A 288358-nucleotide genomic window follows, 5' to 3' on the forward strand; every position below is an offset into this window, starting at 1 on the left:
ATGCAAAACCTTGGAGACTTTTTGCCTTTGCAGTGCCTGGGTGAGTATGCCTGTATCTTACAGCCCTCATGCTCCACACAGCGACTAACAACTGGGCTCTTGCCTGTTTTGGCACAACGATGACTCAGGGCTCTGAGGGAGAGAGGGAAGAGGGTACGGGGTGAGTGAGCACATGGATGGCACATCTCAGTCTCCAGTGATGGGTAAACGATTCCTTTTCTGTGAATACTTAAAGGCACTGGGAATACACTAAGCAGTGCTTCTTTTGTAGATCGCCTGGAGGTGATTCTCAGGGTCTACAGGAGGAAAATGCTGTTGGAAAGCTCTGCTGAATTTGACACAGCACTTGGTGCCCTCATGGTGATTGACAGAAAGGGCTTGAGGAGTCTGCGTAATAGATGTCCAGAGAAAGCATTCAGGCTTTAAAGTATCCCCAAACCAAGCTCTAACCCAAAGCCAGTCCTTGGCTCAGAGGCAGTCAGCAGGGAGGCGCTCGGTGCCAAATCAAATGTTGGTCATAAAAGCAATGTTCACTTCAAGCCACAACAACATGGTAAATAGTCATCTAGGCTGCTGGTATATAGCTCTGAACATCTCTTTCCCATGTTGTTGGACTTTAATATTTGCCTTTGTCCTTTAATATAAGCAGAGATTGGACTTTGTGGTTGTCATTGCTACAAAGAAGGAAAGTATACATCCTCAGTGCTCTACTACGTGTGCCCCAGTGTCCAGGGGTTTTAAGGAAGCTGGAAAGTGCCGCAGGTGGTGAGTGGTCTGTTTTGATCTCAGTAATGGGGACAGTGATTTTCCTTTCTAACATGGATCGAGAATATTCCTTGTTGCTCCGCTCTTTTCACATCTGAAGGTCTTGACCAGGACTCCTCATCAGATCTTCACTGTCCCTCCAGCCTTCTGACTGGGGGACCTGGTGACATTGCCTCAACTCCAGATGAGATGAAGTGTCATCCAGCTCTGGCTGTTTGGATCAGCCAAGGATGAGACCCAACTTGCAGCTTACCCTGCTTAATAGCTTTTTCCTAAGAGGTAGCTCTAAAACTCAGGAGAGAGTAAGTGACATTTGCATATTGGTCTGCATGCCTCTGGTCTTTAGTAAGGATTTGACTGCTGCCTATGGAGTTTTTGGATTCTTTTTCCTTTCTCTCACATCCCAGGAGGTGACAAGTCCTTGCAGTGATGCTAGAGAAGCACTTTCTTTCTGCTGAGCTCTCTGCTCCTTGTTTAATTTGGGTGTTTATCCCATATGACAGTGGCTTCTCTTACTTAATGCTGTCTAGCAGAAACTGGGGGAAGGGTTCATAAGGCCATGTCTCTGAGACACACTCTTCGTGTGACATCTCACAAAGCCGTCAGAGTCCCTGGCTGCAGCCTGCATTTACCTGCATTCAGAGGGGATGCTGGCAGGCAGTGCAGTCTCACCAAGCTGTTGCATCCCTCTAGGTACAGCAGAGCCTGGCTTTCTGTATCACTGCTGGTTTGCTGCTGCTCCTGAAGCATCACTGACAGTGTTGAAGTCAAGGACACAGCTTCCAGGGCCAATGGAAGTAGGACACTTGCCATGTTTCTGTATGAAATATACTCTACAATTAAATTACATCATTGTATTACTGTTCTTTATTCATCTCATGAAGTTTAGTCCTTCAAAGGACAATTATAATACAGACTGCATGTTATAAATACCCATGCAAAAAGAAGTCAAGCTCTCCTTGGGAAGAGCATGAGTAAGCAGGGAGGTTAAACTGTAATTGTCGGTTCACTCCTGTTTTGCTTGCAGGAGGATTCAGCTTTTATGGCACAATTTCTTCCACTAATTTGCTGGATATCATCAAACAAATACCTCACTTCATCCCAGCTCCTGTCCATGTTTTTCCCACATATACACTAGGCTACTTGAGATCAGGATGGTTTCTCACAGTGGCAACATGTATAATGGTGCCTTTGAGATACCTACAGCTCATGGAGATGTAGCCAGGAGTGCTGGTTTTGGCTGGGATAGAGTTAATGTTCTTCACAGTAGCTGTTATGGAACTATGTTTTGGATTTGTGCTGAAAACTGTTGATAACAGAGGGATGTTTTCATTATTGCTGAGCAGTGCTTACACAGAGCCAAGGCCTTTTCTGCTCCTCACACCACCCCACCAGCGAGTAGGCTGGGGGTGCACAAGAAGCTAGGAGGGGATACAGACAGGACAGCTGACCCCAACTGACCAAAGGGATATTCCATACCATATGACATCATGCTCAGCATATAAAGCTGGGGGAAGAAGAAGGAAAAGGGGAGGATGTTCAGAATGATGGCATTTGTCTTCCCAAGTAACCATTATGTGTGATGGAGCCCTGCTTTCCTGGGGATGGCTGAACACCTGCCTGCTGATGGGAAGTGGTGAATGAATTCCTTGTTTTGCTTTGCTTCCATGCGCAGCTTTTGCTTTACCTATTAAACTGTCTTTATCTCAACCCATGAGTTTTCTCACTTTTACACTTTCAATTCTCTCCCCCATCCTGCCTGGGGAGAGTGAGTGAGTGGCTGCGTGGCACTGAGCTGCCAGCTGGGGTTAAACCACAACACCAGGTTAGCTTCAAATAAGTAAGTCCAGTGCTACCAGGAGCAGAGTTACAGGAGAAAGCTCATCAGAAGTGACAAACCACTTCAGAAGCCCATGCCACCTCAGATGTGCTTCCCCTCAGCCTAACTCCAAAGCTGGGCAAACACTTGGCTCTCCAGCCCATGCCAAGCTGCTGCAGCAGGAATATTGACTGCTGGAATATTTTAACATGTCACCAGCTAGTTTGTCAATCTCAGCTAGAGAGCTGCAGGATTTATTTCACCTAACCATAGCCACATACAAGTTAGGAGCCCAGTCAAAGCCAGGTATCTAGGTTTCTCCTTCATGCCTACATGCTCCACTACTTTAGACATTATCTCCTGTGTTTACAGATGGAGCTCAGACTAGTTACCTGACTTTGAAGTGTATAGATAGCTGATAAAAATGAAATTCTATGTGGATATTTGTCCCATAGTGTTGTTCTGGCTTCCTTGGAGCTTCCAAATGCTGCTTCAATTCTAGCAGAAAGCAGTAGCTTTGGTATATGTATGCCAGCTCAGCGTCTGTGCTAAAATACTGCTTTCTCTGGGTGAGATATTTGTCAAATTCTGATCTAATGTCAGGATTTCTAATTGTCAATGACATTTTCAATAATCACATAAATTAACTTCTCTGAATATGATCTCAATAGGTGTGAAGCTGCCATTGTGCAGTAGAGGTTGACTCATCACATACATTATAGGACAATGTTTTTCTATGAGTATTTCACCCTTGTGCACTTACTTGTCCTGTCAGTGAGACTGAGGCAATTTTAATGACTATTTTGCAATGACATTTTATTTTGATGCAAAGAGAATTTTATATTGCAGGCCAGATACTTGAAGGTGTCTTTTGTAGTTTGGAGTTTGCCTGTTTTCCTTCCATGGTTATTCCTTCAAGGACAACAGAGGCAGGTAATATATTAATACTTATTATGTGAAGAATGAGAGAGATTGCAGTGTTGACAGCTCACCTAGAGCTGTATTAGATATGGCAAACACTTCTTCTTTCTTCCTGCTACGGAGATTTCTGTGGCTGTATTTTCTCCAGCGAGAATCACAGAATCACAGAACAGTAAGGGTTGGAAGGTACCACTGGAAATCATCTAGTTCAACCCCCTAGGGTCACCTAGAGCAGGTTGCACAGGATGGCATCCAGGTGGGTTTTTAATATCTCCAGAGAAGGAGACTCCACAACCTCTCTGGGCAGCCTGTCCCAGTGCTTGGTCACGCTCAAAGTGAAGAAGTTTTTCCTCATATTGAGATGGAACTTCCTGTGTTCCAGTTTGTGCCCATTGCCCCTTGTCCTGTGACTGGGCACCATTAAGAAGAGTCTGGCCCCACCTTCTTCACATCTACCCTTTAGATGTTTATAAGCGTTGGTCAGATCCCCTCTCACTCTTCTCTTCTCCAGGCTAAACAGACCCAGCTCTCTCAGCTTTTCCTCATATGAGAGATGCTCCAGTCCCCTCATCATCCTGTAGCCCTCCGCTGGACTCCCTCCAGTAGTTCCTTGTATTTCTTGAACTGGGGAGCCCAGAACTGGACACAGAACTCCAGATGTGGCCTCACCAGGGCAGGGTAGAGGGGGAGGATAACCTCCCTCGACCTGCTGGCCACACTCTTGTTAATGCACCCCAGATACCATTGGCCTTCTTGGCCACAAGGGCACACTGCTGGCTCATGGAGAGCTTGTTGTCCACCAGGACTCCCAGGTCCTTCTCCACAGCGCTGCTTCCCAGGAGGTCAACCCCTAACCTGTACTGGTGCTTGGGGTTGTTCTTCCCTAGGTGCAGGACCCTACACTTGCCCTTACTGAATTTTATTTGGTTCGTCTTCGCCCAGTCCTCAAGTTTGTCAAGTTTTTCGCTTTTGCTAGAGCAGACCAGTTGCAGTGAAATCCAAATATTTTTTCCTTTGACCTTACAAGTAATCCAGAAGCTTTTAGTTATTAACTATTGGTTATTCCTCATTCAGAATAAGAATTGGAATATTATGTTCCTAATAACTGCATTATATTCCCCTTTGCTTGTAGACTCTCAGCAGTGGTTTGATGACTAAGTTAATCTCTGTAGATTCTGCTCCAGAAGGATCTCAACTAAATTCAAGATTAGTTGCCTGGGAGACCAAGTAATGCAATACAAAATGCAATGTGGCGCAGACCAGTTGCATGCTGCCTAGTATATGCCCAACTTTTTTCTACAGAAGACCTGGTTTCAGAAGTTTCTGGATACTTCTTGCTCTTACACTTGCTTTTTCCAATGGGAATGGGAAGCTTTAATCGTATCTGAAGTCTCATATTTGTTTGTTTACTGTCTGGTTTCTAAGAAAAATAATGAGGTTTTTCTCCTAGTACTGTATTTTTGTGTCTTTATGATTTTTATAGACACCTTCAGCAGTATCATTATATTATTTTTTAAATGCACACATGAAGATTTTCAGTGTTGGGTACCACTGGAGCCAATGAGAGTGATAGCTCTGAAAAAAATAACTCTTTAGCACATTAACTGGACTAACTTGGTAAATAGTATTACTTCCTACACGAAACACAACTAAGATCCATGTCACGTTGCCTGGAAAAGGCACAGGTAGTTCCTGTCTTGCAGAACTTATTGTCAGTAGATAAAACAAAAAAATGTATCACAGTGACATGGCTAAAGTGAATTACAGATCAGTGGGACAGCTGGGATAAAGATAAAAATCATTTGATCTCCATGGTCCTCTCCTTCCACTCTGCCTATCCGCCTTTTCTGCCTGTAAATGTAGAATTACCCAGTTTGGGGTATTTCCTCCTTTTCTCTTATTCTCTGTAAACCCTTCTAGGTCATTCAAATGTGTTGCTGGGAAGGAGAGGAAACCTCCTGAAAATCAGCCTAACCTGCAGGAACATCTCTGTGATGTGTTGACTCTGCCAGGCTGTTGCCTCCACCCCCACACACTGGCATTTTGAGGAGAGGAGCGTTGGATCCTGGGTGCCAACAGCTATCTCACTGCGCACTGATTCATTTGTCAGCAATGACTCTGACTACTGGAGCACATTTGTGACCTATGAGCTGCCTTGTCAATGCATAAACACTGGCTGTTTAAATTGATGGGAGATAAGCAGCAAGTATTTAACTTTCCAGCCCAGAGCAAGTTTCCTCGCTATTGTGCCTCCAGTTGGGGCTGGAGGATCCTGAAAGAGGGTGTACAAACACAGTGTGCAAACAGAACATGCTTCGAAAGCCCAAACCTATTTTGAAATGGTTTGCTTTGTTTTATCTGATAGCACAAAGCACGTGATAGACATTGACAATTTACGTGGCACATAACCCCTGCAAGCAGTGATCCTGCCAGGTTCACCAGTTAAACAATACCTAGGGAAGTATTGCAACGATTTCTCCTGAATATTGACCACAAACAAGCTTTATATTGCTGGTAGCTGCAGGGTCATTTCACAGGTCTATATTTAGAGGATTGGGAAATTCTGTCCCTACTGAAAGCCAGACTTAGTATGATCTAATAACTCTTCTCTGAAAATATGCTCCATAACATCCTATTTCTTTTTGGATTTTGCTTGAGTTTCTTTTATTAGGTGAAAACAAACAACAGGTTTTTATTTCTATTCGTGTATCTGCATCCCCTTTACATGGTATTTGAGTGATGGAGGAGTCTGGGCTGTATTGTTCCCACCCTGCCAAGAAGCTCCAGTGCTACCAAGGTACAGTCACAAGAAGACAATAAAGAGGAACATATACAGGATGGAGCTGTGTGCCTAGGGTGAAACATGAAACCAAACAGGGCATCAACTGATGAAACCATCAATCCAATTCAGCAGCTGCTTCTGATGGGTGGTGACATGCTGCAGATCACTATCACTGTCTGGCTACCAATACAGAGCTCCTTTGCAGAAGGAGGCTGATGTGAAATAACCCTGTAAGGAAAAAGGAATGCAAATTGTGTGGAAATGCCTGATTTGGAGCTGATGGGGCCTGATAAGCACTGAGCAAGAATTTTATAGACTATGCTTTATGCTCAACTCTGCCAAATGCACTGTCGCTCACCTCTCATTTGTACGCAGTGTTCTGCTCTGTGCTGCACTCCTTGGCCCTTTCTCCCTCAAATGAAGATCCAGCTTCCCTTCTGCTCATTCCAGGTGAATACACTAGCAAGGGAGATCTGCATTAACACTTGGTATCTGCTGTCAGTCTCCACTGAGCGTACAGCCATGCTTGCGCCCCTCTCCTGCTCCTCCAGCAACCTCTGGCAGCAGCACACAGGCACTCCTGTGCTGAGAGCCACCCACTGCAGTGTCACCCACCTGCAGGGCTGCCGCTCTTCGCCTTTGCTCTTCACCTTTTGTGCGACTTGCTCTACTCAGACCTCCCTGTACATTGAGGTCAACAGGAAAATCCCTGCCATCAATCAGATGTCAAGGCATAGTCCCCATATCAGACATGAAGATGTGGAACAACCAAAATATTCTGTGACACCCTGCCTGTGTTTCACAGCTCTGCTCTTTGGTTGCAGATGTTTTACCAATCGTTACCCTCTCCACAGATTGTAATAGTATGTACCTACATGTGTACTTTAACAGATCAGTGTTTAATTTGTCATAGTAAGCAAACGTGCTCATCTTGTTTTAAATTAAAAGTTTGGCTCAAAAAAAGTGAACTGCATGAATACAGCAAAATCTTTCAGAGTATTTCAGGGCTCTGTGGTATTCTATCTGCAGCACAAAGGTTAAACAGTGTTTGTGAAGAGCGTATGCATTAAATGGTTGAAATGCCGGCTCACTGGCGGGCTGCGAGGGGCAGCAGGGAATGGGGACCAGTCACGGCGTGGGCTGCACCTGGTGGGATGCTCCGTGGATCAGCACTGCACCCAACGTGCCGCAATGTTTTTGCCAGTGTTCTCAAAGCAATTCTAAAGCGATGGATAATAGAAAAGTCGCAGAGGATTCTGGTGCAACACCAAGCAGTGGTAATGGGCAGCCGTTCAGAGCAATCTGGAATATTTGGACCTGCCCAGGAAAAAAATGCTTTCCTTGTCCTGTGCAGGATTGTCCTTTGTGGCTGGCCACATGGCCAAAACCATGGTCAGCCCAGCTGGCTGAGGTAGCTGCGGGTGTTGGAGCAGGCTTGGGAAGACCTGGTGGGTATTTGTCATGCAGGGGGTCCTGTCTACCTCCTGGATGCTGGAGTGTGCAGAAAGGCAATGTCATGTAGATGCTGTCAAGCAGGTGGGATGGCCTGAGGTCCTTCTCACGTGGTCCCACCAAGAAGAAATCTTTGCTGAGATGCTGCAGGAGAGGAGATGATTTGCAGGCAACCAGCATTTAATCACCATTTGGGTTGTCCATGAGGGAAACACGGAAGGGAGATGGTGTTGCTTTGGAGTAGTTCTCAGCTGAGCAGGGCCAAGGTTTTCACACAGGATGGGGGACTGCAGCCCAGACAGCAGGCACTCGAGAAAGGATTATGGTGACACAGGGGTTCAGTGTCAGTCCCCCGAGATGCTTAGAGGAAAAATGTGTTTTCTGCATGCCACAAGAGAGGGGTAACAAGTATGACTGAGCTGATGATTTTATCTCTGTATGCACAGCATTGGGAGACCACACTGAGGACCTGTGAATGCTTCAGGGGAGCGATTCAGGTGACTAGAAGCATCTGAGCCAGGATCTCCTGCTTTCCTTTTAGTCACTGGAGGTGCTTTTTATGGGAGTGACACATTGCATCCTAACGTGGGTTTTATAAAGGATATAGAAAGGCTGCTGAAAACACAGAAAAGACCCCCAAAAAAGGATGCAATATTTAGAGGAAATGCTGAAATGTGTGAGCTTCAAAGGGTTCAGTTTGTTCAGACTGCTGGAAATAAAGCTGAAACTCATTTGATTGTGACCTGGAAAACCTTGACAGGAAGAAAATATCAGTTAGCAAATGGCTCGTTAAGCTCAGGGCAGAGGAAGGTATAATGAGATCCAGTGGCTGGAAGCTGAAGACAGAAAACACGAAGTGAGGAAAAATAATGCACTAATATTAACTATTAGAGCAGGCAGTTGGGGAAGGAGCCGGCTCTCTGCCTCCTGAGGATGCCCAGCAACAGACGGGCACCCCACTGGAAGACAGCCTTTGACTCTGGTCAAACACAGATTGTCAGGCTTGAGGATGAACACAGGAATATTGTGTAGTAGCTGTGACACTGGTGGTGAGGTGAGGGAACCTGCTCTTCCCTGAGGGGCTTAAACTCTCTGGGTCAATGAGCAAAAGGATTAGGAACTCATTTCGTCTTGCAGCAGTCATTGATTGTCTTTTGAAACTCTCCAATTTAGACATGAGCATCAAGCAGAGGGACGTGCAAAAAGGCTGGTTAGGTACACTGCCTGTCGCTGCACTGAGCTGGACTCCTACGGGAGTTACAAAAATGCAAAATCTAGTTATTAAATTAAATCAGTCTCACTGAGGTGTCAATAGACAGATTGGTCCAGTGTTTCAAAAGGAAGACTTGCTGCAAATCTGCCATTTTCCAGTAAAAATAGCCATCACATGCCAAATATGCCTTTTACAGACACTCATCCAACAAATACATGCTCATATCAAGAAATTATTTGAGTGGGAGGTGCAGAAAATAGGGCAGCCTAATCAAGGGTAGGCTGAAATCAAGGTCACCATACCATATTCCAGGTTAAGATATAAACCAGCTATTATTTGCTGGGCCATGAACGTTTTTAGCATGCAGCTGACGCAGATGATGCTAGCATACCACAAACATTCGTACCCCGTCTGCAGTGCCTCCCCTACCCTGCTGTCCCCGTCCCTGCGACTCTGTGCTGAGCTCTGTGCCGGGCAAAGGCAGGGTGCTGCCTTGCCCATGCCTTGCGAGGGAGGTCGGCAGGGATTTACCGGAAGGACACGGAGCACTCTCGGCATTTGAGACCTTACATTTACGTTCTCAGCTTCACCCCAGCGTTAACCTGTATCCTGGTTGAATAAACTAGTTTCAGCTTTATGCCAGTGGTTCCTCTGCAGTACCAAATCCAGGTAAGGACTTAAAATAACTGAGCAGAGACAAATCTGTGCATTTAGACATTAATTTGATGCCTGCCTTAGTTTTTCCCCTGACAAGATGTATACAATAATTTAAGTATAACAAATAAATACCAAAATTTGTAGGGCCATAAGGAACAAACCCTTTTGAAATGGTCTGACATTCTGTGGAGAAAAGCTAAGTTTTCTGTTTATTTTTTAAAGAAAATTAGACAAGGATATTGGGTGACCCAAGCTTCCGTTTCAGAAAATAAACCGCCAGTGTTATGCTGAACTGGTCTATTAGTACGGATGCCAAGAGGCACTCTGCTCATCAGTTACACAGAGAATAAATGATTTCACATGTTAATGCCCTCTCTCCATCAGTGTCCTACAAATGGAGTCATGACAGCATCTTGCAGTCTTGCTTGGATGCTTGCAATTCTGTAAGAATCACAGCAGAAATCCACACTAAATCTTCACCATTGCCACCTGAGAAGAGACTGGGCTTTAAAAAAAGACCCCAAACCACCTCTGAGCACAGCAACCTCTGGAAGATGCAGCGTCTTGGTGCTGAATCGTATTATTTCCAAATGGGTTCATGTGAATTTGAAAGAACATTTTAAGAAGACAGAAGAGTTCCTCAGTAATTCCAGCTACGTCAGCTTAATTTACAAACTCCTGTAAATCTGTTGACACGTGGTAATAGTGGTATTTAATCATGGTTCCGGTATCAGATTTCTACTGCTTTGGTACACTCGGTGCCTTTCATTCCTAATTCCATCCTAAGCACCCTTCCTTTTTAAAAGATGTACAACAGAAAAATTTCTCTGAGACTTGGCTGCCTGGAAATGCACCATGATGCAGGTTTCATTCTCCTGGGAGAGTGAAATGGTTGTGCCAAAAGCTTTGCATTTTCCAACAGCTTTGCGTTTTAGGAAATGCTGAAGAAATGTACACACAGGAGCCCCAGGACCAGGAGGGAGGCAGGAGCAGGGGTGGGTGGCTGGACATGCAGCACAGCCCTGGGGTGCCTGCTGCTCCCCCCGGATCCGCTCCAGGCAAACCTGGCTCTGGTGTGGTGTTGGGGGAGCCTCGGTGCAGCTCTGTGTCCGCACGGCTCCTGCACCCATTGCCAGCTGCAGGAGTCAGAGGCCTCTGCACTCTTGGGCTGGAGCAGGGGCAGTGAAACCTTGCTGAGAGTAATAGGAACAATACAGAAAAAAAATCATGTACATAAGAAATAAACTACATGGTCTGAAATATTTTGAATACAATTAAATTCCACTTGGAGCTTTCCCTCACATCAACCAAGCCAGCTATTAAATAATTTTTATGTGAATCTTCCTAAGATTTGATGCTATAAACCATTAAATCCAAGTATTATGATGTATTTCCCCCCATGCCCAGTACGAACACCTTATTAATGCTGCACCCACTGCACGCTATTTCTACCTTAGTGTTTTTGTCCAGTCCCCTGAACTATTGCAATCCATCTACTACTTAAATTTCCTGTAATGGATTGTAAGAAGTCCTCTTCACAGCATGCTGAGTGAGTGATCAGAAGAATTGGATTTTTTCCTGCCTTTTCAACATTTTCATGCATTATCTTTAGTGACTCATGTGCTTCGTTTTTTCCAGGTGTGCTTCAGTGGAAAATGAAAATAACCCACCTCCAGCATACATTCAGCCTCTCAGGAGAAACTGCAAGTTTTTATTATTATTCTGAACCAGATTTTCTGCTGTGGAAGATCCACTCAGAGCCGTTCCTGTTCCCTGTATCCTCTGGGCAGGAAGTCTCTTCTCAGACTATTAATGGCTTGCTATTTTTTTTCCTATGGAAAAACAATAAACAGACAAACAAACAAAGGGCCATGATCGGCAATGCTGTTCATATTGCAAGTTCAGTCACCAGAGGAAATATATAGATTTTCATATGAAAATTACTGTATAAATCTATATACAAATATATATTTTTTCATTCCTTTCAGCATAGCCATTTGCAGAGCTGCACTAAACAATGAATTTCAATGCCGGTGCTGTAAAAGTGTCAGTCAGCATCTCTGTTGCTTCTGGGTCTGATGGTAATAGATTGGCTAAGAAATCTGGACACGTTCATTTTGCCAAGGGATCGTGTGCTGCTGGAGGTAATGCACATCAGATGAGATGTCACACTCTCAGAAGTGCAGAGGCGTTAAGACAAGCCAAATTCTGGGCTGTTTATATTCTCCTTTACCAATCAGGATGTCAGGATGGGGACTGAATTTATAAATACTGGAACGGGGTTTGTTGCATGACAGAAGCTCTTGGAAAAAAGAAATAGGTTAGACTTTTTGCCTTATTATATCCCAAAGAAAACAGATTATCTGTGTTCACAGTTTAAATTAAATGAATATGTTTGGATGTGGAACTATAGAGAGATTGCAGGAAAAAAAATTTCAAACATCACATGCTGAGGGATGTTCTGTATGAGAGAGGGTTGTAAGGAGGGAAGCAGAAAACAGCAGCCGGCTGTGCTTTGTGCTGCACAGATTTCTGAATGGTTCGGAACAGCCCTGCGAAACTTTGCAAGTGTTTATAGAAACAACTGTCTCCAGTTAGCACTAGTTCTTGGCTCATATTTGAAAGCTGGTTTTGGGTCAGTGGTAACTTCCCCGAAGAAGGAGGGAGGGGGAAAAATAAGTCTCTGCTGGGGAATCAGTGAGAGCCAGAGCCGTTGCTGTGATTTCATTGCAGCTGTGGAGGCACTAGTGGAACAGGGAGGGAGGACTGTGATGGGATGTTGTTTTGGGTTTAGCTGGGGAGAGTATGTGTAACAGTGAGAAGATAAAGTCTAATGTGCACCTCCTTAGCTTTTTGCCTTTCAATCCTTTTGCCTATCATGATTTGACTAATCCTTTAAATATATTTTGCGTTCATTTCTCAAATAACCAGCAGACATATGGTGCTAATGAGAACTAGAGAGGGTTTGTTTTTTTAATGAACAAGAGCAGCTGGTAAGCAGAACGTAAAATTAAAAATGGAGGGAAAAAAATAAGCCCAGGGGGATAGATATGGTTATTAATCACAGCAGAATTCCTCAGCTCTCTGCTCTGATGAAAAGAATCAGGTGGAGTGGCACACTGGTGACCTTGAGACACGTATGTGACAGCCTATTGCACTAGGTGAAAAATAAATGACTGCCTGATACATTCGACTGTGCCAAGGCTCTCCATGGCAGTAGAGATGCTCTGCCCTGTCCCATGCAGGCAGCCTCGCTGGCAGCAGCCTGTCCAGCTGTCCAAGCCTCTGTCACCACATGGTCCTTCAGTCGGGGGGGGAAGCCTGAGACACCCGTGTGGGTGCAACCCATAGCGGGGCAGGGGAGCCCAGACCAGAGGCAACACATCTGAAAGGAAAATATTTGGAAAGGGGAGAAAATTGCTCCAGTACATCCAGGGGTAAATTTGCCATTTCTGAGTGGTGCTGCTTTGCTGGGAGGGTTTGTGGCAGATGCTCACAGCTTTCTTTAAATGGAACCCACTTCATTTTCTGCTATTTAAACATGTCGTCCTAACCAACACAGAAAGTAAGGGAGCGTTCCTGGGATGCACTGACTGAGAGGCTGGGAAGGCAGTCACTTTCCTGACACAAACTGCCATTCTGCCCAGCAGCCCAGAGCTTCGGCTGCACTACAACACTATTTTTTTTTAAATCAAGCCTATTTCATTTAATAACTTGAGGCAGACAGAACCCAGATAACGGCTTTAGTGCTATCTTACCTTCACCATAAAATACATACTTTTCAAGACTGCTGTGAATCAGTCTGCACCTTCCACTCAACAGATCCTGCCTGCAATGCATTAAAACCCGTTCCTGCTAGAAACCTCCTGCTCACATCGTTACCTTCAGCCTGCAGTCAGGGTACCTCATATCTCATAGACAACACCTCAGTCAGGACTGAGGTTACTACAGGCATTACCCATCCTGCGGTGCAGGGAGCCCCAGGTTTCCAGGGACCCTGAGCACCTTCGGATGCATTGCCTCCATGGCTGTGATTGTCCCCATCTGTCAGACCCTGCATTCTTTGCCAGAGAAAAACATTTCTTTCATAGGTGCAGCTAACTATTAAGGCAAGTCAGGTTGTCCTCTGGTCTTTGCACATGTCTGCCATAAAAGACAGAAATTATCTGGTCTAGTTTTAGAAGTCCGTATGTGAGCCAGTCTGTAGGTTTCTCCTATAGTCCAAGGACAGAGGAAGAAGCTGTGACTTGTCTCCTGCTGATACAGACATGATACACTGGACAGGTTAGTAGCTTTAGAAACCTTTCCCTACTGTGGCCACGTCAAGGACAAAGGACAGTCCCAACCCTCTGTGTGCTTACTGGAGTACCCTTCGATCCCAGTAACTGTGGTGCAGAAATATGATTGCGGTCCCACTTCCCTGCTCCCCTTGGAGCTAAGGACATTTAGCAACACCAGTGGCACTTTCAGAAGACAGCGTTGGTCCTTTCGGTGCTTGGAATGGTGGGGAAGGACAGGCATGATCCAGTGAATCCTTTAGCTAACCTTTGTTTGAAAGGATCCAGTTCGCATCCACTGAGACCCACTTGATGGTGTAAATCAAAGTGCAGGACAAGGGGAGGCTGCAATGTGCATTCTTGATCTGAACTGAAGCATGGGTGTAGACACACCTTAAGAGCATTTAATGGGCCGCAGCATGAACACTACCCATTGCTCGTTTCTATGGCACTATTGATCTCACAATTATCATGCTGAGAGATAATGATGATTTACACAACACAAAAGGAGCCTCTTTTCCAAAAACCAGCTTCTTTGGCAAATTCCTAATCCCTCTAACTTTGTCCCATTCATGCCCTAATTTCCAGAGTCAAATGGATGCTGCAGGAAAGTGACTGCTCTGAGCAGGAGTCTGGGCCATGTCTTTTCCTCCTTGAACAATGTAGGCACCTTTTACTCCTCTGAGGTTTACTGAAGGTTGCTTTTTCTTATTATTGAGTAAAACGTACATTGTTATAGCTACCAGGGCAGCAGACCAGTCATTGTAACAAAGGATTATGATTTCTTTACAAGGTGACACCACATGAATCTGGCTATATGGGAGAAAGCCCTTGTTTGAACATGTTAGTTGCACCAGTAGCGGAGAGAATCCTCACAGCTGAATGACAGTAAGTGGCTTTTTCTGTTTAGTGAAATATAAAAAAACCTGTCTAGATGAGCTGGATGAGTAATGGAAGTGCTCAAGCCCTCTAGGGACACTCTTGCTGTCTTGCAGGTTTGGGCTCCTTTGGCATCTGGGAAAGGAAGAATTGAAAAGATAACAGTGGGAGATGATTGCTGCTGCTAACAGCAGTGAAGAATGAGTGCAGCTGTGTTGGGTTTTGCCCCCTGCATGGTAACAACCTTTCTAGGAACAAAGAGATGCTGTGTGCTGTGGGTTTTAATGGAAAAGGGACTGTGTGAAACTTCAGGGGCATAGCTGAAGATACTGGGTTCAGAGACAGAAGGGAACTATTCCAAATCCATTTGATTCTTATGTCAACCTGGAAAGCCTTTGGTGGACATAAGCATCGGGCATGCTGCGGCAGCCCAGCTTTGTGCCTAGAAAATGCTCTCCTGCTGTACGCTCAGCACCAGCAGTCTCTTCAGGAAAAGGCTCCGCATAGCACACTCACACTGGGGCTGAAAAGCGCTATTTGAGCTGTTTGTGCTCTGAGATTCCCACTAGCCCGTTGTGGGGGATGCAGATTTTCAAGATCTGGCTAAGGCAGCTCTATCTTATTCACTGCCCTGTGAAGATTATAGTGACGTTTTTTGCTACATACTGTGCTGGGAGACAAAGGTCCCTTGGTGTGCCTGGATGTCGCACAGTGTAACGCAACACGGTGCTCCCTCCTGCCTCTCCCAGGCCCCCATCAATCTCTCAGCAGGGAGAAAAAAGCTCACGTAAAAGGGATGTTTACACTGATGTTATTCAGATGAGCAACGTACAAATAAAATGTTATTTAGGCATTGCCTTTGCTTCTCAATAAATTTCTCCAGGCAAAATTACCCACAATGGTACTTAAGCCTCATTGGGGGGTCCATAGCTGTAGGCAGTATTTTCTTTCCTGCCTGCTACAGTTTGAGGAGAAAAAAATATTCCTTACTGTACTGGCATAGCCCACAAACTTGCTGAGGCCCAGATGTGAAACACTTGTCTTAAGAAAAGCCAGGAGGAGGAAGAGACCTGAAAAACAACAAAAACACTCAAAGGGAGACATTTGCAATTATACAAAGTTCATCCCTCTGTCTTTAATTTTTCTGTAACTTGTTAAAAAAATTCAGTATTTGTAAGTAAGAATAAAAGCTCACTGAACAGCTGCTGGATAACATGCTTGTGCAGAACAGAAATATTCTAGGGCCAAAAATCAATGCTCAGAGGGGACTGAATGACTCAAGCTATGGGTGAGCATATGGAGGCTACTATGAAGAGCTTAGCACTTTGAAATTCACCCAGGTCAGTAGAAATGGAAACTAATTTCCAACTAACACCTTTTCTGATGCCATTAGTTAGAACCTGTCAAGTTAATATGACTTCTCTTTCCAATTTCAAGAGGGCAAATGCTTCCATTTCCTATTTACAGGGTACTTGTCACTGGGGCAAAAAGCAGTCTTAGCTATTAGACTGGAAAAAAAACCTAGCCCCAGAAATAGAAATAGTTCCTCCAAGAAATAGAAATAGTTTCTCCAAGGCAGGACATTTGCATAATGATAGCAGAAATGGGAAGGAAATGGGAAGGAAATTTGCACAGCCATGGATTACAGTGTTAAGTGACATGGAGAACAGCGTCAGGTGTAATCAAACTTACATGAGCTTGTGTGAGTACAGGGTTTGCTTTGTATGAGGGTCAAAGAAGTAAATGAGAGGTGTCACAAAGCACAACCAGGAGAGACGTCTGTTTTGCTTTTGTATCCACTTTGGTGTGGGAGACCCAGGAAAGATCTTCAGCCTCACCACTTGAGTAAAGGACAACATAGGCATTGAGTGCAGGTGACTGATTTGATTGATTACAGGACAGAAAAGCAGGAGAACAATATTGGTAAAAGTGGTTTTAAGGAAATTAGATGATTCCAGAAGAGCTTTGCTTTTCCTGATTAAAACCCCAAGTGCTGCTGAGTTACTTCAAGTTACACCCATTGCTCCAGCATAGTCAGTGGTTGACCTCTAAAAAAAAAACAACCCACCACTAAACTCAGACCGTAGATTTGATGACAACTGCAATCTATCAGCCACTGATAGTTTCAGCATATGCTGGAGCTAGGGGATTTTACCTGACTCTAACTGGGAGGTGACAGGTGGTGAGCAGGTTGGTCTTTGCCTGCTGGGGAAAAGCTCCTTTCTGTCCTGCTGCAGCATGATTAATTCACCCCCCAAAACCAATACCTTCTGCTCAGAAGATCAAATGGAAAGTCTGGTTGGAAGGAAGTCCTTAGATTTCCACAGGTCAGCTGGGCTATTGCCTGGGCAAGTCAGAAATGCCAGAAAGAGCAGAATTACAGAAGTGACTCAGCTGGCGACGTTTTGGGAAGAAGTCTGTTGCAGAAGGGCTGACCGGCTGTCAGCCCCCATGGCCTGCAGTACCACTGGGACCGTGAAGGGTGAAAGATCCCTCTCCGAATTGCCCACCTCCAGTGGGAAGATGTCCATGCCAGGTACGGCTAAGCTCACAGGCAGTGTGTAAGGTCACTGACATGTGCTGGTCTGACCTGAGTGACCATGTCATTAGGTGTTGTGAGGCACACGTACTGCAGAGCACAGAAACCTGTGAGACTGTACAAGACCTCACTAGAGTGTTTTCCTTCTCCTGTGCAGACTCAAGCTGGTACTTTCAGATCTAATGAGACATTTTTACACATTGGGTCACTTGGTTTCTCTATAAATAGATGAGTATAAACATATTAAACTCTCTTTGCATGCCCCACTCAGGAGAATACCATAACCAGACACTTCTAGGATCTATAAAGATTTAGAAATAGCAGTTGCTATTTCTCTTTGCCTGCTGAGAAGCTGCTTACTTTTCCACAGGGCTCTCATTGCTTCAGGCCTGACCTAACCAAGACAGCGGGCAGCCTATCCTCTAGCTGTTAGTTGAGCCTTTTTGTGAGTCTTTCTCCTTCACTTTTGCACAGAGGAACTTCAAATCTTAGTGACCTACTTTCAGCTCTGTTTATCTGCAACAGATGAGAAGTGGCCCATACCGCTTGTGCTTCTGCGCTTCACTGGCTGAGATGAAGTCCCACACACGTGCTGAAGTGCAACGGGCCGTGCGCCCCAAGAGACCCCCCAGCTGGCTGACAGCTCCCCGTCCTCCCTGTGTGCTCCCGGCAGATGACGACACTGCAGCCACCACAGTCCCCTGGCAAAGCACAGCCTGCACAGGATGAGGCTAATATCAGCTGGCTGTATTAGTTTCTTTCCTGAGGACTGAGAAAAAAATATCTTCCTTTTTTTGCTAGCTGACTGTATGTGCTGTAGATTGTATCCATCATACTCTTGTCTGTGTTACCTGCATTAATCTAGTACAGCGTGGGATGAAAATGTGCCCCTGAGACTAAGCATGTACGTAACTTTAACTACCAGCTGCCAATGTGGATGCAAAGTTATCTCTTCAAACTACACATAAAACCCTGTGGATAGTGACTTTAAGTAGCTATCTTGTATGCAATGCAGGCATTACATTTGTGTTAGTGTGTTAACACATCATTATATTTCTCAACAAGGCAAATTAGAGCAATGATATGAAATTTTGTCTTGAGAGCCTGAGGATTTTTTATGGTTCTGGGAACCGGCATTAAGACAGACTGTAAAATGGGGTGTAAATATTATAATGATGAGTTATTCCTTCCTGCTTACTAAGAAACAGCAGACATCACTGGTAGAAACCAGCATATCCCATATGGATTACTTGCATTATATTTTAACAGCTGCTGCATGTACGGATTGCTTTTAGTTCATAGGCACCAAAGATAACGTTATGAATACTCAAAGGGAAACTTACATTTCGTACACGGCAGCCATGGCTAATCATCTCCTCAGCTGGCTCCTTTGTCCTGCTCTTGCTGTGAAGATAGCCATGTGGGATCTTCCTTTTCTATCTTTTTTTTTTCTTTTTTCTGCCACCAGTTTTGATGTCACTGTGAACATCTGCAATAAGTCTTGAAACACTTGTGTTATAGGTACCTATAAGGATGGATTCCCTGTGTCCTTCAAATTGCTGGGCAGATGGCGTGTGTTGCCAGAGTCATTGTAGTATAACTTTGGGCCTGCACAACCCTTCCTTCTCCTCAACCCCAAGAGCCGGGGGCATCATTTTGTCTGTGGCACCACAGCCTTTATCAAGAAAGAGGGCTGAGATGGGGGTGGACTGCAGCCACCACGCCATGCCACCTTTTTTGGGCACCACCTCGCCCTGCTAGTGCTGTGGTCAGGCCATCTACTCTGATTAGCCAACAGGTATCCTGACTGACCTGATATAACGCACCCCACAGAAAGGATATTTCCACATGAAAGCTGAACAAGCAAATGTAGAGGTTAATATTCCACAGGAGCCCTTGTTCCCTGTGTAGAAACCTGCTTGGTTTCCCCTCTAGTGTTCAAGGGGATGTATTTAAACAGGTCTAGGCCTCCTAAGATCTCCTCCTGCAAATTCACTGTGTCATGGACATTCATAGTTTTAGTGGCTGCGTTTAAGCTTCCAGGATGCTGGACGTTGGCATCTGCTCAGACTGGATCCCACCTCCCAGTCAGGGGAAGGGATGGGTGAGCAGCGCTATGTCCTGGTTTTTGTATGGAGAAAGCCTGGCTACAACAGCAGGGCACAATGCTGCATGCTCTTTGCTCACACATGATTATCTCCTTACATACATTTAATAACATATACATTTAGCAGTAGTTGCTGTTCATTAAGTATTACTGATACCTAGTCTGACCTTCTGTGTATCGCAGGACCCATCACCCTGCTTTGCACCCAGCAGTTTGTGTTTGATCACAGTAGAACTTGTATTTTTCCACAAATAATGTTAGAAAAAGTCATGCAGTCTTCATGTGAAACCACAAAGGGGGAGAGAACATTCCTGGGTCCTTTGTTCTGTTGGTTAACCATCTCTGTTTTTATAATTGTATGCTTTATTTCTAATTTAAATGCATCTGACTTCAGTTTCTAGCTGCTGCAACTCATTTTATTCCCTGCAAGATGAAGGCGGCATGTAGTACTGAACGTTTTCTCTGCAGTCAGGTCACCCTCCAGCCTCGTCTTTGATACAGGAACCACAGTTTAAGCCTTGTGAGGTATTTTCCCTAGCCCTCAAATAATTTTAATTAATCTTTTTTAAAAAATCTCTGATTTTTTTTTTGTCAGATCCTTGAGCTGAGAAAATTATTCCAGTAGCGATTTCCGTAAACAGGAATGAGCTGAGCTGCCACTGCTGCCTGCTTCCCTGCGCTGCTGCTGCCATCCCTGGTGAGACCTCACTGCTCTCCAGCTTGTCCACTTTGACCCCCTGTCCTTTGTGTTTCAGAAAGCATGAAGACTGCATCTCTTGCTCCTAGACATAGATCTTTTATGCTTGATTGTTCCCAACATTAAATTTTGTATTTCACTTGCTGACAGTTTAAGGCAAAACCAGATAATATCTCAAGAATAAGGTCTCAAAATCCAGGTTTCTCTCTGTGTCCTCTACCCTCATTCTGGGCTACAAAGGCTCCTCTTTGTTCATTTGCTTTCTAATTCTCCAAATCTGCTCTTGCAGTTGGGAGGACAGAGTCACCAAGAGGCGTGAGAAGTGATTGTTTGGCAGTTCCGATACCATCCCAGGGGTTTGGGTACTCCCTTGGGCAAGAGGGGGTTCAGTCCAAACTCATCCAGCCCAAGAAGGGCTCAAATTTGTGTCTTCCACTCCCTGGGTGATTGCTCTGATCACCAGCCTTTTTCTATCGCCTTCAGCTTAAAAATGAGGAGTGAGGCAGTGTCACATACCCAGCAGAAAGGTGACAACCTGGGAGCAGAATTCTGTGTCAGAAGATACGTCTCAAGCATCCCAGCAGAGAGGCAACAGACTTAAATCTGGTTCGGACCAGACCTTAGCATTTGCAAAGAAAACACGGACTATCTAAACCCCTATTCTAGGTGCTTTCCTCCCCTCATTCCCTGCAGAGGAATCTCAGGAGGCTAGTCCAGGTTAGTAACCCTGAGTCAGGCACCCAGAGGTGCTATTTAAGCCCTTTCATGCAGCTGGAATCGAGATTCCCAGTTTAACACTCGGTTCCTTCTGTAAAACAGATCTGGTTCCCCAAAGGAATGTTGTATTAAAGGATGTGAGATGTGCAGGTACGATGGGGTGAGCACCAGTTGTTTCTTAAACAGCATTTACTTCATATATAGAGAGCTTTCCAGCAACAATATTAAATTATACTTAAATCCCCACAAAATAGTAAGTATCTTCTCACTTAATACAATTATTAGTGATAATAAATCCTTAACTAATGGTAAATGTAATTGCAAACCCAAGACTCTATTCTCCTCTTGTGTGTATCTGTGTAGCTCTGGGGAATAACATGCTGGTTTAATGCTGTGAAGGAACAAAATTTGGCCCATAGTTATTTTAGCTCGGGTTTGAAATGTCTTCTTTGATCTTTCCTTAGTTATTTCTTTGAGAGACAGGCAACTCCTCCAGAGGTGAAAATGGAAGGACACATGAGTGAACAAATAGTGGCCAATGGCACACAAAATTCAAGTTTTTCAAATTCGTGCTTTAATGTATAATAACCATTGTGCACACTGGCATGTCTCTCAAACACCTTTGGATAGAACTGCTAAGGCAAGTCACAGCAAACTCTGACAGCTGATCCATTTGTGTTGTGTGCTTTTTGCTTAAAAAAGCTAGAATTGTATAATTTGATTGTGTAATGCAACAGAGCTCTGAAGTTTAGGATGTTGGACTGTGTTTTAGGAAAAATGAAACAAAGAGAATGCAGACCAGATTTATAGATCATAGGACATAAATGCAACAGATTTCAGCTGTGGATGCAAATTTTTTCTCCTAATGACCAGCTATTAAGAGAGCTTCAAGAGGAATATCTTTCCTCTGAGTGCCAGCCAACATTTGATTTCCTTGCCCTTATTGTTCTATGGAAAATAATTTTTAATCTAGACATTAATATCAATGTATGAAACACTAGTTCCCTGTCTTTCTGTTAAAAGCGTTTTTTAGTGTTCACATTTCTGATTCAGTCAAGGTCTTCTCAATGAAAAGCTAAAAGGAATCTGTATGGAATTAATTAGTTAGAAGCAGCCTGTAATGTGTACCCTGGAACTGTGATGTACACCGGGGCTGGTTATCAAAACCAGATGAATGCGTTAGGTGAATGTCTGTCTGTTGTAAATGGGATTGCTTACAAGGATTTGACAGGCCTGATTCAAGAAGTTATTTTATTTCAGGCACTGTAAGTTTTGTATGAGAAAAATTTCAAATTCTTTCCATCATAGTTAAATGAAGTGTGTTGCTTGTATAGCTGTATTATTTTCCCCTCTGGGAGCAAAAAAAAAAACCAAAACCCCAAAACCCATATTCTTGAGCATTTCCTTTACCTTCCAAACAGTACAACTAAACGTTTAATGACCTGTAGAATATGGCCCATGACAAGAAAACAGTCATTGACAGCTAAAATTTATAAGAATGCTTCTAACAGAAAAGCAGAACAGAAAGTTCCAGGTTTTATTTTGCATGTCTTGTAACTCTAGAATATCGATCTCACCATTTATGGGCTGTCTGGCTCTTCACTTCTGATAATTTCCTAAGCGCGCACAGGGGTAGAGCTAAATAAAAGTCAAAGTAGTGCCAAACAGAGAGAGATTTGCCTTCAGCATTGCTTTTCTTTCTCCAGAATGAAAGCATTTAATGAAAAATTCTCATTAACACCAAAGACAATACTTCCGTTTATCCCTTGTCATATAGAAGACAAATTCTTCAGCCTGTTCCTACTGAAAGCCAGAAGGGTATATAAGGGTCACTGGATGCATATTGCTATTTCTGCCGTGTTAGTAGGACCAAATGTACCTTTAAACTGACCTAGTGTGGAAGTTCTTGTATTTTTATGCAATCTAAAGACGCATTGAACAGAACAAGAATTGTGGGGGATTTTATTGTAGTTCCGCAGACTAAGATATGTACGTCCCAGCTGTTATGTCTTTATACCCTTCCATGAAATATGAATAAGAAATAGCATACTTTAAAAGAACATATCTGCCTATGTCCTTTGTACATTATAGGAAAATAAGAAAATCCATACTGGAGAAAGAATATTTGCTTTTTGTATCCATTAGCCACTATTCATCATTCTTGTCCCGTTGTGCCATGCAGACAGCACGGCTGGCATCACCTGACCTAAATGGTCAATCACACAGTCCAAAAATCCATGGGCACACATCACAGATGATCAGCCGGCTAAAAACAACTCAGAAGTAATGGATTATATGGATTGCTTTACAAAACTGCTAACTGAGATAAGGGTCAGATTCATTAGGAACATTTACTTATTGGTGTTGAAAAATCAGCTGGGGATTCTTGTGTTTTAAAATCATTGTGCCTGGGGAAAACTTCCTCAGCTGCTGCATTTGGGTCACAGCAGACTAGATCCATATTCTTTTTAGTTTTTCCTCATTTGATTAGACTGTGCCTCATTTGCATCTTTTGGCTTCTTTTCCCAGAATAGGCTCTTTGCCTCTCCCCTTCTCATGAGATGAGGGTTTGCAGCCCCGCAGCCCCAGACCACCTGTACTGAAGCTGTCTCTTCAGATTGCCAGCAGTTTAGATACATTTTTTTTTTTCCAAGAGATTCCACCACGAGCAGTCTGAATTTACAATTTTCTCTCCAGGGACAGCCATGTAAGAGCAAACTATGCCCAGGCTTTGTAAGATCTTTCAAAAAACCAGCCCCGCTTTCAACTCAGAGTTGTACAGACAGAGACTCAGCTATAAAACACCTGTAGACAATTCAATGCCTCATTTCCCTCCTCGTTTGTGAGTCGTCCAGGGAATATGGTACGCTTCTGCACATGGCTTCTCCTTTAAGTCACACACGTGTCTCCTGCAGCCCATCTCCTCACTCCTTAGCTGTTTCCACTGTGAAAATGACCTCATTTCTGCAGATCCCTCAGCTCTTCTCTCCTGCTCAAGCTTCCTCAATGACTTGAAGCCCCTACAAGTTACCATTTGTTGAGGACTCCTTTAATTTGCCTCATCAAGTGACCAGCTGCCTATCAGAATGGTCAGTTAGTTAGTGAATAGCTAGTGACAAGCCCACCCATGGAATTATACCCTGAACCATGGCCTTTTTTGACTAAGGAAATGAATCTTAAATGGGCAATCTCCAAAGTTCATTGGCCCTTCTCTGCTGGTCCTAGCCAGATGCAATCACTTCTCCTGCCATCTTCTGGGGATTTGCCTCTGTGTGAAGCACCCCATGGAGAGCACACTGCATCCCCTGAAAATGCTACAGCTGTAAAATGCCAAGAATTAAGAAAATTCTTCAGTTTTGATAACTTTAGTGTACTGTGTGTAGAGCCACAGTGTGTTTTAAGCAGCTGATTAAGACCCAGTACTTTGAGAGTGGTTGAAGTATGCATTTGTTTAAAGCTTTGTCTTTCTGAGGAGGAACAGCAGCAGTTTTCAGTTCTCAATCTCCGTCACAGTTTTCAGTGAAATCAGCGTGAATATTCATGTATATGACTTTGACTTTTCCTAAATCTGCACTCACTCCTTTAGCAAACACATGCTAAGAGCAACTCAAGCTGTATTTGATATAACATTTGTTCTTCTTCATTTACCTGTAACAAGACCAACCACTCTAACATGCTTGATTTGCATGTGACTGCCAACATTCGCTCTGCAAAAGGAAAGATTGGGCCAAATGACACTCCTGCACCTTCCCAGTGGCAAGCTTGGTCACCAAATACCTGCTTGTTTGGTATATATGCCAGGTTAATTTGCTGTAGAGGTATCACTTTGCTTCAAAATCCTGAGCGAATACCAGTTTCTTTTACTAAACAGGCATACTTCTCCCATGCTTCAGCCTCAACCTTGGGCAAGCTGCTAAATAAATAAGTAAATAAATAATTTAAAAAACCCACGTGGAAAAGTAAGCAGCATAGGAATGGCTGACTTTCCCCAGCGATCTTAGCTTTTTTAAACCACACAGACTTTCTTGTCTTTTTTTCCCAAGTCAACTGCCAGAACTATTTCAGACAGATGCCCCAGTAACCTTTGATATTCCCTACAGATCTTTCCTTGTCATAGAGAATCCAAAAGCAGTACTCTCAAAGAAATCAGAAACCTTGTTTTCTGCAAAGCTCACTTCTTGATCTTCTCCAAGGGAATAGAGTATAACTGCTATTCCAGATATAGCAAAGAGCAGCCACTGTGACTAGAAGGTATCTGTTAAAAGAAACTTATTTTCTGTACCAACTAATTTTATTTCTATATCAGTATATTTATAAATCCTCCTTTGTTAGTATCTGCACAATGTAAAAAGTGAATAAAAGGGATCTAAGCTGTATCTTGTTTTTGTCAGATTCAACTCTGGGAAAAATGTGTGAGAGATCATGGCTCACCCAATCAATGATGAACAAGAGGCTTGGATTCCCTTGGATGTCTGCCAGTGGATATTGGCTGATTCACTTTGGACAACTCACTCGTATAGACAACTTCCTTCTTGCAGCAAGTGCTCTGAGACTGTTGATAACCACAAAGTGGTCAGGACCTCAGCTATGCACCTCTTCTCAAGGACGGTCTCTGGTGCGGCACTGTAACTTCAAATGCTGTGTGGAAGCGTTGGTTCATAGTGCCACCTACAGAATCAACGCTTCCACTTGATGGTCAATTAAGGGAACAACATATGGATTGCCACTCTTTCCTTTCTCTTTTAGGACCTGTAACTTCATTGAACGTTATCAAGAAATCGTGAAACAAAAGCCTCAAACTTGAAGTGTTAAATTTACAAAGATTTTCCAGAGAGCAATGATACAATGCACCTGGGTATTTTTAAGCATCTTTCTTTAATCTCAACTGTGATGAGAACATTCCTACCCTGGAAAGCAGAATAAAATTGAACATAAATTGAAAGTGGAAGGAGGAAAGATCTGGGACATTAATAAAAGGACGGCCCTTAAGAGTGACATGTGGACATTGAATGACATAGGAAAACATATGTAAGTTATTAGGCCTAAAAATATGGAATTTACTTTCCATATTTAAAGGCATATTTTATTTCAAAAATATACATTTGGTTAATATCCTACATTGTTTTCAAAAATGAAAGCGCAGCTTCTATGAATGGAATCCTATCTGTATCAGTTGCTGTACAAGTATGTGTAAAGAGATGATATGTACACTTGGAGATCTGCAGTCTAAAGTTGCAGTCTAAAGGATACCCATGACAAAACTTTAGGAACCAGATAGTCCTTGAAGGAGCATGAACTGGTGTTGGCACATATAACAGGGAAAGCTGTAACGGAGAAAGCTATCCAAGCAACATATTGGTATGAAGATATCCTTTTGCAGGGCTTACTTTCTTTAAGGTTTATGTGTGTGTGTGTGTGTATAAAATTAAGAGAAGTAGACTGGACACTAAGGGGAAGTTTGGACTTCAGACATGTTTCTGGATTCCTCTTGTTAATTTATGCTTGCAAAATTGAAGACTCTGTGGGCCACTGCTAGAAATATCAAGACCCATCAGCTGAGTTTGAGAGGCTCGCTGGCATCACCAACAAGACGGTCACATTTATTCCCTTACATGACCAGTTATTATTGTGTCAGGTGGGAAAGAGATGTGGCTTTTTCCAAAGACAGGTTGATGCACATTAGAGAATTATTTCAGTTTCAGGCATGTTCTCACAATGATTGAGTTTTCAGTGAAAACTTACATGCAGATAATTGCACAGCACCAAGCACATAGAAATTATATCCATGGAAATGATCACGTAGAAGTGATTGACCGCTGTATTAGGTGCTGGTGAGGCTGCACCTCAAGTACTGTGTTAAGTTTTGGGCCCCTCAGTGCAAGAAGGACATTGAGCTTCTGGAGTGTGTCCAGAGAAGGGCAATGAAGTCGGTGAAGGCTCTGGAGAGAAAGTCTTATGAGGAGCGGCTGAGGGAATGGAGGTTGTTTGGTCTGGAGAAAAGGAGGCTGAGGGGAGACCTTATCGCTATCTACAACTATGTGAAAAGGAGGTTGCAGTGAGGTGGGCGTCGGTCTCTTCTCTGAAGTAAGAAGCGACAGGACAAGAGGAAATGGCCTCAAGTTGTGGCAGGGGATGTTTAGATGGGATGTTAGGAAAGACTTCTCTGCAGTCACTCTCTACAGCTACCTGAAAGGAGGTTGTGGTGAGGTGGGTGTTGGTTTCTTCTCCCAAGCAACAAGTGATAGGACGAGAGGAAATGGCCTCAAATTGCTCCAAGGGAGGTTTAGGTTGGATATTAGGAAAAATTTCTTGACTGAAAGGGTGGTCAGACATTAGAACAGGCTCCCCAGAGAGGTGGTGGAGTCACCATCCCTGGAGGTGTTCAAAAAGTGTGTAGACATGGCATTTTGGGACATGTTCTAATAGACATGGTGCTATTGGGTTCACAGTTGGACTTGATGATCTTAAGGGTCTTTTCCAATGAAAATGATTCTATGATTCTATGTACACTGAGGCAACACAAATTGCTTCCTGTTCCAGGCCAGACCAGGTGCTGGAAAGGGAGTAAGCTCTTTACTTCTACGCTGCACACCACATCCTGGAGTTAGTCCTCATAATGTGTATGAGAAATCCCATCCATCTGTCCCAAGGATACTTACCAACTTCTAGTGCTTATGAATCTACAGAGCCCTGGGAAAACTAACTGACTACCTCTAAAGAGAATTAGTTGAAAACAATTACATGTGAAGTCATAGCATACAAGAGTTTGAGAGTCCCTGTTCCACCAAATGTTAGAGGTGGAGAACATTTTAAAGTGGTTGTGGAAGCTCTAGTGGTGAATTAATGAGTGTATGACTCTTTCTCCCATAGAGAGTAGTACATGAGTGGGAAATTATTTAAAACAAGCAGAATAGAGTAGATGTTATCAGTCTGACTGTCATTCTGTTCAATTTGGGGAAACTTACTGGTCCCTAAGGAAAGACAAATCACATTCCTTGACTCACAGTGTACTGGTAAGGGATGGTATGTTCAAATTATTTGGAACACGTGTTGTATTGGGTAGATAGCAGGGAGATGGAAGAGCTCCCTTAATTAGCATCCCACTTTCTGAAGTAGGTATTGGTACAAGCTAGGCTGTAAATTTCTAAAATAGGAAACAAAGAGCAAATAACTGGGAGAGATATCTTTCTCACCCCCTCTTTGAATAGCTACAAGCTACCCTTCTACCGGGTTATCAATTCTTGCTCCTTTTATGTGTGACCTTTGTAATAATAAAGGTCAAGATCAGTTCGTTTGGGTTGAACTACTTGGCTTAATATATGACAAAGTGTAAAATCAAAACACAGAAGGAAAGGCTGAATTAAAAATCCCCTTTTATTGCTATAAACCAGAGTGAAGTTGTATATCGCTTCTAATATTTGCCCTTTAGTTTTTGATCCTCTTTAGATTTATGGTGGAGTGCTGAGTGAAAATGATAAATGGCATATAGATACTGGAAAATGGAAATGTTGCTTGTCAGCCTGCATAGTATAAGCAGCCACTCAGTCAGTGGAAGCAATTCCAGGTTTAAATGTACTTTCTGACACTTCTTCTACCCCTACACCTTTTATTTCATGACTCTTTGTGAGATACTATCTTACCATGAGATACTTGCTGTGTATTTATCTCTGTTGTAGGAAAAAAAATCTGACTGCCTGGTAGTAAGGTCTGTTGAGTTTGCTTTTGACTCAACTTGGAAACATGCTGTTTAACCTTTCACCAAGGAGAGTAGCACTTTTCTTTTATTCCAGCTTTCTGAACAGAACTGCAAAAAGTGTTTAAAAGAGCCTTTTCATATTAAAAGGGTGTTCTAAAGTACATAAAAGGTCTCAGTTTTGTTCTGGCTAAAAATGTGGCATTATACTGTGGGAAATGTCACCTAAATAATTAATATGTTTGAAACCTGTCAGTCATCTTATTCTCATTATTAAAGGCAAATAAACACAAACACACTTAAGCAGTGTATCTTCTTCCTGATAATATATGGGACAGATCAGAGAGAAGTTGCAAAACTATTCTGTTTTAATTTTGGATTGTAACTTTTCCACTGCTTCTTTAGTATGTAATCTAACAATTGTAGACAGAGAGACATCTAACTATTTTTCTTGGACAGCCAAGAACTGGGTGGAATCCTTCTGATCAGAGCTTCACTTCTACAGGACAGGAATCTACATTTAAGTCTGAGTTATAGATTGCCTTTGCCATCAAGAGAGAAGAATGGACATTGATTTTGTATGCTTTGAGTGTAACTGAGCACAATAGATGTCTAGCACCATTGGAGATACCCTAAGCAAATCTTCCTGGCCACCAGGTGCCATTTCAGCAGGACATGTGTCCTACCAGTCCTCCAACACGTGCCAACCTCATGTAGGTGTCTTGGCTATCGTGGGGCATCTAAAATGGTACTTGGCATCTATGTTTAGGCCTTTATCTCATTTGATTATAGGGAGAGAGTGCAGTGAATAAGTAGAAACAGACATCTTTAGCGAGGACAGCCTCCAGTGTGATCATCCTTGACTTCCATAAGAAGACCAAACACATGAAGTTTCTTTCTTGTGATTTCAGTGACTGTTTAAAACACTGACTCTTTCTCCTGGTTATCTCTATTTGCTAGACCTGGTAACATCGGCTGGTCTTGATACTGAAATGAAAATCTGGTTGCTCTTGTTGGGATGGAGTCTGTTATATAAACTGTGCTGAGGGAGAGATATGAGCTGTATTGGGTTGTGGACAGCCAGTAAAGTGGAACAGCTTGTTAAAGTGATGTCAAAAGGTACCTGGGAGAGCTGGAGAAGCCAACTTTATTCCTGACAAAATGTGGTAGGGAACTGCCATGGGCCAGAGGAGAGTGACTCAAGCCAAGTGTCTAAACACGGGTACAGCAATGGTACAGGCATAGAAGTGATACAGGAGATCCTTAGTTTGATTTCCCTAAGGGGCTCAGTTTACCAAGATATTTCAGACCATGTCATGATAGATCATGACTATCAACATCACCAAAATTGCATCCTATATAAAATTCAGCAGCAGACTGATCAAGGATCAAGGACCAAGGATCAAGGAACGGCTTTCACTTATGCAATTGCTTTCTGCATAGATCTTTCGCTGATGATGGGGGAGGCAGAAGGGATGTCCCTGAGAAGGATCAAATCTGCCTTTTCCCCTTTGCAGGAGACTGCTCTATCTATCAGACTATAAGCTCAGTTGTAAAAATTACTTTCCATCGCTCCCTGCAGATGTGTGCCTCTCTATAGGAAAGCACTGCAACTTAATTGGATCAAAACCTTGGAGTATGAAAGTAGGGATAGATTTGTTGTTAAATAATCAGATCATTAACATAAAGAGAAATCTTGAGTTATGTTTTTTTACACTAAGTAGTGTTTGTGCAATTTACCCAGTAACTGGGTAAATGCATAATAACGTAATATAAACTAAAAACTCCCTGGTGCAAAGATCAGCAATGAAATGAAATATAAACATACATCATGTAAGAACAGAGTGCCCTGATATGACAAGGATGGCCATGGCTTTGAGTGAGGAAGCCCGGGCTCAAGTCTCCTTTCTGTTTGAGCCAGAACACAGTTGCAGTGAAGGTCAACCACATCCTTAGGACATGTTTTAAGTGTCAGAACTGGGAGTGGATTTTTCTCATCTGTCCTGGTGAAGTTGTTCCAATTTATGTCAGTACTTAAATGCTTCTGGGGCCAGAGAACAAACAAGAATATCCAAATCTCTAAGCTTCATAGATAGGGCACTCAGACTGGGGCAAAGGGAATAATAACTTGTATTCACCCTGCATTCCAAGGGATATGTCTATATACAAGACAGAACATCCCATAACATCTGTGGTTATGGGTTCACATCCCATAATGTCTGTCTTCGGAAAGCTGATTCTCAGTGCAGCTGTTTCTCACAATTCATGAAGGAAGAAGTCTGGTGCTAATCTCAGCCAACAAAAAAAAGTTGGATCAGTTATGTGGAATTCAGATAATTATACCCCAAACTTCCTGTGTATTCTAGATTCCAACGGTCCTGAAATGTGAAGGTGTTTGTGGAAGTAAAGGGATAATAAAGTTTTTTTTTCTTTTTTGAAAAAAAAAAAAAATTAAATCTCAACTAGTGCTCAGTTACTAACACACTCCTGAAAACCTGAAATGTTTCATTTCAAAATGCCATTTCCGAAATACTGACATTTCCAAAACATTTCACTTCTTTTTTTGGGAAAAGAGGGCATGCAGAGGGGAGAGAAATGTGAAGAAAATTCCACCCCACCCCCATTTTGCATATAATTCCACAAAACTGCAATTTTGGTAAGTAACCTACTTATAGCCCTCCTCTTCCCCCCCCCCCCCCCCAAGTTAAAGAATTGCACAAACTTATAGATAATGTTAGAAGTTTAAAATCAGGAATGCCAAACTAGACCTAAAAATAATGACATGACTTGGAAATTGTGCTTAACGGGTTCCTCTGATTTGCCTTCAGGTTATCTTTTGTGAGTTTCTTTGCAGAGAACTTGTCTTTGCTGGGACCAAGTTGACCAATGGCTCTCCAGATCCCATAAGAGCAGCCCCAGCACTTAAGCTAATGGAGAATTTTCATTATCTCTCTCTCAAAATACCATGGTGATGAGCACTGGGGAAATGACTATTAATCATTTGTCAGCAGCAGCAGCAATAGAATTTAATTATTTTTTTTCAGGCATTTAACCATATGAGGACAAGAACACCAAAGTACAAACTTCACCTGGGCAGACTGCTCGATCTTTTATATTGTTTCTCCCACAAATGTCTTGAGTGGTCACTGCTCTGACAGAGGGGAATTTGCTTTGGGGGCTCACTGGTGGTGGTTGTGCTGGTGTGCAAGGTGGGTTAGGAGTGAGCAGTGTTGATGCTGGTGTGAGGATGGTGCTGGGGAACGACGGTGGCAATGACCTCCTCTGCTTTCCAGGGGAAAAGGAGGAGGACAATAGGGATGACTTGTTTGGGAGACCATTAGCAATGCAAATCCTAAGCAGAGGACTAAACTCCCTCCAAAAAAGAGAGGGGCGAAAAAAGACAATTTGGAAACTAGTGTAAAGGGTGATGTTCATGTGGTAATTCTTAGCAAATGTGAAAGAAGAAGGGGGGGTAGGAGGGTGAGGAGAAAAGCAAAGATATGAGAAAAAATGACCAGTTATATCCTACAACAGTTATCTCCATGGCTTACAGTTTGGAGGGATGGCACCTCTACAGCCTCACCCAAATCCTTGGCTGGACTCAGTCTCCTATGCACCAACACAGTCTCCCCCCTCACTCATGAGAATAGCTGAGTTCCTTGTGATTTGTGACCTCCCTGGTCTACCTATATTTACTGTACCTGCAAATATCCCTGAGCTGGTGATATTTTTCAGGATATTTTCCACCATGCAGCCATCAGAAACATTCATAAATGACATATTTCTTGTATGACTTGTTCTTCATCAGACCTCGATCAAACCTTTATAGAGAAGATTGAGGTAGAGCTGCACTGAGTAAGTTCACATTATCTATCTAGACCACGTAATTGGTAGGAACAGGGCTTTCTACAGTAGTAGTTCACTGAGTTCATGAGGAGAAGGAAATATGCCCAAACCATTATCCTAAAGTACTTTTGTCCACTTGGAGCATCAAGCCAAGACACTTCTTGAAAATGACCTTTTTGTGCAGAAGTCATCATTTCCTACAGGCAGAGTAAAAATTCTTTTTAGTAGCAGCCCTTATTGTAATTTCACAGTGACGCTCTTCTGCTCACATTTCCTGTAAGCATCTGAGTGGGATATTTCTGAGTGGGATGCAACACCTCTCATGTTTCCTGAGCAGCAGCACTGTGACACAGTCAGAAAAAATACTGCTCTGAGGAAAGAGGTCATGTGCTCCAGCCTCCTGCCCCAATGCATGTATATCTGTGCCTAAACCCTGCCTGGCTGCTGGACTTCCAACCTACCTTTAAAAATCTTCCCTGATGGAGACCCTGGAGTCTCCCTAGACAGCCTGTTCCAGTGCTTAACTAGAGTTAGACATTTCTTACCTTGCTTCAGCAATGATTCTATCCACTCTTCCATCTGCCTCAGGTATGGTGGAGCAACCCTCGGTGCTGGCACCCAGCGCCAGGTCTCCAGCCATAGCTCCCTGACCAGTTGTGGCTTTGTGATATGGGAGTGTAAGGCTTTTTAAATGACAGTTACAAGAGTCCTAATCTTCCTCTTAAACAAATGAGTTGTCCAAGTGAGTTGCTTAGCTGCCGTGAGCTGTGTCACCTCATTCCAGCATGGATGACTAAGGAAGGAGTAAGGCAAAAATTCATACATATGAGAACATATTTGTACCCTAATGTAGGCATGAGCTCACTGTGATTTCCAGCCCGTGAGGAGCCACTCACATTGGGTCAAGGTGCAATAACACTATTATTAATCGTGGTGTTTGGTCTTTTCTGCATTTGCATGGCAATGATCTGCAGGTTTAATGACAGACCTCTCTCTCCCATGGGCTGAGGTCACCTTGTCACAGACCTGACTAATGCAAGGCTTGTTGGTGACTGCAAGGTGTTACCTTTTTCCTTTTCTCAGCTGCTTGTTGTCTTTAAACTTGATCCTTACAGCAAACCATTCACTTATCCTAAATTACCAGTAAATTCATTTATATGCAGACATCATAAATCACCTTTTACTGTATTTTATTAGTCAAAATATGATTAATTAGGTTTGAGTTCCTTTATTTCCGAGTCATTTAAATACTTATGAACTAAAATTTAAATAATTATAGCCTTCTCAGAATATTTTTTAAAAAGATCTATCAAGTATAAAGTTGAATTTTCAATGCCTCATTTAGCATGCTGCAAAGAAAGAAAAAGAAAGATATTAAAATATTTTGTACTGGAGGTTTAGAATTGAAAAGAGAGACCTAGAATTCTGATTACTAATTAAGTTCAGATTCAACACAAACAAAACACATAGGGCTGTAAGAAAGTTTGACAAAAAAAAGCCTACAGAGATCCATACTTTTTGTGCTATAATTATATTGGTATTTTTATATTATTATAGTTATTATCTTGCCAATACCCATGACAGAAAACCACGATTAAATCCACTGAAGTTGATAGTGGTTGCATAAGTATGTCTATGTGTGTGTAAAAATCTGAAGACTTGTAAAAATATTGAACTGGGTTCTGATTTCACATAGTCCCAAATCCTTCAACCACTTAACTGTAGCTACCGCAGCACAAATTTCACCTTGTGGCTGTGAGCATTTCAACAGAGGTCAACTTCAGAAGAACCTCACTCGAGTCACGCGTGGCTACATACCCTTCAGCTCACAGGACTTCCACTAAAGTCATCTGCCAAGAGCAGTCAGGTGAATGATTGGTTGCAAACCCAAACCCTGACACAGATATTGAATACTGTAGTACTGTAAGGACGTTGGCTTGGCTTACAGCCCTCCACCCACTGACTGTGAACAATGTGTCTCCTGAGACATTCTTCAGCATTGCTCTTGGATGCAGGAGATGAACAAGAGAGAATGAAGCTGGAAGAGCAAAGTACGATATTGTTCACCATTCCTTGCTTGCAAAATGTGTGCAGTCATGGGCAGGTGAAGCGCAGGGACTGCAGAAACAACCTAGTCATAACCTAGCTGGTGTCAACAGGGGTGTTCCAAGGTTGCTTTGATTAAGCTGAGGTGAACGCTGAGCCCAGGGTGTCTTATGTGTTGCTATTCAACAGTCTCCATCATCCTTGTTTTTGTTTTTGTTAGTGCAGCAATGTTTAATTTACTGAAGAGGATAAAATTGATTCTGAGGCAAGGCATGTCACCATTTTTCAGAATGGACTAACAGTAATTCTTAACAAACACACTTGGATTTCCCTAGAAAGGTCATTTTTCTATTCACATTTAGACAGCAGTATTAAAGTTCCTATTGAGAACATCATCATGCATTTACGAAGATGCAATGACATGAATTAGGGATGAGGAATACTTTAACTGCATTAGTGGGATAGTGTTGATCAATTATTTGAACTGAAGTTAAAGGCTAACTGGAGTCTGGAGATTAATTTGAAAATGGTCTATGTATTCTATTTTCAGGTACCTTTATGCATTCAAAGTGTGAATAAACATAGGCCAATCAAGAGGGAAAACAGCGGCTTGGGGAAGACAACTCTTTATGATATTATAATATTAGCATTATGCTTTCAGAATGAGGTATGCCAACCTGGTGGGATTTAATTGAAGAATTTGTGCATTCAGGTCAGGCCGGGTTTCATTTAAAGATCTTCCACAGTAGTAGGCTTCATTTACTAAAATTGCAGAGGTGACTCCCCCTTTGCAAACCCGCTCTATCAATCTCTGATGAAGAAGCCAGCCAAGCTCTGCTGGCCTTTCTGCACATCAGGAGAGCAGGGAAGGCCTGTAGTGAGGAGCCGATCAGAGCTAAAGGAACACAACAGCTGTTCAAGAGCTGCTGTGCCTTTAAAAATATAACTTCTTGGCAGCTGAGTCCCTATAAGTAATGTGAAAAATAAGTGATACTATGCTAATGAACATTAATATTTCAGTTCTTTCAGTAATAAGGCTGTCCGTTACAGCCTGCACCTACTTTTATGCCTGTTTTGCAAACAAAAGGGAGAAAGTTTGGAAAGATCTGAGTAAGCAATGGGAGAAGCGGTGCCTACAGCAGAGAATTTGCCTTGTCTGCTTTTCACTAACGGCCCAGAAACAGCAGTCCAGACTATGTCTTGGAAAGAGTCCTTTTATGGGATATGGGAAAAGACAAATTTTAAAGTATCTCAGCTCCTGCTTACCTACAGCTTTCAGCAAATCTTCTACCCTCTGTGCTGATGTCCTTTTCTGCCTGACGTTGGGGCTTACAGCTGGGAAGAGGAAATGCCTGGAAAATACTGAGCCAGCTGGTTGGGTAGGTTGGAGATCCAGTGATGTGGTATGTGTTTGCCTGGGCTGTTTTTGCCAGCTCAGGGAATTGGGATTGCCTTTAGGAAGGCTTTGTGGCCATGCACTTGTCCTGGTGAGCATGGAGAGAGCAGTCTAGACCACAGCTGTAAGGTTACAGACACTCAAAATTGGATTAATTTCCAGATAAAAGCTTCTAAATGCATCTCAGCTGGTACTAGGTGCCTATGTTTGAATGAATTAATTGACTTAGAGTGATTTAGAGTGTGATTCAGTTCCATAAAAATAGACAATACAGAAAACTTCAGGTATCAAAGACATCCACATGAGGTTGACAGGTTCATCACATCCTTGTAGCAATGGGTAGCGAAGGGGTGACTTTCACTCTAAGTGAGCAGGTCTTGTCTGGCTGTTGGGGAAGGCTTTACACCAGCTCTGTCCCTGCTGCTGCTATAATTGTAGGCATAGGACATGCCAGCCTGCCTAAGAATGAGAGTATTCCCTGTCACAGAACCACACAAACTAGGCCAGTCCAGTTGACAAACAATAAAACAAAAATATTTATTTTACAAGATGGAAGGGGAAAAAACTAAGTTTTGTTCTAACTGAAACCACTCTGGCTCAAACAGACATTAACAATTCACAGGTTCAGGATGTCGGCTGGGAAATTAGTACTACACCGCTGACTTAAGAGCTCCTAAGGTTTACGGTTGATGGCCCAAAATGCACAAAATCACTCACCCCTGTAAGATGAGGTCTCTCAATCTGTACAGAAGATGAACCGCAGGTGGCGTCCCAACCCACGGGGAGACCCCCCCCGACCGCAGACCGGCTGCCCTGAGGGAGACCGACTCAAGATGGCCCCCTCGCAGGACTCCATTTATACCCAATTCGAATCTGACCTGGCGTCATATATGGTCACGTAGGTCCCCATTGGCCAAAGACGTCAGCTTTTTCTCCTGTCAGCTGAAACTGCCAATGCCCTGGGGACATAATTCAAACTGTGGCGGGAAGGTTTTCCTGCGGGCTTTGTCGGAGCGGGTGCACCTGCCACAATCCCTTACGCCACAGAGTATTTAGCTGTCCCATCACAGGGCAGGAGCTCCAGGGGCTTGATGGAGCCCCCATGAGCACAAAAGCCATATTTCAGCACATTGCTCATTTCTTTATGGACTATGAGCATAATGTGCAGAGTTTGCTCTACCCTGCTGCCTTCATCCATACCCCTGATAAGTCTCCATGTATTCCTAGCTTGTGGTCACTCCTGGACCCTACACCAGCACCACAAGTGCTTATGCCTATAAGGCACATTATGTAAACCTACTGATCTAGTATAATATATTAAAAATATCAGTACAACTTGAGAGAGTGTAGGCTAAAGCCTTGTGGGGTGATCAGACCAGACAGCATTTTGGCATAGACTATGTATTGCAGTTACCACAGATTCAAAACAAGTAATAGTGTGAGCAGAAGAACAGAGGAAGGCTGACTTCTCACAAGTCTCTGTTCTCTAGTAATGAACGAGCCCCAGTGCTCCCATTGCTTTGGTCAGGGCACCAGCAAAGTCTCCCTACTCTACCAAACTGCCTTTTTTATGAAATTTTGTGCCCATTCCATTTCCTATTTATCTAAAATTGGCCAATGGGTTCAGAGGTCATTGGGGAGAGCTAGTGAGGTTCATACCCTCGTACAGACAGTGCAATAGCATATAGAATCATAGTATCCTAGAATGGTTTGGGTTGGAAGGGACCTTAAAGACCATCTAGTTCCAACCCCCCTGCCATGGGCAGAGACACCTTCCACTAGACCAGGTTGCCCAAAGCCCCATCCAACCTGGTCTTAAACACTTCCAGGGAGGGGGTATCCACAACTTCTCTGGGCAACCTGTTCCAGTGCCTCACCACCCTCACAGTAAAGAATGTCTTCCTAATATGTAATCTAAATCTACCCTCCTTCAGCTTGAGGTCATTACCCCTTGTGCTATTGCTACATGCCCTTGTAAAAAGTCCCTCTCCATCTTTCATATGCTACACCTTCCTTGAAAATCAGGGTAATAAAAATGCTACGGCTGTGACAAGCAAAGCTCTCATACAGGTTTCCAGAGGGAGGATTCTAGTTTAAGACTTTTTCTTCCTTAGTGCTCAAATGAACGCTTTCAGCAGCATGGACTAGTTACCAAGGTGTGAGAAGTCTGGGCAACTTCTTGTTCTATATGTGTTTGCTATGGACTGCTACCCATCTGCTATTAAGATTTACTCGTAAGGAGAGGCCAGCCCTCATATCATCTCTGCTTACTCATCCATCTATTCCAAACTCTGCTCAGGGCATCAATACTAGAGGTGTTGGGGCTTTTTGTCTTGAGAAACCCAGAACAAATTCTCTTTGGCCAAGTAATGTGCTTAGAAACAGCATTCCTGTTTTTGCAGAAATAGTAAACAGCAAATCAGGGTGTAAGACATTTTGCACTCATATGTGGTTAGCAGTTGGCAGATATCTCCACTTTGAAATCCACAGGATCTGCCTTCTAGTCCAATTTCATTGATCTTCTCAAACAGCCAGTGCCTGCCTGCCCATGCAGGCAGGTAACCTTCTGTTGCACCACCACTATGGTCTGTGCTGTCTTTGCTCCTCTCTCCAAGCACCTCCTGCCCCACGACTTGCTTTATAAAATGTTATTGCAAGGTGAATTAGCTGCAGAGCAGTTCCCCCACTGGTACCAGAGCTCATGCCAGCCACAATCTTGTGGCACCATTAGAGGCTTCCTCTCCAGCAGAGGAAGCATGTCCTCCTTGTTGTCATCCATGTTTTGGTGATGTGTCAGCACAAAAGTCAGATAAACAGCAGATGTTTGGGCACTTAAAACACTCAGAGACCAGAGAAAGGTGGTGTTGTGGTTTAATCCCAGCCGACAGCTCAGTACCACGCAGCTGTTCATTCACTCCCCTCAGTGGGATGGGAGCGAGAATCAGAAGAGTGAAAGAGAAAACTCGTGGATTGAGATAAAGACAGTTTCACAGGTAAAGCAAAAGCTGCGCATGGAAGCAAAGCAAAACAAGGAATTCATTCACCACTTCCCATGGGCAGGCAGGTGTTCAGCCATCCCCAGGAAAGCAGGGCTCCATCACACATAATGGTTACTTGGGAAGACAAATGCCATCATTCTGAACATCCTCCCCTTTTCCTTCTTCTTCCCCCAGTTTTATATGCTGAGCATGACATGATATGGTATGGAATATCCCTTTGGTCAGTTGGGGTCAGCTGTCCTGTCTGTATCCCCTCCCAACTCCTTGTGCACCCCCAGCCTACTCGCTGGTGGGGTGGTGTGAGGAGCAGAAAAGGCCTTGGCTCTGTGTAAGCACTGCTCAGCAATAATGAAAACATCCCTCTGTTATCAACAGTTTTCAGCACAAATCCAAAACATAGCTCCATAATAGCTACTGTGAAGAACATTAACTTTATCCCAGCCAAAACCAGCCCAGGTGCTGTTCTGGAGTCTAGTCCATGGCTGTGGGCTCCATAAAAGAAAAATTAGACAGAGAGATGAACGCCTGGGCTCAGATGCCTGGTGCCGCACTGACACTCACAAAACACATTTTCCCATCTCAAGGCCTCCTGGAGGGTTATTTGCCAAAGTCGTTAGCAGCACAAGGGCACTGGCGTTGCTTTGTTTCACCAAGATTATCAGTACTTTTGCAGCAGGGGGGCTTTCCTCCCTCCCTGCAGCCCTTGGCAGACAAAGGTCTCTTTCCTCTGCCTTGCAAACCTCTCCGCCCTGGCAGGCAGTGGGGAAGAGCCTAGGGTGACGGCAGGGAGTAGGGGAGCAATTGCAGGATTTTGGGCAGGCAGCAGACAGTCTGAGGTGGGAAGAGAGGGCAGGCATGATGGGGAGAGAAAATGAGCACAGAGGAGCCTGGGGGGATCTGTCTGTGAAGAGGAACTGCACAAGAGGAGGGGGAAGTGAACGGCTGGAAGGGAAAACCGTGCTGGAGAGAACATTTCATCGATTTTTGCCCAGGGAAGAAGAATTCCCCCAGCACAGAACAAAACTGGAACAAGTGCAATGAGCAGCTCATTTGCAGTGGTCAGCGGGGCTGACACAGCCTGCGGCAGGACGGTGACCACCCGCCAGCCGACCCCCGGGTTGGTCTCGTACTCTGTCAAATGGAATTTTAAATGTTTAGAGCAAGCCAGTGAATCGTTAGAGGTTACCTGGGGGCTTTTCACACTTGACTGTATGTACTGCAGAGGGAAGAGCTCTGCTTTCACCTGGCATACCCTTTCTCAAAAGCATGGCATTAGCCTAATGTGTGGTTTTGAGCTGCAGGATGTCTCCCTCAATATTAATGTCTCCCTCAATATTAATACATTTGCCCTTCTTAGCTCTTTGCCAGTATAGTTTGCTGATTGCTGGTGGTGGCTGGTTGGCTTTTTTTGTAATAATTCTGTGACAAAAAAACAGATACAGGTGAAAGCTACTGTGCAGAAAGCGGCCAAGCACAAAGGGGGAAAAAATGGCATCTCTTCCTGGTGGCAGGGAGTTTCACTGTGATTCATTGTGCCGCTGCTGGGCTCACAGTGCTCTGCTGGCTTTTTAACTGCTGCAGGCAAAAGCCAGATCAATCTGTTTTAGGTGTTTGTTTCGTTGTCGGTATTCTGTGCTCTGTCAGTCGCAAAGGCAGGGGACGCTCACCCGGAGACAAACAGATGATGGCAATTTATGGTGTGCCAGATGGGGGTGTGTGATTCAATACTCAGTGAAACTGCTAACTAGAAAGGCCATCAAACAACACAGTATCTACATTTTCCATATGATTATGGTCTGTGACATCTCTGCCAGCCACAAAGATCCACAAGTATGACATCGCTTGCATTTCGGAGCACTTCTTTGCCCAAGGAGGTACCATTTTACACCTGAGCATTTCTTGGAGACCAGCTAATGTGTTGTCTGCCTGACTGAGGCATGGGGGAAAACCCAGCAGGATTTTGGCACATGTGAACAATACCTCCTGTTTTCTGCAGGAAATCTCAGCTGACTAGGAAAAAATAAATTTCTGTGTTTGATGCAGAATTACTGAAGTTAAAAGTAATACCCTTCATCTTTAAAACATGGACAAACTTCAGCAAAATAAATTATTTTTTACACTGTAAACCTAGAGTGTAAAAGTCAATCTGCCTTCCTTCTAACATAGGTATAATGGGCTTGATTTGCTCTTCACACTGTTGTCGTACAAGCCCTCTGTTACAGAGAGATTGCCCCCAGCTGACACGTGTGGAAAGATGAGACATCTATGCCCAAGGGGTTGGAGTCAATGGGCTGCCATCATCCAACTCATGCAAAAGACAGATCCCTTTGATATGCCCCAACACTAAAGACATGATTTCCCCAGCAGGGACCAGTTCTCAAGTTCTTAACCATTACGGCTGCATGACCTTCTGTGCCCTCACTGGGTCTTACTCCAGCAGCTCTCCAGCCCAGGAAGATGACAGGAATATGTGGTGGCTCTAACACGACTATGGAAGCAGGTCTGTCCCTGTTGGAGCTGCAGCTGTGGTTTCCATAAAGTAGGAAATACTTTCAGATGTGTTAATATGGATATTATGACACTTGCCGTGGTTGTCCACGAAGGTACTTGCACTGTGTCCTATGATGCTGGAATGACAGTCTGTCTAAACCCTGACTACCTTTCTAGCTTTCTCATGTCAGTAGTCCCTTTGGACAATGGTCATTATAATTTATTAGTTACATTAATAAGGTTTGAAGCTTAGGCTTGTTGGTTTGCTTTTAATTAGCCTATAATACTCACAGGTCTATCTGAAGCTTTGAGATTGATCTTGGAACCTTAAATGGAAAGACATGATACACAGGTGCAAAATATTTATTTATTCTAATTCCTTTTTCACACACACAGTGCAAAATCTCAGATTTTAAACCTATTACGGGATTTTGGGAAGAGAAAAGAAAACCCATTGGTCCTCTCTGTCCCCCCACCTCTTGCTTCTTTTTGGCTCTTCAATTATATCACAGAATCACCCCATTGCTCAGCATTGATGTTCACAACACTCCTGTGATGAAATTCCTTTTGCAAATGTGCTTATCTCTGGCTTATATCTGGCTTGTCTTTGTCTTCCCCAGTTTATATACATGGAGTTTGATCCAGAAGACCATTAAAATCCATGGGAATCTTTGCTTTGGATAAATTTCTGATCAAGCTTATATCTGAGGTGGCCCAAAATGTAATGACTTTAGAGCAGAAAAGCTTTGTGTCATGTACTTATGTCATTCTAAGTGTGACGATACAATAAAGTACCAAGGCACTAAAGCCTTGGTTGGGAACCTTACCTGGCACAAGGACAGGAATAGCAATAGATACCCTAAAAGAAACCAATAGGAAAAAAAACCAGGAAAATATATTTCCCCCTTCCAGTTCCCTTGAAGCTCTGTGGAAATAAAAGCATTACCATCAATCAATGGCTGTGTTTTTATTTCTGATTCTCCCCTGCCACTGGTTTGGAAACTAAGACTCTTCTTTCCTCCTGAGGAGTAGCACTTCTATTTCCTAGAGGTTCTTATTCTCTTTTTCTCCTTCTCCTGCCACCCATCTCCATTGATTTAATGTTATACAATTTGTCATGCAGCCAAATAGTCTCATAGTCAGATTTTGTCCTTTTGCTTACAAACCCTGCCTTCCCTTGTCTGTAAGTATTCCCTTGTTCTCACTGGCTGTTGCAGAAGCAAGACTTGATTCTTCAGCTGTTTCTCTTTTTCTGCAGCTCCACGAGGGCTCCTTTGTCTGAGGGGAAATACCTGGCAGGAAGGTTAACGTGAGCCAAGGATGAGTGCTGTTGCCTGATGCGGCACCTCAGCTCAGCTGCTGGCATCTACCTGTGCTGAAGAAAGGGAAAGGAGAACCTTTTCTTCCCTTTCTTTGTCTGCTGGTCCTTTGCTTGTATGCTTACCTGGTATTATCTGATACACCCTGTGTCACCAGGATAAAAGAGTAAATGACTCTTTCTCAGCTTAGGGGAAAATCTAGCAAAGAGCATCTCCACTCCAGAGAGCTCTGTGGGGCCACCTGGGAGAAGAGGAAGAGGAGAGGACACTGAGGAACGACCTGTTTTGCCAGGTTGTGGTGGAGGTGACAGGGCTGGTGGCTATCCCAGCCTCAGCTGGCTGTCCCCAGTGCTCCCCGTGTGTGCACCGCGGTGGGAGTCTGGCCGAGCTCAGCTCCTGGTGACTATCCATCCTCCTGCCCACCTGCCCTGCGTAGCTGTGAGGGGCAGCAGCAGCAGTGCAATGCGGAGGTCTCAGACTCCTCGAGAGCTCCTTTTCACCACAGGAAGGAACTTGTGCTGTGTCCTTTCAAAGCACATGAAATCAGCAGAAGGGAGTAAAAAATCTTCCCCCGGTAGCTGGCTGTGGCACCCTGATCTTTCCAAAACAAGCTGTGCGGACCTTGGGCTGGCGAGACTGAATGGTGATGGTGATATTTTGCTCCAGAGATTCTGCCTCCAACCATTTATTATCTAGTGACAAAGCAGCCTCAGATCAGTTACAGATCTGCTTTAAACAATGGGCAGTATTGTCATTACCAAGTGGTAATATTTGGACAAAACTTTTATCTCCCCAGTAGTTGTTAGAACTAGAAAAGAGTGGGGCCGCTGCTGTTTGGGTACCTGACAGTTCAGTAAGGACAAACTGTGGCTGAGCGTGGGAGCACCCCGGCAGCCTTCCCTTTTGTATTGTTCATCAGTCTCTACGTTCGCTTGTCGCTGTTAAAATGCAACATCCAGCAATGGTTGAAATATTTTTTAATATTTGATATTCTTAAAAAATGTCATTGTTTTCACTTATATAGAGATTTTAAATAGGATTGTGCCCCAAATCTTATCCTCTCTCAATATCTCACAATAATTCTATGCATTTGTAGTGCTTACATTAAACTCATTACAGTTGAATTATGGAGGCTTGGGTAGTTACATTTGCATTGATCTATAACATCTTCTCAGGCATTATATGAATTTTTCAGATTCTACTTTACTATCTGACTGCAGTAAATATAACTTTGTATTACCTAATAAACATGGTTAATACAATCTATTTGGTAGAGGGGACCAAAATCCAGTCTGTGATCTGCAATGAGAATCCACAGAGGAGCTCTCACTGTCTTCATGAGGGATGTATATAAAGATGAAGAGAAGGATCTTGTCTTTGCATAGTGGTTGGGGGTAGGATCATCTCATCTAATTATGGCTATCTATGATATAAGCATTTACAATGAAACAAGTGACCCTAGAGTCCTTTCAGAGTCGATTGAGAGAAGTAGGTATTTTCAAGAAGTGATTCACTTGACCTATTTGTAGCCATCTATTTTAGGATTAAATGATTCCCTTCTGCCCCCAAGAAGTGCCTATTTCTGTGCATTGACTGTAAAGAGCAGAGAAGGTACTAGCTGAAAGGTAACTGCCTACATTGCAGGTTTTTGCTTTTGGCCAAATGAATCAGTGGATGTTTAGATTTTATCTTTACTTATTATTGGCTCAGACCCTCACATTTTAGTAATGAGCGGGTTTGGGGCAATATGCTCACACCAAGGACTGCTCTGTTTCTACCCATTTAATCTCTGCCTTCTGTATCTTCATTTTCTGTTTCGCTTTTCTCTTCCCTGTCTTTCTATGTCTCTTCCTTTTCTCTGCAGCAGTTTCCAGTCCTTTCTTGTTTTATTTCCTGAAATTGTTTTCAATAAAATAACTAATACAAGTCCTTAAAAAATTATTAAGACTTTGAAGGTAGTATGGCCGTAGGAGTAATGGGAAGCAGGAGAGTTCATACTCTTGAAACTCCTGTGTTGGTCAGGTTTCAAGGTTATCTTCACAGCCAGGAGGGATGGAAATATGCATTGTAAAATAAAAGATTAAACCGTTCAGAACCTCAGTGAGTCCTTTGCATTAAACTGAATGTGCTGCATTCAGACGAATGTATTCCAGGGAAGAGCTGCTTGGTATGTTCAGTTGATAATGTCAATATTCTCATATGTGATGCAGAACAACACATTTTACTGTTGCATTTTTACAGTGGCTATAGTTTAGGTATGTTTCTTCATTTCCCCTTTGTTGATCTGACTGATGAAGTTACCTCCTGGCCTTGCTGAAACCCCTGGAAGTTGTCTCTGGGCCTAGATTTTAGCTGCTTTTCTGCATAGAGGGGCCATATGCTTTTAAACTTTATGGGTATGGGCGACATTGCACCTTGTGCTGTCCTTTTCCTCTCTGCCGAGGACTCTTGTCTGTGTGCTAAATAAGGGAGGGCAGGGGACACAGGAGAGGGAAGGGGATTTAGTGGGAATGGATTTCATAGCTGTGTTGGGTTTGCGTGGCAAGGTTTTGGTAGCGGGGGGGCTACAGGGGTGGCTTCTGTGAGAAGCTGCTAGAAGCTCCCCCTGTGTCTGACAGAGCCAATGCCAGCCGGCTCTAAGACGGGCCCGCCGCTGGCCAAGGCTGAGCCCATCAGCGCCTCTGTGATAACATATTTAAGAAGAAGAAAAACACTTAGAGGGAGAGAGCTTTTGCAGCCAGAGAGAGGAGTGAGAAGATGTAAGAAACTCTGCAGACACCAAGGTCAGTGCAGATGGAGGGGGAGGAGGTGCTCCAGGCGCCGGAGCAGAGATCCCCCTGCAGCCCGTGGTGAAGGCCATGGTGAAGCAGGCTGTCCCCCTGCAGCCCATGGAGGAACAATGAGGGGGTGTAGAGATTCCACCTGTAGCCCGTGGAGGACCCCACGCCGGAGCAGGTGGAGGCACCTGAAGGAGGCTGCGGCCCCATGGGAAGCCCATGCTGGAGCAAGTTCCTGGCCGGACCGGTGGACCCGTGCAGAGGGGAGCCCACGCCAGGGCAGGTTTGCTGGCAGGACTTGTGACCCCGTGGGGGACCCCACGCTGGAGCAGTTTGCTCCTGAAGGTCTGCACCCCGTGAGAGGGACTCCATGCTGGAGCAGGGGAACGATGAGAGGAGTCCTCCCCCTGAGGACGAAGAAGCGGCAGAAACACTGTGAGATGAACTGACCGTAACCCCCATTCCCCGTCCCCCTGTGCCGCTGAGGGGGGAGGAGGTTGAAGCCAGGAGTGAAGTTGAGCCCGGGAAGATGGGAGGGGTGGGGGGAAGTGTTTTAAGAGTTGATTTTATTTCTCATTCTTCTACTCTGTTTTGCCTAGTAATAAATTAGATGAATTCCCTCTCTAAGTTTGGTCTGTTTTGCTCGTGACAACAATTAGTGAGTGATCTCTCCCTGTCCTTATCTCGACCTACAAGCATTTCGTTATGCCTTTTCTCCCCTGTTTCGTGAATGAGGGGAGTGAGAGAGCGGCTCTGGTGGGCACCTGGCCTCCAGCCAGGGTCAACCCACCACAACAGGATAACCAGGGTGTGCCACAGCTGTGGCTCCCCCAGCCAGCACAGGGACATTTTACTAACGTAACTTTCAATCTCTTTCTCTTCTTGGAAGGATAGGTGTGGTCTGAAAAGGACATCTCCTTTTCTGCTGAAATTCGTAATGCTCTTGCTACGGGATCCTCCTATACAGACATGAAGGCCATGGGTCTCACATTGGTGGGCAGCCCTCCTAGGAGAGGTGTGCAAAGTACAGGGTGTGAAATCACTTGATAGCCACAAAGATGCAGAAAAGCTGCTGAGTGGGGATGGGCAGAGATCCTGATGTTTTTTGCTACCTCCCCCAGCGTGGCAGTGATATCCCTCCTTTCTCTCTGCTGCACCGAGCCCGGCTGTGTGAACCATCCAGCAGGACATCTGGGGGCTGCAGCAGCTGTAAGGGTGCTGGGTGGGTGGTTGGAAGGTGCTGGGTGCTGGGGCAGGCATGGGTGGGCTTGCATCCCAGGAGCCCCATGAAGGCAGGAAAGCTCTACCTCTCCTGCTGAGAGCTGGCTCCAAACTGTATCCCCAGCCCTGGGCTGTGATGCTGAGGTGAGCAGTGGTGCTCCCTGACATTTTGGGAGTGGGATCTCCTCTCTCCACCACTCTACTCACTTCTCCAGGACTGAAGATGAATATTGCTGCCTCTGACCTTTTTCTTGTAAGCATAGTTGGCTTGTTGCTCTTCTCATTTCCACCAAGATTATACAAAACCTCCATAGCATTAAGATGTTTATCACCTCACCTTTTAAAATCCTGTTTTTTTCATGTTTATGGTTCAGCTGTTCCCAGTAGAGCCTGATTTTCCTTCTGTTAGTCATCTTCATTTTCTTACTCAGAAAAAAGCACTCAAACCTCATAAATTCCAGTCCTCTAAAATAATAAAACTCTACTATTAGTGTTGTCTACAATGCAGAGTCTTATGCATGCATTATGCACATTGCCCTCTCATTAACAGTAAAAGAACCCAAAATATTTCAGAAGAAGAAATGAAGAACACAGATCTTGTGGCCCTTTCTAAGTCAAGTTCTCTTTTTAAGTCTAAGAAAATTAAGGAAGAGTGTAAGAGTTGTAATGTTGATCGAAGTTTACTCTGACCCTCTTCTTTCCTAGAATTTGCTACCAAAGTTAAGTTTTATACTGCTAAATTCCTTAATGTGGAATTATAAACAGCTACTCAGCTTCTGGTCAGGCCATAAAACATGATGGATTGCTTACAGGAAGCAGACATTTCTTCGGAATAACTTCTTGTTTCATGAAAGTCAGAATCTGGCATCTTTCAATAAAATCCAAAGAAGACATGAGAAGTTAACTTGAGATTGGCAAGTTTTAATTGGCAGAACTTTCTCCTTTGATAAGTCATATATCTATATTTGAAACCTTTACCTATTCATTTCTAATTTGCCCCTTGAAACATCAAACCTGTCTCTCTGCCTGTCTCTAACACCCATATTTCTGTTCTAACAAAGCTGAAACTTCGCTCAGTACAGAGACCCCTCACAAGACCTTTTAAACTATTTAAAACCTAATTACCCTGAAAATTCTTCTCTTCCCAGATATCTCTCAGGTGTTCAGATTATGATGAAATTGCTTTGCTTGATAATAACAGGTATGCTTGCCTTCCCAATAGGAGAATAAGAGCTTTTGTTTCTGTTTTATATATCTGTACACTTATACAAGTCTGCTTGAATCAGAATGTTACTGTTTTCAATATTTAATGAGCTGTATGTTGACTTTTTTTTTATAAATAAGAGGGAGCTGAACAGAACAGGAGAGGATGGGAAGGAAGAAGAGAACAAAGAATTTTGAAACTTGAAATGTTTCAGAATTATTGGCAGCAGTGGACAGGGAGGAAGCTATCACTGAGAGTGGCACAGTGCTTCCGTTACTTACTCCTGGATTTATTTTAAGAAGTTACTTATTTAGGAACTTGTTGGTTATACTAGTTTTGGAACAACTCAGGTTCTTGATTTTCATACCAATGGCAATAAAATCAGTGTTGCTTTTTCATGTGTCTATAATTTGTCTTAATGTGGTTTCACATTTTTCTCTTTCATTTTCAAATCTCGTCCGCATTAAGCCATTTTAACGCTTTTGTGCTAAGCACAAATTAATTTCTGCTAGATGATGAACTGCATAGGTTAACGCTGCAATACTGTGAACTTTTCCCCACTTTTCACCTGCAATGAGTTCAAGGTGCGTCTCAAAATCTGGGGCAGCGTTCAACATTTGAGGCAGTACGGATGTTTTCAGTGTTAACCTGCTCCTTTCCGCTGCAATGCATTTGCATTGCATTGCATTTGTATCCAACCAACAAAGAAACTGCTTTTTAACATTTTTGACACCTTGTTCGTGTTGAGTCATGTAAAGCATTAAACTATGGTCAGTGGATGGCAAATATGACACTATTTGAAGACAAAGCACGTGCATGAATTAAAAACAGTGCGGTCAGTTTGAGATGATACAGCAGGCATACATTTCACTTCAGGGTAAAAACGGGGCACAAAATTTTACAGGAGCTTTGTATTGTGCACAGATTAGCACTAAAAATAGTTCAAACAAACTATAGTAGCTTTTCACCTTTTCGGAATCAAATTCTCATTGCTTTACAGAAGGTATTTTTCACTTCTGTGGAAGCTGAATCAGCTTTAGCTGAATCTTATTACTGAAGAATGAAGTGAAAAACTGGTTTTATGGAAAACTTTACTAGTGGCCTGAACTGCAGTGTTCATTCTCTTTGCAAACCAGGCACTTGGCTGCACCACTGCAGTGAGAGCTTAGATCTACCTTGTCTTTTTAAGAGAAATATTCAAAAAGCTGGTTTACCTATTGGCTTTAATTGCAAAATGTTAAATACCATTCTCTTAAGACTCGGTTCCATTGTCTGAGGCTCTTAATGGTACTTTTCTGTAAAAATACTTTGCACGTCTGTTTTATTTATCTAAAGAGACCAGTTTTTAAAAACATTATTCCTTTAGCAGCAAATGTTGTTAGTAGCTAGAATTTATTTTTGCATTGCTACAAGCAGTTAAAATCCTATTATAGCAGTACGTACCTTGCCTGTGGATTTTTTTTTTCTTGTAAAAGATTTTGAGACCTATTCACACAGGCCCTGATTCAGAGAAGTCCTGAGGACTTCCTGCAAGGTGCTGAGCACCCCAGCCAGTATCAATAGGGATAAAAACTACTAGATTTGACCCACAGTACTTTTAAATCCAGCGTGAAACCCTGGTTGTTTGTTCAAGCTTATTCACATTACAGACATTTGCTCTGTAATTGCTTGCAAATTGCCTTGAGAATTTTGGAGTGAAACATGCTACAAAAGTGAAATATTGATGCTATAGCCAATACATTGCAACCCCTCCCAGATGTGTGATTCCCTCACAGTAACCTACCTTCGTCAGACCTTTTTGCATAAAATATGTTGACATGAAAGAGAACTTGAGAATCAATTGGGAGTTTTTCATAGAGAAAAGAATTGGGCTTTTCCCCCTATATTTTCCTTTTTTTTTGTCTCCTTCCCCCCAACAGAACATTTTAGACAGGGTCCAACTCAAATTCTGAACCCAAAATTACTTTTATATATACATACATACATATATATATGTTTCCAGTTGTGTTACCATTATAAAATATATTTATTTAAACACTCTCAGTGCACAGCTTTCCCATTAGCATTCACACTAGTCTCTGCATAGAAATATTACTCTGGGAACTGATGATCTGTCAAAGAACACAAGAGACCTTGTAATATGAAACTGTGGTATCCTGATGCTCTCAGCAAGAGTGACAGTGCTCTGAGTAGCACAAGTGCTCATATTTGAAAGTTGTATTCCTTCACCAAAACAAAGTGACAGGAACTAAATGACAAGAAAAAAATTTACCTTGGTATTTACCTGTAGCCTTGTTCTAAGGAGCCAAGAGAAAGTGAAAAATGAGGTAAAAAGAGCAATTATATTTTCAAGGATAAAAGGTGCAAGAAAAGAATGGAAGGAACAGAAAAGTGGATTCTGAACTGATGCTAAAACTTAAGTTGTAAAACTCTCGTAAAAATTTCTCTAGAGTATTAGGATTCTTTTTATGTAAGTAGCCACAACATCAGCAAGTTAGACAGCTGAACATCTGGAAAGGTTCCTGACCACTACAAAGTACCCAAAACTGCTATGCAGTACTAAGTGGAGACAGGCTGAAGTTCACTTTGGAGATACATCTAGTGTAAGAGGCCCGGACAGTCCTACCAGCATTACAAGCAGCTATGTACATTACATTTTCCTGCTTGCAGAAATTGCTTTCACAACAGGATCATTTGCCATCTCTGGGTGAAATAGAGTAGATTTTATTATAACAGATTTTATCTAGAAGCTCAATAGGATCTTTCATTTGGACAACATTTTGGCTGACTCTGTGTTCAGTGAATAATATCCTGTAGGTAGATATTGTAGATATTTTTTATTTTCTCAGGTACTATCTTAATGGTTTCTTATTATCTACATCCATAGGTATGAGCACATTTTTGCTCTTTCTCTCTTGGTCCTGAAACTATATGTAAGTAAAACCTCTTTATTCTTTTTTGTGCTTCACGGGAACAAACGGTTGCAGACAATTTGTTAATCAGTTCATCCATTATAGGATGCGAAGAAGCTTCCAAGACAAAGTGTTCCCACTCATTATGTGATATGAGTTCTCACTTTTAAACAAGTCAGGGTAAAATATTGTGGGATTTCCTGTCATTAAGATAAAAAAGAAAAAGGTAATCTAATCGGACAAGATGCCAGTGTGAGTTAATCTTAGGCCAGTTGTTAAGAGTACGTTAATGACAATGATTTACATTTTGGAATTTTTAAATTGGAAAACATCTTGTGGAAGGTGTCAATTTGTGAAGAGATGAACTGTAATAAAAGTGTAACATTTGCGGAAAGGACCAGCTTGCTGAGATGACACTGAAGAAGATGCAGTACAACACTACGTACTACGTACACTTGCTTGGCCTCCTTTGGTAGAACTTGCTGTCACGCTCCCAGCCAGGTCCTGGATGAGCTAGTCAAGAAAAACCTCCTCGTACAAGCTCTGCTGCAGGCTGGGCGTCTCCCAGATGCTGTGCAGCACTGCTTGCCTTGGCAAACTACTCCTCCATCAGGTCAAGTTCAACCCTGGTAAAACCTGGTCAGTTCTTCGTGACTTCCCTAATTTTCCCAGGACTTACCTGCTAACTCCTCGCCTTTGCTTCCAGAGCTGCTCTGTGCTTCCCTGGCCCATCCCCAGCCCAGTGAACACCACAGGGCTGCCTGGAAACTTCTATGTGCCATGAGAGAGACCACCAAGGGGAATTTCTACAAGCAAGCCAGAGCACTGGGACATGAGGGGCACCCTGCCTCATGGGCATCAGCTCTGCCTTCCCTCAGGGGATGAGGCAGTCCTAGCAGCCATTTCAGAAAGTGTGAAGGTCCTGGTTTAATTCAGCCTCTGTCCAGGACACAAGAAGCTCTGAAAGTCCTTGCCACCTTGGATTCTCGTGATGTATGAGGAGTGCAGGGAATTCAGCTGGGGTGTATAGGTGTGCGGGTGTATAGGTAACTCTGAGGCAGAACTCATGGGGCCTCTGTTACCTGCTGTCCTCAGCGTGAAATGCTCAGGACACAGAAGCTGTGCTGATCAAGAAAATGTTCAGTTTACCTCATCCGGTGTTGAATTCAGTAAATCTGTCTCTCTGTTCAAGGCAAATGGACATAAGAAGTTTTGAATGCTGTGCTATATTTTTTCTTTTACAATTTATAAATTTGTAAGTCTTAATGTTTAGCCAGCTGTATGTTCCTTCTAGACAATTAATTGAAGCTGTATGCCATCAGAGTTCTCCCTGACATTTGCAATCTCAGTTTGACCTAATCATCTGAGTGAAATCACTGTTATTTGGGCATTCTTATTTTTTTTCACTCCTGCAGCAGCTTCCTACATTTTTGTGTGTGTGTGTGTGTGTGTGTGTGTGTGTGTGTGAAATAGTGATGATGTCAATATAACATCTCCTTACACAGCCTTGACATCTTGTTTTGATCTTTCTTTGGCAAGCTGGTATAGTGAAATTCCTGAAATTATGAATGGATCTGGTGCTGGCCATTCATGTTTCAAGTCAATTGATTCTGAATAAAGTTGTCTTGAAGTTAGATTAGGCAACAAGGAATTCCTGATTCTGCTATTGATCTGCTATGTAGTGCGAGACTCATGATATCAGTCACCAGTGTTTTCCTTTTCTCATTCACGAGAACAAGACTCTTAAAAGTGTGCTGAGGCTCTCAGATTAAAGACATTTTATGAGCATTAAGACTCAGATTCTGCTGCCTTCGTTATGTAATATCTCATCTCACAGTGCAAAATAGATTCATTACTCCTTTAGTAATACACCGTGCAGCATGATGGACTCAAACATAACCTGATTACTAGAACATCAGCTTTGGCCAATGTGAATCTGCTGTATCTTGTACATAAACTTTATTTCTGAGTAGCTGAAACATAAAATTGATCTGTTCTTTAAGCCAATCGTAATTCAACAGATCATTAATGACAAATGGCAGAATGCCCCAGCCATCCTTTCAGGCAATACTCCAGATGGAAGTCATTGGATAAAGAACAGGAAGGTTTGGCAGAATGTGAAAAAAGAATAAATTTGCTACACATCACTCATTTTGCCTGACTGCAATAAAGTAATTGTAATAGTATGTTGTCACAGGATAATGGTCTCCTGCTGCTTTAGAAATGCTTTGCAAAACAGATGTTTACTTTCTCTGTGGGAAACATTGATCCCGGGACAACTATCTTTTCTATTAAAGAAAAATTAAGTACTTACAGGTTCAGCAGTATTATAAACAGATCATTACAAAAAACCCATATAATGTAATAGGTGAAATGATATGAAATATATATGTGATATATGTGACTAATCCCTAAGTGGGATTAATTCAAACAGTTTCTTCCGGCAGCTCTGCGACTAACGTTTTCGCAACAAATGCAGATAGGATAATGCAATGAACTATGATGAAGTTGTTTTTGTTATTTGAGTCTTCCAAGGCTCTGTGAGCTGCAGAAAAACAGCATTTGTAAATAAAAATAATAACATCAAAACTCCAGCATATAATGTCTGATCAGTGCTTAGTTAATAACAAATAGATAAAAATAATGAATAAATAACAATAAAGTAACATGTTGTAATTAGTGGAAGTTAAAGACCATGCATTTTCTGTCAGGGCCGAACTCGGTATTGTGGGTTTTGCTTACTAGAACTGAGACAAAAACTTGGAAAATGATAAAAATATATAAAACATTTGTGCATTTCAGTATAATTTTGTTAGCAGAGCAATTATACATTAGAGATTGTGAAAGAATTAAAAAGATTCATATTTTTCTCTGAACTGTCTGCAATACGTGTGGGACACATATACTGCACCCTGTTGTAGTATGATAGAAAAGTTACACAGGCACTATTTTGGTGAACCTTATACATTTTACAGACACTTCTGCTATTCATCCAATAATGTGCCAACTGCAAATTTGGGCTGATGAGACATGTATAAAAGAAGAACATTTGTTGTTCTCTTATGTGCTGTAACTGTCTATGTCTATGTGCTGTCAAAGGCATTTGACTGTCAGATGAAGCAACCCTCTGTGGTATTTAGCTTTTGCCAAGGTTGTATCTGGATCAGGAGGAATAAAATGAGAATAATTAACCAGGGACTGAATGGCTTGTTGGCCTCACCAGACTCACCTCCAGGACCTGCATCATCTTGGATCTTTTGCTGTCCATTTCTATTTAGCTCAAGGCATCTTGTGATGGTGTTTGGTACTTTTCCAGCTGGTGCCTCCATCCAATTCCACGTATTTTATATCATAAATCCCAAACAGAGTTGCAGTATGCAAACTACTGACATGTTTGTAACTGGACCAGGCAGGTATCAGGCTTGCATCCACAAGATTTAAAGGTTGTAGCTGAGCAGAATAGCCAGTGAGTAGTGACACTGACTATGGGTTTACTCAAAGCACTGCTTCAGCTGCAGCAATAGAAGACTTGAAGCCCTAATTGCATTTTTTACTCTGAGTGGTGAACTTCACTGTCTAGATGCTGAAGGAAAATGTCTTTTACATTCTCAAGACGAGTTGGTTTGGTATACGAGTGCATTCAGTTATAATAATCCCGACCTCAGGAATAGTCACTGAAGCAAAGAATTTCCCTTCCCATTTCGGGGTCACCACACTAAAGACATAAAAGGAATACGGCCATGAGAGGCATGAAGAAAGTATTTTTTAATGCTGCAAGGGTAACTCAAGAGCGCTATCAAATGCTAACGATAAGTTGCATTGGGAAGTGCTGCTTTAAACTTTAAGAAAAAGAGGAAACTTAAGACTTAAAAAGTGTCAGTTTTGTCATCTTGAAACCATTTTTCCCTAGTGCTGAATAAAATGCAAATATGCCCACAAGCAAGTTGCTTACCCTACAGCTGAAGTACTACACATGGAAGCAGCTGACACTTCGGTATTTTAACAGTTTAGACTTATAAATATGTATTTGCATTTTCAACGCTAAACTATGTGGCTCTTACCCAGTTGTCACTGTCACTGCATCAGCCAGGAAACCAGTGGAAGTTTGCTTCACTGAGGACTGTGTGATATGGTCTATGAGAAGGAATAAGTTTAATGGAAACTGAAGCATGTGAAGAAAGTTAACATCTTAACACAGACTACCCTGTGGTAGGGATAGTGTTTAGCACCGAAGGACGCCTTCTAGACCCCTTAATTCCTGAATCACCTCAACGGCAGGAGCTTGGCCTGAGGGCAGGCAGGGGCTTGTGCAGCAGCTCTCAGAGAATCTGTTAAAATGAGGATTTCTTTAGAGGGAAGAAGGGAAAGGCAGAGTAACTGTCTTGTCTCTCTGCACTCAGGTACTGATGAATATTGTTATTCCCTAGAGGAGGAAAGACAGGAGGACGAGAGATCTGGAGGTTCATGCGTGAATTAACTTTCAGGTGAAGTCATGTCTGATTCCTGTCCTAGGGCTGCTGAGGGCATCACCAGGACTGCAGAAAGAGAGTCTCTGCATCCCAAGTGTAATATTTAATAAGGCAACAGAAGGCAGTACAGACCACTCCAGCTTTATTACACATCCTTTCAAGCCACAGGCTTCAAGCCCCAGAAATTTAAAAAGTATGGCTGACAAAGGGAGCTTCATTGCTTCTCTTACTCCATATGTATTTCTATAGGAAGAAAAAAAAAATAGAAGCTGAGTGAGCCAAGAGAAACAGGGATGATGACATTGAAAGCAATGTCCTGGCAAGGGCTGTCATGCCCTAGTTAAGAGCAGCGTGCTCAGCCACGGACCTGTGCCCCTTCTGAAAGCAGAGACATGGTTCATGCTGCCCAGGGTCATGCTCAAAAGCTCCTTCATACCTGTGGAAATCTTTCCAGTCTCTCCAGTGAGTTCTTGTTTAGGCTGCACTCAGACATTTAACAGGATAAGGTTGTAAAATGTATGTCATAATACAGAGGAAAGGTAGAGTAAAAACTATCTTAAAATCGTTGTCTTTTAAAATAAGTTTTGCTTGAACGAAGATAAAGTGATGACAAGCTGTCTTCCTTGATGGTAGGAAGAACCACTACGGCTGACATCACATTTCCTTGTAGCCTTTATGCTGAGAAGGACTACGTGGGGTTATCACTATTGCCATGAAACTCTCAAGGTGTCTTTAAACTGACTGCACGGGTAGGGACAGTTGGGAAGGAGACACCTTGCATTGTCTTCAAGGGTGTCATCCTGTATCGAAGCTCCTCTGCTTTGTGTCCTCCACTCCCCTCCTTTCTCCTTCTGCAAGGCTGTAGCACAGGGCTGCTACAGGGGAATGAATTTACTTTCCTCTTTCCTTTTTTGGACGTGACCCGCAGTGTTGGTGGGAGCAGAGCTTGCACAAAGACAAGAAGAACTTTTGCGTCTGCAAACTGATGGCAGCATCTACCCTTCCCAGCTTTTAAAAATGATTTCTTCCCTAAGCCTCAGCTTCCCGATTGCCATTCAAAAAAGTTCGTTGCCGGTGAGGGACTGGCAGGGGGACGAGGACCGACTTCCCCTGCCGCTCTCCCCGGCCACGGCGGCCGCAGCCTGCCCCGGCGCAGGGAGCTGTCCAGCACGGCCGCGGCGCGGGCGGCGGCGCGGAGCCGGGGTCGGGGCCGGGGCGGCAGCACCGGGAGGGCCCCGGGGCGCCCCCAGCCCCTGCGCGGACACCGCCTCTCCCCGCGGAGCCGTGCGCGGATATCGGCCCGTTTGCCCGCTCCCCGTTCGCCCTGCTCCAAAGCAGGGGGAGGAGAGCGGAGCGCCCTGCCCGCCCTTCCCAGCGGCTCCGGCCGTGGGCCCGCCCCGCCGGTGCTGCCGGCCGCCGGGGGCCGCGCGGGGCGGTGGCAGCATCCTCCCGGCGCGGGGGAGCGGGGCCAGGCGGCGGCTGCGGGCCGCGGCGAGCGGGGCTGAGCGCGACAGGCGGCGAGCGGGGCGGGGGGAGGCGGGAGGAGGAGGGGGAAAGGGCTCCAAAGAACACGTGATTCCCGCGGAGCAGCGAGGGAGCCGGGGGAGGGGAGAGCGAGGGCGGGCGGCCGAGGCAGAGGAGGGCAGCCGCCGCCGCCGCCGCTTTAAAGCCTCCCGGCGCGGCGCCGCTCGGCACCCGCGCTCCCCCGGCCGGGCGCGGCGAAGCGCGGAGCCGGGCAGCGGCGCCGAGAGACGCGGGCTGCGCCGGCCCCGGCGCGGCGCCTCCTCCGCCTCCCGCCCAGGGGCACCCGCGGCCATGCGAGGCGACCGCCCCCGCGGCCGTGCGGCTCGGCGCTGCCCGCCGCGGCTGCCCGCCGCCCCGCGCTGAGCCGAGCCGCCGCCGCCGCCCCGCGGCACCATGTCCCGGCGCAAGATCTCCTCGGAGTCCTTCAGCTCCCTGGGCTCGGACTGCCCGGAGACCAGCCCCGAGGAGGAGGGCGAGTGTCCCCTGTCCCGCCTCTGCTGGAACGGCAGCCGCAGCCCCCCCGGCCCCGCCGACACCCCCTTCGCCGCCGCCGCCGCCGCCGCTGCCGCCGCGGCCAGCGCCGGGGCGCGCCGCGCTCCCCGCCGCCGGCGGGTCAACCTGGACTCGCTGGGCGAGAGCATCCGCCGCCTGACGGCCCCCGCGGTGAGTGCCCCGCGCCCGCGGAGCGCCGCGCCCGGCCCCGGCCCTCCCGCGCCGCCCAGACCCCGCGCGGCTCCCGGCGGCTGCTCCGCGGGGTCGGGTCTGTGTGGGGAAGGAGGCGGCGGTGCCCGCTCCCTCCTCCCGGGCGTCCCCGTGGGATCGCCGGAGCCCCCTGCCCCGCCGTGCCCGCCCCGGCTGCGGGTTGCCAGCCCCGCAAACCTGCGGGAGTGAGGATCTCGGCAGCCCGGTGCTGGAAATGGGTCGGGAGGCACAAATGCGCGCAGCTGCCGGTTTAGGTGGGTTTATAATTTCCGCCGACTCCCCGGCTGAATTAAAAGAAAATCGTAAAATCATAAAGTGCTTATCACTATGTGGTACTAGCAACGTTTTTTATAAAAAGTTACATCTATATGATGCATGGCATGCACATTCTTCCTTCACCACAGAGAAGGTGTGAACTTCTTACATTTATAGGGCTTTTCCATACTGAACAAGATTAAAAAAAAAAAAGTTTCATCTTTGTGTTCAGAAATATTTCAGCAACAGATTTCCCTGTACCTCCCAGAAGCGCTGACATTCCTGGGAGATCAGTTTCTTTAAAGTGTACTTCGAAATCCATGACTTAAGATTATCTGGATAGCTACACCTGCAGTTGAGAATCAATGAAGCGTTGCGTATGCTAAAATAAGGAGTGAATTTGGGTAGAACCCGTAACACACGCTGGTATCGCTTTGTAAGACTGAAATCAGTGGCTCAGGAGTTCTGGTAGATTCGTGTAAAATACAGCGTTCTTCTACAGCCTTTCTGTTAATGATTGTGCTTTGCTCCTATGAATAATACCTCAGTGACCATCACTAAATTTTCCTCATCAAGTTTCAGCTGCAACTGAATGCTTGTTTGGTCTCTGAGATATTTCAACATGTTGAGGTATAAAACATTAATTGCAACAAGTAGTCTTAATCTGTAACACAACTATATCTGCTGTTGTGGCATTGGATCATCTTTTTGCATATTGTTATCCAGCTTTGGAAATTACTTATGAGTCTCATCACCATCAGCTATCACTTTGCTTTGGTTTTAATATACTTTTTTCTGTTTGGTGTTTCTTGAACTGACTGGATAGGAGCAGAGGAGCTGTTTAATGGGAGAAGTTAGCAGTGCATTACACAGCTAATAGTCATCCAGTTTCAGTTCAGACTTTTCTTTCCCATTGATTTTTTCCCTTTCCACTGGGAATCTGGTCTTGTAATGCTGATATTAATAGATGATATCTCAGGTGACCTGTCTTGTTTTAGTACAAAAAAGAAAAAAAAAAAAGAAGCTATTTAATTGGATAATAATATGACGGTATAATTAGAGCATGTGTTACCCAAAATATTTGAAGTATTCTGAAGTAGCTCAGTGCAGTATTTTTAGATAACCTTAGTATTTGTATTTTCTCAGGTTTGACTGTTACCTCCTGTACTGAGTTGCTGTAAAAGACAATTACAGTTTTACAGCTTTGATGAATTGTGAAATTTGTTTTCAAAATTAGCATGTTCTTTGAATTAAGAGATGAGGAAAACTTTGATAGATCTTATAGTCCTCTTTCCTTCCTGCTCTCAGAAAAATTTTGTCTAAGAATGCAAAAATTTCATCCAACCTGGTTTTGATGTCCTAAACAACAGCTTCTATGGTTTCCTTGGGAGCTAATTATAGCAACCCTTATTGCTGAAAAAGTGTGTTCTTTTTAAATTTTAATATGTGATACATATTGCTTAAAATTTGCCTTTTTTTCTTGGATTCATAACTAGTGTTTCATTCCCATCTTACACATTTTGGCATAAATTAATGTGATTAAGTTTAAAAAGTCATGTTGTCACAGTCATGGTATAAGAAAATAATCAGGTCACCTGTCTTTTCAGTTTTCCCTCTGAGAAATCACTGTTCAGGTGCATTGTTATTTTGGTGCATTCTTGTCTTATTGAGAATCTGTTCTGTGGTACTGAATATGTGCCTTCTTGCAACAAGTCAAGTTACCATATGTCTAACACTTTGAATCTGATTATTTTTGCACATCTGCTAATATAAATCAGGAATAACTTTAATTAGAAGTAAAAAAAATACTTTGCCTATAAAATTAGTGTCAAATGGGACTTATTCCCATTCTTCGTAAAATTAAAAGGCAGGTCTGAAGGGTGCATTGACATATGTTCTTTCTGAACCAAACGCTTTAATACTTTTACTATAGATGTAGATATATCTTCATTCCATAATACTATAGATACAGGTCTGTTAAGTATATAAACATGTATTTATGTACATAGAGTGTATGTGAATGTACGTGCTATATATATTGCCTGCAATAGCTTGATGTTTTCCTTTCCAACATGAACGCAGCAGCAATTTATCCCCGTCCTGGTGCTGAACACTTTCAAAGTTAAGGATGCTCCAGGTTCCTGATGTTTATGCTTAGCCTTAATTTTGGGCTTTCCTTCGGCAATGGCTAGGATTGAGATAGCGAGTAAAATTTGTTTGTGTGTTTTCACTGAGAAAAAATTCTGTCTGTGTGTTTAATACTGCTATGGCATGCCGAGAGATCTCTGGGGTGATGATATTTCAATGTGGCAGAAGCAGAGGCTACCCGAGAGCTGCTCTGGGGATGTGGAGAGCCTCAAACCGAGCTGGAAAGAGCAACCAAGGGGTGAAGGAGCTGAGCAAGAGCTCCGTCCATGGGGCACAGCGGCAAGAAGGCTGTGCAAGCAGGCTAGGGCTTATGAGTGGTAGCGCAAAAATGTGCACGTCTCCTGTGCAATGTATTCATGAGTTAGTACAATTGTACTGTCAGTGGAAAGAGATTCTGTAGAATAAAATGCAGTAATGAAGTATTTGAGATATCTTATACTAGAATATAGTAAGAAGTTACTGCGTTTTGTATCACTCGTAATCTTGGTCTCAAGTTTAGCTGCTTTTGACTTTGCACAGATAGTACTTTTTGTGGAATTGTGGAAAAAAATTAAAAAGTGAACCTTCCTGTGTTGCAGCGTTTAATCCAACCCTTCTGCTTGCTCCTGGAGAACAGCTTCTAGCACTTTCCAGCACCCATGATTTTCCAACTTTTCTCTTAAATACATTGTTAGAGATTTTTCCTGAAGTTGTTGTACTAGAGGATGTAGGGGTCTGATCCTCAGTCAGCACAGGGTCATTTTATGTTCCTGTGGGTTCCTAAAGGTTTCCTGACATGCCTGAATGGCTGAAGGATGGGCACTGTTCATCTGGAACTTGCTTACCCCAAACCCTCTATTTTTTAGCAGCCAGAAATAGGAAGATGATAGGGCTCACCTCCACCAAAACAGCTGTGTATTTTGGAGAAAGGTATGTGGTGATAAGGAAGATGAGCAGACCTCCATATGTACCCTACCGTTGGCATTTGTGAGTAGAGTGTGCTGGGGAAGGTCAGGGGAGCAGGGTGAACCGTGCAGGGAGGCAGAGCAGCAGTGATGCAAGAAGAGAGGTGGCTTTTTATCACAGCTGCACTCAACAAACTAACTAGGCATATACTGAACATCACTTTGAGCTGCTGTCCTGTTGCCCCCCGAAGTACCATTTTGCTGAGAAAGCAGGAGCACAGACAGCAGAAGGATTGAGGCTCTCCCAGCAGCTGGGCACAGTCAGGCACCGCAGCCCAAGGGGCTGGGGGAACTGTGCGCAGCCGGAGTGGTGCTCAGCACCTGAGTGTGAAGATGATGTTTTGTGGGACCAAACTTAGCTGCTCAGTGCTATAAACTCTGGGAATTCTGACTCCTTTAGCTCATGAGATCATGGCCAACAGTGCTCCGTGCTTATTGCCCCGTATCTGGCTCTGCCCTCTCGCAGCCTTTTATCCCTGTGATGTGCCCACAAAGCTGAGCCTGTAATTGTGTAGGCAGCTCCTATCTACTCTAACGCATTCCTAAATCATGTTCCTGGCTGGGTGCAAATGTCCCTTCTGTCCTCCTTCATCTGAACCACCATCAAAGGGTCTTTGGTTACGTACTCTATCAGAGAAATTTGGAGCTGGATCCAGCTGCTGTCAAAACAAATAGGTGCCCTTCTCACTGGGCTGGGTTCAGTTTTTTGGAGATAAATAAGAAAATGCTAGGACCCTAGTAGGGGTGTTGATTTATGACCTTGTTTTTAAGAAATCAACCGCAATAATTATATGTACATCACAAGCAAATTTAATGACATATTTTTCTTTTTTTCATCTTTGTTGTTGTGTTTTAAAGGATGAATTTTACACCCACAATGACATAAATTTAGATTAGTTATAACTAGAGATGATGATACTATATGCTATTCATTATCAACGTAAATTTTTCTGTCTTTAAGAGCTCTGCTATGTGGGAATGATATCCTGGCACCAGGGGACACAGTTTTATTCTTTAGAAATGCCATTTAGTATCTTACTGAATTTCAGTTCCTTGCAGCAATTTTCACATTTGCTCCAGTTCTATCTTGACTTGTATCCAATACCAGGCTGAAAATAGAATCAAAATCAGAAAAAAAAAAAAATTTGTGACTGATTTGAAAAGTCAAATACTCTGCTCCCATCTAAGGGGCATGGAGTACCCTAAAGGAGCTGGCAGTGACTGGGCATGCATTCAGAGGAGACTGTGTACCCCCAAGTGCTGTACTGATCTTTCTCCGGAAGGAGAATTACAGCATGACACAGCATTAAACTGACTTACATTTGCGTTTGATTTTATTTTCTGAATGGCCTATGTAATGCATCTCTTGAACTATAAGCATTATTAAGTGAAAATAGCTTCTGATATACTTTTCTGTTCATTCAGAATTATTCCTGCTATTCTTTAAAGGCCCATTTGAAGACATGTTAAAGTAAGAACATTTTTTTCCTATTTAAGTTAGGAAGCTACTACTGGCTGCTGCCAAATAGTTTGAATTTAAGAATTGTCTTTTTGAATACAATCTTTTTGAATACTCCCTGACAGTGAGAGAAAAGTGAACCAAAGACAGTCATTTAGGTTAGTGTGTAGGCTATTACTTATGTGACAGAACTGCTGTTAACTTCAAATTGCTTAATTGCAAGTGAATCCTCCAGTGAGCGGAGCTGGGGTTTTGGTGGAGAAGTTGCAATATAGCAGCTCAAATCAAACCTGACTCCATCATAAACCTCTACCACTTACTCTCAAGGAATAACTACTCTTTTTAGTAGAAATAACAAGTTGTTGCCACTAGCAGGATGAGGCTTTGGGCAACGTGGTCTAGTGGAGGGTGTCCCTGCCTGCAGCAGGGGGGTTGGAACTAGATGATCTTTAAGGTCCCTTCCAACCCAAACCATTCTATGATTCTATGATTCTATGATTTTTACATGATATTTTGAAAAAAAATTTGCACAAATATTCTGAGCTCCTTATTACTCACGTTAACCCATCGGTATGTCTAAGTTCTATGGTTGTAGGAATAACTTTTGCCTATATTTCTGAATAAAGTAATTTAATGTCAAATGATATCCGTATCAGCAGCGTGATGAGCTTATTCATTTAACAGCCCAGGCTGGATGAGCTTTATGTGAGTAACATCCTTCTCAGGAATGAGAGTGTGAAGGAAAAAAAGCATGCAAATGGTGAAGAAAAGCAAATCCCATGAGAAACTCCTAATTTCTAATTCCAACAGGCAAACAGGATTATTTTTTTAAAGTATAATAAAATCAGACTCTTGCCCAGTATCTTTCAACTTAACAGAGAGAAAAGCCATTTATACAGAAGGTCACGTGAGCAGTCTGTAGCCAGTCAATCTGCTATTTCATAGCGTGGAATGGAGCTGTGGTGTCTTAAACAAGAACATTCTGGAAAAAAGGTTATCAATGTGAGCATCGCAGAGGGTTTTGTTTGTTTGTCTTGTTCGGTAGTTTAACATCTCATGGAAGGGAACTTTAGCCTCAGCAAATAAAATATTAAAAAAAATCAGTTTAGCTGCACCCGAGGGCCTGCAGCATTGTATTGACCTTGATGAAATTTTATTTAGGGTGAGTTTGAATATTTGACATCTAGTCCTTAGACTGATCATAGTAATAGTTGCCTTTTTAATGTTTGTGTAGTTCCAGGCTGAAATCTTGACTTCCCTATGGTGCTTGGAAAAAAATGTGTCTCGAAAACATTCATACGTTACAGGCATCTTTGCTGCCTGAAGCAGAGCGCATACCCCCGCTGGGGAACAGACCTGCCCACAGGCAGATCTGAACCGCTGGCCCACAAACCAGACCATGGTGGCCCCAGTGTTGATCCCACAACACTGATCTCAATTGTTTTACACTTCTCTGCCTCTGCCCTGGCCAAAGTCTCCAAATGTAAATAATACAGAAAGACATTGTAAAGTAGAAGGGAATGTTATGATCATCAATATATGTCTCTAACTAACAGTGTGCAGTCATGGGTACATCAAAATGAGGGTGAATGTCCTTCATTTGCAACCACTTGAGCAGAGACAGTTACCACTTCACAGCAGTCCAGTATACTCCTGGTGAAACTTAGAATGTTAACACAGAGAAAAGCCCTCTCTTTCCTTCTATCTCTTGTGCTAATGTTAAAGGCTGTTATAAAATGCTTTGACTAAAAGAAACCATTCCATCTCATATCCAAATTCTTTATAGATGTGTCTGCTTGCTAACTCTCAAACTAAGTTTCAAAATGAAGACAAAAAATCTGTGGTTTGTCTATAGGTCAGTGGTGGGTTGACCCTGGCTGGGGGCCAGGTGCCCACCAGAGCCGCTCTCTCACTCCTCTCCTTCACTAGACAGGGGAGAAAAGGTATAACGAAATGCTTGTGGGTTGAGATAAGGACAGGGAGAGATCACTCACTAATTATCGTCACGAGCAAAACAGACCAAACTTAGAGAGGGAATTCATCTAATTTATTACCAAGCAAAACAGAGTAGAGGAATGAGAAATAAAATCAAATCTTAAACCACCTCCCCCCACCCCTCCCATCTTCCCGGGCTCAACTTCACTCCTGGCTTCAACCTCCTCCCCCCTCAGCGGCACAGGGGGACGGGGAATGGGGGTTATGGTCAGTTCATCTCATGTTGTCTCTGCTGCTCCTTCATCCTCAGGGGGAGGACTCCTCTCATCGTTCCCCTGCTCCAGCATGGAGTCCCTCTCACGGGAGACAGTCCTTCACGAACTTCTCCAACGTGAGTCTCTCCCACGGGCTACAGTCCTTCACAAATTGCTCCAGCATGGGCCTCTCCCACGGGGTGCAGACCTTCAGGAGCAGACTGCTCCAGAGTGGGGTCCCCCATGGGGTCACAAGTCCTGCCAGCAAACCTGCCCTGGCGTGGGCTCCTCTCTCCATAGGTCCACAGGTCCTGCCAGGAGCTTGCTCCAGCGTGGGCTTCCCATGGGCCACAGCCTCCTTCGAGTGCCTCTACCTGCTCTGGCGTGGGGTCCTCCACGGGCTGCAGGTGGAATCTCTACACCCCCTCATTGTTCCTCCATGGGCTGCAGGGGGACAGCCTGCCTCACCATGGCCTTCACCACGGGCTGCAGGGGGATCTCTGCTCCGGCGCCTGGAGCTCCTCCTCCCCCTCCTTCTGCACTGACCTTGGTGTCTGCAGAGTTTCTTACATCTTCTCACTCCTCTCTCTGGCTGCAAAAGCTCTCTCTAACTTATTTTTTCCCTTCTTAAATATGTTATCACAGAGGTGCTGATTGGCTTGGCCTTGGCCAGCGGTGGGTCCGTCTTGGAGCCGGCTGGCATTGGCTCTGTCAGACACAGGGGAAGCTTCTAGCAGCTTCTCACAGAAGCCACCCCTGTAGCCCCCCCCCCCCCCCCCCCCCCCCGCTACCAAAACCTTGCCACGCAAACCCAACACAAGGTCTCAAAGGGGTAAGCAACTTTGCAGCTCTGCATATGAAATCAGGTCCAGTTATACTGAGGAAATTGGGTTTTTTCTATCCCAGCAGAAGAAATTCCTTGAGGAGGACTGACATGTAAAGCCTTTCATTTCCTATCTGTCTGCTAGAGTAGCACCAATGATTTTATGTAGTAGATGTGAGTTGGATTAAAAGATGAACAGGTAGCATTAGCAGTGGATCATCTATTATATTCTCACCTGCTGAATACATTCTTTCGGCAGCACAGAACAGATCTTCTATCCATTCCAGACATGGCTGAAATTTGAAGATGAACAAAGTGATCCCAGACGGTATTATAATGGATAGCACCCTGAGATATTTATCCTTCACTGTCAAGGAGTTAGACTAGATGTTCTAATAGGCAATTTCCATCCGTAATGCCTGTGATTCTTCTAGTTGAAAGGCAGCTGGGGACGCAGGAGTTATAATTTCTAATTATTATTTAGCTCTGTTTTATTTCTTCAGAATGTTTGCGTTGTTATTGCCATGAAATAGTATGGGGTAAAATTCTTAGTCTCAATGTTATTTATTAAATTAAGGCATTTTCTCTGATGTGCACAAGTATTTCTCTGTGAAGAGTACCCCAGTTTGCATGAACTGAGGAGCAGAATGGTCTCAGGTTTAGGTGCCAGGTGGTACTGAGCTTTGGTCCCGTCTGGATCATCATGGGCTGTTGTATGGCAGCTTGGTTTGCCTCCAGCTGTCAGTCATTCTACTCTGGATCCCCAAACAGTCTCCTCCTGGGGATTCTGCATCTTCCTCTCTTGATACCAAATGTGGTGCTAGTCACAGAGGTCTGCAAGCAAGTGGTGCATTTATCTAAAGCACAAACCTCTGGAATCAGGAAGCTGTTTTTCATGAAGAAAAAATACATTTTTAGCTTGTACAATTACAGAAAAAAAAATTAGTGCACCCTGAAGGTTCATAAGCTAGAGGATAAAAATATTTTTTTTTCCTGATTACATTATCAAAAGCACTATTAAACCCCCAAAGATGATTTTTTTTTTAAATTTTTTCAAATGATTGCTTATGTTGGGGCTCTGCTTCTCCATTTCTGATTTTTGTCTGTGCTCTTTCATTCCATTCTTCAGCTATCGGGAAAGGGACAGGGAGGGATCTTGGCTGTGCAGGACCCGCAAGGACCTGCTAGGGAGCCTTCCTCCTTTCTGCATCATCAGAAAATTGTAGAATGCCAAAGGAGCCTTCCTTTTCTTTTTCAGTTCTGTTTTTTCCTAGTTGCAGCAATTTCAATGCTTATCTCCCCACTCCTGGCATTTGGGAATGTTGATAAATGTTTGTCTTCAGCTGGAGCCTTGATTCTTTGTTTATGGCCTCTTTAACATCAATGTTTTGGTAACCAGAAGGACAGGGAAAGAACAGTTTTCTGCTGCTTTCATTATAGCAGGGTAAATATTAAAAAACCCCAAACTAGACGTAAAAATGACTATTTTGCCATTTATTTCCTTCCAGGTGGGCCAGGTGCACATCTACTCGTGTGCTTAGAGATCTGTAATCACCTATGCATAAAGACTTGACTAAAATTGTTTCTGAAAAAGGAAAAAAGAAATGTTTTTTGTTAATGAACCATCACCAGCAGTGAAGCCGGCAATTAAAGTCTGCTGAGTTAGTGATTGAACACTACAAATTTGAAGTGTGTAAAACTTTCAACATCGAAGTGCTGATTTGCTGAGGTCTATGGTAGCTTGCCTCTTCCAAATGCAGAAGTGCAGATTCCTTTAGGAAGGACTTTGCAGCTCCTCAGGGCGCAAGAGTCTGGAGGAGCCCCCTGACCCAAAGGACTTCCTTGAAGAAATTCTGATAGAAGCAAAGTGGTTTCTAGCTGAGCCTATTATGCTCTTCAGTGCTTCAACTTTCATGTTTAAAATTTTAAGCACTCAAGTTTTTAAGAGCATGACTGCTGAAGCACTTGTGAAGCTCAGCTAGGAGCCACTTAGCTTTTACCAGGTAAAATCTTTGAAGCCTTGTTAGGGTTGTGGGGAAACTGTCTGTGTACCTGGCTGCTCTCTTGGCTTGGACCTCCCTGTTCCTTACAGTCCCTTTCTTCTCTAATTCTATCTCGTTATCTTAGGATGCAAAAGGAATGGGATGGAGAATTTGAAAATGCATTTATGTGAATTCAGACTGAGTCATCTGGGATACTGTGTGCAGTTCCATCACCTCAGGGTGGGGTTTGTCTGTCCTTACTTAAACGTTTAAAAGATGTCTAAGTCTGAAGCAATCACTCAGCATCTTTTCTAGACAAAAGAAAGAAATGGTTATTTCTAAAGACTGAGTCCTCAGGCATGTATTAGATGCCAAGCGTAGGATGAATCACTTTGGGTGCCTACAGTTGGGCAGATGAGACCTACCATTTATTTCCAAAGGTGTTGCAATCAAATGAAAGATATTTCAGAGGCAACAGAAAATGGCTAGGGAATAGGCTAAAGTCTCTGTCCTCTGAGAGGAGATTGGAAAGCTTATATTTGATTGCCTTAGGAAAGACATTTATAACAAGGGATGCAATTAAAGTGGAAGTCCTTTCCCTTTGTCTCCAAAACTGGAGGCAATGAAGTTAAAAGAAGGGAAAATTAAACTCAAATAAAGAAAAAAAAATTGTACACAGTGTTTAAACTGGAATTCTTTTTCAAAGGAAGTTGTCTGAGTTAAAAAACATGGAATACTTCAAGATCATTTAGACAAATACCATCATAAAGATTTTCTCCATTTAGTCATAAAAGTGCTTTTGAAGCTCTATTATTCCTCTAGTTTTAGGTCTTGAACCAGTTTTGCACTACTGGAGAGCTGGGTGAGAACTAGCAAGAAGGGCAGATTTCTCTACGAGTGCATCCTGCAAACAGTGGCAGCTGGCAGAGTCACAGCAGCTGTCATGGCAGGGCTGCCATGGTCAGGATCGCTGCCAGCCACCGTGCAACGGCGGTGGGCTTTGGTTGCAGCGCTGAGTTGCCAGGTGGAATAGCTGTAGGAGACACCGAGCAGGCTGTACGCATCAGGGAGGATGGACAGGTCTTCCCAGAGGCCCTGCAGAGCCACGAACCTGAGCCCCCTGTTGCAAGGAAGGAGGGAAAAATAGATAACCCTAGAGGGTCAATGGTGGAAACTCCTGACACGGAGGAGGCTGGAGGTGTGTTACTTCTGACAGCACAACTAAGGCCTTTTTTCCATCTGTGCTTCAGCAGTTATGGAGCTCATACAGTGCCCTGGGAAGAGGTGAAAGAGATGACCTCCCTTGGGATGAGGCATCAGAGCCAGATGAGGCTTCAAGAAAAGGAGGGTGGTAGGTATCAGAAACTGTCTCCTGAGGAGACAGGCGCTCATCTGCCAGCCTGCCTTGCTGCCTCAGGAGGTTTGCTGCTTGCCAAGAGCTCGGACAGAGTGTTGCAAAGAGGCTGCCAAAGCTTGTTTGTCTCTTGGACTATGACCCCTGCTGCTCATCCATGTGGGCACCACTGATACAGCCAGGGGAGACCTTGAGTATATCAGGAGTGACTACATGGCTTTCAGTGCAAGGGCAAAGGGTCTGGGTGCCCAGCTGGTATCTCCTCAATCCTTCTGGTGAGGGGGAAAGGTTCTGGCTGGAGCAGACACATCTAGTAGGGCAGTCCCTGGCTGTGTGGCTGGTGTAGCTGGCAGGGCTTTGGTCTCCATGGGCATGGGGCACTCTCTGAGGAGCAAGAATTGCTGAGAAAGCTTGGCATTCATCTGACAAAGTGAGGTGAGCGTGTCTTTGCTAAAAGGCTTCACAACCTTATGAGAAGGGCTTTTAACTATGCTTGTAGGGAAAGGGATTTAATTCTCAGAAGAAAAGGGGGAGCAGTGAAGAAGTATCAGAGGAACAACAAGATGGAAGAGGCTCTTATGCTCACTTCATGAAAGCAGCATGACTGGGAGCCCATCTCAAGTGCCTGTGCCCAAATGCAGACAGCATGGGGAGCAATCAGGTGGCATTAGACATCCCCATGCTGCCGCTGAGCTTGGACCTCCTGCGGGATTGTACACATCCTTGTGTGTAATGGCTCTCAGGATGGAATGCTGCAGGAGATGGATACAGGCTCTTCAGGAAGGACAGGCTGGGAAGATGAGGAGCAGGAGCTGTGCTCTACGCAAAGAGGTGGCAGCAGTGCCTGGAAAGTTGCCTTTGGACAGAGCAAGCTAGCCCAGAGTGTGAAGGTCAGGAGCAGAGGACAGATGAGTGGGACTGCTGTGCCGGTACCGCTGCTACGCACTTGCTGTTCAAGAAGTGAAAGCAGCTGGATGAAGCCTCAAAATGTCAGGCCTTGATACTCATGGGGGACTTCAGCCAAAACAAAATCCACTACAAGGGCAATGGTCTGAGCACAAGCAATGCAGGAGATTTTTTTGAGTGTGCTGAAGGCAATTTCTTAATGCAGGTGATCAATGAGATGACAAAGCAGGGATAGTCTGCTGGAGCTATTGCTCACAAACAGAAAGAACTGGTTGAAGGTATAAAGGTTGAGAGCAGCCCTGGCTACAGTGATTATGAGATGCTGGAGACTTCAAAACACTAAGAGAAGTGGGAAAGACAAATAAGTGGAATCACAACCTCAGACTTCAGCAGAGCAGATTTTGGCTTCTTCATAGTTCTTCTTTGCAGGATCCAGTGGGCAACTAGCCTGTAGAGTAAACAGGCACAAGATGTTGATCTATCTTCATGGACCTTTGACACCCTCCTCAAAGCACAAGAACAGTTCATTATGATGTGCAGAAAGTCAAGAAAGCATGGAAGAAGGATATTATGGATGAATATGGACCTCCGCACAGAGCTCAAATACAAAACTAGATGTTTACAGAAGTTGGAAGCAGGGATAGGATGCCCTGGAGGGATATTGAGGCATTACCTGAGCATGGAAGGATGGAGATAGGAAAGCCTCCCAGTCATGGCAATCAGGGGAGGTACCTGATGACTAGAAAAATGCAAATGTCACACCTAGCATCAAGAAGGAAAAGGAGGATCCAGGGAACCATAGACCAATCAGCCTTACCTCAGTAATTGGGAAGGTTATGGAGCAAATCCTTTTGGAAGCCTTGCCTTAGCACAAACAAAGACAAGATGGTGATTGGGAACAGCCAGGCCAAATTTTACCCCTTTATTCCCTTTAACACCCTTTACAAACTTTTATGCCCTTTACTAAGGATGAATTGTGCCTGACCAACATAATTGACTTCTGTAATGAGATGACTGGCTCAATGGATGAAGGGATGTTGTCTACCTTGACTTTAGGAAAGTCTTTGGCATGATCTCCTGTAGTGTCATTAGAGCCAAACTGGTGAGATATGGACTGCTTAAGTCGATGATAAGGTGGGTGGGAATGTTGACTGGACCTTAGGGCTGAAAAGGTGGCAATCAGAGTCACAAAGTCAAATTAGCAATGTTACCTTTGCATATCCCTCAGGGACTGATACTGGAGCCCGCAGAGGACTACCGGGATGGTCAAGGAATGGAGCATGTGACGGCCGAGGAGGGGCTGGGGAAGCTCGGTCTGTTCAGCTTTTAAGAAGAGGAGTATCTTGTTGCTACCTGATCAGGGTGTGTGGAGAAGATGGAGCCAGGCTCTTCACAGGGGTGCACAGCAGAAGCGTGAGAGGCAAGAAATCTAGAAGACGGGAAGTTTCAAATCACTATTAAAAAAAGAAAAAAATTGTCATGAGGGTGTTCAAACACTGGAACAGGTTGGCCAGAGAGGCTATGGGATCGCCATCCTTGGGTACACTCAAAAATCATCTGGAGAAAGATCTGAGTAACCAGTTGCTACTCAAATTACAACATGATTCTATGATTCAGATTATTTACAATTTATTCTGACACATTAGGTTTAGCCATGGCATGATATCTGGATTCAGAATTACTTCAGGGAAGTCCTGTGGCCTCTGCCATACAAGAGCTCAGTCTAAATACCTTCAGTGGTCCCTTCTACCTTATATTTCATCATTCCAGATGGAGCTTGGATATGATCTGGTATGGCAATTCTTGGATTAATTTGCAGTTAACGATAGCAATACTGGCATGTCTTAATTTGAGTTGCCCTTAGAAATGTGAACTGATGTGGCTAGTCCTTTTGTAATGTATACTGAATATTAGTAAATTATTATAATAAAAATGAATTGTTAAAATTTACTATTTTAGGTAATAGTTGCTATTTTATATTAAATCTTTCATTTTAAGTGGTCATGAAGCTTTAAAACCTCTGCAGTAAATAAGTGCCACTGGGTACCTGCATGGCGTAGACATACATTGCAGTAGAAGAGATGTGTTGTTATAGATTATCTTTTATCTCCTCGAATGGCAGAAGCTATGTTTCTTGGAGAGGCTACTAGAAGAAGGTTTAGCTATTTTGCCTCCATCCAGTCTTGCCATTGGATGCAGCAAAGAGGTGGAGATGTTTTCCTGCCCACTCTCTAATAGGCTATGCATAGTCAGTAGTGGAAGAAGTGGAACACCAAACTACCCTTGTAGGTAGCTATAATCCAGTGTCATATCTCCTTGTTTTGTTTAGTCATGACCATAGTTACAGAATTACATCTACCGCAAAATGGCATTCACCAGTGCTGAAATACAGCAAATTGTGAAGGTGAGCACAGTGGCTTTTTAACCATGCACAGTGACATGCTGTCATAATTCCTGTCAGAAATGAAGAAAGACTTTGTGACTCCTCATATCAGTTTTCATACTGGCTATGAGCATGTTACACAGAGCTCTGTTTATGAACAGTATTTTAATCGTAAATACTAATTTTTGTCTGTACTTAATTTCTAAGATTTGATAGATGCCAGCAAAAAGGGATATGAGTTCATGGGATTGTATAAAATTGTCTGACAACAGCCAGGCAGATGATTTAGCTTTCAGAAGAGACAGTTAGCAGTACTTGGGCTATTTTTTTTTTTGTTCATTCAATACTGCAGGAAAAGTGAGGTCTGTTGATGAAATAAGCTCAGGACTTTGTGGTTGCTTGTGTGGTCAAATCTTGAGCTATTCAAAAGGATTGTTCAGTGCGTAAGGAGTGCAACATCTGTGTGTCAGGCATGAGAAAGGCAAAGGCAATCCATGGAGGATTGCTCAGGTGTCATAAGCTGCAAAACTTCCTGAGAAGACAAGTAGCTATTTTCCTTCGTCTCCGCTGTGGTACCAGGCATTGCTGCCTTCCATATGCTTGCTGTAAAAGCACTTTCAGAAAAACAGAATGGAGATTTAATTTAACAATCAGACATTTCTACCATTCCTCGTTTCATGTCAGAGAGGGTGCTGGTGAAGTACTAATGTTCTGTGTGTAGGGAGTGAGGTTGAGGGACATGCTGTATGGAGGTGGGAGATGGCAGCTGTCTGGACCTCTTTGCTTAAAGCCATTGTGCTTTGCCTGATGGCTAGAATGGAAAAATACATCTTTTCTATATGTGAAGAATGGATTTTTTCTGCCTTCTGAGCACAGAAAGCTTCTGAATCTCTGTGAGAACATGCCATGAAATATATTTGTAGCCCATCAGGCCTAAGGAGTTCAACACCTGCTGTACCACTGAGAAGGGGATGGTTTTTTCTATGTAATGGTTTCATTGATTGTGTTTTGCAAGACAACATGTAACTTTTAATGCCTTTTAGCACAGGAAACAGCTCCCACAGAGAAGTGAAGTAATTACCTGACAGAGAATTAACACCACCCCCCACCCCCCCTTCAAGGTTTACATCTATTTTGAGCTTATCTTTGTTAAGTGCTTGCATTTCTACACATTTGAATTCAAAAGGGTAGACACAGTCTTATAGTTTGGTATTAAAAAAGAAATTTTTGCAATTGCACAAACCTAGTGCAGCTTGATATACACTTTTTCACTCTTGCCATCATCAAAACAGATACCTCCTTCTGCAAACTCATGGGCAATAGTAGGAAAAAAGCTCAGCTCTTGAACTGCTGAGTCTGTACAGCAGTAAGCAAAATCTGAGACTTTCAAAGATGATGGTGGTTTTGGAATGAAATTCCTCCAGTTAAGAGGCATTGAAACTATTACTTTCCAAAACAATTAGATGTCTTTTCCAAAAGGTAGGGAAATACCAAATATCTCTACAATTTAATTGTCTGCTGCTGCAAGTCTGATCAAAATATCCCTGTGTGCCTCTGATACAGAAGGAAGACTTATAAATCCCAATCGTGTACCTTTGTCTGACCTCTGGCAGCAGGACAGAATGGACAGGTGAAAACCCTCAGATTTGGTACAAACCAGTCATTTTGGAAGAATGATGTTTTGCCATAAGCGACTGAAAATTCCAAAGAGAATGACATAGATTTCACATTTGCTTTATTTACCTGAAAATCTCTCAGGAATTAATTCAAATAATAGGAATAGCAGCAGCAGCAGCAGCAGTAGTAAGGAAAATAAACATATATATGTACATATGTATTTTGGAGAGCACTGTAGTAGTAGTAATAATGCAAATAAGCACATATATGCACATATGTAGTTTGGCGAACACCCATTAAAATGAAATAGCATAGAAATGCTTGAAGCATGTCATGATTTTCTTTTGACGAGCTTGAGTTTCCTGATAATTTAAAAGATGATTGGAGAGCCCTAGCTTGTCAGGAAAGTCAGCCAAAATAAATTGTGTCTTTATAATATTCTTTAGTACAAAATGCTCTAAGGAGCATACAAAGGTTAGAAACCCAATGCCTTTTCATGGTGATACTTTCATCACAAAATAATAGCATTTTCTTGCAACTATTTTAAATTAATTCTTTTAAAATAATGAGATAATTGGCAGATGATAGTTCTTGGGAGCTAATAGTGAAGTGGCTCCTTTGTTATGCACAGCTAGTCTTGTAAGCAGTATTAATTATGTCACATTGTAAAATTCCTTCCTATTTAAATGGTGAAGCAAGATAGAAGGAATTAATAATATTTCATGTTCCTTACTATGAAATGATGGGCACCTAGCAGGTAGAAGATGAGAAGTAAAACTGGAGAAAAATAGTGTGTTAAAAGATAATGTTAATTAAACTGTACTGTACTTTCGTAATCTTATGATTTTTTTTATCATTCTTCTATAGCCTCAGACCATTCGGCAAACTCTTCAAAGGACACTGCAGTATTTTGAACATCAAGTTATTGGGTAAGTGTTAATGTGAGGTAGTGAAAGGTGCAAGATAATGTTCTCCTCTATGCTGCCCAAGACATAGCCTTGTTTGACCAACTTTTTAATTTTTCTCACAAATTCCTAGAGATGTTCTGGAGTAACTATACATACTACGGACATTAATGATAAACTGCTCTCCAGTCCTGCTTCCATGCAATCCCATCAGAGCATGACTGCTGCATTAACAGTGATATTTCATATATAAGGAGAAGAGGGACCCTTTTTGTAAAAGTGTAAGATCTATTCCAATTTGCTTTTCACAGAGCCAGCTGAGAATGCTGAAAAAATTATTTATGCTGTGACCTGAGGTTCAAGTCTTGCAAAATCCTGCATCACTGCTTCTTGCATACATGCACTGTTACATACTTGTAGGTTTTTGCAGAAGCAGGGCTGAAAGCCACCTCCTAAGAGTTCGTTGAGAAAATTAATATATGAGTGAGAAGTAAAAAGAAAGTAATAGCAACTATCGTCATGAAAACCTAAAACATTCTTCCATTGATTAAAATAATCTCCCTTCAACCTTTTCCGTACCTGCACAAGTATTTTATTGTCACGGATAACTTTTCCTAACAGCGTCAGAATACAATGACTGCATGTCTCCAGCCATCAAATGGCTGTGCCATATGACAAATGAAGCATGCTGTCCTCTGAATTTAATTACACAGATGTAAGGGAAATTTTTTTCAAGCTGCATTGAGGGTCTTTTTAGAATTTCTGACATAGTTTCAGAGCTTGGTGCACTGGAGAGAATTGTCTTTGCCTGTTTCTCAACATCTGGTTAAAATTCAGAGGGAGCCCTAGCTTGGTGGGTGATACCTGCAGTATTAGCAGTCTGGTTGGCACCCGAGGACAGCGAGGGAGCCAGTCTCGGCAGGCAGTTGTGATGTCTGCTGCGGGGCAGGCAGGGGGGAGAAGCCTTCTGGCTGCTAATTTTTTCAGTTGCTGAAAACATTGCTTGAAGTCTCACATTAGTAGACGTCAGAGGATGAGACAGTGCCTTGAGGAAAGCACGTGTGCAATAACAATGAGGCTTTTCATTTATGGCCACGTGTGGCTTAGATATACGTTTTTTAATGGACAAAGTTTAATACAGGCACACTCTGAAAACCTATAATTCCTGTGACTTACGATACACTTTGACTCAGTTTTTTGAACATAAGTATGAGTTGGCTAAAGTAGCATCTGTCTATCAGATGTCCTGTATTTGTCCTGCCCCATGATCTGTGGTGGGGAGACCTTGTCCAGCTGTCAGACACACACCTCCCTCCCCCCCAGCTCCCTCGCTCCCCTTCCTCAACAGGACAGGGAGGAAAATAAGGTGAACAAAGCTTGTGGGTTGAGATAAAGACACTCTTGACTCTTCTACCTCTTCTCACCCTGAGCGGCACAGGGGGATGGGGATGAGGGTTGTAGGTCAGTCAGTTGAGGGTTATGGAGGGCCAGTCCATAACAGCTCCTCTCTGCTGCTCCTTCCTCCTCATGCTTTTCCCTGCTCTCTGTGGGCTGTTCATGGGCTGCACCTTCCTTCAGGGCACATCCCTCTGCTCCAGCACGGGGTCTTGCACAGGCTGCAGGATGGATTTCTGCTCCACTGTGGTCCTCAACGGACAGCCTGCTTCCCCATGGTCTTCTCGGGGGCTGCAGGGGAATCACTGCTCCGGCACCTGGAGCACCTCCTCCCCTCCTTCTGCACTGACCTTGGTGTTCACAGGGCTGTTTCTCTCACTTCTTTTTCTCACCCCTGACACCGCCATGAGGTGTTTTGCCCTTTCTTAAATACATTTTCCCAGAGGCACCACTCGCTTGTCTGCTGGGCCCGGCTGTGCCCTGTGGTAGGGACATTGGAGCCGGCTGGAACCAGCTGTGCCCAGCACAGGGCAGCCCTGGCCGCTCCTCACAGCAGCCCCTGCACCCTGCTGCCAGCACCTGGGTGCTGACACCCCGTACAACATAAATGGTCATCAGATCTCCCGTCCCGGTCAAGATCAGAGGTGAGGAGTGGCCGTGGTGTCATTCAGGGAAGACACCCAGGCTGAAGAGGCCTGGTGTCCTGGCATGGTGGTGGCATTGGGCTGTGACTTTGGGCTCTGGGACAGTGTGTCAGGATGTGGCCTCCTGCCAGGCAGGTGTGCTGGCATCGCTGCAGGTCTGGAAAGCGGCAGAGACCATGCAGCTCACTGCAGAGTGCACCAGCAGCCCTTACCACTGGGGTTTCCTTGTCTAAGAGAAGCCTGCTCTTTGCAATACGCTTTATGCCACGTGGAGAATGGGTTTGCCTGTCAGGGGGTAACCTGACGCACGGCTCTGAATCCTTTCGAGTCCTTTCCTACAGGTGCTAGCAATACAGGTGCTGAGATTCTGCAGACATTAACCAGATGAATAGTCCAATCCTTAAAACTGCTATTCATGATTTATGAAGTATAAACAAACTATGAAAGCATAACAAACCTGTTAATAAAATACTCATTAGAAAAGCTTTTCTCTGTGCATTGAGCTAAATCGATTGTATATTTTTTCAAGTGCATTATCAGTCTGCTGCAATATTTTCTTCACATATATTCCCTCTTCTGTCCTTATTATCACCTGCATAAAGCTTTGTTTCAAACATAGTTTGAGCTTCTGTTCTGTTTCTGTTGAATTAAGGAAAATCAATCCAGCAAAGCTATATCAAATGGAATCATTTAGAAGGTAGCTGCTTTCTTGCTTGTCAGGGCATAGCTTTATGTCTTTCATCAGTGGTCGGATTCTTTTTAATTTTTCTTTAACAAGCTATAACACAAACTTTATTCTTGATAGCATAGTGACTTGCAGCTTGACATCCTTCTTTCTGCTGAGATCTTCTCAGAAGAGAATCCACAGAGAAAGCTAGGTTTTATACTTGCAGTGCTAATGTAATGTGCTGTGGAAGATTTATTCTTCTTATTAGATACTTACCATTGCTTCATAAACATCTTGCTTGGAGTTTACTGTAGAACTTTGTTATAGACAACACCCCAGTGGAAATGACATCTGATACCCTTCCCTTATGCTTCAGCCCTTTGGTACTATTTTTTTCTTATATCTTCATTCTCATTACAGATAATATTCCAGATTCTAGTATAATACTTGAGATACCCAGGCTATTAATGCAGTTTCATCTGTGTGTGATAATACACAAATGGAAAGGGGCTGAGGGAGGGGAGAAGAGGGAAGAGACAAGAGAGACTGAAGGCATCCTTTACTGCCACTTCTGAAAGCCATTTGTTGACCTTGCATTTATGTAAGGATATGCTATAACTTTTTTACCTTTTTTTACTGTAGTTACAGGGATGCAGAGAAGAACTTTCACAATATATCAACCAGATGCTCCTATACAGATTGCTCTGGCAATGAAGAAACTGAAGATGTCTCAGGAATTCTCCAGTGTACAGCTAATGTACTTGGTATGTATTTTTTCAAAGGAATTTATTTCCTTTATTTGGAAGGAAAGTCTACCGGCCATCCTAATACCAACAATGAACCAAGGAATTTTTGCTCCAGCAAAGGAAGTTTAGGGTGTAGGCAGCTACATCAGTGCACTGTTACTACATTTGTGTCCTTTTCTACATATATTTTGCACCTTTGAGACAATCCAGACAGATTTTTCAATGGAGTCAGGGGAGTTGTATTGTGCAATACCCAGGCTGATGTCAGTGATTAGGGAAGTTTCAAAGGCTTTGAGTCCAAATGGACTTGTACTTGTGCAGGCCTTGGTCTTAGAATTGTCTAAAGTGGTTATGTAGGACTTCTACAGAACAATAGATCCTCTTATCGTCTATGGGCGTGGTGGATAGAGGGCCTGAGAAACACAGAGTGGGGTGTACCTGAGGCATGAAACATTCTGGAAACTTACATTCATATTGAAGAATGCTTGCTGCAATAAACTTTTAGAAATGTTGCATGTCAAGATGATGTCATCCATCACTGAAGTGCAATTGTCTTAACAGGTGTCCAAATTAGATAGCTGGCTATTTGCATCCACTCATATGATTTATCCAGCTTATTCTCCTTCCCAAGTTGTTAGTAAGCTTTACTGCTTTTCAATCAGAAAAACTCCAACTGCTGAAGTTGGAGTGGAAGGCACAAAAGATGGCATTCTGGTTCATAGTAAGCTTCCTTTGAGATGGTAATATAAAGGATAAACCTGCAACATATTTATGGGGTTATGCAGTTAGATTTTTTTCAACAGGGGGCACAAAACTGAAATCTGACTTTGTATGATAATTAAAGATGTGATTTACCTTCCATGTCAGGGGAATATGGTAAGGTGATACTCTGCCCACATTGTGGTGTGGACCATTGTATCTTGCTGGCTTAAAATCCTTCTGCAGGCATATGCATTGCATGTCCGTCTTTTCTATCTCAGATTGTTACACAGACTTGGTACGTTCTGTGAAACAGCTAATGGGCTCTAGTTGAGAGGTGACTGTTGCACTGACATTCAAAATACTTCTATTGGATGTCAGGTGCCTTATTCTGCCGGATGCTAGGTGCTGTCAGGAAGGCCTTTACCAGCTGCTAGGAAGAGAGGGTACTTGGCACTTTGCACATTTGGTCATGGAGAGAATTTAGAACAAATTAAATTGTAAATATGTCCAGTATTAGTTACCATAATTTTTTTTTGTTTGCATTTTTAAATAATGGAATGTTAACTCTCAGGAACAAATGCTATGAGTGATAAGGCAGGACTCATGCAAAGTAAAAATTTTTCATGTTATCATGTGCATATTAATACAAAAAAACCCCCAAATTAGACATTCAGTACTTAATTTCACCCTGACACAAAGTATGTGTTCTAAGAAATAGTTATGAATACTTTTTCATCTTCAGAGTGCTTTTAAATACAATATGTTAGTCCTGGTCCCTTAGCATGGCTGAATAATGTGCAGCCTGCTTTTTCAGTGGTATCCTCACAGTGCCTATGTGTCAGGGGCAGATCAGACTGTTGGGATCAAGGTGTAGGGGTAATGTCTAAACGTTACTGTCTTGGGGAATTATTGAAGTGGACTTTGTTGAAAATAAGTTTGCAGAGACTTACTCTTGGAAAAACTGACCTTTTAAAGACTGAACTTGAGTTCATAATAAAAAAAAAATTTCAATGTGAGCAAAACACTGAGATAATTTAAAAGCAGTACTTTCCTTCTTATTTGGCATAGGAACATAAGAGATTAAGCAGTAAAACCAACTTCTTCATTTTAATTGTAGCTTTTATCATAACAGGTAAATAATTAATGGAGGCTGCGTAATTAATTCTCACATACACAGTTATTTTTCTAGTTGAATAAGGATTAGTCACAGCTGCTTCTATGCAAGAAGGACGTAATCACTGGGGTGTGTACGTAGAGCAATTGTCATTGGTGAGACAGGAGACAAGAGTGAATTTGACTGTGATGGAGGCTAGAGAAATTGTTGAACCAAATCTGGCTCTCAGTTTATTTATATGAGCGGTAACAGGGACTTAGTGTCTGGGGCAGGAAGAAAGTGTTTTCTTAAAGGTGCTTGGAAGCAACCTCCTGCTCTCTTACCTTAGATAATGCCAACCTGATTCACCTCTCCTGACCCTCTAACTGCCTCTAAAATAGTCATTTGACATTCCTTATTCATCAGAAGACAGCAAATGCTGAGATCATTAGCAAGCTTGGAAGATTGTGAGCAGATGCTTCACACCGCGGTCCTGGTGCTTACACGGCTCACAGCAAAGTGCTGACTGCAATCTGTACGCCCAGCTCAATGCATGTGATTTATCATGTATGAATACTGGAATTTTCCTTCTGTCAAGTCATCACTAAAGTGTGACACCATCTTTCTGTGGTGGAAGGACCTGATTCTCCTCATCTTCTTGCTGAGTTGCTCCTGCTACAAGTCTAGACATCAATAGAGCTCTTCCTGCTTTAATCCACTGTAATTAAGGGAGCCACATCCACCATGCTCACATGCTGTAAACCATGTTTGATACCAGATCAATGGCACAGCTTTCCTTTGTGGTGACAGGTTCTGAGGCTGGAATATTTACTTTAGCTTTGTATCCTATTCAAAATAGTCCAGACAGCTTTATGATGCACTTTGCTTGCTTTAATTGGTGCGTGCACACTTTTACAGTGTCCTTCAGAAGCATATCATCCAAAGGAAATACAAGAGACAATGTATTGGAAATTGGGAAAAAGAGAAGAGAAATTCTAGCTTCTAAAGGGAGCTTTTATAAAGTTCCTAGTTGGAAATAAAGTATTTCAAAGAATAAGCATTGGTATGTTTTATCCTGTTGACAGAGATAATGCTTTTAGCTGGCTAGATAAGTAGTGTTCAGAGCAGATTGGTGGTGTTAGTCTGAACTTATTTTAGAAATAATGATAAGAAAAAGATTCCTATGATGAAGTGTATTATGTGGATGTCTACCACATTTCTTTTTTAGGTGACTACAAATTTATACTGAGGTATGTTAGAGAGAAAGACTGTATCTGAAGAGATTTCTTATTTGACCTTGGACAAGTTTTTATTCTTTCTGTGCCTCAATTTCCCACCTGTATAATGAAGATAACAGTTGGGTTTTTTAATCCTTTAAACCATATGTCAGTGTTGTTCAGATATTAACCTTCTCAAAGCAAAGACTTTTTCATACCATTTGTACATTCAGCATTTTAAGCAATGACAGCCAAATCTTGTTTGGGACTGCTTTTGCTCTGTAATTTGAAATAATTTGATTCCAAGTAAGATTAGAGTGTCCGTTTTAACTTAATTGCAGCTAGTCAGAATAAAGCAGAAGACTTCCAGGTAGTTCCAAATTAAAACTTTGGCAACAGGAAAATAAGGATGAAAAGTTTTTTTAATTGTTAGTCTGTAATTCCTACTGTAAGGAATTTATTTTGGGACATAAAGCCTTCATGACCGGTCTCCTGCTTATCTTTTGGACAGATATTCCAAGCAGGTCTGTGCTACTGAGCTTTACGAAGCAATAGAGAAATGCCCAGTTTTCATTTTTCAACCCCACTCTTTTCAAACACTGCACACAATTAATGTAGCTTTTGTGGATGTGAACTACTTTTCAATCTTATTTCAATCCTTCACAAAAAGAAAGGGAATTTCATGAAGAGAGTTACCTGTTTTCCTTTAAATGTCACCAGTATTTCCTTTGGAGCCTCTGCATCCTCTGAGGAACTCTGTAATCTGCCACAACTTTGATAGTAAAACTATTGAAAAGTAACTTAAATTCATAAATACCTATAAAAAAATCTGTTGTGCCCAATTAGCGAAGCAGAAGCAGATGTTCATACCCAATGTTTGAGGACATGGAAGAAATGTTGTCTTTGAAAGCCTATTTGTGTATTAGACTACATCATCTAAATTGTATGTACTGCAGTGCCATGTAATATATACTGCATAAATAACACTTGCCACACCTTGGGTGCACAGCCTGAAGTTGCAAATGCACTTGTATCAGATAGTTGTTACAGCAAGGAGGCCTGCAGAAATAATTGCCCCTGTCTGACTTTCCGTTGCTCAAGATACAGAAAAACATTTTCTATTTTTTTGTTCAAGAAATTAACTTATACAACAAAACTCCTTATCATCTGTTATAAAAATTTGATTCCTAAAAATCTTACTACAATTACCTCGTTTTCCTTAAAAAATGCACAGCATATGTCAAGGGCTGCTAAGTCAGCTCCACATGTGGACTTAAATGTATCGCAAGAATTTTTCCTGTTAGGCATTCATAACTTACAGGTTAATAATAATCATCATTCTCTTGATTTTGCCTCTGAGAGTGGTGTGAGGACTTTGCTTCTCTGTCATTTCTAAGTGAATATCTTTCTGGGCATCTTCTATTATTTGGAGGATGACAGTGGTGAGGATTCCTGAATTCCCCCGGTGATAAGTTATGTGGAAACTCAGCTCAGAGCCCTGTCCCGTCAGGGAGATAAATCCTGTTTCTGGATTCAGCCTCCCCGAGACACTGAGGAGGAGGTGGAATCTGTCATTGGTGTAAGGGTTTAGAGAGCTCTTGCTCTGGGTGACATTTGCTTGTCACCACCAAAGAAGGTATGTGCTGTAGGCTGCTTTATATAGAGCAGATCACTTCATACCTAACTATATCTTGCAGGTCTGTTTAGTGCAAAGGGCATAATTCTATAAAAGTCATTTGTTCTCTGTACATTTGTCAAAGTTGAAGATCTGTGTCTCCTTTATGAAACCAAGAAAATCTCAGCTCTTACCCATATTCTGTAGTTAAAAGAGGAATAAATTTGGGATCATTCTGGTAACTATTAAATAATAACAGCACATCACTGCCGAGAAATACTACATTTGAATAGGCAGAAAATATGTTGAAAAGGAGATGCCAGGACAGATCTTGGCCTACTGTGAGATTAGACCAGGCGATGTAATTGGAAAAGGTGGATAAGGGTTTGACACATGACTGCTTGGCAGGTGTCTGAAAACTGTAAATGCTTATGTATTTAAAGTACATAAATTACTATCACTTTCCTTTTCCTTTGAGCTAAGAACTGCAGATAGTCATTAGGATGCAACTAATTTAGAAGACACAGCCTGATTTATAATTAAAGTTGTTGGTTTACAAATGGCATAAAAGGAAATGTTACATGGCCCAGAGGACTGGCAATACTAATGGATTTTAATAATACTTGGAACTCTGTCCTGGGGGGGGGTCTAAGCTATACACACAGGACTCCTATTATTTAACAGATGTTACAGCGCACTGGAAATACAGAAGTAATCTAAACAAAATTCACATAATTCATGTGATTTCAAAACTGAAATGAATACATCTAAATTAGAAAAGGACAAATGTTTATACCAAATGGCCTTAGATGTCCCACTCCTCTCAAATCAGAACTATTTATTGTTAGAAAGCAGATGAAATACAAGTAGATAGTGAGCGGTTTGAAGTTATGATGTACAATAAGATCTTGTAGAAATCTATTTATAAAGTAGAAGACATTCTGGGCATGATTCATTGACTAAATGTAGGTGTTTGCCATTATTTTACGTGCTGTGGGGTATCTTGCGTGGCCTCTGTCAAACCTTCAAAAATGTCTAGGTCTCCCTTAAGTCCCATATCCTGTCAGATATAACCGTTAGTTCTTTTACAGATGTCTTGGATCTCCTATGAACATTCAAGTAGCATTAGATTTCTATATTTAGTCAGCTGAATTGAGCCCTTTATATATGTGAGGAATGATGAAAGGTGATTTTGCATTTCATGGGAAAAGTTTTTAGATTTCATTACAATTTTATTCTTTCCAAGAAGTGAAGTTCTGCTCCCATGTCAATTCAAAGACATATATGCTTATTTTAATGCAAAAGCAGATTACAAAAACCCCTCTCTCCTTATTGCTGTTTGATCTCTAGAGTTAACAGGAAACAAACTGGATCTGCTGTCTCTTTAGGAATCACCAGCCCAGTGACTGCAGTTTTCATTTAACAAACCCTGTGCAAATCTAGGAAGTGAGATTTCCAAGATGTGATGGTGGACACAAAATGATGATGGTCTTGCTTCAGACAGCTTGGCTTTGCCTACAGAATTGGTTGCTACTGAAAGTGCTGTATGGGGAAAAAAAATAACGTTGCCTGTTCTTTATAACTCAGCTGAGCTTCCTGTGTCAGTAGTTTGGAGCAGAATCTTTTACATGTATGCTAAGCACAGGTGATCAGGTCCTCACCAAGAGGCAGTAATTACAATGATATTTCTAAGCATCATTTGTCAGAGGACACCCTCACTTTAACAAGGAAGGAAAACACCTCATTAAAATTGGATAAAACAAGTATTATAGGTGAACAAGTGCGAGGAATTCTTTTTAACAATAATTTTAATTTTTATTTTATGTAATCTTGAAAGATATGCAGGCCCTGTATGGCACTGTAACAGAAGTGCAGTACAAATTTTACAGTTGTGTCAGGACCATATGTAAAGGCATAAAATGATGTTATTGTATTGTTGTGGTTTAACCGTAGCCAGCAGCTAAGCACCACACAGCCGCTCTCTCACTCCCCCACAGTGGGACTGGGGAGGGAACCAGAAGAGTAGAAGTGAGAAAACTCGTGGATTGAGATAAAGACAGTTTAATAGGTAAAGCAAAAGCTGTGCATGCAAGCAAAGCAAGACAAGGAATTCATTCATGACTTCCCATGGGCAGGCAGGTGTTCAGCCATCTCCAGAAAAGCGGGGCTCCATCACCCATAACGATTACTTGGAAAGACAAATGCCATCACTCTGAATATCCTCCCCTTTTCTTCTTCTTCCCCCAGCTTTAAATGCTGAGCATGACATCATATGGTATGGAATATCCCTTTGGTCAGTTGGGGTCGGCTGTCCCGGCTGTGTCCCCTCCCAACTTCTTGTGCACCCTCAGCCCACTTGCTGATAGGATGGTATGAGAAGCAGAAAAGGCCTTGGCTCTGTGTCAGCACTGCTCAGCAATAACGAAAACACCTCTATATAACAAAAGCATCTCTATATTATCAACACTGTTTTCAGCACAAATCCAAAACACAGCCCCGTACTAGCTACTAAGAAGAAAAAGAACTCTACCCCAGCCAAAACCAGCACATGCATTTATATAAACCCACTAAAAATGGTAATATAAAAATACTGTCTGTATTCCCAGGATGGTATAAATTCACCATCATAATGAAGTAAGATCAAAGTCCTTTATACAGTAATTAGATCCTTTCCTAGGCTCACTTACAAGCCAAATGATTAATCTAATCTATCTTCAGCATTAGCCTGTACACATCAAAACCTTTTTTTACTGAGAGAATAAACATTGCTTTCCCTACCATCTTGAATTATGCTTTGGAATTCTGAACTGCCACTTGGCTTTCTGTCCAAAAGTCTGTTTAAGGAAAAGATCGTATTCATATTAAAAATCTGCTAATCCAAAAACTTTTAAGAGATGTTTGTTATAATTGAAGGTGGCAAATTCTGATTCTGTCCACAGTATGAGTTCTGGAATTGTATATTGAATTGTCCTATCCCCTTAATGTTCGACATTTACAGATTCTTAATGGGTATCCCAGAAAAAAACAGTATTTTTCTATGTCAAAGGAATCAGATGCTGCCACTCTGCAACCTTTGTCTCTGTGATTTACTTAAGGAAGAACTGGATGGCTTGTAACTGTTTCTGCCTGCTCTGCAAGTTAATGGATTACTTTGACATTTTTATCACAGCATTCATCTTCTATTTGTTTCTGAAGAGCCTATGATTTGTGATTTTCTTTATGGGAACAGATTCCTATCTAATTTCTCCACTTAGTAATGTACAAAATACTTAGAAATATTGTATTAGTTCCTTGATGTTTTGTCGTGGATTCGCAGTTTACAGGAACTGCTGAAAAGAAAATGAAGAAGGACCTTTTACTAGCATGCTATTACAGGATGAAGTCATCTATTTCTGGTCTAGTTCAGTGAAATACTTAATTTTTACTTTGAGCCTATGCTTAAAGACTTCAGTAATTTTGGATCTGGCTCACAAGTATAAGATCTCTGCTCTAAATGTCTTTGAGACACATTTTCAAAGGATAATAATAGACCTTATATAGTACTTTTGTCATAGATCTCAAAGTGCTTTGTAATAGAGGTGCATAGCAATATTTTCATTCTATGGTTGCTTTGCCGCAATTTCCTTCTGCAATGTGCATATTTAATTTCTCTTCACTATGGGCTAGCATGAAAATGGCATTGCAAGACAAAACAAGAAGAAACTACTAAGGAAAAAACTTACTGGAGTTAAGACATGTGTTTTGTCCTCTCAAAGAAGTGGATTAAGTGATATGAGCATAGTAGATCACTTTCCAAGAGGAAAGCAAATTGAGACTAATGAATTTTTAGAATTTCATTCCGTATGTTAATAGAAGGTTGGTAAATAGCAGAAGCTCAAAATAACAAATGACTTCACTTGGGCAGCAGCAGAGAATATTGGGATGAATTTTGGTTTATTTTGTATCACTGCCATTTGGTGAAGTGTCTTGGTGAAACTAAGGAAGACTTTTTCCTTCTTACTGATTGCCAGCTAATCCCCATTAGGAAGCCTTATCTATGGTGGTCAGGTCTCTCATCTGTCGCATGAGGCAATATGGGACCGCAGTGGGCTCTGCACTTGGACGTGCTGGGCATGCATACAGATCTGAAATATTACTTTTTCTCTGGGCAGCTGAATTAAAATTTTGATTAGAAGTCCATAGTGAAAAAGAAAGAATAGAATGGCCTCAAGTTGTGTCAGGGGAGGTTTAGATTGGATATTAGGAAAAATTTCCTCACTGAAAGGGTTATCAATCATTGCAACAGGCTGCCCAGAGAAGTGGTAAAGTCACCATCCCTGGAGGTATTTAAAAGACGTGTGGATGTGGTGCTTTGGGACATGGTTTAGTGGTGGACATGGCAGTGCTAAGTTAACGGTTGGACGTGATGATCTTAAAGGTCTTTTCCAACAAAAATGATTCTATAATTCTATGATTCTATGAAATACTAGCTTTTCAGAAAGGAATAGCAAATCATCAGTTTTGATGAACAGAAGTTGACTGACATCATTAGTGCCATCTTCAATTTGAATTGTTCCACAGCAAAATCAAAATGAAAACAAAATGAAGATGCAGAGAAAGAATTTAATGTGAGATGAGTTAGAAAAGATTATGCAGATGTATAACCTGAAGGTTATAAAGAAGATTATTTTGAAGATTTTATTTGTCTTTTCTCAAAATAAAAGAAAAAACAAAGGAAATACTGAATACTTTGGAATTGGAAATCATCTCAAATGTAATTTTTAAAGATAATAATTAGCCTGTGGAAGTCTCCAAATGCAGTAAAGTATGCACTATAGAGATAATGAATTCTGGGAATTTTTGTAACAAACAGGTTTTTCTATATGTAATAAAACTATCTCCTGATCTGGTACTTCCATCCATTTCAGTGAATAAGCCAAACATTTACCGTAGCAGTTAGGAAAGAGTTTCCTCAAAACCATGTTTTTTCATGATTTTCCATCAGATTTTACAGTTTTTCTGTAGCATCTGATACCAATCACTGCTGATACAAGATTTCAGAGCAGCTGAATAGCAATCGTCTGATGCAGTCTGACATTTTCTCTCCTTGTGATGGTGATGGTAATTTCTATTGTATCTTGAAAGCTAAACAGATACAAATATAGACGGGGGTATGGAAAAACTGCACAGAATATATTCAAAAGATTGGGATCATTTCTATAGTAGTTAATGAAAAGGTTATGACGAAATATATACAGAGTTAATGTTAGGTAAGCGTGTGCTTCTGTTCATCATTTGTTTCAATAGGAGAGGCAGGAATAAGTATTTTGTGCAACTTCATACAAGCACATCACTGAGGACAAGAGCTTTATAGAAATACAGAAAAAATAGTTTCTGTGTGTTTTTATAATAGGAATTTAAATAAAGATTTTTGATTTAAAGAAAACCCATCAAGCTTCAAGCAAAAATTGACCTCTCATTGGTGAGGCTTAGGAAGAAACTTCCCCGATAGATACGTAATACTTGTTTGTTTTAGAAAGTTGTTTGACTTCAATTAATTTTCTCAGTATCTTATAGTGTCTATTATTAGAGAGAAAATTCCTGACTAAGACAGACCAGCAGTTTGGTTGAGCTTGGGCATATCCATTTTTCTATTCTGAGCTAATCTAATTTTCTGCTGGTACTGTGTGTAACTCAACTCAAAGCTAAAATGTTTTTAAAAGTAGTGGCACGTCCTCAAGCCAGGTCATTGGCCTGAATTTCATAGTATAATTCATGTTGCTTGGAGTAAGTACGTTGTGTCCAAATTGAACAGCCAGTACTCCAGGGCGGACAACAAGACCAATCTAAGACAATCAGCAAAACCTTAGGCCGAATACTAAGATACAACTCCCATTAACGATTATCAGATGAGGCTTACATATGTAGCAGGAAAGTGAACACGTGATCAGTGCTGCATACCCTATTTTAAGTTAGTGGTGCCAGGGCAACTGTTGTACTGTAATTTTATAATTACAGCTCACCCATGCTATTGTTTTGGGCAGCTTTGTGGGATGTTACATAGATCTGTAACAGTATTTGGTCATTTGCATGAATAGCCCAGAGGTTTCTGATAGCATCCTGTTCCCTTACTTTCAAGGCCTCTGCAATCTTACAGCCTTGGGTGCCCCTGCTAGACTGCTCACGTTTACACACAGACTTCTAAAGCTATTCGCAGTTGCCTCTATAGAACATGAGATTTAAAAATATGCATATGTGTTTGTGTATATGTATGTGTGATAATTTCTTAGCTCCTTGCTGTTGATATCCAGTTATGACAATGTTATTGGTATGGGTTAGAACTTAATTATTTTTTGTTATAGTGAGTATTTTTATGGAAGATACTACAATACTATGTTATGCAGATGTAGTGGTAATGAGTCAGGAATTGGCACGCTGTCCTCTGAGTCAGGATATTAGGGGGCATTGTGTACCAGAGGTACTTTCTTTTGGCTTAGCCGCAGATCTGACCATCTGTGGTCATAAAAGATCCTGGGAATATTTTTGTAATAACCTAGTTCAGTGACCAAATTTGATTATGAGTAATGGCATTCGAATGAACTTTCCCAAATTATTACTATTACTTCTTTTATAAAATATGCTTTGTCATGTTGTCATGCTGTCCTGTTTATATATGTAATTCTATGCATTTTCATCCGCTATTAATCATATTGAAGGTCCAAACAAAACTATCGTTGCAGATAGTTTGAACAGCTGTGGAACGTTCAGATCCCTCGTGAATATTGGTCGTTATATCTAAGCCTGTGGGCACAGGCAGTTCAGATGCTGCCTTGAGATGATCAAAGGTTGTTGTCTGCAAACAACAGATTAATGACTTCTGTCCCCTGCTACACCTCTTGGGCATGAAAGTCACTAATCACACGGTTATTCCAAATTTAAAAGCCTACAAACAGTCTAAACAAACAGTGAGAAGTTTGTTGATCCACTGGGATCTTATCAATGTTATAAAGCATGCTGAATACATATTAAAATAAAGGACCTGTAGTGCCCTTAGGAAATAAGTAACTGCCCTTCATTTCTGTTAGGATTCAAGTTAAAAGTTTAAGGTGTTTGACTGTTTCACTGAAATTTGATAAAGTTTAGTACACTGGAGGAACTATGATGCTGTTAATTCCTATATTAATTTCCTTTGAAAACTCTTGCTGGATATCTGTAATTCACATACGATCGAGTCATATTTTTTCTTCCGTTACAGCTTAGGACAATACAAACATACCTGATAAATTTTGTAACTCTACTATGTGATACAGGGATTATATACAGATGAGACTTAGCAGAGCATAGATTCCCTAAAATAAGACAGAGGAAAATGTTTAATCACCATGTCAATTTTTTTTTTTTGGGGGGTTATCCTTAAAATGGTAGATAACAAACTGGAGTAGGATTTGATACACATTTGTATTTGGGGACTTCCATCACCCATATTTTTTCTTCCCTTCAGCAATACCAGCCTTTTGAATTCCTGTGATGGAGACTTGAAGTGACATTGTGAGATATCACAGAGCTGTCCCATCTACTAGCAGTTTAGATGACTCTAAGAGGCAGGGTTTTTTATAAAGATGGGTGAGTGTAGAAGCCTAAAATAGAAAGGCTTTGCTCTCCTTTGCAGGCAACAAAAATGTAATTATTCCTTTGTATCTTCTGGCAGTGCCGAATAGCTATAATGAGAAAAGTGTTTTGTCTGAAAAAAAACCCCAAAACTCACAATCCCCCTCCCCTAGCTGCTAAAGTGTCATCTGCTGCAGGGCTTTACATTGCTTATTGAAAGCCAGAGGCCTGACTTTGAGTCCCAGTAGCTCATTCTTCAAGCTGGTAAGAGCTGGATCCCTTGCAGAGACAGTGAACAGAGGGGCCATAAAAGCAGAGCCCTAATTTGTGACTAGGTCAACAACGGAAGGGATGCAGACAGCATCTGACATGCAAAAATCAGGGAAATTATAATGTATTCTGACTTCCAGCAGGGCAGAGGAGACAGGCAAGTGTAAACCCCACAAGTAGCCGGCTGGGACAGTAAGCTGAAAGTATGAGGACTTAAAGTGACAGGCAAAAATGGCTTCTAGAATGAAGCAGTGTGTTTCAGGCATCCAAGGGTTATTCCCAACCACCAAGGAAAAGAAGAGTCCCATGGGTAGGTATCCAGTGAAAAAGTCACTCTCACTGACTTGGAAAAATACCAGGCAAAGAGAGAACAAAGCGAAAATGCAACACAGTAGCAATACTATGTTGTTGATACCAATATCTCATTGTCCTATAGGTTTGAAGTTTGAGGAAATGCAAGAAAAGTTTGGGGAGGAATTCTTCAATATCTGCTTTGACGAGAATGAAAGAGTTCTTCGAGCTGTAGGTGGGACCCTTCAAGACTTCTTCAATGGCTTTGATGCTTTGCTGGAGCACATTAGAACTTCATTTGGAAGACAGGCCACCCTGGAATCCCCTTCTTTCCTATGCAAAGAGCTCCCTGAAGGCAATCTCATGCTTCATTACTTTCACCCACATCAGATTGTGGGATTTGCAATGGTGGGAATGATAAAAGCAGCAGCAAAGAAGATTTACCGCTTGGAAGTGGAAGTAGAACAGGTCACTAATGACAAGTTGTGTTCAGAGGGGACGAACCCAGGAAACTGCAGCTGTCTGACTTTCCTTATCAAAGAACATGAAAATGCAAATATCACAAAAGCACTTCCACCCGGAACTTCCCAGTCCCCCTTAGACCTGCGGATTAGCATCAGCACCTTCTGCAGAGCTTTCCCCTTTCACCTCATGTTTGATCCAAACATGTTGGTTCTCCAGCTTGGAGAAGGTCTTAGGAAGCAGCTCAGATGTGACACTCATAAAGCTCTGAAATTCCAGGACTGCTTTGACATAGTTTCTCCTAAAATCAGTGCCACGTTTGAACGAGTCCTCCTGAGATTATCTACTCCCTTTGTCATTCGGACCAAGCTTGAGGATTCTGACTCTGAAAATAAAGATAAGGTAAGAACATAAATTTAGAAGGGGATGTGTGTATATATCTGTGATGGGAGAGGATTATTTATTCAGAGAGAAGCAGCTCAGGTCCTGTGGACTCTGGAAAACTCACTTATGCCTTGCAAACAGGGGCTAAGTGATATTCCCCAGCCAAGTGAATATTTTCCTAAATTATTTATAAGCTTTGCCTGTGATGTTGTAGCAAATCATGACATTGCCGTTCAGAAAATTCTGCGCTGTGGAGTTGAATAGTGTGGTTTAAATCAAAAGGGTGAGGAATTTTAAAAAATGCCCGTATCTAGTCCTTAATTTCACTCCAGCTATATTATAACAATAATAGTCATTAAGTCATTTACTAGGGAGTAGCTTTCAGTATGTTTTCTGAAAGACTCTCACTGCAGGGTTCACACTGCCACTTTATTATATCCTATTTCCCTATTTCAAAACAGCTTTCCTCTGTGTTTCTTCTTATCTCTCACCCTGCATTCAAGGGAACCAGAGCTGTAAGTGGTACCAAGTATCACTTATGCCAGTTTTAATGCTTTACAGTCATTTAATAGGCACTTGTCCTCCTACACTGCCTCTTCCCTCAGTGTTTTAAAAGAGAGCTACCTTAACTAGTGAGCCGTACGTTGGGTTTGATGCATCCCAGGTGAGTTAGGTGAGAACATGTCTTCTAGAGGGTGGACCTTCCCAAAGGCTTGATGGAGTTTGTCTCATTGCGTATCCTGGAATTATGGGAAAGCTTTTTGGTGTGAAGTTGGGTTCCAGCTTTATGCACCAAAGTACTTAATGCTTACATTGAAAGCGTGTGGGTGCCTTGGAAATACCACTGCCCTAAATGAAGGAATTATTGATTTTTGGGGTTTTTAAGAGATAGCACGCAGGAGTAGTCAATCTTAATCACACTGGATACTTAGACACGTAAGTTCTGCCTAGGGGTGCCACATTTACAGTTTAGGTGGTCTAGATATAGCTTGAGAAACTCCACTTCTGTTTTGCTACCTGCACTGGGCCAGAGTTTCAGAAGGACTCCTGTGGTAACAACATAGAGAGTTCTGGGTCCTTTTGAAAATATTGCTGCTTCTGACAGCAGCAGTGTTTCCAGCTCCTCTTTGGCAATGCTCTTTGGCAATAATAAACATGTTTCTGCTGCATTTTCCCCTGGAAACAACATGTTCCCCCAAGAGAAGCAAACTAGTGCTTCTCATTTTGTATGAACTGATGTAATTCAACCTATTTAAAACCAAAAGGGAGTTTATTTTTCAGAATCTGTCCTCAAAGTCACCATAGCCTTTAATTATGAAAAGGTAACATTGTGTGAAAAGTTTGGAGATATTGGCTCTGAGCTACCTTTCGGCACAATCATTTCTCCTTTGGGAGAGGCTTGTGCCGTGCTCCTTCCTCCCTCAGAGCCTGCCCATCCCTCTCAGGCACCTTCTCCTACCCTGGGACAGGGTCACAGCCCTTCAGCCATCTTCTGCTCTTCATGAATCTGCTGTAAATCACTCCGAAGAGGAAGGGTTTTTTTGTGGGGGGGGCTTTTAAAGCTTTTTTCCCTATCTAATTACAAGTTAAACAAACAAAATATTGTCTTACCTTACACTTGTGGCTTGCTCATAGAAGAGGTGGCAGGGAGCAGAGCTTGCTGGAGGCAAGTTTTAGTAGCCAGCTTGGGAAACAACTCTGATTTCAGAAGCTTGTTCTGTACCATCAAGCTGTGCAGCTTTGAGTGCATCCTTGCATCATTGCTGTGGTTTGTACTGTGTGTCATTACAGGTGGGTAATGAATCGAATCAGCAGTGGGCCCAGCTACCACTCAGGAGAGCGACCTTCTCTGTCTTAAAGTCGTGTACAGTCAGACCATGAACAACAAGTGTCAGCACTAGCACCGTAGTAGCTATTCAGATTTTTCTTAAGAAGCAGTTAAAAGGGAATGGCAGTAAAGGAAATTCTTTGTCTGCCAGCATTTAGGAGAAAAATTGTCTTGAACAGAAAGGTGTAAATGAGAAAGAAAAGGGTGATGGCAAAGTGCAAGGGGCCCAAAGTAGATGTTGTGCTGCAGGCATGGGAATTAATTTAGAATGCAATTTTAGCTTAAGAGGTATTTTCTTCTGCCTCACCTGTTTTATAAGCACTTTCCAAAAGTTTCTGTTTGTGAGTAGTTATACAATTAAATGAAGCTCAGCATGTGATGCATTTTGCTAGATATTCCCTTTTATTCCAAAATGAAAGCTTGCACAGATTCAGAGGTTGTGGTTGTCTTGCTTACATAGATTTTGAGAGGAGCGACATGGCAATACTGTTATCTCATGCTCAAGTCCTTGATTTTCTCCTGGATAAACAAAATAGACTGAGCTTTGGGAACTGCATGCTGTGTTATCTTCCCAGAGCTGATGTCACTCGTATCTCATTTTGGAATTCTTTTCAATTTGCCAACACTCATTTGGAAGTTGAGTATTGGGCAGGTAGATCAGTGCTGTAAGTGTGACCCCGCTTAAAAATCATCAGTAACTGACTTAGGCATTTCCCTATTTCTCTGTCACACATTTCTGTTCATATTGGAATTATGTCCCACTTACAGCTATTTACCTTTTTTTTAGAAAATTTTGACTCTGCAATAACCTCAACACTTTTCAGACTTGGTTACTTTAAATGTCAGTTGAAGGGATGGATACAGACAACTCTGCTGCAGTTTTGAAGCTGTTCAGATGTCCCCATGGTTCCTCAAGAAGAAAAAAATGTTTTAGAAGGCTTTGTGAGGACCTTTCAGCCTCTCTTCAAAGCACTTTTATCTTCATTTGAATACATAGATTAGATCTTTTTTTCAGGCTTGCAGTGAGAAGGACAGAATAACAAAACTGTTTTAATTTAGTCTAGACACAAGCTCTGTGTTTAAATGAAATTAAGGCACAAATCATCATCTTTCGCTAACTCAGCACCCAGAAGACAAATTAAAAACCCCACCTGTCCTGACTTTCAGGGTGCTTAGTGCTTGTCCCATTTCTGCAAAGGCTCATTTGTGTGTTTCGACTTACTGGGATTTGAATCACTGGAATCACAAAATCACAGAATGATAGGGGTTGGAAGGGACCACTGGAGATCATCTAGTTCAACCCCCCTGCTAAAGCAGGATCACTTAGAGCAGGTTGCACAGGATCACATCCAGGCGGGGTTTGAATATCTCCAGAGAAGGAAACTCCACAACCTCTCTGGGCAGCCTGTTCCAGTGCTCGGTCACCCTCAAAGTGAAGACGTTTTTCCTCGTGTTCAGATGGAACTTCCCGTGTTCCAGTTTGTGCCCGTTGCCCCTTGTCCTGTCACTGGGCACCATTGAGAAGAGTCTGGCCCCTTCCTCTTGACATCCATCATTTAGATATTTATAAGTATCGGTGAGATCCCCTCTCAGTCGTCTTCTTCTCTAGGCTAAACAGACCCCCAGAGGTCTTTTTTTTGCAGAGAACAAGACAAAATGCAGCCGATAACCCAGCACTAGGGTGCACAGGTAACATGAGTGCAGGTTGGCAGCCCTCCCACCATGGCTTGACCAGACAAGGGCTGGAAGCTGCTGATAGGTACTTTCTGAATACAGTCGTTTTCTGACTATACTAATGAACAAGGCCGTCTGTGACATGATGTAAATACTTGCCTCCTTGACAGTATAGTGAGATGGCTAGAGCTGCCTCACTTTTTGGCTGTGTAAGACAATGATTGACTGTCCTGATTTTCCTCTCCTGGCCAATATCCTCCTCATGTGCCACTCCTGTGCCATCAGTGCTGGGCATACTGAGAGGAGATGGGGCTGCCCTCACAGGGACCCAGCGCGTCCCCAGGGCCCCGATCCAGACACGATCCTCTTGGTGCCCAGATTGACAGGACGAGCCCTGCCAGCAGTGGTTTGTGGGGGCCTTTCTGAAACTGTGACTTGGCATCCAATTGGCAAGAAAGTTGAAAGTGAATCATGAAAGAAATGATTTGGTTCCCTGCCAGATACTGTGCAGCTGTATTTTCCTTGTACTACTGCTCTCCTGCTCAGACTAACAGCCCTTTTCCACCTTTGAAATAAATCAGTTTTTATAAGGATATTCACTGGCCTTTAACTTACTGTTAGACCTGCGAACACTTTGATTTAGAGAACCTGTCTAAGAATAAAGCTGTCACCTAAAACTTCATTACTGAAGGTGGTCAGAATTTTTGTATTGGAATGTATTCTCTCTGAATATGCCATTTTATTACAATCACAATTTCCCAAGGATTTGGCAAAATTTCCTTTTATTGGCTTAAAATGTTGTGTTAGATAATTTTAGATTTAAAATACTTTCCATTGGGAAAAAGTTTTACATTTATATTATAATACAACAACATTCAAAAAATGTGAAACATTAGGTTTGACAAAAAGAATCCTCCGAAAATTTTATATTTCAAGAAGTTCCAAATACCACATATAATTAAAATTTTCAAGAAACACCAACTCTGTAATGAGAAAACATCCAGCAAAATGGTAGTGTCAGCTTTTTATAGCTCTACTGACTGTGCAGGCTTTCTTAGCCAACGCCTCAGCTCTTGTCAGTGGGGAGGAGAGGTTTGTGGTAGATGAGCTAGACTGCACCAGCAGGAATTTGTCTCAGTGTGCTGATTTAGATAAATGCATAAATAAATAGAAATAAACCAAAGCCAATATTAAAAAAGTGTATCTGGAGAATTAGATTCTAAAGTGATTCTAGGCATTTAGTAAATGGCCAGATTTTTAAAAATGCTGAGTAATAAACAACTGTTCATTTTAAAATGTAGGCTGATTCAGTGGAAATTGGTGGCATTCTTCCCTGTTCATTTCCATTGTTTTGTAAAACTATGGAGTTACTTATCTAGTCCTTCTTCCACGGGATGAGGAGATGCCATCTCTAGGTTAAATATTTCCTTTCAGTCACTCAGCTGTGTATTTACCATGCATGATCAGATCAGAAGTCCATCCAGGCCAGCATGCTGATTCTTACAGTGACTAGCAGACAATGCTTAATGAAAAATATAAAAAAAAGTTTAATCCTGCAGTGGTCTTTTCTGTAACACACCCTCCCAGCTTTTAGCTCTCCTAGGATGAAAGAGCATCCTCTTGCAGTGGTATCTAGGATGTGGCATGTGATAACCTGCACAGGATGACTTCTCCAATTTTCTGCAGCACCTTTTGAACCAGGGGAAGTTCATACTGTCAGCTTCTGTGGCATCCTGTGGACGTAAGGTACGGTGTTTACTAGAAACTGTGAAGATGAGACCTCTCCGGTTGGTGGCCACTTTCAGCCAGGTCTATGGGGCGTTGTGCACAGAGTGGCGCAGCTGACAAGGAAGCCTGCTTACCCATTGCTTCAGCAGAACACTTTCCTATTGTTTGTTGACCATTAGAAACTGTCTAAAAGTAGTAAGTTTTAAATCCGAGAAGTACATTGTCCACTTTTTTATATTAAGAGTCTATTCTTTATCTGCTATTTTTTATTTTTATTCTGGACCAACTGAATGAAACGAGCAGCCCTGACACTGGCAGACTAAAAAACCCACTACACACAATCTTAAAGTGTTTTGCTTTTGCTCTGTAACTCTGTTTTTCCTCCTCTCCTAATAACATTCAAATGAAGTGGCCTGAAAGTCATTCTAGCATGAGGGACATCTGTCACTTATGATCTAGGAATTCTAATTTTTCCCAGAGCTGATTTATTCACATTCAGTCAGCCTTTGACACTAAGCTCCCATTGCTTTGCAGGCTCCTGGAGCCCTCAGAATCAAATTCTGTCTTCTGTTTCTTCTAATGCTAATATCCCACCCGTTTGCTTGTCAAAATGTCTTTGGACTTTGATGTTTTTCAAGATGAATTGGATTGGCTGGCTTGACTGCTTCTAAAGACCGTGATGGGTTATAAGAAACAATAGATGACATGACTTTCTTATCTCACTCATGGTTGTGCATTGGAGAACTTTAGCAACACTGTGAAAGCAGCCTAGAATTTTTAGTATTTCTTCTTTAAGACAGATCAATGAAAATGTCATTTTAAAAATGTTTTCAGTGATAAGACTGAAGAAGTGCTGTAACAATCTAAAGATAAAATACTCCCTTCTCTTTTCCATTAGCTGAAACCCAAAGAAGCTGTTTGGAAATTATTTTGTTGAGTCGAGTGGCTATTAAAACAATTTGACTCCATGTTGAACTCTCCCCTCTTATGATTTGTATAATTTTTTATGATAAGGAAGTACTTGCACATGAAAATGTCCGTCTTTATTTGATTGAAAGCTTTTGAATGGGTTTCTAAATTACACTATGTCATAACCAGAACAAAAAAGCGCATTTCATTAATTTTTACATTACATAATGAGAATACTTAGGCACAACTCAGTTTGATTTTCAGGAATGCAATTTCTCTACCTCTCTCTTCTAGTGACTAAAATTAAGTATTGGTTATTCACAATACATTTTTATCCTTTTCCTCATTTGCTCATGTGAGTTCGTGAGTAACTGCTTTTCATCGCATCACAGTCCTCTAATCTGAATAGGTGTGATGTCAAAAAAGCACTGTTATCCTTGGGATGGTTGAATTAAAGTAGTAACATTCAGTCACTCTTTACCTTCCTAAGCTAAGCTAAGGCTTCTTTTCTGTGTCTCTTTGCAGAGGCTGAAGTGGCCTTAGAAAGACAGAGAAAAGCTTGAGTGTCTCCCTGATGGTTGAGTGGGTTTTCTGCATGAGCTCCCACAAGTGCATGGGTGGGAAGCCAGAGGCTGTGGGAGCTCTTGGGTGTGCCTGTGAGCATAAACGCTAAGCTTGTTGCTCCGAGGGGCAGCAAATGTAAAGCCTGGCACTACCTGTTTTGGCAGCTTTCAGTTGTAAGGTCACTTCTACCCGGCAAATGCCAAAACTTCCTGCTAACCCTGCTCCTGGAGTATGCTCCTTGCCTGAAAGCAAGCCTGAGTTACTCCAGGTTACTTGCAGAGTGGTTCTGCATGGCCAAAGAGCCCAGAGAGTGGAAAGAAAGCTTTCCACTTTTTCCCTCCACCTTAAATTTTGTCTGGAATCCTCAAATTAGGACCATGGGATTCCCTTCCTATTTGGTTTTGAGTGTAGCTTAGTAGTTTTGGACTGATTTTCAACTACTCGGCTTGTGTCCTCCAATCCTATCTCATAAATATCTAGTCTTTTGAGTTTATATTGTAGTTGACAGCATGGATTGACTCTGAATACGTTAATTTACTTATGCTCACTGTGCATGCATCTTGTCCTGGATTCTGCATGCTTTATTTCCACAGGGGCAAAGCTCTGAAGTTCTGAAACTCTCCAATAAATAGTAACTTTACGGATGTTTTTCTGGGCCATGGACCCAGGCAAAATAGGCAGCTGACAGCAAATTACTTTGCCTGTGATTCGTACCTGGTTTTGACCCCTTTTGTATTCTGGGAATGTAACTGAATCAGACATCGTAAATTTTGGAGGTCATAAGACTCAAATCAAAAGGAATACTACTATGAAGTAATACCTAGCTTATTTTGCATGTTGCCTCACTAGGAATAATTAGTAGTAGTATGAAGGAGTAAGATAATAGTGATTTGCAAAAGTCAAGACTTACAAAAGTGACCTGCAAAAGCCAGGTGCTGATTTGCTAATACTTAGGTGCAGTGTTTCTTTTATCTTTGAGCAGCAATGGATGCAGTGTGGAAAAGGTCTGATATAAGTTTGACTAGGTAACGTTTTGCTGCATTTTAGTCTTGCCAAGGATGTGCGATATTTACCCTGCTCTTTTCTCCAGAGTCTTCCAAGGGCAGTGACTGACAGTCTCAAAAACAGCAGATTACCTATTACCAGGCAGGCGGTCCATGCCAGCAGTTCTAATCATCGTTTTAGCGCATGTTTTGCAATGATGAAATGGAGGGTTGAGGAGCCAGGAGTACTCACTCAGGAAGGATGAGCCTTTCCTTTGCAATTCTTTACACTGGAGTCATCATTCAAGCGTACGGCCCAGTCAGGCAGACTGTGGTTGGATAACTGTGGATTTGCTATTCTGGGAATATTCCTTCGTCACGTGGGTTTTTAGGATGTGCTAAGACAGAAGTTATCTCAGTAACCAACACGTTAGACGTAGGAGTTGCATAAACCACAAAATTACTGCTTAGAGGGAGCACAGGAATGTTCCCAGGTTCTTCTGCCTGTACTAAGCCATCATAGCAAACAAAAATAATCCAGAGTTTTGTAATGTGCTGTCTTGAGGATTCCTCAAATTTTGTAGTTTTTCTCATTTCTTGTTTTTTTTTGAATATGCCTTTTATGAGTGCATGTATTCAAATTCCCTCCAGCTAAAACTATCTATGATACATTTCCTTTTAAAAAGTACATAACACCCCCCTCATATCATCACGATTAAAGAAAGTGAAATGAATTAACCCATAAAAGAATATTTGTATTATTTGTTCCTGTCACTAAACTTTGGCTTTTATAAGTGAGAACTTAGAGTATCTGAAAAGAGAATTAAATGTTCTTTTTCCACAGAACCGGGACAGGCATGTGAGATATTCCTAACCCATAATTTTCCTCCTGTATTTGTTAAAAACAGAATAAACTTGTTCCTCTGCATATTGCAAACAAATAATAAACATTTGGTACTTTGACATCCCAGAAAGAGGTAAACATTTTTAAATTCAGTCCTAGATGAAGACACATTTAAATATTACTTTGAACATTTTGACCAATGTAGTTTCTCTCTGCCTTGTGAGTTTTATATATTTTATGGTACTTGTTACTCTGTTTCTTTTAAGAACTGGACTTGATCTTCTTGTTTACACTGGTCGGCAGCTTCTTCTGGAATGGTTCTCACTCTACTGTGGGACTACTAGCAGAACAGGATCTATGCAACTCTATCAAGATTATAAAAATATTTCATTTTAATTTTCTTTTTATTTGAAAATTTAGAGATCGAATCCTTTTTCCACTGTGCTTAGAAGGGACTGTTAGGAACATATAGTTTTATCTGCATAAATAATGACTTTAGCTATTAATTGTTATGTCTTTTGAACAGCATATTACTAGGAATATTTCAGTGGCTTTAGTGGATCACTGTCATGACTGGAGTTGGTAGGGTCTGATTATGTCATGTCTCAGTACTTCAGTCTAGTACTTCCCTCCTTGAACATTGAACTGGTACCTTAAAAAATGTCAGTGCTGATGAAAATATAGGTCTAGGGGATCCTTCTTAAGACAGTACAGATAATATTATTGAAGTGTTTCAAAAAGATGGCTTACATTGGCAGGTTACAAAGATAACTGCTTCTGAAAATTCATAAAATAAAAGCTTACAGCATAAAAAATGTTTAGCCTGTGCTGCGTTTGGGAGAATTTGAAGAATAGCCCCAAATTTGCAAGCAATCTATTAATAAATCGATTTCTTAAGCACATATTTTAATGGGCAAAGTTATACAAACCAGGATAACTTTGGAGGTCTTCAGTCATGGCTGTTGAAGAACCAATATGCCTATCACAAAACAACAGTGGAGTCATGCCCAATGGCTTGAGGAAGAAAGAAAAAACTGAGCAGACTAACTTCTTTTTTGTTCTGTGTGTGATGGGGGTAGGCTCCTCTGCAACCCCTTGGCATGTTTGGCTGTTTTGGTTCTGTTTGAGAAGGAACAATCATTCTGCAAAAATGCAGAAACATCTGAGACATGGGCACTGGAAGAGGCATGAGGTGTGAATTGGGGGACTCACTCAGTTATGTCCCCACCTTCCACTGACGCCAAGGATCTTTGCCACTTGAATTCATGTTTTAGTCCTCCCCATAAAGAGTGTTGGATGATTTCAGTCGTTAAGTGGCTTCTCCTTATCTGCATGACTTTGCTTAGAAAGAGATGACATTAAAACTGATCTTGTACGATAGAGCACAGAATGATTTCTTGTATTAACGTAAAACTTTCATGGGGAATGCCCAGTGATTCTAAATTAATTATATTTTAAATGTTGTACTTAAATATAAAAGAACTGCTGCAATTTTTTGTAAAACCCTTCGTGCTTTCTGGTTTATTACCTCGAAGACATCCAGCAGAGGGAATGTTCGAATGGATTAACAGGGCCTGGGGATAATTCTTGGCTGTGCTTGCTGTGGCTCAGACTTCTTTGCAGTGCAGGCTTTTGGATGACTCCCCTGTGAAAGTACTTTCTGCCTCCATTGACATTGCACCTGGCAAAAGTCAGGCAAAAGGAATGAAGTGGTCCCCTATTCCCAGAGTTCTGTTATGCAATAAAGGAGAGCTACCAAGAAAAGAACAGAAGAGGCTATGTTTATTTCAGCTCCACTAAAACCCAAGGGGAAAAATACCAGTGCTTGGCAAATATTAAAGGAGATACTTCATATTGAAAGAACTTTGATTTTTCAGCTTCATTGAATTGTATTTAGTTTTTCATTTTAAAGGAAAAATACGCTATAAAAACACTGACTACAGTAGAGATGTCAGTGCTGTGCAGACAGGCAGTATTGTTAATTTTCATGTGAAAGAAGCATGGAACATATCATTAAAAGGGCATCAAATTTTCTCACTCATTTCAGTGGTCTGCTGATTCAGTCTATTTCCTCTTTGCTCAGGAAGGCTTCAAATTCAGTTATTGGATAACTTCTGTTCAGTGTCTTGAACATTCAGTTTCTGGCATTTGTTCCTGGGAATATGGGGATAAAATAGCTGAGAATATTTTCTGTCAGCCAAAAATGCAGAAACATCTGAGAGGTTTCCTAGCTATGCTCAGTAGTATCACAGGGTCCAGAATGGCTTTTAGAGCCATTTTGGGTGATGGGGAACTCCACAGAGAGTTCTGGGGACATGGGAATAACACTGACAAATCCATAAACAGTATTTAAAAATAGCTGACTTATTTGCTCTGATTCTTTTTTTCCCCATAGTGTCATATAATCAAATTTGGGCTCACTGAATGTGATGAATACAGCAGGGTACCATATCCGACTAGCAAGACTTGAAGGACCATCGTAGAACCCCACTGCTTGCACTCTCCAGAAATACCCATTTTTTTTTAGTTGAATATTCTGTAAAACAACTGTAGCAATAAAAAAATTAAAAATCATTCTGTAACTATTGGTGTAGTGAGGTGTGCCTGAGAGTATAAAAGCAAAGAGAAGTGCCAGCGGATGTGGTGAGGATCTCCTGACCCCTAACTGATAACATAAATCAAGTTACAATTCTAAATTAAATATATCATCCTGATAATGTGGGACCAAAACCTTGTACCTTTGCTCAGGATAAATAAGACATTACTTCTTGATTTGTCTTACTAGTTATCATCAGTCCAGTTTCAACAGGATTACTTATTTTGAGTAAGGAGACCAAAATAAAGTCTAATTTGACATTAAATGCAGAAAATAAATTTGGTGACTGCTCCTACAAATGTCTTGAGCATGAAACTCTTTTGGTAACAGAAGCTGTCCATATGGCGTGTTCAGGGAATTAGACTTTTATTTCTAAATAGGAGGCGTTAACTTCGTCAATACTGTATTGCTGTATTTTTTTAGTTTAAAAGAGAAGCAATCATAAACAATTACCTTAGAAAAAAATCCCTTTTCTCTAAAAAGTTAATTTACCATTCAACTAACTGTGACTTAAAAAATTGTATAAGCTTTATCTTTTTGTATGTGTTAATTTGATTGACATTTTAAGACTCGTTTCTATAGTCACTGTAGAAGTAGAGATTGTAGTATTCATTATGGGAAATGTCCACAAAATTACCGATGAATTAATAGAAGAAGTGACTAACATTCTCTTTCCTACCTATGCCAAAGTACAGCTCTACATAATTACGAGGTGAAGGAACTGATTGACCTCCCCCTCCCCGCCCAAGTGTTTATTTCTGGGTTTGTTTTCAGCCACAAGTGGCTATTTGTAGGTCAAAGCCAAGGCTTCTTTCACTGGCAGATCTTAACAGTGAAGTCATCAGATGCTAGTCTGAGTAACTACAGGGTAAAGATATAAATTCTGTGTGAAGTCAAGGAGAATTTGATCAATAAATGACTTAACTAAGAAAATGGGACAGATCCAGGGTTTTGTCTTAAGGTGTTTTAATCAAAATAGATATAGTAAAATTATTGTTAATATTATCTTAATGCAGGTCTCATTTTACAAAATCATAATACACAGGGAATTAACCTGCAATCTGCCACGGGAAGCAACATCTGAGTGAGGAGTCTGAGATGAAATGACAATATCTTGCAGAAAGCTTGATCTGTTGGGTTTTTTTGTGGCACAGTTAAAAATGTCCCCCACAAAATACTCCATCAACAGAAGCTCTTGGTATTGAAAGAACGTGTCTATATGGGGATAGTCTGCTGGGTGAAACTTTGAAGGACATGTTAACCCATTGCTCCTGAGTGTTGAACTCTGTATTGGCAGGACTGGCCAGAAACATAGTGAGCGCACAGATAACTCTCAAATACTCTGTGGGGTATTTTGCTGGAAATTATCTGATATTGCCCCAGAGTGTGACGGCTAGTTAAGAACTAACGACCTTACAGAAGTGTTGCTGCCTCCAGATGGGTTGTGCTGGGGAAGGGATGTTGTAGATCTGGGTGAGCTCTTGTTTCTCAGCTGACAGCTCCATTTCAGAGCTCTGGCTTCTTTGGTGTCTCAGCTGAGTGAGACCACTGCTGCATGCCTAAGTCTTGCAGCGGTGCTGCTGCTTTTTGAAATTGTTATATAAATGCTTTTATTCAGTTCAGGTGGTCCCGACTTTGTTGCAGCTGAGCATCACTGAGGCAAATCAGTCAAATTCTGTATTAGCAAACAGCTAACAGTACTTTCTCTCAAAAGAAAGGGTTGTGATGGAGAATAAATGTGTGTTTTTAGATAATGGTATAAATGAACTATATCAATTAGTAAATGAGCTGGCTATATGCAAAGCAAACAGCATGTCTGACTTGTCCCCAGAAGGGATGCTGTGCCCTCTCTCTCACCCATTTTCATGCTCTCCTCTCCTGCATGACCAGCTTTCTAAACCAGGACCCTGTCTCTTCAATTACTGTCTGCTCTCCGCATCTGGTCCGCTGCAACCCCATTCCTAGGTCCACAGCTGGAGTGTGGGGGTCACACCACATTATCACTGACAGTGCGTGGACTAGTGACCTGAGCACTGCCAGGTGACATTTGGAGGCTCTGCAAAGCAATTGTTTGTACTCTTAAATGGTGAGATGGTCCTTGGCATGATTTTGGCTAGTACCAGTTAGTAATCTCCCAAAAAATTTGTGGCACAGGGTCAAGAGTTTCCCAGGGGGAATCTGGTTGTGACCACTCTGGGAGGGTGAAGGAGGTCAATCGTGTGGACCCATACCATTCCTTGCGTGTTGATCACCACACCAGAGGACAGTCCTGGATGTTTTTACTTTATTTACAGAGTTCAGAGTGCAGGAGTTCCTGCAGAAGCAGAAGACCATGATCTGCAGCCCCCATTGTGCTCCTGCAGATGCTATAGGTGACCTGCCCTTGTGCACGCAGGGATGCCTTTTCCATATGTCTGTCTCCCTGTCTCCCTGTCTCCACAGGCATGCTGCTCTGTGCCCCTGGCACTATACCTGCTGGGGACAACTAATATAGTGAGTTTCCATCTCTCCTAGACATCACTTCTAGCTACCACACCAGGTGCCTGTTCTTCTTGCTGCGTTTCATATTCTAATCCCTTTCTTTCCAAACCATCCCACCTTGCTGCCTGTGCTGCAGCTCAGCACTGCTGGTTCTCGTCCAGAGTTACAGATGTGTATTATGCTCTGTAGCACCATTTTCCCATGAGAATATTATGTTTCTTCCTACCAAAAAAAGTTTTAAAAGTGCATAAAATGTTTGTTTCTGGGCTTGTGTCCTGTTTTGAATCCAATATCTGATTACTTTTCTTTAAGTCAGCAGTGGAACACCATTAAATCATTTGTGACATTCTCCAGGATTTTATTTGATCAGTTAGCCTCTGACAATCTGTATGCTGGAAACATCATGTACAGTAAGGTTTTCAGTTTGAAACTGTGGTCTGAAGGTGAGATCCTTAATGTGAATGCAGGTGGACATGATGTTATGTGGGAGAGGCCCGAACAGTCCTTCAGCTAAGGTCCCTAGGTATCTTTTCTATTTGCCTTCATTATTTATACTTAAGCATTACCCCAAGGGGTCTATAGTTCATGCCTGTATGTAGATATGTAGGATGACATAGGGTCTGTGTCGGATTGCTCAGAGTCTAAGCAGATATGTACTATGTAGGAAAAAATACAGGAACATCCTAATATATCATGGTTGAGCACAGATATATGTTCAGTTTGTGGTTTAAACTCAGTTTGTTATGATCCTGTGTAAAACAGCCATTTATGATTAAATTTATGACATATGCTCTGTTACTCTGTTATCTTGTTTTAATGAATGCCACTGTCCTTACTTTTCTAGTAATTTGTACCTGATTTTGTCTGTGAGAGAAAGCCCGAGAACTTATACCCGAGTCACCTTGCTCCCTCCTGGTGCTTACCTTTATACTGAAGAGGCCCATAAGATGTAAGTCCTCTGGGCTTGCAGTTTAATGCCTTTAGCAAGGATCTTGCAGAAATGCAAGGAGCATAAGCACAAGAATTTCTCAAGCAAGGTCGGACTTTCTGATATCACTTAATGACTGCTGGATGTTTTTGAACAAAATATTCTGGGACATGTTCCTCTCTCTTTGCTGGACCACCTTCTAATCCTTTTATCTATAACCACCTTCAGCTTATCTGTGTTTCATGAGCAGTTTGGAGCAGAGGCAGTCCTCTTCCCCTCTCTGTGGACAAAGCTTTCTTGTGCAATGTGGTTCTCCTTGAACAAAGCACAGCTCTAGTTCTTCAGGGTCTCCAGGGGCAAGGTTCTTCCTTGCCCAGTGAACTCACTGAGAAGCCTCAATCCTTTAGCTGTGTTAGCCCTGATATTTGAAAACAATTGTGGCAGGGCGTTATCTGAATTAATGGATACAACCCTGCAAATTTTTACCCCCGTGAATAGTCTTCACAGTAGCAGATACTCGGGAGGCTTCTTTAAGCAGAAGCATGGGTACTTTCCTATGTAGGATCCTTTTCATGAAGGAGACTTTATTGTAACACTTTTCCTGGCTATGCAATATTCAAACTTATGTCAGAAAAGCTAGCTGCCAGATTAGAGATGGCCTTATGCTTCCCTCTGTTAATTGTTTTCTATGGTATATAATACAGCAAACGTTAGGGGTTGCTGTTCAAACAGAGCTTTCGCACATGACTGGGGAAGCAGAAGGATTACACGCGGAGGAGAAACAGATTCCATTTTCTAAGAAGCTGAAGAGTTATTAACATTTTTAGGGTATCTCTATGTGTTTGTGAATTGTGTCTGCTGAAGTAAAAATTGTACAGATGATCAGTATTCCATAATGTGTTATGGAATTAAAAAAAAAGTTTCTGATCTCTACATAGATTAAAAAGTATGAGGCTTACTTCTTTGAAAGAAGTGCTGTATAAATCATAAAAAAAAATGCCTTGGGAGTTTAAGCTTAAGAGATCTTTCCCCATGTAATTCTTCAAGCATTTGTATTTGTAGGTAGTAATCTACCAGAAGGCTGCCTGGTGCTTTCCCACTTGAGTAAGAGAAAATGAACAGCAATAAGACATTCTGCTGAGCAGGGCTGATATCCCACAGCAGATTATAAAGGACTTGAGTAAACCTGTCTTCCCTTTAGCAGAAGTAAGACTGAGAAATGACTTTAATTTGTAGGTTTATTCCCTTTGAAGGAAGTATCACTAAAGGATATTTGTCAATCTGCTACTGCAGATCTGTGAGAAGAACCTAAAAATATAACTTTCTGTTCTTGTTCATGGAAGTGATCTAGATTGAAAATTACCTCTCCTGGAGGAGTGGGAGGGGAAGGATTGTGTTAAACTGGGATCAGAAACAACCTGAAAAGTTTACCTGAGTGTCCTAGCTACTGGGACCCATGTACTGTGAATATGTTTGTTACAAATGTATTTTTCTAAAACATTGGGATTTGGGAAGAGCTAAAAAGCTATAGGAAACAAGTGAAGTCCTATATAGACAAACAGGAGGCTGAGATAGCCAGATGGAATCTTGTACTTGGCACTGCACTTGCACAAGAGCTTGGTGCACAAATGTTTAACTAACACTGATCTTCACTGGAAAAGAAGCCCTGTCTCCACTAAATTCAACAGGATTTGTGCAAATTACTATAAAAGAAGCAGGGTTTTAGCTAAAGTGAAAACAGGCAAGAATTTATTCCTTCAAGTAGCCTATTACTAGAATGACAGAAGCACCATACTGTAAAACTAAAATCAAATTGTAATTCAGAAAGTCTGTTCTTCTGTTATCTTGCATTTTGTTTAAGAGAGAAAGAACAGTTATATGGTAGCCTTTCTTATCTTCTTCGCACAGTTGTCTGAAAAGAAGAGGTGAAGAAATATCTTTTTACTTATGCAATGTAATGCTGTTGGTAATCCACCAATGTACATACTTTTAAGAGTACCAGGTTGCTTGATTTTCTTTTTTATTTCTCATTGAAGGGTTTTCATTTTCTACTTTAAAGATTTCTGCTAAGTAAATAGGAACAGATGAATAAAGTAATCAGTACATATTTTGATTATATCACTGCTGATATTTGGAAAATCAGAATTTTCTTTTGAATTTGTTAATAATATTAATAATATAATATTTTAAAATGATTTCTTAATTGATCAAAAATATGGCATGTGGCCATGTTTACTTTTAGAAAAGCATAATATCTCTGATCATTGGTTACACTATGCTCTTTAGGTAATCATAACGTGTACACCACAACACTGCACCTTCTGTAGATACTCTAATAATACATGGACAAACTGCACACTGGACAGTAGGACCATATATATAATTACTTACATATGCTTGTATTAGGAAAAGCACTGATAAATGAAAAATAAATGTAGATTTTAGGAATTCACATTGCAGGGGTGTGTAGTATACCTATGTCCTGTTTGTTAGACATTTGCAAAATTTTACTTTTGAAGTGTTTGCCTGTCAGTGTCAAATGAAACAGCTCCTTTCTATGAATCCGTCTTGCTAAATAAAACCTCATTAGTTTCCTATACATTTAGAACGTGAAAAACAATTTGAGATACTGCATTAAAACTGTTCTTTAGATGAAAGAAGATATTACCTCCCAGTAATTTAGATTTTTGTTCAGGACAGTAGGCCTTGGAGGAAGCATCCTTGAAGTGTAGAATTGCACTTGAAGTTCTGTGGTTCCCTGGCAAATGAGGCTGGTTTGTAATGCTCTTATTATTGAATGGCAAATTTCCCTAATGCTTTTACTAGATAATTTTATTTAGAGATTTTAAATGCTTTTTTCTCTGTTATTTTTGAAAATACAAGTCTCAAGTCATATATATTCCATTTAATGTGTAATGTGTATATATTCCATTTAATTCTTGTAAAATGAAGTGTTCGAAATCTTCATAGAGTTATGTGTAAATCAGTAAGACACTTTATATATATTAGACACTGCACAGTACTAAGTAGAGCGGGGCTATTCTGACTCCATCTTCAAATCTAAACCAGGATATAAACAAATGCTGTTTGCATGAAAAGCAAGTCCTGAATCCTTTTAATGCAGCTGAGTGGCAATCTTGCCATCTTCTGAACTGGTGGGAAAAGAGCTGTAGCCCGTTGGGCTCACTCGTGAAGCTCAGCACCCAAGCTCCTGAGGGATCCCTGTTCTGTAAGGCAGCAGGTGTGATGAGTTGTTGAGATTTCAGTGATGCTTCAGTCTACATGGCTACAGGCACCAGAAATTAGAAAGCTGAGGCTTTTGAATGTGAACCGTTTTCCTTTTCGCTGCCTTACATCCATATTACAGGTCTGCCACAAGCTGTCTCATTGCACAATGCATCTTAGAAGTTTCACTGACTCTTTAAGTAAAAAATTTGTTGATGCTGTAAGTAGGAAGGGAAAAAGAAACAGAAAAATTATTTTAAGAGGGCAAAGTTTTTCTCGTATAACTTGATGACTGAAATGAAGTTACAACATTTGACATTTGATGTGGTTTTTTCAGTTATGATGTGACTGCCCAAGTATTATTTGTTTATTAATAGACTCTTTCATGAGGAAGATAAGCTATAGTAATAAATATGTTACCGGAGTTCCAGCAAGTTTCTGTGTTTGACCATTTCAGATATCCGATAAGAACAAAATGTTTCCTTTGTTTTGGTATGAAATTGTTGGCTAAATGCAACATCACATGATAAATCATGCTATGTGTTGATGTGAGGCCAAGCCGGCAGTCCCAATGTCATTTTCACAGTCAAAACCATTTATAGTTTGTTCTCAGATCCAATCAACAAAGACCTTGAACTGAATCCTTCTGCTGGGACAATAGAAAGACCTTCCAATAAAAAATGCTGAACAAAATCTAAGAAAATATTATCATATTAAATCCAGTAAGATTTATGTAAAAAAAAAAAAATCTGTAAGACTTAAGACAAATAAGTATCAGACTCCCACCCCAATGCTAGAACTAGGAAACACAAGTGTAAAGCAATAACACATAAAGTGCTGCAGTCAAAGGCAGACATGGCAATGGCAGAATACATTTTGAACAGTAAGTGCAGCAGTGGCGGCTGTCCAGAGTCATTCTTTAGTGCTGAATCTGTCAAAAGGAAAGGCAATAGAAAACTAAATAAAAATGTAACATAAAATTGTATCTTATGTTTTTGAAATCCAAAGCAGAAACATTCTCTGTATTTTTCACTTGCAGGTTTCTCTGCAAGAGCAAGCCTTTAAAACCAGAAATGGCATCTGAAATCATGGTCAGCGTAGCAGTGTGTTGTGCTGTGTTCTTGCTCTAGGCTGAGGCACTGAATATGTGGAGTGGCAGACACATATGTGCATCTTTTTTTGTCCCCTTTGACAATTTAGTTCATAATCCACTGTCTAGATTTACCCTGTCTAGATTTTCCATTTCTGCAGTATAAAACTATTATCTTAACCCATGCTTAGCTTGTCTGGATCTTATAATTCTCTTACAATGTCATATCTTTTGATGGGGATGAAGATGCTGAGGAAACAGCAATAACTTTTTGCTCATGGATGAAGGTAGCTCAGCTTTCAGTTTGAAAGCTGAGGATGCAAAGGGTGTGGGCTAATTCCAGCTCCTTCCAGGCTTTAAGGCAAGGGACCTGCTGAGATACAGCCCCGTCAGCTCCTCCTCAGGTGAGCCTGTATTGTTCTCACAGTGAAGTGGAGTCTTAGAGGCACGAAACCAAATTCTGCTTCTAGCTATTACCAGGGTAAGTCTGAAGTGCTGGAACTGAAGTCTTTCCTTTAATTCTTTGTTCAAGTTGAATTGCTTTAATGAAATAAAGAATATTTGTGAATGATAATTAATGACTGCATGGAACACGATCCATTTCAGACTGAGTACAAAGGAACAAATGGAATTTAACATAAAAGTCTGACCTTCATATCTGACAAAGAAGAAAAGAAACTTAATATGGACTTTATATTGTTTGAGGCAGGACCATCTTTTTTCTCTGTTATATAGCACAACAAAATACCAGTCTAATTAATCAGTTTCCTACGTGCACTAAAACATTAAAAATAATGAACTTGATGGATGAAACCATATCTCTACAAGAATCAAGGAAGGTATCATCCATGGACTTTGTTTTTCAGAATTTCCATCCTCATATAAAAATTTATAAATACTAGCAACGCACACTGTTTCCTGACTGCTGGTATCAGGAAGCAGCACTCTGGGGTGCTGAGTGAAGCAGCGCTCACTGGGGATGCCCATAAAAGTGGTGTTACTCTGCCGAAGGCACCCATTCTGATTTCAGTTTACCACTTCTGCATCTGCATTTGAGTCTGTTTTCAGGAAAGTATTTATGACTCCCTCATGCCTTCATCTCAGGAGCTCTACAGCCTGGTGACATTTAAAAAAAGTCTCATTTTTCCTGCTCATCCCTTCATATTTTCAGGGTACTACCTTGCTCTTAGTAATGTCAATTGATGTAGTAAGTGTTTCCCTTCTCTTCTTCGCAGGAGGTAAAACACTCAGCACCTTTTCCATGGAAATCTTTATGATTTAAATTGTATTTAATGTTTTAGTAATGTCACTATATTTCTTCTTTTAAGAGGAAAACCCAGCTTTTTTAAAAACTCAGAACTAATAATACTTCCTTTCCAAATCTGGAATTTTGGTTTAGAATCTGTCTTTCTGTAGCAAATTAGAGACTGATGGGATACATTAGACACATTAGCTACTTTTCAGATCAGCTCTGTCTCGTAAAATAGGCATTAGTCCCATTTGTACTTAATGAAGAAGTAATTTGGAAAGAGTAAATTAGTTGCTCACAGGTATGAGGTCAGTAAGTAACGTATCTAAAAGATTGTAGCACTGTGTTCAGTTTTTTCATTCTTTTGACTATATTCAACTATTTTAGTACCTTTATGTAGTCTGCCTATTACACCAATATGTAATTTATTCCTTCTCCAATGTTCTAGGTATTTTTATTTTCCATTTCATCCTCTGTAATAATTCTTTCTGTTTCTTCAGTATTTCTGACTTTGCTAAAATGAATTTTTCATTTTGTATTGACTGTTTTTCATCATAATCCCAGAAACTGCATATTTTTAGGACCCTGAAGGGTCCAGTTTCCTGTGATTGCAGACAACTTTTTCATAAAAGGATCAAGTGCCATTTTAAATTGGATAGATTTTGTTTTACCATCCCCTTCTCCTATTTGCAAGACTATCCCAATACTTTACTCCCCTGATGGTTGGAGACATTCTCTAATTTCCTGCTAAATGTATTTATTGTTAGCTTGTGTGCATTCATCGTTGTGCAGAAAGTGTTGAAGGTACTCCTAAGCCACAGTAATCCTGACGGTCCTGATGGTTCTTACGAGATACAAAATATGAATGGCCATACCCTAGGCAGAGGAAGATTTCATTAATGTGAAAGACCGTCAGATGACATATGAGACCAATGGGAGTGATCAATTTTTTTCTTCTCTTCTGTTTAATCATAGCTTAGCCTATACTGTTTTAATATCACAACCCGTTAAGCCTGTTGAAAGCTCAAAGCTTTGAGATGACATACACGGAAGCTGAGGTTCACTGCATGAGTTCGCCTTTCTAGATGCTTTGCTTTAAGTGTGTGACTGATGATGTTGTTTGTCTGCTACCGCTATGTTCTTTAAAAGCCATATTCCATACACAGTTTTTTTTTATTTAAAGGAATTAGCTTAAACATTTTGCCCTGACATTTTAAGTCTATGAGATTCAAGGTAGCTCAGAACCAAAAAGATTTGATCTGCTGTATATATATGTACTGAAAATCCGTTTGGATTTGTGATATAATTATCCACAAAATTTAAGGATCAGAATAGACTTGTTTTCAAAACCAAATAATAATGAAAATAAAACTTTTTGAATAAAACTAATTCCATATTTACAATCTGAAGAACAAGTTTTTGATTTTATATTGATTCTATACCAGAATGACTCTGCTTATTTCAGAGCAATTACTCTGGTTTACATAAAATGTACATAATATTAAGGTCAAGCCTTTAATATAGGTCCTACTGCTGTCTCAGAAAATAGGGCTGACTGAAACTCACATAACTTTTGTTTAGATGTTTCCAAGGAAACACAGCTTGCTTCCACTGCCCGTTGGTTTCACCATGTGTGGAACATATGTATTTTCTCTCAGTATGTAGTCCTCTGGATTGCTTTAAAATTTCCTTCTGTGATGACTGCATATTTCAGTCTGCATCTGCACTGAATCAAACCGCGCTTTCATTCTAATCTTGATTTACCCACGTATCAGGCACTACATAGATTCAGCTATCTTCCAGTCATAGCACATTGTAGCTGATTTTACATTTCAGGTTTTTGTTACTGGTTTCTGTTTTTTTTTTTTCACTAAATGCTTCCATCACTCAGGTTCTTTTGCTCCTACACACTTCTGCAAAATGGTTCCTATGGTGACACTGCTAAATATCTTTCTGTGTGCCTTGGATTGCCCTCTGTCATCTTTGCCTTCAGAAGAAAGGGTGGTATCATGACATGCCATCTACACTGCTTTTATAATAAGGCTAACCCAACTTTTTTTGGTATATATTTGTTTTACAGAGCATTTTCAGTACATTTTTTACTTGCAGAGTGTCTTATTAAGTAGCATTATGCATGAATTTTCAATTCTTGTTTAGTTTCTGTTGCTCAGCCCGTATTTCTTCACCTCTGTAGAACTTGCTTTCATAACCTCTCTCTGCCTGCAATGCCTGACACCTCTAATGCAAAGGGCACTCTCTAGAAGATAGCCATGCTCTTGACTTTTAAAGTGCTTCCAAGGCTTTATTACAATTTGAGTAAATGGCTTCATGTTTGTGAGTGTTGCACTCATGCATATTTATGTTACTTTAGAGACCATAGTAAAAAGGTACAGGGATCAGCTACATGATGTCGTGAACCAGCTTCATGAAAATGTTTCCATAAGGCAGGCAGTATTATTTATAGGGCATACACTATGCCAACCTAACAGTTCATCTGCATATTCTTAGTCTTTGGGAAATCATAGAATCATAGAATGGTTTGGGTTGGAAGGGACCTCAAAGACCATCGAGTTCCAACCCCCCCTGCTGTGGGCAGGGACACCCTCCACTAGACCACGTTGCCCAAAGCCTCATCCAACCTGGTCTTAAACACTTGCAGGGATGGGGCTTCCACAACCTCTCTGGGAAACCTGTTCCAGTGCCTCACCACTCTAACAGTAAAGAATTTCTTTCTAACATCTAATCTAAATCTACCCTCCTTCAGCTTAAACCCATTACCCCTTGTCCTGTCACTCCATGCCCTTGTAAACAGTGCCTCTCCAGCTTTTCTGTAGGCCCCTTCAGGTACTGGAAGGCTGCTATAAGGTCTCCCTGGAGCCTTCTCTTCTCCAGGCTGAACAATCCCAACTCTCTCAGCCTGTCCTCATAGGAGAGGTGCTCCAGCCCTCTGATCAGCTTCGTGGCCCTCCTCTGGACTGGCTCCAGCAGCTCCATGTCTCTCCTGTACTGGGGCCCCCAGAGCTGGATGGAGTACTCCAGGTGGGGTCTCACGAGAGCGGAGTAGAGGGGCAGGATCACCTCCCTCGACCTGCTGGTCACACCTCTTTTGATGCAGCCCAGGACATGGTTGGCTTTCTGGGCTGCAAGCGCACACTGCCGGCTCATGTTGAGCTTCTCATCAATCAATACCCCCAAGCCCTTCTCCTCGGGGCTGCTCTCAATCCATTCCTCGCCCAGCCTATAGTTGTGCTTGGGATTTCCCTGACCCATGTGCAGGACCTTGCACTTGGCCTTGTTGAACTTCATGCGGTTCACACGGGCCCACCTCTCCAGCCTGTCAAGGTCCCTCTGGATGGCATCCCTTCCCTCCAGCATGTTGACCACACCACACAGCTTGGTGTCGTCAGCAAACTTGCTGAGGGTGCACTTGATCCCACTGTCCATGTCGCCGACAAAGATGTTGAACAGTGCCGGTCCCAGTACCGACCCCTGAGGAACACCACTCATCACTGTTCTCTACTTGGACATTGAGCCATTGACCACAACTCTTTGAGTGCGACCATCCAGCCAATTCCTTATCCACCAAGTGGTCCATCCATTGAATCCGTGTCTCTCCAATTTAGAGATAAGGATGTCGTGCGGGACAGTGTCAAATGCCTTGCACAAGTCCAGGTGGAATCACAGAATCCTAGAATGGTTTGGGTTGGAAGGGACCTCAAAGATCATCTAGTTCCAAGCCCCCTGCCATGGGCAGGGACACCCTCCACTAGACCAGGTTGCCCAAAGCCCCATCCAACCTGGCCTTGAACACTTCCAGGGAGGGGTCATCCACATCCTCTCTGGTCAACCTGTTCCAGTGTTTCATCACCCTCACAGTAAAGAATTTCATCCTAATATCTAATCTAAATCTACCCTCTTTCAATTTAAAACCATTACCCCTCATGCTACACTATGTACAGTAGCTTGGACAGCTTTTACTGAGTGTCATACCTTAGAATCATTGCAAGGTAAAACATGTCCTGCAGCGTAGGTTATGGCAGATCAGCGGCTGTCTTCATGGTAATTTTTTACTATAGCCATTCCTATACCTGTCTTGCCTCCAAATCAATGTCTTCGTATGCATTTTAAGACAGAATGAATATTCCTCCAGCAGGATAATAACATGTCAGTTTTGTCTACCTATAGATTGTTAAATACAAATGTGCCATAGCCCTGTCAAGTATTACTGGCTACTTTGGTTTCTCACATGGAAAAGTTAATCTTTGCTGTATTTATACCAATTTCGGATTTGCCATTTTCATTTCAGTCATTCTTTTACAAGCAGAATATTCTGCAAGGTCTTTATTTAGCCATTTTTCTTACATTATTTCTACTGAAGATGTATTGCAGTGCTAATAGCATTGCACATGTAAATCATTATTCCTATTGACTCCTGCATAACAGATTTGGAATAGTTTATGTTCAGCATAGTTAACTTTTCAGTGAAAATTCTGTCTTGATTTGCCATTGAGAGGAATTTTTTCGGTTTGGGAGTTTTTTGTGTGTGTGTGTTGAAACTCAATACAGTAGATGAAATATGGAGAAGACTCAAAAGTAATGTGCAGATTATGCATTACAGAGTGATTAAATTATGGTCTAGTTGGAAGAAGAGGCTCTGCATGAATGCTACTTCGAGAGTTTTGAACTGGTAGTGGCATTCATAGATCAGTTGGAAAAGGTGACTTCCTATCTCACTATGTAATTGTCACTTTTGCAGTCAATGTAAGGCTGATTTTTTCTATTATGTCTGTGGTTCAGGAGTGAGACTTTAGTACAAAGAGACACATTGTCTATCTATAGCAGAGGGAAAGTGTTCTCCAAAAATACAGGAGTTCTGAAAATTCTCAAAGATTGTAATTGATTTGGTGTTTTCAGCTGGATGTTTTCTGTAAATAATGTCTATTAAGCTAACTTCCTTGAAAATTGGAGTCAAAAGCTTGGAATTAACATAGGTCCTACTGCATCTTCAGCAATATTCTTAACAGTTCTTAATTTTTTACTTTATACTACTAATAAATCTTGCGGATTTTTACCTATAAAGGTTACCAATAAGTGACTCCAGTCTGAAGTGCTTTTGTCTGTGATGTGATGGAAATTTGAAAGCTAGAGCACTGAATGGTTAACTGCCAAAAATATAAATAATATTTGTATATTGTAAGAACAGTAGCTTGCTGATGAGCAAATACAAGATAACTATGCTCCCTTAAAGTTAGAAATATGCCTAAAAATACCTCCTTGGAAAGAGGTAGATTTTCTCTTACCTGTATGCTGATAAAACAGATTCTATTTTCATTTTATGTCTTTTTTTGTTCAGAAAGGTGGGTAATAGTGGTACAATATAATTGATCTCCTCACACTCAGTTCCTGTGTTTTCACCCAGTGGTGTGTGTAGTACTTCGGATCTGGAACTGCAGGAAAATGTTCAGCCCTGGTCTATGGCACACACAGGGCATACATCTGCTGAAATCTGCTACCAGCTATCTGATAAACACATTTTTAAGGCATTTCTGCATTTGTTAATTTGGATGAGTTGACAGAATGGCATAACCACATGCCTGATGCAGATGCTAAATTTCAAATTCATGCTCTTATGCACAGAAGTACTAGAAATCACCAATGTAAAGGTTGTTATTTCCTACTTTATTAGGACTGATTTTCTTTAACTGCAGGGACTTTTTATTTGTTTGGTGCTTTTTTTAAGTGTCCCCAAACCATTTTGGTGCAAATTCTCTAATGCCATGACAGCCTGAGGGAGACACTGGAAATGGAAAATTTCAGCCTGAATGGTTCAAATATGACAAAATTATGAGCAATGGAAAATGATATCTGTTAATGGGAAATGTTTGTCACCTTTAGTAGTAAAAGAGACTTGTAGTATTGCTTATGATGCGGACAGAACAGCTTTTAGTCACAGTGGTTTTTAACTTTCTTAGGATGTGAAGGGTAATGCAACTGAAATGCTTAGATGGTATAGGCTTATGACAGTGAACAGTTCTTTACCGGTGTAATTAATAAAGTAGATTATGGTCTTTGCCATCTGCTTAAGTTACATTTATGAGAAAAACACTTTCCCCACGGTGTAAGGACACAGATAATTATGTGTTGATAGCTCAATTACCTGTGAACATGCATACTTAAAATTCCTCACTTTAAAAAAAAAGGCACCAGCAAAACAGCATATGGATGTATATGTAGTATATTCACTGGAATGCGTTGATTCTCTAAAGGTACACAGTGAGCCCCATACCTGAGCCTGTGGTGGCTTTGTCAGTGCTTCTGACCTTAGCTTAAAATGTCTGGAATCAGAAAGGTAGCTTAGAAGGTGATACTGAGGAAAAAAGAAGGCAAAAAAATTGAGGCCAAAGGTGATGACTCCATCGCTATTGCTCTCTTCCTGTGGCATTTTTGTTTTTGGGAAAGACCCAAGAGCCAGAGGCAGTAAGTCGGTTGTCTAATGCTAAGTGATGCTATGGGGTGCCTAGTGTGAAGTGGGATGCATGTAATTTGGGCCTCTCTGAATTATGTACCTATCACACAGGTCTCTGTGGTTGTGAGGTCCAGATTCCTGACAGTCCTTTCCAATCTGAGGTTCCTGGGATTTCTCCCCTCCCAATGAGAGTAATGCCAAAGTTTCTTTAAATCTGTCTTCTAATTACCGAGAAGATGCCTGAAGATGTCTGAGTTATTGGAACATAAAGATTACCAGGCATTTGTATTTTCAAGTTGCACTACCCGTTTTTCAGGGGAATATAACAGTCTGAAGAACAGCGAGAGGTACAGTTCTGAATCCTGTCTCTGTACCACATGACTGATTGATTTAATCCAGGATCTTGTCTCTGTCTGTGACTGGCAGACTATAATTGGAGGCAGTTAAAAGGTGGAATGCGCACTAACATATTTGGTGGGGAATTTTTTCCGACTTTCTATGTAGTGTGAGGTGTGAAGGCTAGTTTTTTATGCATTAACTTTGGATATTTTCATTATCCATATAAAGGACTAAATGTTTTCTAACTCTTACTAAATCCTTTGTCTGGGTGAGTCTTTTCAACAGTTGAACAGGGTTATTTGTCAGCGTTAAACAAAAGGAATATTCCTTCTCCTGCTTTTAATTCTCTTTCTTCTTGCATTGAATGTTGCCTTCCTCCTTCATTATGAAAGAGGATCATTAAACTTACAAGCTCAATACCTTTAATGTCTATATTACAGATCCCCTCCAGCCTTTCTGGCTGATTACTTTATAGCTGTTAACTATAAGTTCTGCAATCTCAGTATCAATGTGGGGCTTTTTGGTGGGACTTTTTAGATCATTAAGGAAAACCAAATGCAATTCCTTTAAATATCCTCATCTTAACAGCCCTTCTTTGAAAAAACCTGGTCACTCTCTGTTCTCCATTCCTTCCCTTACTCTACTTCTGAACTGACAGAATATTATCCTATCCAATGGATGTATTTCCTTATTACCTTCTTATGAAAAACTTTGCCAAGGGCTTTCTAAATGTTGTACATGCTCTTGCCTTTTGCTGAGTGTTCCTTTCAAAAGGATTCAGTTTTCCTTTGGAAAAGTCATCCTATTTACTTTCTATTATGCTTGTCAAGGTGTGCAATAGTTCTGTTTCACTCACTCCATTATGAATGAACTGGTTAGGACTGAGTAAACGTTCTACTCACCTACAATTCAGATTGTCAAAGACAAAGCTTTTTATCTCTCTGACTTGCTAACAAAAAGGGAAAAAAATAATTCAATGTCTTCTTGAACTCAGCTGAAAGTTGGTATCTTAAGAGCCTGACTGAGGACCTTCCCAGGCTACTGGCTGTGGCTATTTAATTACCCATTTCTTTCCCAGTAGCAGCTCTTCTGGCATATCTTTCTCAGACTGTGCCTCTTTAATCAGAGCTTCTTAGCACCCTTTGTGTGAAGAAAATTACTACAAAGACATCATCTCACCTCCCTGAAAATATCCTTAATCTCCTCGATGAAGAGGTCTATGTGTTTTACACCACATGCTGGTGTGGTAGACCTATGAATTCCTGGCCTCTTCCACAAATAGAAGTGTGAGAGGATGAAGAAACTCACCTGGGTGATTTGGAAAGCTGCCTACCATCTGGTGTGGGCATACCTGGCTGTTGGTATGATGGTGGCAAGAACCCTTATCATATCTGAGCTCGCCTGGGTCTCCTGTGGGGCAGCAGCAGGTGGAGCTGACATGCAGCATGTGTTCAAAAAACTAACTGCTTCAAAAATGGCAATTCATACATTTAGGAAAATTAACTATATGATGTGATTGTATCCAGCAGCAGGGAACTGGGCAAAAGTAAGTGGCAGATCCTTAATGACCTGTGAAGCAAACTAATGAAAGGGACTGAAAAGTGCGCACAAAATGCCATGAGCATTTTATATCTACTCTGCCTTAGTGAAACGCACAGTGAGAATTAGACTGTCTCAGTTTAAGTCTGAGTCTTCATAACCATGGAAAAAGCATACAAGACTGATGATGAATTATAACTTCTGTTCTATAAATAATTTTTTTAAAACTTAGATAGATTATGATTACTAAAAAATAAACCTGTATGTGATCTGGAAAAATTACTCTGCTATGTCTCAATTTAATGCCTTGCCAAAGGGCTGAAATATTAAATACTGAATACTGGTTTTATAATGGACTTCATTATAATTCAGGAATTGCAGAGCTAGCTGGCATTGAGATAATGCCAACTACTTTTAGTATTTGCAACCATAGAACATGGTGTGACAAATTGATACTTGAGGTAAGGACCAAAACCGATGTGTTGTATGCCAATGCAACAGCATTTTCAGAAGCTGTTAAGAACAAAGACCAAACTAATATTTAATAGGACTTGTACTCCTAAACAATTCAGATGGTTTTGAAAATCCTACCTGTAGTCTATATGGTAAAACAAAAGAATTCTGTGATCACAGAAATACGTTGTTTTCTGAAGCAGTTACATATTTGTGATAGATAAGTAGCACTTGCTAATGGCGGCTGACAACGTGATGATTTGACAAATAGAAATGATGCAGGGCCTGATTCTCCACTGCTGCAGATCACTCATGGCCATTCAAACCCAGGTAAAGTGTCAGTCTGTCAGGAGTGTGCTGCATTCATTTACTATTTGAATGAGGTGACTGCTTGAGTTTCTAGGCAAAGATGAATTGGGGTCATGACAATTTCAAATCTGGTTTCCAAGTTTAGCTTCAGGTACGTGTGCTAGCAGGTTGGCATAAATTTAAGCTGGCATAACTCAGGAGTCCTAAATTGCATACCGAAAAGGGCATGTCAGACAGATTGGCATACATGAAATTAGCTCCCAAGATTATTCATGAATTTTGCCTTATATAAATATTGGATTAGAAACAGACCCAGGCATGAGAGATGACTGTATCTAGACTAGCAAGCATTGCGGAGAACTAGGAACAGACCTGGGGGGCAAACCAGTAACTGTTGAGTACCTACATTATTTGTATTTCTGTGGGTTTTGCTGTGGACAGGCTCTAGTCTGGTCCCGTGGGCTGGCTGCCCTTTGGGACATGGAGTTCAGCAGGGAAACCCTAGAGAGCAGTCTGCTCTCTAAGGCAGCTCTGCCAGGCTTTGCTTCTGAAGTGCAATCCTGATCCAAATTAAAACACTATAACAGACATGTTGCATCTGAATCTACTATTTTGCTTAAATAATTAAAATGATTCAATAATTTTGCTTTTAATTATAGTGCTATGAGCTGTATGAATCTTTCATTCTTTTCTGTGCAAGCTCCAACGTCAATGTGAAAGGTGCAGGAAGTTAGTTCAAATGAACCCTGATCTTTAAAGAAAATCTGTGAGTAGTTAGCTTTGAATCCTGAAAACACCTTGCTGGAGCATCTGCAAATAGGAGAAATCTTAAATCTCAGATATATCGACTGTTCTAGCAGTCTGGCTGCATGCTGAACATACAGGCTTTTCAATTACCTTCTTGAGGCACATGCATCTCCCTAGGAAAACAGGCACCCAGGGCTCAATTCAGTTGTCTACACTGTGTCATCTGAAATGACTGAGATGCCCTAAAGCACAAGAGAAGCCCTCACAGGGCTGCAGGAAGTCCGAGAGACCTGTGGTCTTTTGGAGCAAGCCAAGGAGGAAGCCAAGAGTGATACCATAGGGCACCTCAAGTGCTGTTAATGCCGATGTGTCAGCTAGTGAATTCGATACCTACATTTCGTGCTTTGTGGCACCATGCTTATTAGATGTATAAATCCTTATTTGTATGTAACCCCAAAATTCATATCATCAGCAATGCTGAAAACAGTGGTACTCCACTGTGAAATAATAAGATGGCACACTACTGTAACATAAAATAACATCTCGTGATGATGATGGCTCACCATGCATTTGAGTGAGTAGTTAGTGAGGATTTGTCATATTCATGACTGTTGAAGTGTCTGTTTTGCATACTCCTTTTTCATCCTCTTTTGGTGGCCATTAGATGGTGGGTTTTGGTTTGTTTTTTTTTTTAAAAAAAAGGAAATATCTTCTCCCTCACTTTTGTTTTCCCTTCACTAAGTTATAAGTTTACCAAGTCTTACTTCTTCACAGTAGCATAGTTTTTGTGCAAGATTCTGAGTGTCCTCTACATCTTTTTTTCTGGTTGGTAGCAGCTTAGCATTTTAAGAAAAAACAATAAATTCTTTTTTAACATAATAGCATTAGTATTCTGTTAAAATAAGAGTACATGTTCCCTTTCTATGACATTTGTTTCATAATTCAACTGATAAGATACTGAGTAATGGCTTTTCAATGTTTGTGATCATCTAAAATTCAAATATGAACATCATGAAAATTGAACACTTCCTTGATGCTCTTTGGATATACTTTAGTGATAAAAGAAAGCTGTACAAAGTTTTTTAAACATGCTGGATCTTTAAAAAGTGTTTTCTAAGAATAGAACATCCATTCATTTGCTTCAGTTGGGTTTTTCTCAGTCTAGTATCGATTTTAGACAAGTACTACTTGAAAAAAAAACCAGTTAGCTTTAAGTGTATTCTTGAAACTTGGCATATGCTTAAATGGTTCTCTGAAAAGGGACGAATCGTCATGAATGCACCAAAACTCAAGGATTTGACCACAGATAATATTATTTCCTCTCCAAAGATAGATTTGGTACAGAAAGGAGGTGTGTTGACTCTTCCATCAACTGGACAGATCAGAAGATGTTTAAATTATTTCCTACAGAAAATATAATACAATTTTGGTTATGAGTAGCAAATGACTGGCTCAATTCACTATTCAATCTTTGTTATTAATGACAGAATCAAATAGTGCAGCATGTTTGGAAATTGTCAGCCTGGCATGTTTCATTTTCTGTAAAGAGCAAATAGAATGAGACACTTATTTGCAGCATACTTCACTTCCACAGCAAATCCTAATAACGGTGACATTTAAGAAATATATTTTTGCAATTATACCATTAGAAAACCATCTAGCTTTGATTATAGGTAGCAGAGGTCATAATGAATCCTTACTGTTATCTGTGGGAATATCAGATTTCTTTTAGAGGAGATAAACTGAAATACGTTTGTTAAATGTACCATAAAACCACTGTTACCCAAGGTTTTTAATTTTCCTTGGTAACAGCCCAGTTTGTTGAATTCTCTGAATTGCCATTAGCTCTGGAGAAATTCATATTAAAACTAGGTGAGACTCAAATGGCAAAAAAACGTAACATGCTCGGGAGTCATTACAGATGGATTCATGTGAGGAATTAGCAGATCTATCAGCTAGGAACACCTATCATTTATTTATTTTATTTACCTCACACCCAAGATCATGATAACTGGCTCATTAGTGAGTTTAAAAAGAACATATCATTGCCAAAACCATGTAATGACCCACATCTCCCTGTGTTGTGGTGTGTGTCCCACGCTCATGGCACGTTTCCCCGGCTGTACGCGCAGGTGAGAGCAGAGGCAGCAGCCGGGGCGAGTTCCCTCACTCACCCCGCAGTGTCCGTGGTGGGAGTGGGCTGGCTGCGTGCACAGGGAGATGGCAAAGTGGGGTCTGCCCACCCCGACCTGCTCTCAGCTGCTGAGGAGGACTAAAAACCCAGGCCTGATCTGAAAAGATAAACTGGCAGTAAAGCATCTGACTTTTAGGTCATGCATCTGTCTCTTCTTGAAGGGGACTGAGAACAGACCTGGGAGAGGTGCCTGGGAAAAGGCAGCAGGGAGGAGTCCAAAATGGGACCTTCATTGCTGTGAAGCAATAGGAGATGCAGACTGCAAGGGAATCGTTGGAAACGCCTCATCTTTCTGGAAACAAGGGCATAAATCAGGGCAAGAGGAGAAGAGCTGGAGCCTGAATAGGATTTAGAAAACAGAATCCTCTCTCAAGGACAGATGGGAATGTAATACCTATGGGCCGCTGAGAGCTTGGGCCCACATCTATTCTTCTGGCAAGTGTATTTACAGCTAGACTACTATACAAACCCTGCATAACAACCTCCTCTGCTACCTTTTTTAATAGGGGTGTCTGTGAGTGAGAAATCAGTGCTGTCCATGGCAGTGGGGTAATGGAAGAACACTTGCCCTGTGAGCCTCTGTAGGGACAGAGGCTGGGCTTTGCTGCTCTGTTGCCTTCTGTTCTACCTCAGGCGGGAGGCTGGCGGCCGCAGGCCAGCTGGAGCATCTGTGGGACATGTGTGCAGGCACCTACAGCATGTTTTAGGTGTCCTAAGTCCTGTTTTAGGTGTCTAAATCCTTTCTTTGGAGCTGGCTCTTGGTTCTCTCTGGCTAATCAGCAATAATAATAGAGATAACAGAGATAATGATTTTTGTGTAGATCACTTCTCAAGCTACACTTTTTGTAGAATGGAGGGAAAATGTATGCTGATGAAAAGCAACTTCCTGGTTCAGTTCTGTAAATCAGTAACAACAGAACAACTAAAGGATATTACAATAAAATCAGAATGTACATTTTAATATAGTTCCCTTCATGCAGTCTGTACTATAAATGGCAGGCTACTAAAAGACGTTCTCCATGTTGTCATGCATTTTAGCTCCCTAATTGGGCTATTCAATTTGAACTACAAATGCAGCAGTCTCTGGATTTTTCACCCTCTTGACTAATGGAATAGATGGCTTCAGCATTGTCCTATGAGAAAAAGACATGCTAAAGACTGTGCCAAATTAACTTCATTTTTTTAATTTAAGGGGCACACTCCTGCTGCTGGATGAAAACTAGTATGAAATTGGACATGGTTGGCTAACAGTAATGATATAATTTCTCATTTTGGCTTTATTATATCTGCTAAGTACAAATTTACCTTCAGAGTTCAGCCAAGAGGAAAAATATCGACAATATTGGCATCCAACAGAAAATATATTTGGTTTTTTAGCAGTTCTTTTTCTTCATTAGTTTTTTTTTAAAGAGACTTATTTTTAAAGAAAATTAATAGTTCCTTTTTTATGGCTGCAGAGATTATATTTTATAATTTTCCTTTGAACATTTATAATCTTTTAATAGCTGGGTTTTTTTCCAGACAACGTGACAATAATTGCTAGATTAAAAAGAGAACAGTTTGATCGAGCTTGAATTTTGTCTTGATCCTATTTCCATTGAAGTCAGAGAGACTTCTTCAGTAAGAAGAGAGTTGGAATTTGCTTCATGATTGTTTCTTTTCTCCTGCCAAATCCTCTGTCACTCATCCAAGACAGCAAAGACTTCTGCTTTCAATCACAGCGTTGTAAATCTGGTCTAACTACATGGAGTCAATGGCCTTATTTTTGTATAGACCAGTAAAATGAGAGAAGAATTTATCCCAGTTGGATTCATGCTTCTTGTTAGTGAGGCAACATACTGTATAATTGGCTCTATCAAGAAGACTTTCCCAGTATTAACTTCTTTTTCAGTCTATGTATGGAAACAGATGGAATATATCATAGTTTCTAATAGATATGAAAGGTGCAGTATGCCCCCCCAAAAAGAAGTTTTTATTTGGCTAAGGCTTTTCATCTTTTATCCTGAAATTTAAAAATAGCAACAAAGTGACATGTATTGCTATCCATTGCTCAGTTTCTGTTGCTTAACTGTCCTAGATGGTGTGACTGCTGACAGAATCGTAACTGCTTGAAGGGTTGGATCCTAAAGGAAGAAGCACACAAGGTGCTGTTTATTATTTATAGCACCCACAAGGTGCTATAGATAGAAGATCTAGAAACACATAATTTGAATCTTAAGACAACTCACGGTTAATGAAAGTGAAGAATATGAAGATAACATATTGAAGAAAAGCAAAATCTGACAAAAATCACATGCTCATAGTTGCACTGAGGGTGGGATTTTAGCTTGAAAAAGTTGTAGTTGAAATAACAAATGTTCTCCGCTATAATTATAAGAAAACAGGAAAGGAGAGGGTCTTTTCTAGACAGAGGGGAGAGTCTTAATATGAAATCTTGGAAGGAGCCTTTATATTATTTAACTTTGTGGAAAAACAATTTTGAGTGGGTGCTGTGATAATCTGGGAGCTCTAAGGCAATCTGAGTTATTACATTTTAAAGCCAAGAACTTACTTGGCATGGATTTTTATATGACCCTTGACATATTTATTTTTGCTGCAGTTTTTCCAAACAAGAAGGGACCATACTTAGACTGTGCTTAGAAATCTGGAATATATTCAAACAATAAAAGAAGGAAAAAGATAATTTTGTTCTCATAAATTCTGATATGCAATTAGCTAAAGGTGGCACTGATTTATGTGCTTGGCTCCTCTTTTTTATATTTTAGCAGATTTCTGTATATATATATTTTAGCTATCTTTTTTCACCTGTATACATGTGTTCCAAGAATTCATGCAACATAAATTAAGCATGTATGTCCTGTCTGATATGTTATTTGTGAGGCAAGATCCATTAAACCTTGTCATTTACAGATTATAACACTTTCAGGAAGTTTAAATTATTCATCTTTACAAAAGGAATACAAAATTTAATTCTGATTTGAGCATGCCGTTTCAAACCACCTTGGTTCTCATTAGTGTTCTGATAATCTAATGTTAGATTCATTACCATCTAAAATTATTGCAATCTGCTGCCTTTTGTTTTGATTCAAAGTCCATAATTGTGCCACATGATGTCAGTAATTACTGAGGCTGCTTTAGGAAGATACGCAAAGATATAGCAAGAAAAGATGATCAAGCCAAGTTTAGATTTGTTATATGGTTGTACATGTGCGTCAGAAACTACATTTTAGTAGTGTATCTGTTTACACTTGATATTGCGTAGGTTCCAGAAAAGGAGGAATTACGCTGGAAGATTAGGAAAACAAATTAAATATAGTCTTGAATCATCCAAGATTGAAAGGCAAGAAGTCCTAGCCACATGAGGGTGAAGCTTCTATTGTATTTAATCCTTTTTTATTCCAGTTTCTTTTAAACACAATATATGCTCTTCTCTTTGTAGAACCTGCTCCTCTTCCATGCAAAACAGAATAAACCAAACACTCATACCTGCTGAAAATGAATAAATGTTGCTGACTCCAAATTACGTTACAGATTATATAATTTAAAACACATAAAATATTTACTTTTTCTAAACAGTAATCCATTTTATTAATTTTGTCTTCTCTTTGTAAATGAATAAGGCAGTCTTTCCACCCCAAGAGGAAGGATGAAGTCAATTTAATTTCTTGTCTTTGGTTTCATATACCTTATTATGAACATTTCACTAATGAAACGAGATTCTACGAAGAGTGTAAATGTGAAATACACATCCAGAACAGTTTACTGTAATAATGTAATTTACATCACAATTTGATCCATCATTAAAAAAGTTATAGCTTTGAGGCAGCCTGAATCCACCAATGGGTCACAACATTTTGGGTAAGGTTAAAAAAAATGGATATGAGAACCAAGATATGCAGATGTGATGGTGGGTGCTGAACATGAAGTATTTGAAAGGTCCTAATTTTCATCCCCTGAAATTTTATTTCTCTTAAAAAGTTCAAATCTTGGTGGCAAGAAGCGGTTGCTTTTGAGAATTTTGGTAATTTTCTCACTTGAGGGTTTTGGGTTTATTGTTGGTTTTTTTTTTCATTCTAGTACTTGTGACTACCTTTCTTTTAGAAGCTTGTATTATTTTGGAGGCAGATGAGACCTTTTTAGAGTAAATGAAAACAGAATCTCTGGCTAGAGAAGCAATAGATCTTGTGTGTTTTGGCTTCTGATCCATCAAATTAAAAGACTGTCCATGTTCTGTGGTTGGAAGTAGAAAGAAGTTGGACAATCCTGCAAAATGTCAGAGTTCTGAAATGCATGTATATTTATCAGAGCACTTAAAATTAAGAAAGATTAAGGAAACTTGGCAAAAAAAGCTTTTCCTTTTGGCTTGTGCATGAAGAAAGGAAAAAAAAAAACCACCCCATCGAGTTTGATGGCAGTTAACAGAGGAAGTTTGCAGAAGCAGCTGTAAATCAAGTGCTGCTTTATTACACTGCTGCACGTTTGGAATAAGTTGGATTACTGCAGTGGACATTATTTTAAATTGGTACTACTGAAAATGAGAACATGATGTTTCCTGAAATCACTAGCCAAAGTTTAGGAGGAAAACCAGAGTTTAGTAAGAAGAAGAAAAAAAGGAAGAGAAAAAAATCATGTTAAAATCAAATGTCAAGAGAGTGCAGTAAATGGACTAGGATTACTATTCTTATTTAGTCTTATCTCGTTAGGTTTAAGTACTGCCGTTTATTGTGAATGATATGAAAGAAGGAACAAAGAATCATAGCAGGCTGGAGATAGGTATGACGACTGAACAGTGGTAGAAAAGCAAGCTCCCTTTCCAGCTTAAAGATGTTTTTGCCAGATGATACAGGCAGCAGATTGTTGTTGATTGCAAGTATAATGAGAGAGAAGATATTTAGAAATTGGCCTCAGATCACTTGGAGAATTCAGTAACCAAAGAGATGAAACTAGATTCTCTGGAGGCATTAGGAAACCACTAATGCTACGAACCAGAGTAAAAACTCTTTACTCCCACTGTTGAAAAAGACTAACAACAGTAATCCCATCGAAGAGTTCTCCATCTGGTTTTATAAGAAAGGGAAAGCAATTAGTGGCTAAATCAGAACCAGATTACAGAACACCAAAAATTAGCTGCACTGAAGCAAAGCTGAGAACCTCTCACAGCAAAGCTGCTTAATTGGGAGAGAAGTTCTGGTTTTGCTGCCTCAGAGCTCCCGGTGTGACTTTGTCATTAGCATCCTGTAGTGTGGTATTTGGCTTTTCAGGTAGGTCATTTTGGAGTCCTGATCTCTTCCTCCTCACCTAAAGCAGCAGCTTTTTAGACTTCCTCAAGATAGCTCTCAGAAAAAGAAAAAAACCCAAACAGACCACAAAACACAACAAGACCAAATAAACCCAAAAGACCACCTCCAAAAAACTCCATAAAACCAAGGACCTCTCCTCACCCACAAGATACATCAGCAACCCTAACAACTTACTTAGTCTGGGATGTCTGGTATTGGTTGAGAGCAGGCAGAGGGCAGGGGCGGAGGAGGACCATGGATTAATCTAACACAGCCAATTTAGTGCTATAACTGTGGTGTTATCATAGTGCCAGTACAAAAGTACATTATCAACCTCTTTCTAAAAGTATGCATTGTATTCCAAGGTTGATGTATGAATAAGCATAGGAGAATCATTACTTCTGTGTCAGGAATTCAGCCTGGCTCGTTGGAAAGTTTGTAGAGCTGATACAGCTTGCCAGACACAGGGCGGTTCCTGGAACTGGCTGTTTCATGAGAGTAATGGCACAGCGGCAGCAGCATGAGAAAGCGTGGCATGTAACGTTTGCTGGTCTAACTAAGAAAAATGTGGTCTGATGTTACCTGTGTAGGTATACAGCAGTCAAAATGAAGATAAAGAGAGGGAAATCAGGTTGATGTTCAAAGCCAAAGCAAACGAATCAGTTTGTTAGCAGTATGCCAGTTAGGTTTGATAAAGAAAATCCACTGGAAAGGTATGCCCAGAATTAATCTGAAATGAATTTTTAGAAGTCTGCTGTCCTGCATCAGGAAAGAGAGATTTCTGTTCTTGTTGTTCCAAATACCACAGAGAGAGATGTAATTAAAATATTTACAACCTGAACATAATTTCAATCTGATAGTATTGATATATTTGAAAACACAATTTTCTTAGCCTGATTGTAATAAGAGATAGGCCTTGAAGTAATACAACCTTGCCACCTTTTTTTGACTATCACTGCTGAAGAGGAAACCATTTCTGTTAATTACAGCTCAGGGTATAATGCCCCATAGAGACAATGTGATCTTTTAATTGCCTGTCTTTATTAGAAATAATCAAAACTTCAACTTCCTTAACCTGAGAGAATTGTGACATTTCAAAATTTTTTTCTTCAAAAATGAAAACTAGAACTTGTTTTTTCAAAAGTTTGAGACGTAAATTTTCGAATATAGTATTTTTCTGTCAATAAGATTGAAAGTGTTTGTTTGAATAGAGATGATGGAATTAAAGAGTTTGGAATCTGAGTCCATGTGGATACATATTTTGTTTTATCCTTTGATTTAATTAATGTATACCCATGAAATATTTTGCTTTCCTTGAGTCATCATTTCCTGACACCAAAAGGTATTTTGCCAGGATATTTCTGACCAGCTACTGTCACTGTTTTCTCTAAGTATTAAGGATACATCTACCAGTATTATCTCAGGGGGGACTGTAATTGAGGGTGACTGAAGAGCTTGCTAAAGTTGGCATCGTTGGAACCGTGTGGCTACAACAGCTTTGAATACGAAACTGTCAGCAAATATGAAAAAAATAAAATGAAGTTTAAAATATATTGCTTAGGTATGTTACCAAATTTCAATTCTGACTCCAGAAGAATTATTTTGCAGGTTGTTTTACTAATTAACTTCAACATTAGAGTTATTTCTGGAGGATTTATTCTGTTACAAAGTAAAGTATTTGGAACAATCTTGCATCTCTAAAATTTTTAATTTCTTGTGTGATCTGATTTTAATACAAAATCAGGAATTTTAACTTGTGTAACAAGAATGTCTTGATATAACAGTTAAAAGTTTAGGCACTGTAAGACAGTGATGCTTTTGTCGTCTTGGGTGAATCCAAGACAATTCTCCTGACTTTGATGATTTACACACATGAAACTCTGAGATTTGACTGAGCTCTGCAGAATTTAGGCTTCTGGTGATCTGAAGTGAGCAAGACAACTCTGGGCATATGGAAGCTGATCTCTGGAAAGCTTTCCAGAATAAGCTTTGATTTAATTTCTCTGTTGACTTCAATTAGTAACTGCTTTTGTGAAATAACAAGCATTAAGATGTCGTGAACCTTTGCAGTAAGCTGAGACTGTATTTTTTTATATATATATATATATATATATATGTGGCCATCAATGTTCAAATAGTATGCAATTTCATAGCATAGAAAAGAAGCTGCAGTGGAGTTCTCTACATAGAAAAGTTGGCTGTTTAGCCATTTATTTCACTAAGTCAGGATTTTCACTCTGGGGACTTAAATGTAATTGAAGTGCCTTGGTAATCTGTGGTCATTTAACATATTTCAGTTGGGTTATGATGTGTGAAATACAAAGGTGTTTTGGATTGCCTGAGGGGCCATCAGCCAAAGCAGAAAGGAGAGAAAGAGATTTCATTCTTCCATCTTTTCACAAGTCACTAATACAGCAAAATGAGTTTTGGTAAACAGTGCCTTATTTTCTTGCCTGTTGAGCAAAGGGTATTATTTCCTTTCACAGACATGTGTGGGAAGAAATTGGGGAAAATGGCTAGTTACACTGTTTAGCTATGACTGACAAATCACAAATGTCATCAGAGAGTTGTTTATGCCAGACTATTTCCATTTATTATAACAAACTGACACAATGTATACTTGTAGTAAGTGTCAGTAGTTATAACCTAGACTTTCTTGTTTCCTCCCATAAAAGGTGAGTGTATTTTGATCGTTTGAGAAAGGAGGGATCTTCCACTTATTTGCCACCCTCTGTCGCAGAGCGTGCTGCTGTCAGAAACAGCCTCCCCATTAACTTCATACAACTTCAGATTAGGCCTTTGCATTGCTTTTCATGCTTTTCCTGCTCAGGAGCATCCCTGCAGTTGGAAAACTTCTTTAAACAAAAGGTAACATACTGTCTTGTGAGAGAATTTGTGTCTTAACAGAGAAATAGGCAGTCATCGGTCTGCTTTTCTGTGCCGTTTCCTTTTACCTGAAGTTGGGTAATCATCTTCATTTTCTCTCATTTCCTTGGTGAATACAAGAATAGTTTCTCCTTTTAAAGAAATCAACTGATCTGTGAATAATTCCATTGCTTTAAATCAAAAGACTGTTGCAGTGTGATTAAGAACTGCTAAATTTTACTGTCCCTTTTTTTGGTGATTGTTCTTCTGATGGAATACTGAGCAGGAATAGATTATTTGGAAGAATTGGCTTATTTTTACTTATTTTAACTTTATAAATAAATCATATGATCACGCATGAGAAACCGAGGTCCTTTGTTCCGTATTCCCAGCACATCAGCGAGTGCCATTTTGAGAGTTAGAATTTTATTTCATAGAATCATCACCTTGATAATGCAATAACATTCAATATTCCTTAAAGTGTTGTATATACACTTACTACTTTAGTAATAGATTATGAAAAAGAATAGAATAACAAAAATTAAACATTCTGGAGGACACAATGTCTAGCCAAATATTGCAAGTTGTATTTTAAAACTAGGGAAAGATTTCTGTTTTTTGTGTTTGTGTTAGTTCAAGTACCATGAAACATAAATGGGTAATACTCAGAAGAGAGGATGGGATTTCCAGTGTAAATGTGTATTCCAGTGTACTACAGCACTCAAGCAATATATGGTGTTGGTGCAAAATCATTGAAGACAAAACTGTGTATTACTAGGCCCAACATTTGCCTCATTGCTTGTTGAATCCAAGTAGATCATGACTTGTGCTGAAGGAGGTGAGTATGAGTGTGTCTGTACATGTAAATGAAATAAGCCTATACCATAGAATTGTAGAATCAGAATCATACATAAGTCAATGACAGGCCATGTAAAGCAAAACCCAAATAAATAATGAAAATGCAGTGCAACTAATGAAAACACACGTGCCAGAGGAAGTAGGTACTACAGATGCTTAATAAAACTTAACCTTGTGGTGAATCATCAGCACAGAAAGCTGCGAATTTCCAGGTAAAAACTGGAAAAACTAAGGTAAACTAATTTCCATGAAGAGAGTCCATTTTCTTTTAGGCTTTTCTCGTGGGATCTTTGTCATGATAGATTCTCGGCAGGGTTGTTTTTCTGTCAGGAGCCATTGAAGGAAGAGCATCAAAGAGCCCCTGCTCCTGTAACCAAGGGTCAGGCAGGATCCTTAATAAACCCCAGCAGGGACTGCGAAGAGGAGGGGACAGCCCCCCGGGGGAAGCTTGCTGATACCGCAAAACACACACTGCTGGATTACAGCTAAGGATAGCATTAGGGGGACTGTATTTCTACAATAACACCCTCGGACGTTTCAAACTGGTTTCAAACAGTGTGATGAGCGGGAGGCTCATTAGCCCCTTCCATTTGCTACAAGAGCAAATCTAGCCTGGGTATGTCTGGAAAACTTTTGTCAAAACCCCTTCCTGGCTAATCCATGCCATGTAACTACCCACTGCCTTAGCAAATACAGCAAGGTTGGTATTTGCATAAATTGGAAGAAGTTGGTCCTGTCGATGTGTATAGAGACAGCTTTTCATTAGCTCCGCTCGGTCTCTCGGCCTGTCATGGGTAAGCTGGCCCTGATCCAAAAACCAGGCAGTTGTGTTGGTATCATGCTGTGCTCGAGCAAGTATTTTCTGCTTCTCAGCAGGGCACTTCAGCTGAGGCAGAGCACTGTGCTAGGGCAGTCCTGTGGTTTCTGGGGCTGGGCTGACTCGTGGTCTGCATACCCATGGCAAGTACTGAGCAGTTTTGCAAACCTCCCCTGAAGGGCAGAAAACTGCAAGCTGAGTGGGGAGCTTCCTAAGGCAGCAGTTCTCAACATTTTTAGACCGATCTCTTCCTTTGTTCTTCGCTCTAACAGCTGGGTCTCCCATTTGCATCCACGCTCACACTTGCGCCATACCTTTGCACTTGAAGGACCAACCTTCCTCCAGGCTTTGGTGGCCCTCAGGCAGCAATGCTGAGCAGCTGAGACCTTGGGGACATCTTCATATTTCTCTCTTGTTGTCAGCTTGTGTCATAGAAGCAGCTTGCTTTAACCACTTTCTTCAATTTGTGCTAGAATAATCAAGGCAACACAGACCATGTTTTGGTTTTAAAATATCACCTTCCACCTAATCCTTTTAATTTCCTTTGTTATCATTTCAAGGAAAAATTAACTAATTGCAATGAAGAAAATGGAAGCTAAACATATTTTAACGCATGCGGAAATGTGAATAATCATTACATCTGGCTGTTCCCTCTCACACTTTATATATGTTATATTTAAAATTACATTAAAGGCTTTTTAATGTTTTTGTTTGCTTTTCATTTCTTGATGGGTTGTAAAATAAATACATTGTGGATTTTGTTAAAAATGACACCCTTAACCTGGGACTACTAAACCAGGCCAATGCATTCTTCCCAAATTTCGATCTTTAACATGGTCTGTAAGAGATTCCACGTGAAGATTGTCTTTTACTGGTAGGTGTCAAATATGGTAGCTAATAGAAAGTTATGGATGAAAGGTCTCCTAATACTGTGATGTATTGTGTTGAACATACCGAAAGAAATTCAACCTTTTGAAGAAAAATATAGAAAATTTAATTTTAAAAACCTGGTACAGTTCCCACTAAAACCAGCTGGATATATTTACAATGACTTCAATGAGAGGTAGAATGGCTCGTTCTAATTATATCTAACTTAAGAATGATTAGACTGGGAAAAGAAGAAATTTCTTCTTCTGGTGTTCTGAAAATTTATACTGCACCAAGAGATCAGAATTGATTAATCTCGATATCAAATTCTAATGATAGAGTCTTTTATCAAAGCTGCGAAAGTACTTGGTACATGGGGTAATAAAGAAAGAAACAAAGTAAAACACCAACAGAGGACTCTACATCTAATCAGTTCCTTGGTGTGGTGCTGGCAGGAATTTGGAGCAGGTTTATATACTTAAGATGAAATAGCGGAAGAGTTGGAACATGTAAGTCCTAAAGGAGAAAAATGTCTGCAAGCTAGTTAGTGCATGGGCTAAGGGATCTTTTAATCACAGGACTTTTAAGGTACCTAGGTTGGTGATGAAATGTCACATCTCCTAATGGTTGCTATATATATCTGTTCTGCACGGATCAAAGGGGAAAGCTGCTTCTGCTGCTCATTGCCTGCTGTTCTCATGAATAAACATATATTCTCATTTAACCATTTCATTGCATTTTGATAAAAAAACATTCCACAAAGAAACAAACTAACCTGGATTTGGGAAAGAAAAATATTTAGCAAGAAATATCACAGAATGACTAAGAGTCCTTTCTGCTAGCACATCATCTCAGGCAGCTGGGACGGATCATATTCAAACGAGAAGCTTTTGCTAGGAGCTGAATACTGCTGGTGGAAGGATTAGGTGCAGGACTGCTTTGTGCACCTGCACAAATCTTACGGTGAAAAGAGTAGGAACTAATCCAAAAAGTAACAATACTGTGGAAAACAGGAGCCTTTCCACTGCCTTCAGTGTACTGGCACATTCCTCCATCATACTGCTTGGTTGACGTTGCTAGAAATCAATAAAAATATCTGTCTTTAACAAACCAGCAAATAATATTTGTCAATTATAAAGGTCTCTACAGGCATGAGATAATTGGAGTTTTGATCATGTGAATATATGTAGCATTTATTTTTAACCAGATAGTCTTAGTGATCAATCTTGTTTCATTACCCTGCGTGTTAAAGTCAAGAATGTTGCAGTGTAAGCTCAGAAGAACAGGAAAGGTGCGATGTGATGTGTTTGCACAACATATAGGAAAGAAGGACCCAGTTCAGAGTAGAGTGTCCAGAGGAATTTCAGCCCCTGGTAATTTTTTTTCCCTGTCATGACTGCATACTGCTGTATGGCAGCTGCACCACCAAAAAAAAAGAGGAAGGTCTAGATGTATGGAGCAGGATGAATTTTAAACTATAGGAAGGACTTTGTGTCTTTCAATCAGCTACTACTGCTGTTGTATAACTCAACTGTTCTGAAAATTTTTGTTAAATAATTCAAAACAAATTGAAAGATCTTTGATGCTGGGTTTGTGATGTAAACAAAAGGTAGTAATAAAATGACATGTTTGTTTTAAAACAACAAAATTTTGTAATTAAAGGCAATCTTAAATTATTCTTATTAATTTGTATTAGACTTATATCATAAAAAGATTTCCCTGCAGATGCTTTGACTTTTTGTAAAATTGGGTCTAATGGAATGTGCTGAGCATTAACTTGCTCTGGGTGCTGGTAATTATGCTACTTTGTAAGATAATTTCCAAAAAAGAAAAGAGAGACAAGGTTTCAAAGATGCAGTCGAGCAGACAAACGTACTTAATGAAGGTGCTTTATCTTCTATTCAGAAGTGGAATTTTCTGCTTGCCGTTCAGCATCTTCAGAGCTGTCTGTGTAAAGGCTGACCTGGTAAGGACCAGCTTGGCCACCATGAAAGCCAGTGGCGAGCCAGAGACTCGCCGTTATGTGTGTTGAACACGCACCCAGCTGGGGCCAGGGTGTGGTACAGACCCTCGGATCTGCTTTTGGGGCAGGAGCTGTGGGCTCATCATGTACTCTCTGGGAGTCAAGAAATGAAACCACAGTTTCATTTTTTCACAGGTTCTTTCTTCCCTCTGCCCCCACCCCAACAAAAGCAAAAATATGATGCTCATAACTTTGCTATGGGATTTTCTTTTGAAGAAAGGTTTTCTTTTGAAGAAGAGGTGTTTGGAAGTCAAGAAATAACTATTATAAATTATATTATAAAAGATAATGCATGTGAATGTTCTTAAAATATAAGGTGCAGAAGAAGACATAAATATTGTATTAGGGTCTTTATTAATTTGGCATAATGATTTCAGGTAACTTAATTGTAACAAGCATAATTTTTATAAAATCATAGAATTGTTTTGGTTGGAAAAGACCTTTAAGATCATCAAGTCTAACTGTTAACCCAGCACTGCCAAGTCCAACCACTAAACCATGTCCCTAAGCACCACATCTACACATATTTTAAATACCTCTGGGGATGGTGACTCAACCACTTCCCTGGGAAGCCTGTTGCAATGATTGACAACCCTTTCAGTGAAGACATTTTCCCTAATATCCAATCTAAATTTTACCTCTGTGAAGTTAGCAAACTGAATATGCATTTGTGTCACCCTCCACCTCGCTGCCTTATCAGGCTAATGGCGATTCATTTGAACTGAAGAACCAACTTTTCAGAGAGCTTTAGTGACTTTCTAAAATGTTACATTCTTGTTTTCTCATTCTCCATCCCTTTTTTAAAATGGAAGTAAAAATGGAACAAAAATAATCCATTTATTTTTCCCAGGAAAGACTTAAAATAAGAAATAGTGTTTAACATACATTCATTGGAAATGTAGTGTAATTCTTTTCCATTTGTCTTACATAAACACAGAGAGAATATTAAATATGTAAGGTTTCCCTTACACTTTGATTGATTTGTTGTAATCAAACTGTGGTGGGGTCGTAAGTACAAAAAATGCATTTTGCTTTTGATGAAATGCAACATTAATACAAGTGTGTGGCTTGGGGACCTCCTGTTTGGAGTATGTTTATTATTACCACTGTTCTCACGGTTCCTGTCAAGCAGCAGGGCTTCTGGTTTTCAGGAGTTTTTAAAAAATGCTCCTGGCTGACTCAAAGTTATATGAAAAAGTGGTGAACTATCCCATAAGCTGGAATCTCTCAGAATCTGCAGCTTCTCAGAGCAGTTAATCCTTCTGTCTCTTTTAAACTATATGTCAAGAATATAAATCTCACTGAGAAGTTGCATGGGGCTCTGTGGTGGGTTGAGCCTGGCTGGGGGCCAGGTGCCCACCAGAGCCGCTCTCTCACTCCCCTTATTCACGAAACAGGGGAGAAAAGGCATAACGAAATGCTTGTAGGTCGAGATAAGGAAGGACAGGGAGAGATCACTCACTAATTATCGTCACGAGCAAAACAGACCGAACTTAGAGAGGGAATTCATCTAATTTATTACTAGGCAAAACAGAGTAGAGGAATGAGAAAATAAAATCAACTCTTAAAACACTTCCCCCCACCCCTCCCATCTTCCCGGGCTCAACTTCACTCCCGGCTTCAACCTTCCCCCGCTCAGCGGCACAGGGGGATGGGGAATGGGGGTTACGGTCAGTTCATCTCACGGTGTTTCTGCCGCTTCTTCGTCCTCAGGGGGAGGACTCCTCTCATCGTTCCCCTGCTCCAGCATGGAGTCCCTCTCACGGGGTGCAGACCTTCAGGAGCAAACTGCTCCAGCATGGGGTCCCCCACGGGGTCACAAGTCCTGCCATCAAACCTGCCCTGGCGTGGGCTCCCCTCTGCACGGGTCCACCGGTCCGGCCAGGAACTTGCTCCAGCGTGGGCTTCCCACGGGCCGCAGCCTCCTTCAGGTGCCTCCATCTGCTCCGGCGTGGGGTCCTCCACGGGCTGCAGGTGGAATCTCTACACCCCCTCATCCTTCCTCCATGGGCTGCAGGGGGACAGCCTGCTTCACCATGGCCTTCACCACGGGCTGCAGGGGAATCTCTGCTCCGGCGCCTGGAGCTCCTCCTCCCCCTCCATCTGCACTGACCTTGGTGTCTGCAGAGTTTCTTACATCTTCTCACTCCTCTCTCTGGCTGCAAAAGCTCTCTCTCTCTAAGTGTTTTTCTTCTTCTTAAATATGTTATCACAGAGGTGCTGATTGGCTTGGCCTTGGCCATCGGCGGGCCCGTCTTGGAGCCGGCTGGCATTGGCTCTATCAGACACAGGGGGAGCTTCTAGCAGCTTCTCACAGAAGCCACCCCTGTAGCCCCCCCCGCCATCAAAACCTTGCCACGCAAACCCAACACAGGCTCCTACAGTCCATAACTTCAGACGCTGTGTACTGCTCTGAGAGCAGAAATCCTACAGTTTCCAAGCCCCACCGTCCATGAAGAAGCCAGGCCAGCTCCACCCAATTGCCAGAAGCATCGGAGAGAAAGATATTAGGCTAAACAAATGGGCATTCCCAAAAAAGTATTTTCACTGCTCTGCTCCTGGCCAATACAAACAGATTTTTTTAACCCTGATGCTGTACATTCATAACTCTGTGTTGATGGATTAAGGTGTATGCTGTATATCTGCATAGGATATCCTGGCTTTTAATGAAGCAGCAGAGAGACGTATTATCAATACCTAAAAATCTACCACTCTAATCGAAGTGTATGTGACCTAAAAGTCATCTCAAGGGATTAAACAGATTTTTCACTGAAAGGAAAAACATAGAATTATAGAGTACCTTGAGTTGGAAGGGATGCGTAAGGGTCACGTCCAACTCCCTGCTTCTCACAGGGCTACCTAAAACTAAACTATATGACTAAAAGCATCGTCCAGATGCTCTTTGAATGCTGACAGGTACTTTAAGCAAAATCTTTTCTGAGATGCTGTCAGGGTGCAGTGGGAGCCAGGGAGCCATGGGGGTCCCCAGGGTGGATGGACAGGGCCTGGCAGCCAGGGCCCATCCCAACCACTCAAGCCAGGAGTGGGGCAGCCAGTGGCAGCCCCAGCCCTGGGCATTGGCACGTCCCTGGGGATGGGGACAGACCAAGACTTGGCTGGGCCTTGGGGCTGCCGGTGGGCCTGGCTCAGCGAGGCTGATGGCCAGGCAGGGCAGGGCTGTGGGAGCTGGAGACTGGTCCTGCTGCAGTATCGCTGGGGCGGGGACTGACAGTGCCAGGGGGCTGACATGGGGTCCTGGGCCCTGAGCAGGGTGGGGGGAGCCCCAGGGAAATGGGCAGGGGCAGTCAGACCAATGGTGCCTTCAGGACCCTGGCAGATCATTATTAAGCATATGACAATATTTATTAATGAAAAAAAATCCAATCTAATCTCAGTGTGTTGACTTTAAAAGGCATTTTGAAATGATCTTGAAATCACTGGTGAGTTTCTTCCTCTTGTTTTAGCAACTGTCCTTTGTTCCTTTGTGCCGTGCAGCCTGGCACCAGCACCTTGTCAGGCTGCTCTGCCCGTCTGCCATGTTGAGTTCATGCACTCCTCTGCTTGGGAGCATCCAGGAGGGGAACTAACTCAGGCACACATTGGGTTGAATTATGGCTCTTTGCTACCTTGTGAAGAAAGGAGTTCCTTCAAGGAATCATTTTCCCATTATTTTTATGCCTCAGGGCTAGATTTATCTTGGACTTAACCAAGAAGCAGTCTGGAGTACCATCTTTAAAGCAATTTCTGTGTCTTGAAGCAAGAAAGGAGAAATTGTAAATCATCGTGATCTTTTCAGGTGTAACCCACCGTTTTCTTTTGTTTATCTAGTTGCTTTGACAGACTAACGTGCAAAGTATAGAGTCATCTCCTTTACCTCTTGCCCTTTCACATTTACTTACAGATGGCTCCATGCTCTGATTTGCCATGCATACCTGTGCTTTATGTGGAGAAGGTCCTATCTAACCCTAATTTGTTTGCCGCACTCTTTTGATATCAAGAAATTGCTTTGGAGGTCCAGGTTTACAACTGAAGGATTTTAATGGTTCCCTCATTATCACTCTTTCTCCTTTACATTATAGAACATGAATGTATTCCCACCAAAATTTTGGGTTTCCTAAAGGTGGGTTTCCTGTGATATCCATGCATTCATATTCTATGTTTGCAAGGTATCTACAACGTACAGAAAATGTTAAATTTGTTCACTTTGGTCTAGAGACTGTTGCACATTATGTAACACCCCAGGGATTTCTATAAATAACCAGAAATTTGTAACAGTCACTTTGCTGCTGTGTGGAATAATGTTCTTTTGACAATGCATTGAGCTGGAAATCCAAACTTGTAAACAAATGCTGAGAGTTATACTTTTGCAAGGACCCGAGCACGTCCTGAGTTGTGCTGAGCAAACGCTGATGCATTGGGCATCAATTGAAAAAATCTTTTTTAATTTCTGTGGAGATGATAGATATTTCTCTTAGCTTTTTCAGTAAAACATAGGTGTGATGGAAGCTGGCGTTTTGTTATGATTTTTATATTGAATTTAGATGCTTTTTTTTTGTCTACAGATAAGATAGCGAATCGGGGCTTCATTTGAATATCAATTTTTTTATTTGCATGAAACTTTCTCCACTCTTGGTTCTGTTGGCTGTGGCTCTGACTTACCCTACTCTACAGGCAGAGCTGGAGTATTAGAGAGGTTGTAATGGCTGTTCCTTTTTCTCTGTTTAAGGTCAGAGTTATGTGTTCCGCCTGTGTCGGTGGTCAGCCAACCACAGAGCAGAGTTAACTTTATGGGCATATCAAGTTTTTGTTTAACTAATTGAATTGAGATTTGGAGCATTTAAAATACAAATCTGTTAGACCAATAGACAACTTGTACTTCCCTCAATATATAACGACATTTAGGTGTCTTTAAATACACAGGAATATCTTTACTGCTATGAAGTAAGTTTATTCTGATAGGGGATGGACTCACTAGTGTAGGCATCTATGTCCAAGCCTTGTGCTCCCTTTACAACAGCGAAATGTAGGTATTTCTACATGAGACACGATTCATTCGACCCTTAGACAACTCACATAGATCATGTGAATTTTATTCTGGAAGCCCCTGTTTCTGTTGTTGCCTGTACAAGAGGACAGAGTGACTAGTTTAGTTGTAAACTGAGTGAAGCAAAGAATTCCACAGTATCCACTATCCTCACCACTTAATGTTTCCATTCTCACTGTCCCTATCAATAGAAGAATATCCCACATTAAAATATTTTTTTCCAATTTGAGCCTTTTACTTCTTGTTCATTCACAGTCACAGAAGGTTGAGGTTGGAAAGGACCTCCGCAGGTCATCTGGTTCAACCCCCTGCTCAAGCAGGGCCACCTAGACACAGTTGCCCAGGACCGTGTCCAGATGGCTTTTGAATATCTCCAAGGATGGAGACTCCACAACCTCTCTGGACAACCTGTGCCAGTGCTCAGTCACCCTCAGTAAAAAAAGGTGTTTCCTGATGTTCAGAGGGAACTTCCTGTGTGTCAGTTTGTGCCCATTGCTTCTGGTCCTGTCACTGGGCACCACTGAAGAGAGCATGGCTCTGTCATCGTTGCACTCTCACTTCAAGTATCTGTATACATGGATGAGGTGCCCCTGAGCTTTCTCTTCTCCAGGCTGAATAGTCCCCACTCTCTCAGCCTTTCCTCACAGGAGAGATGCCCCAGTCCTTGATCATCTTTTTGGCCCCTTACTGGACACTCTCCAGCATGGCCATGTCTCTCTTGTACCGGGGAGCCCAGCACTGGACTCAGCGCTCCAGGTGTGGCCTCACCAGTGCTGAGCATTGGGAAGGGTCCCCTCCGTCGACCTGCTGCAGCACTCATCAATGGAGCCCAGGCTACTGTTAGCCTTTGACACAAGGGCCCATTGCTGGCTCATGTTCAACTTGGTGTACACGAGGACCCCCAGGTCCTTTTCTGCAAAGCTTTTCCCACTGGATTTGTAGAACGGTCTGAGTTCTTTGCATCAGTTCTTAGTGTATTTGAAGAATTTCATCTCCCCACCCTGAGATTTTTCTTCTTTTGGGGTAAATCAAATTTTTTCAAATATTTTTGTAGGTCATATTTTCTAGACTTTTCATCACATTCATTGCTCTTCACCAGACTCTCTCCAATTGATCCACCTCTTTGTTATACCAAACAGAAAACAGATTTGCCCATCTGGGGCCTGAACACTGGTGGTCAGAGCAGAAGGGTTACTTCCTGTGTTTTGCAAGCTGCATTCTTGGTTACATAGTCCTGTATAGTGTTTTCTTTCTTAATGACAGCATGACTCGTTGGCTTACGTTCATCTGTTTCACTCTGTAGACCCTGGGACATCTTCTTAGGATCTGTTAGCCTGCCTGTATTTTTTGCATTTGATTAGTTCTGCCTAAGCATATTCATTGCCCTTGTTTTGAATCCTGGTTTTAACCCATTTCTCCAGTTTAAGAGATTTTTTTTTTTTAATTCCAGTGTCTTCCATCATACTTGCAGCCCTTCTTTTAGATGTGTCACCTGGAAACATTACAAGCAGAGTCATTACATTTCTTTCTGGAAGTGTCCTGTTGCCTTGTCCAGTGCTCACAAAATCCCCTAAGCCCCTAACTGCTCAAATACTTTGAAATATCTTTCTGTAAATGTCCCTGAGACACTGCCATGTATCCTGCATCACATTCACAGAAGTGAATCCAGCTGTTTTAAAATTTAGGCTAGCATCTGGCTCACCTTTCTAAAAGTCACCCTATAATCTCATCCTCAGTATGCAGTGATGCTTTTTTTTTAATGTTGTTTTCTTTGTACCTTGAAGTGATGATGGTTTCCAGGTTGATTTGTCATAAGCTGATTTCCCCCCAATCTTCCCAGTGCTCTAAATAATTGTGGACCTGTGAAAGAAGCAGCTTTGTTTATTCTCATTGAATTTGTTCATTGTATGAAGTAAGTCAAGCATGCATGTGTAACTGTTCATGAAAGTGTGGCCTAGCACTGTAAGGTTCCTAACCCACTCCAAATAAAACCCCTAAAAAAAGAAGGATATAATCACAGTTTGGGAGGGATTATGTACTGATCAAAGGCAAAGCAGCAGCTCCATTAAAATTTGTGGATGGCAGAGGCCACAGAACACATGGCCTGGCCTAATGATGAAAAAAATTATTCTTTAAATCCCCAATTTTTTCTCAAAAATATTGTCTCATATTTCCCTTAATTTTTTCCAGAATGTGTGTGTACCTACGCTCAGTCACTATTTCAAAACACCTGTCTTTGTACAGAGAAGTATTGTCTTCCATCAGTGCAACAAATGAGGCTTTTCCCCATCCTTAAAGATGAGGCAGTGGAGTTGGCATTTGATTCATTAGCTTTTGATCCATACTTAATCCTAGGGTGGCATGCGTCCAGAGCATGCAGAGCGTTGGATATTGTGTACCTAATGAAGTAGCTGTTGGTGCACAGCACAGTAGGAGACTCTCTCATGTTCTCAAACAGCAGCTTTAGTCAGTGTTCCCTGGATGCGTCTTTGGGGAGAGAGGCTGAAAGAGTTCCTGAGAAGCAGGGCCTCTTCTGCTTCCTCCCCTTTCTTTGTGTGGGTTTGCAGTGAAAGTAAAATTCAGTGATAGGTTTGGGTTTTTTCATCCTAGAGCTACTTAGGCTGCACCATCATTTCACAGAAGTGTAATCCCATAAAATATGACGTGTAATTGCTCATTTCAAAATGTTTTCTTATACCACTGTAGGTCAGGAGAATGTCCTCTGAAAACAGTGGAATTATTCTCATTTCATTCAGTGAGAATATAATTAAAGAGACAGAACAGGAATGAAATGTAGAGTAAAGAAATACAACTGATGACAGAAATGTTTCAATCTTTCCCTGCTTCCAAGAAAGATGATGTAATCCTGATTGCCTGTAGGCTTATGGTTCAGGTGTAAAGCAGTCCAGCTCTGAAGAGATGCCCAGAAGTGTGACTTGCTGTGGCCAGCTTCAGGCAAATCTGATGTCCCATTTCATTCAGTTATACTGTAAGACACAGAGAAGGATATAAGAGGCAAGAAAGTCCAAAGAAAAGAGATGGAGGTTATGCTGGATCACAGTTGCAGACCTAAGTCCTCTATAAAGAGTTTGAATCATCTCAGAAACTTCTTTGGAAAGGAAGGGGCTTTGCAAAAACTGAGAAGAGCAATGCGGTCTTTGCTCTCCTCTGCTGTTGTACTTTACAAGACCTCAGTGTTTCTCCCCAGGCAAGCTGGGGCAGCTTTGCTTCTGCTGTCCAGTTCCCTGATTTGACAACTGGAAGAGACTAGCAGGCCAGTTTTGGAAAAAACTCAAACCCCTCAGTCATCAAGAGAGAGCAGGATATCAGAATCACTAATTGAACATGAAAGGAGTGACAGGAAACATCAACAATTCCTGTTAAGCAGAACAAATGATAGTAATATTCAGAGGATAAAGCTGAAATAACACTGAACCTTGGACAGTTTTAGGAAACTAAGCAGTTGTGTAGGGAGAATATCTTTGCAAAAGTTTCTAAAAATACTCTAGAAACTCTCAACCATGTTGAAGCAGGGGCTCAGCTCACTTGGGCAGAAGAACAGGTTATTATTAGTTAGGCATTTCACAGGATTGTCTGTGTCTTCTATTGCTTCTCGCACATAAATCTTGAAGTGTGTTGCAGGGTGGTCAATATCATTGTTCCTACTGTGCTGAAAGGGCAAATAAGCACTCAGAGTTGATAATTTGCCTGGGGTTACCCAGAAGCAGAGCAGAGGACTCCAGAGTGCCTGTTTAGTACGTTATTCACTCGATCAGTGTTTCCTGGGAAGAATCCACCAGGGGAAGGTTGGCACAATATATTCACACAGACAGAGATCACATCAAAGAGTTTAACACCTCAAATTGACAGAGGCGAAGCAGGAGCACAGAGGGACATGTTAATTTTCTTCTAGTCTCACAGCAGGATAACAGAAGAAACAGGGCTCCAAGCCAGGTGCCTTGCCTTGCTGACAAGCAGTCCACCCCCAAGCCAGGCTGGCTCAGCCAGGGTCTGTGGTCACACTCTCTCCTCCTGAGCTGACACCTTATTTTCACCTGGAGGTGGAAGAGAGAAGCGATAATATGAGATACATTTATTTTGCACACCAGTGAAGTTCTAGGAACACAAAGCAGAAAAACTCTCTGGCAAAGGGGAACAAAATAAGAAGAGAATTTAGAAATTGCATGCTATGTATTTCACATTTGGCAATTTGTACTTCAGAGTTAAAACAATTTTGTATGTGCCCTTTGAAAGTGTGAGGCTGCATGCATGAAGAAAGCACCTATTTCCCTTATGTTCTGAGCAGGGAGCCGTATGTTTTAAAAATTAAAAAGAACAATTAGTCTTGGAGCATTAAATCTGCCATCTAGTAGCTGATTAGCTTTCTCACAGAGATGTCTGTTCCAGAATGAAGCTGAGGAAACAAGGCTTAGAAATGTAAATAGTAGGTGTGTGGGAATATAAATTAGGAAAATTGACAATTCTAATTACTTTCATTTACTTTCATTTGCTGAGTTCCCAGGCTGACATCAGAAGTTACATCTGTCAGGTTGCTAGCAGATGGGGTATGGAGGCAGAGGGGCGTGAGGACAGGATAGGCTCAGTCCCCATATTCACCGTAGGATCTGCAATGACAGCATATTATCTGATGTAAGAAATCCCTAACAGAAAAAGGAGCTTCCCAACATCTCCCCCAAACATGGACAGTACCACGTAGGAGTAGTTGTCAGCTCAGCAGGAGCCTCTGGACAGTTAAATCACTTCATTATTACAGACACCTCTGGATTCTCTGATTGAGGTTTTCCTATTTTGCTTGGGAGGATTATGGATGGAAGGAGGATTAAATGATAAAGTGAATCATGTGAGAGTGAGGGAATGCCTAGATGATGAAAGAAAGGGTCACTGGAGGAGATCTTTTTATTTTGGTGGATTGTGTGGAATAGAAAAATACAGATTTAAGGCATTATGGTGCCTAACACTGTGCTTTGATGCACAAAGTTTGTATTTTGTGCCTGTTTTGACTATGAGATCCTTGGGGTAAGGACTGTGGGTTTTTTGGATCACCTAGCACGGTATTGCCTTGCTCTTTGTGCAGTCCCGGAATGCAAACATTGTTTATGATTGTTTTTCATGGCAGAGGCTATGGCAGGCTGTATTTACAAAGAGATCCAGTTTATCCAATTTAATTATTTTCTGCTTAAACAAAACATGTTCATCTTAGTTTTCTGTTTGTTTGGTTTTGTTTTTTAAGTACTATATTCAGGTGAAAAATGTCCCTTTACAGTATTTGACAGTTACTTTTGTGTGACCCGAGTAAGTTAATAAAAATCAGAATGTGTGTAGCCCTAAATGTCAAATATATCATTACAGTTGGTTTTCAATGTCCATTTCAATCTGCTAGTTTTGTGCTTGGCTGCCATCGTGGAGCAAGAGGCAACAAGCCAGGGCCTCGTTGGTATCAACCACTGGACAGCACTCAAGACATCTAGCTGTTTAACAGGCAAATGCAAAATCTATAAACCAGTGTGACAAACCACCTGCTGCTCCTCTCCTGTTGTTCCTTCTTCTATTCTGCAAATACAAATTACATGAATCTGTATCACCAAGAAATCTGCAGACTAACAGAAGGTCAGCCTTCAACTCTGCTGCATGTATGAGAAGGCAAATAGGAAATAGGAGCACTGGTACACTTTTTCAATGCCATTCATTATTTTATGGCGTTCTTTCTCATGTCTGTTTTTATTTGACTTCTCTATAACATGGCCAATTTTGACTTAGTAGCTGTTTTGCTGAAAAAGAATGGTAGCTACTTCACCATTTCACTAACCTGCTTTCAGATAGTTGTAATTTCCCTTTAATTTTGTGCTTATTATAATTTATAGCTAAGTAACAGAGAAGGAGCTACTCTGGAATTTGCTTTTGAGGCCAGGTACATGCCAGGAGCAAAATTTAGAAGCATTATTTACATATCATTCTGAGAAACACATATTATCGTTGTTGCTTTCTTATTTAATTGGGTTGAAATAGAATCAAACATCTGATTTGAGAATACTTTTGTGTCAGTATAGTAAATAGGCTATTTTCTGACTCTCCTTGGTGAGTAGACTATGTGTGTCTCATTACTTGAATAGGTGAGTGCAAGAGGCTTCTGTACAAAAGGCTTGTCGTGGTTTAACCCCAGACTGTAACTGAGCACCACGCAGCTGCTCACTCACTCCTCCCCACCCAAGGGGCTGGAGAGGAGAATGGAAAAAAACCTCGTACATTGAGATAAAGACAATTTAATAAGATAACAAAGGAAGAGAATAATGATAACAATAATAACAATAACAACAATAATACAAGTCATGCACAAATGCAATTGCTCACTGCGTGCAAAAGGAAAATAAAACAATCATCTGACACCCAGGCTGTTTTCAAGCAGCAATCCCACCTCCCAGCTAGCTTCCCCAGTTATATATATATAGAGAGCATGACATTATATGGTATGGAATATCCCTGTGGCCAACCTGTGTCAGCTGTCCTGGCTGTGCTCTCCCAGCTTCTTGTGCACCTGGCAGGGTGTGAGAAGCTGAAAAGTCCTTGACTTTGTGTAGACACTAGAACTACCTAGTGACAACTAAAACCATCAGTGTGTTATCAATATTATTCTCATGCTAAATCCAAAACACAGCACTATACCAGCTACTAGAAAGAAAATTAACTCTATCATCTCAGCCATAACCAGGACAAGGCTACAGTTTATATTTATCATTTTAGCTGAAGAGGAAGGATGGTGAAAGCAGAATGGGATCCACATCTATCAGCTAATTTTTCATTTTCTAAACTCTATTTTTATTTTGCAGGTGATGGAAATTAAAGGACAAATGATTCATGTGCCAGAATCAAATTCGATTTTGTTTCTGGGTTCCCCCTGTGTGGACAAGCTGGATGAACTGATGGGCCGAGGCCTCCACCTTTCAGACATACCTATCCATGATGCTACTCGTGATGTCATATTGGTTGGGGAGCAAGCAAAGGCCCAGGATGGCTTGAAAAAACGAATGGATAAGTTGAAGGCAACGCTAGAATGCACACACCAAGCCCTGGAAGAGGAGAAAAAGAAAACAGTAGATCTTCTTATTTCTATCTTCCCTGAAGAAGTGGCTCAGCAGTTGTGGCAGGGACAGCAGGTTCAGGCCAGGAAATTTGATGATGTCACCATGCTCTTCTCGGACATCGTTGGCTTCACTGCCATCTGTGCGCAGTGCACGCCCATGCAGGTCATCAGCATGCTGAATGAGCTCTACACGCGGTTTGACCATCAGTGTGGATTCCTGGATATCTACAAGGTAATAGCTCAAGTCCTAAGTTAGCATAATCTAATTGAAACTGAGATAGAAAAAAATCCCAGTAGCTATCTTCCTAAATTACAGACCTTCCCTATAAAAACGGAAAGGCAATATTTTTGTTTTGCGTGAAAAAAATACATCTGAAATATGCCCATTGAAAATCAAATACTTCAATGCTGAGCTGTCATCATGGTTCCCCCATGGGAATATATGCCTCATATTCTCATTTTCGTATAGGAATGTACACCTCCTGTATTATAGCCTGGTTTCCTTTAGGTGACACATCAGCCACAGCGTCCTAAGGGCGATGAAGTGCTCAGTGATGATCCTAGCCCAAGCTGCAGCTCCTGTAAGGCACTCAAATACTTTCTGTTTCAGCTGAAACTTGAATGGTTTAGGGTTTAGACATTTGTCTTTCCCCTGAAAGAATTCAAATTTTCCATAAAGAGCGGACCATTCACTAAAACAAGTGTTATAAGAGAATTAAACTTCCACTGAAAAACAGGAAGAGGACAGCAGACGTCCATTCATAGTAAATGGATTGAGTGGGACATGGCACTGGGGTGCCATACTCCTTTACTGCTCTGCAGAAGAGAAGTCACATGTGTTAGTTCTGTTACAGACTTCATCACCTTCACTTCTCTTCAGTGCATTTGGTGTCCAGTATGTATTTGAAAGAAACAAGAGTGGAAGTAGAATTTAATAAATGCAGTTAAGATATTATTTGTGTGATTATCCTGTGAAATCTACAGTGAATATGTTTTGTATATGGAATACCTTTAATTTTGTGATAGGAAAAGCAGAGCAAATTTCTTTTTATAACTGAATGCACCAAAGAAAAAAAAAGTAGTTGTAAAATTATATATTGACTTTGTTTTCTGTCTGAGGCTTGCAAACTAAATCACCAGTTTTCTAACTGTTTCAAATAGTATTTGTTGATAGGCTATAGCAAAAAGGTATTCACAAGAGTGCTGTCCCTTTCACTTTTAGCCTCTAATACACTTTAAAAGGCATCTAAAATATTAATTATCCACATTAATAATAATTGTGTCTGAAGAGTTACAATACATACCACAGATAGAACTGAACATGTTTTAGATATAGGTTAGTAGGACAGTATACCAAAGTAAAAGATCACACTGTAAATAAGTTTTGTGCTCCTGGGCTAGGTGTTTGTATTAACTAGCGCTCAGAAGCCAAAGACCACATTGGGAGAGGACTACAATGGAAGGTGCCAACCCTCATTTGAAAACTGCCGCGGTGATATAATCAGAAAAGATGGGAAGTTTGATCTTAGTTTGTATTTATCTGATCTTACTGCACTGGATCTCAAGCCAGCTCTGTGAACATGACTCAAGGAACTTCTGACCCACAGTCAAGAGTGATATCTAGTGACCCTGTTTCACATGCTGTATCTGGTACATGGGAGTAGTTAGTGTTTTCCCAGATGATTAATTTTAGTTAACTGTTTTGAGGCATTCAGGACATTCTTTGTTGAAAACTATGGTTGCATGGGAATAGGAAGTAAAGTATGTAAAACACTATGACCTGTTTGGAAGGAAGGTTGGCTGAGTCCTGTGAGAACACTAAGGAGGAATATTTATACATAGGTCATGAATATTATATCATTTAGACCATGGCTTACTGCCTTTTGCCTAGCTTTGTGCCACTTTAAATGGAAAGGTGTTACTGTATGGAAATAGTGTCCTGACCAGTAAAATAAGATGGCGGCTGCTGAGATAGGCAAGATAAGATTTGTGCATTCAGAAAAGGAATAAACATTCCAAAAAGTTAAGACTCTCATGTAATTCTATGAGCAGAGGAATAAACAAAACCTATTTTTCTATGGAAGAATGTCTTACACCTCTAACACCCTTTCTCCACTGTTACTGCCTTAATACAGCCAATTCTTTTTTGGATCCTTTCAACTTGGATTTTCCTCCATCTCCCTACTCCCCCATGTCTCCTGAGCTTCCTTACACATCCCTTGCTTCCCTCCACAGCCCACCCATGAGTAAGGCAGTGTGCACTGTGGCTATTTTGGAGCTCTATGTATCTTTCTTTCTCCCCCAAAATCTTTTTTTCATTTGTTTCTTAAGCAGAACTCTAAAAAACTTGCTGTGGGATTAAGTGAAACTGACTCAGTTGAGCATTATAGAAAGACAAAATTCAGGCAATGAACCCTTTTTCTTTGCCTTAGAGAATTAGGCTTAAAATAAAATGACAATTCTTTTGAAAAAGCATTTTCATTTTAAAATTAAAATAGCTTGTGTGTTTATATCTCTTTCATTTGTTTCAGATGATATTCTGGAAGCTAAGTTTATTGCTAGGAATGATCACCACCACCACAACTATAATTTTAGAAGTTATTGTCAGGCAGTGAATTTTAGATATGTAATCACCAGTATTTGTACCCACAGCCTACCTCGTAAGATGTACTCCTGTAACTGGGCTACAGAAATTTATCATGTGACCTATATATACATCAAAACAGATCAATTTTCAAATTTGCTTGTTTTTAAGTAACACGGCAAGAATAATTTGCAAAGATTATTTGGTGAGTACTTCTGAATACCCAAATCACTGTTTTGTAAACAGAAAATTAAGCAAAATTCATTAAATAGATTCCATGCTGTAAATTATTCACCCATCTTTACTGTTACAGCATTTTGAATTCAGAACCTTGGTACTTCTAATCTTGGACTCAGACAATGAACGTAATATTTTCAATTGTCTCATACTATTCATTCAGGGATGTTTACAGAGACGTATGGCACAGAAAGAAGAGCAAAGATCCTTGCATTTAACAAGTCAGACACAGAGGGCAAGCATAATGAGCGGTTGGATACGGAATAAGAAATGCTTGGAAAGGGCTGAAGGGGGCTGAATTAGACTTTGAAATTTCTTCACAATGAAAGTAAGCAGCTATAACTGATGAGGTAGGGAAAGGGTATCCAGTGGATGGATGCACAGGCAGATGATGGGCTCAGAAAATGAATTTCACAGGAGCATTTTGAATGAATAGCAAAGATGACAGATTACATTTGTCCAGGCTGAGGGAGAACATTGCAGTAATTGAGATGCACGGTGATACAAGCCTGGGTGACAGCTTTAGCAATCTGGAAGAATCTGTGTTGTAGAGAGTGAAACTTTAGAAAGAATCTGCTTACATATAGCCTTGATGCAAAGATCAAAAGGGACACTCTTGGGAAGGGAGAGGATGTGAGAGAGCTGAGACCTGGCAATGCATTTGGAAACTGGTGCTTCTGACTGTCTGAGCTGATTATATTTGGCTTGGAATTGGGGAATGGGAGAAAAAGATGTTGTTAAGCAGGGAGTGCAAATCAAAGCAATGTAGATGCAGATGCTTAGTAAGTTCGTGTCTGTGGACATGCAAGTAGAAACATGGACTCTAGGAGCAGAAGTAATGGAAGAGAGAAGATCTCAGTAAATTTTGAAAGCAGTTACTTTGGGTAAAATATATACTGCTTGGCCTGACTCTTTGTGTCTTTGTTTTGACCTGTTTTTCCCTGTGTGTTCCTGTTTATGAGCCAAGTACAGGGAAACAATGCACGAGTTAAACTATCTCTTTATCAAATAAGCTATTTAGATATGCTGCAGCCATGGCTGCTGGCATTTAAATCTTAACCCTGCAGACTGAAATCTTCCCTCCTTAAGATTCCTGCATCTTCTGTTTCTCCCTCCAAGTAATATGTCTTTGACATAAGATAATTTCAAATATTTTTTCGTGCCTGTGTAGGCCTGCTTTCTCAGCTCTTTTCCCTTCAGTTTCCTTTCTGAAATGACCTCAGTTCCCTCCCTCGCCCTTTAACTACTATGTGGAGTAAAGGCAGCATGTCCTGTGGCTGGTTTTTTGGCCATGCATGCACTGGCTGGGTGGCCGGGTAACGCCAAGCCAAACAGAGCAGAACCAGGCCTGCTCTTGTAGGTGTTAGTTTCTCTGTCCTTTTCAACAATGAGCTATTGCCAGTTGCCAAAATTTCTTTGCTATACATCTTTGTGGTCAAAATTTTAATTGAAAGTTCATTGAATATTTATTGAATAAGACAGTATAATCCCACAGGTTAATTTTATAGTTAGAATTCACAACTCTGTTATGTGAATTTCTGTTTTCTTTTTGGATTCATTATTTGGCTAAACTGACATTCTGTCTTTTTCTGAGTGGTGCCACACACACGCCTCAACGTCCTTTACCAGCTTCCTTGGGGTTCTCTTTGGCTATTATTCCTGGCAACGTTATTTCACTCACTTCACACCTTCTTCCTTTTCTTGCTCTGAGCAGGCTATAGCATTGACTTTCTCCTTGAACTCTCTGGCTGCGCATGGACTTAGTTGCTGGCACACAGGTGTGTCTCACTCCAGTATGAAGTCAGGACAAAGCTGGGACACCTATCTTTTTCGGGAACTCAGAAGTGTTCTTGAGTTAAGTTTGAAAAAAAAAAAAAAAAAGATACACAAAAGATTTCTTGGATTTGCAGATCTGGTGTATCAGCGCTCAAGAGCTCCAGGATATTTTAAGACTTCCTGCTACTTTAAGCATGTATTTTTCTGCAGCCTTGTGGAGGATTTACACTTTTTGTCTTTAGGGAGATGTGCAAATGAAGCAGACATGCAGGCTCCAGAGGAGCTATTCTGTACTTTATAAACATACGGACCTGCACAAAGCACTAAAACATCTGTGCATGTTCTCTGCTTTAGGCAATTCATCACCCAAGAGTCCTCTAAAGAGTCTAGGACTTTTGCTTCTGTATATAATTTGTTCTTCAGGAATATCATGCTTGTATATATTTCCTTCTCTTCTTATCTTTCGTCTCTCCCCTTCCACTTTTCTCTTATCCAAAAAGCACACATTTGTTTATAAGTGTCCTGCTCCATTTCTCTCAAGCTGCTTGGGAGCCTTAGAGCCTATGTCCAACTTACAGGTCCTGGGAGTGCTTCCCCCCAAGTCGTCAGTTTGTGTGTGAACCTTGGCTATATCCTGAATTTTTATTTGGACAAGACCCAGAAGGGTATCCTCCTTTGGGGCACCCTACTCCATGCTGAGGAGCAAGCCCAGACATAGCAGCTGGACAGGAACCATGGCTAGGAGCAATGCTCTGTTGCAGCATACAGCTCTCCCTGCTGCTATGTTTTGTAAAACCAATCATTAATGATTAAATAATTTGTTTTCTTCTGTCAAGTTTTTCTGCCTTCTAAATTTTAGTCCCTCTGAGGGACTGGAGAAAATCAATTTTACTTTCCACCAGCCTAGGCTATTTCCATTTAAACAGTCCAGTATTGTGTCAGACCTAGAGGATATATAGCACAACTGTGAGAACATATGGCTGGCCCTTCATATACCTGAGCATGCCAAGATGCAGAGTTTTCATTCATGCAAATAGCATTCATAACTGTACCTTAATTTCTTAAAAGATGTAAATGAATATGGAGGATACTTAGGGAAGTTAAGAGAAACTAGCTAACGGATGAATTTCAAGACAGATAAATGAAAACTTATGTAACCTTGAGGAAGATGATGTTGTTCAGTACTAGTTTTAATACTTGGGATACCTATAGCAAATTAAGACCACTCTTACGTCTGGAGAAGGGCAGTCACATTAAACTGAAATGTGTGACTTAAGTTATGCATGATTATTTTAATATTTACTTATTTTGTTAAACAATTCTTTACTTGACATGGCAACTACCTCACATAAGGCAGAATGCCAGCCAGGACATTTTCTATTCATCAGGCACATTTGGTGTGATTTTTGCAATTTCATACTTGCCTACTGAAGAAAAATAATCTATTCACTATGATTTTTGTATTCTATGATTGTTGTGTGCAAAGCTGATGTCGAATCATGTAAACTGTAAGTCTTCTAGCATGTGTCTATTTTAACTAGTGAAAAAAACCTTTTAAAATATTAGATAAGTCTACACAGCAAGTACTATTTGCCTTTTTTCCTTTCGTAAAGAAAACAGCACTCTGAAATAATGTGTAGATGAAAGAGTTCCTCCATATGTTGGATTCTGAAAGATTTATGCTTAAGACTGCTAAGTAGGTGCTATAGAAAGAGTTTGAATACAGCTCTTCCTGCAAAATGCTCCTGAACTTGCCAGCATGTAGCATCATTAAACTTGCTAAAAATAAAATGCCCTCAGGCCTGGTAAGAGCAATTGCTCCATAATTAGGCTCTTGGGAAAGGAGCTGGGATTTGTAGTAAGACATTTCTTTTAAAAAATGAGCTTTACCAGATGAACAGATTTCTGAACTTCATAGGTGGACACTTGGAATCCATTCCTGCTCACATGGCGGGGGGGGTTCCATGCACTGAACTATTTCCAAAAGCAGAATGCAGTGTCATAAAAGCATTGCAGAGTTACCTTGAAACTTAGGCACAACGTTTCACTGCTTAGGAGTTAATTTTGAAAAGTTGACACACAGAAGCTAAAGAACCAAACACTAAGGTAGAAACTAAAGGAGATTCTTGGGTCCATTTGAAGACAATCTTATTCTCAAATCCTATCTTTAAAACCTTAAAAATCTATAAAAAACAGGAGATGTTTTATAGTATCCCGGAGATTTTGGGAGTCTGTAAATAATATTGTATCTAACATGTAGAATTAATTTCTAGCAAAAAGCCTCAGACCTAAATATTTTAGGCTGACAGATGTTGTTAAGCTTCACAGTGTTGCACAATTCAACTGTGTTTCAAAGCTTTTCTGCCAGATCTGTGCAGTGGAAAAACATATAGTGTACTTCAAAATGCAAACAGAATCAGGCTTTAATTTCTATTCACACAACATCAAAAAAACACATGGGTTTTGATTAATTTGAAAAAGGTCAGCATTCACTCTTCGTTACATAGACAGAAACATAGATCTAGAAGCTACCTCAGGATCAAGTATACTTAGGCCACTCTCAGTGGAGGCTTTTCTGAACTGCACTACACCACCTCCAGAGAAAGAGCATGCACACTTCACCTCTCAGTGGAATAACCTTTCTAGTTTCTCTCCAGTGTGTATGTTTGACATTTCTTTCCTTAGAATCTGTATTTTAGATTAAAAGTGACTTGTTCAAATCTTTCTACCATAGGCTGCCCAAAATACTTGATGTCTGCGCTCCCTCCCACTTAGTGATTAATAACATCCCTGACCTGCATGCCAAAATATGCATGCCAAGATACAGGAATTTTTTGAGCTAAAGAGGATCTCGCTGTTGTCCTGACAAACAGTATCTTAGCACTAGTAGTCAACACACTCATGCAATCTTTTTCTGTTTTTGGGTACTTTATGGGAGGACGAACATGCCGTCTGTAGAGCATTTTCAAAGGCATGGGGGGAGTCACGTATGAGAAGATAACAGCTTGCCTAGAGTCTTCTGAGAGTTTCACAAACCAAGCCTTCCCAGTCTGTGGCCATCATGGCCCACATAAACCTGTTTTTCAGCCATTTCTCAGAAAAAGCATGCTGATAACACAGGAGGGGTCTTATATATCAAATGACAGTCTGGGTGTGGAAGCAGGCAATTAAGCAAAGATATAGATATTTGGGTCCTGTGGTAGTAAATGGGTAAAAAAATGAGGTTTCCAGAATTCAGGATGGAGTACATCATACCCTGGAAGTTCATTTTTCTCTTCAGTGACTATAGACAGAGTATAGATGAGTAGCTTAAATTAGAGGCTTAATTTTTGTGTGACTGACATCTTGAGGTAGAATATGGATATCAAATAAAATGCTCCCTGCAATGAATGCTGAGATTGTTGACTAAAATAAAACTAGAATGGAGAGAATCTCTCTCTTCTTCAGTCTTTGTCCCATACCAGTTAAAGAAGTATCTTGTTTGCTGTTGAACTAGAAATCACGGACAGGAATAATAAAGGCCAAATGATAAGTCTGAAGCACCACTTTGCCATATACCATGGTCTTTTCCTAATTTTCCTGCTGTACAACTTAGGGCAGAAAACAGATGAAAGAAAAGCCCACTGGGAGATACTAATAACTTCAAAGGTTTCTTATAGAGTTATACTTGCAAGAATTTCATCTTAAGGCTGAATTTTGCTGTATTCCTTTAGAGGGAAGACCTTTCAGCTTTCATAAAAGAAATACACAGTGTTAAGGTACTATGTAGTTCAGTCTTGCAGATGGAATGAAATATGGATAAACAGGACAATAAAAATTTTGGGAAGGCATAGGTCTTTACTGCAGTACCTAAGAATACTTTCCAGCTTCCAGTTACAGATGCATTCCCATCCTGAATCCTGGCTTCATACTGGGATGAGACTTAAGAAACCACTTCCTTACATATTTATATTTTCCCATGGAAATGCAACCTAGGTGTGCAGAAAGCTAAGATGTTCTCCGGTAAGTCCAGGCTGAGGAGTAAATATGGAACTTAATCTAAGAGATGGGCAGGGACCTACCCTGACTTTGCTCCTTAAAAAACTATTTTCAGGTCTTCAAAACAAAATTAGTACACTAGAATGAATTGATTTTGTTGTTAATGTAATCATAAGAATCACTTAAACTTCATATTCTCCAATAAATCCTGTTCTGAGCCTGGGTTAATCTATAAGAGTGAAAAGGAGACTGACATACGGAGTGTAGAAAGGTTTTCCACTGGTTCATGTGTTTGGCTAGAGATCAGCTTTCCTGAAGGACTGTTTGGTTTCCCATAACTTGCCTTGTCCTACTTCTAAAATTCACCTGCCTGCTAAAATTCAGTTTGACCTTCTACCTCTTCACATGGTCTTGTTAATTCTTTCTCTTCTGTAGTTCTGAGACAGAGGTGAAATTATACTATTTATAACATAGAACTAGTCATCTAGACTATCCTCACAGTAAACAGATAAAGGATGATTTTATAGGGTGAGTGTGAATCTTTTTTAGTGTGAGATTCATCTTTTCCTGAAAGAGATGCTTAGCACTGGTTAGATGACTGCTGGATTTCCCATTTCAGTCCATAGATGATAAAGGGAATTGAGAGCGAATAACTCATATTCAGATTACTGTATTAGGGATTTCTCTGGGTAGGGGAGCTGAATCTCACCCATGTAGTCTACACCTTATCAACTTGCAGCTGATGTGCTTGAAACACTGCTTCTTCCCTGCTTGTGCCATCTTCTTTTCATGTGCTTTATTTTTACAGTTATTTACTCATGTTATACAGTTTAATGCCATATTATGTTGTTTAATTCACAGAGTGTATTTTGATTGAGTATAAGGAAGTTTCACTACATTTTTAAATTCTCTCATACAATCAGCATCAAACCAAGTTATTTCATTCTTAATTTCATTGCTTTCTGTTATATTGGGACTGGAATAACTCCCATTACCATCAAGCATGAGTACTGTCTCTTAATAGGGACCCTTAGAATACTTAGATTAGTTCAAAGCTTGACTTTCCATGACTTCTGCAAATGGATATGTTGATCTTCATCGAAAGAACTATGTATTGCTCAGTCCCATTGAAACAGTCAGTAACATGTGAGATTGACTGTAAAAGGCAATGGAGTATGCAAGGGTCCTTGACATTAGTGCTGATTCTGTTCATTTTTAGCTAAGAAGAGAAATACTAACAGCATTTCATCAACGAAGGAGACTGAGGTAGTAATTCTATTGACAATCATTAGAGAAAGATAAAGAAAGGCTGACATTTTGGCAGATGCTGATCTGCTGGGTGATCACCAGGGAAACTGTAGTGTTGCAACTCCAGACAATGCAACTCCGTGGCTCAACTGATGAGTGAAGTTATTTGTTATAAATACACAGAAAAAGGGCTTTTTAAAAAAATTTGTTTCCTTCCTTCTCTCTTTCTCCCTCTCCTCTCCTCTCCTCTCCTCTCCTCTCCTCTCCTCTCCTCTCCTCTCCTCTCCTCTCCTCTCCTCTCCTCTCCTCTCCTCTCCTCTCCTCTCCTCTCCTCTCCTCTCCTCTCCTCTCCTCTCCTCTCCTCCTCTCCTCTCCCCTCCCCTCCCCTCCCCTCCCCTCCCCTCCCCTCCCCTCCCCTCCCCTCCCCTCCCCTCCCCTCCGCTCCCCCCTCTCCTCTTCTCCATAGGTGTATAGGTCACAAATCAGAAAAAAGAAAACATTGAATTATTGCCAATGGAGGAAAACAAATAATAATAAAAAAAATTGCCATTATTGAATATTTCCTTGGGCTGCTTAAATATTACATTGTGAAAAGTTCAGAAATTGTGGATAACTTTCAGCTTTAATTTTTCCACTGTAATTTGTGTAGTAGATTTTTCTTCCTGGAATGAAAAGATAGAGTACTAAAGTGAAAAAAATCAGCGACTGCAGTGTAACCTCAATTATCTAAATGTCAGGGAAGACAGAAAACATTTGGACAACTGAAATTTCAGATAATTTTCAATATAGCTAATAGATATATTGGAGGACAGGGCATATCATACAGTTAAAGTTTGGTTTACAGAGGAAGCTGCCATAATTAGTGAATTATAATGGTCCATGCTTGACACTATTGAATGTGGGTACTTGGAGAAGTACATGAGCTACTTATGAAATGTCAGGTATATATGGCAGACTTCTTTATAGAATTTTCATTTTTATGCCCTAAAATACAAGGATTATGTTCTTTATCACTGTATTTCCTGAAGCACCTATTAAAATCCTCACTGTCTGCAGAACTGTTTGATAGTTCTTTAAAAGACTTGCAAAATTCTTTTTATCTGAGTAAGATCTGGCAGTCAGTAAGTTTCACAGGCTTCCCTCTTTCCTAATCCATAAGGATGCTGATATTGTTGTCTCTTGCCTTCTCACACTGCACCCCTGTGAAAAGCCCAACTCTGTCTCCTCAAAGACCTCCCACAGGCACTGGGGGCTGCTCTGAGGTGCCCCCAAAGCCATCTCTGCTCCAGGCTGAACAAGCCCAGCTCCCCCAGCCTTTCCTCACAAGGCAGGTCCTCTGGCTCCCACCATCTTGGTTGCCCCTCACTGAGCTGAATCCAGTTTATACATCTCTGTCTTGTACTGAGGGACCCAAAACGGGACACAGTATCTAGGTGTGGTCTAATGAGTGCTGATTAGGAGGCAATAACCACTTTCCCCAATCTCTGTTCATACAGCCCAGGATATTATTGGCCATCTTTGCTCTCAGGACTTGCTGCTGGCCCATGTGCTGCTTGCTGCCCACCAGGACCCCCCAGGGTCTTTCCCACAGAGCTGCTCCTCGGGAATTTGGTCCCAGGCTGTATCAGTTCCAGGGAAATTCCTTCCCAGAGACAGGACTTTGCACATGTCCTTGTTGAGTTTCATGAGTTTCCTGCTGGCCAATTTGTCCTGCCTGTCCATGTCCCTCAGGATGGCAGCCCTGCCCTAGAGCAAACTGACCAGTCCCCCCAGTATGGTGTCAACTGCAGGCTTGATGAGAGTACAAATAATATTGTCATCAGGAAAAGAAGCACATATTTTGTCAGAAAACGCAGATATATTTACTTAGTGAAATACTAGTTAGTTTTTTTGCATATTGTATTTTGAAAGGTGTTAACTAACCAGTACACATTGCATGCACCTAGAACAATATGTCTGTATTTGGATAGGAGAGGGGAAACATGCATAGGCAACAGGTGAAAGGAGAGGTGGGTATTTTAAGATGGACAATAACACTCTTCTGTGCAGGGAAGAAAACCACATCCAAACCAGAAAAGTTAGTTTTCTTACTAAGAAAAGTGAAGAATGTGAAGAGCATTAAACTGCAATTAACTAAGCCATTACCCATCTTCCTACTGTTTATTTCTGGTTTTTTCACTCTCAAGCTTTTTAAGAGGAAACTGATATCATTGCAACTGGTTTGTTATTTTTTCAGTATTATAAAATGAAACTTTATAGAATATCTCCCCGCAGTAGGAGAGTTTCAGGCTATTGGCAGATTGCTCATAAGTGATAAGAAACAGTTTAGTAATAAGCTTCTCTTCAGCTAAATATAGCATATACACCCTATATACTGTGACTGTAAACAGGGTGTGGAGTGTAGAGAAACTGTTTAATATTCTGAGTTTTCCTGCCAATTTAAAATTACAATGATTATGAACACATACTTACTTAAGCATAAATAAATATTTCTGGTGATTAAAATAACAGAAACTCGTGAGACCACGAGCAGTATTTGATGCATTGGGAAACTCAACTGAATTTGAAGAAATATCTGTGACTCTATAAAAAGAGGATAAGAAATGAAGATAGGGAAAGGAGTTACCTATGTTTAGTTACTCTGCCAGAACCTGGCATATTCTGAAGTCCCTTGTTAAATTGTGACCCAGGGTCTAAGATCAGAGAAGACCATAAAGCTGCTGGAGGACCTTTTACACCAGTCTTTCTTCTCATTCCCACTAACAGACCAAGAGGAAGTAAGTGGAGAAAACGGGCATGCCCTTGCCCGTCTCTCTTGATGGCCATTTTCTCTGAGTTCATTTGCATTACTGTAGTTTGACTTGAGTGGACTGGTCCTGCTCAAAGAAGTACAAGGATTAAATGAACATAAAGATTAAACCTAATTACCTTTCCACACCATCTAGTGAGGTATAGGCTGTGTCATATACCAGAACTAAACAATTTACTGTAAATATTTCCCAAGTTTTAAAGTCTATATGTGTGGTACAGTTCTATAGATAATCTATATATGTTAATAGAATAAACCAAATAATCTTTGATCAGCATAATATATTTTTCCTTATACGTGTACCACTGAAGGTTTTCTTTTCTCAAGTGTCCTGGTTTTCAGCTAGGATAAGGTTAATTTTTACAAGGAGCTGGCAGGGGACACAGCCAGGACAGCTGACCCAAACTAGCCAAAGGGATATTCTAGACCATATGACATCATGCTAACTATATAACTGGGGGGAGCTGGCTGGGGAGAGGGAGTGGCTGCTCCGGACGGGCCGGGAATCAGGTTCCAGGTGGTAAGCAAATTGCATTGTGTACCACCCTCTTTGTGTATTTTTTTATTAGTATTGTTATTTCCTTCTCCCTTTGCTGTCCTAGTAAACTGTCCTTATCTCAACCCATGAGTTTTACCTTTTTCTTCCCATTCTCCTCCCGATCCCACCAGGGGAGAGAAGGGTGAGTGAGCAGCCATGTGGTGCTTAGCTGCCATTTGGGGCTAAACCATGACATCAAGGAAAAGCATCCTTGAGCAAAGGATGGTTATGCATTACTTACATATTTACTTTCCAAAGTAATCTTGTATTCATTTGATCACCTGTGTATAACATCAAGGTATCCAGGAATGGCCTGTAGATCTTCATCCTGAATTGCACTGTAATTTTTTTTTCCAGTGTCTTGTGAGAAAAAAATAAATCTGTTTTTTCTTTATACGCATGTATCAGGAAAGTGCTGAAGGATGAATGTCCCTTAAATGGATTTGGCTTGAGAAGGGCTCTATTAGCAGGTAATTTTATGTCAGCAGGACAGGCAACTCAAACTAACATCACTAGTGTAACCTGCATTAAGGGTTTTTATTTATGGATCACACTTTGAGTTAGAGACAATACTTTAAATGTATTTATCTCCATAGTGAAGGCAATCCAACTTTTTATTTCCAATTAATTTTTTTATTTTGCAGAAGAGCACTGAACAGTCTGTGGAGGCAGTAGCACAGAGTATTTTAGAGTGAATGGGTACTAAATATTATAACCCTTAGGAGTGAGATAATAAATACCTATGCAGCTCTGTGAGTATTTTGGAGATGGGTACACAAGTACCCTTCAGAGGAAGGTGAAGGGACATGCTGTTAAGGGTAGATTTTCTTCCAGAAAGAAGATGGCAATTTTTGAGTTTTCAGACCCATGTTTTTGTACGTATTTAGTTTTAATCACAAGCAAATAAGCCTTCTTGATATAAGTATAATTTAACCCATTAAAAAAGGAAAAAGTGTACACAGACTTATTTATGGCTCTTACATGAAAAAAATAATAATGAATACTCCACTGTAACAGTTGTAATACAAATTATCTATTAGTCTTTTACAGGAAACCTGCTGAGAGAAACAGGACTAAAACTAGAGCCAATTCTCCCTCCAGATACTTCCTTCAGTAATATTTCTGATTGCTATAGGAATTTCAGATTAGAATTGCCACAAGAGTGACCCCCATGATTACATTTTTTGTGCTTGTTTCCAAGCTGTACTTCAAATAAGGTGCTAGTAAGATTCCTTACTCTGTTGGGATTCCTGAATATTTTAGATGAAAATCTTTAAACTTACCATTGCAGGTTTCCCTTACAAATTATATTTCCCCCTGTGTGTGTAACCCTGTGAAATGAAGTGTGACACTTGAGTTCCTTCATTACTTCTAGAAGTTCATATGCATAGTGACTGGTGCATATTCATGCATTCACGAGGAAGAGTACAGAAGCAGGGATGTTACTTCAATATACCACATTTTCCCTTCTAAACTGTCACTGAATCAATACCCCGACTTTATACCCAGGCAACATCATTTGGCTACAACTTCCATTTTCTCAGTTAAGTAACATAACACAACACAACACAATGCAAAGTTTAGCTACTGGTAGTTAGAAGGGACCTGTTGGAGCTGCCCAGGGAACAGTCTATTAACATCTGTTGTCTGGACACATTAGAATTGGAGAAATTATATTCTGTCTGCTGGGCTACTAGATTCATCTGCAAGTCATATTCCACCTAAAATCGGTATGAATTAAGAATAAGTGACTATAAGACAATTACTGTAGAGCTCAACTTCTATGAAAAGTACTGCTCATGTCTAAAACAGACATATGGTATCTACCAAGGACTAACAGAAGCTGGATACATGGAAAATTACTTCCAAAAAGTAGAAGATATTTTTGTTTGCTTCCTGCTGCAAGTCTTACGCATACAATATTACTCTACAATATTCAGCAGTCTCAGGATATATACCAAGAAGCTTTTTTCTGAACTGTGGACTACACACAACTACTTCAATTAATTATGAATCTTAACCTTTGATTTGTTGAGGGCCTGACTGAAAATGTTTTGGACATTTCCAATGACTCAATGCAGAGGTATAGAAGGCTTTAGAGAAGGCCTTTGCATAGCAGTGTAAGTAACTGCAAAGTTTTCTGGCTTCTTTGCTTCTTAATTAAGAATAAAAACTATATCCAACATTTTTTATAGATTGGTCTAATTTTGAAATCTAAGTTCAACCTCACTTTTCTTCTGTGGTGCTATATATTAATTCCCAATTAATAAAAGCTCCAGTGAAGCTGGCCATGGTGAGTGTGACTCAGTGAAATGCATGAAAAGTAGGTAAGAGTAGGTCAGGCTATCAGTGAGTGACTAGAAATATTAAGAGCGGTAAGAAACGATTATGTAACTAGAACAAAAATGTACTAAATTTCAATAAAGGTAAAACTGTCAATCATATGCAAAAATGGCTGAAATATTCAAAACAGAATATATTTTGTTTTTTTAAAAAGCAGCAGGATAATGTATTCCAATCTTATAGTGATAGAAAAATACCTTTTCCTACATATGTATCCAGGAAGGATATAAAAATCAAATATACTACTAATAATGCACTATAATAGTCACATTACAAAGTCAAAACCTCAGAAGTTAATCACATGGTAGAGATTTCCTCTGGAGTTTCATTACTGTATATCATTATCGTGAAGAGCATCAAACAGATCTGAGTGCTGCTATTTTTAGCCACCTTGAGTAGTATCTTCCTTTTCTCTTAATTCTATTGACATTTACTTGAATATTTATGGAGTAAGTTGCTCTCTGGTGTGCACAGTGATTTCAGGATCTACCCAGCAGGTAGTTTGGAGCGAGCTATAAGCAGTGCTTTGTTTTTCTGGTCCATTTTTTGCTCCTCAGCTGAGGCAAGAGAAATTCCCTTCTTCCCCATGCACGTCTGACTCACTGATGGGCATAGCCTGAAATTCTGAAGCACAATGTATCACTCCCATTGCAGTTTCTTTTTTAATGTCCTCATATAACCTCATCAAGTTCAACAAGGCCAAATACCAGGTCCTACACCTGGGTCAGGGTAATCCCAAATATTAATACAGACTAGAGGATGAATGAATTGAGAGCAATCCCTGCAGAGAAGGACCTGGGGGTACTGGTGGAGGAAAAATTAGACATGAGCCAGCAGTGTGCGCTTGCAGCCCAGAAAGCCAACTATATCCTGGGCTGCATCAAAAGAGGTGTGACCATCAGGTCGAGGGAAGTGATTCTCCCCCTCTACTCTGCTCTCATGAGACCCCACCTGGAGTACTGCATCCAGCTCTGGGGGCCCCAGTACAGGAAAGACATGGAGTTGTTGGAGTGAGTCCAGAGGAGGGCCACGAAGCTGATCAGAGGGCTGGAGCACCTCTCTATGAAGACAGACTAAGAGAATTGGGGTTGTTCAGCCTGGAGAAGAGAAGGCTCCAGGAATACATTATTGTGGCCTTTCAATATATAAAGGGGGCTTATAAGAAAGATGGAGAGAGACATTTTACCAAGGGCTGTAGTTACAGGACAAGGGGCAACACTTATAAACTGAAAGATAGTAGATTCAGACTGGATATAAAGAAGAAATTTTTTACAGTGAAGGTGATGACACACTGGAACAGGTTGTCCATAGAGGTTGTGGAGGCCTTGTCCCTGGAAGTGTTCAAGGCCAGGTTGGATGGGGCTTTGGGCAACATGGTCTAGTGGAGGGTGTCCCTGCCCGTGGCAGGGGGTTGCAACTCAATGATCTTTGAGGTCCCTTCCAACCCAAACCATTCTATGATTCTGTGACTCCATATGAGGCAACTAAATGAAAGTGCCATGAACAACTTGAATTATGAGAATTCCTGGAGCTTTTTTAAAAAAGGACTTGGGGAAATAACCCAGAGATTATTAGAAAATTTGTCAAATCTCATTTTAAAGGAGGACTGAACCAAGGTTAAAGTTTGATGGAGACAGTCAGCATGGAAATTTCAGCTTAAATGCTTAGTTGGGGAAAATCTTAGTAGTGACTGACTGAAAACAGGATCACAGAATGTTAAATCATTAAAGAACCTTATCAGTAGTCACCACATCCAGTTTCAACTACCAGGTAAGTCTCAGCAGTCCTAATCATTCCCCTGGTTCTCAAGTGTTACTGTCAGAGGAACTTCATAGGGACAAGCACTTTAAACAGTATCCTACAATGGTATTATTTTAATTATTTTTATTTTCAGAGTAAGATTTATACAAGGCAGCTTCAGTCCCATTTTTCTGGTAGTACATAGATATTGTGCAACACAACTCTGATGATGCTACCCATTCAATGAGTGCAGTCTAGCTGTTAAATTAGTTTACACAGCTATGGAAATTTCCAAAGGGGAAGGTGCTAACAAAATATCTAGGTTTGTCTGAATGTTGCAGGAACAGTATATGGTCCCATATCTATACTTGCTTACAGTGGTGTAATGCAACTAACTTTAGTGGAAAAGTAATTCTGAAATTAAATCATTCAACAAAGAACAGAATTTGTACTTCATTTTTGTATTTGAAGTCATAGACTCAGCTCTTTTTGTACTAACCTCTTCATTTCTATTCAAACTGATCATGTACATCTACAATTTTTAAGGATTACAATGTGCAGTTATTTCAATATCTGCTTATTCTTCCTTCTGATTTAGAGAATGTTTTACCATCTATTTCTTATCCATCCAGAGTGTCTTTTTAACTTCTGATACTTTTTCTCATGACGCTCCTGTGTTTTCTTCCCTAGTTTCTACATTTTTCACCAGCCATTGCAATATACTTGCCCATCCATTTGTCTTTGGAAAGACGACCTCCTAAATTGCAGGGAGTTGGCAGTCTCTGCTTCTTGTGGCCAGAGATCCTGAGATATGGCTTGGGTAAAAAAGCAGACAGACAGCAGTATTGATTGCTCCTACATGTTTTTCTCTATATAAAAGTACTATCAGGAGCTTCCAAAAGTGACGAGAGAGCTCTAACAGCTGTCTCAGCTCTCACCTCAAGAGAAACCCTCAGCTTCTTATATCTCCTCCCGCACAATCAGGAGGAAAGGCTACGCTGCCAAACTTGGCAATGGTCTTCTAACAGCTTCTGTAGGTTTGGTAGTGGGAAGCATTTGCTCATACTGCTGTTCTAGATTCATGCTCTGGGTACATTTACATGTAATGCATACTTTTTGAGATACTATTTCCAATTCTGTTTATCAGGACTGGAAATTAATCTAAGGTCTAGATCTACTAATACTAGTAGGATCCCTGCAGAGAGAAGAATCAGGTGGATTTATTCCCTGAATAACTCCTTGCTCAGGACATGCTTTCTTCTCACCCTAGTCTTTGCTGAAGTCTTTTCTGGCATTCCTGTAGTGTTGTGGGCAGGGTGAAAGCCAGATTAGTTATGTAGCAAAAACCAAACTAATCCTTGAGGGCTGAGTCTGCATGGGCATGTGGTAACGGACTGTGTGCAGAGCGTGTTACAGATGTGTGGGCAAGCAGACTGCAAAACACAATGCTGTCAATAAAGCTGCAGAACCCGAGGGCTTCAGTGTTTCTGAGGCTGCCTTTATCCAGAGCCAGAGGGCTTCTGTAATTTCTTTTGCTCCTGCTTTCTCCTGAGGGACAACTTTCTTTAGAGAAAATCAAGGATAAGGGAGAGGTAAGGCCTCTCTAAAGAGACCAGAGGGATCAGTCTGCTGAACTTGATGCCTGAAGGTAGGGAATTCACAGTCAGGTAGCCTGCATAGTAGAGAGAGGCAACAATTCTTATTTGAAAATAACAGAGACAGGTGCAGTCAAAAATCTGTAGCAGTAGCATCTATTTGTAAATTCTCCCTATATCAGGAAGAGCTACCTGCTAATGAGAAGTTATAGACCCTTCACTGATTTTTATGGTGATGTTTTGCTTTTTCTAATTCTCTTCCTGATATACATTTCTAGCAGAGTAAATAATAATTATGAATTCTAATCAAGTAGCACTATTCTTACCCAACAGCAAACTCAGCCAGGATAGTGTCAAAGCTGCAAGCAATTTCTTATTTAGGAAAATAGAGTTTTCTGCATTACTGCTATGGAAAAATGTTGTCATATCTCAGCTGATGGCATACACTATTCTAGATGTAAAGATCTTCTTTGGTTATAATGGTGATGAACCACTATGCAGTCACATGTCAGGTTTTGACTGCACCTGTTTGCAAACTCAGGTAATTATGCTCCGTTGTCTAATTGCTTATTTTATGGATGTTTTGCTCACATGTTTTTAAGCAATGCTATTTGATTGCAGATAACTAATGGTAGGGATCTTTTCTCATTATCATACTTTAATATTTGATTTGTCTGATTGCTGCAGGTGGAAACAATAGGTGATGCATACTGCGTTGCGGCAGGGCTCCATAAGAAAAGCCTTAGTCATGCTAAAGCCATTGCCCTGATGGCACTGAAGATGATGGAGCTTTCAGAAGAGGTTCTCACTCCAGATGGGAGCCCTATTAAGGTAACCCATTTGCTCTTTTTTCTCAGATAAACAGTGGTTTGTGGACCTGATTAATTCCATCACGGTCTGTCAGTAGAAATCTGTTTATTGTTAGGAGAATTTAAAATTGCATCAATATATCACAGGCTTTTTTGTGGACATATATTTCACCAGTGCCCATCAACAATCACGTAAACTATGACTTACTTTAGTAAGCACAGTAGACCACACAGACTAGCTGTCACCTTGACTTATGCGTTGAATGCCTATTTGTGGCTGGAGGGCATTAGATGCATGCCTGTAGCCCTTCTTGCAATTCAGTTTAGTGTGAGAAGACAATAGTACACATGATCCAGGACTGTCCTGTTCTACAAGCCAAAACACAGTATGCAACGGCAGTTGGGCAATTTGCTTCAGAAGTAGGTTCCTGATCTGAAATTCAGCACTAGTGTAGGGACACTCATAGAGTTTTGCAACTCTAAGGGGCCACATGCCTCTTCTAAATAGTTGTTGACCTGTATAGAAGAAGGTGTAGACTTCCTGCTCTTTCTCAGTATTAATGTGCTTCCTTCCCACACAACTCCAGTTCCTTCTCCTCGATTGGTACAGGAGGTAGAAGGAGGTGGAAAACCACGTGTACCATTTTAAAGTTCCACAGCTGTTCTGCTTCTCTGGATTTTATACCAACCTTGTAGCTGCTGGTATTTGGAATTGGTGACATTTAGGTAGAAGATGGAGATTCAGCAGGGAAGAAAAACCATGGAGATACGTATATGCCTTTCTTTTCCAAGGGTCAGATTACACATGGTTTTCATTATGTGTACTCACTCCTGTTTCTGGTTAAATTGTTGTTCCCATAACACAAACCTTTTGTTTTCAAAGAAAATGGGGGGATTATGTAGAACAATTATTCAACACTGTCTAAAGCCTGTAACAAAAGCCACATGTAGCTGGATGAGAAGGCCGGACAGGCTTCCCATCGGATGATTTACATCATGGTTGAAATGCTCTTTGTAAAATGCAGTTCCTCATGTCTGTTAAAAAATGAGGGTTACATCCGAAATTAGCTTTTTTTTTTTCCCCCCCAAAATTTAAAGACCTGTTTTGAAGGTTTAAAACTTGACAGAAAGGAGGTAAATTTTTAAAAAAACTTATTCAGGGATGTTGTTCTGATAATCCTTGAGCAATAAAATTGTATACTTCTGAGTTCCAACTCCTCTCTACCTACTAGTTATGTCTTATCTTGAAATATATTCCTTGAACTCTTTGTGTACAGTGAATCGAGAGATTTAATCCAAATTAATTGTTTTGCCCAGAAAGGAGAGTGTGGATGCAAGGCAACCAAGCTAGAAATTCCGTGAAATATAGCAACACAATGTTAAAATAAAACTATATTGAGTTCTGGATGAAATATTTTTATTTTTAGATATCAGTTCTGCTGAAGAATTTTTTAAAATGTAAACAAAAATTAAATATTTGATTATTGAAAAATGTCCACGTATTCAAAAAAATAATTCTCTGAAAACAGTATCTTGGACTATGGATCTTGAAGAAGTTTTTTTTAAAGCTTCATGTGGACATTTGTTGAACACCGAATAAGCATTACAAGACAACTGTTGTCTAAAGATATCAGAAGACATAGACTTTTCAGTTTTCATATAAGACTGTTTCAAACAGGTATTAATTTAGTGCTATTAAAATAGATTTTCTAGATTGTTTGATGATTTCTCTATTTTTCCAATGACTACAGCTGATTAATACATTCTAGCTACAATGTCATGTGCTGGGAGAGCTGTCTTCCATTTTTTTCACTTTCTTTTGAGTGATTGTTGCAATTACAGGGAAATCTTGAAGGTGTAAGTTTTACTCAGAGTCACAGTTTGTGACTGTTTTCATTACCACTGTCATTATTGTTCAGAAAATTCCTCATGATTTCAGTGGCTGCATAAGAAAAACTGTAAAAGAAAGACTATAAATACAGTACAGAGGAAAAATGCTTGCATAGAATAAAATGCTAGGAATAAGCAAATATTTTTAAAAAGAGCTAATAAACCTCCTTTAGCATTTAGAAAAAAAAAAAAAGTCAGTTCATCTTACTTAAAATGAAAGTAGAGGTATTGAGAAGCTCCTCCATGGGTGTTAGTTGTCCTGTCTTCAGTTTTAGGTGTAATAGATTTCAGGACAAGAGGGATGGTGACATCAACTAATCATAGAATCATAGAATGGTTAGGGTTGGAAGGGACCTCAAAGATCATGGAGTTCCAACCCCCCTGCCATGGGCAGGGACACCCTCCACTAGACCACGTTGCCCAAAGCCCCATCCAACCTGGCCTTGAACACTTCCAGGGATGGGGCATCCACAGCCTCTCTGGGAAACCTGTTCCAGTACCTCACCACCCTCACAGTCAAGAATTTCTTTCTAATGTCTAATCTAAATTGTCCCTCCTTCAGCTTAAACCCATTACCCCTGGTCCTGTCACTACACTCCCTGATAAACAGTCCCTCACCATCTTTCCTGTAGGCCCCTTCAGGTACTGGTAAGCCACAATTAGATCTCCCCGGAGCCTTCTCTTCTCCAGGCTGAACAATCCCAACTCTCTCAGCCTGCCATCATAAGAGAGGTGCTCCAGCCCTCTGATCAGCTTCGTGGCCCTCCTCTGGACTCTCTCCAACAGCTCCATGTGTCTCCTGTACTGGGGCCCCCAGAGCTGGACGCAGTACTCCAGGTGGGGTCTCACGAGAGCGGAGTAGAGGGGCAGGATCACCTCCCTCGACCTGCTGGTCACACTTCTTTTGATGGAGCCCAGGATACAGTTGTCTTTCTGGGCTGCAAGTGCATCGATTTTCTCATCAACCAACATCCCCAAGTCCTTCTCCTCGGGTGAGGAGAAGTAATCTTACCTCCTGGGTGACAAAAGCTGTAGGATGTTGTTACCTTTGTACGTAACCTGGTAAATCATGTTTAAAAAAGCTTCTTTCATATAGGCATCTTGATTTGATTTTAAACATATTGTGGTTAGGGTTCCTCTCACATGGATGTCTACCCTGTAAATCTATTGAAAAAAATAACTTTTGAAGAAGCCTACTTACATTTGTCCTAGTTTAGGTGTCTACTCTAGGACGAGATGAATCATGCCCTAAAAATGTGTATTTTCTCAGTTGTCTATAAGGGAAGTCTATGGATTTAGCCTAAATGTGAATGTCTATGCTGTAAGCTTCTACACTCTGTCAGATGAATCCTCTCACAAATACCAAAGAACGCATAGTTTTTTTGCTGGTTATGTCAATGATCATCACAGTCAAAAACATACACATTATTTCTAAATTGAGTTGGCAAGACTTTGCCTTCCAGCCAATGTTGAATTGGCTAGAATGATCCTTATTTTTGTTAGCTCCAGTTTTTCACTTAAAAAGACATGAAAGTGCCCATCATGCCGCAGATTCTTGTTAACAAATGCTCCATGTGCGTAATAATGTCTTAAAGCTGCATCAGGGGTAGTTCAGATTGGGTATTAGGAAAAAGTGGTCAAGCACTGGAACAAGCTCTCCAGGAAAGTGGTCGTGGCCCAAAGCCTATCGCTGTTGAAGTGTTCGGACAATGCTCTTAGATATATGGTTTAACTTTTAGGTTGCCTTGTGTGGAGTCAGCAGCTGGACTTGATGATCCTCATGGGTCCGTTCCAACTCAGGATTCTATGGTTCTATAACTTACCTGACGTTTAAGGAATCCCTAAGTATGTGTAACACTTATTATGGACTCAACTCAGAACCATTAATAGGGGACTTACTGCATGATGCATTTTACAGTTAAGCCTGACCATTAAAATATTTAAATATTCATTAACATTAGATACAAAGTACACAATGCAGACTACAAGACATGTATAAGTAGCCTGACTTCTAAACAGTGAATTAAATAGTACTATGATGTTACTTTGAGCTGGTCCTGTTGATACGGATGGCATAAGAAGTACAATATTTGACTATATTTTGACCTAAACTGTTATACATGATTCACATTACCAAGCACAAGTCACATTTCCTGAATCCTTGCCAAGTGTGTTGAATATAGAATGCTGACACAGCTTTTGTTTTCTTGTATCGAAAAACCTACATCAATATTTGGATATTTGAAAAGAAGTTGAAATCAGAGGGCAGTTTCCTCATGCTTAACTTTTGAAATCTTTGACAGCTTTCATGAGTTGCTGTGACTAAATTCTGACTTTATTCTTCAGAGTAGTATAGTAGCTATTTTGAAATAAGTAAGCAATTACTTCACTGAGTCCAAGACAGTTTTTCAAAACATAATTCCTAAAAATAAGGGACCTTCTGATCTCAGGAGTAAACAACAGTGTTCTGTTTTCTCCTGCCCCAAAACTGGCTGACAAGCCTTGATTAAATAGCAAGAAATTATTCTCAGCCACTTCATATAATACATGACAGCACAGTCATTTGAAGTTCAATTTCTGTTAGTAGGCTAACAATTAGAGCACCGTTACTCTGTTCTGATTGTTTTCTAGTAAGAAGCAAACATGCTAAAGTCTCCTTGGTGTTTGCAGGGCATTTCTTTTCCAGAAGCATATCTCTTGTTTAAGCTCTCTGAGGTCATCACTGGAAACCACGAATTCAGAAGTTATTCCCCAGGTTTGTGGGGTGTGACTGATACAATGCACATTTAAGGGACTAATTACTTAGGGGGTGTCATTTTTACAGACAGAGTCATTATGAATCTGTTTGGGTTTTCCTGGTTGCAGAGATTGCAGCTCTAGGGAAGCCTAACTGCAGTTATGAAATGTAGTGCTTTTTATTTGACGATTACTCAATTAGATATGGTTGACTTTATGATTATGGTTTGTGGAATGTATATATTTTCTAAATTACTTTGATGGATATATTTTGTTGTCATCTCAGGACTGAATTCACCAGAATGCAAATGTTTACTTTTTGTGCTGCTTGAAATGTTCATCACTGTAATAGCAGTGGATATCTTATTGAATGACATTAACAGAGTCTCAAACATAGACTCCAGGTACCTAGGAAGAAAAAGTTACATGAATGAATGAAAAAATAGCATGTCACATAAGTGGAACTTACAATGAGGTTTTCACCTATAAAGTGCATTAGTAGACAATGAAATGAAGTTTGTTATCTAGGTACACAATTATCATTTGAAAACATTCATTGTAGTGATCACAAAAATACTTTGTTTGTACAGCCATGTACACTTCATGTGCCCCTGAGAGCAATGCTCGTGTGGCCAGTGAACAGTGATGGACCTCAGGATGGTGACAAGGTGTATGAAGCAGGTCTGGTTTATATCCAGATGATGCTCCTGCCCCCTGAGTCAGAGCTCATAGCATGCTGATGAGAGCACCGTGGTGTGCAGTTGACACATACTCAGGCATTTGACACTTCCAGCAGAGCCAAAGGCAGCAGAAATGCATGAGCAGAATGGAGACCCTGAGCCTGCACTCCCTACACCTGCATGAATAGCCTGTGATTTGCAGGGTAATGAAGAAATGTTGTTTTGCAGAAAGAGACAGAGAGATGTATTATAGCAGCTTCCACAAATCCTATCATCAGTGTTGTAATGCAATCTGCTCTTTTCAAAAGAAATATTTGTAACAGAAAATGGACTGATCATTCTCCTGTGAGTGATGGAGAAGGCTTCAGGATCCTGTATTATATTTTTTAATCCAATTCTATTTGAGGCAAAATCCCATTATTTTAGTGTGAGCTAAGGCCTTAGTACAAAAGAAGGACTTTTGGCTCAGACACTGCATGTAGAATTGGATATACGTTTATATCCATTCAGCAAAACACTTTTTAGTCCAGAAGCACTCGTTTGATTTAGGTTGGTATGACTAATTGTACCTAGTGCTCTATGAGTGTAGTTTGAAAATATTGATTTAAAATTGCCTCCTACATTTAAGTGAGTGTTACTTGAATTTAGGATATGCTTCATATTTTACTACATTTTTTTAGATAAAGTGGAAGTACATTAATTTTAATAGCTAGAGATAATGCTGTAAGAAGAATTCTCCAGAGCATTGACCTTTAGAGATAAAGGTCGCAATGCAGATCTCATTTGATGTGTTAAAACCCATAGGATATTATCAGCGGCATCACTTCTTTTTATCATGCTTCAAATCTTGCCTAATTAATTAATGTGCAGTGTGTATTCCAAATAAACAGAAAGGCTTCCTTTTCAGTTTATTTTTAAAAGGGTTACTCCGGCAGAACATACCTAGTTTTGACTAATGACATTTCCCAAGAGGTTATTCTCTAAGATTATCTGCTCATTTTTATAGTGTATGATGGTGGTCCTCATAGGGCTGTGAAGAGATACAGAACTGGGAACACACAGAGGAAAAGTAAACAATTTACATGAAGCTGCTGAAGTTAACTACACTTGTGTAGATTTGTTATGTACAGGTGTTTCTGTCTAGAACATAAAGATTGGGCCCTACCACAGTAATTCAAAACATGTTTTAAAATATGTTCCTCTGCAGCAGAAAAATGTCATGTGTCTTTCAAATGATTATGTTACAATAACATGAGAATTAGGCCGGGAAATGCTGTAATCACAAACTGAAGCAAATACATACCCTCATCTTCCCTTTTTGCTCATGCTAATGACTAGTTCATGCAATAATCTAAATAGGGTAGTGCGCAGAAAAATTTCTAGCTTATATCGGCTTCAATTCGGTTAATTTATTCTCAGGTGGGATAGATGGGACTTTGTATTTGCAAGGCGCATAGTCTGTTCTTCGGATCAGTTGTTTATTATCAAGATAGAGCACTTGATGCATTTGCAGCTTCTAACTTTCAGATGTGCATTGCTGAACCTATTTTCTTATTGTATGTATAAGCTGCACTCAAAGTAGTCTGGTATTAGCAGTATCAACCTGAGAGCGCCTCTTCATCTATCAGCTAGAGAAAGAACAGCATGGCAAAGGGCCCGTTTAGAATCATAGAATTGTTTAGGTTGGAAAAGACCTTTAATATCATCAAGTCCAACCATTAAGCTAGCACTGCCAAGTCCACCACTAAACCATGTCCCAAGCACCACATCTACATGACTTTTAAATACCTCCAGGGATGGTGACTCAACCACTTCTCTGGGCAGCCTGGTCCAATGACTGACAACCCTTTTGGTGAAGAAATTTTTCCTAATATCCAATCTAAACCTCCCCTGGCACAACTTGAGGCCATTTCCTCTTATCCTACTGCTTGTGACTTGGGAGGAGAGACCAACACCCACCTCGCTACAACCTCCTTTCAGGCAGTTGTAGAGAGCGATAAGGTCTCCCCTCAGCCTCCTTTCCTCCAGGCTAAACAACCCCAGTTCCCTCAGCCGCTCCTTGTAAGACTTGTGCTCCAGACCCTTCACCAGCTTCGTTGCCCTTCTTTGGACATGCTCCAGCACCTCAATGTCCTTCTTGTAGTGAGGGGCCCAAAACTGAACACAGTACTTGAGGTGCGGCCTCACCAGTGCTGAGTACAAAGGGACAATCACTTCCCTGGTCCTGCTGTCCACACCAGTTCTGATACAAGCCAGGAGGATGTTGTTGACTTCTTGGCCACCTGGGCACACTGCTGGCTCATGTTCAGCCAGCTGTCGACCAACACCCCCAGGTCCTTTTCCGCCAGGCAGCTTTCCAGCCACTCTTCCCCAAGCCTGTAGCATTGCCTGGGGTTGTTGTGACCGAAGGGCAGGACCCGGCACTGAGCCTTGTTGAACCTCATACAGTTGGCCTTGGACCATCGATTCAGCCTGTCCAGATTCCCTCATGTGGAGGATGGGATTAACTTCCTCTAATTTTAAACATTGACAATGTGAACAGCTACATCTAAAACTTGTTACTGTAGCTCCCTCTTTAAATGGGGAGAGTAAAGCTATTTTAGCCTCCATTCATCTGACGTGCTTTCAGTGTCTACTTTATAATGAAATATCAGGTCAATGAGCTCTCAGAAGGGTGGACAATCCCACTGGAAGGAGCTGGACTGAAACACAGGTTCAAATCTTTGTTCAGTCACAACCTTTCCATTTGAATTTTAGATGTTATGTAGACTTTCTATACTTCAACTTCCCATATATACAATGTAGGTGACAAATAATGTTTTACAAGTAGAACCATTTCTGTAGCATGTCTAAGCTGCGTGACTTTACCACTGCGCAGCTGCATTACTTTTAGTTTGTGTAATCTGTTTAAATACCTGTGGTCATGATGACTGGAACAATGAAAGCCTGAGTTTGATAAAGCTCTAATCTCTGCTTGCCAAGTGGTAAATTTTAATAAGCATGAATTCTCCCCCATGAGTAAGGGTACAGAAGAGATAAAAGAGCTCTGCCTCATGTCCACAGTGAAAGTAATATAATAACATGGAAATTGGCAATGAATTCTAGTGTGCGTACCATCTTCTGCTGATTCATTAAATATTCCCCTTTGCATTATGGTAATACGGCACTTGAGCCCAGAACACAAGTAGAGTGAAAGTGCCAACATTTACTTGAATATATGGATTTTTTTGGTTTCTAAATGAAGCGGCCATTCCCAAACACACAATGAGGGAGAGCAGTTTAGCGAATGTTGTTTGTGTAATCCTTTTCAGTGTTTCTTGCCTTGCTTTTAATTTAGATTGTAGCATGCTAGTTTTATAACAATTTACTGATCCTCACCAAATGTGCATCTTTACGTAAGCAGTAAAAGGCTGTCGGTTTTGTTTTAAATTGTCAAAGGCTGACTGCTGATGCAGGCGTTCTCATCAGCCCTGTGTGAAAAGCTGCTGCGTTACAGCAATGCTCCTTGCTCCATCTGTGGTCTCCTAGCAACTTCACCTTGTACCTAATGCCTACATCAGACTCTGGAGGGTATATCCTATTTCAGGCTGGATAACTTCGTATTAGAAATTTCCTTGTGTTAAAAGAAAAAAATCAGAAACAGTTCTACAAAACAAACACTTGCATTAAGAGATTTTTTTTACTAAAAATGACCAACGAGTCAGTACAAGAGTTCTTAGTTTCACAGGCTTACCTTAGGGCAGCACAACTCGTTTGGGGAGCATTCAGAGCTGCACGTCTCAGGGGGAAGCTTGGTACTTTTTCTTGAGAGCGTGGAGATGGTGAGCCACAGTCAGCCCTGGTGATGGTTCCCTGGACTTGAGGAGAGGTATGATGCCTCAGCTTGGCCCAGTTCTCAGCCCTCCAGTCCTTTTCACTCAAGTGCTTCCTTCTGTCTGATTTTAATAATTATCAACTGCTTTAAAAAAACCAAACCCACACGCATTATTTGCAACTTCTGTTCTTTTGAAGTGGCTTTGTCATATCCAGTTACATATTACACCGTCTGACAGTGTTACTGCATATGTGTTGCAATAACAAGGGTTAGGGGGGGTTTAATATGAGTAGTGGGTACAAAACAGCAGCTTTGTGGAAGAGGCCAGTCTGAAAATTAGATTGATGTTAAGTCTGCTGAAGAAGGAATTTTCCCAAAGAGTTTGTTTTCTTGCAGGTGACGTGCTTTTCTTGTTTCCACCAGGTTCTTAGGTAAGGTCTGCAGTAGATGATAAATGTAGGTTTTCAAAGCTACTGGGGCTTGATCCTGCACAGGGTAAGGGTCAGCCTGCTGACCATGCAATCATAGAGCACAGAGGCATGACATCAGAGGCATCACAACTACAGGCTGGGTGGGGAATGGATTGAAAGCAGCCCTGAGGAGAAGGACTTGGGGATGTTGGTTGATGAAAAGCTCAACGTGTGCACCTGCAGACCAGAAAGCCAACCGTGTCCTGGGCTGCATCAAAAGAAGTGTGACCAGCAGGTCGAGGGAGGTGATTCTATCCCGCTACTCCACTCTTGTAAGACCCCACCTGGAGTACTGCATCCAGCTCTGGGGGCCCCAGTACAAGAAAGACATGGAGCTGTTGGAGCAAGTCCAGAGGAGGCCACAAAGCTGATCAGAGGGCTGGAGCACCTCTCCTATGAGGACAGGCTGAGAGAGTTGGGATTGTTCAGCCTGGAGAAAAGAAGGCTCCAGGGAGATCTTAGAGCAGCCTTCCAGTACCTGAAGGGGCCTACAGGAAAGCTGGTGAGGGACTGTTTACAAGGGCATGGAGTGACAGGACAAGGGGTAATGGGTTTAAACTGAAGGAGGGTAGATTTAGATTAGATGTTAGAAAGAAATTCTTGACTGTTAGAGTGGTGATGCACTGGAACAGGTTGCCCAGAGAGGTTGTGGAGGCCCCCTCCCTGGAAATGTTCAAGGCCAGGTTGGATGGGGCTTTGGGCAACGTGGTCTAGTGGAGGGTGTCCCTGCCCATGGCAGGGTGGTTGGAACTCGATGATCTTTGAGGTCCCTTCCAACCCAAACCATTCTATGATTCTGTTCTGTGATCAGGATCAACAACCCAGTGTAAATCCAACTTGAGTTAATTGATTAGGTTATGAAGATACTCTGTTTCTGACTGCTGGGAGGAAAAGACCTGAAAGATGAGCAGAGAGCTAATTAGTATAATGAGAATCACTGTGAAGAGGTTTTGTCTTTGGACCTGGCCGTTCTCCTCTTATGCCATGCTTTCTCTGACATTATTATCCTGCAAGTAAGAAGCTCAAGTGCTTTTCTGTCTGTACTTGTCTCCATGGCGAAGATAAAGCATACTTGTAGAAACCAGGGTAGGTACCCAGGGCACCTTGTGGACTTTTCCATTGTTTATTAGTTCTCAGTGACTACTACATGTTCACAACTCTTTGTGAGTAACTCACAGTATTTAGATTTAACTGAGTACATAAATTCCATTGTAATTCAGTCATATGTCCTGTTTCTTAAGGCAGACAAAACCTTACTATGATGCCTGCACCGAGCTTGTAACTTTGTCCTAATGCCTCACAGTGAGCAGATACTTTCATTTCCTTCTCCAGGTGATTTAAGTACATGCAGAGGGAAAACCAGCGAGGGTTTCAAGATTTAGATTCCCACATGGAATTTGTGGCCACAGGATTTGCAGCTGGATTGTGGGGTTAGATTTAAGGTCACAGTGTGACATCTCTCACTCGTCTGATTCTCACGGTTCAGCAGTCGTTCCAGAGACAAACGCCTCCAAGTAATACTCCAGATGCCTGGCTAGCAGTAGAGCTGGTCGGGAATTTTCCATGGAAAACACTTTTTGGCTGAGAACACTGAATGATCAAACCCCAGAACTTCCATAGAAATGTCTTGCCACATTTTTGTCAAGGCAAATTTATCAGATTTTTGTAAATTTCTGATCAGAGAAAAACTTACTCCAGAATAGTAAATAGATTAGTGAGTAGGACAATCACATGGAAAAAACCCCAACTAAACAGAACAAAACAAATAAAACACCAAAAAACTTTAAACAGAATAAAACATTGAAATGTGTCCTTTATGGAAAAAACCCCTGCATTGTTTACCTAAGATGGAGGATGTCCTATGATACTGTTTTGCCCCAGAGCTTGAGTTGGGGCACTTTGTGCAACTGCCAGTACTTCACATTCTGGTTTTGACTGTTACAGTCAATGGAGAACTTCTGTGCTGAAGCTGAATTTTTCTATTGTCATTATTGTCATTGACTCTTTATTCAGACAAAAAGAAAGCAATAATAACAAAACAGCAGCAACACAACCCACCAGGTAGATAAATAAATCTGCGGTGTACACAGGAATCTCAGGAGGTTGACAATGTTACATCTTTACAAAGGGAACAATGAACAAAAATCCTTAGAAAGTGAGAATTCCATGTGTATAGTGATGCTGTGTATTTATATAAAAAAGACAAAACCTCATATAAATTAAAATTATCCATGAATATTTAAAGAATTTGGCTAGGGAACCCAGGGTAGCTGAGTGCTGAATTTTTATTTCTCCTAAGTCCTAAATATCTGCTCTCTTCTTCCCTCAGTGTGTGTCCTCATCATATAAAAATTAAAAGTCAGGTTTCCACTGTCGACTACAAGACTATTTTTCTTATCTCCTCAGACAGAGAAGATATGGAAAACTTTACACAAAAACTAAATACAAGTAGTGATATGAGATAATACACAAACCTACAAGGACTCACAGAAGATAAGCAGTAATACACTGAGAAACAAGCACAGATTTTGCATAAAAATTGTCCTTTATTGGCTTTTATGCAGTCCGACTGCATAAGCATGAACAGAAAATGCTGCTAGGCTTGAATTGCCACCTCACTGACTTAATAGGCACAGGTGATCCCAGCAGCCTCTGAGTGGGACGTAGAGGGGGAAATGGCCTTGCCCTTTGCAGCTGTAGAGGTGGTCGCTACCTGAGCGTCTGTGTTTCCAGCTGCTGAGATGCTGTCAGGCAGCTGCTGCCCTGTGCTCCATTGCTACAGCATCTGCCTCTCCTTTCAGTGACCGAGCTGTCTGCACCTGCTTTTTGGCCTGCCTGCTTTAAAAAGTCAAGGGCTAATATCTTGTCCCTTTAACATAATTTTGCTGGGAGGATGATGCTCACTGCAGGAAAGAGCCACCCTGACACAAAGCTTTTTCATGTTGCAAGGAAGAATGCCTCAGTAGTCCTTGTCTTTTCTGACCCTGGACTGCAAGCAGAGCCTTGCGGAGAGTCCCAGAAGAGCCGCCCATGGGTTGTCTCACAGAGAACAGTGTCATTCTCAGCCCCACTGGGTAATGCTGTAGATAAGTTAACCTTTCTGCAGATGTGGCCCCATTCTTTGGCATCCACAGAAAAGAGAGTTTTAGAAGCAGCTGCCAGCATCTCCTCTGCAAGATTAAGAAAGTGCATTTGTTAATTGGAATTCTCTACTTTTCTTCCCCCATTCCCTCCAACAGGCATGCTTCTGAGAAGAAAAGCAAAAGTCTGCAGTTTTAAGCATCAGTTAAAAACTCTATCACGTAACTGTTGTAATTATTCTGTGCTAAACAGTGAGTCATTACACTGTGCTATATTTGAGTGAACAGTTCAGATGGGGGGTGGATGCTGGAGGATTATACTTGACCTTCTGTTTGAAGCTGACAAGTTCAACAACATTGTTCAACTGTTTCAGAATAGTTTAGTTCCCTAAGGAAGAATGTATTTCCTGTCATAAATGAATCCATAAACTAAATGTTTAATGGTATTTCAGCTTCCTTTCTTATGAGACATATTTTGGAAAAAATGCCAATCCATCAGAGGAACTTGCAACAGCTTCTTCTGTTCAAATATCTTCCTTGAATTTAAACCAGGGCAAAAGTGATTCAATGTAAGTAATCATCTTCAGAGACTTCATATTGAATAACCTGAACTTTTTTTTTTTTTTTTAAACAAAACAATCTCCATCTTTTGGTATATGTTGTATTTGGGGTTTGTTTTTGCTTCAATATTTTAAAAAGGGAGGAGAAGAGAGGCAAAGACATTAGTTTTGAATGGAGAAGAATGGAAAACAAGGCACAAATAATCTAAGGATATTCAGTTAATTAAAGGACTCTGGTTTCTTCCTAGCATGTGACCTATTTCATTAGGTCAACAAAAAGAAAGGGGAAAATAGTATAAGCAAAAGTGGATTAGGATGTAATGGGATTTCTCCCACCTGGCAGAATTTGGAAGAGCCCAAGTGATTATTATCCAGAAGAAAGACCTGATTTTTGTCTGGGTTTGAAGCTTTGTTACAGAAAAAAGGATCAACCCTCAAGAGGAAGGTGGGAAGTGATGCATTTCTGAGATCCCATTTTTCCTTCCTGCAAAATCTCCACACCAGCAAACGTAAGGCCCTGGATAATTTCTTACTGGGAAATAGTTTTCCTAGAGTGAGCAAGATAATTCTTGACATTTAGCTAAATGTTTTAATACTGCTTAAAGCCCCCATTATCTTAAAATCTAAAATGACAAAAAACTGATTAAAACAAAACTTATCAAAAGTCATAGAATCGTAGAACAGCTCAAGTTGAAAGGGACCTCAAAAGATCAGCTGTTCCAACCTTTTGTGGGAGAGAAAGCCTAGATGACATTATCCAGCACCCTGTCCAATCACAACTTGAAAACCTCCAGCGATGGGGACTCCACTGTGTCCCTGGGGGAGTTGTTCCAGTGATTGATTGTTCTCACTGTAAAAAATTTCTTTCTTATGTTGAGATGAAACCTCTCCCACTGCAAATTTTACCTGTTGCCCCATGTCATCTCCATGTGGCTCCTTGTGAAGAGAGAGCCTCTGTCCTCTTTGTAGGTGCCCTTTCAGTACTGGAATACTGTGATGAGGTCCCCCCTTAGATGTTTCTTCTCCTTTAGCCTTTCCTCATAGGGCAGGTTCTCCAGCCCTTTCATCATCTTTGTGGCCCTCCTTTGGACCCTCCCCAGTTTGTCCGCATCCTTCTTGAATTGCGGGGGCCAGCACTGGACACAGTACTCCAGGTACAGCCTGACAAGCACCAAGTAGAGTGGGATGATCACATCTCTATCTCTGCCAGTGATGCCCCTGCACGTGTAGCCCAGGATCCATTTGCCTTCATTGCTGCAGTGGTGCCCTGCTGACCCCTGTGCAGCTGCTGGTCCACCAGGACCCCCAGGTGCCTTTCAGCGAGGCTGCTCCCCAGCCACACGGCTCCTAGCCTGTACTGGACTCTTGGTTTATTCTGTCCCAGGTAACATGATGATATATTTCTATTCTTAAAATTTGATGTTCATTTGGGAGACATAACATCTTATTTACAAAGAGTAAATTTTCAGTTGTCTGTGGAAGTAGTGACATCTCTTACATTAATTTGAATGGAAATTGAGTAATTAAATCCCTATGTTCCTTTTTCTGTCATCTTTCTGTAAAATACCCATTTTTCTTTCCGTGACGGCTTACTTTGTAGTAGGTCCATTTGTGCTACATTTAGAAAATAGATGAAAAAAAAAAGTAATAAATACCTGTACCAGAAGAACAAGAATCCTAAATATAGGGAGATTTTTAACTACCATTCAGTTCTAACATTCTTTTGGAAAGGAACTAACTGTTGTTTTCACTACTTTACTACTGTTATTTCTGCAGAGTGGTCCTTTAGGAATAACTCTGTAGCCACAAACAACACTTTGCAGAATTAAGGGTTATAATTTCTGTTGCAAGCATCAATGTATTTTACCTAAAAGAAGAAGACCGTTAGTGAACCTTACCTTCAAGAAGTTTCTTCTGCTTTTTGACTAATCTGTGACACTGATAAATATAAAATATGAAATGACACAAATATTTCCCTGTTATTCCAGTAAATGTTTCTGTGTTTTTCTGAAAAAATGCCATGATCTGAAGGTAGCCTGATTGTCGGAAAATAATTGAGCTTTGTGGTCTGAAAATGAGGCATCTGTGGGGCATCTCAACATCAGAACAATTAAAATCCCTGCTCACTCCAAACTTTAAAGTAGATAGTATATTAAAAAAGTTGTTTTTATCGTCTCTGGTTGTAGAGGTCTGACCTTTTATTTATTTGTGATTTCTGTTTGCATCTTGTGTTTGTCTCTTTATCTTTTCCAGTTTAGAGCTGGTTGTATAGACCATCTTCAGTAAGTGGTTATTGCACTTTCTTTCCAGTATTATAAAAAGATCGCCTCACAACTCACTGTTTGCTTGAACTTAGAAAACAACATCATTATTCAAATGTCTTTTTGACCAAGACTCCTATCGCTTCAATCAAAAGTAGCCCAGGTTTTATAGATAATGGAAACATTTCAAACTTAGTTAGCTAACTGTACATTTGTGCATTTAAGTGGTTTGGGAGCCGAGCTCGAGTCCTTTGGCTTGAGTAGAAAATCTTTTGCATTTAGCTACCTTTGTTCAGCCTTTGATTTTCTGAGGTGAAACTGCCATTTCTGACTATCAGTTTATAGAGACTAGGAGGGATACATATAGGAGTGAACAGTTTCCTCGTTATATTACAAGTATATCTGTCTTCAGGAATTTGCTCAAAGTGGTACAACTGCGCCGTCTTGTAAAACCAAAAGCATGTGAAATGTCTCTGAGGATGTGTGGCTTCCTGAAATATTAAGTATGTTTTAAAAACCAAATTTTATTTATTATCTAAGTAGCAGCTTTTTCTTCAACTATTAATGCATGTAAAGAATCTGTATTATATAAGAGCTAGATCTACCTTAGTTGTGTTGAATTACAAAGTGAAGGACTTCAAATTTCTATACTTTTAGCTGATGTTCGTGAGCCCTAAATTGGTCTGTTTTTGACTCTCTAGAAAGCTATATCTGTCTCGACTTACTGAAGTTAATACTAACAACTATTCACCTTAGCAAATTAGTTAATAGCCAAGTTCACATCCCACACACAATTATATTTAGGTTCAAGTAATAATAACAAAGTGTCTGAATCATCAGAGCAAACTGAAATCATTCTGTGAATATAGATAAATATTCCATATATAGATGCCCCTCTGTGTGTGTGTGTGTGTGTACACACACATATTGTTATGAAAGGCCAGATTCAGCAAACCCATGTGTGACTGATCTGCATACACGTGAGCGATTTGTAGCCTTACAGACTATTATCCTAAAGGAAAGAATGATCATTGAACACATAATTTTGCCATTTTTCAATAGCTCAGGTGTTTCATGGTTAAAAGATAATTATAAAAAAAGTTCAAAATATGTTAGTGGAGCTACTTTTTTGAAAGAAGAACCAATAACATAAGTGTTCAAGAGAATGCAAGTTCAGATAATGATTTTATTTTTTAACCTAGCTTTTGCGATAATCATAATTTCAACTTTAAAGCCTGCAGAAGCCTAAGAAATCCATACAGTTTATGTAAATACATTGATAGATATTTTTTAAGGATGTGACTTTAAATTATTGGCTTATATGCACCAAGACAACATGAAAATATATCCCAAGTTAATGACTGAGTCTTTCACTTTTCCTATATAAACTTTCAAACATTAATTAATTTAATATCAAAACATATTAATTTTAACATGGAGAAGGTATTGTAAGCCCTGAAATTTTGTAGTGGGATAAAGACAGTTCCATTATTTCTAACTCCAAAATATCAGTCTCCATTTCACTGGGCTATCTGTGAATAAGAACTTACTCAAAGGTAAAAATTAAAAGAAGATTATGTGGAGTTCGCATTTTTTTTTTTTATTTCTGTGTGTTTACCACAAAAACTCACACCTTGTAGGAAGCTATTTGATATTCAAATTTACAGTCTCCCTTTTCTTAAACTTTCCGGAAGAACAAAGCATGGTTACATTCTGTTTGGCACTGTCTGAAACCTTTTCTCTACCATAATTAGAATAAAGTTTTCACAGGCTTCAGAGCGCCCTTCATTTAACCCCACTTGTCTCCAGGGTACTATCCCTTGAATATTGGGCTCTGCCTTCAAGCGTTATGTCTGCTTTCAGGGCCACAGTACTGCACCAGATGGTCATTTGGTCTGATACAGTACAGTTGTTCTTACATTCTTATCTAATTTATTGCCTGTTCCTAGTCACAGACCTCTGCAGCTAAATGTCAACTTCTTTTTCTGAAGGAATGGCACATTTAATAGCTAGGATAGCTCAGATAGCAAAAACAACAAAAGAGAGTGCAAAAATTCTGCCTGCTATGACTGAGGTCATGGTGTCTATTTCAGTGTGGTTACCCTACAACATTTTATGGTTGCTTATACGCTGACATTTCCTCCCCAACGGACTCATAGGGAGCTTGTGAAATTGCTAATTATAAACATACTGAGGACACTATAACATTCTTGTTCTGTTCTCAGAGCTTTCATTATTTGTGAGCATTTGCCAAAGAATTTTTAGTCTTTTCGTGTTTCACGAGCTCTTCCTTGATTTTTGCCATTTGTTGCATTGTGTGTGTTGGGTACCTAAATTATGTGACATTCTTGCTCCCTGGACAGAGGAAAAACTTTTGCTGCATGAGAATGAATGACAAATTGCTAAATAATAAAGCCTACTCTTGTTCACACACGAAGACTATTGTTTACAGGAGATGAGGTTAATTTTGCAAAGATCTGTTCCCTGGTGAATACAGTCAGTAAGTTTTTTGGTCTGACTAGAAAGAAATGAACAGCCATTCAGAATCAAAATGATTGCTTGTAAACATTTATTTTGCAGAACAGAGAAAGGTTATTCTCGTAGTAGAACTGTCTCTCCAGTTATGTCTACACAAAATTACAGAGCCACACTGTACAAACTGTGAACTATAGGACCGTGCAGAATTTCCAGTTTTGGTGAGGCTAATCATGGCATCCAGGAGAGTGGTAGTATAGGGCTCAACTTATCCTGGCTTAGAAGTGTGCCAGGTATATCATCCTTTTTCTGCTTTTGACAGTTCTGTGAGTAGATCCGAGATTTATTTTTTTCTTTATTTCTGGTGAAATGTTTTGCGCATATGAAAACACAGATTCTTTTAAACTAAGACTTCTTGTGAAATGCATTAGTTTTAATGATCTTTTAATAGAACGAAAAATTGTATGGTTTAGGATGGCATTTCTGGAAAGATAAAAAGGCATTAAGACCAGCCAGTGGTTAAGTGGAGTGCAGAAAATCAAGCTCAGTCTCCATGGCTTACATTAGGCAATGGCAAATGTGCCACACTGCAGGTGGGCATAATGGCTGTTCTTAAGCCTGTCATGGTTTTCTCATTTCGTATTTTGAAGGACAAAATATGTGTATGTTTTGTTTCACAGAAAATATGCTTAAAAACTACAATTTATACAAAATGGAATGTTTTTCTTGCTAACCCTAACAACAAGCGTCATCAGTGCACAGCCCACATAACACTAATATCAAAATGAAATCTGAGCTCTAAACAATGTTTTGCAAGATGAATGAAAAGGTGTTGGTTTTTTATTTCAAGAAAGTAGAAAGTGAGAAAAAATGCATGGTTTAGAACCTTGTCTATGTTTAGTGGACATCTGAACTCCCTCCAAATTACTTTATAAATGCCTCTGTTTGAAGGTATGACCAAATTGCAACACATGACTACTTTTAGTTTGGTCTTCTGAGGACAGGAAAGTGATATGGAACCCTGACAGCTTCCTAAAAATTCTTCTCTATACCCTTCCCTCCTGCTCCCCCAAAAAGGAAGAGGAGAAAAAAGCCAATAGGAAAAACTTGGTAGAAGTGATTGTACACCTCTGAACAGCAAATCTGTGTGCATAAGAACCAAACAGCAGGTTTACGGGCTGTAAAAAACACTGAAATTTGTAGAAATTTTTGTGAGAGAGGTCTGTGATACCAGTTTTTCTGCTGCTTCCTTTCCAAGAACATCAGCAAAGAGCAAATCTTTAACTGGACTCATGGTTTCCTCACCGGGACGCAGGGGTTATGCAGATGTGAATATAGTTTATTTTGCCATCTAGACAAAGCATTCATTTTAATTCATTCTGTTTGCAAACATTTCTAAGTCCATATCCTGATGTGTTTTGCACAGTAATGACAATGTTATGAATATTGCCCTCACATCCTGATGCAACTACTTCCTGAGCATATAGCCAATTTAGTAGGACAAGGTTCCAAAATGAGAACATGACTAGTGTTCTCTCATTAATTTGGGCTAGCAGAAGATGATACCTTTACAGCCTAATGCCATTACAGGAATTACAGTTTTCCCACGTTTGTTGTGACACATGTGGAATTCTTACTGGTGCATGAAAACCAGATAAGCATCTTTGTTGCTGGCATGTCTCACTACGGGCTTAGTGTATCAAAACTTAACTTACACTGGCCTCCCCTCTCCACACTCCTCTCCTATTCCTTTGTTTTCTCTTGTATTGGAATTTTACTTTTAAGGCATTTTCAATAAGCAAGATTCTCATTTACTCCATGTGATTATGCCCAGGCATATTGGTTATTGGATTTGGTAGTTACAGCATTTAAAATCCCCATGGATTAATATGGATAAACAGGCATTGTCATCCTTCCCATGAATGCTCTGAAAGAGGCCTGTGTTTTATCTTCTGTCTCGCCCTTTACTACTACAACCCCTCTTCCCTTCCTGATAGCTGTTCGCCTTAAAGCCAGGCATCATCACCATCCCACAGCACACTGCCCATGCACCGGCGTGCATTACCCTCTGCTGTCCTACCTTGCCTTTGACCCACATACTTTTTCAGGAAGCCTTTGAATCGGTGAGAGTTCATTAAAAACAGTTCAAACACGCTCTGTGTGCAATCCAGGAGATCTGCTGCAGCATGCTGTCAGCTATCGGTGTCAGCACAGGGCTAACTGGGTGGAAATGCAGTCAGCCAAATCACGCAATTTTATGGTACCTTGTGTTTTAAACTCTGTCAGACTGGACTGAGGTGATGGCAGAAGCACCACTTATGACCTCCACAAAAATGGCATATTATCAAAACTTACTTCTAGAAATAATTTTTTGGGAAGAGTTTCCAGATGTCTCCATGCTAAGCAGAACAGCTTCCATTCCTATGAAAAATATTTAAAAATTCATTGTATGCCAATTTTCTGAGTAATTAGTTTGTTTAAATAAAGTCAAGGATATGTAGAGGGGAGCAGGGACTCTTGCTGCTGAGTTGGAGGACAGTTTTATCATTGCCTTGGCCTTACAGCCAGGATGGCAGACCAAGGAAAAAGGAGCTGCAATCAAGTAAGCTGTCATTAATTACTGCCTGAAGATTGCAACCAAAGCCTCTCTTCAGTCCCACCCACTGCATAGCTTTGAAAAATCTAGCAAAGAAAGAAGACCAGAAATATGCTGGCAGTTAAGGGAGAAGCAAATATCAGTCACCTGTTCCAGGTTTGCACTGGTTAGTTTGAGCAGCTATAACAGTCTAGTGAGGGCATCACAGGACATGGAGCTCAGCAGAAGTTGATATCTTTCACCTCAGAAGACTCAGAGTGACAACTGGTTGGAAGCAAGGAAAGCTGGAAGGGTGTCACTCTGCACTTGTCATGTTCTGATAATTTTTCGTAGGTGTTGACAGCTGCCAGGATTTGAGCCAGGACAGTGGTCCTCATGGTCCCTTGGGCTGACCCAATAGCAGTGCTGTGCTTCTGTGGCTATATTGGATCAGACCTGAACAAACTCATCTTAACATAGCTTGGAGTCTGTATGCCTCACTGAAACTTGCAGTGCAGGTAATAGCTTTAAAGATATTTCAAATAGAAAAATAGCCTTTCTTGATCTGGCAAAATATAGAGATACAAAAGACTCGTGTTTACTTGGCAACATTTCCTCATGATTAATATGGCAGTGTACTTCCCTGTTAGCAGGTTCTTCACACATAAGCATAATTTTTAAAAAATCTGTGTGCTTTTTGAGGTACACTGTTCTATCATTTAGACAGATATTAATGAAATGTATGCTTTAAAGGAGAAATTTTGCTTTCCTTTGCTCAAATTCTCATCTTAATTTCAGCAACATAAATTTGGCTGATTGCTGATGTGAAGAAAGCCCCTGTTTATTTTTACAGAAAATAATTAATTGACTTCAGAGAAGAGGAAATGAGTTTTCATAGAATCACAGAATCATAGAATGGTTTGGGTTGGAAGAGACCTCAAAGACCATCTAGTTCCAACCCCCCTGCCATGGGCAGGGACACCCTCCACTAGATCACGTTGCCCAAAGCCCCATACATCCTGGCCTTGAACACTTCCAGGGAGGGGGCATCCACAACCTCTCTGGGCAACCTGTTCCAGTGCCTCACCACCCTCACAGTGAAGCAGTCCCTCTCCAGCTTTCCTGTAGGCCCCTTCAGGTACTGCAAGGCTGCTATAAGGTCTCCCCGGAGCCTTCTCTTCTCCAGGCTGAACAACCCCAACTCTCTCAGCCTGTCTTCATATGAGAGGTGCTCCAGCCCTCTGATCAGCTTCGTGGCCCTCCTCTGGACTTGCTCCAACAGCTCCATGTCTTTCTTGTACTGGGCACCCCAGAGCTGGATGCAGTACTCCAGATGGGGTCTCAAAAGAGCAGAGTAGAGGGGCAGAATCACCTCCCTCGACCTGCTGGTGAGGGAGTTGATTCATTACTCTTGATTACTCCCACACCTCTTCTGGTGCGGGAGGTGATTCATTAGTCTTCCCATATTTTTACAATGGGGAATGGTGTCTGTGGAACACGTAGTCAGAACATTATTCATCTTTCCCATGGGGATTATTAGAAGTGCGTTACAATTCTCTGAATTTGCTTACAAACGAAGATCGATTTCTAAGTAAGACTAAATGAAGAAAAATTATGGTGAGTTATCAGACACAGTCCACTGTAGTAGCTGCTTTATAATGAGGTTTGAGACACACTATAATGCAGTCTATTGTTGTAAGTATCTTTTGTATGCACACTGCCTACCTTTTATGAAGTAATTGGAATTTAACGTGCTACATCTTTGAAATGTATGAAGCCAAACTCTTAATGTGGGAAGCTTCTGGGATTAAACAGTTTAGCAATGAGAAATCTTAAATGTGTTTTGACTAATTTCATTCAAGGTTCATCTACAGCCTTTTTATATGTGAATATCTTAATTTTATAGCCTTACCACTCTAATTAAAAATGTCATTGTTTTCATTTTACATTTCAGTCCTGAACATTTCTAATACAACCATAACATTTTTACTTAGTAATTAATGTATTGTTATAAAATGTCAGTCGCTGATTAGAATTTTAGAAAGTAAATTTTTAAATGGATGATCACAGGTTTGGCTGGCTAATGTTAGGTAATTAATTTTGCTCTCTTGCCCCTGTCGGGTAGATCAGTGCAACAGAAAAGATTCAGTGGATTGATGGAGATTGCACTCCGTTACATCTACACTCAATGCATTTTGAGGTTTTTTTCACTTGAGCTGATTTTGTTCCTCAGACTGAATGCCTTCACTGTATGTGATATGAAAGACCAAATGTTGATTTGGATCCTGATATGCCCATAAGAGTCTGTCTTGACTTTGGTGTACATCTTGAGCACAACTACTGCTTTAATTTCCTCTCACAGGGTCTAGTTCATCCAGACCAAAACCACTTTGTAAAGTGAAGCAATGTAGAGTAAGCAAGGACAACTGGGGCATGTGCTTTAAAACTGCACTGTTTCTTTGAACCAAAACCACTGTTGAATGTAGCCTCGTTTTACTTTGGAGGTTGCTGCCCTTTAGTGAGGTGATCCTTTCTCTCATCCTCATGGAGGCTGAATGTACAACTGCCATAGTATTTCCTGTGAAAGGGTTTATTTTGATAGTTATCCACATAAAGCTTAACTGTGATCATCTGTGATGAGGAACAGACCAATGCCAAAATAACATGACTAGTTCAATGTATGATCGCAGTGTATTAACAGAACTGACAGTCACACTCCTGAAGGATGACTGTCTATTATATTACTTTTTCTCCCTGTCAATAGTGCACTGATTTGCTATGCATAGTGTACTCAATGCTGCAAAGTGTGTCGTTAGACATAGCTCATCATGTTATTATTTAAAAAAAAAAAGTTAAAAATCCAAGTTTATATTGTAAGTAAACTGGTTCAACATAGTTGCTGTACTCTCCATTTTGATCTCTAGTAACTAGATTAATATTATAACCGGATGTGATCAGAAAATCTCTGCCAAAACAGGTTTTTGATTCCATGACACCAAAGATGCTTTCCAGAAATGCAGGTTTCAAGAACTATAATGACAGCTTGCTTGATGACCAGTAGTGACCACATGGTTTTTAGGATTTCACACCCTTTAATCATCCCCAGTTCACCTATCAGATCTGGAGTCTACAAACCCCCTGTTCATATGAGGAAGTTTTAGGCCTCAAGTCTCCCTGCTGTGCTCCCAGGTTCTTAGACCCAGCTCAGATGCTCCCTAGTGTCTCTGGAGCCACTCCTTTTGCTCAGTGAGGACCTGAGACGGTACAAATCTTGTGAGGCCTGGTTCTGCTGAAGCTTCTGAGTTTGGGATCCTGGTCTCACCTGCTTTCCAAAATACTTAAATCATTATTTCTTAATTAATATTTTCCAACTTGAATTCTGCTAAAAATGACACATTTCTTTCCTCAGAAAGAATGTGTTCCTTTTCTTATTATCACAGCTGCTATTACCATAGAAATAGACGTTCCAGTATTGGACACAACCCTCTATCTCAGTGACTATTTTCAATTACTTTTGAGTGTTGCTGTGGTGGGTTGACCCTGGCTGGAGGCCAGGTGCCCACCAGAGCCGCTCTCTCACTCCCCTCATTCACGAAACAGGGCAGAAAAGGCATAACGAAACGCTTGTGGGTCGAGATAAGGACAGGGAGAGATCACTCACTAATTGTTGTCACGAGCAAAACACGCTGAACTTAGAGAGGGAATTCATCTAATTTATTACTAGGCAAAACAGAGTAGAGGAATGAGAAAATAAAATCAACTCTTAAAACACCTTCCCCCACCCCTCCCATCTTCCCAGGCTCGACTTCACTCCCGGCTTCAGCCTTCCCCCCCTCAGCGGCACAGGGGGATGGGGAATGGGGGTTGCGCTCAGTTCATCACACGGTGTTTCTGCTGCTTCTTCGTCCTCAGGGGGAGGACTCCTCTCATCGTTCCCCTGCTCCAGCATGGAGTCCCTCTCACGGGGTGCAGACCTTCAGGAGCAAACTGCTCCAGCATGGGGTCCCCCACGGGGTCACAAGTCCTGCCAGCAAACCTGCCCCGCGTGGGCTCCTCTCTTCACGGGTCCACCGGTCCTGCCAGGAACTTGCTCCAGCATGGGCTTCCCACGGGCCGCAGCCTCCTTCAGGTGCCTCCACCTGCTCCAGCGTGGGGTCCTCCACGGGCTGCAGGTGGAATCGCTACACCCCCTCATCCTTCCTCCATGGGCTGCAGGGGGACAGCCTGCTTCACCATGGCCTTCACCACGGGCTGCAGGGGGATCTCTGCTCCGGCACCTGGAGCTCCTCCTCCCCCTCCATCTGCACTGACCTTGGTGTCTGCAGAGTTTCTCACATCTTCTCACTCCTCTCTCCAGCTGCAAAAGCTCTCTCCCTAAGTGTTTTTCTTCTTCTTAAATATGTTATCACAGAGGCGCTGATTGGCTTGGCCTTGGCCAGCGGCGGGCCCGTCTTAGAGCCGGCTGGCATTGGCTCTGTCAGACACAGGGGGAGCTTCTAGCAGCTTCTCACAGAAGCCATCCCTGTAGCCCCCCCCGCTACCAAAACCTTGCCATGCAAACCCAACACAATTGCTTGTACTAGGTGCAGTCTAACAACTTCTTTTTACATAGATTTGTTCAAAGAGCTAAAATAATAGATTCTCAGTTCTTTTAGATGTCTTTTCAAAATGCTAAACCTTAATTCAGCCCGAGTTTTTGGATGAAGTTTAAGTGAAATTCTAATGAGAATGTGAACTGACTTAATTTAAAGCTGAAGTTCAAAATTCTGTTTTATTTAAGTAGTTTCAGGGTTTTAGAAAATATTTCTCCTACCCATCTGTTATTAAGGATGACAGGAAGACGGACTTTTCATCAGTCGTTTGAAACCCTCAAACGTATCGCCACTTTCTAATTAGCCATCCTTAAATGAAGTATGATGTTAGAGTTAAAAAACACATGTGCGTATTAATGCGTCCTGTCCATCTTCCTGTCATCATCCTTATAATGTATTCTCAAGTGTTGTAATACTGCCTATGAAAAAGAAAAGACCTATGTGTAGCTTAGCACACTTGCTTCATGAGTCTCGCTGCCATTGGTATAGTCTATTTAGGCCTAGGGAATGGGATATTCATCTATGTCTTCATTTCCATTTTATTATTTCTAGTTGTGTCCCCATCTGCCATATTTCCCTCTTTGACTTTAACACCTTGTAGATATTTGTAGATGATTATCATGTTCTCTCTATTGAGTAATACTTAGCCAAGCTGTGAATATTTATGGGTTTTTTTAGTTTTCCCCCTTAAACAAATCCTTTCAAGGGACTGTTGATCTTTTCAGAAATCCCTCCTGTTGGCAGTACCTAGGTTTTAACTTAATATTCTTGGTGTGGGTGAACTAGATATCTGTAGGAAGGAACTATTTAGAATGTCATATGATGTTCATAGCCTCAGATTACTTTTTTTATGTGACCAGATTGCATGTTAACTCAAGTTCATTTTGGTCTTCACTCAGGAGACCTTATACAGAATTTTCCTATTTTCTCTGTTGAATTGTTTATTTTTAGTTTGGACTGTATTTCTAGATGCATTCAGTTTGTGTGATCTGTTAACTTCAAATGTGTGTTGTTTATTGCAGATAATTAATGAACAAGTAAATAAAATTTAGCATAATTTATTTTTATTTACGAAGCGCAAGTACAAGCAAGATGAAGTTCAGGCCTATTTCATGTACTTTATTTCATTTATCCACTTAATTTCTACTCAAGTTAAATACAAATAAAAATGATTAAATTGACGTGATTTAATCTTCACAAAACCACAGCCAGAGTCTCTGAAATGTCTAATGGTTTCTTTCTCTCCAACTGTTTTCCCTTAATTTATTAAGTTAAAAGATAGACTTTGAAGCAATAATATCAAGAATAACTTTCTTTTTTTCTCCTGTACATAACCATAGCTATATTTAGCTTTCCAGTGTCATTTCTGTTGTTTATTCATTTTAAAAGAACTATTATTTTATTACTTAAAGTTAGTAGCTAACTTGTTTGCTTGTCTTGGCTGTATGCTCTCTGCAGATGACCTACTAAATAAATACTATCTTACAAAAACCTCCATATTAATGTCAGAAATTTTAATGTGTATTTTAACAAACCCATTAATATAAAGATCACTTTCCACTCATCCTTTTTTCCTCTGTTTGCTACTGTGGGGATAACACTTTATTTCAGGTGATTTGAATGGTTGCTGCTTCTTTCTGCTTTTCTCACATTTACTTGATTATATATCATCTGATAAAAGTTGAATTATTTTTTAAAGACCAATACAGGGTTTTTTTAGTTAGCAATTTAAGGGAGAAGGATGTTGAATTGGTTGCTCTTTTTCTTTGTGGGAGAATATTTTACTCCTGTTTTTCAGTTACACCAGTTACATATATGACATGTAGGGTATGACAAATATAGGGCCCCAGAGAATAAAGGGACTCTTTCCATGAAAACACATGTTGCATGATTTTGGAAGGAAATGCGCCTTCTGGTGGAAGATGTCCCCGCCCATGGCATGGGGGTTGGAACTAGATGATCTTTAAGGTCCCTTCCAACCCAAACCATTCTATGATTCTATGATGAAAGGAGTAAAGAGGAGGACTAAAAGGTAGAAGAGTTGTCAGCTACAAAGGTTAAACCAAGAGAGATGGCTTTGGGTGAAAAAGTTGACTGGAAAAGTTCCAAATAAAGCACAAGCAGACAAGAGCAACATCAGGAAAGAAGCACGTAATGATAATGCTGGATAAGCAAAATCCAGGGCTAGGCATCTGTGTCCTTCAGCTGCCAAATTCACCCAATTAGCGGCATTAAAGGTTAGCTGGTCAACAGTGACAAACAATGAAGTTATAGATATGCCATGCTACTGCATCCAAAACTAAATTAGTGTTTAATTTGTCTAGTGATTTTCAAAAGAACATGCAAGGATAATTGAGGCTTAAAATCTCTTTGTCTTTCTTTTTTGCTTTTTCTCACTCACACAAATAAAAGCACAAATATACTTTTATTTGTGTGTGCATATTTTTGTGTATTATAGAAAAACAAATTAGTTGATAAAAGCTTGTGAAGATGGGCAGAGGTCATCTTGACTAAGCATATTAACATGTTTTAATTTTTGTATTTGCAAAATGCATAATATATATAAAAAGAATTATTATAATATATGTATTATGATTGTAATTTTTTGCAGAATGCACAAGCTAAAACCAGATGTATGTATTCCCATGCTTTGTTCTTTAGCAGTGTGTCTCTGAGGGGTGTATGAGTGTGAGACACAGAGGGAGAGATCACTGAATGAAGTGAAGGAAAGTTGTTAGACTGAACATTGAAGTCTTTCCTTCCCATAAGTGATTCACCTTCATCTGAGAGCAATTTGTCTCCATCTGTTTGGTTTTTGTTATATTCTTGACATCATCAGGTCTTCATTTGCTAACTGCTTTGAAAATAAGATTGCAATCTTTCTAGTCATGAAAACACTGGAACATTCAAATTTATCCTGAATATTCTTCTTAAAATTGCAGTGAAATTAACAATTTTATCTGAAGTAGTTGAAACAAACAGTAAAAGTATCTCATTTCCATTCATGACACATCTGACGTGCAATAATCATCAGACATCATTTATAGATTTGCAGCTTCAATCTAGGAATAGAAAATGTTAAATTTTCAATGAGTTACCAAGTTATTTTTCATTGATTTCATTAAGCATTTTATTTACAAATTTCTTTTTTAACCTAAATTTCCAGTGAAGGTAACAAAGCTGTACAGAATACTCTCTGAGTTCTGATGCTACCTTTTGTTAGACTCATTTTGTGTTACTTTGTGTTTGATTGACTTGGTGAAGTGCTGACTATACATGAATCATGAGAGTCTGTGAATGCTTTGCTAAAATCCTCAGTTCAGTGCAAAACAGTACCCTTTTGATTCCCTTTGTTGTATGAAGTAGTTTTTCTCAACTGTGTGGGTTTGCCAGTCTGAAGGACTTAAAAAACTCATTATATGCAAATGTATGTTTTGGTTTCACTGAGGAAGAAATTCACTTTCTCTGCATAAATCTAAAGCTCTGTGATGGTGAAGTACAACAGCCAGTAAGGAGTGTTAATAAACCCCTTCCCAATTACAGCCAAGGTGAAGTCTTAGACTCTTGTTTGTAGCATCTATACAATCACGATCTTTTCTCTTTGTATCAATAGTCATTGCGCGTTAGGCTAATCATTACCTCCCAGCTGTAGAGACTTGCTCCAGGCTTAAGAGGAGGGTAAATTCTACAAAAATCATTGTTGTCATCTAGCTGTTACATTGTCTTGTGTTAAGTCTATAGAAATTGCAGTTCTTAACAGCAAACTGATGAACAAGCAAAGGAACACAGCATCATTATCGTTTTAGAGATGAGTGAGATGTGTAAGGACGGTCGGTCTAATACCGTGAGCAGTTCTAACATTGGAATATATATAGTATAAAGTATCTGCATGCCTCAGCTGTCATATGGAAACTTCCTGTACTTTACAAGCTAATTTATCCTTTAGATAAGCATGAGAAAGAGTGGTCATGTTGGGCATTTAGTACTCAAATCTCTATGATGATGGCAGCGCCCTAAGTTTCTTCACAATGGAGCAAACTATTTTTTAGCTGTTATAACTTGAAACGCTAAGCATTCCTTATGCACAGCTTGGGTTGTTCTCAGCCTTTTATCTTTACATGTGGTCATTCCTTCATTTACTGTAGTTCAAAAAAGGGCACATGACTTATTTCCGGTTTTTGTCCATATTTAATTGGATATATTGTTTGTTAGATTGATAGGTGCTAAAGGAACTAGTCTCTCTTTTCCCAACTTATGAACAGGCATATTTGTAAAACCTGGCCCATTGATTTTTTTCTCATGTCTACTGTGTCCATGTGGAGGAGGGGGATTAATCAGGTTTTTATCTTGATTATTTTTGCCTTAGTACTGATTGCAAGAAGCTCTTCCTAAAGCACATCAACATGAATTTCATCTATGCACAAAAGCATGTACTATGATCAAAAGATGAAGCATGATGTTTTCATTTCATTTTACAGTTTCAAAGATTGAAGGCTAGAGTCAAAGACCATTATGTTAAAATATCTGAAGAAATTTCTGCTGTTCTACAAATAGAATGATCTTCTGACAGGGTCCTATCCATCAACACCTGTTTCTTTGATCATTTATGCACAAGAATGTAGCTCATTTTAAGCAAAGATGAAAATGTGTCAACTTTGCTGATCTGAGAGTTGGATTCATCTCACCTATCTTGAGCTGTCTAAGCATGAGGTCTCCAGGCTAAACTTACCATTAAATGTCCCCCTGTGTTCTACCAAGAGAGTTAGACACCTTCAGGAGTGACTGATCCAGCCCTTCCTAGGTGCCAATTTTGGAATGTGAAGAATTGCAACCTTGAGGTTATTTACCTCTTTAAATGAGCTGCCTAACTTCTAGGTGGTTGAAATTAGGTGAAATCTACCTTAAATGACTAAATTAACAAAAGTATTGAACACTGTTTCTTAAGGTTAAAACCCTTTTGCCCAACTTTTTTTTTAGCATACGTTTTTTTTATTCCCTTAAATATTTTGAGCATGTGTCATTTATCCTTGTTAAAATATCACCCGATCCATTCAGTATATGTCATATGATGGCACTGTGAGACAAAGATGTCCTCCTACACTAAGAATCAAGCAGAACTTTCTGATGATTTTTTTTCTTTTTTGTGTGTCAGTGGAGAGGAGGCTGGGAAAAATCCTCCACTGCTATGTGGGCTTGCTTGAACGATTAGCTCTTTTTTGAGTTCCTGAACACACAGATTCACATAGTAATTAAATTCCTGCTGTGGAAATTACTATTCAAAGAAAACAATAAAAAATGTTTTTGATTAAATGCTATGTCAGCAATGAAATGCAACGTTTTATTGGTGAGGGAGAAGCAGCTTATGAAGAAACACATTAACATTAAAGTCTCTTCTTTGGAATCTTAGGGGAAGGATATAGGACTTATTCTTTTGTTCAGCAACTATAGAAATTCTCATTTACATGGTTTATACCTCTCCTGCTCCCAGTAGATCATTTTGGGTCAGATGTTTTTTTACAGATGACCCACATGTTCTTCTAACCTAGACCCTGAGAAATGCCATAGGGAATTCATGTGATACCTCAGGACAGAATTTGCCCCAGTATAAACTTTCCTTTGGTGCTAGAACTAATGAGCCCCCAAAACTAGTCTGGGTCTTTGTTTTTGATTTTTACTTCATCTAATTCTACTTCATACTGCTGCTGAAGGGGTATAATTTTTCATCATAGGGTATGAAATACAGAGTCATGGAATAAAGGAAGTTGCAAGAAACCTCTGGAGGTCATTTAATTCAACCAGTGTTCAAAGCAGGGCTAACTTAGATCATAGTGGGAGAACTTAAGTAGAAAGAGAAAAGGAATTTCATCCTTCAGGTCTGGGGCTTCTTTATGTAGAAATGCTTCATAGCTCCTTGTTCTACATTCAGTAGAAATGACTGTATGCCAAGACCATAGGCCAGGGATGATCATATGTAATGTGTATCACATTAGTTATAATTTAATTGTATGTCTTTTACACAAACCGCATGATTGCTTTACCCAATAACTATTTAAAATGGATTAATTGATCCCAAGGAATTCAATCTTTGTTAGTTTATTGTTGTATTTTTCGTTGTCCTTGTATAATTTTCTGTGTCTTTTGCTTCAGATGAATTGAATAATTCTAAGTCTATGAGTAAGAAATCTAGGAAATTCTCATTAGAAAAAAGCTAAGTGTTCATTTCTCCAAATGTTGTTTAAATATAGGGGAAATATATCCTGTAGTTTAGTTCTATAGAACACCTTGTGAAATCCAAAGTGATCTAAATTTTCCCCTGAGCAGGTCTGTTCCTTGGCAACAATTCTGTAGTGAGCTGTACTGTCATATGTCCCTTTCCAGAAAGACACTGTGATATTTATAAATCTATCTAAGAATACAGATAACCCACACACTAAAGCGTATGTCAGGGCATAGCTGTCAGTCCTGTCAACTTACAGTTCTTTGAAGGAGCAGAAAGGCACATTGACTCACCAGTGTGTGGCCCTGATTTTAGAGCTCTTGGCTCTTTGGTGTCTATTTTGTGTTAATACATTTTACAAATAAATGTCCCTTTGTAAGGCATATGTTGAGATTCAGAGATAGCACTGTTGTAGAAGCTGCTACACAATATTAGAGCAGATAACGTCTTAACAGAATTCTGTTTGAAAGGATCTGGCAGTGCGTCGTGGACTAATAGCTAAGATGCTCTGTGAGAGGTGACTTTCTTCTTTCGGAAGGGGACTGCAACGACAGAAGGGAGAAGATCCTTAGTGAAACACAGAGTATCACTCAGTATTTTAGGGCAGAAAGTGCTTTATTTGTCTGAGAAATGGTAGTGTACAGATATCCACATACATTATTGAAACTGATGTCGAAAGTCCTGATCCAGTGGAACACTTCCTATTATATTTAAATGCTTTGCTGGCTTGGGACATCCATGTGCCTAGAAATATTTCCATAGAGCTATGCCTTGTATCAGCCCTGAGCTCTGCTACCAGCTCAGCACAAAGTCTTGAGCAGCTGCCAGTCAGTCACATTATTAAGGCTTGAAATGCTCCAGGCTGGCTGAGTGGGGGATTACTTCTGCTTGTGGTTGCTTTCCAAGCTGTGTCACCTACTTCCCAGCCTGCCCTCGCTTCTTCAGCTCAGGGTCTGTGTAAGGCAGGCAGTTCTGTGAAAATGAATTTTGAGTCCTTCTGGATGCAGTTAACCTGTGAGGCAATCTGAGATTTCTCTTCTGTCATGGGAGTATGTTTTTCAGAGTGTGAGAACTGTTTATTAAGGTCCTTCTCTGTGTGTGTGTGGTGGGAAGAATGTGTACAGCTACCACTCCCATGAAATATTATAGTTCATATTTGAGGGGGAGCTGTGAGCAACACTTTTCCTCTACAAAAATGTTTTCTTTTGGCCCAGGAAATCCCTGAAATAAAAAAATTACTAGATGCGGAGAGAGAATTTCGGAAATAAGCATGTATTTTTGCCCTGTGCCTATCCAAAGACAGGTTACATGTACCTTTGGTTTGAATTGGAAAGTGTACTGGCATGTTATAACATCAACTACTCTTTACTGGCAGACAAAAAGAAAGGTACCCACAGACTTTTCATTTTCCTACTCTGCCTATCAATACTGTCCAGAAAGAGCCTTTTCTTTTCAACTCAGAAATCGTTCTTCACTGGCATGTCATTATGCAGTTCTTCATGCTGTCACCTATCAGGAAAGATGTCTCTGATGTCTTCTTTCTCTTCTTTTGAATTAAGCATGGGTTATGCTTTTTAAAATAGATTTGTAAGCCCTTAATCAAGACTGCAGATACTTTTGCACAGCAACATGTACATAAGAAGTTTGAAGAATAATTAAAAATAAAGTTAATCTTCATTTCAGGAATCATTACAGTTTGAACCACTGTTTTGTGGTCTAATTAATAAAGGAAGTATTTTTAAGTCTTGTAATGAAATGTCTCAATTTTGACTGAAGGGAAACATGGGTTTTAATGTGTTCTCTTTGTTATCAATGTGTAGACATATATTGGTCAAAATCCTAGGTTTGCTGAGGTTTTATAAAATGTTCTTGAGGAGACAAGTACTACTTCTTACACTGTAGAATGGTGTCTTTCTGGCTGCTCGTGGCTTGGAAAGGCATACTCTTCCCTGACTAAAAATCTAACTGTATGTCTGGGCCCAAAGAGTTGTGAATGGAGTTAAATCCAGTCGGTAGCCGGTCACAAGTGGTGTTCCGCAGGGCTCAGTACTGGGGACAGTTTTCTTTATTATCTTTATCAATGATCAGGGTGAGGGGATCAAGTGCACCCTCAGTAAATTTGCAGACAACACCAAGTTGGGTGGGAGCGTCGATCTCCTTGAGGGTAGGAAGGCTCTACAGAGGCATCTGGACAGGCTGGATTGATGGGCCGAGGCCAACTGTATGAGGTTCAACAAGGCTCAGTGCCAGGTCATGCATTTGGGTCACAACAACCCCAGGCAACACTACAGGCTTGGGGAAGAGGGGCTGGAAAGCTGCCTGGTGGAAAAGGACCTGGGGGTGTTGGTCAACAGCTGGCTGAACATGAGCCAGCAGTGTGCCCAGGTGGCCAAGAAGTCAACAACATCCTCCTGGCTTGTATCAGAACTGGTGTGGACAGCAGGACCAGGGAAGTGATTGTCCCTTTGTACTCAGCACTGGTGAGGCCGCACCTCAAGTACTGTGTTCAGTTTTGGGCCCCTCGCTACAAGAAGGACATTGAGGTGCTGGAGCATGTCCAAAGAAGGGCAACGAAGCTGGTGAAGGGTCTGGAGCACAAGTCTTACAAGGAGCGGCTGAGGGAACTGGGGTTGTTTAGCCTGGAGGAAAGGAGGCTGAGGGGAGACCTTATCGCTCTCTACAACTGCCTGAAAGGAGGTTGTAGCGAGGTGGGTGTTGGTCTCTCCTCCCAAGTCACAAGCAGTAGGATAAGAGGAAATGGCCTCAAGTTGTGCCAGGGGAGGTTTAGATTGGATATTAGGAAAAATTTCTTCACCAAAAGGGTTGTCAGTCATTGGACCAGGCTGCCCAGAGAAGTGGTTGAGTCACCATCCCTGGAGGTATTTAAAAGTCATGTAGATGTGGTGCTTGAGACATGGTTTAGTGGTGGACCTGGCAGTGTTAGGTTAATGGTTGGACGTGATGATCTTAAAGGTCTTTTCCAACCAATATGATTCTATGATTCTGTGATTCTTTCTATTTGCGTTTTACTGTCAGAGGTTTTATGCTCGAAAATTATATGGGGAAACGAAGAGAGGAAAAGGAGAATGCATTTTTCAAAAGGATTGCAAAAGAGAAAAAGTTCAAGAGCTCTGAACATAAAGGAAATTACTGGATTTGCTTATTGTGAATGTACTGATTAACAGAAAAAGCTATTAATGAATAAATTAGCAATGATGAAATTTACTTCAGGCATGACACTGCATTCCTTTACTCTTTATAAAATATTTGTGCCTCTTCACCATCAAGTGAGTGTAGATGTGTTGTGAGTTTTCAGTGTTGCATTTACTTTCATCTCACTTGAAATAGGCTTTATTTTGATAGTGCAGTTTTCAGTATGGTGCCTAAGAAGGCATTGGGGCTATTGGAAGTGATGGAAACTGCACAGCAGGCAAAACCAAACCAAACCAAAACAAAACCAAACCCAGGACTTTTACCTATAAAAAAGAAAAGTCATACTTTGGGAATGAGGAGGTTTAAAGGGGTAACACACTACTCTTCTAAGATTCAATACCTGTTAACATAATGTTCAGTTGAGAAAAACAAAGTATTTCTATGTTTATAATTCCTGTTCCTGTTTGTTCATGACTTTTCTCTCAGTCCAGCCTGGACTATCAGTTCTCATTGACAACCACTTCTGGCATGTTTCCCCATCAAACGATGACCGTAGCTCCCCTGCTCCTTAGCTTTCCTTATGAACCTTCTTTATGTATCACTATCATACAAACCCACTATCCTTCCTGTCACTCAGGTATTAGCCTTTTCTGCTTCCTGTGCCTTATCCAGTAGGCAATATCCAAATACTGCTACATTTTCTTTAAAATTTTTGGAAGCTTCTTTTCCTTTCCGCATAGCTATGTCTTTCCTCTTGTCCTCCATCGATCAATGCAGACTGCTTTTCTTTTACACCTCTGACACTCACATCAGCTTTTCTCCACCTCACTGTTACCACAGCTGCTGCAAAGATCAAATTAATTAATCTTTATTCTCCCTGTCATTTTCCACTCTAAATCTTTCCATTGCAGCCAGTTCACATTGTAGTTCTTTATCTAAAAGGCCTCTCACAAGTCTCTTGCTTTTTTTCACACCTGTTCATGTTTCATTCCCCATTGTGCCTTCCAATATTCTGCTCTAGAAATGTCTTTTGCCTTTGTCCATCCACTGTTCCTTAACTCTGGAAGTCTGGTATTTTCTGGTTGTTTGGGTTTTTTTTTTCCATGGCTGTCTTCTCTTTGTGATAGTTTCCAAAGAGCTATCTTTTCATTTGTATGCATAATGCCTCTGAACTTTCAGTCTCAGTTATATGCTGCCCTTTTATCATTAGCCAAATAATTAAGGACAGACAAAGGAGCGGTCAACACAGATGAAGGGCATGCATTTTATTAAAAATGATCAATTTAAGTATAAGATAGTTAATATATGTATAATATATTACGTATATTTAAAGAACATAAATGAATAAATATAGTTTTGATAGACAAATAATGCATCCTATTGTTGCCACCTAATTAGCATTAGATATGTTATTACTAATCTTTAATGATAACTCTTCTGGGAAAGCGCTGATAAGGGCTGCATACACAATATAGCTTGGGAACTATAACTATACAAGTGTAACTGTTATTGTTCTAAGTCAAGTTCTCTAGGCAGATTTTCTTTCGCTGCAAAGTTAATGTGAGAGGTTGATATGCCTCAATAAGTGTCTTGTTGCTAATAATTTGATGACACATTTTCTTCCTTCATAAAAAAAAGGCCTTAAACTGTTGAAACAACACTTTTCAACTCTGTGAGGAAAGAGCCAAAATAACTTATCTGCAGATGAAATAAAATCTTGAAAAGACATTTTTATGAAAAGCATATTTCACTAAAAAGTAATATATGACCAATATAATGGTTATTCTTGATATAAGGAGACACACTAAGGCATACTTCATAGCAATAGCAGCAGTGTTGTGGGCTTTTTCTTGTAGAGAACCATCTAATGAAGCTTAAATGGAGCTTTATCTCAAGCCATTCTTGCTATAATTTTGTCTTGTGTCAGGCATTTCTCTGTATGGTTTAATGAGAAAACGTACATTAACTTTCTTGCACCCAATGAAAACTTCCGTTTTTGACACTTATCAGTAGCTTTATGTAGTTTAACGTGTGTTTGTGAGAACATCTACCTTTTTTATTGTAGGAGTATGGTTTTTTAAAAAAATCAGAGATACTACAGAACACAAAATGTTATGTACTCAGCTAAACCAAAGGTTTTTAGAATCTCTTTAGATACACACTATATTAAATAGAAAAGCTGTTTCCTTTCTTCTCCTGTCTCATCCCTTCTGAAAGTCAAGCAGTTCACAAAAGATCTAACCTATGTCCTCTTGACTGAAATTTTAAATATCCATTTATTTTTACTCCTAGCCTCAGTTTTTCTGTGGATGTTGGCATGGCTTTAGCTTCATTCACCTAACCTTGAAATGGAAAATATTTGATATTAAGGGTGCTATATCAGCTTGTATTTTTTCAGCAAGTCTGACAGTGTAACATCTGCAACTGGTTTCCTTGGCACACGCAGAAAAGTCATAACCACAAAGGCCATTTCCCCAGTGTCTTTTTGAGACAATCATGAGAAAAGATCTTGAAAGCATTTACTGTGTGATTGAGTTTTGGGTTCTTCAAGAGAGCCTAAACTTTTGCTACTAAGAATTTGGAAATCCTGATGGTTTTGGAAATCCTTTGGAAGTCCTCTCTCACTGAAGCCCTGAATGATAAAAACTATGTGGACACATAAAAGGAAGCACTTCAAGAGTGAAAGCAGAAAAACAACCACCACCAACTTTAGCTTTCACTGTATCTATTACAAAAGTAAATTTTATTTTCTTAGTACATTTTTTGCTACTGGATTTTCCTCCCACTCTAACGTATGATCTCATTCCACTTTCCAATAGCAATACAAAGCTAGTGCTTCTTCTTATAGTTTCAATCTGGCCTTCACATGTGATTGAATGTACCTTAGAAGAGGTCAGAGCAAGTAGTTTATTTGTGATTCTCAAATAAATGTGCAGAGTAGTAGCAGAACAAATAGGTAGCATTAGCTCTGTTCTTAAAATTGTGTACAAAATAACTAATCCTTTTCCCATTTCACAAAAACAAGACATTGTAAATTAGTTCTTTATTATTTGTTGAAAGCTCACAGCGTACTTGCTGTTAAGTGAACAAGGCTTTCTGTTCGTAATCTTTTGTTGAGGGCAAGTACTGACCTCACTAATATGGAGAAGGGCTGTTTGCTCACTTTTTGAGTGCAGGAGCACTTTTTTTCACTGGAAATGAGCAATAGAGTTTAAATGTATGTTGTGGCAAAAGCAAGAAATCTTCATGCCTGAAAATATGACCAAAATAATGTGGGTGTGATGGGTTTGCACAGATGTTCACAGCCAAAGCAAGTTTGTGGGTGCTTGCCAGCCCAATAGGATAGAGTATTTGAAGGATTTCAGTAGCTGCCTTCAAAAATGTAGTAAAGGTTTGAAAGCTCATTTAAATTTGGGTGTTATTTATTCACAGATTTTTTTTTTAAATCCTAGTCTGTAATTAACAGCATTATTGTGAAGATTGAAGGTTTTATGTTGCCTGTGGGAATGTTGTAAGTAGTATCACAGTGAATGCAGAACGACACATGGGCTTAGTGTATAGCAGATAGAATGCTATATCCATTGTCTGTGACATAGAGGAACAAAATGAAAAGAGTGCTTAGCTGCATGGTAAAAGTCTTGGACACATGGGAAGAACTATAGTCAGTGAAATAATGTGGCCTCCCACATGTTTGTAGAACTTCATGGACACCAAGGTTGTAAAATGCTGGCATTTGTCTTAACATAAAAAAATGCTAACAATGATTTTTTAATTTGTTTTTTGAGTAGATATGTCTTGTATTATTAAAAGAAGGGGATTGACAGACAAAAGCACAGTGTGATAAGTGTGAATTGAGTAATTCAAAGGACAGTATAGAGTGTAGTATTAGTTAAGCCACTCATTCAGACCCCATCAGACCCTGTTTTAGTAGCTGCTATTTATTGTCTTCATGTTGTCTCACGTTTTGATGTCCAGTTGCTATGAGTATCCTCACAGTATATAAATATCTTCATTTTTTTAATTTTATGAAGTTAACAAGAGAAAAAGACTTTTTTATTTGTAAGAAAGCATAATTGGTTGCTAAAATGTCTGCAGGATAAATCTCTGATTATTCGCTCTGAAAAAAACTTGGATGGTGACTGCAAGCTTTACAGATCAATGTAATCACCTCTGACAGTTACAAGGGATGATTGCTAGAATAGTCACATGGCTTTTTTTAATTTGCTGGGGATTTATTCCTCCATATTTTTTGGGGGGGGATACAATTATTTTTACAATCATTGGTGCCTTAATCTCCGGCATCTTCATCGTTGCAATATCTCTGTCTGACAAAGTGAGAAAGACCTTAGACCTTGAGGAGTTTGGAACAAAATAATACAAATAAGATAGAAGTACCATATTCATTCACTTCACTACTCCTTCTGCCAGTTTGAGAAAATTTGAGTCTTACTTTAAAGCCTATGTTAGAAGTGGTGACAAAATTAACCATCTGTAATGTATCTATTTGTGTAATTAGATGTCTGATAATGCAGCAACTGTTGGTCATCCCATCCTATTCAGTTCATGACTCCTGTTTTGACTGTCATAGTCTCCAGCAAACATGCACAGAAGAAGAAAATAGTTATAGTAAAAAGATAACCATGTTTTTGTTGTCCTTTTTTTAACCACGCCTGATTTAAGCTAAAGGAATGGGAGATCCTGTTTTCTTCCACTTCACTCTTTCTTCTTTGGTTTTTATTTCTTTGAAAGGGTTGCTGTGTGTGGTTTGTAAATAAGTGCTAATGACATTACTGTGGGCAGCACAAGACAGACAGATTGACAGGGATCTCATGTTTTTCCAGATGAGGATAGGCATTCACTCAGGATCAGTGCTGGCCGGTGTTGTTGGTGTACGAATGCCACGTTATTGCCTCTTTGGGAACAATGTCACCCTTGCAAGCAAGTTCGAGTCAGGAAGTCACCCACGCCGCATCAATGTCAGTCCGACCACATACCAGTAAGTCCTCTTAGCCTTTTCCTACTGTTTTTATTGCAGCATGTTTTGAGTTTGATCTTGTAACATACTCTGTCCTCAACACATGAACTTCAACAGAAAGTCAGCAGGGCATCACGACAACTGGGAAGAGGTGTTGCATGGGACTGTCAGTCTCTCGTTTGCTATGTGAATGTAAAAAGAAGTCAAACAGTGGAGGCAAGCAAGCAGAACAGGAGAGCTAACTATTCCTGCCTAAAATAACATGGAACAGAAGTGGGAGATGTCTCCCATAACACCATAATTTTATGTGCCACTACAGCTTTAGGCTAAGGATTTGGGTTCTACCCGCTACACACAGTTCACGGAGAGAAGCACATACCCATTGGTTCAGAAGAAAGTCTTTAATTTTGCCAACAAGGCCAAGCTTTCAGAGAGTTTTTATGCTTTCTTGAAGACAAATTTCTTATGTAGCACTGTAAAGAGACACGTGATAGAAGCAGTTTATTAATGTAAAAAAACCATGATTGAAAATGGCAAAGCATTATCCTTAGATCTTTGAAGAAATTATGCAAATAGAGAGAAGGCTTGATTAAATCTGGTTAGGAGTAACAGCTCCTAAATAAAAAAGGTGTTCCTTATTGTTCAAATTTGACAGCTCAACTATTAGAATTTCTGCTGCTTGGATTACTACTGATGTACTCACTTTTTTTTGGCAGGAGATCTCAATCTAACTCTTTTTCCAACATTTTGTATCTGAAGTAATTTTCTGAAGTACTGTTTTGCTCAGGTTTTGTGACTGTTTCTCTGTGGTAAATCCGTACGCAATTCCTCAAACAATACTGCTTTTCTTTATTTTTTTCTTATACAGAACTGGGAATCTCAGTATTTATTTTCCCCCATACCTATCTATGTAAATTAAAGTTTTAAATGGAATTTGTTTGTCCAAGAATTGAAGCATCTGATATGTTAAAATATGAATCAGTCAGAAATTAAAGTTTTAAAGTAATTAAAACTAGTGAATAAAATGACATTCATCTGAAGAGCCCGTTCAGTCAAGATCAGATTTACAGAATGGCGCAAGTGTAGCTAATTGAGCAAGAGGCAGAAAAATTGAATAGACTTTTGATCATAAACTGCACAGAAGCAGATTCATACAATTGTCTGGTAACATGCAAGACAAACACAGACCCAACCTACTGTTGGGTATAGAAATCAATTCATTTAAATAAAAAGAAATTCAATAAATATGTAGGAAATTGCTGTTTGGAACTTGGTGTCACCTGAAAAGAAATTGTCTTTGGGACCTTCCCAGCACAATGTTCTAGTGGCTTTCGTTCCTGGTCTTCCACTGTGGGATAGGAGAAACCCTCTAAGACATTGTTTGAAAAGGGAACACAAGATTGTTCACCAATTGTGTTCTGGTTTTGAAAACTTATGCAGTAGCAGGGCCTATGGTGTTAATTTTATAGAAATGGAGGTAAGAGATTCTGGCAAAACGCTATCAGATGAACGCAGTCCCTATGACAGGGATCTGAAATGTTCTTGTACAGGAACAGTTCTTATAAAGGGATGTTCTCCAACCTGAGAAGTTCTTTGAGATATTCTGAAAGTGCAGTCCATACTAGATAATTCTGCAATCAGTATGAAAATAACAGAGTTTTCAATTAATTAAAACTACTGACACTTATCATTATGTGTTTGTGTCTACCACACACTCTGATGAAAATTCTGTTTTGTGCTTACAAAGCATGCAGATACTGGAAACATGTCTAATACTTATCAGCTTTCATTTTACAGTACAGATTATACATTATAAAGCGTCATCAGCATTCAAATTACAATGACACTTCAGAATGCCTATTATTGGTTTCACATGCTTCCCTACGAGCCTGTAATCTGCCTATGTAAGAATCAGAGTCTAAAATTATAAATATAAAACGTGGTGTTGCCTAGCAGCATCAGTGAACCTGGGGCAGCCTTGCTCCAGTTACACCTGCCTGGGCATAGCTCTGCGGTGTAAAACAGCGCCTTTTACAAAGGTGGCTTTTGAATCTGTTGGGGATAAGAGCTCCCTTCTATTCAAAATACCTTGTTCTCTTGACTCAGACAGGTCTTTTGACTGAAAGATTACAGAGCCCCATTTGCTTTGAATCACTGAGCACTGTAAAATGAAAGCACTGGAACAGCACTGGTAAAACTTCCAGTGAAACATGTGGGAACTGGAGAGGGAATAGAGGATCCCATACTGGTCCCTGTTTAAACATGTGGCCATGAAGGAATAGGAGAAGAATAACACATTCTCTGCTCCTTTAGTAAACTGGCAAATCGAGCTCTATGTTTATTTAATTCATCTCCATTACCCTGAATTGAATAAAATTACCCTATTTTCCATACTCAGGAAGGAAGCACAATGAGATTTATGAGATTCTTCTTCAGCACAGAAGAGAGATTAAATATTTTTTAATTATTTGTTTCAGCCTTGAATAATGATGTTTATCAGATATTAATATAATATACCCACATTCATCCTGTTTCCCTAATAGTATTACAATGTAATGCCTTGGGATCTCTAAGCAGTTATCAAAAGCAGGTAAACATAATTGTTTCTATTTGTCAAGCAACTATTTAAAAATGAATTCTCTTTTTCCTCTTCTTTCCACCTCTGGTCTTTTCCAGCACATATTTTCCTTTTGGAGAAGGTGCTTCTGGCATCAAGTGTTGGGTACAGATACTTTCCATTATCACATGCTGGGCAATACATCTGTGACCTGAGTTTAGGCAAAGATGAACAGCCTGTATCCCACATCCTTATCTGATTTAGGAGAGAGAGCAACTAAGGGTACCTCCTTATGGAGCTGGGTGAGATTACTGCTGCTTCACCTGCCCAAATTTCCCCTCAGCCTTTAAAAAGGATTAAAAACTGCAGAATTTGAATACGTTTTTAACAGTTATCTCACAGAATATTGTATGGAAGAAGTTTACAGTTAGGTAATTAAGAAGGATGTATATACTTTTCTCTTTATCGGGATTTTAAATTAAAACTACACATTTTAATGAACTCCTTATACATTCTTATTTTAATAAAATTCTTTTTCCTACAGGTTATATCTATATTTTTCTACCTCATATGGACAAACAAATGGATTTGTTCTCCAAGAGCCTTTTCAGATTATTTTAAACTTTTATTCTAAGCATCCTTCAAAAAACTGTTTCTTTCTGTATTGGTCAATTCACCATGCAGACTTTCCTGAGACATGTTGGTGGATAGGCAATTTAGTTATGAACAGAAAGGGAACATAGTTTATGCATGGACACAAAAAAATTACTGTTAGTCTAATTAAAATATTAAAAGTCTAGTCAAAATGCATTGGTTTATTCTTGGTTTTCTGTTCCTGGTGTCACCTGCCTCCACGAGGCTGCACCCCCATAGGCACTGTGATTTGTGATAACAGTCCTGGGGCTTCTGCTGGCCACCCGTGCTTGTGCTTCGTGACACTACATTTTTATTCAAGGTTCATAGGTAGTTCACTGTACACAGAATAACTCCGTGTTAGATCACTGTCAATTAGTTAACAGCATATGTTACACCACAGTTTCACATAGATAAGGTTAAAACACATAGTCATCTGACTACTAGACAACTGCTAAAACTACAAAAAGCTCAAGCCTAGACCAATCCAGACAGGTCCTGAGGCCAGCACTGTTAGATCAATGCAAAGCCTGGGGCCTTCTACTAGTGATGGCGCAATCCAATTCTCTGAGCCTAACTCTCTAACATCCCAAACATACATCAGAGACCCAGTATTCCTTCTGTTTAGGTGGGTGAGAAATACAAGTATTAAAGCTCAGCGACAGACACTCACCATGCTGAGCTGCATGAGATATACTATATAGTGCATTAAAAAGTTGTGGCTGGTTCTTTCATAATTGTATTACAATTGATCTGTATGAAGCAAAAACACCAAAACACAAACTTCCATAGTTTAAAAAATAATGAAGTACAATGTGAAATTAATTAGATCCAGCACGGTAAATTTTTTTCAGTCTCACGGTCTTTCTAGCATGTATAGAGGGAGAAATTCAAAGACACTAAAATTTAGGACCAAGTGCACTGATTTTTGGCATTACAATAGCAAAATCATATCTTTATACAGTGTATTTTATAAGCAGCCTACCCACATTTCTAATAAGTGTCATAATAATTTGTCATTTGAATTCGTACAGAAACAAATGAGCTGATGTACATTATCAAACCAGATACCCAGCTGGTGAAGTGACCAACCCTTGTTGCCACAGAGGAAGGGCTCCAGCAGGAGACAGTCTTCTCATACTTTGTTTGGGAAGCCATTAGTTCAATTTTCCTAATTATGGATGTGAAAAAGGTTATCTACAGTTTTTACAGTTCTTTAATAGTTAGGGCAGAAAGACCTTTTACTTTTGTTGATAGCTATCCCTGTGAAAGGTAACATTTATGGAAGATTGACCTGGCCACTTTGCTTTTCTCGGTGCATACTGTATTTAGGAAGGCAGTGCATACTCTCCTTTATTGTACTGCACTGCATTTCTTTTAGAAATATTGTTCAAATGTGGGTCTATACTAAACAATTATCCTAAAAGAAGTTTACACTGAAGTTCAGTTCTGAGTGAGCGCTTTTTTAAACTCTGATTCAGCAAATTGCCAAACCCTATCATAACATGGCTTTTGTTTAGGGTTCATTATGCAGAGGTTAGAATGTCTATATGTATGCAAAACCAAAGCTGAAAAAATATTTGCCTCTTGTTAATACCTTATTTGAGTATTACATTCCTGTTACATAGTTTATTGCAGCAGCAAATACTATAATTATTCTTATATCTAATTAGATATGAACATGTGCTTGAAGGTTATTATATAATACATATTTTTTATATATATACATGTTTATGGCACTTATCTCAGGAACTGTGATGTAAAGTATATCCACTGTACATTCTATGGAGGGCCTGAGGAAGACAGAGGGGAGCAAACCGTGCGGGCAGGTGGAGACGCTGTACTTTGCTCTGGGGAGGCCGATACTCCTGAACGGCTCCTGCCATCAGAGGAGAGCGAGTGGCAAGCTTGGCGAGCAAGAGGAGCCTGGCTGAGGATGGGATGCATCACCACCAGGATTGCTTGCTTGCTTGCTCCTTACTGTGTGTTGACTCTGGAGGGATTTGGCCTGATTGTGTGGCCTGAACGGGGCTTTTAAGACCAGCCTGGTGTAAAGGGAGAGAGAAAAAACAGGCCCCTGAGCAGTATGAGCTATGCAATGTGCCAAGCTCCTGCAGCCAAACCAACCTGCTGGGATTTGCAAAGTTTGCTGGGATGTGGCAACCTGTGCTGGCCATGTCCAGCAAGCACTAGTCACAGCAGCGGGGAGGAGGTTTCAAATGTTTCCAGACACTGTATGGGCAATGTGTCCTCTGAAGCCCTCATGGTGGAACTCAAAGTATTAGAGCATGCTGAAGCGAGGCGAGTGCTTCCTCAGCACTGCTGTTTTTCAAAGCAGCCAGAGTTGAGTTTGCACATGTGGTAATCATTTATTCCTATAGCTGTGGAAACACAGTTCTCAAGGAAGACTGTCTTTTGTATTTACAAAGAAGTTGTTCTTTCATATTTCCAAAGGAGTTGCTATTCCAGGCTGCTAAGTGGCTGCTCCTCTCACCATCTTATTCCTCCCTTTGGACAGATCCTTCAGTCCGTATTTGGGAAGGAATGGAGCAGGTTAGCCCACTTTTCACAAAAAAATCATAAAATATTTGCAGCCATCCTTCCTGCTGACCCTGAGGGCAAACAGAGGTACTTTTTTTGTATAAGTGTTAATGAATCTTCACAGCATCCAGTGATAAATACAAAGGTCTGACATCTCTGAGAGGTGGAAAGATGAAGAGGTGAAATTGCTTTCCATGCATGGAGAGAGTAAGACTCATGGTGGAAAGCATGAACTCAGGATAGAGGGCTTTGCAACAAATAATTCTGTAGTAACAAATCTTAGTTCATTTTCTGAATATAGGAACTCACTGATGAAGATGTGACTATTTCTTGCCAAAATAGTTTGAAATATAATTACCCTATCATTTCATCCATGTGAAAAAGAGCTACAGCTTTTAAAAGCTTCTTCAAGGTTCCCACTAAGTATGATCCCAATTTTCATTCACACACAGACTTCCTGACCATGAAATGCTTCTTGTTTCCACTAGAAAATAACCACATCTTCTGTTTCCATACGGAGAAGTTTTTTTTTTTTTTAAATGAAGGAACTGAAAATAAAAAAATAAATGCGATAATTCTCAGACACCATCTCTTTTTTTCATGAAAGCAACAGCATTTCCACCAGGGAAGGGACAGAACAAGAATAAAATAGTTCTGGAAGATTTCAGGTTAGGAAGGGAAGCTGTCAAAGTTAATCAACAACAAATCAGTATTTAAGAAATTCTTCCTCCCCTGAAACATCAAGGAGACAAGTTGAGGGCAGACCTAGTTCCAGGCAATTTATAGGCATGCTTGAGTAGCTGACCCTCACAATTTAAGCACTGAATTGTGAATTGTACATCCAGCCACTTGAGTGGAACCCAGAATTTTTAACCTGTGAATAACATCCTATAAAAATATCCTTTGCAATAGTGCTCTTAAGGGAAATACACAGAAGTGATGTCGGAAATACAGCTGAGATAAATGCTCTGGAATATTTTCAGACTAGTTATATGCATATTCATAGAATCATAGAATCCTATAATGGTTTGGGTTGGAAGGGACCTTAAAGATCATCTAGTTCCAACCACCCTGCCATGGGCAGGGACACCCTCCACTAGACCACATTGCCCAAAGCCCCATCCAACCTGGTCTTAAACACTTCCAGGGATGGGGCCTCCACAACCTCTCTGGGCAACCTGTTCCAGTGCCTCACCACCCTCACAGTCAAGAATTTCTTTCTAACATCTAATCTAAATCTACCCTCCTTCAGTTTAAACCCATTACCCCTTGTCCTGTCACTCCATGCCCTTGTAAACAGTCCCTCTCCAGCTTTCCTGTAGGCTCCTTCAGATACTGGAAGGCTGCTATAAGGTCTCCCTGGAGCTGCCTTTTCTCCAGGCTGAACAATCCCAACTCTCTCAGCCTGCCATCATAAGAGAGGTGCTCCAGCCCTCTGATCAGCTTCATGGCCCTCCTCTGGACTCGCTCCAACAGCTCCATGTCTTTCGTGTACTGGGGCCCCCAGAGCTGGACGCAGTACTCCAGGTGGGGTCTCACGAGAGCGGAGTAGAGGGGCAGGATCACCTCCCTCGACCTGCTGGTCACGACTCTTTTGATGCAGCCCAGGACACGGTTGGCTTTCTGGTCTGCAGGTGCACACTGCCAGCTCAACCAACATCCCCAAGTCCTTCTCCTCAGGGCTGCTTTCAATCCATTCCTTGCCCAGCCTGTAATTGTGCTAGGGATTGCGCCAACCCACGTGCAGGACCTTGCACTTGGCCTTGTTGAACTTCATGAGGTTCGCAGAGGCTCACTTGAACTGTGGAGGCTGTAGAACTTCAACTTAAGCTCTATGACTATGGGACAATCTGGGGATTTTTTATGCAGAGTTTACGCTGCCATATAATTTCCTGAGGGTGAAGGATATATTGTGCTCTCAGGATAGATTCTGCTCTCAAAATTTCAGAACAGGCAATCTGACTTGGTCACAACAAAATATTCTGAGAACGGTCCACAGGGTGAGACAACCAACCAGAACTGGGTGCCACCACCCAGGAAACCCTCCAGATCAGAAGGTTTTACATTGCCTCTGCCCCTGAGCCAGAGGGGAAATGCAAAAACTGATTATGTGGCTTGGCCTTGCCCTCACTGAGGATTTGTGCTATTCATTTTGCTGCTTGGCAGAAGTGTCTTTTGGGGTTCTCTGTACCCATGAAAAGGAAGACAAAAAACTTAAAAAGGGCTATAGATCTGGGCCATGGCCATCAATTGCTACTGTTCTCTTTTTAACATCACGAATAGCCTAAATATAGGAGGGAAGATTCTTGCAGAAAAATGTCCTCACTGATAAGTACTGAGGATTAGCAGATAAATATTTCTTTAGTGTATACACAAAGCTGTAAGAAATCAGAGGGAATTTCTGAACAATGATCTCATTCTCAGCCTGGGAAACCAAGTGTCAGGACTAATATATTTAAGGAATCTGAAGAACCTATTCTTTAGGAGAATGCTAAGAAGATGATTTTTTTGTCCTGAATAAAGTCCTTCTAATAGTATTATTACAAGACCCAGCCAATAAATTTTTTCTTAAAAGTATAAACTAAAGTATGTAGGATAGAATATGATCATAAGTAACTTCCATTAGCATTTGGTAAATAAGATTTCCTGCTATACTTGCTTGGGAGCTGAAATTTTATCCCCATAAAGGTCAGCTAGACAATTATGGAAGGTGAGAGGCTGATTTTTGAACCTAATATATGGGTGTGGAGGCAATCACAAGCCACAGCAGTGGAGGAATTTCCAAAGGACTGATTGGTTAGTCACCCATCACTCCTGGCATCTTTGATACTTCCAGAGCATTTCATTGCAACCAAGTTACAATTCACAAAGCAGGTGAAAATAAGTCCTTTAATTATTATCTTGCACTTTTAATTATTATCTTGCACTTTTGTTCTATGAGAAAAATAGTGTGAAATAGCAACTAAACTCAGCCCTGAATCAAAGAATATATATATATTTTACAGTTTCAGACTTGTATAACTGTCATTACAATTAGATAATGTGAGGCTCTGAGATCGAAACCATTGATTTTTAGCTAGATGCTCACCAGATGCTCCACAGTGAGTAGTCATTTTGGGTAAGAATGACTGCAGCGAAAGCTTACAGATTTAGCTCAGAAAGTTCTAAGAGTTCAATTGTTGCTTGCAGAAATATAGTTTGGGAAGCAGGAAAGAGTTATTTCAGTGTATTAAGCCTGTAGTTTTAAAACGCAAAATATTTACCTTTAGCATATCAGAGATGAAAAGAGAGAAGCTTCTCTATAGAAGCCTCTGCAAACTCTCATACAATTTAGAAAAGATTACAGTATTTTGATCATAAAATTGACAGTCTGGAAAATAGATTATGACATTCAAACCACATGCTGAACAAAGACCACCACAGAAGTTCAAAGGCAAAAACATTGTTTGATTTATAACCAATTGATTATTTAAAAGCTGGGAAGAAAATGCCTTTATATTTCAATGAGCTCACACAGATTGGCTCAGCCAAAACCCATGAAAAATCCTCAGTAAAGGAAGTGCCATTACATGTGCTGAAAATCCTGGAAAAGTCTCCTGACAATAGGATTCATTCATTCATTTACTTCCCAGAAATCAGCTTTAGAGACATTAAATAAACAACCTATTACAAAATTCACTGAAGCTAATAAAGTTCTTCCCACTGATGTTTTTGAGCTTCAAATAAGACTGATTGAGAGAAAGAATAAATATCTTGAGAGAGGAAAAGATAAAGACTACTTTCATATATCCAACTGTGCTCAGAATTTACCGTTATCTCAAAACTGGTCTTTTCAATGCTGCAAGGGACTGAGTACCCCTAACTTTATTTACTGGAAACAAAAAGAAAATGTGTAGAGTTGTTTTCTTTATTTTACAAGTCCAATTAATTTCAGGAGAGATACTTGATAAAGAGGTGCTAAACTTTCAGATGTAGCCAGACAGAGATTTCTCCACTATAGAGGAAGATGAAAAATGGCAAAAGGCAGTACAGTCACCTCTGTGATCTTGTACCACTTGTGTGGGCATGCCTGGAGGACGGCTTCATGGCTCCTGTGAACCCGGATCCCTTTTTGACTCCAACCAGGTGGCCCGGATCAAACCCATGGGTACATTTGACAAACAAAGTTAGATTTTATTTTGCTTTTTGTTGAATCTGAATTTGCTGTATTTGAACTTAATTTATGAAATACAATACTACTGAGTATGAGAAGGGCACAAACTGACCACCCTGCTTCTACCTGTGAGAGCTCCCAAGCACTGTCACCTTCATACCTACTTTCCAGGAGGAGATCTGGTGGTAGTCATCACTCTAGAAATGTTCATTTCTGCACAACTGGCCAGACTGGAGTGTTTTAAGTGAGCCAAATGATACATTACAGATAATAATAATTTTGAGTTTGGTTCCCGTTCTGGTACATGACTTTCTGAATGCTGACACTGATTTTCAGAGAACGTGTTTATTTGGGCTGTCTCCTCCGTTGATCATAGTCAACAGAGCTCCTTGAAGTTGATGATGCTAAGTTAATATATATCAGCTAAGGATCCTAGCTTAGGATTTTTGTAGATGTTACATAATAATTTTAATTCATTTTTTATTTGGGACCACATAGGATAAATCTCTTCCAAAAATATGTTTCTGGACTGTGTTTTACAGTTTTTTATATCCCTCTGTTTTGTTTTTTTTTCCTAGGCTTTTGAAAAAGGAAGAAAATTTTATTTTTATCCCACGTTCCCGTGAAGAGCTTCCAGAAAACTTTCCAAAGGAAATTCCTGGGATCTGTTACTTCCTCGAGGTCAGAAGTGGTCAGAAGCCGCCAAAACCCTCCATCACATCTGCCAGAGTGAGAAAGGTTTCTTACAACATTGGCACCATGTTCCTCCGGGAGACTAGCCTATGAGGCCTGCTGCAGATCAAAGACTCGTCAAAAAAGCACAAGCCCAGAACTGGGTCATGACAGGGGAGTTGGAGGCTCTTTCTATTTCACTGTCTTGTTCTGAACAAGCAGTAAAAGCTCCATGTAATGTCAGGCAATAATCATTTTAAAAGGTGGGTGACTGCTGTCAGTAAAAAAAGTGGAGATAGGGAAAAAAAAAATTAAACAACATACTTCCACTTCCAGAGGAATTTCTTTCATAAACTTCAGTCTGGCCCCTCTATGACAAACAAAACCAAACCAAACAAAAACACTCCCAACTCTCAAATTAGAGGTTGGTTTTGTTTTGTGCAGAAAGGATGATGGTTCTCTGTAGATTTGCACCAGCTAAGCAGAATTGAGAGTCAGTTCTGATTATGCATTCCTACATTTAATGTGTTCTTCAGTAAGGTAATGATGTTTTTTAACTTTATGAACAAACATTTCATACATATACTGTAGACCTGTTGTAACCTTCCTGGCAGGAGGAATTATAATTCAATACAAATATTGTAGGAATTTTACCTATTTTTATACATATTTCACTTTCTGGATAATTACATTCCACATACTGTAAGCTGAGTGAGCTTAGATAGCTTTTCAGAAGAAGCTACTGTATATTTCATATGTTCTACCTATCAAACCTTGTTGTTATACAAGTGGGAAAAAGTCATTTTTTGACTTTTTTGGCAACAAAAATATCAATATTTTACAGTAAAAAACACTTTGGTAAATCTCTTTACCTGATGTTTATGCTAAAGCTTTAGATGAGCATTGTCTTGCTTATATAAAATAATGTTCAGTATTTGTCCTACAGTGCTGTATGTCCAGTCTTTCCAGGACAAAGCAAACAAAGTGTAGAAGATCAATATGTTGACGCACATAAAAGTTCTGTTCAGTGTGGCTTGTTTCCAACCGAATTATCAACCAAACTGATTTTTGGTAGAAGCTCTGGACTTTTAAGAAAAATTTTATCTTGTGAAAACTTACTCTGAGGAATTCCAGCAGACACTGGAAGGTCTCTGGATAATGGTTTTCCACCTTTTTGCAATAGGACTTGTGCTCCTACTCTAGTTGAATTATTGAAATTCCTATCTCTTATTAATGATGCTCATCTGAAAATTTCCTCTATTGCTGGATTGGTTGAAAGGTCCCCTGCTCTATCTAATGTAGACCAAAAAAAGACTGAAAAGGGGAAGGCAATACTTTCCCAGGTTTAGTGCAAACGGCAGTTCAAGATTTAGATGAGTCCATGTCCATTTTTTTTAAAAACGGTCAATTCTTTGCTGTTGAAAATTAATATAGCTTTATTGTCTTCAATGAATCCGGTTGAAACAAGATGTGGATCTGTCCCCTAATAGGCATATTTTCAGGCATTGTTTATTTCTCAGGTTTTCCTTTTCAAAAATAATAGCAGTCAATTTTCCTCTGCAGATGTGCTTCCTTTAGGGTTGTACTGAAGTGGGCTGATGTTAGATCTTGCAGGTTGTTAGTTAACACTTGTGCAGTGATTCCGAAGTGGCTTAGCTTTAGGTGGGACTGATCAAAGCTCACTGAAATCAAAGATCAGACTCTCAACAGCACTAGGAGGTGTGAGAAGCTCTGCATTTCTATAATCCAGACCAGAAATTAGAGTTTACTTATGGATTTTGTAGTCATAACTTGAGGCACCTTTTGAAAAATAAGTAAATAACTTTCACCACATGTCCAAATTATCCAGTTAGATCTTTCAGTGGAGGGAATGACAGTGCTGTATTTCTCCTCTTTGACCAGTAGCCCATGTTTGAGTGGGAACAACTTAGTGTGGCACTGCTAGCTTGTGCTGAACATGTTTCAAGCTTCCTTTCCATGAAGCCTTCCTGGATGAAAAAGCACTATCTTGAACATTTACAGACTTCAGCATGTAGAGGACATCTGAACTTATTATGCAGGTGTGGTTTTTTTCTTGCCTGAAGAGGGTAGATAGAATCATAGAATCATAGAATCATAGAATCATAGAATTGTTTTGGTTGGAAAAGACCTTTAAGATCATCAAGTCCAACTGTTAACCTAGCACTGCCAAGTCCAACCACTAAACCATGTTCCTAAGCACCACATCTACACATCTTTTAAATCCCTCCGGGAATGGTGACTCAGCCACTTCCCTGGGCAGCCTGTTTTGGTGATTAACAGTCCTTTTGGTCAAGAACTTTTTCCTAACATACAGGAATTAGCCCAGAAACTTACATAAATGGACATTCCCTTGCTTTCTAGAGGAACGTTAGATTTTTAGAGGACGTTAAAGATTTCTATTGATATTAGAGCATCCTTGAGATTGGAGGAGTTAATCTTTTATCTACCTTGATAAACAGCATCTGCAGCTCTACTCCCTATCTGAAAAAATGACTTAACAGAAACTGTTTGAGCTTGAGGTTGCAGAATTTCCATCTAAACTAGAAGTCTGAGAATTTTCTGCATAAGATGACAAGTTTTAGCCTATAGCTATTGGTTAGCACATAAACAGGATGTAGCATGCATTTTTTTTCCTGGGAACACCAGTAAGACATGCAAGAATCATAAATGGAACAAAGTTCATGTTTCACCACTGGAAGAGGAACACCACTTCCTAGCTAATAAAGCTGTGGTTTTGATGTCATTACCTAGTTCCCTAGAGTGAAATTTTTTCAAATAACTATTGATAGATTGAGATTTCATTCTGACTCACTGGCACATCCTCACTGTTCAGTGGGTGCTGATGTCAGAGTACCAATCTCTTTGGCCAAATGCTTTTTCTTTTCTCACGACCCGTAGTCCTCTGTGAAGAGAACAAACATGGACGTTCAGACCAAAAGCTTGTAGCTCAATAACCTGTCTCTCACAGTTGCCAATAGGAAATGTCTAGGTTAATTCTGTGGTAGATCTATAGAAACATTTTCATGAGAAGTGATGGATAAATGCTAATTCTACTAGCAAATTGGAGAAGCAATCTCAAGAGTTTTGTATCGCCATCCTCATCCTCTCAAGTGACTGTTTATTCTATAAGGAAATTCATAATTGCAGAGATCAGTGCAAAAACTGAAAATTGGTGTCAGCATCACCGTGGAGACAATGACAGTGTTTGCAAATAAATCATCTAGCTCCCCAAATTAGAGTAGATTTACTGTATAAGAATATACAGTCCCTGCTTTTTATAAGCTTGTGTAAAGGTAATGTGTCCAGAACTTCAGCACTGATGCTAAGTATTGTGTTATTTGTTTCTGTGTTATGACAAAGGAAGTTAATAAAAATGTGTGGGCTCTCTAGGGACATTTTTCTATCTTAGTGTGAGAAAAGTGTAAAACAAATTCTCAGCACTCTTTAACTTAGTAGTTGTATCTTCTGCCTTTAATAGTAGGTTGCAAGTTTATTTTGTTGGACACCTTTATGAAGTGAAATGAAATTTATTATCAAGGTTGATGCTGTGAAGTCAATTAGATGGTAGTCAGACTCAACATTTCTTCAACAAGACTTCCTTTTAGTGACAGGGAAAACTTTCTCATTTGCCTGGCATTGTCTTCATAAATAAAAAGGTTCTCAGAGCTTTTACACCTTGGGATGATGAAGTGGAGAGGTTAGAGGTGCTGAAATGGATGCAGAAATCACGTACTATAGTTGGAATTTTCTTCTAATATTTTTCTTCCTATAAAACAGATGATCTTTTGTTCCCCTAATTAAGAATTTACATGCCTGTGTTTCTTCACATAGCTGCAAGTAGCAACATCTGCTGTCTTGAGTTCCTGTACAAAACCATTCCTCTCTGAAAACAGAGAGGTGATCTACTGTATATTGCCTGTACAGGGCAAAGGAAGGATGATGTGAGGACCCTAGCTGGGGTCATCAGTCTCTTTGCTGCAAACTTGTTCTGTGCAGTTTCCCTCTGCTCCAGGCTCAGAGAGACCAGAGACCATGGACTGACCACAGAGGCAGACCCAGTGGCCAACTTCTTGTACAAAATCATGAAGCCTAAGTAAACAGAGGCAGCAGTCATTCCCTCAGAGCACTTTTTACAGATCTTGTGTCAGATTTTTCCATCTGCTTGAAGCTCCCCGTCACACAGTCTCTTCTGTGATGCAGTGCATAGAGTTCAGGAACTTAGAGTAAGAACGAAATAGTGATGGTAGAGTGGTGGATAAATTTTGTTCTACATCACTCTGGTAATATCTGCCATTCAAAGACAAAAGCCACTGCATGGAAGAATTGCTGCTCAGCCAGGACTCTCAAACTGTGGTTTTCTTGCAGGATCCCGCAGAATATTTCTTTTTTAATTCCAAAGAGCCAATAGTCATTAGCTGTGGTTGTGTTTTTGGCTTCACTGCTCATTCCCACATCCAGTTTCAGATCTGAGTCTGTTTTGAAAGGCATTTTGGAGCCTGGAAACATGCCTCTGCAAACAGAAAACCAAAGCTTTTAAAACCTTGGAAATCTTCTATGGGAATTGCCTATTCTGAAGAAGAAATGCTTGCAGCTGAGTCATTAGCAGGTCCTACTGAGGTTCGTGTGTGTGCATATGCCATTTTACAATGCTATCTCCTCCTGTGCTTACAGTGTTCCCTACTAAGCTCAGCAGAGGTATCAGATGTATAACCACCTTTTTTCTGTTTTCCATTAACATCCCTCTTCCATTTTTTTCTGTATAAATCAAGCAGGGCAGAACCATGGCATGTTGCATGCATTTAGAAGTATCATAGCACTGCACTGAGGCTTAAACTCTGCTAACTGATTTCACATTATATATTTCTTCCTCTGAATAGATCCTTCTCCCAGACGATTAAAAATGAAGGAAAAAAAATACCACCCAAAACTGCTGTGTTGAATTGCAAATGAGTATGAAAGCTGCATCAGTTGTTGGGGCAAGTGCAACTGCTGGACAGCTTTCAGATTCTTCAGATGCTAATTACCTGTCCTAATGCAGTCTCAGAGCTTCTGGCTTCATTTTTGAGTTCTGGTGATCTTTTGCAAAATTATACATGTGAAATATTGGAAATAGCAACATGCTTAAATTAGCAGCAAAACAAGAAGCATGAAAAAGCTTGTCAAACTCAGTAACAGTTGGTTCCCTTCCTTCAAGTTAATACATTATTCATAGCACTTTACTGGGACTGAGCGTGCCAGTGACAGTAGAGACTGTGGATGAATTGAAGATGCTGAGTGTGCACGAGACTCGACAGGCAGGACTTGATGGGCTCCTGCTACAGTTCATAATTCCATCTTCTTCATGCTGTTTCCTGCTCTTGGCCAGGCATGTGCTCTTGAAATGACCTTCACTTTCCTTATGTTAGCACCCTCTTTGTGATATAGATAGTGAGTAATTCCTGTTATTGTTCTTATTAACATCTGTTGTTGACATGGCTGCTTATATCTAAGGAATAATTTAGATTGAAGGGCTGCTCTTACTCTTCTTTGCAGCAAAGACAAAACTGCTACAGTGACATGGCAGGCACTCACATCCTTAGAGAAGGAGAAGACCACAGTGCAAGTTGTCACTGGTGGATTTGGGTGGAGAAGTCAATACCTTAAAAGTCCTTGGCATTTTTTTAACTTTCCCAAGCACTAAATTTATCCCTGCCGCTAGGAGTTACTCCTTAACAATGTTATTAATTTGCAATGCATGAGCAGCCTTACAACAAAAATCTGTAAACTGTTTAACCTCATATACATGATTGATCTTTTGTGGCTTGGCTATTAATCATGCATGAAAGCAAGCAAACCAGTAAAACTGGGGAATGTAGCAATTCAATCATAGGTGACGGATCATTCACCTCTGCAGATGCTTACTTGTTCCTGTGGCTTAGAAAGGCTGACCTCCAGTTATCTGCTGTCCAGGTTAGTATCACTGTGTCACTATAGCAACAAATGGCCTCTGAAAAGCAGCACGAAGCATCTCAGTGTCTCCTTCCCCGTGGGCTGGGGTTCACATTAGAGACGCCAATACATTAAGTGATGCAAAGTGGCAACGTTGCTGGCAGCCTTAACAAAAGTATCAATGGAGGCAGATGTTAAACCGGCTGTTTGCTCCTGGGATTTTAGTTTCCAAAGGCAGAGTGAGGCTGAACATGTTTTCTTTCAGACTAAAAGACACAGAATTTCAGAGAATCAAATGTCTTCCATGCTTTATGGCTAGCAGTGAAAGGGCATCAAGAGGGACACGTTGGCTGCCTCGACTACAACAATGCTCGCTTCTGCATTCAGCGCTCTGGACCACTTCAGCTTTAGCATTGTGAGAATCAAGTTTCCTCTGAAGACTGGGGGACAGGTAAGTGCTTCAGGCACTTGTCCCCTCTACTCTAGACACAGCATGAGGCTACCTAAATCCCTGAATGTGCTTACCTTTCTCAGTGACCACAGGTGGCAGACTTAGACTAGACATCTGTTCTTTAAGATGGCCAAGATAAGTGAGATTAATCCCACTGAATTAAGCTCTTTCTAGCCCAAGTGCTGTGTCTTAAATCTTCTAGTTTGTGCTGCTTTTCAGAGTTTTGCATTGGCCAAAATAAATTGAATCAAACTATGTGGCAGAAGGATAGATAAGCATATTCCAGGATAAATAAAGGTTTGATACAGTAGCCATGGTGACTGTCAAGAACTGGGACTACTGCAGTTCTGGAAATCTCTTCCTTCTGATGTCTGAACCCTTTACATATGATATCAGCATTGCCAATCACAGCTCCTGGATGCCATTAGGACTGTGATTTAGAAAAGCTTTTGAGTTTTTTGCTCCTAGCCCAATTATGCAAAACCTCTGTGCCATCTTCACCTGAACTATATGCCAGAATGCCCACATAAACCTTGTAAGTTATCCTGTAGTAAGAATGGTAATATAATATATAAATTATAAAGAGCAGAGAGATAGTTGCCACGTTATCATTAACATACATTTATTGCACTTTTGTGATTTGTAGGCCCAAAATTAACTTTCCGTTAGCAGAAAGTTTCACATTAAGCTACTTGTTTTCTAGATAATTATTCCCTAGCAATACTGTCTAATGACAACTCTTGAAGCAATAAGTAAAGCCATGCTAATATATTCTGTGTAGATTCTTGTACAACACCTATCACGTTAACAAACAGCCTTTTAGCAGAACATAAAATGACAGAATAACACCCTGTCATGTATTGTTTGTCCTTCCATCCTCTTCCCCAGGGGAGAAGAGTATGTAGTGGAATCATGTGATTTTGTGAGGTGTTGTCTTTTTGATATTTTTCTAAAAATATTTGTTGCTACTTACTTAGATAAGGACAAGCAAAATCAGAACTGTAGACCAGGATTAGCAAAGAGTTTTCGTTGCAAACAGATTATTTTAAAGACTGTCCACTGAGTAAGACTGGCCTCCCATCCTTGAAAAATGGTGCCAGTAATATATATATGATATACCCAGGAATGATAAATATGAGCAATATGAGCAGGTATGTATAAAATGTATAACTTCTGCTTTATACACAACAGTAAATAGATGCTAAAACTGATTAATACCCAGAGAGGAGGAATGCTGTTTAATCCATTTTGGCATTTGTTTATTACCAGTATACCTCTAAGGTATTATTTTTTTTCCTTCCCTAATGAGACTGGAACATACTGTTAAATCAATATCAGAGTTTCTGAGCTTATTGTGGGAGAACATGGTTAGGAATAAATAACTATCAAGGAGAGGGTTTTTTTTTTTAAAAAGTAGCCATTGCTTGGGAGAACAGATCATATGGAAAAGAGAAAAGAGATGTGGACATGCATATTTATTTTAAAAGATTCTATGGCATTTCTGATTTGTTAAAATAATTCTGAAATTGTACACATAAAGCACAGCTGCCTGGTTCAGGTTATTTGCATTTACTAAGGAGAAGGTAAAATTTTCAGTCACATAAGGGACAGACTCCTCAATCTCATTTTCTCTGTTTAAACACAACCTCTTTCTGAAGGTTAAACCTAACTTTGCTGAATGATCCTGAGGTTCTGAATGCCTAAATAAGGTTTTGAAATGTGGCTTGAAAATCCATATCCTTTTTGTTCCTTTGAAATGTTGTTTAGAATAATGTATGAAAGCAAATTCTAAATATCCAACCAGCAGCAAAGGTGCATTTTCCCAGTGCTAACCTGTGCTGGATGATGAAATATGGAATTGTTTCTAATGTATGCGGTTTTTTATACCTTTTTTCAAGGTGATGCTCCCAGATGTATTGCTGTGAGCATATGAATGCTCTGGTCTTTAGTGGGGCTGAGCTCATTACCCACCTTTATAATGTACTACACAGCCAACTCCATCCAATTTAGCTCATCTACTGAGGAAGCGTCAAGCTGAGTCTAAGATTTACTTTCTCATTACATCTCTAAGTCAAATCCCACATGCTTGCCAGTATTTAATTGTGCATTCCTCTCCGGAAACTTCTCACAGGTCCTGCAAAGTGTATAGGTAAGAAGCCAACAGAGAGAAAGCATCTGAAGAAAGTAAAGTTTGTGTGTGGGAGAGAGCTGCTGTGCATAGATGTGCTGCTGATTCTCAGCTTTCATGTATTTGGAAGTTGGATGACCCAGGAAGTGTTCTGGGTATTGATGCAAAATGCAAGAAAGTGCTGTACATAATGTCATGAACTCTCAAGGCATTAGGATGAGTTTTAGAGTCCATCATCCTTAAAGTTTTAGTGGAATTGCATGAGAAATGCACTACTTTTGGAGAAGGGAAGGTTGTTCTGTATTTTAAGTAAGAGTTGAATCTCTAGTTGCAGGGAAAAATTTTAGGGGAAAAAAGAAAGTCTAAAAATTCAAAATGCAAAATGCAAAGAAGAATGTCCCTATATCATTTGACTTTTCTGGAGGTAGAACTCAGAATTCCTCTATGACTTTTGATACTGAATGCAAAACTAGATGTGAAACATTAGAAGTGGGGTACTTTGACAACTGGTAGAAATTTGGAGGTGACAGTGAGAATGCCTTTTAAAAAGTATGTAGGGATACAGTACTTAAACGTTAACACTTTAAAAAACTAGAAGATCTTCTGCTTTGTAAGTAAATACTGTTTAGAAATGCCTAAACTGAAAGAAAGCTTGGAAAACTGTTGTATCATAACAAGATACAAAGTCTATGACAGAACCTACGGTTCACACCATTCCTTCAGAAACAGTCCTATACATGGAGTTTTCAAGAGCACGTTCAACCAACAGTTGTTTATAGTTCATTTCAAAGAGAGCAGCATTTCACCAAAAACCTTCTGCAAAAATGCCAAGCGGATCATGTGAGGAAAGGCCTAGATTTAACTCGGTTTAGAGTGTCTTAAGAGATACACTGCACCCTAAAGTGAGGCTTTAAATGTGCTTCCTAACATGTCAGCGTTGTGCCTTCTACTGAAGTCTAAAACCCAGTCTAGACAAAATTCCCATCCCAATACATGGCATTTATATTGCCTTGCTACAAAATTAGCGGTTCACTAAGTTGCACCCATCAGTGTCTTTGATGCTGGAATATTGCTTATTATCCTTATGTCTCACTCTGCCCGACTTGCACTGGGACCCATTATGCTCTAGAGCACCAAGGGGTTTGGCAGTTGCTGTAAGAGTGAAATTCGGCTAACCAAAATTTAGGTATTTACAAATTGTGACTGGTCTGAACTAGTGAAGTCAGCTCCCTCTACAGTCAGTGCGGACATCCTGGCATCTCAAAGAATGATCATTCCTGGTTAAAGTGTTTAGGATGAGATAAATCACTGCCTCTCTCCCCAGTGACTACAGCGTGGAGGTGGAGGACTAGTTCAGGTTAGCTGTAGGTGAGATGAATTCCACTGCTGATAAGAATGGGAGGATGTAATAGGATAGAACAACAAGTATACATGGAGATAAACACATCAGGGGCAGGGGCCAGGCTGCAACCAGAGATTCAAAGGGTTGTGGTGGTAAAATTATTAATATTTAAGATTTGAGAGGTCTGGCAAAGAGGCGTATCCTTACTAAGAGAACGTTCCTTTTGACTAAAAGCTGACAGTCTGTGATTGTTTCTAACTCCCTGCTTCTGAGTTAAGATAATACTTGTTGTGCCACTCATGTAGGCTCCATGAAGAGCCATTTCTCCATGTTGTTGTGTTCTTTACTGCCTGATTCCTTCTTAGAATAGTGGCGGTTAGCACCCTCCTACTTAGGGAATCCCTCCCTCCCAGAGGTGGATACCTGGTTTTGTTAACATTGAAATGATCATTTTTCCTCACCTCTTTCTTTTTTCTGAAATGGTATACGGGTTGGTCTCTGCAGTCACTTGGGAAAGAACAGGGGAGCAGAGGGGAGATACTGGCCAAATGTGCTCTCACTACTATCAGAGTCACTAAAGCTTCTGTCTGACCTGTCCTAAATTGTACTTGCGCTATTACTCACTTGGAGTCCCCAGATTCTCCGACAGGGTCTTGGGTCAGACTGGGAACCAGAGTCAAGTAGGAAGGACCAGGGCTGCCACTCTGCTGTTCTGCTCTCATACTTCTCTCTTCTGTTTGCTCTTACCATTCTGATCCTTAGACATCTGTGGCCATTTCCACACAGTCCTGGTTAGGGCAGCCGTGGGAAAGTTCTTCTTGTGAAGAAGCAATAGTATGCAGCCCTCCACACTGTGAACTGTCACTCTCTCCAGAGAAAAGGAATTAGAAATGGTATTGTCTTCAAGAGCTGAGAAAACTTGCAGATTTTCCATGTACAGTAAAGAGTTTCTATAATTACCAGGAAAACAAAACAGAGAGACAAAGTTGTGCAGCAGGGCCATCCCGGCTCATACACACTGCTGTGATAATGAAATCCAAACCCCATGGAATTGCAGGCACATTATTCTCACTTGCTTTAAAGGTCAGCTAAGAAGCTAATTTATCAAACAGGCTCATAGCTGTGGGACAATGTAACACTAGTCTTTTCTTCCAACAAATTGCAGTTGTCAGAGAAACTGGATTAGTAGCTCATGGAGCTAAAAATAGACATTATGCGCTTGCCAGAGAAGGATGAATTCAGCAACAGAGGTGAAAGTATATCAAAATATCATAATATCTGGAGAAAAAGCAACAAAAGAATGCTCAACTCAAGCCAAGTTACCCATAAAAATACATTAAAAAAAACCTGAATCACCACCTGGAAGAATGACAGGGTTTAGTCCTGCTTCTGTTTTATTCACCTTCCAGATCCACCTTGTGGTTGCTGCTTTATCAGCTGAATCAGTTTGGCCACAGTCCTTTCAAAGTCACATGCCTCAAGTTAGGCAGTGCAAGTCATTATGTTAAAGCCGTTATTTTAATATTCCAAAAGAAGAGAAGAAGAGTCTTTGGCTTAACATTTTTATCTTCTTTGGGGTGGGGGGAGGGGGGACATGTGAGAGAGAATTTATCACTAAACTTATTCAACTGAAAAATAAAAACTAAACTCCCAAAGCCCAAATCTAATAAGAGAGCAACAGTGAAAGTAACTGTCCAAACCTCAGCATATCTTTAATAAAAAATGGATAATTATTTTTCATTACATCAAACATTTGCATTTTAAAGAATTCTCTTTTACGCTGTGATTTTGCAAATTTGTATCACTACCTGCTTGGACTTAAAAAAAACCCAAACCACTTCTTTATTCTTCATTCTTCTTCAATTATTTGTTTTTCATAGCAGAGAAATTCTACCATAGTGCATATGAACTTGAAGGAGCAGCATCTACTGCAGATAGGGACCTTCAGCCTGTCTGGTCAAGGTAAAAAGTTCTACAAGGTACAGGCTGGGTCTCAGCTGAAGACAAGGCTGGCAGTAGCTGTGTGCAGTTTGTACTATGACTTAAATAATTCTTTTTACTTTTAGATTCAGAAGCAGACCTATGTACAGCTCAGGAATAATCTTCACCACTTTAGAAATTCTTTCTGTAGTATGTGTCTTTTCTGCACACCTTTTATAAAATCTCTGCATTTCAGAACTGAGGTATTGACGAGTGTAGGGTATAAATGATAACTTATGTCAGAGAATGAAATCACTGTGAAAAATATTTGTAAAATATTTATGCTCATTGTCTTCTAGATACAAGCTACAGTCCTTTTTGCAAATTCTGTTCTTGCAGAAGCCTTTGGTCATCATTGTAAGAGAGGTCAAGGGTAATCTTGATTTTGGGATTTAATTAACATGAATACCATTTATCTGGCATTCACTGTGTACCATTATTTGTGCAGTGTTCAGGTTCAGTTGTGAAATAGAAAAGTCAAGATAAATAAGCAGCACCAGCAGTTATCTGCCTTGCATATCCTACACATTATGCACACATTTCATGGCATACTTTGCATTTTATAGAACATAATATGACTGGTTAAATATGTAGAAAAATAGGAATAAAAATTAAAAAATATGTGGACACTGCTATCTTGAGATATTATGGATATATTATCACCTTACTCTTGAGATTGCTCTGAACCAAATCATGCATCTTTGGCATCCATCCTTGCTTTGGTGAGAGGCGTAGTCATCATCATCCCTTTAGTTAAAACTCAGTTATATTAGAGCCCAGAGATTAATAACACAGGAATTTTTCAGCCAAGTATTAAAAGAGAACTAATACTGTTTTTTTCTGAGTATAGTGGGGTCCACTCTAGGACTGACTTTACATCCCTTCTTGATTTGATTTTCACCTTTCCCGGTTCACTAAAATTCTGCAGTTCCTCTTTGCAGGATTCCATAGTGTTTTGAAGAGGCTGTGTGTAGTCTGGTTGTGCAATCCACTGGTGCAACACACAAATGTTAAGCTGTTTCAGACCGCTGTCCTGGAGAGTCCAGACAATGTTTCACAGCCACAAATAATCCCCTTATTCTCTTTGCCACTTCGCTCTGCCCCTATGGCCAAGTTGAGAGAAGGAACTGAATGCTACTGAAAATCTTCTGGTGGTTTATATTTGTTTCATTGGGATAAATTCGTGATTAGGAGAAACTTTTGCAAAACAAGCTAGTGTTATTGGCATGAACTTCACAGCCTGAGCCCATCAAGTCATAGTTCAGTCTCTTCCCAAAGCCTTTGAGAACAAATTGAACTTTGCATGCAATATCTTGCCTAGAATAACTGATAAGAATTTTCCAGTTGTCTGTCACCGTAATCCTGACTTTCCCATCTAATGGAAAACCCATGAAGTTCATGAAACCGTGCATGGAAAAATCTCATACTCATGATACTTGTTTAAACCTTTCTTCCAGGAGCCTGCTGCAATTCTGAAATTGGTGATTTAACTGGCAATTTATTCAGGCTCATCTTCATTTCCTCTGCAGGTAACTCTAGAGGATGATTAATCTCTGATGCCTTAGAGTTGTATCTTTCAACTTTTCCCTTTCGTTTCAGAGTTGCCAAAGTAAAATCTGAGGGCTAATTCCTGTCTAAGATGGTCACAAACAGGTCTGATAACAGGGCCAGACATATGTGAAGGTGAGATGTGGGTATGAGTAAAAAGCTTGGATTGTTGTAGGAAGATGGATGTTGGCCTGAGTTCATGATGCTCAGTTTTAGCAGTGGGAATTTTTAGTAAGAGTTATGAGCCACATATCAGTGGTCAGTCATTTACTGAGAGCAGAACAAAGGGAAGGAGCAGGTCAGTACGGTGCAGTTTGATGAATGGTGAGAACTGCTGTTTGTCTTGTTTCAAATTTCTCTGTTTTGCAAGCTGGATAAAAATATTTGGTACTCCTAAAATGCAAAGATTGACCACCTCGAAGCCTGCACTCCTGTGGAAATGGACCAGTCTCCCCTGGGTGCAAATGCTTTTTGTATAATTCAGTAATACTGCTTTAGTGTGTCCTACAAAGCTTCTCTGAAGAGACTTGGACTTCAATTGTACAAGCATTCTGCACTAAGTAACAGGATTACTACCTTGCACTATCAACAAAGGATGCTTAGCATTAAAATAACATTAGATGTCATTAAGTAATACTAGAGCTCTACCAGGGTTTAGAGCAGTGTGATGTTTGTGAACTGAAGCAGTTTGTATAAAATTTCTTACAGTTACAAGAATAATCTAATTAATGACAGTATTTGCATTTTAGTAATGTGCAGAGGAGGTAAGGTGGTGTCCCTAGACATTTCTGTCAACTCAATGGTTAAGAGATTAATTTCAGTACTATGTAAATCTGAACATTATTTTAAAACATCAGCCTGCAATCTACTGGGAAGGGATGTGGCAGGTTAGAGTTTTACTGTGAGCTAGCATGGACAGAAAAGCTCAGCAAAGCATATAAGCCAAGATCTTCCCACACTGAGACTAAAGGAGTAATTGCAAAATTGAGTCTGGTTACTTCTAGCTGTTCAGCAAAAGAATCCACCTGCCAACAGAAGCAGAGTCCATATAAACTATCACATGCTGCATTTCAGTTTTTTAATTGGGATTCATTTGGCAGTCTTAGTGGTCTGGAAGTTACAGTAAGTACCTCTGGTTGAAAATTACTATTTCAGTTACGATTGCTTCCCCAAACCAACTGATTTTATTACTAACCAAAGACTTATCTACTTGAAAACAAACAGTAAAATTTGGTTCTGTCATTTATGTCTTTGACTGCAAGCAGTTGAAGTGCATAATATATGTACTAACCAGGCCTGTGTGGTGTCATTGAGCAAGAGTTATTCAAGGCCGCAGCACCAGTATAACACAGCAGAATTCCGCATTAATCCCTCTACAGGAACATGAGTCTATGTAATAAATTGATGTGCCATATGTGTAGGCCATGGGAAAATTGTGTGTGCAGTGAACTACATACGGTCTTAAAAGCTTTAACATTTGTACTGCTCTTCCTATAACAGAATGTATATCTTGATAGCTGTGACCCTATGAGCTTCTGAAAAAAAAAAAAATCTAGAGTTTATTCTTCTTGTTTTAAAATCACTGTTTTGTGAGTTACTGTTTACACAGGCCTCCATACAGCAAGGGGTCTTTCTCCATGTGTTGCTGGGAAATGGAGAAGCAGATGCTATCTGTAAACCTTGCAGGCTAAAGAGATCAGTGAACGCCTTTCCTGAATCTCCTCCTGATAAGCCGCTGCTTTTTTCTAGCAAATACAAACAGTGCCAATAGCCTGGGCCTTCTTTAGAAGAAACAAATTGTTTGTTAAACGGCCTAGTTCTGTTCAGTTTCTATTGATACTTCTTAATTTTCTCTTTCTGCATCCTTTTGAGTAGGCTTTGCTGATATGAATCTTGCAAAGTGTAACTGAGGGCAGTTTGCCTTTTTTACCCTTCCTTTTTCCAAAGCCGCTGAAGGCCTCAAACAAGAAGAAGAAACTTTACAAAACTCCTGCAGGCATGTTATTAACAGATAGGAGAAGGGTAAAACAGCCTTCTAAGAGTACTCCAAATTACTTTTTAATGGCATGCCTGCACTGTGTTGTGATTTCACATCTTGCTTTCATGGTGTGACCTGCTATAACGGTGTTTGTTACAATGAGGTCCTTTTAGTTTGTCCTAAAAAATGTCACTTGTTTGTCACCATATTAGAAACATAAGGTACACTCTATAAGAAAAGCAATATACAATATACTATACATCTTCTATTTCAATGCCTCTAGTTTTAGGCTAGTATTCATATAAATGTTTATAATCAAAATACAGGTTTTATTGTTCTTCACAGGACCAAGCAAAGAAGTTTTGCCTTGTCTAAATACTAACAGTTGTCTAAATACTAATAGTAACATTTCTATTCAACAAACACTCTTTTCTCATGCTTCTAGTTAGCTTGTGGTGGGCTCCATCCTACTCTGGCTCCCCATTAATGCATTTGAAAGGGAAAAGTAATGAGCTATTTTAGTGCATGACCTTTACGCAGTACCTGATTCATAAAGATAAATAAAGCCAAAATATCATTTATGAGTTATTAGTGATCAGCAAAACAACAAAAAACCTTAGAAGTTCAGCCGAGTAAGTTCTGAATATCTTGCATTGCTTACTCAGTTTCTCAGTTTCTGGAGTCATTACAACAGACAGATTTGATGAAGCCTTTGCCATGGACACTGGCCTTCATCAAAGATTGTTCTAATTTCTGCTTCCCATTTTATCTGGAAGTTTACTGTAATGGAGAAATTATCTGGATTCAAAAAAAAAAAAAATCATACAGGTTTCCTTCAAGCCAGTTCTCACCTTATTTGACCTAGTCCTTTGGTAGGTAGCTCACGTTAATTAATTTTTGTTGTATTAATAACACAATATCCAGAAAAATTCTTTCCCCAGAGAAACCCAACGGAAGAACATTTTGTTCCTAATTGTGACCAGGATACCTCTCTTACATATTTCAGAACTAAGTCACTGAAAAGGTGATCAAAGAAGACAGAATATTAAGACAAATCCAGAAATTTTACACACAAGAAATGTATGTACTTAGTTAAAAAATAATGGTATAATAGGGAAGTTAGGGTTTTTTTCTTTGTTAAACTTTGCTGATACACATAACAGTTGCTCATAAAATACTTGTTTCTTCCCCCACATACTCTTGTTTGAAGTCAATAGAGCTTCAAATCAAAAAAGTTACGTTGTCACAAATGTAGCTAATTCACTGGGTTTCATTGACGGAGCTTGGTTTCCTAAGCACTGCAAAGAGATGGTAAGAAAAGTACCAGTTCAGTTTCACTGCCAGGTGCTCAAGATACCATCCAGACTGTATTTATTATTATTCTCTCATCCTTTGAAATAACAAAAAAAAAAAAAAAATTAGTTTAAGTCTGTGTTTTTGCATTATTTGAGATCTCGTATGTCGAGACTGCATCTGGTAGTATGTTGCAAACTTGCTTTCCCATGCTACCACATGAAAGAGTAGCTGCGTCATCACTTTTGTGATACCTTTTTCTGTCTGTTTGGAAATTTTTGACATCTCTTCAACAATGTCCATAGCTCTGATTGGGCTGCCTGATGTCTGGAGATCTTGGGCCGCACTAAGCATGTGCAGAACAATTCTGTATCTCAAGTGAGGAGAGTTTTGTATGGACCTGTTGGGTTTACTCCTAGGAGCAGACCAACTTTGCAAGTCCACTGGACTCACCTCACGCTGTAGAGTTAGTTGATGTGTGTAGTCACAACACATGTTGACACGTTGGTCAGCTAGTGCAGACACACAGTCATGCATTTCAGTCTGGCAAATACTAAGGAAAACCACGGAAATTGCAGGATTTGGAATTTCAGATGTTGGCAGGAGTACGTGATTGGTACCATCTACTCTGTTGTTTCACAAAAACTATCTGGAACAATAAGAAAAGAAGAAAAAAAAAAGTGAGGGGGATTGTGAGATAGAGCTCATTTGTTAACTTCATGTTCTCTTAAAACTCCTCCTTTGCCATTGCCACATGTGGAGCTAACACCATTCAAATACAGTGGTCAACACTGATCATCCATCTCATAGGAGTCACATCTGAGTTTCCATAGGTAAATTTTATACTGACTAGCTAGAGTACTGCCACAGGGCAGGAGGTGACTGTCCTTTTTAATAACCATTGTTAAAAGATTCATTGCTGAAATGGTCAATACCCAAATACCCTGTTGGGACTTGGCAAGTAGGGTTCGCTTTCCAGCGAGGTTTTCTGGTAGGAACTTTGAATGTTACTGTGAATCAGGACTGATCTGTGGCAGTTCTAAGCCTTGACAAAGCAATTATTACAGCACAGTCAAAACCTTGGTCAGTACTGCCATGCCAGAAACACGGTGTTCTGAACAATTGCAGACTTCCTACCTCCTGATAATCCTTGCAAAAGCAAAACCCTATGACTCCTATTATGGCTAATAGGAGTCTTTGTTTGGGCTACAAGTCTGCAAAGAGCGTTGAAACCATATCCCACACTCCTTGCTGTACAAAACCATCAGTGGTCTGATTCTGCAAGTGTTATATTTGATGGGTAACAGTCTGTAAACAGAATCATAGTCGGGCACGTGGATGTGTAACGCATTCCATGTAGGAAGACGACAGCACTTTCCCCTGACCTGTGTTTGGATTTAAAGCTTAGTTACATGGGCCGTTTAGGCCACGGTCCTGTGTGTGCTCGGGTGAACCAGTGACGTAAAGGACACGGGGGCCTCGTGCAAAGTGTGCTTTGGCCAGGCCTTCTGCAAACGTTGTGAGCAAGGGTGGTGGGACTGTGGCCATACCTCATTGGGTGGTCGTAGATGGGAGTCGCACACCCAGTATCTAATGCAGCATTTCAGATATGTAAGGACTTATTTTTTCCATACATTCCTACATATTTTATGAATCAGGTCTGTGATCAATGTTTTGAACAATTTGTTTGCTGCGGTTTCATGGGGTTACTATCTCTTTGGTTTGCAATGTAAATAATATTGTACATCTGCTATTTTATGATACAAATGCCATGTGAATTGCTTATTTTTAAAATGTTATAGCTCTGTTACCGTTTATTTACAATGCCATCTTACAGTATTGGTTTAATATACAATGTATCTATATGGCATGAATTAAATTGCTTATATTTTACAATGTCAAATATTTTATTTTTGTTTTCTAAAATGACTACATTTCATCCTATGCAGTTTCATAAATGTTTCTTAAGTGGCTCATTATGTCTGGAAATATTGCTTCCTCTCCAGTAGTGCAGGCATAAGAACCAGTATTCCTGATCAAAATCATCAGATATATCATCTAGCAATTTCAGATTAGAAATATATGTACAAATATGTAAGCATTTATAGTTAATCAGAACATCTACTGTATCTTCCTTGCTTTTCATGTAATGATACATTTTAATCATTTTGTATACTTTTTATTTGTATTTATTTGTGAGTCACACACAGTGTAAATAACATGTTTCATTATGCAAGATTTCTAGGTATTCAAGATTACAAAAAAGGTAAATTTATATATGAAAAGAAGTTGACAGTAGATTGGAATGACATAAAATAAAGTGGTGATGACTATGTTCTATTTATACTGTTCATTTCCAAATTGTCTGTTAAAGAAAGAACATTTCATTTGCCCTTTAATGTCCAACCAGTTATTTGCAGTATATTTACATCAATAAATCATGCAAAAGTCATTAAAAGTCATGATGAATCATTGAAATTTTCTTTTTTCTGTTGACAGCTTACCTATGGATAGTAGAATTAAAATGTACCAAACCCCAATTCAATAGAAACAGTCCAAAAGTCAATGAAGATATTTGTGGAAAAGAACCTCTTTTGTCTCCTAGCTCTGAAACCTCACCTTACACCACAAATCCGAGTGTATTGTTAAACACTGAACTAGTAAAATATGTTATAACGAAATATGAGATTCTTAAATACACATTGTGTATATCCCTTGATGTGTAAGCTTTGGTTTTCATAGACATTGCCATGTAAAAACCTTACTAAAGCCTTTGCTTTTGACTGAACTTTTGGAGTTTTGAGACATAGCTGCTTAAGAAATTTAACATAGTTGGAAAGAAAATGTCTGTTTCGGGTGATACTATAATGGCTAATTTCCTCCAGTGATTGTTCAGTTCTCGGTTCTGTAGAACAGGAGAGCAGAACCAGATTTCAGTCCTGGAGAACACAGTTTGAAAACGGGTGACATTACAATGAAATACCGAGCTAGCTCATTGCTACCAACGCAAGAACAAAGGAAGCTGGCATGCTGTACATCATCAGCCTTACATATGCTGCTCATGTTGCCCATTTTTTCATTCCTTCTTCATCTTTTCTATATCCCCAACTGAGAACATGACTCATTCTGCTCTGCTATTTTTTACAGAAGACCATTAACTAGAATTGGTTGCAATATTTTTCTGCGGAATGTGTTACTGGGAGAAGATGGAATTTCAATTAATTCAAAATGTTGGCAGGGGAGTTTGATTCTGACATTTCAGTACCGAATGTGCTTGGCTTTTATGTGGCTAAAGTTAAAGCTAAGGAAAGTCTAACCTATCCTAAAATGTCAGGGATTTTTGCCCTTGCCACAGCTGGCTTTAAGCCTGGTGAATATTTCCCAACAAAGAGACTGATTATTTGCTTATTCCTGTCTTCAGAATTATTCCAGAAAATTATTCCGGAATGTTTAGATGGGAATTTGAATAACTCTGGTATGTGGGAGTCAGTTCTGATCACAGTAGATTTGGGAATACTGTATATCAACCAGGAAATTATGATAAAGACAATTCTGAGAGTCTTTTTTAGCTGGGAGAGTTACTCTTCTATTAACATACCACTGCATTTTAAGATCTCACTTTATCCAGTAAAGCTCATTTATGTGATGGTATGAACGTAAGGAATGCCTTCAGTTTAATGCCCATATGCACTCCAGATAATTCCAGCACAGAAGGGTACAATAGGAATTTAAAAAAGGCACAGACAAGGACAAGAACAGTTATGAAAGCTGTTGCATATCTTCCAGAAATTAAATAGGCAAAAATTGCCCAGGTTTGAAAAGACAAGACTATGATAAGTATCTCTGAATACTATGGTGAAAGGGGATAGAAAATTATTATTCTGTGTTTCTTACAATGCCATAGTTAGAGAGCATTTAATGAGGTTACAGGCAGCAGATTAAAAACAAGTAATGCAAGAGAAAGTACTTTTTTCCATAGAGTGTGTAATCAAATTGCGGCTCTCAGTGCCAACAGAACATTTCAGACACTAAAATAGAAGCAATTAGAAAAGTTGATGGAGCTGAGTTTCATCAGCTGATTTTAACCATGTTGACCTGCATGCTTTTGTCAGCTCGGGAAGGCACTAATCCTTTGTTGCAGGAATCCGGGAGAGTGTGCCAGCCAGAGGTCTCGTAATCCTTTTTTATGCTCTCCCTGTGTAGCGTTCCCTATGGATATTGTTGCAGACAAGTTGTTGGGTATATGGACCTTTCAAGAAAAAGTCTGATTTTCTATTCTTATATGGGAGATACTGGAAGAAGAGAGGCCAGGATGATCTGCAGGCTGAGGGAAGAACAGGAGGAAGAGAATTTGAAAGTCATACCAGCACCAGGAAGAGATAGGGTAATGTACTGGAAACTTACTGTTAAAAACAATACATGGACAGGACACCAGAGCTGGTCTGGGGGAAAAGAGGTGGGCTGTCTTCTGGGAGCAGGCATACAAGGTAAGGATTTTAAACTGAAAAGGATATTGGCTGGAGCAGGAAAGGCCATCTGGTCATTCTTCGTTGGGGCACAAATCAATAAGGAAGATATCTGTTGAAATGTCTCGCCACAAACAAGCTTCATGTGAGCTTTCACAGAATTTTCCCAATTTCTAGGAAAAAAAAACAACATGTGGATCAAGGAAATAACTGAAGACCCAACAATGGGCCAAGATTAGTGTTGCAAGACAGATTTGGGTGTCATTCGTCATCTTTATGGGGAAAACACTCTGTTGTGTGTTGACTCTATCTGAGTACGTGGAGCACAGGCATTGTGGGATTAAGTCTGAGATGTTGTTAATAACAGCTTTAAGCAGAAAGGATTGTTTAAGTTTTCTTACATGTAATATCCCTCCCTGATTTCCGTACAGAGGCAGAGAAAATTAGATAATAGTACTGAATAAAGGAGCTATTCCTGTAGGTCTAAACAGACAAATTATTTTCACCATTCTTGTATATATGAGCATATCACATACTTTAATTCTGTTTTACTAGCCTCCTAAGATGTAGGCATGTGTGAGATGCACAGGCTAAGTGGAACAGAAACTGAAGTTGAGGACCACTTTGATTCAGTATTTTCATTAAAGACCTTAGTACAGAGGAGAAGAAACAATATCTGTTGATGGCACAAAACTGGGAGTTGTTACCAACACAGCAAGAGCCAAGTGAAATAAGGGAAGAATGGAGTGGCCTTCAGACGACATAAAATAAAAATAGGATGAAAGGATAAGTAATGTGTGCCAGGATTAATTGCAGGTATTCCTGTAATAACTGGAAGCTCATAATTTAGACATGACAGAAGAAAAAGAGATAGAAGGGTAGTGACTGAAAAGTATATGATTATAGCTGCTAATGTCATGTGAGAAAATCAAAAATAACCACAACAGAGGTGTTTCTGATAGATACAGGGAAATATCAATGTCATTGCATAAGGTACTCATGTGCGATCGTATCTGGAATACTGTGTGTAATTCTGATTATTTGCATTCGGGAAATCAGTGTATTCCTGTGAGTGACAGCAAGGTAAAGCCTAATGGAAATATAATTATTTAATTAACCTGTTTCTTTTCCAGTGGGCCATGCATCTTTTAAAGAGGATGTATTTAAAATATTTTAAGTGTGCCTGATGCAACAGTATGTCTTTGAGTAGAGAATATAGCGCCATCAAAAATGCTCAAAGCGCACACACTGCTTGCTGCTCTGTTAGGCGAAGGAGGCAGAAATCGACACAGCTTGAGACTATGCCAAGAGATAGAAAAGGCTGAGTTGCCATCTAGTGTATCTCTCGACAGATCCAGGTTGTGATTCTCTCTACCTTTTCCTGTTACATGTGGTGCTAGAATCAACCTTCAGCCATCGCCTGCACTCCTGACTTCTCTTAAAAATGTGAGAAAGTTAAATATCAATATTTGTGCAAGAGATCTTGGTTCAGCTTCCTAAACACAGACCTCTTCTGCATTTGAGATGCCCTATTTCACCTTGCTTGGCCTCTAGCCACAAAGTGGCCAAAGGACTTCTGTAGATCCTGGGACATATTTACCAATGCCACGTTGCTCTCTTAGATGCCATGAAATGACACTGTATTCAGGAAACTGAATTAATTACATCATGCTGAGGTTATAATTGATTTCCCAGATGAAAACACACTGTTTGAAGGGAAAACTAGCTAACCAGACTAAAATCAGAAGTCTCTTTTATCATAAAGCTTTACATATAGTCCAGAGAAATATTAAAAGAAATTTTAATAATGTACCTAATATGGTAATACAATTATTTGAGTACTTGTACTAGCAAGTAAAACAGAACTCCGATTTGATTTATTTCATTTGACTCTCAAAATGTCTCTTCTGAGCCTGTGGAAGTAGGCATAACATTATATAATTTGCATTTTTTCCTCCCATCTGAGTTATTTCTGCTAATAGTAGCCCCTTGTTCTGTTATTTCTTGTATAACATGCTTTATTGTAATTACCTTCAGAAAATCAATATAATCCTACAGTGCACGGATCCAGACAGACTGCTTGTCCTGTGGTGACGGTGAAAGAACAAACACTGCTTTTATTTCAGTTGTCTGTCCAGAGCTGTCAGAGAAAACAATGGTGTTCAGAAACCCTTGCACTGGTATGGGAAGTCGAGTGCTACGCTCTTCAGCCAAAAAGACTCTCGATTATGTGATTGGCAATCTCCAATTCCCTGTCACAAAGTCCTGTGACCAGCAGCGCGCGGCTGGTCAGCTCCGCGTTTCCAAAGCCGTAGATGGCCCCTCCGCAGCGACAGCAGCCTGGCCATGTTTCAGGTGAGAAGCAGACCTGTTGTCACACACCAGAGTCATTACAGGGCAGGTCATACAGGTTGTCACTGATATTATTTGTCTGTTCCAGTACACCTGTAAATAGTTCTTCCCAGTTTTAGGATGGAATATTGCATATTTATTTCTTTCTTTTCCTTTTCTTTCCTTTCAGATATCTGCCTTGGGGAATGCTAAGCTGGATAATGAGTTGTGACAAATTGCTTAGCTTCATTTCTCACCTCTTTTTCTTGAGTGCTGGATGCTTTTACAGTTTCTGACTCGTCCAGTTTTTTCAAGTCTGAAGACACCAGAGTGTTAGAAAAGTGGATTTGATTTTCCATTTACATTACTAAGCACTGTATAATGAGAATACCAACAAGACATCTTGTACTAGATATCCCACACTCTAATAAAATCTTCCCCCAAATGGACTCAGAGCTCCGGCTCTCTCACTAACACACAGTAACATTCAAAAATGGGCAATGCATTTGGAAAATGCTCTGAAATTTCACACTGCTTCTTCTCCGACAATAGGAATGACACCATCTGAGGTGAGAGGGCCCAGTTTGGAGTCAGAGCCACATCTTCCTCTCATATTAGCACCTTTATAGATTGCAGGCTGATCCTCCCTTCAATATTCCGAGTTGCCTCCTGTGTTAGAAACTTGTGGTCATCTGGCAGTATTTGTAGAAGGATGTTTCATAAGAACTTTGTATATTACACCTGGCTTTTATGATGAGCAAGAGACTTCCCATTAAGATCTTTGAATGTGTGTTCAAAACTGCAACTGTCATGTTTTGGATGACACAGACACTTGTATTTTTACAGGTTATGCTAAGCCTCTGTTTTTGTAAGCGTACTATCAAACTGAGCTGTATTTTGCTCTTATTCTCTATTGTTTCAACAGCATTATTTCCAAATGAGATATTCTTACAAGTGGTACTTATGCAGTAAGTTGTCCATGGAAAAGTTTTAGGTCTTCATTTATAAAACCTTTAGTATACTGAAGCCATAGGCAGTACAAATACTAAATATGTCCATTTCAAAGGAATTTAGAAAACACTGGGATGACTGAAATCTTTGAGAAGCCTACACAGTAAATCCTGGCTATGCAATGCAAACATGCAAATATGTCAAATTTAAATTGTGTGTGTGTGTGTGTGTGTGTAGTATTACACATAAGGCTTGCTTTATTGCTGATAATGTCTATGAACAAAGCAGTACACAGCTGAGAAATAACGTCTTCCAAGAATTATGCATGAAATCAGGCTTAAGCTAGAATCAAGAACTGAGCTCAATCCGAAATGAGCACAAATCCACCTGAAATAGCAGTCTAGAAAAAAAATGGAAGATGGAAGAAGATGGAGTATAAGGTAGGCTAGGTAGGACTTCCTAAGGGCAGAAGAGGAGAGATGCTGCTGTTACTTGTAGAAAACTGTTCAGAAATCTATTATCAGGAGGTACTGAGCTTCTGTTTAAATCATGAAAGAATAATATTGCAGCCCATTATATAAATTTGCTGCTGAAAACCCATCAATAGCAGTAATAATAATCTTGAATTCCAGGATAAGCGGGGGTTTAAAATTAGCTTGAGCATTGGAGACTGTCGTTTATAAGGAGAAAAAAATTATCTCTTGATGATATCTGTACTGGCATAAAAGGGAGGAAGACAATTTTTTCTGCCAGTAAAGAGATTATTGGTAGAAAAAGAAAGGATTGTTCTTCACTTTAGGCTCAGATTTATTTTATATTGGAACCAAGCAAAATTCTTCTCTATCTCAGAAAAAGCTATGAATTTCTCAGATACTCTGGAAAATCAAGACCTAATCAATTTTAATTGTATATAGCAGATCACTACCTTCAGGAAGTGTAATATAGATTAAGTGTGAAACTTGGCTGAGTATTTGCTGCGTGCTCCAGGTCAAAAGGAGCTTGTGTAAATGTCAGTGGTATAACTAATCTGTGACACTGGAAGTGTGTGGTAAATCAATATTGTCTTAATTACAGTTTCTTGAGGCAAATACATAGTAGTCAGTGAAAGATGGCATATTTAGCTTTAGCATAATTTGTAAAAGCTTAACTAGTTCATTAATTCATTGTCTGCAAATCGTTAAAAAACCCCCACTTGAGGTTTTCCCATACTACTAATCTGACTAGGACGTTCCTGGTGGAGACTGCATAATGGGCTTTGGTCAGCCCCACGAGTCGCCATGCTTAAGTGTTAATATTGCAGAGACTTGGAGAGATCATGGCATTAGGGTTCACCATCCCCGTACAGCCTCCAGCAGCCACAACCAGACGAGGGACACAGGGGTATGTGCCACTGGTTTGCCAAGGGCTGTCCCCCCTCCTCTGGGCCATTGGAGCATGTCTGTGGCAACCGCTGTTCGTAATCACACATCCCATCAACGTAGTGAACGAACTGTAATGGTTTCACAACGTGATATGGAAGTAAAGAAACTCTTTTTGCACCACCTGAAGCATTTTCCTGACCACGAGCAACATGTCAATGGTGCTCCTCCAGCAGCCGTAGTGCCTGGAGCCAGCCGGCTGCAGAGGCAGCACCACCACGGGAAGGGTGATGAGCCCATGAGCCGCCTGCCCGGGGCCTCAAAACAAGAGTGACTGAAGAAATACAGCAGATGTAGTGTGATCTCAGGAAGGCTTCTGCATTGTCACTTATGCCAAGGGTGATGCGAGGGCAGACAGTTACAAAGCAATACAAGTGGCTGCCCTCACCCAAGTCTTCACAACACATTCGCAACATGAACTGTGTCATGTTGCCTTTTCTCAAACAAGTGATGCCAAGTCTCTTCTAGCTTTGTAGCACCTGGTAACAGCGTTTGATCAATATTCCCATCCCTGAGGACATTGCAATTTCCTTGCAGAACAAAGCCTGCAAGAGAAAATGCTTGTTGAATCCTAAAAATGACCAGCTAATTGCCAACGGGAGCCTTCTTTAACAGCCACACATGGTCTTCACCTGCTGATGGGTGGCTTCACTGCACATGGCAAGGACAGGCTGCTCTGTGCGGCACAGGGAACCAGGAGGTGGTCACAGTATGAAAGGGTGAAAGAGCGATGGGTGTCAAGGAAGACAAATCCCCTACGGACTGTCACAGCCAACGGTGTGGCTATAATGTCGCCCCAGAGAGTGGGTGGGCAGTGGACTGCGGTGGTCCCCACTGTTGCTCTTGTTTCCCTGCAGCAGCCATGGGCTGCTCCTAGTGTTTCTTTCTCCATGGGGAGAGCTACAGTTGGATATTTATATTTTATTTTTTTAATTAATCTGGTTTAGGGCTCTTTACAATTTTTTTGAGGTGTGGAGCAGCCCCAAAAGAGAGAATTTATGATGCTTAAACCAGGAGAGTAGTAACACTCAATTCACTTTAAAAACAAGTTTGATACTTCCGTTAAGAGAGTTTTCATTACCACCGCTACTGTTGTTTCCTGTGCATTTCTAAATGCTACAGGAAGGGTGCTGAGGCTCATCAGTGCTTCATCTCACCTTTCCGTTTTGATGTCTCTTCCTGGGCATCTCTGGACAGGGTACAGGTTACATGAACCTTCAGGCTGACCCAGCAAAGCTGTTCATACGTGTGTGCCCAGAGAGCCCAGCAGGGACCCGAGCCCCACACACCCCAGAGCCTTTGGAAGGACCCCGGAGACATTGCAACACATCCCCACAGGACAGGTGAGCAATGCAGGAGGAGCAGAGCAACGCGATGGCTTGCTGCTCCCGGGCAGCGCTCTGCCGTGCTGCTCCTCACGCGTACAAAAAAAGTCATTTGAAACAAACACTGAGCTAAAGCCGAAGCTTTTTTTTTTTTCTTTTCTTTCAAAAGACACTTCTTACACCGCTGTCCCTCCTCTCTAATAAATGTTTAATGCTACAGTATTTGTTTGATTGAGAGGATTCAAGGAGCTACTAGTGGTCCCTGCAAAATATAAGGGTGGATTTCACTACTATTCACGCACGAATAGTACAAGATATTTTTTACAACCTTTCTTGCTAATGAGTGCAGGCAGCTCAGCTCACTGCCCATCTGAGAACTCCTCTGCCTGTAGCAGTACTATCACTCATTTTCTTCCCTTATGTAAATAATTAATGCCATGAAAATGCCTTCCTTCTTTAAGCCGTGTGCTGCAATTTTCAATGTCACTCCATACAGTTAGTATCTTAATTCCTTAATTAGGCTCCGACATAGTCAATTTTGGAAAATGTGGGATCTTGCTCAGAAATGAATAGATGAGCGAAATGACTCACTGATTGCAACTCAGGCGTGCTTGCGAATTCCTCCTCCCTCCCCATACCCCTCAGTAGATGGTGTGGTGTAAATGGAGAAATGGACCTAGAAGAAAATGGTCTTAAAAGGAGAAATGTGGTGGAGAAATGCAGTAAGAAGTAAATATTTATGTAAAGGCTAGGAAAACAAAATAGCTGTGAAAAAAGAGGCGAGAAGGATCCAATTAACCAAGGCTAAAGTATACAGAATTATTCAGAACTATTTTAATAGCCTCTGCTGCAGAGGTTAGGAAAGCAAACAGGTGACAAGAAGTACAGGCAGCAAGTGAGGAACAGCCTGTTCCACAGCGAGACTGTTGCACAGTCACATCAAACTGAGGAAAGGTAATGGGGAGGATGACAGACAGACAGGGAAGGCTGCCCTCCTGGTGAAATGAAACTGGTGCTTTTATCTTCTGTGCAGATTCGTTAATTTTTAATGCAGCTTCATTTGCCATTCCACACAGAAAAATGCTGTTCATAATGTAACATTTTTTTTTTTCTTCTGTGCATGTCCTGATTGGGTTGAGCTGAATTTTCTTCAAATTTCTCTTCAATTTTCTTCCATCAAATATATATATTATTTTTATTATTATTTAAATGTTGACTTCTTTTTACTGAACAATCAGACCAAGACAATCCTTGATTTTTATTTTCATTTTTTTAATGGCTCATGACTGTAGAATTTTTCAGTTTGACACATTTGGTGACCATTTCTTCTACAAGGAAAGTTTGCCACAGATAATTCATTTTTACAGTGGTGAAAACATAAAGATTATTTTCTGGACATACTCAGAGAAAAAAAAAAAAAGATGCAGGGGAAGTATTTGGGTGAAATGAAAAATGAACTACAGAATGAGGTTCAAACAGATGTGGCTTCAGCCAGTGAAAAATATAAGATTAATATACCACGAGCCCCAGGGCATAATAGAGCAATGAGGAGCAAACCACATCAGTATGTGAAGAGAAAACAAGGACAACAGAATTCCCAACACAACTGGCTGCTTTCAAAACGGTATTGCAAGTTAGGAGATGCCAAAGCAGCAATTGGTTTAAAGGCTTTGTGTGTGATCTGGGGAGTCTGATGCAGCACGTCATGAAATCTTGACCCAAGACCTTGCATAATGGCAAAACATCTTAGGCAAATAAGGGCCAGAATACAAATTCACTTTCTAATGCATAGTAAGAGGGGTCAGAAGTTTTGGTGCCTTGGGAACAGACTCATTTTTCCCTCTGGCTTTGCCAGCAGACCAGCAGGGAAGTTACCTGCTACCGGCACTGAATCTGGGCCCTTTGCACTTCCGTACCCTGCCTGCTCCCTGCCCGCTCTCTGCCCGGGTGGCTGCAGCAGCAGGTGATGTGAGCACAGCCCAAAGACATCACGTGCTTTGACATCCTCATTGATTCTTGCACTGGGAGAATCCATATCACACAGTCTGAAATTCATAACTCTGTACAAAAATCCTTATCTAACAATTTTTCATCAAGACCATAGGTCTCTTCTCGGTTGAAAAGACCTTACAGAAAGAAAGCCAGGCTTGGTTTAAAGCTATTGGCATGGAGCTCCACAGGTTCACTTTCATTTTTCTAGAAAGCACCCTCAAAAAAATGCTAATCCAAAACCTGTAGTCCAGCTGGATAATTTCTGCATTAGCTTGACTGCAAGATGGCACTGGACCTTTGAAAATAAAATAAAACAAAACAAAACAAAACAAAATAAAATAAAATAAAATAAAATAATGCAGCCAGTCTGTGGTCTCAACATGGGGAACAGCACTCAGATCTGTCACGTGTTAAACTGGAACATTTAATTGTCCTTCACTGCAGGACCAGATAAGCCCAGGCACAGCCTGAAGCCCTGGTAGGGAAATGATGTTTCAGGCTTTTTATTGCAAAAAACTAAAATAATAAATAATGGAATATTAAAACCATGTACCAGGCACTATTACATTAGCAGGTTTAATAACTTCCCTCAGATATTACTTTGGTGTAATTCGTAAAATGACCATGACCACATCAGCAGCGTGGGTGACTACTGCGTTGGTGAGATACAGCCATTGCAGTGCACATTTGCTGTCGCCACTGGCTCACAGATAATAAACATAATTACCTCCACGGTACCAGACAGCGCTTCTCCTCGCATAAATTATTTTGCAATAGCGTGACATATCCCCATGTGGTGTGCTGTGCTGCTATTGTATGTAATGATCCTATTTCATCGTGGTATTAGCTGCACTGTATCAAAGCCATGGAACTGTTGAATGCAGCTCCTAGAAGATTTCAGCCATTTGTTGAATTCCAAAGAAGGAAAGATTAATTTCCTACCGGAGCTTCAAGAGCGTCCTTGGGCTTTTGTCTTGGTAATGTTGCATAATTTTTTCCCTATATTACGTTGCATAGGCATGCTTATAGAATCTGATTTACACTTGTAGATTTACACATATATCTGATTTACACTTCCACCCCCTCTCCTGGGACAGTCTAGACAGCTTTACAGGACTGGTAGACAGGAGAGTATCTCAAAGGCTGTGCTTTTCTGTCCAAAGCCGCTCGGATGTTTAACACCCTTTGGCAATAGCCCTGAATATGGGGGAGTAAGCTCAGTTCTTTGAGATGGCAAGAGTCCTTGGAGAAACAGTGCTGCATCAGACACGCTCAGCTGGAAGCTGAAGAGCATGGTCTTGCACACAGTGCATAATATCAGCAAGCTCTTAGGCAAATGTCAGGTTAGCTGATCTCTGGCAGCACAGCTGCTTTTTGGGACGTCCTTTCTTCCCTGCTTCTCAGTATTACTTCCCAGCTTCAGACCCTGCTCCCCTAGCACCACCAGCAATATCATTTTCCAGAGCTGAGATGGACAGGTGGAGCCCTATATTCAGTCTGGGGCAAAGCTTGTTTCTAGCACCTTAATCCTTATTTCTGATAAAGGGAAGGTAACAGCATGTATCTGACTCTTTGTAACTATATAATATTAAATCTTTGGAAAGACTGCAGGGCTGCCTTGTTCATTCTCTGTGAGTGATCTGTCTCCTTTCGATCTCCAGCCTGACAACCACCTACTTCCTATCAGCATCACTGGGTGCGCACCAGGACTTACTTCCCAGTGGCATGAGTTTGTCTTCCATGTCTGGATGTTGACTGCCTTCCCGAAGAACTGCTGCCAGGTGTCTTGGATCCGATCAGGAAGGTTTGCATTAACCCGTGCTGTGCCTCATTGGGCACCAGCTCGGTGCAGTACACAGCCTTGAGCAGAGAAAACAGACAGCACACTTACCTTGAAGGACTTCTAAGAAGAGCTCTTTGCTTCAAACTGTCTGGTATTCATCGCAGGACATGCTCATAGTTTGTTCTTCTCTAGTGAATTAAATTCTTTGTGCTCTTCCTCTTATCTCTTGTGGAGTTTTATACACTTGATTTTTTGCTTTGTGAGTCTTTTAACATTATTATTAAGAGTACAAGGCTTCTCAGCGGGCTGCAAAAAGGAAATCTCTGCTGGCATAAACAGCCCAGGCCCCTTCAGTTCAGCCTGTGAAATGGCTGTCTATGTGTTTCTTTGAGTGGTCCATCTTTATTGTTTAAATTGATAAGCAAAATCCTAGTTCTTCAGAAATTATGCAAGTGTGAAATTATGCATGAGCTATCAAACAAAAGAAACAAGGCAAATAAAAGTGGAGGGGTAATGTTTTACTATACAGGGAAATAAATGGCATTTTAAATTGTTGTGAAAACTGTGAGATATTTATTTGATTTTCCTTTACATCAGCATAAGCAAATACGTATTTTCTGACCACTAGCAATGGGCTCATGATGGAGTCCATCTTTTTTGCATTTCATCATGACAGGAAAATTAAAAAATAAACATGAAGTGAACCTGAGACATCAAAGCACACTGAGGGGGACCGAACACCGTTGTAATGCTGAAATGTGAAAATTGTGCTGCAACTAGAGTAATTTAGTAGATGGTGTCTGACAAAAGACTCAGATATTGATCTCAGTCCTTCCTTTGAAGTTCTGGCTACCAAATATATCTACTGTGGCAAGAGCTACAGGATTTAACTTGTAAGTCTGATATAGAAGTGAAATTGGAGTTTGCCCCGTAGTTATAGCTGTGATAGCAGGGATTTGCCTGTGTGCACTCCCAGCGTACTCCTTCCCCGGGGGGGCAGGAACTCCCCAGCCTGTCTCTGCATCAACGAGACGTGGACTGGTTTGGTTCAGTGGACTGATGCGCGACACAGTGCTCGGCTGATCTCCTACTGGCTTCACTATGAAGCGTTTGACCAATTTCGACAGCTGCTCCCCAGGGGGGGATTTTGAACCGCCCTGCAGATTCCCCCCGGGCAGCTGCTGCTGCACATATACCAACTGATAAACATGGCTGCTTTGCCTCGGCATGCTGACTTATACCTGGGTGGTGACTCTGGCCTTCCCAAAGACACCCTGAGGCCATTCCCACAGCAGAAGTGACCAAACTGTACATAAACAGGACACCTGTGTGGTCGGTAGAAACCGTTTCTGCAGATGCAGGAGTGGTCATGTAGGGAAGTTCTTTGTACATACTTAAGAAAGAAAAGCTTTTACATAGTTGAAGAAAGTCAGTAGCAATAGATCTTCCTTGTGTAGGAATGATCATGTAGGACCATGGCCCAGCTGGATATAAAACATCTCCATGACTTACAGTTTGGGGTGTCTCACCTGATGGAGCTGAAGATGCCACTGCAATGACCCTTGCAGACCCCCATCACCAACCAGACAGCAGTTGATCATTCTGTCTGAGAGATTCAATTTCCCTCGTGAGTATTATCCTACATAGAGATCTCAATAAATCAGTTCACCTAACAATCTCTGTGAGTGTCTGCACCACTATGACAGAAGCCTTATCTTCACATGTAGAAAACTAATAAAGTCTTTTTGGTGGAGCCCTAAAAATAACCAGTATCTTTCAGAGGTGCAATAATCATCTTGAAGTAATTAATTTTAAAAGCCTTAGTAAACAACAGTGGACACTTTCCTTCCTCACAGGTTATTAAGCAATCCTGTGGAGTTTTACAGCACAGAGGTAGTTCCCTAGTAAGTCTAATAATGATACATTCTCTGTAATTCTTTCTCACATTAAACTTCACAGTATCTTCCCATGCAGTTGGGATGAAATTCATATGCTACCATTCTTTCAGGTCTCAGGAAATTGCTACTACGTTAAAGTTTATCATCCCTCTAGCTGAAGAAAGGCTAGAGGCTTGACCATAAAATGAGTTTGTATGAAAATAATACAGTAGATATTAGCAGTTGTGACACAGATGTATATTGTTTGAGATTATTTCTGTATTAGTAGCCATAAACATTGGCATACTGCACTAATGTCTTAGATTCTCACCAGCTGGAACAACACTAAAAGAAGAGGTATATTGAATTTAAAAATATACTGTCATATAGGTTTTGATTTAGAAGAAGAGGGAAATAAAAGAGAGACAACTGGCATGGAATCAAGTGTGAAATTTTTCCTATAGGATATGTTTGCACAATTTTAATGTATAGCCAGTCTTAACAGACGTGAAGAGGCTTTACAGGCTTTTCTAGTGAAAACGGGCTCACAAAAGCCCATAGTGCTGTGCTGCCATTTCCTCTCCTGAGCAGGAGAACTGGAGACACATCTCTGTGTTAGTACAGGTTAGTACGGCTGCTGAGGAGTGTCTGAGGAATTTCAATGAACTTTGATATCTTAGGAAAGAAGACATTCAAAGCTTTTTTAAGATTTTCTCTGAAGTGATGAGTTTGCTCTCAACTTTCCGCGATTTCTCCCACAGCTTCTTGTGGCTTGATGAGAAATAGGAGATTTATTACCAACTCAGCCATATATTTACAGGGTCACCATTGCATTTCAGCTGCATCAGAGGCCTTCTCAACCAAAGAACCAGTTCCTGTAATATCATGTTAAGACAAAATGTTATTTATCCAAATATCATACACTACTTCCCCCCCACCTCCCTTCCTAACTTTATCTGATGAGCTCAAACACTGTGGGTGATCAGGGTGTCCTGCAAGTGCAACTTTTACAGCAGCCTGAGGAAGAGCATTCCAGAAATGCAGAGCCTTCCTGGCTTGGCTGGGCACCAAATACGTGATTGTTCTCAAATAGCCCAAGGCAAACCTATGAGCAAGTCTGAATCAATGGGGCTGGTCTTTAGCAAGTCAAGTCAGTGTAAGACCAGCTGCGAGAAGGGCTTTGTGCAAAGCTGGATGAAGCAATGGTTTTACTCGTGGTTTAGATTGCTGGGGGCTGTGCAACAGTCTTGCTGACGTTTCACAGAATCACCGAATCACAGATTGGTAGGGGTTGGAAGGGACCTGTGGAGATCACCTAGTCCAGCCCCCCTGCTAAAGCAGGATCACCTAGAGCGGGTTGCACAGGATGGCGTCCAGGCGGGGTTTGAATATCTCCAGAGAAGGAGACGCCACAACCTCTCTTGGCAGCCTGTTCCAGTGCTCGGTCACCCTCAGAGTGAAGAAGTTTTTCCTCATATTGAGATGGAACTTCCTGTGTTCCAGTTTGTGCCTGTTGCCCCTTGTCCTGTCACTGGGCACCACTGAGAAGAGTCTGGCCCCATCCTCTAGACATCCACCCTTTAAATATAAGCGTTGATCAGATTATCTCTCAGTCTTCTCTTCTCCAGACTAAACTGACCCAGCTGTCTCAGCCTTTCCTCATACGAGGACCCAGTATTGACCCCTGGGGTACACTACTAGTTATTGGCCTCCAACTAGACTTCATGTCACTGATCACCACCCTCTGGCCCCAGCCATTCAGCTAGTTTTCAGTCCACCTCACTGTTTTCTTACCCAGTCCATCAGCTGCTCCACTGTGAGGGTCTTATGGGACACGGTGTCAAAGGTCTTACTGAAGTCCAGGTAGAAAATATCCACTGCTCTTCCTTTATCTACCCAGTCATTTAATCATAGAAGTTTATCAAGGTGGACAAGCATGAATTCCCCTTGATGAAGCTGTGGTGGTTTGACCCTGGCTGAAGGCCAGGTGCCCACCAGAGCCACTCTCTCACTCCCCTCCTTCACTAAACAGGGGAGAAAAGGCATAACGAAATGCTTGTAGGTCGAGATAAGGACAGGGAGAGATCACTCACTAATTATCGTCACGAGCAAAACAGACCAAACTTAGAGGGAATTCATCTAATTTATTACTAGGCAAAACAGAGTAGAGGAATGAGAAAATAAAATCAACTCTTAAAACACTTCCCCCCACCCCTCCCATCTTCCCGGGCTCAACTTCACTCACGGCTTCAACCTTCCCCCCCTCAGCAGCACAAGGGGAAGGGGAATGGGGGTTACGGTCAGTTCATCTCATGGTGTTTCTGCCGCTTCTTCGTCCTCAGGGGGAGGACTCCTCTCATCGTTCCCCTGGTCCAGCATGGAGTCCCTCTCACGGGGTGCAGACCTTCAGGAGCAAACTGCTCCAGCGTGGGGTCCCCCACGGGGTCACAAGTCCTGCCAGCAAACCTGCCCTGGCGTGGGCTCCCCTCTTCACGGGTCCACCGGTCCGGCCTGGAACTTGCTCCAGCATGGGCTTCCCATGGGCCACAGCCTCCTTCAGGTGCCTCTACCTGCTCCGGCGTGGGGTCCTCCATGGGCTGCAGGTGGAATCTCTACACCCCCTCATCCTTCCTCCATGGGCTGCAGGGGGACAGCCTGCTTCACCATGGCCTTCACCACGGGCTGCAGGGGGATCTCTGCTCCGGTGCCTGGAGCTCCTCCTCCCCCTCCATCTGCACTGACCTTGGTGTCTGCAGAGTTTCTTACATCTTCTCACTCCTCTCTCCGGCTGCAAAAGCTCTCTCTCTAAGTGTTTTTCTACTTCTTAAATATGTTATCACAGAGGTGCTGATTGGCTCGGCCTTGGCCATCGGCGGGCCCGTCTTAGAGCCGGCTGGCATTGGCTCTATCAGACACAGGGGGAGCTTCTAGCAGCTTCTCACAGAAGCCACCCCTGTAGCCCCCCCCGCTAACAAAACCTTGCCACGCAAACCCAACACAGAAGCCATGCTGAGTCCTGGCAGCAAAGACGGCCAACAACAGCATGGGCTGTGTGAACAGGGGCAGAACAAGAGACTGAGGGGAGTGGTTATCTCCCTCTACTCCATACTTGTTAGATGACATCTGGATCACTGTATCCAGTGTTGGGTCCCCCAATACAAGACAGACAGGGAGTTCAGGGGGGGCCACTGAGACGGTGGGACTGGAGTACTTGCCCTGTAAGAAAAGTCTGGGGGAGCTGGGTTTGTTCAGTCTGGAGTAGAGTTGGCTTTGGAGGACCTAACAGCAGCCCCCACTGTGTATGGTGAGGTCATTGAGGAGTCGGAGCTAGTGGTGCACGGTGGTGCAGGGTGGGAGGCTGGCAGACAATGGGCATAAAGTGAAACAGGACATCGTCAGACTGGATCTAAGGAGACATTTCTTTGCTGTGAGGACAGTCAGGCAGCGGCACGGACTGCCCAGAGAGGTGTTGCAGTCTCCATCCTCAGAGGTTTTTAAGACCCAGCTGGATGAAGCCCTGAGCAGCCTGATCTGACCTCAGAGCTGACCTGCTGTGAGCAGGAGATTGGACTAGAGATCCCTGAGGTTCCTCCCAGTGTAAATCATCCTGTAATCCTGTGGCCCTCTAAGAACTGTGGTTAACCTCTGCACAGCTGCTATCTGTCTCCGAGGAACCCCTTTCTCATTCCTTCACTTACCAACCTTTTCTTCTTATATCCCCTTTGCCATAATCCAGTGTTGCACTGTTGTACCCATGTGGGTACCCTGAGTTACATCTGCTTGATAGAGCACTTGCTAAGTTGGAGACTGGTTAAGTGTGGGCTGAAACCTGAGTTTTATCAATACAGAGGACTCTGCTGTATTTTTTTTCACTGTGAGGACAGACATAGAAGTTTGTAGAGCTTGATGTTCATACAAATACATTTACCTGTGGGAGGGGAATGACTCATCTCTGGATTTTGAAAATGGAAGTGATGACTGGATTGTTTTTTGGAGATAGGCTTTTACACCATCTGCAATGCTGTCATGTTACTGTGAACAGACCTAAAATGCAGTTGAAACAACACTGTAAAATGGACTTATGTGAGAAATTCCATTGGCCATACTGTGGGAATTTTACTAATAGCAGTGAGAAATGCACTTCATATGAAAAATAAAGAAGCCTGGTACTGAGAGCCTTCTACCTGTTGCTTGAAGTTAGAGACTGGGTTTAGCCCTGAAAACTGAGGCTTTATCTTCTTTCTGACATTCTTCCTGGCATTAATTCATGTAATCACTCAAATTTCATTCAACCTTGCAGAATCCTTGACCTCAATTGCATCTCTATCAACGTATTTGCTCCACAGTCTAATTATCTGCTCTAGGGAATGGATTTTATCAGTTTTCATTCTGCCAGCTTTTGCTTTTGTTAGTGTAACTCCTTGTTCTTGCATTACAAGAGAGATGAAACAGAAGTTTCCCATCTACCTTTTCTATCACATTCCTTTATTTAGTATAGATATTTCACATCTCCTCTTATTAATCTCTTTTCTAAAGGAAACAATTCCACTCTTTTCAATCTCCCTTAAAATGTTTTTATGTGTTCTTAATAATTATGCCCTTGTCTTGAGCCCTCTATAATTCCATGCAATTTTTCTCAAAAAACGGTGGCTGGTATTGTAGAACTAGCAACATAATTGCATTACTTTTTTGCAGTATTCTTCCCCAGTCCATTTTTTTATGCAGTCTGACATATCGTTTGCTTTTTTCCATCACTGTGATGCATTAAGTAGAGGTTCCAGTGATCTATCTGTAATGATATGCAGCTTCTTTTCCTTAGGTGATAAAGCCAACAGACCTCTAATTCGACTGTTGAAGGAAAAGTAGTTTTGTGGCATTTTTTTACTTACCAACTTTATATTTCACTTGTCTGTATACTGTCTGTTCTGCATTCTAAAGTTCTTTCTCCTGTTTTCACGTTCTGAATAGCCTAAATAACTTTATCAAATTTCAGATTTCGTGGACAGATTCTGTAGGCACAATTCTGCCAGTTCTTTTGAATCGTTCTGTGATAATGCTTTTTTCTTACGCATAGTGAGAATTCAATTTTGGTTTTCTTGTGCTGGGAATTTTAAATTCCTCCTAAAGCAAGCAGACCTACCAACTTCCTTGAATTCCTGTTTTCCACAGATTCACCCACGAATAATGCAACTCACAGATGGAGAAAGGAACAAAGGAAAGGAGCTAAATGGATTTCCAGCTCATTCCCCTGCTTTTTCAGATTACTGTGTAGAAAACATTAATTCGGTAGTTGTCTATAAAAGCATCTGTTCTCCATTCCTTCTCCCATATCACCACACAGAAGACCAGCAAATATAAAATTTAAGTTTGTAAAGCTTTTTAAAGTTTGGAATTTTACCTGTAATGTAAATAAAAATTCTGAAAAACATTCGGATACTGAGCAGCCCTGTTCAAAGGCATCTCTAGCACGCTGTGACATTAATAATTTCAAAGTACAACTTACAAAGTGAAAATGTGTTTTTTTTTGGTTTTTTTTTTTTTTTAATTGATAGCTGTAGCTCTCTAGAAAAAGAAACAATAAGTCACCTGCTAGTTGTGGAGGGTTCCTGCTCCATATAATAATATGGGAAAAGATTTACTGAGAAACTTCCTTTTCTTCCTTCTCTCCATGCTTAAAATACCCATGGGAGCAAAAATGTATAGCAATATGGGAGCATATTGTTTTGATAATGGAACTAGGTCATTGCTGAAAGCAGAGCAATGGCATTAATGCAGCCTTCCTCTCAGACTGAAAGTAGGACCTAATAACAAAACATCATGCTGCTGTGGCTCTACCATTTTTAAGTTTGTCTGTATAGGGATTACTCGTAAAAGATACTGTGTGGCACTATGCAGACATCACTGCACATCACCACAAAACTTGAATCCAGAAACTCCAGCCTTTATCTAGTAGTCAGTACTCAATTTGTGAAGACTGATTAACATATTTTTTAAAAGTAAAATAATATGGTGTGTTCTTGGAAGAAGTCAGAGTTCTTCAGTGTGTCTTGCATTGTAGCATTGGGCTTATATAATTTACAACACCGTTTTAAACTATACTAACCAACTAAACTCATAATTTTTCCTCCTTTCTACCCCTTGCTTCTTGCAGCTCCTTCCTGAAATGGGTATAACTGTGCCAGTTACGCCAGTATTGCTTATTCTGATTCCGGAACCAAAGGACAGTCTGCCAGTACAAAGCTACCTTATGAATGTCCCACCTCAGATCCTCAACCCACTGATTTAATGGTGAAAATCAATCCCAAGCTATAACTCAAGTGAAGAGCTCACACAGAGACCCTTAGAGAACTGTGATGCTGTTTTGGTTTCAAACTGGCTGCCTGAATGACCAGTGCTGGCAAATCGTACGGACAACACTACCTGTTGCTACTAGGAGAACGTGCAGTATGGGCATGGGTTTAGACAAGCAAAGTAGCCTTGACCTTCATTGTCCTCCCACACTTGCCCTTAATGAGTAAACATGTTTTACCAGGATTTATTAGATAAAAATTTTTACAGTGCTTGAGCATACTGTTCCTCCAAGAAACATGAGATTGCCCATACAATCTCAGTGTTGCTCTTGGTCAAGGACTGTGATAGGAATATAGTAATTCAAAAGAATTAGTTCAAATACAGATCATAAATTTGTTCTAGGGTAAAGATACATTGTGAACAGCCTAACAAGCTACCAACATTTCTAGGTGCTTACCAAGCCTGTCTGGCATTTCTTGGAATGAGGTTGTGTAACACTTGCCATCCCCGCCCACCTTTCTATTACTCCTTTAAAAACCTGTATTGGGTTTCTGTGGCAAGGTCTTGGTAGTGGTGGGGGGGACTGCAGGGGTGGCCTCTGTGAGAAGACACCAAGAGCTGCCCCCATGGTGGACAGACCCAGTTCCAGATGGCTCCAAGACAGACTCACCGCTGGCCAAAGCTGAGCCCATCAGCAACACTGTTGGCATCTCTGTAATAACACATTTAAGAAAGAGCAAAAAGTGCTGCTCAGGAGCTGTGAGAGAGACAAGTGAAAAAAATGTGAGAGAAACAGCTCTGCAGACACAAGGTCAGTGAAGAAGGAGGGGGAGGAGGTGCTGCAGGCACTGGAGCAAAGATTCCCCTGCAGCCTGTGGAGAAGACCATGGTGAAGTAGATTGTCCCCCTATAGCCCATGAGGGACCACAGTGGAGCAGATATCCACCCTGCAACCTGTGGAGGATCCCATGCCAGATCAGGTGGATGTGCCCTGAAGGAAGGTGCAGCCCATGGAAAGCCCATGCTGGAGCACTCGGCTCCTGAAGAACTGTATCCCTTGAAGAAGACCCACACTGGAGCAGTTCTTGAAGAACTGTAGCCCATGGGAAGGACCATGTTGGAGAAGTTCATGAAGGACTGCACCCCATGAGAGGGACCCCACAGTGGAGCAGGAGAACAGCATGAGGGGGAAGGAGCAGTAGAGACGAAGTGTTGTGAACTGACCTCAACCCCCATTCCCCATCCCCCTGTGCCACTCAGAAGGAGGAGGTAGAACAGTCAGGAGTGAAGTTGAGCCTGGAAGGAAGACAGGGCTGGAGGGAAGGTGGGTTTGTTTATGTTTTTATTTCTCACTATCTTACTCTGTTATTAATTGGCAATAAATTAAATTATTTTCCCTAAGTTCAGTCTGTTTTGTCCATGACAGTAAGGGATCTCCCTGTCTTTATCTCAACCCACAACCTTTTTTCATTTATTTTCTCCTGTTGAGGAGGGGGATTGATAGAGCCGCTGGGTGGGGGTCTGGCAGGCAGCCAAGGTCAAACCCACCACACAGCCCCTCTCTGTAACCTCAGCAAACCTGATATCTACCAAACATATACTTGCCAATAAGAAAATATTTTTCACAATATATATGGTCTCCAGTTCACTCAGTGATTATATTCAAGTGCAAAATCACCATCCATAACGTCTTCCACAAATAAAGGCATAATCTTCCATATACTTTGCACCTGAGTACCCAATGCCTGGTGTTAGGAATCACAGCTTCTAGTCATGGATATACTGAGGAGGTAAGAGGGCTTTATCTTTCGATATGACTGGAGTATCATGCGCAGCTGTGCAACTATTTCTGTTTCAAATTTATGTCTGTCCCAGAAGTTGCCAACCCACAGAAATGGCAGAAGTGGTGGGACTGGATAACTGGGCCCATTAGTCAATCTGAAAGAAACTGAACTTTCAAGGATCCTGGACGTGATTCTCTTAATACAAAAATGACAGAAAGACTTTTCTGTAATTGTTCAGGCAGATGAATTCCTGCTGAGATTGGCTGCTACTAGATTGATCTGATGATGCTCAGTTTAGGATTTTTAACACCTTCTAGAAGTACCTTTTATTTATTTATTTATTTATTTATTTATTTATTTATTATTTTTTTACCATGATCAGAGTATTTAGACACTCCAGACACTGAAGAGGTTGGAAAACTGGGAGTGCTAACTGAGAAAGACAGGAAAGTGTCTTTGCTTTGCCCTCATTTATGTAGACAAGCTGACAGAGTTGAAAGCATAGTTTAAATAACAGATAAACCTGAGCATGGAGAGTTCATCCTCCTGCATAGAGCAGAAGCTCCATCTCTTCTGCCTTAAAATGGTATGAACCAGCAATTTGGTATCCAAATGTTTGGAAGCCCTGACTTCCTCCACTGCCCTTTTTGCTCATACTCATTTCTTCAAAGCCTCTTGAAAGCCACAAAGCAGCCCAGCAGAATCAATTTTCCACCAAGAGAACCTGACATTAGATTAGACCAGCTACAAAGATGAGTGGTAAAACAGAGGAAATCAAATCACAGAGATTCGTCTGAGAAAGAGGCAATGTGTGGTGTGAAGTGTAGACAGCTAGCAGAATAAAAAGGGCATTCAGACTGAAAACAAAACCTGTAAGGCATGTAGAACCTGTGATTGCTGCTGAACCAGCTATGTTGTACTGGTGTTGAAATGAGGAGATAAAAAAAAGGAAGAAAACAGCAAAGGCTGATGGCAGTAAGCAGTGAATAGGAAAATCACTTTCTGTGCTATAAGCTGCTGAGGAAAAACTGAAAGCAAGGCCAGGGAAAGAAGGAAAGAGTTCAGATTAGTTTTCTAGAAAATATTTCTAAGTGAAATGTTAACAGTGTAGAGGATATATGAACTGCCCTGCAATGGCTGTTTGTATTGAAAAAAAACCTGGTGTGTAGATTTTATTGGGTTGTCACTGGAAAATAACATTTCTTTTCTTATGCATGCATTGCATAAATTAGATTCCAGCTTCTGAACCATGGAAAGCAAAACCCTGTTTAATATCATACTTGCTCTGAGAGGAACGAGCCTCATGCCATATTGTATAGTAAGCAGGAGACTAGTGGAACGTATAATAACAACAGGGATGAAATCTTGAGATAACCGAGAAGTTTTCCACATCTGACTGAATTTGCCTCTTTGTCCACTCTATGTATACTTATCCTCTGGAGGAACTTTAAAACAATAGAAAACAATTTAAACAATATCCACTTAACACCACGCATTTTATAGAGATCTATTTGTTGCATAGAGACATCCCTCACCTTCAGGAATAATTTATCTTTCTGTACTAGAGCCCAAAAGTCACTCTGACTGTGCTGGAAAGTATTTGGGGATATTTAAAGTAGAGATGACTTTAGCTAACGAAGAATGTAGAAGCTCTACACGATTTTCCTATTTGGAGGAGACATCTGGCTTTAGATCTGTACATACTAGGTTTACAGCATGCCTACACTTATGACCATCTGTTGGGTGGCACTGTGCCCATTCCCAGACACATAATACAACAGTCACAGAGGAACAGGCACCAGCCAAAGTGGAGCTGACAAGGATAGCCTTCACATCAGAAGACAGCCCTTACAAGAACCTGCGTTGATTAGCACTAGACACCTTTGCAAGACAGTACTTCTGTGATCTATCAAGACTCTTTTCCATGGGTCAGAGGTAGGGGCTGACAGAAGTTACTGGGGGCACTAGTGGGCACCTCCCTCCAATGCTTTCTGGTGATGGCTTCTGAACTAGTTCCTCTCTGGTGCTCCACTATGCCCTATTTTCTCTTGGATACCTTGTAAACAGCAGGGAAAAACAATGAAAACCTGTTTGGCTGGAAATAAGAAAGTTGCAACTCACTTTGTTGTAACTCTTTTCTCTTGAGCTACTTCATAGAATCATAGAATCATAGAATCATAGAATCATAGAATCAAGGAATGGTTTGGGTTGGAAGGTACCTTAAAGATCATCTAGTTCCAACCCCCCTGCCATGGGCAGGGACACCCTCCACTAGACCAGGTTGCCCAAAGCCCCATCCAACCTGGCCTTGAACACTTCCAGGGATGGGGCCTCCACAACCTCTCTGGGCAACCTGTTCCAGTGCCTCACCACACTCACAGTGAAGAATTTCTTCCTTATATCTAATCTAAATCTGCCCTCTTTCAGCTTAAGGTCATTACCCCTTGTCCTATCACTACATGCCCTTGTAAAAAGTCCTTCTCCAGCTTTTACTTCTGAGTTCCTCCTAAGACTCCCTACCAAAAAAGCAACCTATGGAAATGCTTGCAGCATGGCTAAGAAGGTACTGTTTTGTACATATGGAAAGGCAACCTGACTCCCTAAAACTTGGAAAAAAGAATTAATGAGTCATTCTTTATGAATCTTTTGAGTCAGCTACCAGAGACAGAGCTGCTCCTGTGTACCTCACACACAGGGGACATGAGTTGCACACTTGGGGGGCTGCTAGGCTGAGGGTGTACTGAGAATGAAATGCCAGATGACTGGACCCTGCGGTTACTCCAGAATAATGTACATGCATTGTTTTGAAAATGGAAACTCCATGTTGTGGAAAGGACATTGGAAGATGGAGGTCCAGCTACATTAGCTGAGAAATCAGCTTTTCTTTAATAATTAAGCATTATTGATTTGTTTACTTAATTTTTGCTCTGAAAAGGGTTACTTTACCTTAAGTTGGGTGATGACATTGACCTTACCTGCACTGGAAAAGATGTGGGGAAATTAATTTAAAAACGTATATGGTAACAAGAGCAAACTTTTTTATGGCTGCATGGATTTTTTATGACAAGGAGGCTATGGACTCAGTAGAAAAATGGAAATGACAACACTAAAAGGTTTGTCTTTCTGAAGATAAGATAAAGAAAGTGTGCCAATAGCTCACTAACATGAATCTCAGGCACCTTACCCGTCTGGGTTTGGATGCTGATGTCTTCTGAGTGCTTACTCTGGTGTTTTGAAACTTATGGATCTGCTGAGCTGCAAGGACTTTTTTCCTTTGACTCCCAGGATTTTCTGGTTCTGTCTTGCTTGAAAATTGTGTGAAAACAGTTTCCTGAATTATACGAGTTCTTCCATTATTGGGAGGAACACAGAAGACAGACATATAAAGTAAGACACAGTAAAATACCCTTTGAATTGAGTTTTAATGATAACATTTATGCTTTCAATGTAGTTGTGCTTGATGGGGATTTTTCCCAAAGTATTTTCTCTGAATTTCAAAATAGGCTATTTTTAAATCCAGAACAATCAGTCAGGAGGTCCAAATATTTCTGTGATTCTCTTTGATTCTGATTTGCTGCATGAACCCAAGAAAGAACTACTTCCAGGAAGTAATTTCTCAACTCCTATGTGGCAAGGCATAGACTCCAATAGCCTGATTTATTTCCGAGCAGAGGGACTTCTGCCATCGTACAGCCTTTCAAGCCTTTGGTATGCAAACCAGACCTTGATCTAACTGTCCTCTTATTAAAAACAAAAACCTTAAATAAATCATTTGCTGCTTCACTCCAGACATTGCAAGGCTGAATTTAAAAAGCTTATTCAAAGTATAAAGGTATCATACTTTTTTTTTACTGTCAATGAAATCTTGCTTCCCAGATGAGTGGCTGCCTCATCTACCTACCTTTCTCTTGATGTCAAAAAATGGTAGAAATAATCTTCTGAGACTTATTAAGGTACCTGTTTGCACAAGAAAGAAAACAGTACTCGGGGTAGTGAAAACAACTTGGCAAAGTTCAACTTGATATGCCAGGAGATCCTTTCACTCAAATAAAAATTCCTCTTTTAGTATTCAGTTTGACATGATTACAGTTATGTCACAGCTGTGATGTACCATGTTCACTACCATGTGGTATCGCATCATCTGATTTTGTTTGCATACCTGGTTAGGTATCTCTCAGTGATAAAAGCCTGATGACCAGCATGGCGTTTGATGAAGCTGGGCCTGACTCAAATAGCAGCCAGCTTGTGATGGGCCAGGGAAGAGACTGACACAGCCTCATGTTTTCACATCATTCATAAATACTTCGAGCCCACCACAATTATATATTCTACTTTTTGACAAATTAATATTCTCAGTTACTCACACCTGATTAACACGTGGTGCCTACTGGAGCACTAACCCTTTTAGGGAGAAAGGAGGAAAAAAAAATCATGAGTTGCCAAAGCGAACAATGCACTTATGAATTTATAATTGAAATTATGAAAGGCATCAAAAAAGAATTTTCAGTTATATTGTTTCAGCTAGAAAAATAATTATAGCAATTTATTGAAGGTTGATTTAAAGCCGAGATTTCTTTAAAAAAGTTTTCCAGTTGACTCAGGGTAACTTGAAAGCAATTCACAGCAGTCTTTGCATTGCAATTAAGGAAGGAGACACTGCACATCATAGCAAAAATGGACTGTTCTGAATTGCTTTAGTAGCTTTTCTGAAGTCTGAAGCTGGACTGGCATTGTGTGTGTTTTTTGTGTCTGGTTTACACATATGCTTTTGCTGAGATCTAATCAAACTATGCTGTCAGTCAAACCTATGCTAATCAGCAAAACTATGCCAGTTACTAGCATCTTGTGGTATTGACAGCTTCATATCAGGTCCCAGTTAGGAGAAACATACGAAAATGAATAAAACTGGAGAATTAAAAAAAAAAACAACACAACCAACAAACCAACACAGAGAAAGATGATTTTGCCTTACTAAGTGTGACAATAGCTTTGGATCTAGAAAGGTCTGTCTTCTTCATAGTCTGCTTTCTCTTTCCCCTTTGTTGTGGTTTAACCCCAGCCAGCAGCTAAGCACCATGCAGCTCACTGCCCCCACAGCAGGATGGGGGAGAGAATCAGAAGAGTAAAAGTGAGAAAACTCGTGGATTGAGATAAAGACAGTTTCATTGGTAAAGCAACAGCTGCACACACAAGCAAAGCAAGACAAGGAATTCATTCCCCACTTCCCATGGGCAGGCAGGTGTTCAGCCTGTGTGTAACGGTTACTTGGGAAGACAAATGCCATCACTCTGAACGTCCCCCTTTTCCTTCTTCTTCCGCCAGCTTTATATGCTGAGCATGACATCATATGGTATGGAATATCCCTTTGGTCAGTTGGGGTCAGCTGTCCCGGCTGTGTCCCCTCCCAACCCCTTGTGCACCTCCGGCCTACTCGTTGGTGGGGTGGTGTGAGAAGCAGCAAAGGCCTTGGCTCTGTGTAAGCACTGCTCAGCAGTAACAAAAACATCCCTGTGTTATCAACACTGTTTTCAGCACAAATCCAAAACACAGCCCTGTAGTAGCTACTATGAAGAAAATTGACTCTACCCCAAAACCAGTACATTTTTCACCCCTTATTCCATACCATTTGCATCATGCTCAGGTACCACACTACCCAATACAACCTCGTTAACCACCACCCTCCTTCCCATCCTTTGATATAATACACAGATATCATTCATTTAGTCTATGGATTCCCCTTGTAACAGGTACATATAATGTCCACAAATGTCCACAAAATGTCCATTGAGTTCATTTAGTCCATGACTTTGGGCTCCATCTGTTATGGTGGTCACTCAGGACAGGAGAGGTGGTGGGTTGCGTGGAGTTACTGGGCACCAAAGCCAGCTCAGGTCAGATCACTGCTACTCTTGCACTGCTTTTTGTAAGGTTTGTTCAGGTGGTTCCTGCTATAGTAATTCCTAGAACATGCAACTCAAATCATGGGTTACAACACTTTAAAGGTATCTCCATTACCATGGCCAGACCACCAGCTTTACCAGTGCCATAAACTCCCCTTCCTCCTAGCCTGGCTAACTGAGTCAGTAGAGTATGGGACTCTTAATCTTCAGGCTTCTGGGTTTGAGCCCCATGTTTGGTGCCTTTTCCTTTTGCCACAAGTCCTTACTGTTACTCATGACTGTAATGAACTGGAGGTGTATTTTTTTAATTTTATTTTGAAATTCTTAGATTTTTTTTTTAATTTTTTTTTTTTTCAATGAGGAATTGAGCAATGTTCTCATTCAGTTCTAGATTTAAGGGTAGGATTCAGATAAAGGTTCAGACATCTACAGATACGTGACACAATGCAAGTCCAGCTGGGGACCATTTTAAAAAAGTCATTAAAGCAACTTAGAATATTCTAGTTTTGCCATGTACGAGGGCTGCTTTATCTCTAATTATAATGCAAAGTCTGGTATTAACACCTTTAACCTCTGAGCCAGGCATCTAACCTCCTATTATAATCAAGGGAGATCTAATCAAGTCAGCTAACAGAGTATAGAGAGCAATTAACTGACCAAATGTAGGTGTTTGCTTTTAGAGGAGACAAATAGCTCTCCAGAGTCCATATCTGTACTGTCCAGATCTTCATTGGCTTTCATCAAAGGTTAAATTTCTGGCTCACATGCAGATACCTAAATTTAGGTGCCTGAATCTTCAGATAAATTGTCTTCTCTGAGTTTGGTAACCAGCAACATGTCCAACATCTATTTATGCAAGAGACATGCTGACATAAAATAGTCTAAAAATCAATTTTCCCTGCAGTATACATAATTTTTTCTGAGCATAAGTAAAGAGGTTTTTTGGTAACATCAGAGAGTCCAAGACAGAGAATGGAAGCTGTTGTGCTCAGCAATGTTTGTAGACATTACAGAAGAGTCTCAGTCTCAGACAGCTATCATCTATATAAACCAGTGCTACAAGTAGATCTGTATACATACAAAACTGAAGAGTCAACCAAAAAAAGGGGAACAAATCTTAAATGTTTCTTTCATACTTGCCAAATTTTATTGATTCTTTGCACTTGTATTATCTAAACAGTCTGCTGCCTTGTGACTTTTTAAACGTGGATGATGTACATTTGTAGAAATGTCCTGCTTTATCTCTGTTCTCCCCCTGGGCCTCTCCTGTCACAAGTGAATTAAATGATGTCCTTACTTGTCCATTTCTTATTTTCTTCCTTTCTGTCTTCCAATTGTAGAGCATTCAGTCCCTTCTTTTTCTTTTTAGCTTGATTCTTACTGGTCTGTTCATCTGTCATTTTTTTCCTCATTTAAACCCAGGGCTCACTTTGCTTTTCCCAAAAGCAGAAGCGTATCGGTTTCAATGCCAACAGCTATTCCCTAAAGGTGAACTTTGCTTACAGATTTGAGTTCCCCTCCCAGATCTGTGATGCATCTACTTTTTTTTTTTTTAAGAAAACAAGAAATTTCCAGTATTTACAAAAAACAATGTATGCAGAAAATCAATACAGTTTTTTTCTAGGCTGTCACCTTGTGTTTTGAACTCCCTATTGCAGCCATTCTTTTTTATCGGATTGCAGTGTAATTGTTCCTCACTGGCACAGTGAAATGTGAAAGTATAATCATTCTGCTGACATTTCTTTTTTGGCTGTTTATTAAATACTAATGTGAAATGTTGGTAATATGATGCAACATGTCTATTACAGTTAAGGACACTTAAATACATGACAACAAAAAGAAAAAAGAATAAGTGCAACTTCATAAAACTTTGAAGAACACAGTAATGGATATTATTGCTTGAATGCCTGAAAAAGTGCATTCTATTACACATCTGCAGAAATAACATTGTCAAAGATGCTATTGGAGTTACACTGAAACACTGGAACATTTTCCTAGGTATTACATGAGTACATGATCAGATTTATCTATTTATTTTCCAAAGAGCTCAGTAAACTTGATCAGACATGACTGGCTTGCTAAGTCCTTAGGAAACTATGACTCCTTGAGTTCAGTTTTTTGCTTAGCTGCATGTAAGTACTGGGAAGAATGGCTGCAGCCCCATGTCTTTCTCTAGCAGGAGGGGCTGTGGGGGATGATACTGTGCTGGCCATCAGGCTACGCAAGCCTAGCTCCTCTGTAGGTAGCTTGGCTGCAATGTCTCCACGGTGAAAGTAAGCTGTAGATCCAAATGAAACAAATTTAGAAATTAAAAGAAACAAAGGGGAAAGGATAGTTTAGGTAGCAAAATTGTCCAATTTGTCAATCATAAATGTATAGAATCATAGAATCATAGAATCATAGACCATCTAGTTCCAAACCCCTGCCATGGGCAGGGACACCCTCCACTAGACCAGGTTGCCCAAAGCCCCATCCAACCTGGCCTTGAACACTTCCAGGGAGGGGGCATCCACAGCTTCTCTGGGCAGCCTGTTCCACTCACAGTAAAGAATTTCTTCCTAATATCTAATCTAAATTTACCCTCTTTTAGTTTAAATGTACAGAATACTTTTCTGAAAGCAGAGATATACTCCCTGTTTTGAAGGAAAAATCTGTTTTCTGAACCTTTGTTCATACAAGCAACCTTCTTCATTTGAGTATTCCCACTGGAATCAGTGCAGCTTTTATCAACAGTGAGCAGATCTGGTTTTAGATTTGACAGCTGCAAGCAGAGCTGGCAGTTAAGAAAAAAGAAGATGGAAACTTTATTGTGGTCTCAGTCTGGCAGTGGTCTTCATAGTGTGATGAACTTAATATTTATGCACACACCTGAGACAAGTTTTATGCCTCACTATGTCCTTATAGCCAAGGATGTTATCGTATCCTTAGCTAACACAGCCTTAGTTAACACAGCCTTAGTTATCTTGGTGACTGGTTCAGCTTTAACTCAGCTAAGTTCTTTCTCACAAAATATTTCAGATTCAACCTTTCCTGATTATGACACCATCACCTCTTTCAGAAAATGATAGGAAAATTGGTAGCCCTTTTCATAGGGAAATGAGACAAATGACCAATAGGCCATGTTTTATAAGATGCCTTTGAAGCTTTTATTAGCTAAGCTATTTGCAAGTCGTGCAGGGCACTTGTAGTCTGCTTGCTGTAACTGTAGGAAGCTGAATTTCATTCTGCAAGATGTTATCTGTGAGTTAATATTTTAGATATCAAGCTGGAGGGAGACCATATAGCTCCTTGGACATGGTTTGTGATATCAGTTGAGATAACAGTAAGAACTTGATATAAAGGAGCTGTTAGGTTTGTCCCCTCCAAAGTGAATATGAACTTAAAGCAGCACCCTAACCTGCCACCTTGCTCCCTTTTTATAGCAATTTAAATATGTGCACATCAGTCATACTGTAAGGTAGATGTTGCTCTTCTGTGTGGCTTTTCTTTCTCTCTCCCATCCACATAGTAACTATGTCTGATTCTGTCACAGAAAACAAATTTGAATTTTAGCTGGAATAATGCATTTATTTTATAGGTACTTCTCATGCATCAGCACTAGAAGAATGGGCATGGACTGGGACAGAAGCTGCACTAACTTATCAGTCAGGTTTAGAGGGCAGAGTAACATTGGTGATAGTATTGTGGAAATCCACTACAGACTGCCTGAACAAGAAGTAGTAGATGGGGCGTCATATTCTCAGGGTGTGGTCTTCATGGGGGACTTTAAACATCCTAATACCTGCTGGAGAGAGAACACAGCAGGGCACAAGCAATCCAGGAAGTTGCTGGACAGTGTTGATGACAACTTCCTGACACAGGTGGTCATGGATCCAATGAGAGGAGATGGGGCTCATCTTACAAACAAGGCAGGACTGGTCAGGAATGTTGGAGGCAGCCTTGGCTGCAGTGACCGTGAGTGGTGGAGTTCAGGATTTCAAGAGGAAGAAATAAAGTGAATAGCAGGTCCCTTCCAACCCAAACCATTCTACGATTCTATGATTCTATGATTCTACGATTCTATCATTCTACGATTCTATGCTTCTATGATTCTATGAACACAGCCCTGGACTTCAGTAGAGTAGACTTTGGCCTGTTTGGGGATCTGTTTGGATGAATCCCATGGGATAAGACCCTGGGGAGAAGACAGTCCTGAACAGCTGGTTGATTTTCAAAGATTGTTTTCTCCAGTCTCAAATTTGGTCCATCCCAATGTGTGCAAAGTCAAACAAAGGCAGTAGCAGGTCTGCATGCAGGAACAGGGATCTCTTGACAAAACCCAAACACAAAAAAGAAAGCATATAAGATATGGAAGCAGGAAGAGGCAACCCGGAAGGGGTATTGAGACACTGTCCAAGAGTGCATGGACAAGGTTAGGAAAGCCCAAGCCCACCTGGAATTGAAACTGTAAGGGACATAAAGGTCAACAAGAAAAGTTTCTACAGGTACCTCAGGAGCAAAAGGAAGATGAGGGAAAATGTGAGCCTGCTGCTGAACAGGGCAGAAGACCTGATGCCAAAGGATGTGGAAAATGCCAAGGCACTCAATGCCTTGTTTACTTTGGTCTTTACTGGTAAGATTTGTCTTCAGAAATTCCAGACCCCTGAAATCAATGGGGAAGTCCGAAGCAAGAGATCAAGTTGGGGAACATTTAAACAAAACTGGACATATGCGAGTCACTGGGACCTGATGGGATACACCCAAAAGTGCAGTGGGAGCTGGCTGATGTCACTGTGAGTCTGCTCTCAATTATCTTTGAAAGGTTGTGGTGGTAAGGGGAGGGGTTTGGGGATTGGCAGAAAGCAAACGCCACTCCTACCTTCAAGAAAGGCAAGAAGGAGAATTCAGGGAACTACAGATTGGCCAGCCTTACCTCAGTCCTGGAATAATCCCAGAAGCTGTTTCCAAACATATGAAAGACAGGAAGGTGATTGGGATTAGTCTTCGTGGACACACAGGAGAAATCAGGCCTTAGCAACGTGATCACACCCTGTGGTGAAATTACTAGCTTGGTAGATGAGGGGAAGGCAGTGGATGTTCTTTGTCTGACACTAGCAAGGCTTCTGACTGTTTCCTATGACATCCTCACAGACCAATTGATTCTGTGACATGTATGGAATAGACAGATTTTGACCTTTAGTGAATGGAGTTTGATTTATGTGCTTCTTACTGGACGTGTTCCCACTTAATGGTTCTCAGGCTAGGAAAAGATGTAACACTTTTCTCTCTCATCTGATGAGGAGCAAAGGGATTACACCCGGGTTCCATGTGTCAGCACCTGCCAAATTAACTCAAGAAAGAATTCGGATCCCAAATCAGATTGCTTTCCTTGCATTAAATTTGCAGATGTGAGGTCTGGAGTAGTCTGGATTTGCCTGCTTTGAAAATCAGTCTTCTGAAAACTGATTAATTTAAGAAAATGATTAGTTACAGATTTCAGAGCCTAAATGTAGGAACCCATCTTTTTAAAGTCTTGGCCATGGATTAGGCTTCTACTTATGCTTAATTCTCCTTTCTCTCTTATAGTATTTTAAAGCATATGGCTGAAGTTATTCTGCGTCTTGCTAAATGTGTCAACTAAGCACCTCTGACACTTACAATGTTAATCAGATGGTAGTCTTCTATTTGACAAGTAGGAATATGAAATTGTGAAGCTCTTGGGTTTTTAGATGCTGCTAAGTATATGCAAAGTATTGTGATTTGATGGGAATTTCAATTTGCCATAACCGTGCATTGCATGAGAAAATATAAACAGATGTGTCACCTTGTGATAACTAGGAATAAAATATCAAATGGAGGAGTTATTCTACTTTTATAGCACTATAACTGAGAACAGAAACTGACTATTAGGGCATTTGCTGCCAGGCTGAAGCCTGGCCAATTGCATTTACGTTCCTGACTGTATGAGGTACTGCGTGGATCAGTATGTGGAGCTACTGAAACTCACTTCTCATAGATTATGTCTTATATTCATCCCCACCTGCTCCCTCTGCAGTATCCCCAGGTTCTCTGTGTTCCCTGAATTCCCATGATACCATCTAGTTTATCAAATGCCTAATATCTCTCTTGCTCCCCTCATCCTGATATCATTCTCTTACTACTGTGCTTCCTGTCTGTTTTCTGTTTTCAAGGCAAGAAACAATCATATCCAGTAGCTAGGTTGCAATTATGAGTGCACTGACTGGCCATATGGTACTCCTGGCAGGTTGATCAGTTGTCCTTCTCCACAGTGCTGCTTCCCAGTAGGTCAACCCCTAACCTGTACTGGTGCTTGGGGTTATTCCTCCCTAGTGCAGGACCCTCCACTTGCCCTTCTTCAACTTCATTGGCTCCCTTTCCGCCCAGCTCTGCAGCCTGTCCAGGTCTCGCTAAATGGCAGCGCAGCCTTCTGGTGTGTCAGCCACTCCTCCCAGTTTTGTATCGTCAGCAAACTTGCTGAGGGTACACTCTGTCCCTTCATCCAGGATCATTGATGAATACATTGAATAAGACCAGACCCAGTGCTGAGCCCTGGGGCACACCTCTAGCTACAGGCCTCCAACTAGACTCTGCACTGCTTATCACAATCCCCTGGGCACTGCCATATAGCCAGTTCTCAAACCACCTCACTGTCCACTCATCTAACCCACACTTCCTAAGCTTGCTTATGAGGATGTTACAAGAGTTGGTGTCAAAAGCCTTTCTGAAGTCAAGGTAGAGATATCCTAAGTTTTCTCACAACTAACAGGAATGTGTAGTGGAGCATACAACAACCTTGTAGTAGTCTTTTAAACAACTTTTTAAAGTTGAAGTACTCAATGTTTTCTTTGCCTCAGCTTCTCCAAGCCTTCTTGTGAAGAGGTTCGGGGAGGAGAATGACCAGCAGCATATGAAGACTGAGTCAGAGAATGCTTGCAAGAACTTGACCCGCATGGGTTCATTGGACTCAATAAGGTGCATCCAAGGGTCCTGAGAGAGCTGATAGAGCCCTTGAAAGGCTGCTCTCTATGATCTCTGAAAGATCATGGAGATGGCAGAAGGTTCCCCAATGACCAGAGGAAGGCAGATGTTGCACTCATATTCAGAATAGGCCAACAGATCACCCTCAGGAACTACAGGTTGGTCTGCCTCACTTCAGTCCGTGGGAAAATCATAGAGTGAGCCCTCCTCAAGGACATTGCTGCGCACATGGAGGACAAGAAGATAGCTGGGAACAGTCAGCATGGATTTACCAAGGATAAATCATGCCTTACTAATCCGATTGCCCTCTACAATGAAATGATTCTATGATCAGTGGATCGCCATGTAAACACAAGACCGCAGCCTACTCTAGCAGCAGTAATAAAATTGAGGTTCTGATTATTTATTTGGACAAATATCAACTCAAATAAGGATGAGGCTACTGAACAGCTTCTTGTCTATTAGGAGACACTTTTTGGAGCACATCCATATTTCATTATGGAATCTATATCTTCACGTAACTATGACCTCAGGCAGTCTGGTAAAGATATACTACTTTTCTTCTTTCTTTTTTTTTTTTTTTTTTTTTTTTTTTTTTGAGAATAGGAAATGTATGCTGATGTAGCTTGAATACCAGAAGGTTTTACTGCAGGCTGTAGAAAGCACTGAACCCTGAGGTGATTATCAGTCAGTGCTAGGAACAGCATATGAGGAGCAAATTGCCATAAGCTAAACCCAGCAGATCTGCTTCTTTTCTATCTCTTCCTGACATGCCCACAAAGAGTGGGCTCTCACCCTTCCAGATCAAAGGCTTGGAAGCAAAGACAAAACTTCTCCTCTACTTATCCTCTATCCTCTTCCTCCTCATATAAATAAGCATGCCTAACCACCTAAACCCAGATAAATTACTTATCTACATTTTCCATTCTCTGTTTAAGTCTTGTGATTGAGATGTATGTATACACTAAACGTTTTCAAGATCCATTCCTTCAGGGAAACAGACAGAATGGGATAACATTAATTTTTTTTTCATAAGCATGTTGGATTGACTTGCATGCAATGTAGCTTGAAGCCTTTCTCTAGCTCTCAAATGAGAGCACTGAATTAAGCCTCTGATCTTTGCTCATCACATTAAGTCCATGTGTTCATCAAAACTGGACCGACTAATTTGTCCTTAATTCAATTTGATTTTCCCCCTAGATATTTCAACAAGATCCATTACTCCATTTTCATTTTAATATTATTTCTAGTGGGACTTAATGTGAAATAAATTCTTCTGAAATTAAAACCTCTGCAGCAAAATTCTTTCCTGGTGTAACTCTTTCATTGGTAATGGATTCATTTGGTCTGACTTTAAAAACTCTTTCATTACTCAGGTATTCGTTTTATATCTATACATATATATATCTAAAATGTCTACATATGTATATATAAAATGCCATGAAAATAAAACCCCCCAATTAGATCAATGGAAAAAACCAGTCAAATAATTAAGAGCTGAAGTAGGGAACAGTGCAATTATCTGAAATGCCAGACGAATAGAAGCTCAGAGACCCACCATGAAGGCACATCATGATTGTCTCACCTGTAGCCCTGTAGCCTAGTAATACAATACTGCCGTTGCTAGTAACAGGCCACAGGGTTTGTACTGAGTTGGTAAGGCTTTGTCTGAACTTTTCTTGACCTGCCTAGACCTTTGTTTTCATTTAATCACAACAGCAATTTTTCTAATGATCAATTGGTCATGTCTAACTTGTTTTACTGTGGCTTATCTATATAGTACAACTATAATTTATATATAGGTGGTAGTAGCAAGTAGACGTTCTGTGTAGAATGACATATTTATGATTGTGACTTAATGTGGTGTGGAGAAATTCCAGTCTGTAAGATAGCAGAGACCTGGAAAAATGGTTTTGCAGGATGCAGTGGAGAGGATTGCAAGCATGAGATGATAAAAGAGATGGGTACAGGCTTTGCATTAGAGACTCCATGGCTCTAGTGCAATGGGATCTCTCACGAATGGTTATTTAAATAAATGTAGATGTAGAGCTGGACAAAACTGGGTTTAAGGCTAACAAAGAACAAGTACCTAACATATGTAAAATAAACTATATATAGTAAGTACACATGTAAATGGTGTTATATACCAATGATTGTGTTGGGTTTGCATGGCAGGGTTTTGGTGGCGGGGGGGCTACAGGGGTGGCTTCTGTGAGAAGCTGCTAGAAGCTTCCCCTGTGTCTGACAGAGCCAATGCCAGCTGGCTCTAAGACGGGCCCGCCGCTGGCCAAGGCCAAGCCAATCAGCGCCTCTGTGATAACATATTTAAGAAGAAGAAAAACACTTAGAGAGAGAGAGCTTTTGCAGCCGGAGAGAGGAGTGAGAAGATGTAAGAAACTCTGCAGACACCAAGGTCAGTGCAGATGGAGGGGGAGGAGGAGCTCCAGGCGCCAGAGCAGAGATCCCCCTGCAGCCCGTGGTGAAGGCCATGGTGAAGCAGGCTGTCCCCCTGCAGCCCATGGAGGAAGGATGAGGGGGTGTAGAGATTCCACCTGCAGCCCATGGAGGACCCCACGCCGGAGCAGGTGGAGGCACCTGAAGGAGGCTGTGGCCCATGGGAAGCCCACACTGGAGCAAGTTCCAGGCCGGACCCGTGGACCCATGTAGAGGGGAGCCCACACCAGGGCAGGTTTGCTGGCAGGACTTGTGACCCCGTGGGGGACCCCACGCTGGAGCAGTTTGCTCCTGAAGGTCTGCACCCCGTGAGAGGGACTCCATGCTGGAGCAGGGGAACGATGAGAGGAGTCCTTCCCCCTGAGGATGAAGAAGCGGCAGAAACACCGTGAGATGAACTGACCATAACCCCCACTCCCCGTCCCCCTGTGCCGCTGAGGGGGGGAAGGTTGAAGCCGGGCGTGAAGTTGAGCCCGGGAAGATGGGAGGGGTGGGGGGAAGTGTTTTTAAGAGTTGATTTTATTTTCTCATTCCTCTACTCTGTTTTGCCTAGTAATAAATTAGATGAATTCCCTCTCTAAGTTTGGTCTGTTTTGCTCGTGATGATAATTAGTGAGTGATCTCTCCCTGTCCTTATCTTGACCTACAAGCATTTCGTTATACCTTTTCTCCCCTGTCTGGTGAATAAGGGGAGTGAGAGAGCGGCTCTGGTGGGCACCTGGCCTCCAGCCAGGGTCAACCCACCACATGATGAAAAAGAAAGTGTATAGATGAGCTAAAAAATCATGTAAAAATACCCCAAGTAGATCCTAGAGTGAAGAAACAAAAACCATTGTGAGTCCTCCTGGTGAAGGACCCAAGATGCCGACAACTTGCTGAACCCCCTCCACCCCCACCAGACTGAAGCCATCAGCCTATGAGTCAGAGGGGCAGTGGTGGCATGACCATAGCACCAGGAAAAGGGGTGCTGTATACCCACATGGAAATATGTGGATAACAATTGCAACTGTATTATTACTGTTACTGAGATTTTTTTCTTGTATAATAATATTCCTTTTTTTTTTAATTTCTAAAAGTTATCTTTTTTGTTGGAACTTGCAAGCTATCTCTTCACTAGTTTATATTAAGACAGAACAGCTCATCTAAACTCTCATCTGCAAAAATAGCAGACTAGATTGAGTGGTCCCCAAAGTCTAATCTAGTTCATTGTTCTTCTTCATTTAATTTAATATAATGTTATGAAAGGAGCTTCTAGGTGATGATGATTCATATCACTCAAAGTCTTTTGTGTACAAAGTGGGCTTTAGTCAAACTCATTTGACAAAATCTCAGTATGGTGGTGCCGTGGGCTCTGAAGCAAACTGTAGGAAACACAAAAGGTGGCCTCCCTCAGCCGTAATATCTGCATTTGAGTGGCACATGTTTAATTATTGTTTTAACACAGTTTTAAACCATTGCAGTTCCAGGAAAATTGTGTAACTCTAAACAAACTAGTTTGAATTAGGAACTAACTTCAGTGCTACCACTGCACTGCCTTTGGGAACACGGTCCAGACAGAACTTTATCCAAATCTTAGCACGCTCCCAAATACAGACCCATGAATCCTTCTTGGCATCTGCACCACCAATCACTACCTTACTGCAGTGTATAAAGGCATCTCTGAGTCAAGCTGTCTACAAATCCCTGGTAGCTCAGTGGCATGCAGCTCTAGGGCCATGTGAGAAAGGACCCTGGATGGTCTGGCAGCCGTGTGATAGTGCGGTGGAGGCAGGTGGGATACCCTGTGGATGGACTGAACACAGTAGTCCCAGAAAAACTTCAGGAGAGTGCTTGCTTCTGCCCACATTAATGGGCAGTGCAGACACAAGGTTTCTTTTCTAGTGTTTCTCAAAGAAGATCTGGGTGCCTGGGCAAAGTTTCTGTCCCCACTGAACAGCATCTCTGGACTTCAGTGTAGGCTGTGACTGAGAGCGTACGTGTGCCTGAGTCACTGATTTTTCCTGTAGCTGGATACTTAACAGTTCAGGCCATGACATCTGCTGTGGATTGTCAATAATAGCCTTCACCTCCACCAAAGCTTCTTTGCTTTGGTGTCAGGAAAGAAGATCAGAAGTCTTGGGGGACACTTGTGCATACACTTGCTCATTTGCATTTCTTTGTTGCTTTTGTCAGTTTTGCAGCAAAAATGACCTTGGGAAAATGCTTGCATCTTTGCTTGGATGAAATCACCTTTGCACTTTTAAGCTGCAGAAATGAGAATCATTTTGTGTGTGAGAGTGGGGCAGAAGGAGGAATGAAAACCAGCATGTTTCTAATGAATGAAGATGCATCAGAACTGAACCCCCTGTGAAATAGTACAGAAGTTGCATCTACCATTTCTTTATGTCTGCAGACATAATCTGTGCCACTGAAAGATGGACTCAGCAACGTGAAGAAGCATGATTTCCTAGAGGGAATGAACTACTGTAGAACATGACATCTGTACTCTCTGTTGCAACTGATTTATGCGACTCTTCCCACCTTCTGTCCAATGTATTTATTCATCTGTTTGACGTTATCACCTGCCAGCACTCTAGATGGCAAGAATGTCAGTGTGGCTTTTCTCTCTAGTGTCTAATACAGTAACTCTTGTTTGTCTAGTACAGTAGTCCTTGTTTAACATTCCTGGCTACCACTAAAAATAGAAACAGTCACGAATTATTAATGATAGGAGTTGTTAGGAACCTTGAATAGTAGTAGGATTTAATTTTGGTCAGCCACTGAACTAAACACTTTATGCCCTGACAGTTACGACATGGTGGTACAGAGATTCAAGCGGGAGAAAAAAAGGTACAGAGGCTGTGAATATCTGTTAGAACAGTATATAAAAAACAAAGGCTAAGGCTGGTTTTTGGGGTTTTTTCCACTGTTGTTGAACACCAGTTGAGAGATACAGTTATGTTTTTCATAGGACAAAATTCATCATATGAATCATTATTCCCTCCTGGATCACACTGTAACGAGTGTGCCAGGCAGGTCTGCTGTAAGAAATAAATTACTATTTCCTTATGCTGATGAGTACGACTAGGGCTGAGGGATCAGCATGTAATACCGAGGAGATGGTATGTGATAGCTAGGAAGTGGGTACTGCTGGACGTATGTTTCTGTGAGGGTGCAGCCCTAGGGCTCTGCTCAGAGGCACGCCTGTAACTGTGCCTGTCTCATTCCAGGTCAAATTCCCTCCTATCATTTGTGGATCATTATATTATTTCACACATTCATTGGTATCAGGGTCAGACTTACAGAAGAATCTTTTTTTTTAACAGCCTGCAAGCTCTTGGCTTTGCATGTCCTTTTACTCCCATCTGAAAACAAATCTGACTTTTCCAGTCCTCAACTTTTCTGGTCAATTCCTAAAAGCCAACTTTCTTCTGCCTGGTGTAGATGCTTCCAAAAGGATCCAGTTCTTCAGCTAGAATAAGCTTGTAGCTTATTAAAAGAGCTTGAGATGACTCTTAAATTCTTTTCCTTTTCCATACACTCCTCTTGGAGAGAAACTGAAGGGCCTCTGGAAGCTAATCCATCATCTCCAGTTGCCAAAATTCACGCAGAAGTTTCAAGAGGTGGAACTCCAAAGCAATGAATACTTACTGTGTTTTGAAACAGAAAGCTCCTTGCTGGCCAAGAGAGAAGAGAAAGGAAAAAAGATCTTCCAGGCTTCCCGCTCACAATTATTTTTGGGTGACCTGGCACTAAAAGCATGGGTCAAACAATAGGCTAATGCTGGGGTAGAGCCCTGCGATTCATACCACGAATTGGACTTTGAACTCACCCAGAAACAATTATCATTTATATGCTGGTGGAAGGTAAACCTTTTCTTCTTTTCTTTGGTAGCAGTTGTTTCTGACCAGAATTTTGTGTTTGGCCATCTACTTCCCAAAAGTCAAAAGGGATTTAAAGGGAGCAGAAGTTGAATTACCTTCTGTCCGTATGTCCTGGTCAGAACACTAAAGTAAGCTTATCTAATAACATTCCAGTAAAGATGTGAAGTCAAGTGAGATGATCAAACCCTTATCTGCAACCTTTACAGGTAAGATGAAAGAATCATTTGGACTTCAAGGAGTTTTTAATGAAGTCTTGGATTCCAAAATTGCCCATACAACCTGGATATAAAATATGCTGTCTTTGTTTGTTTGTTTGTAGGAAAAATTTGGAAGCGTAGCCACTACAAGAGTTTTATATTAACCTGTCCGCAGGCATATTAGCAAACTCACCTTCTCAGACATGAATTAGTACAACAGCAGAAAATGATGCTTGTTGTGATGCTTGATAAGGTCAATAAATGCTGTATATGTAAAAGGCATGAGGTATGCTTGCCAATATAAATGAGATCAACAAGGAAATCTTCCTGTTGAAATTCCCTCCACAATGTTGCATTTAGTATTGATAAAATGACTTCTGAAGCCAGAAAATCCTTAGGAAAGACACTTGTAAAGTACTAACAACTTTCCTTCTTGAAAGTGTACAGCTAAACATGATCATGGACATCCGTTTCAGTTAAAATTTTTAATTAACAAGAATTAAGTATGTATAATATAATTTATGCAACAAATATAATAATACTCAAACAAGATTTATTCCTTCCATATTTACTTGATTAAAAAGTGTAAACCTGTGTAGCATCAAGCTCTCCTATTTATGTTCAAGAGAGAGAGATAGTCCATATGATCTAGCATGGGAAATGAAGCCCATAGATAAAGCTCTGCCCTATGCATAAAGTAACCTTGTAATGAGTACTCACTGCTGAAAAACTATTTATAAATTTTGTAAAATATTCATTCAGATTTTTTGGTGCTTTTCTTCAGAATTTCACTCTGTTAATCGGAATTTGACAGAATTTTATTGGAGAAAAACACCCAGTGCTGCCAGGGCTAAGCTAAACATGTGTTGCGAGGTGCTAAAGACAGGATTATTTTTTCCCTTTTGAAGCACAAACAAACATCACTGGAAACCCTGGGTGCCATATGCCAACAGCTGGATATCTAAGTGTCCTGGTTTTCGACTGGGAGAGAGTTAATATTCACAAGAAGCTGGGAGGGGACACAGCCAGGACAGGTGACCCAAACTGGCCAAAGGGATATTCCATACCATACGCCGTCATGCTCAGCATATAAAGGGGGCCAGCTGGGGAGGAGCACAGCTTGGGGAGAGGCTGGGTGTCTGGTTGGGGAGCAAATTGCATTGTGTACCACCTGCTTTGTATATTCTATTATAAGTACTGTTGTTCTTTTCCTCTTCCTTTGCTGTCCCAGTAAACTGTCCTTCTCCCATCCCACAAGTTTTACCTTTTTCTTCCGATTCTTCTCCCCGTGCCAGGGGAGGAGTGAGCGAGAGGCCGTGTGGTGCTCAGCTGCCGGCTGGGGCTGAATCACGACACTACGTGACATCTCCAAACGTGCACACAGATGGCTCTGAAATTTTAATTAATCTGCTCCAAAGAACACTCTGACTTGGAAGATTCAGAGAGCAAAAGGCAAAGCTGTGGTGCAGGTTTGAATTTGACTATTGAGTCTAATGTGACATCCAGAGCTCCCTCTGCTTTTCTTACCTACACATTTTGATTATTCTACACAATGAGAAAGATATGTACAAATAGCTCTCTCAGTCTTGGTTAGCCTGATGCTACCAAGGAAGTGGGATAAAAAATAGCGCTGGTACAAAGACTTCAGAGGAAACCTACCTATACTAGCTTCTTTTGTTTTGATATATTTTGGAGAAAACTTAATTTTATTATTCTTTTTTGTATAGGAAAATACTATATTAGAATGCAGATATGAGCCAGCAGGTATTTTTTTAAGAACATTACAAAGTTACTATTTAATAAAGATGGGTCAGCAGTGGAGGTGAAGAAGGAAATTATTAATAAGGACTTTACTAGGTAGTTAAAAGTTTGTCCTTGAAAGAGACTATGAAGAAAAGTAGGGCAGGAAAAAGGTCCAACTTGATAATGACCACCTATTTCTTTATTACTAGTCAAGTAATTACACATGAGAAATAGAATTCACTGGCTATATATTATAGTTTTTATTCAAGGATTTATACTCTAGTCTTCTCCAGGGTAACAGCCCCCTTATCTTACTTTGCTCAATTCCTTTTCTTCAGTCCTGCCATTTTGCTTCTCTAACGTGCAATTTCTATCAAAACACATCTGACACTCACTTGGACTGATTTACAGCAGTATAATTTACACCACTTCTGAATGTCGACCTTACAGTTGACATTACAACAACCGTTATTTTTGTTGCCATCAAAGACTGAAACAGGACTGTCCAGAGAAGAACGCAAGCCTCTGCAGAGGAGAGGATAATTCCCCGGGCTAGGTCTGCAGCAGGTCAGTCCTGTCTGTGGAAGAGTCACACATCTCACAGTGGCGGTTAGATTGCACTGGGCTAAAAATTTCTGTTGTGCTATGAAAAACCTCAAGCACTACTTGGAGATATTATTTATTTAAGGGGGAGTTCCCCGTTCTCAATGACATGGGAGCAGCACCAGTAACATTAGCAGTGTTTGAAACTCTTCAGTAGACTGACGTGGAGCTGCTGGTATTTAACAACATGCCAAATACCTACGTGCAAAACGTGGTTAATCGCTACTGACAGCACATTCACACTTGGGTACCCCATCAAGCCAACTGTGGTGAAATGTTAATATGCTGGTGTCAGCGGGAAATGTATGCATGTCCTTCAAGGCTGTCTTTTTAGATACTGTGTCTAAAGGCTGTGTGTGTCCTGCAGTGCTGGTGCCCCCAGGCAAGCAAACACGGTGGCATGTATGAGCGCACCAAAGGTACTCTTCTGCCTGGTAGGGCTTATTGAATTCTCACAGTGACATGAATGCCTGGATGTCATCAAAGCACACAGTCATAGCTGGGACCTGGGAAATGCTCCAGGTCCTCTCAGATTAGAGTTACCCATTGGAGAACCATACCTGAAGGCACTTAATAGGCAAAATTAGGATAAGTTTTCAGGACCAAGCTTGTCCCCTTGGTTTTAAATTTTTCTTCCCATCCCTGCCAAAAAGAGTACTCCTTCAAGCTCATAAAGACTTTGGAAGCTGTCAAAAGCCAAGCTGAGGCTAGGAAGCTGTGTGGCATAATAGGAACCATTTGGAGAAGCAAACAGATCTGAGGGCCCAAAGTCTGCAGTGTCCATGTATTTCCAAGGGAGTTTCACCTGGACTAACTAGCTATGATCTGTGAGTTCAGGGCCCACCAATGGCCAGAGCACGGAGGTGCGCTCCTCTTCTGGTTTAGCTTCAGCTGGAAGAACACATTTGTGTGCTGTGAGATCACTCCATGGTACAAACCAAAGTGGGAACAAAAGGCTAATTTGCCTCCAGACCGCACTCCTGGCCCAAACTGCAATGCTACTGTAGATGTATTCGAAGTTAGATCGTATTTCAGAGCAGCTCTGTTGGGGTAACCTAGAGGAGATTAATTTTGAGCAGGTGAATTAAATAGCATCCTGACATGATCAGACCACGTTAAAGAATTTCTGGTGAGACAATTAAATGTGGATTGTTTCTAAAATCATCAGTCACATATTACAGCCATGACTGAAAGCTAAGAGAAATGTAGGTGTAGGTGAGAAATAATCACTCCTTTTTTGCTCTTCTTTTCCGGGGAAATATTGCTCACCAGCAATATTTCATGCAGCTTTCTAGTCAGAGTAATATTCTTCAAGATGACAGAGAGTGTATTTTCAATTTTATAAGCCAGTGCAAACTTGAGACATAAAGAAGTCTTGATAACAAAGTCAACAGCTATAATAAGCCAGATGCAAGAAAGCTGAACGTTAATGAGCTGCCTGAGCTGTATACTGTCTGTTTACTTTAGTAAACATCGGGAAAAAACTGCAACTGCCTGTAGTGAGGAAGAATTAATAAAATGGTCAGTCCCTGCAGGGAAATATTTGCTAGGTAAAAGAAAGTAGTGCACATTTCAGCTGGTTAGTAGGCTGCTCCTGATTCAGGGACCATCAGAAGTTCTTAAGAGGAATGTCCCTTTTATTCTTATGGTTACCACGGTGCCATAACTGCTGCCACTTCTGGGAATATATCTGTTGTGCTTTCGAATGCTTGCCTTAGAAGAGGTGGTGGTTTGGTGGTGCCGAAGAAAGGGAACCAGGAACAGGCAGGGAAAACATAGGAAGAAGAATTTCCCCTATTCTACTTTATTGATCTTTTTGCTGTATATAGTTACAGTAAGATTGATCAGTATCTAACTTTTCTGAGATTAGCATCTATGATATACTTTGGTTTTGTTTCCAGTTCTTTCATCCACACTCAATTTTGCATGTTGTTCATGTAAAATTACCATTTCAGATGGACTCTTGTTCCCTATGGTCTTATTTATACCTAAGAGTTTAGTAGATTTGGTTGACTTGACACCACCGTTGCTGTGTACTTCATTTTCATACAAGGGCTCCTGATACTGCTTCAGTTGAAGCTGAGCCATCAGCTGTGGGAAAAATTAAACCTATCATATTTAAGCCATTGCAGTCATCTGACGTCGGCAGTGCTATTTCTTCCACATCCACAGTCACGTGTCTGAAATAATACACTCTGATTCTTCCGCTAGCTGGAACTACTGCCAAAGTAATGGAAGTAATGAAAAAATCTGACAAGCTTTTCAGTAAACGACACCTTATGTATGGGGATGTCAGCAAGCATGGATTTACAGAAAGTAAGTCTTATTGAGCAAACTGTTTACCCATTTTTTTTGGTGCAGTTTCAGATTTAGTCTGTAAAAACTGAGCAAATATGGTAAACTTACTGGAGTTTGAGTTAACATAATGCAAGTTTTTTAAAAAAGCTAAGTATCAAGAACCAGGTATTAAATGTTCAGAAATGTTAATGAGAAGGTGCCAAAAGATAGAAGTTTATGAAAAATGAATTATTTTTTTAATTGAATGGAGGTTTTTTCCTAATGAGGGTGTGCAAAGCTAAAGTCTCATGATACTTAGCATTTTTACCAGTCACTAGGAAGTAAATATGCATGATGCATAAAATCTCACATGGCAAAAAAATGAAAACAGTCCAGTCGGGAGATGGACTATGGAAAGCAATGGATCTGACAGGGCTAACGCATCATAATGGGAAAGCATTTGGAAGTGATTCCCTAGTACAATGGTATGGCAAGGGTGGAGGGAAGCCCTGCGTGCAGAACTGGTTACAGAGAGAATTTTCTGTTGGTATGCTGGAAGGAAAACACAGCGGTGCATAAGCAATCCAGGAGGTTTCTGGCATGAATTGGTGGCACCTGGAAGCTGTTTCCGAACATATGGATAAGAAGTTTATTGGGAATAGTACATTATTGATATTCATAAACACAAGTGGCAATATGAATACTTTCATGTCTCTATAAGGCTGGTTACACGTGAATTCAGATGGAACAATACCAACTTCTTTATCATAAGGAACACTTTAAACTACTGTTAAATCAGTGGTATAAAGTTATAGATGCACACATTGCATCTGAATACCAAAACTGTCAATCTTGATTCAGTGTATGGTACCAAGCTGACGTAGCCTCAACCAAGAAGATATAGCTGTGTGCATCTGAGATCTCAATTCCAGCCCCTGTGGTGCAAAGAGCCCTACTCTCCTGATATGAGAGAGATCTCCAAATTAGCAGTCTTACCAGAGAGGTCTAAGATAGTAGACTTTGTGAGCATGGGGGTGAACTGAGTAGATGTCACCGATCTGCTAGATCAGGGTGGGATATTTGTGATCAGTACATCACCAGCATGGTGACTCTTTTCACCGCTTGTGCATAGCGTAAAAATAGACTATAGCTCTTGCAGTTATCCTTGCAGTTGTTCATTAGCAGGTGAGTGTTCTCACTGTCCAATTTCTGGTACCCAATCTTAGAGACTGGTCTCTCTCCCATTATACAGCATTCATAGAGAATTAACTGGTACAGAAAGGTCAAAAGTTTTCTACAACCTCTTGTAGATTCCTGAATACACTGGCAACGTAGGTTATGGGTGATTTTCCTGAATAATTCTTCTAAAATTATTAACTTATATTTTAACCTGCATCTCAGTTTGATGCTTGAAGAAACTATTACATGCCAGTCCACAAGAAAAAGGATATACTCAGAAAGAGCAGCTTCTCTCCAAGAAGTTGGGAGACAAATAACTATCTACAGCTCTGTTTGTGGGGAAATGAACAAAAAGATCTGTACATACCTCTGACCTGTAAAACTGCTAAGAATTTTTTTTAAAGGGTCTTAAGTAACTTTGGCCTTACTAAGAATTCTCTTGAAAGTTCTTAAATATTTTTTTCAGTGATTAAGCCAGCTCCAGACATGACATAATGCTCTCATTAGTTTCGGCAAACCATTTCTTAATTTTGTTGTAAAGGAGCATAATTTGGTGCACACTGCTTCAGAGGCTTAAATTACATTCCTGATTATTTTAAAATAAGTTTTAAATCAGTTTACCAAGTATTGCACAATAGAGAACAGTGATGTCAAAAAAAGCTTTCTCTGCGTGAGATATGATTTGCCTCTTGATGATTAAATTTTACTATATCTCAAACACTTTGGAAAATAATTTCTTCACTGCTAAGATGTAAGAAAACATAGAAAAACTCCTGTACCTAGATCACAATCTTCCTGTTGAAAATAAGAGTTAGTCCCTGACAATCTAAGAGTCACTAAAAGGATGGAGATGTCTTCATATCTTTCTGAAGAGCACATGGCTTTCAGTTCGAGAGATGTATTTTTCTGTATCTCTCCGAACAGGGACAGATGACATTTCTTGCAGAAGCTCAGCCCTTCACCAGGTCACCAAATAGAAAGCAGAACAGATGCTTTTATAAAGCAGAAAGATGAGTCTTAATCATGGCTTTTGAAAGGACTGGAACAGTCCATTGGACAGCTGGGACCTAAAAAGGTGTGAGGTCTCTGACTTCCTCCAACAATATATGAAATCAATTGCTGGACTGACAAAATGTACCATTCCTGTCCTGATTCTATCATTACTTACACAGACTTGCATTTTACTATTGACATCCTCCACAGGGTCACTGCAGGGAAAGTTTCTACTCATTGTAAGTGCTGGGAGCTGTATCTAGTATCTAAATAATGAATTTATATACTCTATAGGATGCTTCCACAGAGAAAGTAAAATGTCTGTGTCTTTCTCTTTAAGAATGCAATAAGAATACAAAATCAGATCCCACACATAGACATTTTTTTCATATATAAATAAAGGTTCTTTGTCATTTTTGATATCCAGCCTTAAATTACATTACAGACGAGGATGGAAAGCTCTTAGATCTTTTTGGGATGGAGACAAGTCAGAATGACTTCTAGAAGATAAGCTAGTCCAAGAGACTACTCCGCCAACTTATTCTGCCAGAATTCTGGAGTAGACCATTGAAAGTTGTTAAAGCTCACACTTTATTTGAACACAGAAAAGAGAAAGATCAAATGCCCTGAAAGACACTGTTAAGGAAATTGAATAGTCATGGGGTAGTAGAGTGCAGTCACAAATTGTACTCTTTCTACAGAGACAGACAAAAATAGAAATAGGTGGCTAATTGCCAAGATTGGAGACTGACAGCATGATAGCAGACAAAATTCAGCCTTGGCAAAGGACACATCATTGGACTGTGCAAACTGAAAAGTTCATGCACATTACATGGTTCTGGATGAACTAATTAATTGTAACTATAAATATGTATATAGTTATATGCATATACATGCATACACACGCTTCGATATTTTAACTTCCTATCTACCACAGCACTCTGTAGGTTTCATGATGCTGTTGCCCTATCCAAAGATCAGCCATAACTCTAAATGGTGTTATCATCTTGTTTCTCTTTCTTATTCCAGTAAAGTTCTTTATTCAGACCCATCTATAATTATTTCTACCCCTCATGCCTTGGCATGAGGGGAATATGACAGTCATCCAAAGCTGAACATAGATATTTGCCTATCTTTTCTGCAGGTTTATTAAATAAATATCATAGAAATAGTGTGAATATTTTTTTCACAGTTCTCCATTTCCATTAGCTGTAAATACAGAACTTTTTATGAATTTGGCTTTGTCCTTCATAGGATTTTAATGTCCATTAACATGAAAACAAAATTCACTGGATATTATCCATCTTCCTTGATGTAACTCTCATGAACACACTGGAGCTACATGAAGAATCGTTTTGTCATCTTCTATCTTCTTATAGATATATCAACACTTCTATTCTATTCTATTCTATTCTATTCTATTCTGTTCTGTTCTGTTCTGTTCTATTCTATTTCATAAATCTCAGCACAAAACTAACTGTTGTATTCGAACAACTACAGTTTGTACTGTTCAGGGAAATCTCAGTGTGATTGTGTCAGATATTTGAGATAAGATGATATCAAGAAGAAGCTGAAGGACCATTTTTCTCTGACCTAAATAACAGACTTAGGAGGAAAAGTGTTAAGTGAATGCTGTAAAACAAGTACTTCAGAATTGCCCTTTGGAAGACAGATACCACAGCCCTAATACTGAGACAATTTCAGTAATCCATTCGCTTTTCTTTTCCTGTTTGCTGAGGTCACTCACCATCTGCTTCAACTACTTGGCTGTGTGGCTTTGCAAGTCAGCTTGCTTCTCCGTTCAGGAGGAAAAAGTATCTTTTAAAGTTACCAGAGCAACCAGTTCTGAAATGCAGAACATTGTCTAGGTAAGACAGATAGACTTTATTTATATTCTTTCTATTTTTATAAAACAATGTCTCTTCCAAAATGTGGAGCTATTTTCTCTCATTCATTATGTGTAATTTTAAATTCATTTTAACTAGCATAAAAAAAGAAGACAAAAGAGACTGTTGGCACAACCAAAAGCAGGGTCCAGAATATGCAAACATACACTCCATGGAAGAGGTAGGACTGTAATTTGCATTAATTAAACATGCATTTATGACTGCCTTGTCAACTTGTCTTGATCACCCCTCTCCTGGCTCACACTGTGTGAATACTACTCCTTTCAGCCCCGTGCCTCTTGCCAGCTCATCACTTTTGCTGCACAGCCTCTCCACCAATGCATCCCTGCCCTTTCCCCCCTGCCCCGCTTGTTTCCTGGTCCCTCCATCATCTTAGGGTTCTTATTCAAGTCCTGGGTTCTTGTCCCATCCCTTTGCTCAGCCAGATCTGAATGATTCCCCCCCCCCAATATGTTAAATCTTCCCCCAAGTCCTTTTCCTTCCCTTCTTCCCACAGCTGAAAAACTCACTTTTACCCTTTTCCTACCTCACTCATTCACCTGACCTGCCCTTGCCCCACAGCATCTTTGGATCTGAGCTGACAATTAAAATCCATCTTCTAACTGATTTTTTACCTCCATGTCTTGCAAATCTCTCTTTCCGTTCATGATCCCAGCCCCCCTTGTCCTCTGCTCCTCTTTTCCTTTCCATTCTTTCTAGTCTCCGTGTGACAATCTACTCTCTTCCTTACTCCCAGCCTAGCTTTTATTCGTTCTGCTAGCTTCTGGCCTAAAAAATGAGACATCCTTCCCCTGAAATCTTCCCAGATAGTTTCAGTGAGAAGGGGAACCTGAAGATATGTATTCCATTAAAATCTAGTGGAGAGAAGATGAGCTAAAGGAAACAAACCAACAAGCATGCTGAAAAGATGTTAAGTTTGCATATATTTTATAATCAATTTTGAATTCTATTTCTGTTGAAAGGGAAAATGTGTCATAAAATGGAGTAAAGTTTATAACTTAAGGATTTGGAAAAGTCTGACACCAATTAACCATGTCTAAGTCTGGCTAGGATGAATGGTCATTTTCACCTAAAGCAACAATTTGCAGTCTTGTGATAGAAAAGTCCTAGGCAGTAAATAGGAGAAGACAGTTTATCTAAAGACTGTTTGCTTTTTCTTAAATATGTATGAAGCTTTATATTTTTCTTCACGGAACACATTCTCTCCTTTTCGGAGCAGAAGTATGA

At 40.7% G+C, this 288358-nt stretch overlaps 1 protein-coding gene across 1 annotated transcript; it reads left to right on the plus strand.

Moving 5' to 3' along the window:
* The first annotated feature begins 56848 nt into the window (after positions 1 to 56848).
* GUCY1A2 (guanylate cyclase 1 soluble subunit alpha 2) lies at positions 56849 to 237281 on the plus strand. Its single transcript, XM_054820216.1, has 8 exons — positions 56849 to 57384; positions 74351 to 74412; positions 77737 to 77858; positions 90761 to 91479; positions 148206 to 148691; positions 167995 to 168138; positions 207461 to 207615; positions 218057 to 237281. The coding sequence occupies exons 1-8, from the start codon at positions 57115 to 57117 to the stop codon at positions 218262 to 218264; spliced, it is 2166 nt and encodes a 721-aa protein (XP_054676191.1). The 5' UTR covers positions 56849 to 57114; the 3' UTR covers positions 218265 to 237281.
* Positions 237282 to 288358: the final 51077 nt, after the last annotated feature.

The sequence above is a fragment of the Grus americana genome, chromosome 1 (assembly GCF_028858705.1).
Source record: "Grus americana isolate bGruAme1 chromosome 1, bGruAme1.mat, whole genome shotgun sequence".
In the NCBI taxonomy this organism is placed as follows: domain Eukaryota; kingdom Metazoa; phylum Chordata; class Aves; order Gruiformes; family Gruidae; genus Grus; species Grus americana.

Bases quoted from the DNA above. Each gene is read 5' to 3' on its own strand.
- GUCY1A2 (XM_054820216.1), top strand. From the start codon at position 57,115: ATGTCCCGGCGCAAGATCTCCTCGGAGTCCTTCAGCTCCCTGGGCTCG. The intron at 57,385-74,350 runs GTGAGTGCCCCG...ATTCTTCTATAG, and splicing joins GCCGCCTGACGGCCCCCGCG to CCTCAGACCATTCGGCAAAC. The intron at 91,480-148,205 runs GTAAGAACATAA...TTTATTTTGCAG, and splicing joins ACTCTGAAAATAAAGATAAG to GTGATGGAAATTAAAGGACA.